The sequence below is a fragment of the Nyctereutes procyonoides genome, unplaced genomic scaffold, assembly GCF_905146905.1.
Source record: "Nyctereutes procyonoides isolate TBG_1078 unplaced genomic scaffold, NYPRO_anot_genome, whole genome shotgun sequence".
NCBI classification, from domain to species: domain Eukaryota; kingdom Metazoa; phylum Chordata; class Mammalia; order Carnivora; family Canidae; genus Nyctereutes; species Nyctereutes procyonoides.
In genome coordinates, this window is record NW_026575122.1 from 8,344,534 (window position 1) to 8,632,891 (window position 288,358).

At 38.8% G+C, this 288,358-nt stretch overlaps 4 protein-coding genes and 1 long non-coding RNA gene across 6 annotated transcripts; 3 read left to right on the top strand and 2 right to left on the bottom strand.

Annotated features, from left to right (window-relative positions):
* The first annotated feature begins 23,835 nt into the window (after positions 1 to 23,835).
* On the top strand, positions 23,836 to 38,153 carry PPID (peptidylprolyl isomerase D). Of its 2 annotated transcripts, none has more exons than XM_055336586.1 (10): positions 23,836 to 24,000; positions 25,458 to 25,598; positions 27,273 to 27,379; positions 29,242 to 29,430; positions 30,738 to 30,860; positions 31,007 to 31,113; positions 33,460 to 33,601; positions 36,569 to 36,655; positions 36,746 to 36,788; positions 38,022 to 38,153. In XM_055336586.1, exons 1-10 carry the CDS (start codon positions 23,916 to 23,918, stop codon positions 38,063 to 38,065), a joined length of 1,068 nt encoding a protein of 355 aa, XP_055192561.1. In that variant the 5' UTR covers positions 23,836 to 23,915; the 3' UTR covers positions 38,066 to 38,153. The 2 variants fall into 2 exon arrangements, with proteins under 2 accessions (XP_055192561.1, XP_055192560.1); XM_055336585.1 differs by lacking the exon at positions 38,022 to 38,153 and adding an exon at positions 37,579 to 37,951.
* Positions 36,820 to 67,881, bottom strand: ETFDH (electron transfer flavoprotein dehydrogenase). The gene is made up of 13 exons (XM_055336584.1): positions 67,688 to 67,881; positions 59,322 to 59,462; positions 58,679 to 58,908; positions 57,326 to 57,407; positions 56,780 to 56,898; positions 54,169 to 54,246; positions 48,108 to 48,254; positions 46,579 to 46,719; positions 45,201 to 45,344; positions 42,677 to 42,845; positions 40,332 to 40,514; positions 39,726 to 39,947; positions 36,820 to 38,729 (listed from the first exon to the last, which is right to left on the bottom strand). The coding sequence occupies exons 1-13, from the start codon at positions 67,719 to 67,721 to the stop codon at positions 38,566 to 38,568; spliced, it is 1,854 nt and encodes a 617-aa protein (XP_055192559.1). The 5' UTR covers positions 67,722 to 67,881; the 3' UTR covers positions 36,820 to 38,565.
* Positions 67,882 to 68,318: 437 nt separating this feature from the next.
* CUNH4orf46 (chromosome unknown C4orf46 homolog) lies at positions 68,319 to 73,309 on the top strand. The gene is given in 3 exon segments (XM_055336587.1): positions 68,319 to 68,519; positions 68,522 to 68,610; positions 71,151 to 73,309. Coding segments are annotated over 3 exon segments (339 nt in total). The 5' UTR covers positions 68,319 to 68,425; the 3' UTR covers positions 71,307 to 73,309.
* A 2,597-nt stretch (positions 73,310 to 75,906) lies between these two features.
* RXFP1 (relaxin family peptide receptor 1) lies at positions 75,907 to 168,341 on the bottom strand. The gene is made up of 18 exons (XM_055336524.1): positions 168,299 to 168,341; positions 134,557 to 134,694; positions 116,577 to 116,675; positions 112,690 to 112,795; positions 107,773 to 107,844; positions 104,290 to 104,361; positions 99,929 to 100,000; positions 99,771 to 99,842; positions 99,113 to 99,187; positions 91,821 to 91,892; positions 89,609 to 89,680; positions 88,321 to 88,392; positions 84,859 to 84,930; positions 83,940 to 84,011; positions 81,593 to 81,822; positions 79,268 to 79,678; positions 78,301 to 78,519; positions 75,907 to 76,443 (listed from the first exon to the last, which is right to left on the bottom strand). The coding sequence occupies exons 3-18, from the start codon at positions 116,617 to 116,619 to the stop codon at positions 76,142 to 76,144; spliced, it is 2,034 nt and encodes a 677-aa protein (XP_055192499.1). The 5' UTR covers positions 116,620 to 116,675; positions 134,557 to 134,694; positions 168,299 to 168,341; the 3' UTR covers positions 75,907 to 76,141.
* A 70,691-nt stretch (positions 168,342 to 239,032) lies between these two features.
* LOC129516856 (uncharacterized) lies at positions 239,033 to 241,116 on the top strand. Its single transcript, XR_008665882.1, has 3 exons — positions 239,033 to 239,091; positions 240,268 to 240,323; positions 241,047 to 241,116. It is a non-coding gene; the product is annotated as an uncharacterized LOC129516856 (long non-coding RNA).
* The last annotated feature ends 47,242 nt before the right edge of the window (positions 241,117 to 288,358 follow it).

A 288,358-nucleotide genomic window follows, 5' to 3' on the forward strand; every position in this document is an offset into this window, starting at 1 on the left:
CTTAAAACTAAATCTATGATGGTGTAAATTAAACCTTCAATAAAAACACTGGACAATTAAGTTGGGAAAGATGGAAAACAGAAGAGGAAAGGTGAGGACATTATCAAATCCATTCAGTGACTTACTAATATGAGTCTCAAAAGAGGGATCAAGAAAAAACAGGGGAACAAATCATCAGAGAAATAATACAAGAAAATTTCCCAGGTAGAGCTCATCCAGAATGAAAGAAGAAAATTTCCCAGACAGGACTTACCCAGAACAATATTAAAAAAAAAAAACAAAGCCACTTAGAGGTATATTATCATTACATTTCAGAACACCTTGAATAAGGAATAGAATTCTAAAATCCTTCAGACAAAAAAAGCTGATCACACACACACACACATAAAAGGAATGATTTAGAATAGCATTTGGAATTACTACTAACCACTCTTGATTATAGAAGACAATAAAGCACTACCTTAAAAATTCAGAGGAGGGGCACCTGAGTGGCTCAGTGGTTGAGCATCTGCCTTCAGCTCAGGGCGTGATCCTGGGGTCCTTGGATCGAGTTCTGCATCGGGCTCCCCACAAGGAGCCTTCTTCTCCCTCTGCCTGTGTCTCTGCCTCTCTCTCTGTGTGTCTCTCATGAATAAATAAATAAAATATTTTTAAAATTTCAGAGGAAAAACTATTTTTAGCTTAGGATCCTTTACAAAACTAAACTGTAACTCAAGTAACATAGAATACACCCAATTTTCCTATCTACAAGTCTCAAACTGTAGACCTCCACTCTTTCTTGGGAAGATGGAAAAATGTATTTTAGGAAAATAGGGGATTAAAATATGAAAATGGAAGATAAAGGAGAAGATCCTAGAAAGAAAAGCAGTAAGGAAATTTGTAAGGTGGCAGGAAGGAATGTCCCAGAACTTGTAGAAAACAGCCGGGCCCAAGAGGAAGAGGAGGGAAGAGGGCTCTCAGAGCAGCTCAGAAAAATGAAATAGAAATTTGTGAGTATGCAGAACATATAATTAACAAATATATGGCTGAGATGCCAGGACCCTGCGGGGGGGTGGTGGTGGTGTTAACAATAGATAGATGGAAAACCAAACAAATGATAAAATGAAGCAATTATTAACTTCAGAAATAAAGAAAGCTTATACCGGAAAAGAGGTGTGATTGCAATGCATTACTTGGCTCAGTGAACAATATTTATATAGTTTCAATGATGTAATGTTAACTGATTTAACAAAAAAAATTGTATATAATTATCTTGGGGGATAGAAGGAGAAAAATGGAGTCAGGAAGTAATATTCTAGTATTTATTCACAATGGCAGGAAGTCAACAGGCAAATCAAGACACAGTAATGGAAGTGAATATAAAGAGGAAAATTATCAGTGAAACTAGCTAGAAAATGTGAGGGTGTTAACCTGTAGTGCTGGAAGTGGGTGTGGGGAAGGGCGGGGTAGGAGACCGCAGGTTTTTATCATAAGCCTTACCGTACTATTTGACTTTTATTTATTTTTTTAAGATTTTATTTATTTATTCGTGAGAGACTCAGAGAAAGAGAGAAGCAGAGACACAGGCAGAGGGAGAAGCAGGCTCCATGCAGGGAGCCCAACATGGGACTCGATCCTGGGGCTCCAGTATCATGCCCTGGGCTGCAGGCAGGCCCCAAACCACTGAGCCACCCAGGGATCCTCATATTTGACTTTTAAAATGATACACAGGACTATGCATGTGTGCGCACATGGACACGCATGTGTCTTTTCCTTTGACAAAAAAATTGTTTATTTTGGGGGTGCCTGGCTGGCTTAGTTGTAGAGCATGTGACTCTTGATCTTGGGATTATGAGTTTGAGCCCCACATTAGGTATGATTACTTAAAAATAAAGTCTTTAAAAAAAATACCTCTGGATGGCACAGTTGGTTAAATGTCCAATTCCTGGTTTCAGCTCAGGTCATAATCTCAGGGTCTTGAGATCAAGCCCTGCATCAGGCTCTGAGCTCAGCAAAGGGTCTGCTAAAAATTTGTCTCTCCCTCTCCCTTTGCCCCTCCCCTCCCTCTCTCTATAAAGTAAATAAATCTTTTAAAAACAGTTTATTTTTAAATAGTGTCATCTGTGGACATTGTTAAAAGTCTTATTTCTGGGCTTGATCCTATGAGATTGCAATCCAGTGAGTCTGCAGTGGAACTCAGGAATCTGAACTTTTAACTAGAAATTTGGATGCAGATGGTTCACGGATGATAATTTAAGACATTTCACCCAGATTCCCTGAAATTACATACAAAGGTTCATAAAAGTGTGCAGATTTTTGGAAAGAGTCCATAATTTTTAGATTCTCTTTGATTCCTCAAATCCAAAAAAAGTTTAAAAATTGCCATTCTATGTCTGCCTTCTACTTTCCTTCCAAGAATAATTGAGATTCCAAATTATTTAAGGTTGAAGCATAACTAATTATTGTTATAGTGAATTAAACACTTCATAAAACTCATTATATAAGCACTGGCAAAATTCTTAAGTCAAGGGACACCTGGGTGGCTCAGCGGTTGAGAGTCAGCCTTGGGCTCAGGGTGTGATCCTGGGTCCTGGGATCGAGTCCCACATTGGGATTCCTGTGAGAAGCCTGTTTCTCCCTCTTCCTATGTCTCTGCCTCTCTCTGTGTCTCTCATGAATAAATAAATAAAATATTTAAAAAAAGTATTAAGTCAATTACTTAGTGTATTACCAAGGTAAATACCGGTGCATTACTACTGCAGTGTATTGAATATAAATCAGGTAGCTTGAAAAAGTTAATGCAAATCCATTGCTACCCACCAGTGGTGTTGACCAAATCTATAGTTAAATGTATCCAGCTGAATAAAAGTTCATTTATGGGCATTCAGTGTTGTCTTTAGTGCTATAATAGTATCATATAAATAGTGCCAGAGTCGCACTAGAAAATTTAATGCAGGTATTTTGATAATCTTGTATTTTTATTTAACAAATTTGGTAATTTGGGGGGCACCTGGATGGCTCGGTCAGTTAAGTATCTGTCTTCAGCTCAGGTCCTAGGATCTTGGGATCGAGTCCTACGTTGGATTTCTCCCTCTCCCTCTGCCTGCCACTCCCCCTACTTGTGCACGCTCTCTCTCTCTCTCTTACTCTCTCTGTCAAATAAATAAATACAATCTTTAAAAAGAAATTTAGGGGATCCCTGGGTGGCTCAGCGGTTTGATGCCTGCTTTTGGCCGGGGATGTGATCCTGGAGACTCGGGATCGAGTCCCACACCAGGCTGCCTGCATGGAGTCTGCTTCTCCCTCTGCCTGTGTCTCTGCCTCTCTCTCTCTCTCTCTCTCTCTCTCTCTCTCTCTGTCTCATGAATAAATAAATAAAATCTTTAAAATAAAAGAAATAAAAAGAAATTTAGTAATTTTATGGTAAAAGCCAGCTTTTCTAAAATGTAGGCTTTCAGCCTTTTAAAAACTGTTTTTTTCTCTATGAAACATTACAAGAATTCATGAGATGTGATTTGGATTAAACTAGACAGCGAAATGCGATTTCTGATTAATTGCTAGAAGGAATGAAATTTTATTTTATGTTTTTCTTTAAACTTTACACAATAAGTTAGACAAATGAATTTTTTAACTTTAGTGACTATAGAAGATATAAAATATTTTATTTTATTTTATTTTTGATATAGAATATTTAAAAAAAATAAATCACAAAAACTATCACAAACCTGTGGTAACAAGTTAATATTTGTTGTATGGACAATAACATACAGCATGGCCATTATTTAGTTATTTAAGCTGATTATGCACCTATTTGCCTATCAAAGGTCCCTGCTTCATATATTAAGTCATCTCTGTCTGCTATTCTTAGAAGTGGCACACCATTTCTTAAAAATAATAGCAAGGCCATCTATAGTATTTACTGTGTTCAGGACATAGTTGTAAGCATTTTCCTTATATTATCTCATTTAATTCTGGCAACAGCACTACGAGGGAAGTGTTGTTATTATCATTCCTATTTTGAGACAAGAAAATCGGTACACAAAGTGATAGAGCTGAACACAGTCAGTGAACAGCTGAGCTGTGATCTGAACGCATCAATCTGGCACTGGAATCTGTCCTCTTAACTACTATGCTTTACTCCCACAGCCATATTAATGTAGAACAATCACACAAAAAATCACATCAATATATATGGTAACTTCTCATAAATAGATTTTTAAAAGACGCATCTAAAAAAAATATTGAAAAACATTGTTTTACATCATTTTCACAGAACAACTAGCAACTGACATCTTGTGGAAACCTCATCTTTCAGGGAACACATTTTCTGAAACGGCAGCCTGAATAATGGCTTAAAATTTTCATTTCTGTCTTTCCTTTTTGGCTAGGTCCTTCTCTCAGCCCTTTCTGAATTTACTTGCCTCCCATGAGCTGCTACTTTTTCAAGACTCAGTAAGAAGACACCTTCATGCAACCCTCTGGCTGCTGAATACTTACCAAGCCTGCATTTCCTGTTCTTCCCATCCCCAATTAAATCCTTATTCTTTGAGCTACATTTCTCAATTATTTTCCAGTCAAGGTGTAAATGAGAGCCAAATATCACTACATTTTATTTTCGGGGAAAAAAAGTTAAACCATAATACATCAGTGTAAAAATATATATCATATGAAATCTAAGAATCCTAACAAAGTGGCACCTCTTCCTAATAACCAGAGATATTTACATCACTCTGATATCCTTAAACTAATATTTCTAATTTAATTCTCCCATAACATTTTTTTAAAGATTTATTTATTTATTTTGGAGACAGAGAGTGAGCCAGGGGAGGGACAAAGGGAGAAAGAGAATCTCAAGCAGACTCCCCATTGAGCTCGGAGCCCAATGTGGGACCCTGAGATCAGGAGCTAAGCCAAAACCAAGAGTCAGTGGCTCAGCTGACTGAGCCACCCAGTGCCCCATCCCATGTGATTTTATCTTAATGTAAAACAACTTTAATATATATATATTTTTTTTATTTATTTACTAGGGAGAGAGAGAGCATGAGTGGGGAGGGGAGCAGAGGGAGAGAGAGAAGCAGATTCCCCGCTGAGCAGGGAGCCTGATGCGAGGCTCAATCCCAGGACCCCGGGATTATGACACAAGCAAAAGACAGACGCTCAACCAATTGAACCACGCAGGCACCCCTGTATAACTTTTATACTTAAAAATCTTTGATTACTCACTTGTCATACTCAGTAAAAAAAAAAAATATATATATATATATATATATATATGTATATATATAATATCCTGGGTTAATTAATGTTCTAAATATGAAAATACTCTGTCAGTTTAATTATTAGTAGTATGAAATTTATCAATATAACAAATACATAATTCTTTTTTTTTAACATTTTATATATTTATTTATTTGAGAGAGACAGAGAGAGAGAGCACAAAAGGGGAGGCAGTGGGGGGGCAGAGGGAGAAGCAGACTCCCTGCCAAGCGCTGAGCCTGACTGGGGTCCTATCCCAGACCCTGAGACCATGACCTGAGCCAAAGTCAGATGCTCAACTGACTGAACCACCCAGGCACCCCAACAAATCTGTAATTCTTAAACAAAAAATTAAATTGTGTTGTAAATACATTTCTCAATGACAGATGGAGCTAGATTCAATTTTATTCACTCTTATGGATAAACATTACTCATTCTGAGAATGAGACAGGTTCAACATTAATTTATGCTTGTTTGTTTTATAGTTATAAATGCTGGGAAACCTTATTTACATAAATAAGGAGATGAGAATTCAAGGCGTTTTGTTACAGAATTATAATTTTTTCCATCCCAGTCTTATTTTAAAAATCAGTCTATTTTATCATCATAAATTAGACTGGTGTCCAGCATGTGGAAAACCCTCTATTGGAAGTTAGCATTATGTCTCAACTGTTTTTAATGAACTTTTTATTCTCTTCTAGTTGTTTTTTTCCTTTCCAGTTAATTATCATACTCTGTAATCATTACAGATTTACAGGATATTTTGATAACTCTCCAGGGCCATTCCCTCACTCTCAAAATTATTTTGGCTCATATTTACTGTTCCCAAAGACTTTTATGATCAACTTGTCTTAAAATTTGAGGTTTGTATACTTATCGAAGTGCACTGAATTTTAGATTAATCTGGGCATATTTGATATTGCTCCACTACAGAGTTTTCTCATCTAGGACCTCAACCAGTCTTTCCCTTTATACAAGTCTTGTTTCATGTCCCATAATAAGGTTTATAGTTTTCTTTTCATGGGTTTCACATATTTCTTTCCGAATTTAAGATAACACAAATACTTTGACCACTTTAAATGCATTCTTTCTTTCTTTGTCCTCTTTTACTTCTTTCATTCCTTGTTCTTTTTCTCTTGCTATTCTAAATAGCTTGGAAACTCTCACAAGATTGGGAATGGATTGCCCTTATAACCCCCTAAGTGGTTAAAGCTATGCTAAAATGGTTGCTAAGGAAAGAAATACTTGTTGAATAAATAAATGAATGAAAGGCTTGATTCATAAACTAGAAATGCAACAGGAAGAATCTGGGGGATATTCCAGGAAAGGCCTCAAAAGAATTATAATTCCTTAAAATGGATGACAAATTATGGCTTGGTTATACCATAGGACAGATTCGACAAGCTATTCGATAAATATGCATACATATATTTATATGCATACATATATATGCATAAATACATATATATTTTTTAAATTAAAGAGTCAAAATGACCTAGATATTAAATAAATTCTTCTGTGGATTCACTCAGAGGTCCAGAGGAAATAAATATATGCTTCTGATTTCCTCAGATTTTGAGAAAAATACTGAAGTTTTTCTACCTGGGAGGTTTTCTGAAACATTATTGAATAGCAAAGATATTTTCAACTTTTTTTTTTTTTAAGTGTGCCTAAATGTCCTAGACTTAATTGGTCTTTTAAATAAGGAGCACTTTATTTATTTATTTGACAGAGAGAAAGTGCCCGCACAAGCAGGGTGAGCAGCAGGCAGAGGGAGAGGGAGAAGCAGGCTCCCCGCTGGGCAGGGACCCCAGGATCATGACCTGAGGCTGAGGGCAGATGCTTGACCCATGGAGCCACCCAGGCGCCCCAGTAGGGAACATTTTAAACCGGAAGACTATGTAGTATTAGGGGTGAAGGGATTTCTGAGTGGAGCCTTTCTGTACATTTTGCCACCTCAACCACTCACAGTCTGTTGGGTGAAAGACTGGCATCACTGTGGGCTGCTCCCACCTTCCTTTGCCTACTACCTCCTACCTTGTAGACAGGCACATGGAGGTCGGTAGACCTTGCCTGGGGCTGGGAAAGGGCAAGGGGCTCTGGGCCTCTGCACTTGGGGTGGGGATGGGGGGTGTGGGACAGGGGAACAGGGGAAGCATATGGTTTTGAGGTCCCAGAGAGGTTGCACCAGCAGAGGAGAGACCCTGTCTGTTCTGGAGTTAGAAACTGAAAGTGGACGAAAACTTCTTAGGCAGCAGGAATTCATTCAGACAGGAAGTTCCCCTGACCGGAGACTCCTGCCCCAGCTTAAGGAACAGGGGCTGGGGCTGAGGGGTTGGGGGGCTGGGGAAAGAACTGATCTTGGTGCTGCTTCTCCTGCAGGCTTCCCTGTTGCGTTGTGGTCCCAGGGTGAGGCTGAGGAGCCACCAGAAGACATCAGAAGCTTTCATCCGGAAGCATGAGGAGAGCCTTGCCCTTCCTCAAGAGAGGGAAGTCCTTGAAAATGACAGCAGTTTTTCTTAGTCTTCGCAGGAATTCACCGCAGCTTCACGTGCAGTGGCACCACAGCAAAGAGGTGGTCTCAGAATTTCTAGAAAGATCTCCTCGGTCCTCCCTCCCCAGCAACAGGCACAGCCTTGCTGACATTATCTACCCTGAGACCATCAGGATTAATCACATTATCCCTTTATCCCTGTTTACATCATTACTGCAGGAAGCCAGTGGACTCCCAGGTCACCCTCCACCTCCTTTACTCCAATTCCCATCAGCTCTTAATCTCCTTCTCCTCCCTTCTCCCGCCCTCCCCTCCTCTCCCTGTCATGCGGTCTGTCAGCAGCAAAGTCTACAGGTTCTCACCCTGGCTGTGAAGGTGCCCTTTCACTGGCCTGCTCCAACTGAAATCGGAATCTCCCCGGGAGTTACCCCTTCCCTGGGAGCCCTTATCTCTGCTGTCTCTATTGCATTCTACCTGACCTTTGGTCTGGAGACAGACTGAGGTGGCTCCTTGCTCCTCCTGGCCATTTTCAAACTCCTCCTCCCTGCAGATCCTCGGCTTCGAATCTCCTGTCATCAGCGTACCACCTACTGTCCCTTATTGTCACTTGTCCTTACTTCTCCAAGAGTTTAGCCGCTGACTCATGGTCACTTTCTCCAAGAGTACTCCCAACATAATTCTCGGTAATTTCGATATCCATTGGGTCACCTTTCAAATATCCTGGCCTGAGTTCCTTGACCTCTTCTTCCTATAATTTTGCCTTTTACCCTTTATCAGTTACTCATTATGAAGTCATGCTGTAGACCTTGGCATTATCTGTCACAGTAACTCCTTCATGTTCTCAATGTCAGGCATCCCTCTAGTACCACCGGTGGGTGCTCCCTCCCGGGCCCTGACTCCAACAGCCCTCTCCTTCTGCCGAGATCTACAGTCCCTTGATCTACTACCTTTTGGTTATGGGTTATGCCTCATTCCCTTCAGATTCTCTTATGGCCTCTTAGTGTTAAATCCCTTGGTCAGTTATTAGAATCACTCCCTTGCCGAGAGTTCCAATTATTTGCTAAAATCTATTCTCCTTCCTTCCAAAACGAGAGTATTGTAGCTAAGCACAGAGCTGACCATACACATAACATTTCTCAGGCTTCCTAGCATTTAACTGTAGCCAGAGGACTAAAATTTTGCTAATGGAGTGCAAGCCTAAGTAATGTGTGGTGCCCGCAGGCCAGGCCCTTAAAAGAAGAGCAATGCTTGCTCCTTACACTCTTTCTCCCTCCTGAAAACTGGTAAAAAGGTGTGCCTGCTACCCCGTTTCTGCTTAAAATTGACATAAAACCTGCTTTAATTCATAGAATTAATGTTGGGTTGCTTTGTTACAACAACCTAGCTCTACTCTCAACAACACAACTCACCACTCCCTTGGTGATCTGTCATTTGAAAACTGGCAAAATCATTCATGGAAGCTGGCCAGAGAAAACCCTGCTGCTTAGTCTTAATTACATTCAATTTTTGGCCACTGAATTGCATTAGGCTTGAATGCTGTCTGGCTATCATATCATATCTTCTTGGTACATTCAGTCTCCCACTCTTCTAGACAAACCATTCTCCTTTCTCAGACCTCCAACACTCTCCCTCCATCCTCACTCTTACCTGATAACCCTGCATTCTATGTCACTGAGAGAATTGAAGGCTTCAGAAGAGAGTTTCAACAAGCTCCTATCTCTTCCTCCTATCCTCTCACACCTGTGCCCACCTCCTCTGTCCTGCTCTGCCCCCTGTTACTATGGGTCAACTGTCTGTACTCCTATTTAAGACCCACACGTCCATGTTTGCACCAGATCTCAACCCTCCTCCCTGTTCAAAGTATCTGCCCTGATGATTCCCCCTTCTCTCCTGCATCATTCAGTTTTCTCTCTCTGTTCCATCTTTCCCATGGCTTACAAATATACCTTTATTTCTTCCACCTTGGAATTAAAAAAAAAAAAACAAACTCTTTCACACTTCCTTCTCTCCTAGCTATCACTTCATCTCTCTGTTCCTGTTTAAAGCAAAAAAATCCCGAAAGAGATCTCTATATTTCTTGGATTTAACTTTCGTCTTATTTTCTTTTTTAGAAAAAATTATTTTGAAAAATTCAAGTAGAGAGACAGAATGACTTCTGTATATCATTACCCAATTCCAATAATTATAAACATTTTGTCCATTTTATTTCATCCATCCTCCTTCCCTAAATCTTCTGGATTGTTTTTGCTTCTTTTTTTTAATTTGAGTATGATTAACACATAATGTTACATTAGTTTCAGGTGTACAACGTAGCAATTCACCTTCTCTTCTAGACTATTTTATTTATTATTATTATTATTTTAGATTTTATTTATTTACTCATGAGAGACACAAGGAGAGAGAGAGAGAGAGAGAGGCACAGACACAAGCAGAGGGATAAGCAGGCCCCGTGCAGGGACCCCGATGTGGGACTCGATCCCGGGTCTCCAGGACCACACCCTGGGCTGAAGGCAGCGCTAAGCTGCTGAGCCACCCGGGCTGCCCTATTTTTATTATTTTTTAAAGATTTTATTTATTTATTCATGAGAGACACATGGAGAGGCAGAGACCGAGGCAGAGACCTAGGCAGAGGGAGAAGCAGGCTGCTTGCAGGGAGCCTGATGTAGGACTCGATCCCAGGCCCCCAGGATCATGACCTGAGTCAAAGGCAGACACTCAACCACTGAGCCACCCAGGTGCCCCTGGACTATTTTAAAGAAAGTTCCAGATATCATTTCACTTGTGAGCAATCCAGTATACATTTCTAACAAATAATGACTGGTAAAAAAGAAAAAAAATGACAGTCACACACCAACTTAATATCCAACAAATCTAAATACATGATCAGAGTTTAAATTTCTTATATTGCCTCAAAAACATCTCTTTATAATAGATTTGTTCAAATCAGGTTTGATTTGAGCAAATCATTGCATTTGGCTGCTATGTCTTTGGGTTTTTTTGTTTTTGTAGATTTTATTTATTTATTCATGAGAAACACAGAGAGAGAGAGGCAGAGATATAAGCAGAGGGAGCAGTAAGCTCCCTGTGGGGAGCTTGATGTGGTAATTGATCACACCCTGAGCTGGAGGCAGATGCTCAACCACTGGGCCACCCAGGTGTCCCGGCTGGTATAAAAAAATATATATATTAAACAAATAATATATATATTTAATATATAAATATATTTATATTTATTATATATTTAAATATATTATATATTTATATACTTTATATATTTTATTATATATTTAAATATACAATATATTTATTATACAAATAAATATATATGTTTAATTTTTAAGTCATCTCTCGTATATAAGTTTCCACATTCTGGAGTTGGCTGTTTGCATCCTCATGATGTCATCTCATCTACTGTGTTCCTTTCTCCTATACTTCCTGGAAACTTTAAACTAGTAATCATTATTTTGAGGCTTGATTCTCCACTTTCTTCAATCTATTCCAGTCACACATTCACCCTACTACTACTCTAAAACTGTGTGTGTGTTGTCAAGTTCACTGATGACCCATATCGCCAAATCTAATGGCCCATTCTCAACCTTCTTCTTCCTTGATGCCTAGGCAGTATCTGAAATGATCACTTCATCCTTCTTGGTGCATTGCCTTTATTTAACTTACAGGACACCACACTTTCATAATTTTACGTTGACTTACCTGTTGCTTCTTTTCAGTTTCTTTTGCTGGCCCCTGTTTACCATCGCTACCTCTAAATGTTGGAGTGCTATAGGATTAATATTTGGTTCTCTTCTCTAAGTCTATTGGTGATCTCATCCAGTTCTCAGATTTTAAGTATCATTTTTAAAAAATATTTTATTTATTTATTCATGAGAGACACAGAGAGAGAGGCAGAGACACAGGCAGAGGGAGAAGCAGGCTCCACGCAGGGAGCCTGACGTGGGACTCGATCCTGGGTCTCCAGGATCACACCCTGGGCTGAAGGCGGCGCTAAACCGCTGAAGCCCTAAGTACCATTTTATACATGCTAACTTTCTAACTTATAGCTTCAGCCTGGATCTCTTCCAAGAAATCCAAATTCACATTAGCTGCCTGTTTATTTGACAACCATTTGAGTGTCTACCAAGCACCTCAACTCAATCTTGTCCATAAGTTGACACCTTACCTCCTTCTAAATCTGCTCCTTAGACTTCTCCATCCTATTTGATAGCAACTCCATTTTTCCAGTTCAGGTCAAAAGTCTTAGAATCACTCTAAACACTTTCTCTTTACCCCAAATGGAATCTGTCAGCAGATCCCACAATCTGGTCATTTCTCACCACCTATACTGCTGTCATCTTGATTCAGTCCATTGTCCTCTCTTGCCTCTTATCATAGCCTCCCAACTGATTTCTGACCTACTCCTTCTTATCACGAAAGCTAGAATGATCTTTTTTAAAATGTAGGTCACATCAGGTCACTCCTCTACTCAAAATATCCCAATGATTTCCCTATTTCCTCACAGTAAACATGAAAGTCCTTAAAATGACCTATAAGGCCCTACATGTCTCGCTCTAATACTTCTCTGAAGTTTCTTCCAATATTCTACCCCCTTGCTTATTCTATTCAGGCCATGCTGGCCTTGCTGTTTCTATCACATACCTTCTCTCAACTCACCTTAACATTTGGTGTTTTACCCGCTATGTTCCTGCCACAAAATCAGCATGGCTCACTCCTTCAAAAGGTAAAAGGTTTTACCTTTCAGTGAGTCTTTTCCTAACCACCTTCTTTAAAATTGCATTTCTCCAGAAGTAAAATTGATGGATCATAGAGCACAAGCATTTGTGTTTTGATAAATATTAAAATATTACCAAATTACTTTCACCAATTACGTATGTGTATACAAGTTTTCCCCATAACCTGGCCAACTGAGGCTATTACCAACTCTGAATTTTTGACAATCACAGTCTAGTTTTAATTTTCACTTCTTCTTTATGAGGGTGTTTAAATATCAGTTTCAGAGCACTTTGTATTTCCATTTCTGAAAACTGGAAGTTCATATCCTTTGTCCATTTTTTTAAGGATGTTGGTCTTTCTCTTATTTATTTGTAGAAGCTCTTTGTACACTATGGAAATGAATACCTAGTCTGTCATATGAGTTAGAATAAAATCTTCCCAGTTTGTCATTTGTCTTTGACTTTATTTATAGTGGGTTCTTCTATGCAGAATTTTTAAAAATTGGAAGTCTGATTCTTTGATTTTTTTAATGGATTCTGAATATAATGTCATACCATAAAAGGCCATACCATATCTCCCACCTGAGATAATGTTTTATCATACTTTTTTTTTTAACATTTAAATCTTTTATCCATCTGGAATTCATTTTGGTACAGAATGTGAGATATACTTTCAATTTTATGGTTTTTCCAGATGGCCAACCATTTGTCCCAAAACCATTTATTGAATGCTCTGTTTTTTTCATTGACATGAAATGCCACTCAGGAGATTCTTAGGCAACCTTTAATGGCTGTGAGCTTAGGTTGATGTAACACTGTTTTCTCTTTGTGAAACCTCTGCTGGCAGGCAGAGACCTCAAACTTGCCACTGAGAGCTGCAAACAGGTCGAACCTGTAACATGCTGAAAGCCCACACCCAATAAATGCATATATAATGTCTTCAAATTGTAGCTTGAAATGTAGTGAGCACATGATTCTCATGTAGTTAGTTCCTCCACCCCACCCACATTCTTCCCAATAATGCCAAAAGGTGGCAGGAAATGGTCACATGGTTTTTGGTTGTTTGTTCAATATGTGAGGAAAACCAGAACCTAATATTTGCAAATCACTTTGAACTGTGGAGAAGAAAACTGCTATTGTAATCCTCGTGTTACCTTTTACACATCAAGTAGGTTGTATAAACATCAGCATTCTGGGCTTAGCGAAGTTTTATTATGATTAGTACAAATGCATCTCTCTTTATTCAAGTAGCTGTGAAACCAGATTACCAAGTATGGATTTGAGGGCCAAAATTTGGGAGGATGAAATGAAACTTTTCAGAATTAATGATGCCATATGGGTCCATTAAAGCCAGTTCACCTGGCATCTACCTATTAGGATGTTTTAAAAACTAGGACACATATTTATTGTTCACTGATCATTATTCTGATAATGCTGAGACTAAGATACTGCAAAAACTGCTATCATTTTTGGATTAAGGGCTGAATCATCAAAAATAATTACAAGTAATATAATTTAAGTTTCAAGGCATTTGGGTCTGTTCCTTAATGAAATACTATATGACATAATAGGAGTTTTGTTGAGGAGGTAGGCAGGGTGAGTTTAATCCTGATTCTTCCACCTTTTATCTAAGTAATTTAAGCAAGTAACCTAACTTCTGTAAGCTTCAATTTCTTCATATTTAAAATAATAATTGTAATACTACCTACTGCTTTAGGAATTAATAAGAAAATCCACCTAAACCATAGCAAGGCATTTCCTCCCTATCTGATTGGCAAAGATAAAAGAATGTCACGATATGTTGGGTGGTGAGAGTATGGCTTGAAGGAGTGTAAATTGGTACAACCACCATACCAATTTGGCAATATCTCTCAAAATCACAACTGTACATACCTACCTACCTGCCCGCAGACACTGAACTGAGTAAACTACCCAAGCTCTCATAAGCAGACGTACTCTTAAATGAACATATTGGGACACCTCGGTGGCTCAGTCAGTAAAGCGGCTGCCTTCAGCTCAGGTCATGATCTCAGAGTCCAGGGATAGAGCCCCCACATCGGTCTCCCTGCTCAGCACGGACCCTGCTTCTCCCTCTGTGCCCGCACCTTCCCTTGCTCGTGCTGTCTCTCTCAAATAAATAAAATCTTTAAAGAAAATTTTTTTAATTAAAAAAAATCAACATAAAGTATATAGAAAACTCATGACATATAGTAAGCATGCAATGCATGATAGCACTTACATAAAACTTCAACTTAATTATAATTATCTTGCACTAAAATGTGATATCCAGAAAATTTACAAAATCAGCTGCTTAAAAATCTAAATACTATGAGTTTTATAATATATAAGTAATTTTAAACAAGAAAATTGGTTTTACTATAAATTGTAAAGGCATTTCTCTTAGTCCATGAAGTCTTGCAGTCTGGGTCTATTATTACTTACATTTATTATAAAGGTATTAAAATATCTAGTAATTTAAAAAAACTACTGATGCAAAGAACATGATTAGAAGGAAAGGTTTTCTGTATACAAATGCAAATATCTCCTGTTAGTCATTGAGCAATTACAGTTTTGGTAGATAAGAGGTGTCATTTAAACTTCTCTCCAACATTACTGGATTTTGTTTTATTTTATTTTAATTAATTAATTTTTAAATATAAATTCGATTCATTAACATATAATGTATTATTGATTTCAGAGGTAGAAGTCAGTGATTCATCAGTCTTAAATAATACCCAGTGCTCATGTTCCCTCCTTAATATCCATCACCCAGTTACCCCACCCCCATTCCCTCATTACTGGATTTTGAAGAAGAAATGAAAATACTTAGAATTACTTATTTATTTACAGTTGAGTTTGCTTATAGTTCTGAGTTTTAAGCAAATTTGGATAAACTGAAAATAAATAGAAGATTCTTTTTCTATTTTACTTACATGTATTTAGACCGTCAGGCTGCCCTAGTTTCTTTTTCAATAAACTGTGCATCTAGGTTTGTCACACTTATCAGATATTTTACTATTAATATCTTATTCACCCCTATACTTTGGTAATAATATTTTCTCTGGTTTTTATTTCTTAGACATAGACAGTTTTTAGGCTATGCTATACATATAATATTAACATATGTCCTTCTATACTCTAATCTCCCAATCTGGTAAAGTATTTTACAGAGTAAGAAGACTTAGATCCCATGGAATCTCACCTATGAAACTGTTTAGAGATCTCCAAAGCTGGATCTCCCAATTTTTTCCCAGCGTCTTGAATCTACCTCTCTATATTATACTGCATATACGTATACGTAACAATGTCTCTTTTAGCAAACAGCACACTCCTTAAAAACATCAACTCTCTTTTTCATCCTTCTAACTATGTGCCAGGCCTGGCAAGTATTAGGTATTCAATAATGTCTGCTGAATAAGACCAGTTTTTTCCAGTAGATGTTACACTTCTAATGAAAGTACTTCAGCAAATGTTATTACTTTATTACATTTGAGTATTTCATTAAATATAAAAGTAAATCAAATAGAGTTTTTATCTAGCTTGTCTCAAAAATCTGAATGTAAAGGAATTGTTTTCCTCAGTAGAATTCCAATTTAATAGTGTAATAAATAATTGTGATCTAAATTCCCCATTTTAAGCTTAAAAGATTAATTATTATTATTATTGTTACTATTTTTAAATATATGTGCTGCTGGAGTCAGCATAATTTTTTTTTTTTTTTAATAACTGAGTGAACAGCCTCCTTTCAACAGCTTGGCTCAACGATCACTTTTAGGGAAATATTCAAGAAGCAACTGAATCTATCAGCTATTTTTTTTTCTCAAAAACCGCAAGTCACATCACTAATGATAAAAACAAAATTGTTATCATTGGCAGATATTCCCGAACAGAGAAATGCTTTTTCTGACCTAGGGTGTACTGAGATGTGGTCTGAGATGGAAGCAAGCAGGACTCTTGACAGTTTGGCCTGGAGGCACATTCACCAGCCTCAGCCAGTTTCTTCCTCTGTGAAATGAGATCCAAACACCAGCCTCGCGGGCTGTGTAGCCAAGGTTATCTGTTTTGGGCTGATGCTCTGTAGTACAGATTCTGGGGCTTCCAGAATCTAAATAGATCCACTGTTTCAAACCGAGAAAAGTCCTAACCCCTTTGTAAAGTTCCTCCTTAACAAGGTGAGCTATTCTTTCTGTGGGCGAAAATATAAACCCGTTTCTTTGCTGCCCACTGGTCTGGTATCCAGGGCACTTAAATTTTACTCTTCGGTCAACAGGACAGAAATCCTTCATTTCACATTGTCAGCAGTGATCTTAGTGATGTAGCTACAATGCAGACAGAGCCTGTTAAAACCTTAGGGGTCGCAAGTGAAAGTCAGCAGGAATTGCATAAGGAGCATAATAACCCTTCAGTCCTATGGCCTCACTAAATATATCCATCCTCCAAATTTGAATTCTAGAAATCTGTACACATAGACAGCACCGTGCTGGCCGCCTGTAAAAATGACTTCACAATATGTTCATTTGCACGTTTGTTTTGAGGGTCAATATAAGAAAAGACCTGGGGGAGTAGAACATTCTGTGCTGTCGGTATTCTCAGGAACACCATCCATCATGTTATTTAATGTTCCTCTTACAAATTAGGGGAGAACCTAGAGATGGCAGGCCCACTAATAACTATTTCACTTGAGACTGAAGGCTCCTGAACAGGAGGGAGGTACCTTTGAGAAACATCATTTGAAAGACAGGAGGGAGCATTGATAAATTGTGACAACGAACATTGCTGACTCCCCACTGTGTGCCAGGCACCTTAAATATTTCTCAGCTATGGTACCTTTAAAGATAGAGGAGAGCATGTAATTTGAGTGTTGGGATTTGTAGACAAGAGTTCAGGTTGGAACACAGCAACTTTGATGAGACAGGATATAGGAAAGAAGATTCAAAAACTTCTATTGCTCCAACTCATCTTTTTAAAGAACTTCAAGCTGTCACCACCAGTAATCAATATTTATCTAGAATGGTTGACATTCGCATTAGGATACAGAAGATAACTTATAAGATATGTAAAGGCATCTGGCATACAGTACATTTTTAGTAACGCTACTTTTACTTTTAATTCTCACGAATTGTTCTGCCAAAGGTACTGGATCTCACCATGGAAAAAAATTCTTTTTCCAAAGACATTGATATGTCTACAGGTATTCTATTGTACTTAGTATTTTCAATAAGTTTAAGGACATTAAAAATAATATTGATTATTGGGAATAATGTCGGTATTATGTATTTAAGATATTAATAAGCCCAAATTATTCCATTAGAGACATAACGACATTGATATTAATGTCTCAGCAATGCCACCAAAGACTTCCATGTCACTAAATTCAGTGGGTGCTTATCAGTCCTCTTTTTACTTCACATCCCAGGTTTACCTGTCAACCCATTTCTCACTCCATCCATTCTTCTATGTCATCTCATGTCCAATCTATTACTTGGAACTGTTGATTTTATATCCCTTCCCCATATGCTTTTCTCATCCATCAATTTTTATCCATCTTTACTATCATCACTTTAGTACCAGCTAGATTCACACCTCATCATTAGTAACTGGCTCACTGCCCTCCTTACATCTACCGTGGCTCCCTTTGATTTTCTTCTACATGCTAGAGCCAAAATAATCTTTTAAAAATGCAAATCTTTTAAAGTTAACCCTACTAAAATTTCTACATTGGCTTACTCAACAGGTCACAATAGTCTCTGTCAATAGGACCTTCGAGACCCTCTCTACGTAAACTCTTCTACTTAGTGTAACCCTTCCATCAGAGCCACTGGGATTTATATTCGCATATCTTCTATTAGCTTTTTTTGCCTTTAATCTCTGCCTCAAATTGGGGAAATTCACGGAGATGCCAGTAGGTTGGCACCAATTCTCTAACCTCCATGCAAAGTGATTAGGAGGAAATTTTTTGACTGCTTTCAGTTTCTGTGGAAAAATGTTTTTTCTCACTTCACATTCTGTAGCTATAGAATACCCTTATATTCCTCAGAAGCCTAATCTGTTTTAGGATGCCAGATCAAAGCCAAGTTATGTAAGGATAAAACAAATCTGATGTTAATGCCACGAGGAGCTCAAGATCCTTAATATATCATGATGTTTCTTATACAACGTCTAAACCTTATGTGTTTATTTTTTAATTTTTACTTTTTAAATGTTTATTATTTTGTGAGAGAGAGAAGGAGAGAAAGCATACATGGGGGGGGGATGGGAGAGAGGGGTAGAGGAAGAAGCAGACTCCGTGCTGAGCAGGGAGGCAGATATAGGGCTCCACCCCAGGACCCTGGGATCGTGACCTGAGCCAAAGGCAGACGATTGATTAACTGAGCCACCCGGGCGCCCTAAACCTTGTATGTTTAAAGATAGATTGTTAGGTTCCATCTTTCTAATACGTAGGGAAGTGGCTTTGGAGTCCTATCAAGCAACTTTCTTAACCTTTCCAGCCCTTATCTGTCTGATAAGTAAAATAGGATAATAAGATTACCTTTGACACGAAGTTATTTTGGAGGATTAACTAACAAAGTATGTAAAGCACTTAGCAGAAAGCCTAGCACGTATTAATGATCAATACGTTCTAGTTATTATTTTTGTTTGTGATAGTCACAAAATCCATTTTAAGGAAGTCCTTTTAGATTAATCTAATTTTTTTTCTTTGGAGGAATGGAATACTAAGGATTTGAACATTGGTTTTGTTGGTTGAAATCATCGTATCACTGATATTGTTCTATCAGATAAATGCACATTTCACAATGTGTGAACTGAAACAGTTAAGATTAATCTTATTATTACTCCTCAGGAAAGGAATACACACCAACCCTCTCTTACTTGGTGTCATTGTAAACTAATAATCAATATCCTTTTTTTGATTACATTACTTCCAGCTCCTAGAAGAAGATTCTTATCATTTTGGGACTTTTCAGGCAGAAAGTTCACTGCACTATTTTTTGTCTGTAGGATGATTTCTGCTGGTGGCAGAGACTCTACTGGCCCCTGGTGGCACCTTCATTGGTTCAAAGTTCTAGCTCAGAAATAATTACGATTATTCTTAGTCATAAATTTTGCAGGCAGGCAGAACTTGAGAGTTGCTTTTTCATTCTGATCTGTCAGAGTAGGGATTCTAAGTTGGGACTCTCTTCCACACACTAGTATCTCAACACCAATGCTTCCTCTAGGAGCAGAATCAAGCCCGGGTGGCTCAGCGGTTTAGCGCCACCTTTAGCCCAAGGCGTGATCCTGGAGACCTGGGGTCGACTCCCGCGTCAGGCTCCCTGCGTGGAGCCTGCTTCTCCTTCTGTCTGTCTCTGTCTCTCATGAATAAATAAGTGAAATCTTAAAAAAATAATAAAAAAAGAGTTATGCATTAACCTCTTGAGTTCCAATTTTGCTGTCAGAGTTTGACTCAACAGACAAGATCCTGAAAGTTTCTCCCCAAACTCTGGTGTCCTTTCTGACTTTTCTGGGTCCTAGTTAGGATCTCAGCGATCCCCAGTCTACGCCCCTGTATAAAGATATGAACTCAGATGTCTGAAACACAAGTTTTTTTTTTTTCTATTACTCCCCTTGAGTTCAGTTTTGAATTCCCTACTCCAAAGGGTTGATAAGGTCATAATATTTGCCAGTTTCTGGTATCTCACTTTTTTCCTCTTGGGATTGGATGTAAACTTGATAATGTCTAGTATGGTAATAAGTTTTGGGGTTGGGAGCCTCTGGGTCTCAAAGTCGTCTGTCTACATAGGCTTCTAATGAGACACTGGACATCCTACCTCGGTCATCAGTTGTCCAGGCCTCTGCAGAGTTCAGATTTCCCTTCTGCAAGGTCCTGAAGTGTGGAGGCCATCTTTCCTCTTCTGTGGCACACCTGGGAACACAGGGATATTGTTTTGCTCCCACTCCAAGTTAGGGCATAGGAAATCTTTGGGAGTCTGTCTAGTTCCCATCCATCTACTCACACCATTAATCCATACTCTCTCCGGGGCCTGCTGCCTTCTTGAGGCTACATTGGGGAATCTGGGTGCTCTGTTCCCGCTGCTCTCAGATCTCATAAACCTATCTACGGAGGTTTGCTGACTTCCTGGCGAACATGGTTCAGAGACTTCTCATCTCTGGGACAGTGGAAATCTGCCCTGACTTTGCTTCCCCTCCTACTCTCCTCTACCATTCACAACCCCCTCATTTTCCAGCATTGGAGATGTTTATTTGAGTTTTACTATTATTATTTTTTGCCAGTGGGAAGCCATGCTTTTAAAAAAGATGCTTTGTCCAAATCTCTCGCTATGCCAGTCGGCTTTTATGTTCCTGTAAAACCAGGCCTTTTGCAACTCCAAAGTCAGGAAAAGACTGTTTTCCCCCACTCTGTTTTCTTTGCTGTTACGCGTTTCTCCTTAAAGCAAGGAGCACAGGATACCTAGCTGCTTGTTTGGGTGGGGTCATGAGCAAAGATACTGAGAGAGAACATTGGGTGGGGGATGCAATCTGTTAATATTATCCTACCACACTTATGGGAAACAGAAATAACAATAATGGGGGATCCCTGGGTGGCTCAGGAGTTTAGGCCTGTCTTTGGCCCAGGGCGTGATCCTAGAGCCCCGGGATCGAGTCCCACATTGGGCTCCTGGCATGGAGCCTGTCTCTCCCTCTGCCTGTGTCTCTGCCTCTCTCTCTATCTATGTCTATCATAAATAAATAAAATATTAAAAAAAAGAAATAACAATAATGATAATAATAGAGCTCTTAGAGCAAATATTCATCCCTCTATCTAGATGAAATTGTGTCCTTAGCCCTAAGAAATAGTACATGCTCCTTACTCTTTCTTTCTACACTTAGACGAGAAGACTTCAGAATTCAGAAGCCCTGTTTTAAGCAAGCCGACTAACCATGGGACAGGTTGTCTTCTAGGAAGATTTCTCTTTCCACTAGAGATCGGTACTAGAGTGGCTTTGAAAGGTATGATTCTGTTATTCAAGTTTGCTCTAGGAATACGACAGTTTATATAAAGCTGTTACGTTACTGTGAAAAATCTAGGCACAGTGAGAGTAACATTTAGTCTTTTACACCCCGAAACCTGTGTAACAGAAGAATCACGTTATATTTTCTGAGAGTGCAGAGGTATCCTCACAGTACCTTTGCGGTTTTAACTTCCATTTTGGAATACGTTGATACTAGTAATCATTTTAGTAAAGTATCAGCTATTTGTGATTATTAACTGCTTATACTGGTTGAGTGCTTACTATGTTTCTGATACTAAAACATCCAAATCAGTCTTCACCTAATGCTGCCAGTGCAGCAGGTGACACTTGATCTGGGGGCCACGGGTTTAAGCCTCACAGTGAGCATGGAGCTTACTTAAAAAAAAAAAAATAAACAGACAAACTTAAGGGCTGCATATCATAATCCTAATTTACAGATGAGGAAACTGAGGCACAGAAAGGCTAAGCAACTTGTCCAAAGTCCCAAGTTAATACCTTTTAGCGATTGAATTTGAACCCCAGAAGTGTGATGGTGCAGAAGCCCTTAGCCATGTTCCCTAGTTAATCACAATGACGTTCCTAATGGTAATAATGCTTAGGAGGTTATGGCTAAAGGTGACAATTCCTGGACTGCTTAGCTAAAGGCTAATTTTAAGCTAGTAGACCAGAATAGGGCTTTTAATGTGAACTTATCATTTGGTATTTCTGAGACAAGGTGTAAATGACCAGTTTGCAGCCTGGAAATGACCCTACACGGGAGAACAATTTATTTTGACTCCTATTCATCAAAGGACACAGAGGTTCTGTGCTGGGCTGACCTGGATCCTCCGGGAACCACAACTAAAAAAACACCATGGAATTCAAGGGCATCAACTTATAAGGAATTAACATCTGACATTCATTTTAATGTGCTGGAATTTGAAAGGATCAGCATGAAGCGCTGATAATCTTCTCAAATTACGCATAAATATACATGGAAATGAAATCTCTTATTAACATTCTTACGGAAATCCTCAAGGCCATTGGCACTCTCTGGAACTCATTCGTTCATGCAAGAACAGGTCTTGAGCAGCTATGGGGCCCCCCGGGTGGGGGGCGGGTGCAGCTGGTTATGTTAGATCTCGGTTTCAAACATTCTTTTTTTTTTTTTTTAAGAGATTTTATTTATTTATTAATGAGAGACAGAGAGGCAGAGGCCCAGGCAGAGGGAGAAGCAGGCTCCAAGCAGGGAGCCCGACGCGGGGCTCGATCCGAGGTCTCCAGGGTCGCACCCTGGGCTGCAGGCGGCGCTAACCGCTGAGCCACCCGGGCCGCTCCAAGATCTCGGTTTTGACTCGAGTCATCATCCCAGGGTCCTGGGATCCGGCCCCTCGCCCACCTCTGAGCTCAGCCAGGGGTCTTCTGAAGACTCTGTCTCCCCCTAAAAAATCAATCAGAAAAACAACCACCCATCGAGCACCCACGCAACAGCAGTACTGTGAGGGTCGCAGGCAGCAAAACCGACTTCTCGTCCTCGTGGAGCTGGACTCTAAGGGCAGGGGATAGTGGAAGTCGGCAGAGTTTCATCAGGAAAGGAAACTGCGCTCTCCCCGGGACGCTGAGCTTCGGAGCCTTTTGCCTCCCCCTCTTGATCACTCGCCCTGTTAATGTATTTTTTAAAGATTTGATTTAATTAAGATTTTATTTATTCATGCATGAGAGACACAGAGAGAGAGGGAGAGAGGGAGACACAGGCGGAGGGAGAAGCGGCCCGATCCCGGGTCCCCGGGTCCCCGGGTCCCGCCCCGGGCTGCAGGCGGCTTCCGACGGCCGCCGCGGACCAGCCTCCCCCGGGTCGTGAGCGCGCCCGGAGCACTCCGCGTCTGTAAACGACGCTGCAAGGGGAGCACTTTTCTTTTCTTTTTTATTTTTTTTTAATTTTTATTTATTTATGATAGTCACACACACAGAGAGAGAGAGAGAGGCAGAGACACAGGCAGGGGAGAAGCAGGCTCCATGCACCGGGAGCCCGACGTGGGATTCGACCCCGGGTCTCCAGGATCGCGCCCTGGGCCAAGGGCAGGCGCCAAACCGCTGCGCCACCCAGGGATCCCGGGGAGCACTTTTTTTCCCAGTTTGCAGACGAGGCAGCCGAGCGCCGCACAGGCGGCCGCACCCCCGCGGGCGGCCTCCCCCGCCGTCCCGCCAGCACCGCTGCAGGAGCCGCCAAAGGCGCGCGGGCCGTGCACACGGGCCCCGGGCTGCAGCCGCCGCGCGAGCCGCGAGCCCGCCGAGCGCCTGGGGCGCGCGGGGACGCCGCCGCCGGAAGTCGGGGCGCGGCCGCCGGAAGTGGGGGCGCGGCTTCCGCACGTCCCGCCGGAAGAGGCTCGTCAGCGCCGCCGCCGGCTGGGGGCGGCCGTCCACGAGGTCCTCCTGGGAGTCGGGTCCCGAGCGCGTCCGCCGTTGGAAATGTCGCATCCGTCCCCGCGGAGGAAGCCCTCCGACCCCGGCAACCCCAGAGTCTTCTTCGACGTGGCCATCGCAGGGGAGCGAGGTGAGCGGAGGCCGCGAGGAAGCCGGGCTTCGCGGGGGTGCGGGCGACTCCGAGGGTGGCGAGCGGCCCGGGCCGCGGCTGACCCGCCGGGGCAGCGCCCTTGTGCCGGGGCCGTCGGCCGCGCGGAAGCTTCTGGAACTCTCTGGGTCGGGGACGGCGGCGGCCTTGACGCGGCCTCGCGCGGTTTGGGTCGGACCCCCCCGCCGCCCTGCATCGTCGGGCCGCGGCGAGAGGAGATCTCGGGCCCCAGCCGCGCCGCCTCTCACGCCACGCGAGACCCGCCCCAGGTCAGAGCGGCTTTTCGCTTGTGGCTTTTCTGCTCGCGACGGAGCTGCGGCCCGGAGGCCCCGCGGGGCCCGTGAAGGCGCGCCCGGCGTGGGCCCCGGTTGCCTAGGCTACGGCCCAGCGCCGCGGCCCCCGACGGTCGCGGAGGAGCGCGGGGCTCTGCAGCCGGCGTCCTCCGGGTCTAGAGCAGGGCAGGGCTGCAGGCGCGGCCGTGCGACCGCGCGGGGGGCTGGGCACCGCAGGGTTCGCGCACCCCGAGGCTCGCTGGGACACGCTCGTGTGTTTATACGCAGACGCAGTCTGTCCTGAAATTAGGGGCAGGTCTCTATTTCCCCCTCCTAGGAGTTGTCTAAAATGGGAACTTTCCCATCTTTGGCATCAGCGGGTGCGCTAAGGAGGTTTCATGCAGCACGAGGACTGCAGCTGCCCTCAAGACTCAGCCAGCCCCAGCCAGCCCCAGCCAGCCGCTCGAAGGATGTTTGATTTTCCCCTATTGGTTACTTGGGGGGGGGGGGGGTTGGAATTTCGGAGTACAAGTAGAAGAAATCACCCAGAATTTAAAACTGTTTACTTCGTGGTGTCTCCTAACCCGGGTGCTGATCTTCTGGCTACTGTATTTATGATCCTTTATTAAGATGTAGGAAAATAATGGTTTCCCATTCATCGAGATACAGGACGCTCAACATGAGGCTAAATTTGAGTATTAGAAAAATGACCAAAAAGGAGGACTTGATATCTTAGTCACTATGGTTCTACCCAGTGTCCTTTTTTTTTTTTTTTTTTTTAAAATATTTTTAGGGCAGCTTGGTGGCTCAGCGGTTTAGCGCTGCCTTCTGCTCAGGGCCTGATCCTGGGGACCCTGGATTTCTCCCTCTACCTGTGCCCCCCCTTTCATGACTAAATAAATCTATATGAAAGAAAAGGATTTTTATTTATTCATGAGAGACAGAGAGAGAGGCACAGAGACACAGGCAGATGGGGAAGCAGGCTCCATGCAGGGAGCCCGACCTGGGACTCAATCTTGGGACCCTGCGGTCACACCCTGGGCCAAAGGCCCAAAGGCCGGCGCTAAAACCGCTGAGCCACCCGGGCTGTCCCCCCAAGAGTCTTTTTCATTTGCTTATTTCGTTGCTTGTTTTGCATACTGACATGATTTCATTTTTTTCTTTTAGTTGGTCGAATTGTCTTAGAATTGTTTGCAGATATTGTACCCAAAACTGCAGAGAATTTTCGTGCATTGTGTACAGGAGAAAAAGGCATTGGACCCACCACTGGGAAACCTCTTCATTTCAAAGGATGCCCTTTCCATCGAAGTATGTGTAAACTTTTGAATCCGATTCTTCTAAGTCTGTATAGTAGGAATTAGAGAAGAAAATCCTAAGTGAAGAGTCAAAGTTAAAAATTACTGTTAGTCTCAGGAGGATGTTTGGACATTTGAGGCAGTAGCTCAGTTTCATAAAGCTTGGTCTGTGAACAGTGGAATTCTGAGAGGGTACTAGGGTTTGCTTAGAGAGAAGTGCACTACCCAGCTTCAGCAGTGCCCTAGCTCTTCAGTGGGATCAAATTGAGAAGAAAGGATGTGCCATGATAAAGAAGCAGACTTTGGATAGTTTGACGCCTGGGGGCAAAATTGGTGTAATATTTAATTAAAAAATGACATTTCACAATCCTCATCGCACTTTGTAATCATACCTTTGTTTAGTAATTATTTGATGCTTCCCCTAGTAGATTGTAGGTTCCGTGAATTCAGGAACTGTATCTTCTCATCATCTTGTCTTCAGCATGTAGTATATAGTTACTGAGTGGACACTCAATAAATATTTATTTAATGAATAAACAAAGTATAAGCATGAGTAGTTTTTTTTTAAAAGAAACATGGAAAAAAACGAATTGATTTTTAAATATTTGAACTGTTGATTTATGTTCATGTTTAGTAACATGCTGAAATATACCGTAGAGTGTAGTATTTAGAAAAGAGTTGACCTAGTGGGCCTGAGACTGCTTTCCTTGGAAAGGTTTGCTTGCAGCATGGCTATAAGCTGGAGTTTATGAACTTGGCACTGGGACCATTCCCTGAGTCATAAAGATGGTTTACTGTGCCTGGATTGTTTGTACCAACTCTTTGGTTTATGTGGAACACCTGCTTCCCTTTTTGGGAGTCTGGAATTTTGGTACATGCAAGGTAGGGAAAAACTGCATGATCAGCCCTGATAAAAACTTGGGTTCTGAGTCTCTAACAGGCTTTCCTGGGCAGCGACATTGTGCATCTGTTGCAGCATTTTCTTTGCTGGGAGAAGAATGTATTCTCTGACTTTTCATGGGAGGGAGAGACTGTAAGGAAGCACATGGATTTTTCCCAGGCTCTGTATCTTTTTCTTTTATCATCTAGCTGTGTATCCTTTATTGCTGTAATACGACCAAATGCTAAGTTCCATGAATCCTAGGAAATCTCTCAACATGAGAGTGGTCTTGGGAACCTTTGACACCAAGTGATAATACTTGCTGAAGTCCTTCCATTATGGTGTCACAAATCTACTGGGAATAATTGGTCTTATTTAGTAGACATTAATGAGTAACACGTGTCTAGCCATGTGCACAATGAAAAACAGTTGCTGTACTTATGGAATGGTTTTCTGGAAGAGCTAGATCATTACAGTATATGTTGTGATGTAGAGGTAGGGTCGACATGGTGTGTGAGAAGTTAGGAGATCCAACTTTGGGATCTCAGTGACAGTTATGTAGAGGGGGTGCCATCTGAACTGATTCTTGGATTATTAGTAAGTGATTGGGCCCTAAAAGTACTTTGGACTCAGGCTATGGAAAGCCTTTTAAGAGTTTGGAGTTGTGGGGATGGGTGGGGAAAGACAGGAGAGTGTTACAACTAGAGTCATGTTTTAGGAAGTTACCATCTTACTACGTGTTCATTAGTTAACATTGCTGGAGTAATCCATATTTAGTTCTTAATAGCTATTTTACTTTTTTTGTAGTTATCAAGAAATTTATGATTCAGGGTGGAGACTTCTCAAATCAAAATGGGACAGGTGGAGAAAGTATTTATGGTGAAAAATTTGAGGATGAAAATTTCTATTATAAGGTAAAGTAGACAAAAAGGAATGTTTATTGCTAATAAAGGTCGTTATATGTGTGGGATACTTGTTGGATTAAGACGCCAATAAATGTCTCAAGAGTGCTTAGATTTCTCCTTGTAAAAGGTATCATATTTGCAAATACGTTCTTTAATATAGAAAAATTGCATCTACCCATTTTATTTGGCAGAAATATGATGGTTATGTCAGTGTGATCCAGGTTTACACTCTTCACTAAAGCCAATGAGTTTTTAAGATTGGCCACCGTATGGCAAAATTATTTCCAGGAAATATGTTCTCATTATCAGAAGGATGGTAACTTGTGCATCTTTATGCTTGAATTTGAAGAGCAACAAAACCATCGCTAATATCCAGGATGTCAGGGGATTTGAAAAGTAGCGGATATGATTAATGTCCAAGCTCCTAAAAGACATTAGTGGTTCCTGTGCCTTCTTAATTCATTGTCCCAAGATGTAATCGGGGTTTATTGCATCATTCAAGTTGTAAGAATGGACATGTAAGTACAAAAGTATAGTAATATCTTTGGAAATGAGGAATATGAACAAGGTAATTAGGATAATTTGAAAAAAAATGTCATCGGTCTTTCAAGCAGTATTTATTGGCAGCATCTATATGTATTTAGTACTGGCACCAGGAGTTTATAAAAATGAACTGCCTTGTTGAAGACAATTTATGATTTTATGGGGAAGACAAGATTAAAACACATGGGACAAATGAAGAATAATATAATAATGTGCAAATAAATGCTAATTTGATTAAGACTTTCTGTATAATAGGAGTAAGGTGATTTATATATTGCAAATTACTAGGGGAAGACATTGAGGAGGAATGGGTATTTAAGCTGGGTCTTGCAGGTTGGCCAAGACTTGGTTAGACAGGAACTAAAACATAGATTCCAGTTTGAGGGAGGGATATTATTAAAAAGAGACAAAGGCAATAGGAGGCTGGGAAATAGTTAATCTATTCAGCATTGTGGAAAAGCACCAAACTTTGGAAAGGAAAAAGGAAAGCTACCTGAAGGACAAGAACAGATTATGTGATTGCTTTAAAAGAAAGGAGGTTCTATTGAAAGGACACACAGTTTTTGCCTTCTAGAAACTTGGTAGCCCTGAGAGCTAAAGTTTTTGAGTTGCAGGGGTAAAAGGCATTTTTGGTGGGAAGACTGACATGAAAGTACAACGCACATGGTTCAACAAAGAATAATTTAGAAAGCTTAAGGATAGAGTGGAAGGATGAAGAAACTCGGTTTCACAGGACCTTTGGACCGGTTGATGCCAAGTTGAAATTTGATTTCAAGATACTTGGGGCAGTTTCCTTAGGTCCTTCTTTGAAGATTCATGTGGGATGAAAGCCATAACCTTTGGATTCCTTCGAGATTAAGAAAGTACCTAACAAAATGTCCTGTCTAAATTGAATATCCCATCACTGTTCCCAGTTTATTGATGTGTAAAGGAAGAATCCTAGTGTAGGCCCATAAAAACGGAAAGACTGTTGAGTTCTCAGAAAAGAGAGCTTTCATTATAAAAAAGGGCAAAGTATAATCATTAGATTTCCTTAATGCAGTATCTTCATCTTGAAGTTGAGAACATAAGTATGTTCTCAAAATGGCTGCTCTAGAAATCTGCCCCCGCCTCGTTTCTGTTATTTCATTTGGTTTCATAAGTTTTTTTAAAGTCTAAATGATTAAGTACCCCATGTTTGTGAATTAAAGGTTGCAGTTTATACAGAATAACACTACATTGTTTGCTCTAAATATTACGGCCCACCCTAGTTTTATGTGAATGGCGAGTAAAAGAACAGTTCAGGACTTCTAACCTTGGTTTTCTTTTATTGACTTGTATTTCTACAGCATGATCAGGAGGGGTTATTGAGCATGGCAAATGCAGGCTGCAATACAAATGGTTCTCAGTTCTTTATCACAACAGTTCCGACTCCTCACTTGGATGGGAAACATGTGGTATTTGGCCAAGTAATTAAAGGAATGGGTGTGGCAAGGATATTGGAAAATGTAGAAGTGAAAGGTGAAAAACCTACCAAAGTAAGTAAAAAGTTACAGTGAAATACACTTGTTATCTTAATTACTGTCTTTTGTTTTTAAAGATTATTTATTTATTCATAGAGACAGAGAGAGAGAGAGAGAGAGAGAGAGAGAGAGAGGCAGAGACACAGGCAGAGGGAGAAGCAGGCTCCATGCAGGGAGCCTGATGTGGGACTCCATCCAGGGTCTCCAGGATCACACCCTGGGCTGCAGGCGGCGCTAAACCGCTGCACCCCTGGGGCTGCCCTTAATTACTGTCTTAAAGGAACATAAATAAAAGGATCAGATTATTAGCTGAGAAAATGTTAGGATGACTTTTGGCATAGAAGCTTGGATGGACCTGCCACTTTTTCTTGAAACTTTTTTACGGTGGGAAAGATAAGATTAGAGTAGTTTAAAAGGAGATTTTTATTATTTCAACTTCAATTTTGGTGATTTTTTTGTAAGTTTCTTAACTCTTCTATGCCTGCAAAACTTTAAATCATTATGTACACTAATACATAGTAGGAAGAGGACAGGAAACCAAGAATCCTGTCTAGACTCAGCCTTTTAACTGGTGGTTTGGGTTTGATCATGTTACTTAAGCTTTCTGGGCATGTTTCTTCATCCTATAATAAATTACTTAAAGGTTTAGACTAGATTATGTAATAACTTTATAAAGAGCCTTGTGTTATAAATGTCCATGAAATCACAATGACCACAATACTACTTAACCTAGTTGGCAGGGCTTTTGAGTGGGAATTGGAAACTGAAATATCTGCGGGAGATTAGCTGTCACTCACTGCATGAAAGAAACAGTAGTAAAATTGAAAGGACATGCCTCACTTAAAATTACGTACAGAATGATAACATTTTTTTAAAGATTATTTATTTATTCATGAGACACACAGAGAGAGGGAAGCAGAGACACAGGCAGAGGGAGAAGCAGGCTCCATGCAGGGAGTGCGATGTGGGACTCGATCCCAGGACCCCGGGATCACGCCCTGAGCCGAAGGCAGACGCTCAACCGCTGAGCCACCCAGATGTCCCGAGAATGATAACATTTTCAACTTATCCTTTGTATACTGAGCTGTTAAATAGCAGTAAAACACTTTTCTAAAATAGTGACGTCATATTACCTGGAATGTATATAAACCGCATTATTGTAATTAGAGCAGATAGATGGGACTCCGCCAGTCTGTCATTTGAGAAGTGACTTGGACAGCTTTGCACGTGACTTACAGCTGTTTAGCTTTTAAACCCAGACCTCTTGTTTTTAATCTCATTAATGCGATAGTACACTCTACAATTTAGGATTATTTTTACAGTTGTGCGTTATTGCAGAATGCGGAGAATTGAAGGAAGGGGATGATTGGGGCATATTCCCAAAAGATGGCTCTGGTGACAATCATCCAGATTTCCCTGAGGATGCAGATATAGATTTAAAAGATGTGAGTACCTTCAGATTAGTCAAATTAAATTATTAAAAATAGTGCTAAAATTTTGAATTTCTCATACTAATCTGTTTTAATGATAGAACTTGGCATTAAACCACATTAATTACTAAAATGCAACATACTTGTATTTTTTTATACAGGTAAATAAAATTTTACTAATAACAGAAGACTTAAAAAATATTGGAAATACTTTTTTCAAATCCCAGAACTGGGAGATGGCCATTAAAAAATACACAAAAGTTTTAAGGTAATACATTTATTTTTAATTTATTCTAAGAACTTGTAAATTGAATCATAAATTGAAATCCAGACTTGTTTATTATCTTTGGCAAAATTACTTGGCAGAATAATAACCAGGTGTGTTGAAATAGTTGCATTTCTTTTATTTTGTCTAGCTGCTGCCTTTGAAAAACTACAAAATATGGGAAAGTTGAAAGAAATAGTATACAAATACAACCACACCTTCACCTCTTTTCACTGATTTTTAACTTTTGCTGTATTTGTTTTTGTAGAATCATTTTGAAAGGAAGTTACAGATACCATGACGCTTTACCCCTAAATAGTTGGGATAACCTTGATACAATTGAAATACCCCCAAAATATCACCGATACAATAATATCTAATAAGTAATATTTACATTTCCCCAATTATTTGTTTCCTTTTTTTTTTTTTTTTAAATTTTTATTTATTTATTTATTTATGATAGTCACACACAGAGAGAGAGAGAGGCAGAGACACAGGCAGAGGGAGAAGCAGGCTCCATGCACCGGGAGTCCGACGTGGGATTCGATCCCGGGTCTCCAGGATCGCGCCCTGGGCCAAAGGCAGGCGCCAAACCGCTGCGCCACCCAGGGATCCCTTGTTTCCTTTCTTTAGTCCAGAGTCCGTTGCATCATTTGGTTTTATGTCTCTCATGTCCTCTAATCTTACAACTCTACCTTCGATTTCTTGAGTCATTTGTGTCTTGTGGAGTCTCTGGTTGGTTGTCTTATGAACGCCGCCTGTATTTGTTGGATTGCTTCCTCAAGATCAGTTTGAGGCTAAATATTTTGGCAAGAGGACTTAGATCACTGGTGGTGAATATTTCCTGTGATATCACATCCTGAAGGCACATGTCACTTTGACCTATTTTGAGTTTTGGCACTTGGTTAAAGGGGCATCAGCCAGATGCTTGTGTCCTAAGCTGCCTTTTTCCCTTTTGTAAATGTACTTTGTGAGGTTGTGTGAATATTTAGTTGCTAAGCTTTCTTTCATCCTTTGGATTTTAGCGTCATTGAAGATCCTTGCCTGAATCAGTTATTATAATGATTTTCTAATTTTATCACTTACTCTACAGTTATTATCTGGAATTTTAATGCTTGAAAGGGATTTCCTTCTCCCACCCCTTTTTAGTATCATTATATAGATCTGTATATATCTGAATTTTTTAAGGTCTATCTATTGTACTATCATTTTTTTTTTTTGATGTTCAAAGGATTCCAGATGTGTCCAGTGGAAGCCCCCTTTCCTGTATCCATTGGACGTGTCCTATTAGTCTGCGAGCACTTGTTTGCTTTCTGGCACAAGGTGTTTCAGGTTCATCTTTTACTTAACCTTGTTGCCAGATCCATTAATGGCAAGGAGCTCTGGTTCTTTTTATTAGGGGATAGACTTTAGAAACCAGATTCTGAGGGCCAGGTGTGCTCATTTCTGGGCCCTTTTCTGTGGGCAGAGCTAGGAATTGTATTAAAATACAGTTCAGAATCAACACTGAAGGGTTCTTCGCCTTGCCTCATTCCAGTTCCCTCTCCCACAGTGAGAATGTTGACCCAAACATAATTACACTGGAAAATACATAATAGAGACCAGAGTTTTAAAAATTGGGAAATGGTAGGGGCCCCTGGGTGGCTCAGTGGTTGAGCATCTGTCTTTGGCTTGGGTCGTGATCCTGGGGTCTTGGGATGTAGTCCTGCATTAGGCTCCCTGCAGGGAGCCTGCTTCTCCCTCTGCCTCTCTCTCTCTCTCTGTCTCACAAATAAATAAAGAGACACAGGCAGAGGGAGAAGCAGGCTCCCTGTGGGGAGCATGATGTGGGACTTGATCCTGGAACTCCAGGATCAAGCCCGGAGCCAAAGGGAGCTGCTCAACAGCTGAGCCCCGCAGCCGTCCTTGGTGAATGCTGTTAAATTGGTTTCTTTGAATGCTTTGGGGAAAAAGTTTGAACAAATGAAAATCAATCTTAAGGAAAATAATATGATCGTGATCATTAAGAATATTAACATCAGCTTTTTTCTTTTTTTTTTTTTTTTTAAGATTTTACTTATTTGGTAGAGATAGCGAGTGCACAAGCAGGGGGAGAGTGGCAGAGGGAGAGGAAACAGCAGGCTCTCTGCCGAGCAGGGAGTCCGACGTGGGGCTCTAGCCCGGGACCTCAGAGCATGACCTGAGCCAAAGGCAGACAGACATTCAACTGACTGAGCCACCCAGGCGCCCCTAATATTAGCATTTGATGAGCTTTTTAGATCAGAAATGACATAACACTTTGACGTAGTTGAAGGAGCAGGGTAAATTGTATGTGGCATTATATGTTCCCTTTATTCACGTATTTTCCAGATATGTGGAAAGTTCAAAGGCTGTTACTGAGCAAGCAGATAGACTGAAGCTGCAACCTATGGCTTTAAGCTGCGTGCTGAATATTGGTGCTTGTAAACTGAAGATGTCAAATTGGCAGGGAGCAGTTGACAGTTGTTTGGAGGTGAGTCTCTTTGACGTCAGTTTTTTTTTCTAAGATTTTAAAAAATTTATTCATGAGACACACACACACAGAGAGGCAGAGACAGAGGGAGAAGCAGGCTCACTGTGGGGGGCCGATGTGGGACTCGATCCCTGAACTGGGATCACGTCCTGAGCCAAAGACAGACGCTCAACTGCTGAGCCACCCAGGCGTCCCGACGTCAGATTTTTTGAAGGAGTTGGATTATTTATCAACTTGAACAAAAGCAACTTTATGTACATTAATATATTTTATTACAGAGGACTTGAGACTCTCTGAAACATAACTTAAAAGTCATTTTATCTCTAAATTTTTGGGCCTTCAATTCTTCCTGTTAATCCATTCATTTAATTGATAACATTATGTAACTTAATATCTCTGAAGATACTTTTCCTTTTTCCCTCGGAGCACATGAGTCAGCTCATTATTTACTCATTGAACATATTGAGCGCCTGTTATGTGCTGGGCACTGGAGGGCAAAGCCAGGAATGATTAAGAAAATGGGTTGTGGAACCAGTCAGCCCTGGTGTTTAAAAAAAAAAAAAAGACTTGGTGGTTTTTTTTTTTTTTTTGTTAGATTGCTGTCACTAACTTCATGATCTTGGTTAAGTCCTAATTTTAGAGGACTTTATATTTTATAAAGTCCTTTATATTAAATGAAAATAATACTTGCCTTACAGGATTGTTACCAAGATTATATAATATATATACCATTTAGCACAGTTGGGCACATGTTAAGCACCTAATAAAGAGTAGGTGTTTTAATTAAAAGACTCGTACTTTTTTTTTTTAAAGATTTATTTATCTATTTATTTTTTAAATTTTTATTTATTTATGATAGTCACAGAGAGAGAGAGAGAGAGAGAGAGGCGCAGAGACATAGGCAGAGGGAGAAGCAGGCTCCATGCACCGGGAGCCCGATGTGGGATTCGATCCCGGGTCTCCAGGATCGCGCCCTGGGCCAAAGGCAGGCACCAAACTGCTGCGCCACCCAGGGATCCCTTTTTTTAAAGATTTAGTTGACAGAACACAAGCAAGGGAACAGCAGGCAGAGGGAGGAGCAGGCTCCCCACGGAGCCGGGAGCCCGACCTGGACCTGGGTGGGGGCTGGATCCCAGGCCTCCGGGATCACGCCCTGAGCCGAAGGTGGACACTTAACCTCTGAGCCACCCAAGCACGCCAAGACTCCTGTCTTTTTTTTGTTTTTTTGTTTGTTTGTTTTTTCCAAGACTCCTGACTTAAGGAATCTTTCATTGGGCCGAGGAGGGAGGCTGCTTCAAGTTGGGGTCACCTGTCTCTGGGGACATCCAGGAAGACTAACTGATCAAACCAGATGGGTGGCAGCATTACCTCCTGAAATAGGGCAGTTATGACACGCTCCCTATTGTATAGTTGAAGAATTTTCCAAACTGAACTTTCAGTGTATTTAGAAAGACCACCCCCAGTGCTTTTTATGGATTTTGCACATGAAACTGTGTGCTTATTAAATCCCTGTGCCCAGAGCAAGTAGAAATCGTGAGATCTGTTGTGTCTGGCTGGCTCAGCTGGGAGAGCACAGACTCTCCATCTTGAGGTTGTAAGCTCCAGGCCCTTGTGAGAGGTTAGTATTAAAGAAGAAACCTGAGATCCCATTTGGTAGGATAGCTAGAATAAGGGAGAGGAATACACTTAGAAGGGAGCACGCAGCAGAGGAAGAAAACTAGCCCAAGGAAAAGGTGGGTCTTCACTCTGGATTTCTTTTCAAGTAGGCTCCACACCCAACGTGGGGCTGGAAGGGTCGCGTGGTCTACCGACTGAGCCCGCCACAGGTCTCACCTCGGGATTTCTTCTTGACTTTTGTGAGGCAGATAACATACCTTTTTCAGTAAAATCTTAGTATCGACTTTAGAAGATGTGACACATTCTAAAATGTTTATTTCACAGGAGAGACCTTTACAACTTCACTTACGCTCCTAAAAAAACCCCTGTGGGTTTCAAGTAAGAGTATTACTGGGCACCTGGGTGGCTCAGTGGGTTAAGCATCTGCCTTCAGCTTGGGTCATGATCCCAGGGCCCTGGGATGCAGCCCCACATCAGGCTCCATCCTCAGTGGGGAGCCTGCTTCCCCTTTCCACCTGTCCCCCTCCTTGTGTGCACTTGCACACATGCTCTTTCTCTAAGAAATGAAATCTTTCAGAAAAGTGTTAACAAATTTTGATTCGTAATAGTTTTATCATGTAGGGCCCAATCAGGAGACAGAAAGAAACTATACAGTAATTTGAAAAGAGAAAGTTTAATATAAAATAAGGGGATTGGAATAATGAGGGAATGGCTAGTAAAGAGAATTCTAAAGAATATGGGAAAGCAGATACACATAGAGCAGTCACACCCCTAGGCTAGGATGGAGGCCCCAAGGAAGAGGAACCTTTTTTATTTATGACACACACAGACACACAGGCAGAGACACAGGCAGAAGGAGAAGCGGGCTCCAGGTAGGGAGCCTGACGTGGGACTTGATCCGGGGTCTCCAGGATCAGGCCCTGGGCTGAAGGTGGTGCTAAACCGCTGAGCCACCCGGGCTGCCCCGGAAGAGGAACCTCTTGACAGCCCCTGGGCTGAGGTCCAGACCTCACTGGGGAGGGGATGGCTGTGACTTCCTAGGTGGCAGAGAGGTTCACGGGCCACCGTGCTTAGGGATCTCTGCTGCAGTGAGCTCTGCTGTGTGCTGTTGACCAAGCTCAGTGCAGGACTCAGAAGCACACTGGAACCTGGAGAGAAACAGCTTTTCTCGGCGAGGTCCTTCTAGCACCCTCTACTGACAAAATGCAACGTGCCAGCTGGCAGAAGAAATTTACAGGGTCCATCCAGCTCCTTTACCGTAGAGCAGTGAAGAGTCGATGTCCTGACAGGCAGTAAATTGAAATCTAGTACATATATTTAATATTTAGATAAAAATATAATTTTTTGTAGGCTCTTGAAATCGATCCATCCAATACCAAAGCATTGTACCGGAGAGCTCAAGGATGGCAAGGATTAAAAGAATACGATCAAGCATTGGTAAAATTTTGTTCTACACTTTAATTTCTTTACAGTCATCTTCCTAAATCATATATCTAATATTTCTTTAAACGTTTTTTTCAATTAAAGGCTGATCTTAAGAAAGCACAGGAGATAGCACCAGAAGATAAAGGTAAGTTGGCAGTTTTTATGGTAAAAATTCATTTTGTCTTGTAAGAATTTATTGTCATGAACCATTGTATCCTTTGCCACTTATTTGTTCAACAGATACCACAGAGTGCCACTTACTGGCACTGACCTTCCTGCAGCCAACAAGTCAGGGTCCCTGCCCTCAACGAGCTTACATTCTGGTTCCTTTTCACACGTTCAAATACTGTTTTTCTGTTGTATCATTTGAGATCTGATTCCTATTAACTAATTGTAGTTGAAAACACAGCACTAAAAGCTAACAGTATTTATGATACATTTAATGTCTGGGACCATTCCTTAAAGCAGAATGAGGCCGTAATACAAGTATTCTAGTTACTGGATGTATATTTTAGGAAAGCTTTGAAAAGTTAGGACAAAACTTAGTTTTTCAAATACGCCTGCTACAATAGTGATAAGAGATCTAGGTACTGAAATACGTCTTGGTCTCTCACTGCTAAAGTACAACAGGGGAGGCGCTCAATTGCCTTCTCTAATGGGGAGACAGAAGGCAAATCTACATATAATTCAGTTAGACTTTTCTCAGATTGAGAGAGTTCTAAAATTCTCAGTGTTCTAAAATTATGTGGTTTTTGTGTTTGTGTGATTACTTTGTCAGTGAAATGTGTTCTTAATTGAGCTCAGTTACAGAGAAGAGTTTTTATCAGCAGGGAGGAAGAAACTATCCTACTAAAACATCAGTTGTTGGGCATTCTAATTTTTTGGATGTTTTGAGAAATAACTCCTATTACATCTATTACATATTTATTTTACAGCTATCCAGGCAGAATTGCTGAAAGTCAAACAAAAGATAAAGGCACAGAAAGATAAAGAGAAGGCAGCATATGCAAAAATGTTTGCCTAAGAAGAAACTCGGTTTTACTTAAATTTAAATATGCATTGGTTGTGTATAAAGGCAATAAGAACATTTAAAGGCTTTGTCTGTTATGTATGATCCCTGATGTGTTTCCTTTGATACTTCAGTTTCCCATTGTTTACAGTTTAAGAATACTGAAAAGAATTCACTCTTAACAGTGTTACAGAAACAGTGGATTTTTTTTTTAAATGCCTATTTGCATTAATCACAAAGAATAATGGTATCCAATGTGTTCCAACACATTGTGTTGAATAAACAGGATTGTGACTTAAGTTTGTATTGTTTCCCTTAATTCTCTGATGTATTTCTCTTTGGTTGGTTTTTGCTGATGTTTTGTTACAGATATTCAGGGGTCGGCAAACTTTCTCCAAAGGGCCAGACAGTAAAATATTTTAGGCTTTGTGGACCATGATCATCTGTCACAACTACTCATTTCTGCAGTTGTAGCCACAGAGTCTGTAGGCCATTGGACGTCCTCGTGTCCCAGTAAAACTACCCATGAGAAAAGTGGTGGGCTGCCTGCTGACCTCTGGCCTAGAATATACATTTTTATACCTGAACTCTTGAATTTGACAAGTCAAATCTGCATTAAAGGCCAGCAGTGTATTTGCTACTGGTACTGAATCTTTGAAGAAACACAGAGGTAAGCAGATGTTACCTCATTTGTAAAGTTTTATGTAGGAGAAATACTCATAATTTTTTATAGGACAAATTTAGGTTATAGGTATAAAGTTTTTATTTATTTCCTTGATAATTTTATGAACATTCTGATGAGTAATACGCGGTAAACTATTTTGACACCTGTTGACTTCTAAATATGTAAAGTTACCTTGCCATACATTTTAAGGAAACGATCAAACGTGCCGCAAATGCAATCAGTTGCAGTTTACATTCCATTGTAAGCAGGTCCTCCACCACCTTCGGGTACCACCCAGTTAATATTCTGACTTGGATCTTTAATATCACATGTTTTACAGTGTACACAATTCTGAGCATTTATCTGTAACCGAAATCCATCACCTTGTTCCAAAGGTACAAATTCATAAACTCCTGTAAGGAAAAATAAGTAATATTGTGAAGTACCTATTTTAACTTTTAAAATTCATAAGTTAGAAATTGAAGCCCTGGAAACAGCTACAGAAACCATGAAGGTTTGTTTTCTGAATGTTTACTCGTGAAAATCACGAAGATCTTGGTGTGTGCTATTGCTATTAGTATAAATATCGAGAAAAGCAGAAGGTGCAGCAGTATTTGAGTTCCAATTTTACGTGTGTGAAACTGAAAAAAATTAGCTCCAGTCCTTATCCTTCAAAGAGTTTACACACCAGCGTAATGACAAATGATTTAAAAATAAAACAAATGATTTAAAAATAAAACAAAAATAAAACAAAAGCCCGGCAAGGTCCCTACCCTCAGGGAGCTTACATTCTACTCGTCCCTCCAGGACACGCTGGCCTTCAGACGTCTGCACGCCAGTCTACAGTATCATTGGAGAACCAGTTCCCATTATGGTTCTAGTTGAGATTCATGAAATGCTAAACTATTCATGATGAATTTAATGTCTGGGACCATTTTTTGAGCTGATGTGGCTGTGCCCTAGTATTTTAGTATATAATTTTGTGTGTGAGAGAGAGTGAGCAGTCATGACAACGGATTTAAGTCGTGAACATGGAAAGGTATTCAGTATTCCATGATCCATATCTTGGTCTGAGGGTGGACAGGAAAGCTTTTTTTTTTAACTTGACCTGGGATCAAGGGTTGGTTGCCTGATTGATGGAGCCACCCAGGCACCTCAGGAAAGGCTTTTGAGAAATGACAACGGAATCAGGCTTACCAAAAAAAAAAAAAAAAAAAAAAATCCCCATTGTCTTAGCGTTGCTAGAGTAAGAACCATAAAAATGAGTTTTCTAAAGGAAGCTAGATACGGGGGGTTGTTTACAATTTCCAAGCAATGGAAGGAGAAATTTCTTAAAATAAAGGAAGCCTATTTCCAATGTGGTTAAAACACACCTGTGTATGAGGGAGGGGGGAAAGCACAGGACTGACCTGCAGGGCAGAAGCGCTGCTCCGGTCCATCGTATACGGACAGATTTCTATTTACAGGGATACTGTCGTCCCTTAAGGTTAAGTGTGCTGGCTGGTCATGCTCGTGGTTAGTACCACTCAGCGCCACAGACGACAGAAGGTCAAAACTGATCTGTCCATCGGGTTTTGGATACTCAATAGGCGTGCAGTCCTTGGCTGGCTTGAGCTGATCAGAGTCAGAACCTTAGTTTTGAGGAAGATTTTGAACAAAAATGTAACACGAATGTAAAAGTATTTTCTCAGGCATTTTTATGAAAACTTGAGAATATTATACTTCAGTTCCCTTATAGCAAATGATAACACAATTATGGACACTGAATTTATTATTTCTCTAATAAAACAAGTCTGAAACATTGAAAAATTCGCTTTATTAATCGATCCCATCCATGAAATTAAAAAAATTATTATTTTTTTTAAAGTAAACTACCCCCAATGTAAGGCTAGAATTCAAGACCCCAAGATCAAGAGTTGCACACACTATTGAATGAGCCAGCCAGGCACCCCCATTCATGAGTAGTCGGGGTAGGTGAGGATTGTAACAGTCATACTCAGATATGTCAGAATTACCTTTGTGCTTTAGAGTCCATGGCTCCATTCCTCTAAATATCCAGTAAAAGATTCCAGTGTAAATCATCCCGCCATATACGCCCAGTATTCCATGGCAGGACGGCCTTATATTTCTAACAGTATATAGCTCTTTCCACACCCATGATTTCTTTAAATTGTCTTCATACTCAGTTACATGGAGTCCTTTTATTAAAAACACGAAATGTTTTGTGTCAAATTACCTTAAGTATAAAATATCAAGGTATTGTGCTACTGAAATATCTTTTTTTTTTTTTTGATGAATGAATCTTAAATTTAAATAGTAGTCCTGTAAGATCACATTTGAAGACTCTTTCATGTATAAATGTTGGCATTTTCCAAAAAGATAACCATTTGATACATGTTAACAGGTGGTAAGGCATTTGATTTCTTAGACTTAGTAATATGGAAAATTAAGTTTCAAAATTCAGTGAACCTGAAAAGGCTAAAGAGTTCATGCTAACTATAAAAGTGAAAAAATTTTTTGTAACTGATTAAATGAAACACTTCTACCTGTTACAGGTTGAATTTGTCCCCCCAAAACATCATTTTCAAGTCCTAACCCCCAGTATCTCAGGATGGGTCAGAACAGGGTCACTGCAGATGTAATTAGTTGAGGTCATATTGGAATAGAGTTGGTCCTTAATCCACTGACTGGCATCCTTATGAGATACAGAGAGGAGAGAGATGGAAGCAGAGGAATGTCAGACTGTCAGGAAGCTGGGAGGGAAGAGAAGACCGAAGACAGGAAAGAGTAAGGTCCTACCAATACCTTAATTTTGAACTGCTAGCCTAGAGACTCACAGTAAATTCTGTTGCTCCATGCTGTCCAGCTGGCGGGACTCTGTCGTGCCAGCCCTAGGAAATTTATAACAACACCAAAACTTGGTGCATGCGTTTAATATTTAATGGGACAAACTGGTTCTTAAGTCATTTTCAGAAACTCTGTAGGCTCTACACTTTCCAGCCACTGTTTCCTGTTCTGGCACCACTCCCTTTCCCTCAGGCTCTAACCCTCAATCTGGTCTTAGTGACCTTTGTGCTCCAGTACCAATGGATGTGCCGCCACTAGGAGTACATGGCGTGAAGTATGGCTTGTGTCCCAACAAGGAAAGAGACGTGGCAACAGAATTAGAAAAAAAGTTCCACCAAAAAATTATACTCCTGCCTTTTCTAAGCTCTATCTCCTTCCTCTCTCATACCTCAAATGGCCTCCATTTCCACAAAGATATTTGAAGGCATCATCAGGTTTCAGACTTTGACCTGGAGGAATATTTGTTATCTGGAATTCTAAGGAATAAAGTTTATCAAGTACCTACTGAGTTGCTACTGTGTGCCAGATATTTGGGATTCATAGTGAACAAAGTCCCTTGTTCTCTTAGTTTTCCATGAGGCAGGAGACAAAGCTGATAAATAAGTAAATTATGTGCCAAAAGGGGGTAAATATTACAGAATAAAAACCAGTGTGGGGAGGAAAGGGGTTGGGAGTGCTCTGTGTACGTTACAAATTCACTGGTTTGGTCCATGTAAGGACCATGAGATGCTCTTTACAGGAAAGAAGTCAGTGTGGTTGGGAGGGAGAGTAAAAAGAGATGGGATCAGAGGAGTGAGAAAACGTAGGCTTTTATTTTGAGAAAAACTGAGAATTACTAGAGGGTCGTCTTCACAGAGTAAGGGTTCACGGGGGCAGAAGCGTTGGCTCCTCTCCACCGCGGCAGAGGGCTCCTATCTAGGTCTGTGCTGGCAAAGCCGTAAAGGAAAAGGTGCTGCTGGATTCTGCAGTCTGCAAAGCTGTTGTTTTCAGACTGAAGATCCTTCGGGATTTGTGAGGTACCTAGTGCGTACACTACACATCTGAAACCCAACACAAATACTGTCAAATCTGAAATCAATTTTTTAAATTTTTCTAAAGATTTTTTTCAAGTTTATTTAAGCAATCTCTGTACCCACACTCATGACCCCGAGATCAAGAGCTGCACGCTCTACCGACTGAGCCGCTCAGGCGCACCAAACTTAGACTCATTTTTAAGTAGGTGGGACATCACTGGTACTACTCTACTTTTGATGTGAATAAAACAGAACACTGCCATAAAAATCTAACTACTGAGATTAGATCATACAGTTTTCTTTGCACAGCACATACCTGAATGCTTTGTGAAAAGGGAACGATAGATCTTTTAATGTCAACTGAAATATGCAAAAGGAGGCCTCAAGATTTTTAACTGTATTTATTTTCATCCTCTGCCTATATACTAAGGGTATGTTTAAATAGCTTCTTTTTAAATATCTCAATAAAGAACCTGACTTTTTAAATAAAAAGTTCTTACCAATTGTTTTTGATTGGAGATTTTCACTAGTTAGTTGCTTAAAAATAGATTCTGCTGCCAAAATTCCACTTTTCATTGCTGTGTGGGTACCTTTGATCTTGGGTACATTCATAAAACCAGGACTACAACCAATTAGTAAACCACCAGGAAAGGTGAGTTTTGGTATAGACTGAGGAAAGAAACATTCAAAGTACATTTTTAGTTCAAATTAAACAAGCAAAACAATACTACAAATTATAGTCTCTTAAAATCTTCTAAGGCTGTAGGGAAAAATGTGAAATGTGAAGGAAAACAATCAGAGCAAGGGCAGTTATTTGCCCCCTTTCCTAAGAATGAAGATTAGAACTAGTAGTATTTTTCTAAGACTTTTTCCTCTTCTTCCCCATGACTAACCTATGTGAGACAGGTTTAGGACCAGGGTGTTAACATATTTAAATAAAATGTTATTATTTTTACATATCCATGTCTAAAAATATTCCCTAAACAACTATTATCTAAATTGCAAGCTGCTTTCACATGCATTCTCAGTAACTCATGATTTACAAATCCTGTGTTTTTTTTTTTTTTTTCTTTTTTACTCTGATATCGAGGGGCGGAAACTTAAGTTCTCATCCTAGCATCATTACAATTAGCTACTACCTTAAAGAATATATTTTAATTAACTTAAGAATAAGCTGAATTTCCAAAAGGAATTTTAAGACCGTTGTTTGGGCCTCAGTATATAATTCTCATGAAAAACAATCTGATAAAAGGTGGTAGTATTTTTGGGGGTAGCCAGTAAAAGTTTATATCTACCCTACGAAGTAGTGGCTAAATTAGATTGTCTGCATGGGAAAATGTCATCTAATCTATAGTTTGAATAGGAAAGAGGAGGAAACCAATGCTGAGTGTTCTTTCTTCTTTCTGTATTTTTTCCTCTTTAAGGGCTTTCTGAAGCTGCAAGTCTTTGTTGAGAAAGTGGTGCGTGGTAGAGAATTTGGCTGATGGTGCTGACGGGCTCAGAGGGGAGGAGGTTAAACAGGGAAACCAGTGCTGTCAGTGGCATGAGCCACAGGGAGGGATCTGTGGCCACAGCTCCCTTCAATTACAGAATTCTAACTATGAGGGAGAGGTGGTGAGAAGCAAAGCTGGAGGGCAGAAGGAATGCTGGGAGAAGATGGATCAGGGGTCATGTCCTCTCATGGTACATGTGGGGAGTGAATTTATGATTATGGTTCTTGGACTGAATTCAATATTAAAACCACCTAGATAAAAGAGCATGAAATCATGATCACAGAGTAGATAAGAGCAAGGAAGGGCTTTCCAGAATGTCACTAGCTGGAAAGAGATAATTAGGAATTTGGATAATGACAACACGTTTCTTAAATAGGGCTGTGGCCTTGCTAACACTGTTTGATTAAAGTACCAGAAGACTGTGAATAAACTGTGAATAAAAAGGCCTGGACTGCTAGTGCAAATTCTTCCAAATTGGTGTGTAAGTCCTATGAATAAAATGTATTTTTAGATCCTGGGAGGATCCTATCCTGTATAGGCAGGTGGTATCTTGTTACAGAATTATGGACTGAAAAAAAGCTGCACTGAGAAATGTATTCTGGGACATTCATTAAACCACAAATAATTAGAAACCCTCCAGAAAAGGTTAAGTCTTGGTATAGACTGAAAAGAAAGAAAGAAAAAAAAAAAAAAGAAAAGAAAGAAAGAGTAAGTCATGTACACATCAACAGCCTCATTTATAAAGAGAACTGGCAGGTGCCAGAGCAGAGATGAGTGGGGGATGGCAAAATATGTAAAGTGGATTAAGAGGTATAAACCTTCAGTCATAAAACAAGTATGATTTTAAAAATTAAAAAAAGGAAAAAAGTCATGTCACAGTTGTTAGCTCAAAATAAACCAAATCAAAAGTTCCAGATTATTGTTTAAGGTTCTTCAAAAACTTACTAGAAATAAATTTCTATATCTTTGACTAATTAAATCAGAAAATTTTAGTTAAAAGTGAGTGTGTGGGATCCCTGGGTGGCGCAGCAGTTTGGCGCTTGCCTTTGGCCCAGGGCGCGATCCTGGAGACCCGGGATCAAATCCCACGTCGGGCTCCTGGTGAATGGAGCCTGCTCCTCCCTCTGCCTATGTCTCTGCCTCTCTCTCTCTCTGTGACTATCATAAAATAAATAAAAATTAAAAAAAAAATAAAAGTGTGTGTGGTCAACTCTTCCCACCAATCTAAAAAATCACCTGAGATGTTCAAACACACAAGGCAGATGTTTTTAAATACAAATCTGTATGTCCTACTGACTATACTGGAGTTTAACTTCCTGGTTAAAAACCAACCAACAAAAAGCCTATACATTTATCTCAAGAAATTAATATATTCTTAAAACTAAATTCATGGTGTAATTTTAACTATGGTGTGCTTAAAGTTTCTTTATATGAGATAATTTTCCATTCTTTATCTAAATTTATTCATTGTATTTTCAATGTTTACTTTATAATACAGGAATAAGAAATAATAAAAAGTTGGACGAGTTACCTGAAAGCCACCTTCATTCAGGGCTCTGGCTCCATATGCAATCCTTTTTCCACCTTCCAGTGTTGGCTGAATGCTAGGATGGTGTTTCCACCTCTGGAACTCTCTGAATGGACTCAAATATGGATTCTGGTAGTCTAGACCGACCTTAAAAATTTTTATATTTAAATCTGGTAAATTTATACAATTGGATATTCTTATTTCAAATTAAATCGAGCAAAAATGTGATCAATATTTATGAGAAAACATGTACATTAAATTTCTTGTATCCAAAGTACTTGGAGAAATATATGCAGTAATCCAAACTTTAATAAATAACTGAATAAATTCTGTTTGGAAAAAAAGGGTAAACAAAAGGATAGCATGTATTTATAACTGGACAACCTTTAAAAACTCAGAATATATTAATAAATCATTGTGCTCTGTAAATAAAAGCCCAAATTAGAAAAATATTTGTAGGTAAGGGTCTAAACATTATGTTTCTACAAAAGGAGTTGTAATTATTTTTCATTTATCAGTACCCGCTCTAGTAAAGAATAAGCATATGTGATACTACTGAGGCAAAAATGAAGAAAAAGAACGTAATCATACTTAGAAAAAAAGAGGACAAGAAATATTAGAAGTTACATTTTATAAGGCACTGTCAAAATGCTGAAATTAATAACCAAACCTTTTTTTATGCTTTGAAAAAATTAAGTCACTTGAGAAACGATAAAAGATGAGAAACTGAACACTTGGCTGGGTGTCAAAAAAATACCAATAATGCAAACATTTAATAATGTGTCATATACAGGTCTAATTATGACACTGAAATATAAAGCTGCCACCAAACTGCAAGGTGCAGAAACCCTTATTTTTCCATTGCTTGCAATGTTCAAAATGTAATTTACTGCAAAGATGTAAGTGGCCAAAAAGGGAAAAAATGTGTACATTCTGTAAAAGTTACAGATTCAAACTCAGTGCTGATTTCGTTTTTAGTGACAGCATGCCATAGTAGAAAATGGGCTTTGAAGTCACACAGACTCAGGTGTGAGTCCTGCCTCTCATTTAATGGGTATATTTGGGAAAGTTATATAACTTGTTTGGACTTCAGCGTCCTGTCAGTAAAATAATATACATACTTCATAGGATTTTTACAAAATTTAGAATTCTCCATGAAACATAGGGTATATAATGTCTGGCATTTAGGAGCTACCATCACTAAAGCTATGTGTGTTTGAAACTACAGACCAATGTCTGTAGTGGCCACAAGCACTTGACATACTGACAAAATCAGAAAGTAATCTTCAAATGAAAAGCATTTTACATGCTTCGGATTTTATAACACTGATGATCCAAGGACTCAAACAGTAGAGTTTTCCACAATGGCCATGTAACTTACCACAAAACCAAGGGCTACCAGGGGTTCGCCTTCATTTAAGTGGTAGAGGAAGGAGCCTCCATAAGTGTGTCTGTCCAAGGGCCAGCCAACAGTGTGATCCACTCTCCCTGGCTTCCACTTCTTTTCATCAATAATCCATAACTAAGAAAAAAAGGCCTACAGTATTATTTAAATTTTTTCTATCACCACAATATATCAAACTTGCCAGGTTTTATGTCTTAGTTATGAAAATGTCAAGGGAAAAACTGTAATAAGAGAAACACAAAAGTACTTCACATATCAAAGAAAATTGTATCAAACAGCAGCATGATGAATTGGACTAAAAACAGGTCAGAAAAGCTATGAATTCTTTCAGAAGTTGATTAGATTTTCAGATTGGTAAGACTTTCATACTATTATAGGGAACACTGCTGAAGAGAGGAGGAAAACTTCTGAGGTGCTGGTAATGTTCTAGATTTTTTTTTTTTTTTTTTTTTTTTTAGGATTTTATTTATTTCTTCATTGGAGACAGACACAGAGAGAGAAGCAGGCTCCATGCAGGGAGCCCGATGCCGGACTTGATCCTGGGATCACACCCTGAGTCAAAGGCAGACACTCAACCGCTGAGCCACCCAGGCGGGGTCCCTAATTTTCTAGATCTTGATCTAAGTGGTGATTCCATGGGTGTGTTCACCTTATAAAAGTTAATTGAGCTGTACACCTAAGATCTGCTGCTCTCCAGGATATGTGTTATTCTTCAATAAAATAGCTTTTGCTCTTCTCCACTCCCCCTTTCCCAACTGAAACAAATCGTTCATCTATTTTCAAAAGGGTAAGTTTTAAACAATTTCCATCTGAAATATTATCTAAAAATCACATAAGTGCGATGTGCAACCTATCAAAAACAGTTAAGGATTTACTCACAATCTAGCTATATACAGAATTGGAAATGTTCTGAGCCTTATCCTAAAAAAATTTAAACAAAAGGTAATGAATCTTTTACACTCTAGTAAGCCTAAGATTTGGGAAACAGAGACTGGATACACTGAGAAAATATACTTAACCTAATTAAATTTTAGATTTCAGATCAATAGGCTATGGATGAGTACATATTTCATAAACTGTTTTCACAGTGCAATTTTGAAGAAAGAATTCTTGTACGATTGGTCACCATACAACAGCATAGGGGTATCAGGTCAAATCTTATTAGGGCAGATGGTATTACAATGAAAAGAAATTCTTATTAATTAAAATATATAAATATAAAATATAAAATATTAAAAATAATTTCAATCTAGACTTTGATTTCAAGAAACATTTGATAAAACAATTATAACACGTAGAAACAACTTAGATAATAGAATTTGATTAGCAATATTTTCTAGCCCCGTATTTCTAGCCCCTTAAAAATATCCCATTTTCAATTATAACGAACGCTTCGATGAAAAATAGAATTATAAAATTATATCAATGTTACAAACTACACTATAATACAAATGAGTTTAAACTTCATAGTTTAAAATTAAAATTACAAAAACAAATCAGGATACCTCCTTCAGTCCAATTCCATAGGTTTGAGGATCACAATTGGCTCTCAAATCAAACTTCTTATATAGTTGTTTGGCTAGATGTCCATGGCAACCCTCTGCAAAAACTGTAACTTTTGCATGTAGTTCTAGTCCCCTCTCAAACGTTGTCTAAAAAATAAAAACATGTTAAATTGCAACATTTGACAATTAAAAAAAATACATCTAGTCACTTTTGAATTGAACTATGATTCAAGTACAGAAGAAACCGTACAAATACATAATACTAGAAATAAAACTATTGTTAAGTGGAATCTAAACTTTATAATATATCCTGTCTGTTGCATTTTTCTTTTTTAATTCCAAAGTATCTGAATGCTTAAGTGCATAAGAATTAAAAAAGCAAATAAAGCACACTCATGCTAAAAAAATGCTCTACAAATTAAAATAAAATCAAAAGTGAAAAACCATTTCCCCTCTGCTCCTGGTTTTCCAGTCCCATCATCTGAATCAAAAGGCACTATTAATAGCTTTCCTGTAGGGCAGCCCGGGTGGCTCAGCGGTTTGGTGCCGCCTTCTGCCCAGGGCGTGATCCTGGAGACCTGGGATTGAGTCCCACGTCGGGCTCCCTGCGTGGAGCCTGCTCCTCCTTCTGCCTGTGTCTCTGCCTCTCTCTCTCTCTCTCTCTGTCTCTCTCATGAATAAATAAATAAAATCTTAAAAAAAAAAAAAGCTTTCCCATGAATGTGAGAAAATTTCCATGAATAAAAAACTATATAGAGCCTATTTATATACTTCTAACACACGTAGAATCATACTAAATATACTCTTTGGTTATAATTTTACTTTTTCTCTATTACTGAATGCATATTCTAAAACTGAGTTTTGTTTCCAAATGGAAAAAAAAAAGCTACAATTGAAGTCTTTACTTCTCTTTTGCTCTATATGTTTTATACTTACACCTAGAGAAATACCAGAAAAGGTATATTTCATAAGAGACTATCCTGTCTATTCCGTATTCCTTTATTAATATTATTGAGGACCCTAGGATCACGCCCTGAGCCAAAAGCAGACGCTCGACCACTGAGCTACCCAGCGTGTCCCTCCCCTAATTTTTCAAACAATTCTCAGTAGTGGGACATTTTAGCTGTTCCACTGTGTTCTGCTATTAAAAAGCATTGCTTAGGGCAGCCCGGGTGGCTCAGCGGTTTAGCCCCGCCTTCAGCCCAGGGCTTGATCCTGGAAACCCGGGATAGAGTCCCACGTCAGGCTCCCTGCATGGAGCCTGCTTCTCCCTGGCCTGTGTCTCTGCCTCTCTCTGTGTCTCTCATGAATAAATAAATAAAATCTTAAAAAAAAAAAAGCACTGCTTAGATGAATATACTTGGTGCTAAATATTGTCATTCTGAATGATAGAATTATGTCATTATTAATGTATTAATTACTTTGATTACTACAAAGTCTGAACATCTTTCACACATTTATTGGTAACTACTTTTTTCTTGTGCAGTGCTTGTCATACATATGCATAGGTGTATATTACACTTGCATACACATCCTCTAATTTCACTCTTTTTTATTTTGTTCTTGTCTGCTCCCTCTTGTTACACTTCACTCATCCATAAAGCATGTTAACAATCTAGTATGTACACTTTTACCCCAAATATGTAAACACACATACAACTGAGATACATATATGCTTAAATTTTTTTGGTTCCTGATTTATTTTACAAAAAATAAGATTACAAAACACAATGCATCTGACTTTTCTCAATAATACTTCACGGAAATCTTTTCAAGTCACTGTAGAGTCAAATATTTCTCTCTTCAATGGCTGGATAGTAGTCCATGTGAAAATACCATAGCTTATTCACCAATTCTGCTAATGTTTAATAGCCATTCACTATTTCCATCCAGTTTGTGACCAAAAACAATGTTATAAAATATATACCCTGTGTGTGTGTGTGTGTGTGTGTATTTGTATTTATATATCCTTACATTACTGTGCTTTTATCCATGTAAGATAGATTCCCCGGAGTGGCACTGTTGGATCAAAGGGCACACCTAGGGATCCCTGGGTGGTGCAGCGGTCTAGCACCTGCCTTTGGCCCGGGGCGCGATCCTGGAGACCTGGGATCGAATCCCACGTCGGGCTCCCGGTGCATGGAGCCTGCTTCTCCCTCTGCCTGTGTCTCTGCCTCTCTCTCTCTCTCTCTCTCTGTGTGACTATCATAAATAAATAAAAAAAATTAAAAAAAATTAAAAAAACAAAAAAAAAAGGGCACACCTATTTTTATTTTCCTAGGTATTATCAGTTTGCTTTCCACCAGCAGTGTGTAAGAAAAGCCTTTTCCCTACAGTCCAGTTACTGAGAGATAGAACTGTTCATTTTACATTTTTGGTAAAAAAATGTTATTTTAATTTGCATTTTCCTGACTACTGTTTTAAGCACTTTTGTTTTTGAGTCAAGAAATATGAATGGTGTGCCAGGTTCTATGCTAGGCATTGGGAATACAGAGATGAATAAAAGCCACATCTCTTTCCTTCAGGCCAGTCATAGAGGTAGACATTAAAGAAATACGTGAGCATATAATTACAGATTATGATTAAGTGCTCTGAAAGAAAGCACAAGGTGTTGAGAGGGAATAACAGGAGGAAACTGTTATGGATTGGGTGAACTGAAAAGGCTTCTTTGAAGAAATGACATTTAAACTGTGGACTCTGAAGAAAAAGTACTTAAACATCTTTCCTTATAAGTAGTAGTCACCTGGATTTGTTCTGTAAATTGTCAATTTTTTAGGTTTTGCTCACTTTTCTAAAGCGTTGCCTTTTTGTTAATATATATGTGCTATTTGATATTACAGGTAGTCAAAAACTTTTTCCCCAATCTGCTGCTTATCTATAGACTTCATAGTATCTTTTGGTATACAGAAGTGTTTCTTTTTTAAAAAATATTTTATTTATTTATTCATGAGAGAGAAAGAGAGGGAGGCAGAGACACAGGCAGAGGGAGAAGCAGGCTCCATGCAGGAAGCCTGATGTGGGACTTGATCCTGGGACTCCAGGATCATGCCCTGGGCCGAAGGCAGGCATTAAACCACTGAGCCACCCAGGGATCCCCAACAGAAGTGTTTAATGTTTATATAGTTTTAAAAAAGGTCTCTTACAGGTTTGTAATTTCTTTTCTCTATAGGATGGCCTATCCTACCTTTAGATTGTAATTGTAATCTAGGTTTCCAATTTTTTTTATGGTTTTAAGAAATTCTCAGAATTAAAAAAAAAAATAAAGGCCCAACTCTATTTGTTTCCAAATGGACATGCAGTTAGCTTTTGAGCTAAACATTCCCCCCTACTCACGTCCACACAGACGGACCATGGAGTCACTCCTGGAATAATGGGCAGTGACCTTTACCTCATTGTTAATACTAAAGTCTCCACCCAAGAAGGAGCCTAAGCCTCATTTACATAACATAGAAGGTAAAATTAGGCATGTCTCCACATACACTGATGAGGCATCCCTATCTAAATATTCATTTTAACTCTAAAAAGGAGGTATCCATTCACCTTCTCTCAGGAGTAATGGCCTTGGATGCTATTCCCCATGATCTTATTTGGTGCAAATAAAGTTTACTTTGTATGAAAACTCCACCTGGTGTATCTGTGCTTCACCAAGCAGCAAACACACTGGTTCGGTGTAGAGAACAAAATGGAGTCTCGTGTCAAGCAGGAGCCTGTGTCAAGCAATGACACAAATAGTTAAGGTACTGCGTCGAGGAGCTATCACCAGGACCAGCATCAGCTGACATCCCAGAACTAAAAACAAGCAGGACCAGAGGAGGTCTGTGGGGAAACTCATCAAATCACTTCAAAAAGGGGAGGATTTTGGCAGCACACCATCCTACTCTTCCCATCTGACCCCCCTACGTCTGACCACTTAAAAAAGGCAACAGCCACCAAAAGGCTCCGCCCCACTGATCTCTGAACAGAACTGAGATCCTTTGTTGCTGGGACATAAGAAGCACTATGGGCCGAGAGGTGGCCCAGACCAGACCAAGGCCTTATCTCAACTGTGTGCCCACAAACTTTGTGTTTGGTTCCTTAAATTCCTATACCCTCTGTTATCTTGTCTGTTGTGTGATTTGTCATCTGTCCTGCTTTGTGTGCTGTGTAAGAAGCCATTTCACTTGGTGAAATGTTATTGAGTCTGGTATCCTGAACCTGCTTTACAATTGTGATTTAACTTTGCTTTATGATTGAATAAAGCTGACGCTGTGGAAAGACATTAACCTGTGTTTGTGCCTTCATAGTATGTTCATGACATTTGGTTACAAAGGTGGTGTGAGAAGCCAACACACTGACACAGTTGACTTCTCTCACCACCTTTGTAACCAATAGAGTAAACACAGTCCTTGGTTCTCCCCACTCCAAACCTGTGGTACTAAAACAGTTATTTTAAAAACTTAGATTCAGGTGCTCACAAAACTAAGACTCCATTTTATTCTTTTGTTTTTATATCTATATAAAAATATATTAAATAGATGTTCTTATAACTACAAAGCCCCAAACAGAAAAATTTACTTTTGAACAAATTTGAGAACACAAAAAAAATGAAATATCAGAATAGCAGAAATTGTGGCCTCAGTTCTGCTGTAACATTAAATATAAAACCTTAAAAGAATAAAATACGGTTTAAAATTAAATGATCACAATACAGGAAAGAATAACTACAATACAGGAAAGAATATAGGAAAACCAATATTCTTTTATCATGAATAGTAGTATGAAATAATAGTTGTTTGCAAACCTAGGTATGTATCAGAATTCTTTGGGGGCTTGTTAAAAAAATAGCTTCTTGCACCCTACTCTAGGACACACTGAGACCCAGACCTTACAGAATTCTGATGAAACCAGTCAAACCTTTAGAGGAACAATGTAGGTAAGACTCAAGAGCTTTGCCACTTATCTCTAAGCAGGAAGCAGTGAGAAGCAGGAAAATATGCTGGAGAAGACTCTACACTCAATTCCCCATTCTGTTCAGGAATGGCAGTGAGAAGGATAAATTCTAAGTTAACAAATATTTATTGAGGATCTGATATCACCTGGCACTATGGTGGGGACTTGAGTAACCCTGCATGATCTCTGCCCTCATGGAACTTAGGATCTATTTGAGAAATTAAGACAACAGCAAATAAATATCAGTTGACAAATTAATTTATTGAGATAATAACTTGTGTTTTGGTCTGTTATTATGGGAAAGAAAGGAGTTTTTTTTCCTTGTTCATTTCGAGGAATCTTGCACAGTGAGAGATCCATAGCCTGAGAGATTTTCTTTCGCAAATTCAAAAATAAAAGTTGTAAAAATGTGAAAACCATCCAGGATTATATCTGAATGAGAGGAAAGCAATCAGTTTTATATTTACCAAAAGATATCAAAGACTAGGGATCCCTGGGTGGCGCAGCGGTTTGGCGCCTGCCGTTGGCCCAGGGCGCAATCCTGGAGACCCGGGATTGAATCCCACGTCGGGCTCCCGGTGCATGGAGCTTGCTTCTCCCTCTGCCTATGTCTCTGCCTCTCTCTCTCTCTCTCTGTGACTATCATAAATAAATTTAAAAAAATTAAAAAAAAAGATATCAAAGACTATCAGTGTTACTGATAGTAATGCAAATGATTCTTGTCCACAGAAATGGAAATTATGGAAGTGGCAATGCAGTTGACTGATGACCTATATATATGTATGTGTTTTGAATTCTCCTCGAACTGGCTAGAACATCTTACTGATTCTGTCATTTATTAATGAGTGAAATAAAATCTTTGTCACATGTTTTTTTTTTTTTTTTTGTATTAGTCATGTTTTTATCTTTAAGAAAACTATTCTTAAACATATCACATCTATTTGTCTAAGTCCTTTTCAGTTCAAAGATGCCTCTATACTTTTTTTAACAGGAGAAAATTCCTACATTAATAGTTATATTCTAACATACATTTTATTAATCTGTAGTTTGTAGCTAAACTAAATTACTGCATTTAAGTTGATTCCTTCTTCTGTTGTCAGTTTGTTACACACATAACTGTTAAAATGTTTACCTTTGGTGCACCATCCTTTTGTATCCCTACATCATTAGTGGCAATTCCTTTTACACTACTATCTTCATGAAAAAGGACCTAAAATGAAAACATATTTTGTTATCACCTTAGGATTCATAACCACATTAAAAAGAAGCAATAAACAGCCTTAGATATTTAAGAAAGTGAACATGTTCTCTAGATTACATAACAAGCATCAAAATGTTTAGGCAAAAAAAGAAATGTTTTAAAGATACTCCCTTTTAGAGTATAAAAGAACACAGCTCAAACAGTTGGAAATGAAAGAAATGCCGCAACCTTAATGAAGAAGTAAAGGAGGAAGCTACTATAGAGGTCACTAAGGAAACTAGTAAGAATAACCTGAAGAAACTAGGCATCAAAACCAAGTATACAGACCCTGAAATCAGGGCCTCTAACAAATGAAGACCATCAACCAGTGTTGGGTGGGAAGACAACAGGGTCAGGGAAGCCTCTGTTCCAAATGAGCTAAGATCCCAAAAAACAAAAATCAAAGAAAACGAAACAACAAAACAAAACAGAAAGAGGTTCAAGACAGCCCAAAAGTGATTAAATTTACTTTTGGAGCAAGTAGGATTGAATTGTAATTGAGAATGAGAACCAGCAATATTCTACCTTTCTTACTTGGTTTCTGTTTTCTCTGTGATGGAAAATGCCCTTTAGATAGAAGTACAAAATATACACCAGAATCATGCAGACAGCACAGGAGTGGAAAGGTAAAGCAATGATTAGCAGCAATGGATATGAAAAGAAAAATAGAAACTTTTTATTTCATACCCTGAAAATGAATCAACAGCAGAATGTGGCTTTGAACTATAATTAAGTCTGGCTCAGAAAATTAAAAAACCTGACCAACGTATCATTAATCTATTGATGACGATCTTTAAGGGATTGAGAAAAAAAGAAGGATAAGAGATTGTGTGTGTATGGTACGTGTGCGTGTGTGTTTGTGTACACAAAGTGAAAATCAGAGATTCTACAAACCACCCTACTTGTGATTTTGATACTGATCCCAGTCACGAACCAGGAGAAACGCAAAACCCTACAGTTGTGTCCCAAAACCCAAATGCACATATATATGAGCTGGGAAAACAAAAATTAACATAGCAACAAGTATAATACAGTGACTTATGTGTTTTGACTTACATATTGTAAGGGTAAAAAACAAAACCGGTTTTTTGAATTTCCCCTGAGGCCAAAACAAACAAAAAAAAAAACCCCTTCTTGTCAATTTTTCCAATCATTTCCTTTAGAAGAGTTTATTGTAAATCTTTTCTCTGTCTCTCTGGGATATAGCAATGTTTTTAAAAGTCTTATTTAAGACTCCCACTAGATCTGCATCTCAGAAATGTGTTTCCCAGGGTGTCAGAGACATATTTGAAAAGTGAACACCAAAAAGACTGGTGTGCTGTTTCCCTGTCTCTAGGAGTCTGAACTAGATGCCTGGCTCTAAGTTGTAACTTCCTGCTTGTCAAGAAGATACAAGAAACTTTATTTTTCCCCTGGACAAAGACAATTATTTTTCCCCTGGACAAGACATGGATGTAATGGATTGTATATGTGTGGCTATGCAAGAGTGAGATTTCTTTCTGTCTTGGCAACCTCCCTAGCAGACTTCCTATCATATGCACTGCAGTCTTAGTTTGATGCTCATTAAATAACAAAACTTTTAAAAGTAATTTATAACGGTGACTTTTCTGGGTTGGCAGAACATATTATTTTTAATCATTTCCCCAATAATACTTGGTGAGAGTCAACAGTATGATACATTTGCCAAAAAAGTTATTTTTGAGAGAATTAATAGAAGAACAGTTTCTAGAATGAAGAAGGCAATAGCCCTGTTACACTAGGCTTGAAGTAGTTTTTTCTTTAAAGATTTTATTTATTTATTTATTTATTTATTTATTTGAGACACAGAGAGAGGCAGAGACATAGGCAGAGGGAGAAGCAGGCTCCGTGTGGGGAGCCGGATACAGAACTCAAACCCAGGACCTTGGGATCACAACCTGAGCCAAAGGCAGACACTCAACCACTGAGTCACCCAGATGCCCCTTGAAGTCATTTTTTTCATTTTGGGTGCCACTTTATAAAGAGGATAGAAAGGGAATGAATTCAGGTGACACTGAGAATACTAAAGGAACTCAAACTATATGTAACAACATGGTTAAAAGAATTGAGAATATTTAGCCTAGGAAAGAAAAAAACTGAAAGTGGGGATGGAGAGAGTAGGGCATAATTATAATGGAAAAACTGTCCTTGGAAGAGGGCATTGATTTGTTCTATGTAGTTTAAAACAGAAGATATATTTTTATTCAACACAAGACAGAGTATTATGTCAAATGTCAGATAGAGATTATTTCATCCCTGATGGTGTTCAGTTGTAAGTTAGACATCATATATGTAACAAGATAAAGAATTCAATTACTCTCTGGATTTGATCTTTCCAAGATTCCCCCCTAATCTTACAATTCTAAAATTCTATGGCTTTTCTAAAATACTTATTTATTTACCTCTGTACCATTAACTGTTTATATTCAAAAGAAAGAGAGAATACTTCCTACAAATATTAAAAACATAATAAAACTATACAAACCTCAGCAGCAGCATAACCAGGGTATATTTCAACACCAAGGGCTTCTGCTTGTTCTCCCATCCAGCTTACTAAATGTCCCAAGCGTACAATGTAATTGCCATGATTATTCATTGGAAGACCTATAAATACGCTTAATTTATCAATCTGAAGTTTACTGATAAACCATCTCAAAAACATACTTAATTTAAGAATTCTAATCATGTATAATCTCTGTGTAAACATATATCTTATCTTATGGTCATAATTTCATTTATTTTCTACAATTTTGGCATACAGTTCTAATCATTACATTTAAAAAACTATACAACACTAAATTAAAATTCCGGGTTGCCTTACAAGGTTATCTCAATTCTTCTAGACTGGAAGACAGAAGAACTAGGTGCTAGTCTTGTTATACTACAAGCTAGTTCTATAACTTTGGGTAAGTCCTTCAAATCTCTGGGTATCATGTTTCTCATCTATAAAAAGAAGGGATTTCACCAGGTGAAATTCCATTCCTTCCAGGCATGGAATTCTATGATTCTACAAATATTGATCACACCTTACCTGGGAGAATTGGCACAGGAATTCTATATTTCTCTGTTAAAATTCCAAATCTGTCTTCTGTTACTGGAGTATTCAGTGGAGCCTAAAAACAAAAGAAGGAAAGGAAAGTTTTAGTTTATATTTGTAATGGTAAATACAAATAATAAAAAAACTGGGTCAAAAGGGAAAGTGAACTACTCTCCTCACTTTTCTTTCATTTCCTTTAGAAAACTTGGAACTGTAAATCCTCTTTGTCTCTTTCAGACGTATGGGAATCTTTTTAGAACCTAAATAAGCCAGTTTTACATCCCAGAAATCTTTCTTGGGGGCTTGGAGACATCTTGGACATGGCTTCCTGTCTCCCTGTCTCTGTGCGAGTTTAGCCTAGGTGCTTGCTCCAAGTTGTAACTTCCTGCTTGATGAAAACATAAGAGAGGTTTTATTTTTCCTTGGATACAGACAGTTAACATATATGTCATGGATTGTATCTGCTCAGTTATATGGGGCTCTGAAAACCTTTTTCTATTACAACTGAAATTATGTCAATAATAATTCAATAATATATATTTTTGATATAATATTGAAAAAAGAAAGTTAATTAGGTATAACTAAAGTATTTCTAGTTTAAAGGAGCTTGGTATTTTAGAAAGAAGAGCACAGATGAAATTTTCGGAATTCAACTTACTCCATATAGAAATACAGCAATCATATGATTTTTGACCTTTACAAAGTATATTCACAGCAGCGAATATTCTAACCTTGGCAGGTATAACATAACCTATCTTACAGAAGAAAAGGCTAAGCTGAGATACAAAAACTGTAAGATTTTAACTAAGGCCATACAAATTATGAAAGCAGTAAAACTAACATTCAGTTCTTTGCATATCATACCAGTGCCTTTTCTCCTTAGGTTATGAGAGGCCATATTAATTTATTTCTTTAGAACATTTGATTAGATTACCTTCTTTGGCTTTAGATATTACAATGTTCCAGGAAATGTATATAGAACTTCATGAAGAACAATGATAGAAACACTTACGGATCGAGTTAGGAAATAATCCTCAAAATCAAAATGCTGTTATTTTATTTGGTACAAATATTCTAAAATCTTCTCCAGATAAGGCCTTCTCATAAATCCAGTAGATAAATACAACGTGTAGGAGGCATTATACAAATAAATGAGTTAATATCTTAAAATTATAAGTATAGTTGATATGATTCAATTTTTTGGCTCTTTTTAAGTTAAAAAAAACTTATCTATAACAATCCTCTAAGAAACAGAATTACATAAAAAGGGTTTTTTCCATATTCTAGTAGTTTGGAAATAGAGATACGATAAAGAGTACACTTTGTATAAAAACCAATTTTTCATACTCCCTTCTCCTTCCAGTCTGGGAATAATTCTTCAAAAGCACGTGGATCAAGGCAAGCCCCTGAGAGAGTATGAGCTCCTATTTGAGCAGCTTTCTCTACTAGACACACACGGATGTCCTTTTCATGTTTAGTAGCCAATTGCTTTAGACGAACAGCTGCAGAAAGTCCTGCAGGGCCTGCACCAACTATAACTACATCTGCTTCTTCTGCAAACCTCTCCATGTTCACTCCTGGGAGGAAAAATGTTTAAAAAAATACATGAAAATTCTGGGATGAGTATGATCTGATAAAAATCACAAACTGGCTTACAAATACTCACTATGCTTTAGAGCATTTATAGAGATTGTCCCTCCACTTTGCATGAGAATTACACTAAATATATTATTGTATTAATTGGATGTTCTCTTAGGTTTTGTTCCAGTGTAGATCTTAATTTTGCTTCCATAAACCCCCTTTTGGCTTTGAGATTTACTACTATAAACTTAGCAAATATTTGCTTATCTCATTATCAATGTGTAATAGATTTGGTAAAGCTATGAAATATTATTTGATGATTTTATACTATCATGAAAAATCTTTCTCTGCACAAAATGATACAAAGTATCTAGAAAAGCCTAACACATCTACAGAAATTATTACTTACCTTCCCATCGCTTGTCCGTATCCCGGGGATAAATAGTATAGTGGGTAGTAATTCGAGGTACAACAGAAGTTGAAGACCATCTTGCATGACACAGAGGTAGATAACTTTTCTTAATTTTTAAGGCATGAAAGCACTGATATGCTGTATAAAAATTATGAACATTATTATTATTTTTTCAATTAGTTTTCCTTAGGAGTAGGCTGAAAAAACATTTTTTAAAAGGAAAAAAATTCTAGGATTGGGAATCAGATCTGATTTCTTTTTAATTTTCTAATAATCAGCCCTAAGATCTTAAATCATTAATCTCTCTAGATTTCAGTATCATCATCCAAAAAAGGGTCACTAGATGATCTCGATAGTAATTTCTTGATCTAGAATTATATGATTCCATGTGATATCTTATACTTAAAAATTTGTGTTTATATTCCAACCTTATCAACATTGCAGACATTCAGTTAATTTAGATCTATGCTGTTGAGGCATTAGTTGTGATATGAACTGAAACAGACCGTATTATTTCCTAAATGAACTTAGCTTCTTCTCATAGAGCAATGTTTTCAAATTATATGTTAAAAGTTCCTAATAAACTAATATATCCCATTTAGCTCATATTAAGATTAACCTATAAATAGGATGACTATATAATTTACCAAACTGGGTACTTTTGAGAGTAGTAACAGGCAGTATTGATGATTATGCTGGGACAATGTGGGCAAACTAGGTTTTATGGTCAGCTCTTTAAAACACTGACTCTCCCATATGGCAACATCTGAGAGCCTTAAAAATGTACATATTCATTAAGTTAGCAAATAGAAATAAAGAGAAGCATGCAAAGATTTATCTGCAATAATGTTCATTAAACCCCTGCTTTCCTTAAACCTTCAATTCTATCTCCTCTCCTTCCCTTATCTGAAGCAGATACCCTAACACACCACCAAACATAACAGAAAAATAGAAGCAATTAGGTGAGAACTTTCCTATTTCCTTGGCAACAACCTCTAATGTCATCTGTATTTGTATCCACTCTTTGTTCATTCTCTCAGGTTATAACAGATGTCTTTTCTCTTCAATTACATTAATCCTTCCACCTGGGTGATGAGGCTTATTCCCTCACGTTTTCTTAGGGACATCCCTTCATCTGAAGCCTTCCCTTTCACCTGTATCTTTAATTTCTGTCTCCCTTCTCTGGTACTCTTCTTAATACTCTTTCCCATTACACACACAAACACACACACACACACACACACACACAAAAGACAATCCTCCCTTGGGAATAGCTCTAACATATAAAAACTTATATAGAGAGCTATAATAATTAGAAGTCTGTTATAGGAGAAGAGATGGAATAATCAAAAGAAAGGAAAGGAATAAAGAGTTCAGAAATAGAATACACATTAAGGATTTGGTGTATGATAAAGATGCCATTTCTAATCAGGGAGAGGAACTGGTTACTCATTAAATGGTCAAAGATAGGGAAAAAGTCATTTGGAAAAAAGTATACTTTTCTTTATCAAAATGAATTCCATTTGGTCTATGATTTTAGCAGAAAAAGTCAAAGCATAAAAGATGATGTTGATACTGCTACAGATTTGTTTCTACACTTTTTTGAGTGTGGACTGCAATTAATGACTAGCTTCTAATAAGTAGAGTATGAATAGGAAAAATATTAATTTTACAGTAGAGAAATATAGCAAACCCTTTAACCAAATGATCAAGTTTAACACTATTGGCAATAAGACATGTTGGTATCACACACTCCCTGAAATAAGAATTCTTTACCCTGTGGCATACTTCCCCAAAATCTATAACCTCAGTCTAAACATAAGAAATCATTAGAAAATTTAGATTGAGGGACATTCTACAAAATGACTGGCCAGTATATATTGAAAGTATCAAGATCATGAGAGACAAGAAAAGACAGAGGAACTGTCACATTGAAGTAGACTAACAAGATATGACAACTAAAAACAACGTGGTGTCCCAGATTAGATCCTGGACCAGAATAAGGAAATTCAAATAAAGTCAGTAGTTTAGTTAATAGTACTGCATCAATGTCAATTTCTTGGTTTTGATAATGGTACTATGGTTATGTAAGGAGTTAAGCTGAGCAAATGGTATATGGGAACTCTGTGTTATCTTTGCAACACACTTCTGTAAATATAAAGTGAAAAAATAAAGATTATAGTGATACAAAAGTTAACTCAAAAAGCTCCAAAGACCCAAATGTTAAGAGCAAATGGTATAATTTTTTAAAAAAACATTGGTATAAATCTTTGTGACCCTGGATTAAGCAATGGTTTCTTTGCTATGACACCAAAAAACGCAAGCCAACAAAAGAGAAAAGAAACTGCACTTGAACAAAACAAAAACCTTTTGTCTTCAAGGGATGCCATGAAGAAAGTGAAAAGATCACCTACTGAATGGGAGAAAATATTTGCAAATCCTCTACCTGATAAAGGACTTGCATCAAGTATATATAATATACTCATTTCTAATAATAAAAAGACAACCTGGTTAAAAAACAAAGAATTTGTATAGCCCTTTCCTTAATGGAGATATACAAGTGGCCAATAGGCACATAAAAAGATGCTCAACATCATTAACTGTCAGGGAAATACAAATCAAAAACCGCGATGAGATAATATTTTGTATCCCCTAGGATGATTATAAGCAGTAAGAGGGATAGTAACAAGTGTTGATGAGGATGTGGAAAAACTGGAACCCTCATACACAGCTGGTAGGAATGTAAAATGGTGCAGACACTTTGGAAAACAGTCTACCAATTCCTCAAAACATTTAAGTTTGGGGTTTCCACATAACTCTCTCCTAGGTATATACCTAAGATAAATGAAAAAACACAAAAACCTGCATGAATCTTCATAGACAGATTATTCATAACAGCCAAAGTATAGAAAAAATCCAAATGTCTGTGAATGGACAAAAAAGTGATATATTCATAAAATGGAATATTATTTAGCAACGAACATGTATCACTACTGAACTCCTTTTTGCTGCTGATAAACAACACTATGCTAAGTGAAAGAAGCTAGCTATGAAAGGACCACATATAATTCCATGTGTATAAACTATCCCAAACTGACCTATTTGCAGAGACAGAAAATAGATTAGTAGTTGCCCTAGGCCTGGAGAGGTTGAAGAGTGACTGCTAATGAGTGTAAAGTTTCTTTTTGGGGTGATGGAAATGTGTTCAAATAGACTGTGGTAATGGTTGCACAACTCAACTGTGTGCTTATACTAAAAACCATTGAGTTGTATATTTTAGATGATATGATTGTATAGTACGTGACAGATCTCAATAAAACTGTTATTGAAAAAAGAACATTTATAATCACACACAAAGAAGATTAGGAGAAAACAAGGATGTGGAGCAACAGCAACTCTCATTCATTGCTGGTGGTACTGCAAAATGGTAAGCCACTTTGGAAGATAGTTTGGCATTTCTCACAAAGCTAAATACACTCAACAAATGATCCAGCAGTTGTATCCCTTCACATTTAAAACCTGCAGTCAAGCAAGATGAATAAGCTCTAGAGATCTAATGTTCAACACTGTACGTATAGTTAACAATAATGTACTTAAAAATCTGTCAAGAGGGTTCATCTCATGTTAAGAGTTCTTATCCCAATAAAAGAAAGAAAATGCCCAGGTTAAAAAAAAAATCCCTTAACATGAATGTGTATAGCAGTTTTATTCATAATTGTCAAAACTTGGAAGATGTCCTTCAATAGATGAATGGATAAACAGATATGCTGGGGTGCAACCATACAGTGGAATATTACTTACTGCTAAAAAGAAATGAACTACTAGACATAAACATGTGAAAAAACACGGAGGGAACTTAAATGCATATTGAAAAAAGCCAATCTGAAAATGCCAATCTACATACTGCATGATTTCAACTGTATGACATTCTGGAAAAGGTAAAATTATAGGGACATTAAAAAGGTCAGTGGTTGGGGCATCTGGGTGGCTCAGCTAGTTAAGTGTCTGCCTTCAGCTCAGGTCATGATTCAGGAGTCCTGGGTTTGAGCCCCACTTGGGCTCCCTGCTCAGTGGGAAATCTCCTCCCTCTGCCCCTCCCCCTGCTCCTTCTCTCATGCTCTCTCTCTCAAATGAGTAACATCTTAAGAAGAAAAAAGGATAAGTGGTTGCCATGCGTTCAGGAAGAATGAAGAAGGGATGAATATGTGCAACACAGGGGGTTTGGGGAGCAAACTATTCTATGTGATAATGCAATTTATGAGGGATACATGTCATTACACATCTGTCAAATGCACATACAATGTACAATATAAAGAGTGAACTCTAATATAGACTAGGGATTTGAATAATGATGTATCAAAACTGGCTCACCAACTGCAACAAATGTACCACACTAATGCCAGATGTTAATAGGGAATGGGGGAAAGTCATATGGAAATTGTTTTCTGCTCAACTTTTCTTCAAACCTAAAACTGCCAAAAAATTAACTTTATTAACTAAAAACAAGGTAAATAAATAGAAAAAGGCAACATGGAAAAAGGCAGAGGTTAAGTGCATAGGTTTTGGAGTCTACCTTGTGTTTGAATTCATTAACTGCAATGAAACCTTCAGCAAGTATTTGAACTCTCATCCCACCAGTTCTAAAGTCTATGGTCAACTTTGTCCATATTTTGGTATAGGATCTAGTATGACTCTTACACAAATCAAGTGGCTAATACATATTTGATAACTATATAGAGATCTTCCTAGTTACAGTTATTTTTTTTTAATATTTTATTTATTTATTCATGAGAGACACAGAGAGAGAGGCAGAGACGCAGGCAGAGGGAGAAGCAGGCTCCACGCAGGGGGCCTGATGTGGAACTCAATCCCGGGGCTCTAGGATCACGCCCTGGGCCGAAGGCGGGCACTCAACCACTGAGCCCCCAGGTGTCCCCAAATGATTATTTAATAAATATTCCGTTGAATGAGGACAATGCTGTATTTGAACTCTAGAACTGAATTCTAGAATATCTTTATTTATGTATCCCATGTACATTTTTCAAGATTTAGGATATGTGAAAGGTTACCTAACAATTAAAATATTATTCCCAATACTATAACTTTTAGTATGCCTTTGCACATAGAGAAAATTAGTTTCCTTGCCGCTTTAAAATGATCAAAAATAGGGTTTTTTACTGCTTAAAAGTCTTTAGAGTTCACTCTCAATCTCTTTCTATATTCATCTTTAATTATTGATTTCTGATGCCAGTTTTTACTTTAAAAAAAGTATTTTATTGTAAAGAGTAAAACATAAAAATATGTTAATTCTGCAGTTGGGTACTAAAGAATAACTAGCCTATGCCAGGCTGTTACCTTTCCATTTAATCAGAAAAAAGAAAAAAAAAATCTTGTTTTCATCACAGCTTAGTTTTCATTATTTCACAGATCATTTCAAATTCAATAGTAGTCTCAAAGCTTGACTGATGTTGGAAGGATTGAGAAGTTGGGTGGTATTGTCTGAATTCCCAGTGTCTGCTGTAAATGGAGTTGTAGCTGCCCCACAATTCTCATAAGGACATGAAAGATAGGGAGTGATATTATAATTTTAAATTGTTAACTGTTCAGTATGGCCATTAAAATGTAAATTTTATTATATATTTCAAATACATGGGAAAGTCTTTGTTGATCTTTACTATTTGTTACAGTCCATGTTTAGGTATTTGTTTATTTGCAGATACATTGCAAATACATCATTCATTATAAGAGACATTATGAGTTAAAAACAAGGCCTCATTATTATTATTGCTGTATAACCCATGTCAGTTTTTTGAAATTACACTAGAGATTTGCAGGTCCTTTTTTTTTTTTTTTTTAAATTTATGATAGTCACACACACACACAGAGAGAGAGAGAGGCAGAGACACAGGCAGAGGGAGAAGCAGGCTCCATGCACCGGGAGCCCGACGTGGGATTCGATCCTGGGTCTCCAGGATCGCGCCCTGGGCCAAAGGCAGGCGCCAAACCGCTGCGCCACCCAGGGATCCCAGATTTGCAGGTTCTTAAATTACAGTGAAAACTGTAACTAGGGGGGGATCCCTAGCATTTGCCTTCGGCTCAGGGCGTGACCCTGGGGTCCCGGGATCGAGTCCCACATATTCCTCTGCCTCTCTCTCTCTCATGAATAAATAAATAAAATCTTAAAAGAAAATAATAATCATTTGTATTATTTATTATTAGAAGATATTAAAAATCTTTGTCTTATGATGAATCCTAGTTTAGTATATAGAAGTTACCACTTGCTGCTGAAAACTGATGATCTGATATCAGATAAAACTAATTCTATTGCTTATACAGCTACTTATTTTCTTGAGAATATCTGGACTTGGGCAGTTCAGATTTCGCCTAGGAGATAAAAATTAGAAATCTTGGTCACGGGGATCCCTGGGTGGCTCAGCGGTTTAGCACGTGCCTTTGGCCCAGGTCATGATCCTGGAGTCCTGGGATCCAGTCCCACGTTGGGCTCTCTGCGTGGAGCCTGCTTCTCCCTCTGCCTGTGTCTCTGCCTGTGTCTCTCATGAATGAATAAATAAAATCTTAAAAAAAAAATCTTGGTCACGACCTTTAGTTCCTTTCTGAAAACAAATCTGATATCCCACTTTAGACAGTTAAACAGTTAGGCACCTCGGCTGAGTTTGGGTAGAGAGCTAAGGTCAAAAAGTCCATTGAACTCAGAGCGTCATGGTATCAAAGTCACACTGCCAAAACATTTGTGTCCATCTCTTTGTTGCCAGTAGTGTTGACACAGAGCTATGAAAATGGCAAGGATTTAAGTATCCAAGGAGAATGGAAATGCTAATTTTGGTGGACTGTAGTTAACCCCCGGCCAAAGAATAATTTCAGCTGAATTAGGCAGTGGGCCAGATAGCAGCTCACTCCTTTGATATTTCACAAAAACATAAGGCAGATCTACACATTCGGTGTGGTAATTACACGAACGAGTATCAGGAACTTTAAACAAAATCCTAATTTAACATCTGGTGGCCAAATCTGACAACTACCACCTTCATGAAACGTACCTAATAAGAACAGCCTTGAATTTGCAGTTAATGTATATTTGTGTATATGACCAAAAATTAACTTCAAGAAACCAACGCTAAAAAACTAAGACAAATGTGACAAAATTCAAGACTCTCCCACCCACCGTAGTGAAATCTTTTTGAATGTTTAAGCTTTTTTTTTTGTTTGTTTGTTTTTAGGTACAACAAAACAAAGAGCATTCCAACTGCATCATAATTATTCTTTTTTACTCAGGAGAAAGGGAAGGTAACAGGGTGTTTTCACAAGTCACTGTGATGGTTCCAGGAGCAGCCATATAACATCCTCAGCCTCTAAAGTTAATTTTAGACACAACGGATTAAAAACTCTTGGCCCCAGATACACTCTGGAGACCTGGGCAGCGCATACTGTGTTAATCACGATGTGACAGGTCAGACTTAAGTTCTTCTTTCTTTCTTTCTTTCTTTCTTTCTTTCTTTCTTTCTTTCTTTCTTATTATTTTCAGACTTCAAGTTCTTAAGCATGGACTAGGAGGGAGGAGGGCCGCATGTCAGACTTCAAGTTCTTTTTTATTCTTTTTTCTTTCTTCTTATCTATCTATCTATCTATCTATCTATCTATCTATCTATCTATCTATCTATCTATCTTTTTCCAGACTCCAAGTTCTCAAGAATGGACTAGGAGGGAGGAGGGCTGCAGGTCAGACGTCAACATAGATAGATTTATTTATTTATTTATTATTTATTAAGTTTTTAAATTTATTTAGTTTTTATTTATCTATTTTAGTTTTTAATTATTTAGTTTTTATTTATTTAGTTTTTAGTTATTTATTTATTTAGTTCTATTTATTTATTTAGTTTTATTTTAGTTCTATTTATTTAGTTTCTACTTATTTATTTTAGTTTTATTTATTCATTTAGTCTTATTTTAGTTTTATTTATTTATTTAGTTTTATTTTAGTTCTATTTATTTATTTAGCTTTACTCATTTATTTATTTAGATTTATTTATTTATTTAGATCTATGTATCTATCTATCAGACTCCACGTTCTCAAGAATGGACTAGGAGGGAGGAGGGCCGCGAAGACCACAGGCGGGACAGGATCCGAGCTCCGGGTAAGGGTCCCTAGAGGGTCGGGAAGGTTCCCCCGCCGCGCGTGACCTCCGGCCCAGTCGTCGGGTCCTCCAAGCCCCTCCCTCCGAGCGGAGGGAGCGAGGCGCCCGCGAGGTGCCCGCGAGGTGCCCGCGAGGTGCCCGCCGCACGACCTCTGCCCTAGTTCAAGCTGGGGCGGCCCTGCCCGTCCCGCGCCCCGCGCCCCCTCTCACCCGCGCAGGGCAGCTTGGCCAGCCGCACCGACATCTTCACGGGTCCCGGGGCCGCCTGCGGCTCGCCGCGCGCCTCGACCTCTAGGCCGCGGGGGGCGCCATCACTCGCCGGGAAACGCCGACACCTCGGCGGCAGCCCACCTCCCCGCGCTGCCCGCGGCTTCGGCTTCCCCACGGCCCCGCCTCCTTGTCGCTGTGCGCCGGCGCCACACGTGACGCTCACGGGCGGCAGGGACTTCCGGGTCAGGTGCCGAGGCGGGCAAGGGAAAAGAACTCCAAGTCCCAGCAGGCCCCGGCGTCAGGCTGAGGATTGGTTCTCCGTTCGCGTCTCAGCAAGGCGTGGCGAGGCCGCGGGAGGGCGGGTGAGAGGGACTCACAGATCCCGCGGTTTATGGGTGCGCATCAAAAGTAGTGTTTGTGCGTGTGCGGGGGGAGGGGTGGCGGAGCGACGCCCACAGCATTCTGGGAGTTGTAGTCCTCTAACCCAGGCGCCTTCGCAGCCTCACTGGAGTTTGCGCAGGAGCGATGAACTGCCCCAAGGTGAACGAACTGACCTCTGATTGGGCGTCCGGAAAAAAATGACCGGCCTCCGCGGCCCTGGGCAGGGAGCCCCGCGGAGGCCGGGCGGGGCTTCGGGCGGGAGAGGCGGGGCTTCCGGGCGCTGGGCGCGAGCGGTTTGAACGGCGGAGGGTGTGGGTCGGGCTGCCGGGCTCCGACCCGCGGTCCCAGCCCCGCTCGATGGCGGCCCCCGAGGAGGCGCGGGTCTCTTCGCCGCCCCCGCCGCCCCCCTCCTCCCCCTTGTCTTCGGAGGCCTCGTCAGCCTCTTCCCCGGCGTTCCGGGGAGGTCGGGCTGGCCGGCTCCGAGCAGCGGCCGCGACCGGTCGGCGGACCCGCTGGAGGAGGTGGAGCTGCAGATCGGAGACGTGAGTGTGGGCGGCCGGTCCCGACGCTCGCGGCGGCCGCGGGAGGGGGGGAGGGAGGGGGGAGGGGGGGCTGGGGAGGGCCGCGAGCCGGCGGCGGGGAGGGGAGGAGAGGGAGGGGGCTGGGGAGGGGAGGGCCGCGAGCCGGCGGCCGGGGAGGGGAGGAGAGGGAGGGGGCTGGGGAGGGGAGGGCCGCGAGCCGGCGGCGGGGAGGGGAGGGGAGGGAGGGGGCTGGGGAGGGGAGGGCCGCGAGCCGGCGGCCGGGGAGGGGAGGAGAGGGAGGGGGCTGGGGAGGGGAGGGCCGCGAGCCGGCGGCGGGGAGGGGAGGGGAGGGAGGGGGCTGGGGAGGGGAGGAGAGGGAGGGGGCTGGGGAGGGGAGGGCCGCGAGCCGGCGGCGGGGAGGGGAGGGGAGGGAGGGGGCTGGGGAGGGGAGGGCCGCGAGCCGGCGGCCGCGGGAGGGGAGGAGAGGGAGGGGGCTGGGGAGGGGAGGGCCGCGAGCCGGCGGCGGGGAGGGGAGGGGAGGGAGGGGGCTGGGGAGGGGAGGGCCGCGAGCCGGCGGCCGCGGGAGGGGAGGAGAGGGAGGGGGCTGGGGAGGGGAGGGCCGCGAGCCGGCGGCGGGGAGGGGAGGGGAGGGAGGGGGCTGGGGAGGGGAGGGCCGCGAGCCGGCGGCCGGGGAGGGGAGGAGAGGGAGGGGGCTGGGGAGGGGAGGGCCGCGAGCCGGCGGCGGGGAGGGGAGGAGAGGGAGGGGGCTGGGGAGGGGAGGGCCGCGAGCCGGCGGCGGGGAGGGGAGGGGAGGGGAGGGAGGGGGCTGGGGAGGGGAGGGCCGCGAGCCGGCGGCCGCGGGAGGGGAGGAGAGGGAGGGGGCTGGGGAGGGGAGGGCCGCGAGCCGGCGGCGGGGAGGGGAGGGGAGGGAGGGGGCTGGGGAGGGGAGGGCCGCGAGCCGGCGGCCGGGGAGGGGAGGAGAGGGAGGGGGCTGGGGAGGGGAGGGCCGCGAGCCGGCGGCCGCGGGAGGGGAGGAGAGGGGGCTGGGGAGGGGAGGGCCGCGAGCCGGCGGCCGCGGGAGGGGAGGAGAGGGAGGGGGCTGGGGAGGGGAGGGCCGCGAGCCGGCGGCGGGGAGGGGAGGAGAGGGAGGGGGCTGGGGAGGGGAGGGCCGCGAGCCGGCGGCGGGGAGGGGAGGAGAGGGAGGGGGCTGGGGAGGGGAGGGCCGCGAGCCGGCGGCCGAGGGAGGGGAGGGCCGCCGGCTCGCGGGGGCTCGCCAGCCCCCCCCATCGCAAGACCCCGCGGCTCTGGGTGGCCGCCCGCCGGGTGCCCGGGCCGCGGGCCTCGGGCGTGCTGCACCCCGTTTTAGGGCTGGCTCCCTTAGGGCTCCTGTGGCCCAGATTGGTTTCCTTGACGGCTGGGCCCGAGCCCCACGGTGTCCGTTGCATCTCCTAATGCCGCGGGCACACCCCCTCGCACACCCACTCCGGGGGCGGGGAGGCAAGCGAATGAGGTCCGCGGGGTGCAGTCCTCCGCAGAACTGTGTGCTTGCAGGTTCGACCCCCTGGACCCCCGTGCAGGTGGAGCGTTGCTCCTCGCTCAGCAAGCGTGTGCATTTCCGTCTTGTTTTGTTTTCAAGATGATCAAAGTGCTGACACAGCTTCAGTTTTCGCTGAACGGGACTGGTTATCAGGAGAATATGTAGAGTGGACCGCTGATATGTTATCTAGGAGCAGTGTTATGTTAGATTAATAGGGAAGAAAAAACGTTTGAATAAGAAGTGAATTGCATCAAGAGTTGGATATTTTGTGTCTGCTGCTCTTGTTTGTTTTGGTTTTGTTGATGTTATTTGTCCGTTCCGAGTGTCTTTTTGTTCTTTGGTCTATGCATTTTCATGGTGTAAGCAGTGTTCACAGGTTAAATTAGTGGGACGCTACTCCTGTCACCTGCCAGGCAGTTGTTTATGATGAAGGAAGCCCTTCAGAGGCTTCTGGAGCTTAGTGTCTAGGGATCCAAGTCCTCTTTTTTTTTTTTTTTTATCTTAATGAGAGTCTGATGTATTTTCTTCCTTTTAAAGATTTTATTTATTTATTCATGAGAATACACAGAAAGGAGAGGGGGGGGGCAGAGACACAGGCAGAGGGAGAAGCAGGCCCCATGCAGGGAGCCCGACGTGGGACTCGATCCCGGGTCTCCAGGATCAGGCCCTGGACTGAAGGCGGGGCTAAACCCCGGGGGATCCGGGGATCCCTATTTTCTTTCTTTTAAAGACTTTTTTTTTTTTTAAATAATCTCTACACCCAATGTCGGGTTGAACTCACAACACTGAGATCAAGAGTCGTCGCTTGCTCTAGGACTGAGCCAACCTGGTGCCCTAGTGTATTTTCAATTTTAAAAAAAAGGTACTAACTTGTTATGTCTGGTACATAGTGGATGTCCTTCCAGCAGACATATTCCTCAAAACTTACGTCATATTAAAGAATTTCTTAGGTTTTTGGAAAGATCTGGTGTTTGATATTGACTCTATTTTTGTTTTGTTTTGTTTTGTTTTCATTAAATTTCAGGCAGCATTTTCATTAACCAAACTTCTTGAAGCCACATCTGCAGTATCAGCTCAAGTGGAAGAGCTTGCCTTCAAATGTACAGAAAATGCACGCTTCCTTAAAACCTGGCGGGACCTCTTGAAAGAAGGCTATGATTCTTTGAAGCCTGACAACTGATAATGTGATAATTTAGTGTGATAATTCATACTTGCTCATTTATGGTGTTTGCATGTGTACCATAAGTATAAGGTTGTCTCCAGCAGTCTGTGTATTCAGAATGCAGTTTTTTTTTTGTTTGTTTTCTTCACTTTTGTGAAAGCAGAATACCGATGCTATTTTTGATGCTGGCCAATATCTATCTTTAAATACTTTCTGTTCTCTAAACTTTCATAGAATCTTTTATGAAAGTTATTTCATCAGTAGATAAGGTTAATAATGCCACAGTGTTACCAGTAGAAAAAACAGGTAGAGCATTCTATTGATTTCCAAGAAGATGCTGAAAATGCCCGAGTTTGAAGTTGAGCTTCATTTTATGGACCAAAGGAAATAACTTTAAGGCTACTAGTGTTGGTCTAGCTCCACTAGGCCAAGTTCCCTGGAACTAATGATTGTGTCTGTCTTCTTTATCCCCAGCACCTAGAACAAGGGTAGTGTCACACAACAACCAGTAAATGTTTGATGAATAAAAGAGTTGACAGTACAATTAAAAGCTGTTTTTTTTTCTTCCTGTTTTTAGCGTGAAAATTGTAATTGTTTTTCAAAAAAATATTTGAATCAGAACCTCACTGACTTGAAGGAAATTTCTATTTTATTTATTTTTTTTACGGGGTTTGATATTTAACTGATGACAACTTTTAAAAATATATGGTAAATGTTTTTTATCCTTCATCCTTCATGATGCATTTTAAAAAAGTTTTTCAGAAAATGAAAGCTGTCTAGAAAGAATGTATATATATATATATTTTTCTCTGTTTCTCAGGTTACATGCTTTGTGATGTTGTATGTTCTTTTTAAAGTGCCTTATCAAAATTATGGCTCTGTACCCTTTTTGAATTTTGCACATAATTCTAAATATAATAATTCTAAAGATACTGTTTTAATGGATCAAATTTAAATGATGTGATTGGTTTCATATTATTTGACTTTAATGACAGTGTTCTACTTGTCCCATATCTAATGTTGTTCTATTTTTCTTTTTTGGTTTGTGTCATATGTGTCAGTGATTAAGCCAGCTAATTCTCCAGAACTTCTAGATATCTTTGATACGCATCGTAATTCTTTTGTAGATATGGAGATGTGTGCAGAACTGTATTCTAAGGCCCTAGAGTGGGGTTATGAAAAGGAACAAATAGATGCACAAAGAATGCTATTGTTTAGTATATTAGGTCATAGTACTTGATTAAATTTTTAAGTTAAAGATAACACATATGATGTGTTTATACCAAAGAGATACTTATTTTGATATTAGAAAAATATTTTTCTTCTGTGTCATCAAAACTGCAGTTTTTAAGATGTACAGAAATAAATGTGTTCAAAGCGAGTTTTATTTCCATTTCTTTGGTTCATTATTTTAAAACTTTTTATTGAAATGTTTCAAACACATGAGTAAAACATTAGAGGATCTATTCCCACCATGCAGATTTAATAAATGTTAGCATTTGGCTGTACTTTCTTCTGACCTACCTATGTTTGTAATGTTAGATACATTTGTAAATTTTTTTGTTACCTTTTTGTGTCAGTTGGTCCCATTCTCCCCCCTCCCCCCTGCTTTTCTCCCCAGAGGTAACCATGGTCCTAAAAGTGTATTTTATAGTTTGTGTTCTTTTATTTTTAATGCATATGTATGTTTTCAAAGTACTACAAAATATTGTTTTGTGTATGTGGTAGGTGGCCTCCAGATAGCCACAGTGGGCGGCCTCCTGGTATGCATGCCCTTGTGTCGTCTCACGTATTGGGTAGTGCTGACTTACATAACTAGTAGGAGCTTGAAGAATGTAGTGTGTGATTTCTGAGGCTATGCATACCTTTGTCCATTTTTCTATTATGTTTTGTCTTTTCCTTGTCAATTTGTAGGTATTATGTATTTTGAATACTAATGGTCTGTTAACTATGTTATCTATCTTTTGTAGTTATTTGTATTTGTGCAGTTTTCTTAAATAAAGGTTTTTAATTGAATGAAATCTTACCAATTTTTCATGATAGTGCTTTCTGGATCTTTCATAGGCGATGTCATAAAGGTACTCTACATCTTATCAGCGGTTAAAAAATTTTTGAATTTTTTTAAAACTTATTTGAAAGAGAGTGAACATGAGAGAGAGAGAGAGAGAGAGAGCGCGCGAGCATGAGCAGGGGAGTAGGGTGGAGGGAGAAGCAGATACCCTGCTGAGCAGGGAACCCAGTGTTGGACTCCATCCCAGGATCCTGGGATCATGACCTAAGCTGAGGGCAGATGGTTTGCCTGACCTTGTTTTTAATGTTTACATACTTAGCTTTCTATTATTCTCTGATTTCTGTTGAAAGCCTAACAATATTCCTCATGTAGAAAATTTATTGGTATTATTCCAAGTAAGAATGGAAAGGACTCAAAGTAATCCATATTTTTAATAGAATTAAAGTTCAGGCAATTTACTTTCAAAAGAAATCTATACAATTATATACTCAATAAATAATTTTTTGATTCCAGTATTTTCATATTTCAAACATTTTTGGTGTTTTAAAAGTAACAAAACATTTTATTCCTATTTGAAGATTTCAAATTATGAAAGCAAAAAATTCCAATAGCTCAGTTAAGAGCCTAGAAGAATATCTCATGAACTGGCCACCATGCAAAAGGAAGGTCAATCCGTCTCTTGATGACAACTACTTCCTCTTTGAAGTAAAACATCTACGTGCAGATCTTTCTTTCCTTCCTTCATGAATCAGTGCATTTTAGCTCTTCTTTATTTCCCTTTTTAATTGTTTTATCAAGATCGAATTCACACACCATAGAATTCACCCATCTAAAGCGTACTCTTCAACAGAGTTGTTTATCTATCACCACAGTCAATTTGAGAAGCTTTCTTTGCCCCAGAAGATACTCTGTACTTTTTAGGCAGTATCTTTTCAACCCAATTGCCCCCAATAAGTTCTAATTTGCTTTCTGTCTCTATGAATTCACTTCTAGATATTTCATGTAAGTAGAATCATATAGTATTTGTCCTTTTGTGTCTGGCTTATTTATACTCCTGTTGTAGCATGTGTCAGAACTTCATCCTTGTAAGTGGCTGAATAATATTTCATTGTATGTACCTACTACATTTTGTTTATCTGTTTATTAGTTGATGGGCATTTGTGTTGTTTCCGCTCTTTGGCACTGAGCATTTGCATACAAGTAGCTGTTTGAATCCTGTTTTCTATTCTTTTGGGTTTACCCAGAGTGAAATTGCTGGGTTGTATGGTAATTCTATGAAGCTTTTGAGGAACCACCAAACTGTTCTCTATAGCAGCTGCATCATTTTACATTCCAACCAGCAATGCAGAAGACTTTGAATCTCCATGTCCTTGTCAATACTTATTTTCTCTTTTTTTTCCTTTTGTTTTAATTATAGCCTTTCTATTAGGTATAAAGTGAAATCTATCTCATTGTGGTTTTCATTTTTCTAATGATTAGTGATGTTGAGCAACTTTTCAAGTGCTTATTGGCACTTATTGCCACTCAGGAGGCATCTCCTGCATTTGTATATCTTGTTTGTAGAAATGTCTTCTTAAATTCTTTGCCCACTTTTTAAATTGGGTGGTTTATCTTGTTGAGTTCTAATAGTTCTTTATATATTCTGGGTATTAAATCTTTCTCAGATATATGATTTGCAAATATTTCGTTCTGTAGTTGTCTTTTTGTTTTTTTAAAGATTTTATTTTTAAGTAATCTCTATACCCAAGGTGGGGCTTGGCTTTATAACCCCAAGATCAAGAGTCACATGCTCCACCAAATGATCCAGCCAGGTACCCTGTATTTTTACCTTTTTGATAACATTCTCTGGTTCACAAAAGTCTTTAATTTAGATGAAGTCTAATTTATTAATTTTTTCCTCTTTTGTTACTTATGCTTTTGTTGTCACATCTAAGGATCCATTGCTGAATCCAAGGTCTTGAAGATTTACCCCCATGTTTTCTTCTAAGAGTTTTATGTCTTATATTTAGGTTGATCACTAATTTGAAGTTGATTTTGTATATGCTAGAAGGTCAGGATCCAAATTCAATCTTTTGCAAGTGAAAATCCAGTTGTCCCAGCATCATTTGTTGAAAAGATAGTTCTTTCTTCATTTGATTGTCTTGGCATCTTTGTGGAAAATCAATTGACTATAAATATGAGGATGCACAGAGAAGTACTACTTTGAATTTATATCAGAACATCTTTTCTCAGAGTAATAAATATCTTGTATTACCTCCCAAGTGTATGGGGACTTCAAGAGAGGTAAGATGAATTCTTAAAACATCTAGTTCGTAAATAATCAGACATTTTCTCATTTTTCATTATACTGAATATTCCAAAGCCTTAAAACTTTATTTAGAACTGTCCATGACTATTATGTTTGCTGATGTGCATGACAAAGCTCTACCTTAAACTAAGAACTGCAGATAGTCTTTGTATATTTTGTTGTGGCTAAACATAATTTAACACTGCAAATTGAAAAGGTTCTATACTATGCACTTCCAAGAATTTACTGCAGTGCTGTGCGCAGAATGGGTACTCAATAAATGCATGGTAAAAGAATGAATGAATATTTCTGAAGTAGATTTCTCTTAATTTCCTATGCAAAGTACATACTAATATATACACATTATCAATATAATTTAGTTCCCTTTATATGAGCCTCAGTCACTCTGATTTTACCCGAATAACCTCATGTCCTTGTAATGGCTTTATCTTAGCCATCATAAATTTTTAATTTTGTGGCGTCCATTTCATACTAATAAATCCATCATGAAGCATCTCACAATATTCTCCGTGTAGAAATGAGTTTCAGAGTCCATTATGAATAGGAATTGAGTCTAGTTGATTGAGAAATTAGTGACAATTCACAGGGGTCTGTGAAAAGAGCTGGCTTTATTAACTCAGGTGGCATCTCCTGCAGTGGCCACATTTCTACCCAGATGAATGATGGAGCATATGTTTTCTGACTTCCTTTGCTGTCAATAGATCTTCTTTGTCTGTAGTTATACCAAAACTGATGGATCATTTCTTTGAATGGTCTTGTGGTCAGAGTATACAGAATTGGGTTCAAAGCACTGTTGATAGGCAGAATAAAAATCACTACCCAAGAGGTTATGGTACCTAAAAGAGAAAAATGCAATAGTTTTAGTGTTAATGGATGTTTACAAGATATAGAAATCCCTTTTCCTTGCTTCTCCCCCAGCCCCCTTTTGAGTCTTAATTTTTTCCCTTTGATGTCACATAATTATATACCAAGTCTAATGTGTTTCCAGGATGTCTTTCCAGGGTGCCAGTGTTTGAGGGGAGTGCTGGTGCTGCAAAAAAACAGGGTTCTTTGCTAAGTAGCTTTTCTTGAATGCATCAATATATAAGTATTCCATTAGGTAGAAGAAACATTTTCCACCAAGTGATTATATATTATTGTGATATGATTCCATTTTAGGAAAATATAGCTTAGCATTCAAATCATACCTTTTCCAATATTTTAATTGCTGGATAGAACATGTATTATTTTGTAGAATATATAGATGATTTCTGTTATTTATGTGGTTTTAAAAATAGATATGCATTTTTAGACTTTGGCTATTTTGATAAAAAAACATCTTTAGCTAAACTTATCTTAAAAATCACTGTAGTGATTTGTTATTATAATTTATCGGGTGCTATTTTCCCTCTCGTTGCTTATAAAAATGTAAAATACTATCATCACCAACCATAAGATAAAACAAAATTAAAATTTTTATGTTTGTAAATTTTTAAAATGTGAATATATACTGCTCTAATAACAGCATTTTGCACTTTTTTATTGTGGTAAAATACACATAGCATAAAATGTATCATTTTAATCATTTTTAAGTGTGCACTTCAGTGGCATTAAAGTATTTTCATATTGCTATGCAACCATCACCACCATCCGTCTCCAGAACTTTTTCACTTTCCCAAACTGAAACTACATATCTATTAAACAATAACTTCATCCCCTTTTCCTCCCAACTCCTGGCAACACATTCCCAAACTTTCTGTCTCTATGAATTCGACTACTCTAGCTACCTCATATAGTGGAATCATACAGTGTTTGTCCTTTTGTGACTGGCTTATTTCACTTAGCATGGTATCTTTGGGGTCTGTTCATGTTGTACCATGTTTCAGAATTTCCTCCTTTTATAAGACTGAGTAATAATCCATTGTGTGTGTATAACACACTTTGTTTATCCATGCATCCATTGACGGACACTTGGGTTATTTCCAGCTTTTGGCTGTCGTGAATAATGCTGCTATGAACACAGGTGTACCAATGTTTGCTTGAGTTCTTGCTTTTAATTCCTTTAATTCCCAGAATTGGAATTGCCGGGTCATATGGCATTTCTCTGTTTAATTTTTTGAGAAACTACCATGCTGTTTTCTATAGCAGCTGTGCTATTTTACATTCCTACCAGCAATGCACAAGAGTTCCAATTTCTCTAAATCCCCACCAATTTTTGTTATTTTCTGTGTTTTTGATAGTAACTATCCTAATGATTGTGGTGTACATTATTTTTAAATACTAAGAATGCATTCTTCAATCATCTCTCACACTCTAGAGTAATGTTCTTTAAATTGCTATGTATTCTGGGAAGAAAAATGTCTTATGTTCTCAAAAAAATGAAGTAAAAAAAAGACAAAAATGAAGTAAACATTTGATAATCAATTTTACCTGTTTGGTCATCTTAAGCATGGGATTCTCAGAATTACAAAACAGAGAGTGTTTTTTATTTGAGTTGTTACTTTGTTCCAGTGGTAATAGTGTTTTTAGGCATTTATGGAAATAACAACAGCTTCCTCCCAGTAAATATTTGATTGATGAACAGAACCTGAAGTATATATAATTCTGACTTACAATTCTTAAAATGAGTTGGTATGAAGGATCTTTATTTTCTTTCTTAGAGGTACACTGAGAAACAGACTTTATTTTTTTACAGAAGGAAAAAAAAATTGTACCTGGTATTTCTACCTGAAGCAATGAAAGAAATTTCAGTACAAAAATGGGTATCCAGCATAATGCATCAGTAAATACAATAAAGAAAAACCGTTTGGCAAGGATCATCTCTTTTTTAACTTGATTCCGTATTTCAGTTGCTGTTATGGCACTTTGATGAACACTATAAAACATGCTTCCATAGGAAAAAACTATGATGATAAATGCCGCCAAGTTAACACCTATTTAGGACACAAAGATTATTATTAATGTGTATGAGCATTCTTTCAAAACAAACACACATACCCTTAGCTGTTTGGACATGAACATTTTTGTTTTTCATAAGAATTACTAAGGTACACAAAAATAATGAATTTTTTGGAAATTTGAAGTATTGTTGAACTAATGAGGAATGAGGGAGTTTTAATTTAAAAATGGCACATTATGGGCCCCTGGGGGGCTCAGTGGTTGAACGTCTGCCTTTAGCTCAGGTCGTGATCCCCTGCCTTTTATCAGGTCCTGGGATCAAGTCTCCCATGGAGCTCCCCTCCTGCTTCTCTCTCTGCCTGTGTCTCTGCCTCTCTCTCTGTGTCTCTCATGAATAAATAAATAAAATCTTTAAAAAACATTGGCATATTAAAATGAGATTATAGTGATTCAGTGAATATCATGGGTCTTTTAAGTTAATCTTTGTAGTTTTTTTAAAAAATAATTCAATTAGTTTAAGTTATACTTTGAGAATATATATACACACATATATATGCCTTTTATTAAGGAGCATGTTGGAATTTATATGATAAAGTAATTTAGGGGGAAAAAATTCCTTTAGGGGGATTTTGACAGAATCCATCCTCAATGTCAATGAGAAAAACTGGTTAGAAGATCTGAAATAAAAGTTTATAAACTTTAGAAGAAATTATGATATTGAAATTATGACTTATATATTGGAATAAATAGTTGAGTGAAAGGGGTTATAATACAGTTTCTTACCAAGAAAAATTGCCACCGAATAAATCTGGGCTCCGGTACTTTCGATATCTTCTGAGTGAAGAGGGAAACACACTCCATTGGTGCCATAGAAGTTCTTGAAAAACTCCTTATTGGTCAATGGAATGAGAGCCACTATAAACCCAGTAGTCCAAATGAGAATCAGAACTGTAATTGTTCTGCACTTTCTGGGTCTTAAACACCTAAAAGGATAGACAATGCAGATATATTTTTCCAGTGTCAGAAATGTGAGAAGTAACACGGACACTTCAGTGGACAGAATGGCTAAAGATCCCACGAGCTGACAGTGAATACTGTCCATCCACAGCTGCGCATGCTTGTTGTATTCTCCACGAAACTTCAGGTCAAAGGCTCCGATCACAAACAGATATATTCCCATTAGGCAGTCAGCACCTATAGGATCAGTAAGTGTTGCAAGTTTAGAGAAATAAATAGGTATCATGGAATTAATGATAAGCGGTAATATTTTTAGCGTTAGCAAAAAATATCTAATTTACTTCTATCTTGGGAGGAGGTACTTTTTATCCTAATAGTTCATTTATGGGTAAGGACCTCTTCATCAACTCTCTTCGATAACCCCTCTTGGAGCACCCTCTACAGCTAATTATGTAGTCATTTCCTCTGTCTTTTTCTAACTGTCAAGTCTGTGTGAGCAGGGACTTTGTTTTCCTTTCTGGTTTCATCACCTAGAAGTGTTGAGTAAATGAATAAAATATAATTATGTTGAGAATTCGATTAGGGACCAATATAGGGATGTTATTATTTGCATCACTTCTGCTGAAATATGCTTCTAGTTTATTTATTTATTTATTTATTTATTTATTTATTTATTTATTTATTTATTTATTTATTTTTTATGCTCCTAGTTTAACATGCTGAAGCTATCATTCAAAATCCTAGAGAAAGTAATTCAGAAATTGCTGTGATAAACGAATGACTATGAATTTTGAGGTCTGTAACTTAGAAGATAAGAGTAATTAAGAAGTGCTCTGTAGGGGCTCTTGGGTGGCTCAGTCGGTTAAGCATCTGCCTTCAGTCCAGTTTCATGATCCCAGGGTTCTGGGATGGAACCCCAGGTGGGGCTCCATGCTTAGTGGGGAGTCTGCTTCTTACTCTCCCTCTGCTGCTCCCCCTGCTGTGCTCTTTTGCTCTCTCTCTCTCTCTCAAGTAAATAAATGAAATCTTAAAAAAAAGAAGTGTTTGGTAGTCAGTACAATTTTGAAGGGCCTAAGTTCTTTACTTAGCGCTGATCTAAGCAAACCTGTTCTCTTTGATTCTCTCTTAACCATTTTTACATCTTTCTCTGCCTCTTTTTAGGCTCTCTCATCCCCAAAATCAGTTGTCAATGTGATGAACTATTTGGTGATTTTGCTTAAAAAGCAAACATCTCATATCAGAGTGTAGGTGAGAATTTTGGACACACAGACATTCTACACAGTGTGTCTAAAATCACATCACTGTATAAATCATAAAGCTGGCTCTAATCCTTAAGCACTGAGGTTATATTCTAGCCTTCACCAAAGAAATTGAGCATACTTAAAATTTTATAACTAACAATATAAACAATTTCTGAGTTCTAGTTCTTAGGTAGCTTGCAATGAATAAAACAATCAGGCATTAGATGTTGAATGAGCCTGTAGGTAAGACATAGACAGCACAGGTAAAGCAGGTAATGTAGATTGATAATCCCTAGAGAAGGTATGGATACATTACAGGCCACTTGACCCATGCTATAAACAGCCTGACGACTGGCTTCTTGCTTATTTTTCTTTGTAATCCTCACTTAACATAGTACTTTGCAACACATTTCAAAAACTTAAAAAAAAAACCCTAATATTATTTAAAAACATTTTCTTACTTAGATATTTCAAATTATGAATGGAAAAGATTTTAGTAGCTCAGAGACCACAAAAACAGCTCAGTCAAGTCAGTATCTATGATCTGGACGTGCAAGCAAAAAGGTAAATACAACTTTAGGTGTAAAAATGTGACCATGAAAGGTTGCCATTTTATTCATAGTAAAATTATGAGTTTACAGGCTTTAACAGAACATGCCTTCCGGGAAGAAAACTAACGAGCGAGAGCTTCATTAATCTGTGTAAGGTAATTGAATTTTCTTGTTTTAAAAACTTATTTTCTTCTCACTCGAGTAATTTTATTTTCATTATAGTGAACGTGAAAACATATAACAAAAAAGGAGAAAAAATTAAAATCTTATAATTCTGCCACTTTGCTTACTTATTTTCTAATAGCAGTGCTTTTATATATTTCAAAACTGTAATTCCTCTTTAATCAGGAAATACTCACAGCAGAGGGAAATGATTGACATGGCATGCAGCTTGTTCTCAGACCTGATATGAGATCTCATACAAATGACAAAGATGTTTCCAAAGCATGTAACTGCAGATACAACCCAGACAAATACTCTCTGAATAATGTTTGCCAAGAGGTTTTCTAGAGAAGAGATTCCATCAGTGTTTGGTTTACAGCTGCGCACATGTGGTGCATACCCACAGTACTGGAATTTCTTAAAATATCTGATGCACAAAGAGAAAGTAAAATAAGATTTTAAATATAATCCAGTGTCGCTATACATTAAAATTTCTTTTCTACATTTTCTCAGTAGAAAGAAAATGTCTAAATATGAGACTCACAGGAATGTAAAACATTAAGGATACTAAAGATTTAAATTTTAATTCTTGTGAACTTGATTTCATTGTAAAAGAATATGTATGTGGGTCAGAGCAGCAAATAGGCATCATAAGCATACAAGTGTTAGACATATCTTGAAATATAAATAAACCGTTAGCATGGGATCAAGAGAATTAATGCATCTAAGGAAACTTTTATTGGATTTTTGGTGGTTATATAGCTCCTATTGTTGCTTCAGCTAATCTTGCTTTTCAGCCCTCAGGGGAAGACAGAGCCAAATGTTTCTCCTCTGTACTTCATGGCTTTTCTACTTTAGTAGTTATTGTGTGATCTGTAACTGCACGTTAGCATGCTTATCTCTCTACCAGATTTTGGTACTAATAAGGTGTTCGATAAATATTTGTTGAGTCAATTTTTTCACCAACAGACTTCTCTTGTTGATAAAGACACTACCCAGATAGTCAGTAGTTACTACTGTGTTATCAGCAACACCATTTATTGAGCATCTTCTAGGTATCAGGAATAAATTCTCAAGTCAACTCCATAAGATAGGTCAGGCCAGTGGTTATGCGCTTAGGTCACTGTAGCTCACAAAAACTCCACTACACCCTTGCCCTACTTCATCCCAACCTTCCCTGAGAAGGGAGGAGAGCGGGAATCCCACAGCACGTGCACCAGCACTGCATTAGTGAGCAACAGCTCCATCCTGTTGGGATGAAGGGCTTTCTTACTATCCTAGGAAGGTTTAAAGAGACTGCTCTCTAGGGGCCATGGATGTTCCCAGTGTGGTGGGACCCCCCCCTACTAGGGTCAGGACGTGGACAGTAACATCTGTCCAAGTGTTGACTGGAAAAATAAAGTGTTGTTTGGCTAGAAAAAAAAAATCCTATCACCATAGGAAGAGATGCATCTTCAGTGGAGTCAAGTTATTTGCCAGGAAATTTTCTAGTAAATGTAGAACTTGAAGTTCAAATTAGAGCTATCTACTTCTAAAGCTATGTACTCTGGCAAAAAATATGAATGATCTTTATAGTATAGAGAGCTGTAGTAATACAAGATAAAAGCTTGACAATTACAGCATTTTTTCCTGTTGTTTAACTCTTGCTGCCCAAATCCCTTAGATCTGATATGGTGTCTGCCCAATTCAAGTCTGTTCCTTGAGTTGTTTCTTAGGTTTTATGAGCTACATCATTTTCTCCTAATAAACTATGTTTGACTTACTTTAGTCCAAGTATTTTATGTTGTGTGCAATCAAATAAACTTTTATAAGCATCCTCTCTGAAGAGTTATGGAAAACAAAAGGAATGTCCCGTGTTGGACTTAAAATATAAGCAAAATTATAGAGTGGTGGTGGCTGACATGACACTTTCTAAATTGTTGAGACTTAATTAGCCTGGCATGAAGATCCTTCTAATATCTGCTGTAAGACTGCATTCAATCAAAGAAAAATGTTTCCAAAGCATGGAGTCAATGGTACCATAATACACACTGTTTTAATAAAAGATTTTTCAAAGTTTGCTATTTTATCCATATGCATTTGCACCAATCATGTCCTGATGTTGGCGGCAATTTTTACCGAGGAGAATTTCTCCATATTTTGCTCCATTTACAGTAATTATTTATTTATGATTATTTTGTATTGCTTATATAGATTCCTTTTTCTTCATCTGGTAGCACCTATACCATGTGTGCAAATTACTAGCTCATCAGGCAAACATCATTATGAATTAGTGGCATCAGTGCTAAGGAGAGCTTATTAGACTGGGTATATTCCCTCTGCACTTATGTTCTCTGACATTTAAAAAAATCACTTTCAATCCTACCAAACCATGGAACACTAAAAATCATCCCATTCAATAGCAACATTTTAAGAATAACATTGTTTAGGCATATTAGCAGAAAATTTGATAGATTGAATGCATTGGGTATGGATGTATTAGCACAGTGCACATGGAAATACAGATTAAAATCAAAGTGAAAAACAAGAAAAACATTTGCTTACATGTGAGAGAGATTCATTAGAGGTCTAAACATCCTTTGTTGGATATTTGAAATTTCAATTCCTTCTAGGCTGCTAAAAATATCAAATTAATTATCAAAATGACATATATTACAAGGGTGTAATAAAATGAGTTTTTGTGAAGGATAATTTAATAAAATGCTGTCAGTTAACATTGTGAACCAAACATTCATATTCAGCATGCCTATGCACTTACTTCCCCAACTCCTTCTTATTCTGGCATTTCTACACATATATCTCGTCTGTTTGAATTTTTTTGGTCCTTACAGAATATAACATGCTTTGCTCATAGTAACTACTCAGTAAGTATTTGTAGAATAAATGAATACACATCTTTCAAACAATATTACAATAGAGCAGTTTAGAAATTTTTCTAATAATTTTTAAATAATAAATTTTATCTATTAAGATGCCATTTTACTGAGGGAGCATTAAATTAAATGAACTGAAGCTTATCTTTTAAAGGCAATTCTTAGACTGTAACAGGTTTGTGTGTGTATGTGTGGTGCAAGTATTGATTTATATAATCTAGAAAATTGCATCTTTGGGATAATGATGGCTGAAATAAATGTTTAGATACCAGTGCTAATGGAGAAATGAATATGCAGAGTTGCCTTCAGATGATCAAAGCAAACAATCCAATATAAGCTCCTGGTGGTTACAGAAAAATATAAAATCATTACCTAATTTTTAGTTTGTAAATATGTAAGGTAAAACTAATAGCTATCTGTTTGTTTATAGTCTAGTGAGCACTCATATGGTTGTGTAGTGCTTAACCATATCCTGGTAATAAAGCTTCTGATTTGAAAGATTCTACAAATTTTATTTTTTAGAATTTATCAGCTACTAGTATATAAATAAAAATTTCATCGTAAAGCTATCCCCATTGGTATATACTTACAGAGACTTGAGTTTGACAAGATAATCAAATTGATCTGCTTGAATTTTCTGGATGGGATTATAGGAAAGATTCCTGTTTTTTTAAAAAAAGGCAGCAATAGGTCATTTCTAGAAACTGGTTAAGTAAAGAGAAAGTGCATCTGTTGACTGGAATACATTTAAACATTAACAAAAAAAGGTGTAGTAACAGCACTTGCCTTAAAGAGTTCACTAAATATTTCAATGAATTAATGGAGATAAAATATTTAAATGAATTGGAATAGCACCTGGCTGTTAATTAGCACTATGATTTTGTTAGTGATAGAGAGGGAGCTAAGACAACATAAGAATGAAAGTGGACTCATCAAGAAATGGCTCTCACCAGAGATGGTAGAGTGCTCTAAAAGAAACCACACATACCTCCCATTTTGCCTAGGACTCATTTAGTTAAATGGAAAACATCTCATTTTTCAAAATTTGAATTAATGGAATCACCCTAAATACTTTTAACAATAAATCTTATGCCAAAGAATGACATTTGTGCTAATGATTTGTGAGGCATGAAATGAAAAGTAAAGGGCTCTAGCTGGGAACAAAGAGATATAGACCAGAGTGACAGTGCAGCTCAATTTTAATCGAAAAAATTTCAGAATCTTTGTGAAAAAATACCTCAAGACAAGAATCATTGATTAAAGGGAGCTTCTCAGGGCAAATTCTCTTTGAAAAATTTATTCTGGGCTAGACTATTAGTTAAGTGGGGGAGCTTCTGGAGGGGTAGTGATTGTAGAAAGATGGGAAGATAGGAAGAATGACAATGGAAATTGAGTTGTATGAAGAAACAAAGTGAACTCAACAGTCTAGGAATAGAAGGAAACTATATGAACACACTACAGGCCATATATGGAAAGCCGAAGAGTTATAACATCATCCTCAATGGTGAAAGACAGAGGGTTTTCCTCCAAAATTAGCAACCAGACTGGGATGTTCACTTTTGCTTCTATTTAACATAATATTGGAAGTCCTAGCCAGAGTCACTAGGCAAGGAAAAAAAGGCATTCAAATTGGAAAGGGAGAAGTAAAATGATCTCTGTTCACGGATGACATCTCTGTTCTACTATGTGTAGAAAACCCTAAAAATTTCACACAGACACCCAACTGTTATAACAAAATTCAGCAGTTGCCAAATACAAAACCGCTACACAAAAACTGAATGCATTTCTATACACTAACAATGAACAATCCAGAAAGGAAATTCAAAAGTAGTATCAACAGAATTGAATACTTAGGAATAAACTTAACCAAGTAAGTAAAAGTCTTGTGCTTTGAAAATAAATGTTGCCAAAAGAAATTTAAAAAGACACCACTAAATGGAAAGACATTGTATGTTTATGGATTAGAAGACTTCATGTTGTCAAGATGTTAATACTCCCTGGGGGACCTGGGGGCCGCAGTCAGTTAAGCATCTGACTCTTGGTTTCCGTTCAGGTCATGATCTCAGGTTGTGATCTCAGGGTTGTGATCTTGGGCTTCTGGGATCAAGCATGGAGTCTGCTTAAGACTCTCTCTCTCAGGTGCCTGGGTGTCTCAATGGATTAAGTAGACACCGACCTTTGGCTCAGGTCATGATCCCAGGTCCTGGGATTGAGCCCCACATCAGGCTCCCTGCTTAGCAGGGACTCTCTCTCTCATTCTCTCTCCTCCTTTACCCCTCCCCCCTCCTCTCTCTCTAAAATAAATAAATAAATCTTAAAAAAGATGTCATTACTCCTCAAGTGAACCACAGATTCAGTGTAATTTCTATCAAAATCTTAATATTTCTTGGCGAAGAGAGAAAAATCCATTCTGAAGTTTACATGGAATCTCGAGGAAGCTTGAATAGCTAAAACAATTTTGAGAAAAACAAAGTTGGGGCCTTCACACTTCCTAATTTCAAAACTTATTATAAAGCTATAGTAATCATAACAGTGTGGTACTGTTAAAAAGACAAATATATAGACCAATGGAATAGGATAGAGAGCACAGGGATAAACCCCTACATATATGATTGAATGATTTACAACAAGAGTGCCAAGACCATTCAATGGGAAAAGGAGAGTCTTTTCAACAAACGGAGCTGGGAAAACTAGAAAACTATCCACATATAAAAGAATGAACTTAGAACTTTACCTTACGTCATTTGTAAAATGAACTCAAAATGGATCAAACATCTAAGTATAAAAGCTAGAACTATAAAACTCTTAGGAAAAAAACAAATGGGAAAAGTTTCAAGGCATTGGATGAAGCAATGATTTCTTGTATATAACAGCAAAAGCATAGGCAACAACAACAAAATAGAAAAATTGGACAGCATAATTAAAAACTTTTGTATGTCAAAGGAGACTATCAAACAGTGGAAAAGCAATTTACAGAACAGAAGAAAATATTTGCAAATCATATATCTGAAAAGGATTTAATATCTAAAATGTATAAAAATTCCTATAATTCAACAACAACAAAACAACTCAATTTAAAAAATGGGCAAAAGACTTGAGACATTTCTCCAAAGAGGATAGATATATGAGCAATAAGCCCATGAAAAATTGCTTAACATTATCAATCATTAGGGAAATGCAAATCAAACCCACAATGAGATACCATTTCACATCCATTAGGATGAATACTATTCAAAAAATAGAAAAGAACAAATGTTGTTGAAAATGTGGAGAAATTGGAACCTTTGTGCACTGCTAGTGGGAATGTAAAATGGTGTAACCATTTGGAAAATAGTGTGCTATTTCCTCAGAAAAATAAAGATGGAATTACCACATGACCAACAATCTTATTTCTTGGGTTAGATACCGAAAAGGCTTGAAAGAAAGGTCTCAGACAGATATTTGTACACCCATATTCATAGCAGCATTACTCACAATAGCTAACTAATAGGTGGAAGGAATCTAAATGACCATTAATGAATGAATGGATGAACACAATGCAGCATATATACATATAAAACTATAAGTAGTTTTATATATATATATATATATATATACAGTGAGTTATTATTTAGAATAATAATATTACTGATTAATGCTATTATTCAGAGTAATATCCAGAAATTCTGACTCATGTTACAAAAAGTATGAACCCTGAAGACACTGTGCTAAGTGAAATAAGCCAGTCACGAAAGGTCAACTATGGAATGATTCCGTCTATATGACTTACCTAGAGTAGAAATATTAATAAATACAGAACAGAGATACTGGTGAGGGGAGGTGATGGGGAGATATTGTTTAATAGGTATGGAGTTTCAGTTTGGGAGGACGTAAAAGTTCTGGAGATGGGTGCTGGTGATGGCTGTACAGCAACATGAATGTATTTAACGCCACTGAACTTCACACTTAAAAATGATTAAAATGCTAAATTTTATGTTATATATATTATTACAATTTAAAAATAAGAGAGATTGTTAAAAAAAATGAAGTGATAAAATTAGTATCAGTCTTACAATTGTGAGAGTTCCTTCAGATCCTTAAACATTTGCGGTGGAAGATTTTCAATCTTATTACTTCCTAAATCCCTAGGGAAATAATTGCAACCATGTCATATTATTTTCTTAAGACTTTATCCATGTTCTGTAATTTGTGAGGAAACCAATATACAACTTTTTAATGCTGTTAGTGAGTTATATTACTTACCAGAAGTCTAAACGGTTTTAAAAAGTGTAATGGGAAAATATAAAAGTAATTTATCTCATTTCATCACTTCTTCACAGACAAATGCTTGATGGTATTTGATCTTGTTCCAACAGATCCAATTTTCTAATTTAATTAATGTATGAGTTGTGCCTCTTTTTCTCTTCTCTTCGTTCCCTTCTTCCTTTTGCATTAGAGTACAAATATGACTTGGAACCTTAATTTTTGCACAGTTCAAACCCGTCATTCAAGGGTCAAGTGTAGTTGCTAGCCCACACTTTAGGAAAAACCCAACTGAGAAAATTAATACTAAAAAAAAAAAAATTGTCGGGACGCCTGGGTTGAGCGCCTGCCTTAGGCTCAGGGTGTGATCCCTGGGTCCTGAGATCGAGTTTCGCATCGGACTCCCTGCATGGAGCCTGCTTCTCCCTCTGCCTGTGTCTCTGCCTCTCTCTCTCTGTGTGTCTCTCAAGAAAAAATAAATAAAATCTTTTTTTTAAATAAATAAAATCTTAAAAAAAATTCTCTGAAGGACATAAATTTCATTGCTCAACATATTTAATTCTGACAATAGGCTACTATGTGCTTGGGCCACAAAGCTTTGGTTTACCAGAGAGTTGTCTTAATGCACTTTGGAATTGGGTCATTGATCTTAAAAAAGAGACAGTATAAAGAGTTGATTTATAGGTTGGGATGTTATCCAAGAATCTCCAATTTCTTTGTGGATCCAAGATTATCTTTTGTTTCCGGAATTAGCAAAGTATGTCTTTTTATCTTATGGTCTCTGAATCCTAACACTCTAGGAAACATAAAACAAATGTGCTGTTCCTTTCAGCAGTAGGACAGAGTGCTGTAGGATGTATTTTATGTATTAATTTTACCCTGACTTTATTATTTCATTGTAGCTATGTTTCCTTTATCTCACTTGCCTTAAATACTTCTAAAGTATATTTTTGTAAGCTATCTGAGTTCATCGGTGGCTCAAAGTGTATACAAATAATGCTAGGAAAAGAGATAAATATTTCTCATATGTATAAAAGCAAGTATGTGTAACAAGTAGCAACTAAAAGAGTAGAGAGAAAAAGGTCTTATCAAACTTACAATTCATCTAGCTTCTGAAGAGGTGCAAAAGTATTTTCATTTAGGTGATTAATTTTGTTTTTCCTCATTACCCTGAAAGTAAAAAGAAAAATATGTTGTGGCTCCTTGAGGTAAGTGATAAATGAGGTTTTGGAGAGATTAACAGCCTGAAAAAAAAAAAAAGAAAAGATAATTACATACAGTGCATTTTCACATCAAGTATTTTGTAGTATGGTAAACTACCCAGTCTGATTTTGGTCTTAAATTTCTCAAATCTTTTAGTGATGATAAAAATAAAATATTCAAATTTTTAAGTGAGGTAGAGAAGAATGCTGCAAGGGAAATTGTGGAAACGTGAACTCTTGAGAATACAGACTGAGTATCATGCAACTGAGAGCACAGGGAGCTTAGGGTCGCCTCTTCTTGAGGAGGCATAGAGTGTGTCTCTAACAGAATACTGCCCTTGCCCCCCCTCCACCCCCCCAATCGCACTCACACACCTTTGGTAGTTGATGGGACTTGGAGTAGAGTTGACTAGGGAAGTCTAATCTATGCTGGACCAATTCAGAACATCTCTAGTTTGGGATGTTGAATCCGGCTGTAGTAATTTTTGACCAGTTCATTTCTGCCCTGATCTCCTGTATTAAGAACCAGCATAAAGGACTAACTCACAGAAAAGTTTTAAAATGTTTCCAATTCTTTAAATGTTATGTGGCATGCCGGGAGGTTGGCCTTGTACCATCTTGAAGTATTTATTTCCTCCCAGCTCTCCAAACCATTATGAACTCCTGCCAGTATCCCTAGACCAGAAAACTACAAGCACCTGCCAAGAGGAAACTCACAAATGATTTCTTCACACAGAGGCTTCTTTAAAAGCAAACCAAAGTAGAATAGCAAAGAAGTTGTAAGTTTTGGTCTCTGTTGTTCAGGTACAATTTGGTTTCCTTCGAGCAGTTAGTAGGAACTGTTTTTGCATGATCATTACAAAGCATCCTGTACCTGAAGACGCCTGAGCTCACTGATTAAGAGTTCAAATATCTTAGTGGCTTGAACCCGCTGGAATGGAGGATGCATATTAGAGAAAAATTGTTGTATCAGTGACAGTTATTACATTGCCTGTACACAAGGGTCCTAGTATTATGGCTTCCAAGAATGGATTTCTAGGGATCCCTGGGTGGCGCAGCGGTTTGGCGCCTGCCTTTGGCCCAGGGCGCGATCCTGGAGACCCAGGATCGAATCCCACATCGGGCTCCCGGTGAATGGAGCCTGCTTCTCCCTCTGCCTATGTCTCTGCGCCTCTCTCTCTCTCTCTCTCTCTGTAACTATCATAAATAAAAATAAAAAATAAAAAAAAAAGAATGGATTTCTAGGTGGATTCTATATAGTGCTTTCTAGACTTTTCCCATGGTAACTACACTTAAAAACATGGGACGTAACATACACCCACACAACCCAAGATTCAAGAAATAGTACATTTGATTATCTGAATTACACTCTGATATTTTTATCCGATTCAATTCAACACTGTTTCATTAAAGAAGCTAGTCAGGAGATGCCATACTGCTTTCATCACCCACTTGTGAGCTTCAACCCACAGTCTGAAAAACACTGTTCTGAAAAAATGAGCTGTATATGAAGCAGTTGTGTTTTTATATCGTAAGAAGCTCCAGCATCCTTCACTTTCATGGAAAAAGCAGTGTGGGTTTAAAATAGGCCAGAAGGACATAAGGAGAAATTATACTCAATGACACTCTAAAGTTTATCCTGGTGTCCACAATCATATCTTCAGGGGTGTAGACATTCTACAGTATTTTTTATAATTTTGGTTATGATTAAATTTTTTCCCACAGTCTATACAGTAAAAATTTGCATAGGGCAAATATTCTTATAGATTAAGACCAACTTAGTGTTTTTCAAACTGAGATCCCAGGAGAGATTCTAGGTGGTCAATGAAAATTCTTTCCATTAAAATGGGTATTATTTAAGTTCTAGAAAAATAGGTCTCATATAATACAGTACTGTTGTGATGATCGATGCATGTTGTGAATCTTGGTTAAGTCTGGTGTGAACTTCAAAAATTTTGCCAATGTGCTTCGGTTTCAGAAAACTTCGTCATAAGTGAACATTTGCTATAATTACTGTGCATGTTTATGCTAACTTATGCTCACATATGTGATTAATTTTGTTTGTAAGGAGATACAGCATCACTTCAAAAGGATAAAACACTACTTACAAAACAGTTAAATTACCGCAGGAAATAAAAGTCAAATTTCTTAAATTATGGATATGGTTGCCTTCCAAGTCCCTGAAACATAAAAACAAAAATGATAAAGCTAAATTTTGATCATAGAAATAAATTGGTCAAGCACTATTTGTTATCTAATAAAATCTCTTTTTTTCACATACTATATATTTCATATAGATTCCCACAAGTAGCCACTTACATAAGAGCAGAAATAATAAATAAATGTAATGCTTCTTTTTCTGTGTTCATAGTAAAAATGTTTGAGTCACATACATATCATATGTTCACATGGGTATATATGTTATCCCGAGAAATGTGAAGACAATGAAGAGTCAAATTAAAAACTGTTATGATAAACAACCACTTTCTCACCAGATTTTAATAGTGGCATGTATTATATACATCTGTCTACACTGCTCCCTTGTGGTCAATTCAACAAACTCCTATCTCCTTAAAAAATGACAACAAAACATCTGTCTATAGTTACCAGTGCCATTTCTCTAAGTGGTATGACCCTATTTGCTACAGTCTGCAGAAGATTCTATTGTTGCTACAGAAGCTCCTGCTGCCAAAACAATATTTCACCTCTACCTCCCTTGCCTAAACACCTCCCAGGAAAAATTCTCAATGGCCTTTACTTCTGAGGACACCATCATTTGCTTTATTATACTGTCACACAGGCCAATGCCGTCCTTGGCTTTCCAACTTCCAATTTAGGAAGATGTGTATAGACCCTATCTGTACTCCCTTGCTGTGTGATGCTATGTCAGCATCAGGAGTCTGGTCTGAGCTGTAAAACTTGTCACAAAATGTATGTTTTAATGTCTATTCTTTATTCATGGTGATCATGAAGGCATTCTTTTATTGTCCCTCTTTTATTGTTAAGTTTATTTTGTAAGTTTGTAGAACAGAGAGTTAGCCGAGGCTAGGGATATGCTTTCAGGAGTAAATGATGGTCCTTAAATCTGCTCCGTCTCCCCCAACACTTAGTTTACTGGTCACCATATAATATATAGAGCTATTCAAGACCAATTGTGACTAAAGTATATGAACTGAAGTGTGACTCTGGAATTAAAATCTGCCAGGGAAACATGGGTAACATTAAAAGAAACACCTACATTCCACTGGCGAGGCTACATCTGGAATAGTTAGTTCTATTCTGGGCATTGCAATAAAAATAGACTTTGACAAATCAGCCTGTATCTGAACAATCTGGAAAATCAGGATGTACGGGGCCTAGAAATCAAGTCAATTGAGGAAAAGGGTGTATTTGTAATAGAAAAGAGCAAAATGAGAGAGCTATATTTGAAGTCAGGCTGTAGATGATATCATAGGGTTTTTCTATGTTGCATTCAGGTTGCAAAATTAGATTTACTGGTTGAAGGACAAAAAAGATTTCATATTTAAGTTCACCATCTATAGTACCTGGAGAATAAGCTTATTGTGGCTACAGGTCTTTAGCAGAGGCAATATACCATAACTCAAGAATTTTGTAGACAGGATTTCTTACTATACAGAATATTGTATTGTCTTAAATCTTGATTCTAGATCATTCTTCTAAAGAAAAAATTCTATTGTTCTCTTCAATTGGAAACTAAGTACTTATAGTACTACTTTTTTTGGTCATTAACTTCGGTCAAAGTTTCTGGTCTCTCGCAATATGCATTGTCAGTGACACTGTTTCTTTCCTCTTTTATTGCTGTTACCATGAATCTACCACCAGGTGGTGATGCTCTCTTAAGTCTCAGAAAATATCCTGTGATAGTCAGTTGATTTATTTTTCTTGTTAGCTACTACTGTAACATTTTTTTTCTATTAAGTTAACAAAAATATTTAAGTTAGTATTAATTTGCTAATTTGCAAAAATCAATAAGGGGTGTACATCAAGGCATAAACTAGGGACTTGATCAAATCATCAGTTTAGTTGGATTTTGAGTTTATTTTAAGCTTTATTTGGGAATTTGTTTTGGCTTTCTTCCTAAAATTAGACGCTTTAGTCCTTGATACACAGGGATCCGGTTGGAGGCATACAAATCTGCTTCTTGTCCCTAGCTCTAAGCCCTAAGTGAGCTGACAAGGGGTGTTTTTCATGCTTTTCTTGCTTCTAATGTCTAGACTACTTTTCCAACTTCCAATAAGTCTCTAAACGTAACCATTTATTTTTTCCCTTTATACATGGTCGTTAAGTTTGGCTAATTTGGTCATGAGGTTTCAGAATTGGCTAAAAGTGAAAATTTGATTCCATCTGAAGAACACACTAACACCACCAATAATCTTTCTTCTCAACTTCCTCTCTTATCAGCCTGCTGGCGTTTAAACATTCATATCTCCTTAACCTCTACTTCCTCCTCTTTGAAACATTTCTGGCTCCTATTTCACAGAGAGAATTGAAGTGATGAAGCAGGGAGGAGCCCCTGACTTTCTACTCAACATCTACAAACTTAACCTGTATATGCCCTTGGGTCTCCTAGTCTCAAGAGGAAGAGATGACCCTTCCGATCCCTCCATCTGTTTTCTCGAGTTTGGCTTATGTGTGTGTATGTCCTAAAATATATGGTCAATTTTGGCGAATGTTCTTTGGTTGTTGTTTGCTTTCAGGTTAATATCTATTAGAATTAGGTGCAGGTACGTATAACAGACACCCAACCATAACTGCATAAATACGCAACTACAGTTAGGTAGTCCAGGGCTAGTATGGTATTAACAAAGTTGTTAGGAACTTCTTTTCTTTTTTTCTTTTCTTTTCTTTTCTTTTCTTTTCTTTTCTTTTCTTTTCTTTTCTTTTCTTTTCTTTTCTTTCTTTTCTTTTCTTTTCTTTCTTTTCCTTCCTTCCTTCCTTCCTTCCTTCCTTCCTTCCTTCCTTCCTTCCTTCCTTCCTTCCTTCCTTCCTTCCTTCCTTCCTTTCTGGATTGTGTTTATTTATTTGAGAGAGAGAATGTGGGCGAGAGCAAGTGAGAGCACAAGAGGAGGGAGGGGCAGAGGGAGAAGAACTGGGAGCCTCTGCTGCCATGGGAGCCCCAAGCCAGGCTTGATCATGACCTGAGCCAAAGGCTGACGCCCAACCAACTGAACCACCCAGGCACCCTGAAACATCTTTCAAATTTACTGTTTATATGCCCTTGTCTTCATAGTCTAGGATGGTACTAAAGCTTGAGCCATCATATGCATGTTTTTGAATAAGGAGAGGAAGGGCTTGCCTTTTTCTCTTTAGGAAGACTTCCTTGAAGTTCCCCACTAAACTTCTTCCACCTTATTAATCAGAGCTTAGACATGTGGCCATATCAAGACGCAGGAAAATCTGGGAATGTATTTCAGCTGGGCACACTGCTGTCCCAAATGTATCAGTTCTGTTATTGAGAAGGGACATTGTCGTTTGATATACAAAAATTAGAGTTGGGTTATTAATTATGTTATTTAGTTCTTCGTATCCCTTTTGGTTTTACTTGATCTTTCATGGACTAATAGAGGTGGGTTATTTTCTGTTACTGCTCATGTATGCCTACTATTCCTTTTGGTTACTGTATGGATCTACTTGGTGCATATATACTTATCATGTAATATCTTTTGTTAGAAATTGCACACTATAGTATTTAAATGTCCTTCTTAGTGTTGTTTAATGCGAATTGGCCAGAATTTAACTACTTAGATAAAATATGATGCCTTCTTTTTTACTGGTTTGCATCTACATGGAATACTTTAGACCAGCCTTTTATTTTCGATCTTTCTTAATCACTCAATTATAGTTATTTTTTTTTGTAAATAGCACTGAATTATGTTTTGTTTTGTGAGCCAATTTGAAAAATCTCTTTTCTTTCTAATAAGTAAGTTAACAGTTAAACCCACTTGAGTGTACGGAGATGACTAATATATCTGACCTTAGTCTGTTATTTAAAAATATTACTTACTATAAGGTTTTTTATGTTAAAAAACTTTCAACAAATTAAAAAAAAACTTTATTTTTTAATTTTTTAAAAAGACTTTATCTATTTATTTATGAGAGACATGGAGAGAGAGAGAGAGGCAGAGACACAGGCAGAGGGAGAAGCAGGCTCCAAGCCCTATGTGGGAATTGATCCGGGGTCCCCAGGATCAGGTCCCGGGCTGAAGGCAGCGCCAAACCGCTGAGCCACCTGGGCTGCCCTAAAACCTTTATTTTAATATTTAGAAAGGTTTGTATAACTATTGGTTATCTTTATAACTTTACCCAATACACTGTATCTTCTCTTTCTAGAGAATAACAATACTTACTCATTTCCTATTATAACTTATAAGAACTGATAAAATGAGTATATATTGTCTTCCTTTCTGCTCCTCTGCTTTTCTCCCACCATATGATTTTGATAAGTTGTATGCTTTTTGTTAATATTCAGCTTAGGAATATCAAATATCCACATTTGGTGGATTTGTTGGTTTTAAGTGATATCTTTTGACTCTTAGTTATTTTTCTTTATGGTTCCATGGTTATCACTGTATTCATTTTGAAACTGTTTACTCATCTAAGATTATTAAGTCTTCTTGCTGAATTGACCCCTTTATCATTGTGCGATATCCCTCTTTATCCCTGGTTATAGGCTCTGTTCTAAACTCTATTTTTCCAATATTATTGTGTAGATGATAAAGTTCTTTCCTATCTGTAGGAAGGGAGCAGTGGTGTTTTGTGACTTTCTATATCCTAAGCATAATCTTGTTGGAATAGAATTGTAATACATTGTACTCTTTGGTGACATTTTCTTTGTAATTCATATTATGTTCTTGAAATTGAGCCAGGTTGACTGAAGTGGGGCTCAGTCATTGATTTTAAATGTTGTGTGTGTATCACAGTTTATTTTTGCATCTGGGTCCACATCTTCCAGCCCTTTGCTCTATAATATATCTTCACTGTTGTCTATAGTTTCAAATTCTTCATATTAGCTTCTCCTGCCTATAAATAAACTTGCTTCATCTCCTATCAAAATAAGTTTAATTTACTCTCTTGATCTTTAGTTCACCTTTCCCCCATCTGTTCTTGTGCTTATTTATTACTTATATCTCTAACTTTTTGAATTTCCCAACTTCTATTGTGGCGTTTATAGGTTTTTGTTTTTGTTTTTTGTTTTTGCTTTGAAAGAACTATAATAAAGATTTTAATCTGTTGTCTGTCTGAGCATATTATCCTGAGCTGTCATGTCTTTTATGTGTATTTTTCCACTAAGTCAGTTGAATAATTTTTTTTTAACTAACACATCTAACTGATTTTTCAGTTTATACTTTGCTACATAAAAGTTCATGTGTGAGGTAAAGATACAGTGATTAGTTTTAAAATAAATGAATATTTATGAAGCAAACATTATTGTTACTAGCATTAAAATTGGCATAATACTATCAGGAATGCATACAAAATGACTTTTTTGGATAGCTAAAATTTAAAGACAGTAACTTTAGTGATGAAATTATAAAAAGTCCATTTCTTTAGTAATGGATCTTAGTTTTTTTTAGATTTGCTTATTATTTTGTGAGAGAGAGATGGCAGGTGTGCCCGAGCAGGGGGAGGGAGAGAAAGAAGGTGAGAGAACCTCCAGTAGACCCCAGCTTGAGCATGGAGCCCAACCTGGAGCTCGATCTCAAGACCCTCAGATGATGACCTGAGCTGAAATCAAGAGTTGGACATTTGACCAGGGGTACCTGGGTGGCTCAGTTTGTTGAACCTTCGACTCTTGATTTTGGTTCAGGTGATGATCTCATGGTGGTGGGATGTCAGCCTCATATGGGGCTCCCAGTTCAGCATGGAATCTGCTTGGGATTCTCTCTCCCTCTCCCACGGCCCCTCCCGCTGCTTGCACACACGTGCTCTCTCTTTCTCTGAATACATAAATGTCAAAAAAAAAAAAGTTGGATGCTTAACCGACTGAGTTACCCAAGTGCCGCTTTAGTAATTAATCTTAATCATTTAAAGTTTTATCTGAGGTGTGCCTGAGTGGCTTAGTCAGTTGAGCATCTGCCTTCAGCTCAGATTATGATCCCAAGGTCCTGGTGATGGAGCCCCTTATGGGGCTCCTTGCTCAGGGGGGTGTCTGAGTCTCCCTCTGCCCCCCTCTCCTGCCCCACTGGCTCCTGCACTCTCTCACTCTCTCAAATAAATAAAATCTTAAAAAAATAAAGTTTTATCTGAGATGTATATTTGGCTGCCTTTTTAAAAGCAAAGGAAATGTTTATTAATGTATTGCATAATATCTCCTACATTTGCTTCTGGTCTCAGTGTATGAATTTTTAATTGCTAGTTTACTTATGTAAATATTAATCAGTTTTGCTTTATTACTAAGTTTGGATTACTGAGCATGTAATAACTGTTTAATGTGATCATTTGAAACAAAATTTAATTACAAGGGATATTGAACTTAATTTGCCCTTTTCTCAAATATGTCACGTTGTCAACAACGGGAGTTCTGTGCTGTCATACCAAGATGCCCTCTGGACTTAGTAATGATTTTGGGGATGTTTGTCTTCCTCTAAATGGTTCCAAACTAGTGTGCTTTGAATAATTATGTCTACTTTTTATAGCGTTTCCCACTCCTGCTTTGTTATCAGGTTGATAGTTCTCACTTCGCACTAATGTTTTGAACTTCATCTTTCCCCTCTACTTTTAATCTACTGTGAGCTTAGAAATCAAACAACAACACTTCTAGGAATTTCCTACAAAATGAGAGACAGAGGAAGTTTTCATATAAACTGTATATACAGATAATTGATTGAACTTTTAAATAGTTATTTTTGTGTTACTTATGTCTTCATTTTTACCTGCATTTTAAATAGGCAAATTTATTGGGTAATTAACCAGTGAATGGGTAGAATGATCCTTATTACCATAAGCAAAGTTACTGTGTAAACACGTCCATGAAACATATTCTATTGAGAGTAGACTTCAAAAATAAATTCTAAATATCATATTCTCATTATGCCAAATTTAGGAATGAGACTAAAGAGACTGTCTTTCTGTATCAAATTGATACTCGAAAATAGATCGACAGAGGGAAGAAAGAGATGTTCTATGGATACTGTGACATCTCTTCTTTCTTCTTCCTGCCTCCAAATTGTGTGTGTGTGTGTTGTTTTATCTTGGTGAGGGTCTAGAGGAGTTAGTTTAGACAATGGGGATGTTTAATAACAAAATCATGCTCAAGTAATTTGAGGAAATGTGATGCGACATTAACAACCTATCATTTTAAAAAACCCAATATCCAAAATGAACGAGGCAAAACCAGGAAAAATAGCTGACTTCTTTAAGAAAAGGTTCATCAACTTACAGCCAATGCAGTCTTGGCATGTACTGGCAAAGGGGTTTATCCGGCAAATGAGTGAGGACATTATTCATCAGTGCTCTGAAAAAGAAAAGAAAGAAAAGAAGTCACATTTTTCTGGTTCTTTTCTCATCTTAGGTCAAACATGGTATTGTCATTATTCTTTATGAAACCACAAAAATCTGTTAGTTTTCTTCTGTTTTTTTTTTTTCTGTAAGTCTTGTTATATTTAAGTGCTTGTTAGTAATAAAATTCGACAAATGATAGTTGTCAAATGGAGGAAGCAGCAATGTTAGTAACTGAAAAAAAGCCTGTGCCCTTCAAAAGTGGGTAGTGAGAAGGAGGTGACTTTAAAATGAATGTTATTTTTCTTTACCAAGATTAATACTGGGCAGTAATGGTGTGCTTGAAAATATTTCAATAAAACATGGTAGTGAGGCTGTATTCAGTTTTGATGGGCTGATGTCCTAGAAGACAGAAGATCTTATAAAATTGTTACGACTACAAAGTAGCCTCAGAATATAATTAAGAGATGGATTTTAGTTGGAAAGGCCTTTTTGGGGTTTTAACGATTCCATATTTAATGCTGTTAAACTTAAAGCAGTAATTTTTATTCATATCTTTTCCTTCAATTGAAATATTTGCTTTAATTTTTAGTACTTACAAGAGAATAAGAGAATTTAGTCCATAAAATGTTAGTGGGGAAATTCGACTGAGGTGATTATCTTCAATTATCCTGCCAGCCAGAAGAAAAAATTGATTCATTTATATATTTAGAATATAAAAACTAATACTATAAAATGCCACGTAAATTAAACATACAGCCATTCTAGTCTGTGGAGATCTTCAAAAACACCCGGCTTCAGGAAAGTTATTCTGTTATGACTGAGATACCTGAAAAAAAAAGAGAAATGACTACAATAAATGTGTTACCTTCTTTTTTTCCTTCTTCTTCTTCTTTTTAAAAATTTTATTTATTTATTCAGGAGAGACACAAAGAGAGGCAGAGGGAGAAGCAGGCTGCAGAGGGAACCTGATTCAGGACTCGATCCCAGGACTTCGGGATCATGACCCGAGCCAAAGGCAGACACCCAACCGATGAGCCATCCAGGTGCCCCTTTTTTTTTTCTTTTTAAAAGATTTTATTTTTAAGTAATCTCTACACCCAATGTGGGGCTTGAACTCCCAATCTGGAGATCAAGAGTCACATGCTCTACTGACTTAGCCAGACAGACGCCCCAAAAGTGTTACATTCTTGATATCCTACATTAAGGAAAGGAAAAACAATAATCATCGGTCTTAGATTTTCTTATATGTTATTCTCATCATACCTTTTCCCTTCTTTTGGGTCTCTAAAAGTTTTTTGTCACTTACCTTTTCATGTCTTGGCTTTAGTTCCCCTATAGTCAATCAATCAATCAATCAATCAATCAACCACTCTATTCATTCACCTATGCCTTTACTCATCAAATTGCTTTGGCTATCTACTCTGTGGCACTGTGCTAGGTTTATCATCCCTTTCTTTGAGGGGCTAGGAGTCTAGAGGGAAGACAGAAGATGAACAGGTTATTACAGCAATATGGGGAAAAGAGAGAAATGAACAAGGTATGCTCGCTTAGACATTGCAAAGGAGAAAGCACTTGGCTTTGTTGGGAGTGGGGACTGCAGGGTGTGGAAGAGCAAGGGGGCCCAATTAGATGGACAGAAATTTGGATGAAGATGTCATTCATAAAGCAAAGAATGGCTAGAGTTAATATGGGCAGAGGAGATTGCTTGTGCAAAGGCAAGAGGTATGAGAGAGAGCAACAAGTTAAGGGATCACCAGGTATTTCAGTGTGGTCTCACCACGAAGGGGCTGTGAAGAGAGACAGAGGATGAACCTGGGAGTCAGTTGGGGGCCTATCTGGAAAAAAAAAAGGCCATTCCATGCCTTACTGAAGAGTCTGACCTCACCTTACCTATCCAACTGTCCCTTTTACCTTTCTGCAGAGTGAACCAACTCTGTTCTGTTCTGTTGATCTTGTCCTCCTGCCACGTTTATTTCTACCTCAGTCTCTTTAGTAGAGCAGTGCGCTGCTCTGACTCTGCTGTCAGACAGTTTGAGTGCTAGTGTTGCTACTTATTAATAGCGTGACCGTAAGCAAGCAGTTAACTTCTGAAAGCCTCAGTTTACTCATCTCCAAAATGGAGGTAATATTAGTACCTGCTTTATTGGGTTGTAACATTTGAGGCAGTGCATGTCATAAGCACTCGGTACATATTATTTATTACAACAACACCTCTGTTCATGCCTCCCATTGTGGTTTCTTTCCTTTTCTTTTCCCCTTCTGCCTGTGAGTCACATGCAAGTTATAGTTCAAATTTCACTTCCACAAACACATGGACCACGTTGATTTCTCTCTTTTCTCTATTCCGACAGTTCTTAGTGTTGACATCTTATAAAATTTCTCCTGCCAGTCGTCTCCCCAGTCCCCACCAGGTTTGACATTTGCTTAGGGGTAGCAAGAGATGATGCTCATATTAGAGCCACTTCCTTCCTTCCCTTGTAAACCTGGAACCCCATTTGGGGACAGCAAGGGTAAAGAATAGTTATAACACTTTCCTGTGACCACCTCAGAAGTATCCTTTATGTTTTTATTTAATTTATTTATTTGTATTCCTTCATTATTCATTTATTTGTTCTTTCAAGATTCCATTTAAATTCAAGTTAGTTAACATGCAGTGTAGTATTAGTTTCAGGAGTAGAATTTAGTGATTCATCAGTTGCATATAATACTCAGTGCTCAGCATAGGAGGTGCCCTCCTTCATGCGCATCACCCAGTTACCCCATCTTCCCTTCCACCTCCCTTCCCTCAGCCCTCAGTTTGCTTGCTATAGTTACGAGCCTCTTATGGTTTGTCTCTCTCTCTGTTTTTTTCTTATTCTATTTTTCCTTCCCTTCCCCTATGTTTTTCTGTTTTGTTTCCTAAATTCCACATATGAGTGAAACCATATGAAAATTTTCTTTCTCTGATTGACTTATTTCACTCAGCATATAGCATAGCACCTTCCAGTTCCATCCACATCAACATAAGTATTCATCCCTCTGATGGCTAAGTAATATTCCATTGTGTATGTAGATACACCACATCTTCTTTATCCGTTCATCAGCCAATGGACATTTGGGCTCTTTCCAAATTTTGGCTATTTTAGTGCTGCTATAAACATGGGGGTGCATGTGCCTCACCGGTCTCTTTAAAAGCCAGTAGCAATCCCCTAGGTAAAAAGCATTTGATCCACTCCTGCTATACTCCTCTGTTTAGCCCAGTCTTGTATATTTTCCTGAGTCATCCTTCACCGCTCCAGATGCCAAATGGTCACTCATTTCAGTAAATCCTTTTTTTAAAGATTTATTTTATTTATTCAGTTTAGAGAGTACGCATGTGTTGCAAGAATGAGGGAGAGGGGCAGAGGGAGAGGATCTCAAGTAGAGTCTACACTGAGCACAGAACCAGACATGGGGTTCCATCTCACGACCCTGAGATCATGACTTGAGCCAAAAATCAAGAGTCGGAAGTGTAACCCACTGAGCCACCCAGGTGGCCCTTTCAGTGAATCTTAATACCAGTTTTGATCTGAACAACACAGGCTTAGGATTTAATTAAGTGACCTCTTTTATCATTCTCTAATTGTTGTGTATATGTTTGTACTGTTCCCCACCCTAGATCATAAGCTTCTGGAGAACAAGAGGCACACTTCTCCCCAGTGGTAGCATAGCTCTTTACTGAAACATTAAGGTGTAAGCTGTTAGAAGGCAGCCTCTGTGACTTATATTTCAGTGCCACCTCCCCATGATGTCTAGCTGAAATGTTTGCACACTATAAAGGCTAATGAATATTTATGGATGGATCAACAGCAAATCTAATTATCTATGATAACCTAGAAGTATGTGACATCTTAACATCTAAACAATATTCTGATGCTATGAATAACCATGGAAAAATACGGAGGATACTAGAATTTGTGGTACTATTTTTTATATTCATTGAACATGAAACCGTCTGGACTATGCTTCACATGCATTGAACGTTAAATCAAACAGATGATATTTAATAAATTTTGAACAGATTCATGGGGGTTAGAGAGAAAGATAGTCAGGAATCTGATGGGAAAGAATCCAGTATTGACTTTAGGTGATTTGTGAAGACACGGAAGAGGAGGGAGGGGATAGAAGGGAAGAGGACTTGGCAAAAGTGGTTACCATGTTTGTGTGTGTGTGTGTGTGTGTGTGTGTTTTAAGATTTTATTTATTTACTCATGAGAGACACACAGAGAGAGGCAGAGACATAGACAGAGGGAGAAGCAGGTTCCCCATGGGGGGCTGGATGTGGGACTCGATTCCAGGACCCTGGGATCATGACCTGAGTCGAGGGCAGATGCTCAACCACTGATCCACCCAAGTATCCCCAAAATGGCTACTACAGGAATTTGAGTCTCCAGGGCTCTTCTCCATTTTGCTAGGAAAATGATTAGACAGCCTTTTCTCAGTCTCAAACCTAATACCACAAACTAGGACTCTGACTGAAATGAATTTCTTGGATTAGGTTTTAAAGCAAGGGGGCTGAAAGGAATATAGGAACTTGTTGATCTATGTGATTTTTGGTTATATTTCCATGCGATTATTTCTTACAGGAGGTTCAGTTCAGCTGCTTGGTAAAACTCAGTGAAATGGAACTTAGAAAGGGGATCCCTGGGTGGCTGAGAGGTTTAGCGCCTGCCTTCGGCCTAGGGTGTGATCGTGGGGTCCTGGGATTGAGTCCCACATCGGGCTTCCTGAGTGGAGCTTGCTTCTCTCTCTCTCTCTCTCTTTTTCTCTGTGTCTCTCATGAATAAATAAATAAAATCTTAAAAAAAATGGAACTTTGAGAAAGCCTATTTTAAAAAGCTTTGCTTTAAACTACAATGAAATGCCACTTCATAGCCATTAGGATGGCTGTTTTTTTTTTTTTAAAGAACAAATCTCCAAACAACAAAACCCCAGTAAAAAAGAAGTATTGATGAGGATGTGAAGAACTAAGGACCCGCAGAGTTGGCATCCTTAGGCACCGTGCTGAGCTGACCTTTCCCGGGCTGCTGTGGAATGCAGCAGGGCAGGCGGGTGGACCACCGTGGAAGGGGCAAGCTAACTGGCATTGGTACTTACAGTTTAGTAAGACTATGGAGTCCTCTGAAAGCGTAGATGGGTATGGATCTGATCTTATTGTTTTGCAGGCACCTGTTAACACAATTGAAAAAAAAACCCATAATGAAACAGAGTTTCCATTTTGCAAGATGTGAAAAGCTCTTTGGGTGGGTGGCAGTGATGGTAGCACAGCAATATGAATACATTTAGTGGCTCTGAATGTATCTTATAATTGGTTAAGATGGTACATTTTTAAAAAAGATTTTATATATTTATTTGAGAGAGAGAGAGAGAGAGAGAGAGAGAGAGCACAAGCCAGAGGGAGAAGCAGACTCCCCGTGGAGCAGGGAGCCTGGTGCGGGGCTCCATCCCAGGACTCTGGAATCATGACCTGAGCTGAAGGCAGCCACTCAACCAACTGAGCCACCCAGGAGCCTCAAGATGGTACGTTTTACATCATAAATATTTTACCACAATTAACATTTGTTTCTATTTAAAAAGGTAAGCATAACAAAATAATTTAGTGAAACTAGGTATCATGTCTTGCTATTGAAGTCATGTATGATTAGGCAAGTTTGATTTAGAAATTCTGGTTATAAAGATGAACATGTAATAGTTAAAATTTATTTATTTTAGTTTTTATCAGAAGTGTAGGTTTATTTAATTAAAAAATAAAGCAAAAAGATTCATCTCCCAAAGAGAGTACCGTGTCCTTTAAAGCAGCAGCAGTCACAAGGCACATATGTATGAAATACCTCAAGCGAAATAGAAACTAAACATAAAAAAAATGTTACTTAAAAAGATGTTGAAGACCATTTTTTAATATGAACATAGACTATAAAAATGGCATTCTTTTACATTTAAAAATTATTTCTTTACCTTTACTAAGAGAATAAACAATGGTGTAATATTTTATAATAGTTAAAATTTAATATTTGAATTTCTGTAAGTAAAAGTTTAATGCACAGTAAGGCATTTAGTAATCAAACAGGCCCAGAAGTCGGACTTTTTAACATTTTCTGGTATCATAGAAGGATCAGTGTTTAACACAATGCTGGCAAAAGTACAAGTATGTGACATCTTTAGGCTCAAGATCAGATTCCATGTTAGCCACAAATCTGCCCAACAAGTCAGCTTTAATTTTATTAATTTGACACCCCAAGCCTTGCTCCAAAAAGTGTTTGAGGAAGCTTATAGGAAGTATTAATGGCAAAAGAAAAAAAAAAGGAGTAAAAAGAATCAGGATTAGAAGACTATAAATTAGAAGGGCATGTCAAGACAAGAATGCAGTCTTACGTAGTTAACGAGTCTTACAGGATGAACAGCCTTGGGTTAACTGGAGGTCAAAGGAAAAAGGTACCAGGGCACAAGCAATTGCATCAACTGCACCCTTGTAAAGCTTTGCACTTCTGCATGTACTGGCCCCAGGTTGTAGGGAATGGCAGTATAAGGACTTCGAGCCTGATTTCTTGTTCTGAGTGCAGGTCATAATTGTCCTTTGGGGTGTTCTGAAGTTTATATATATTTATATTTTATTTATAATAAATACTAGGAGCAATAAGGAAGAAACCAATATGAACACATTCTTTTTTAAAAGATTTATTTATTTATTAGAGACAGAGGGAGAGGGAGAGAGAATCTCCAGCGGACTCCCTGCTGAGTGAGGAGCACAACCCAAGTCTGGTCCATCTCATAACCCTGAGATTGTGACCTGGGCTGAAATAAACAATTGGACACTTAACCAACCGTGACATCCAGGTGCCCTCAAGTATAAGCAAATTCTTAGTTAATTAGAAATTTTGACTAAAAGATTTCCCATTTCCCCAACATGCAAGAAAATCTAACTTTGTAAAAGTGTTTTTATTAAATTTATTATGCATTTAACAATTTCACAGAACATGCTGTGGTTCTCATCACATAGTAGGGAATGCATCTGTCTCACAGTGAAGCTTTAGTATGTATTTACTTGTTTCTAACCGTTTTAATGATTAATGATTAATAGACTGTATTGCGTAGAGTTTGAGCAAAGCTGTATCTCTAATAACCAGGTAGAGTTTTTTTTTTTTTTTGTAATTAGGCTATTTTGATCTATTAGTTAAGACAAATTGGCTACTCAAGAAGTATTTTGTGGGGGACACCTGGGTGGCTCAGTCGGTTGAGAGACTGACACTTGATTTTAGTTCAGATCATGATCTGAGTGTTCTAGAATTGAGCCCCAGGATTGAGGATTCTCTCTATCTCTCTCTTTCTCTCTCTGCCCTTACCTCTGCATGTGCTTTCTCTCTCTCTAAAATCAATCAATCAATCAATCAATCAATCAATCAATCTATCTTAAAAAATAAAAGAAGAAATTTGGGGTGCCTGGCTGGCTTAGTCAGTAGAGCACTGAACCCTTGATCTTCTCGTTATGGGTACGAGCCCCACGTTAAGTGTAGAGGTTACTTAAGAATAAAATCTCCAAAAAATTAGTTCAATTTTTATTATGTAAAAATGCTCAACTACTGTGTTACATAAACCTGAATTTTGATTTTTGAAGTCCTAACTCCTTTTAAACATGTGGACATAAGGTGGTGCTACAGATCAGAAAAATTCTTCAGCCTCCAAAAATCAGAAAACAGAATAAGGAAGCATCCTCTTGAAGTTTTTACATAAGGCCTAATTTTGAAAAGCTCTTCCCTGCTGGTTGTTAAACATTCAGAATAAAGTTCTGAAATCATTTTAATTGAAAATTTTATTTTTGAGTATGAAACATACTTTCTTGCAGATTATCTGAGTTTTGAGTACATTTCATCAAATGAAGTAGGTTAATTTTTCTTCTGATTTTGCTCTCTGCTATTTTAAGAACAACGTATAGGTATATATCTATGTGCAAGATTTCCTCAGTGTAAAACCATTACTAAAACTGACATAGGTATGAAAATGAAACTAGGAATTCTGAGATAGCAAAATTCAAGCACAGGATATTTAAACCCAGCAGTTCAAGTATGATATGATTTAGTCACAGAGCTGGACTAAATAACAGGTGAACATAACCTGGGCCATGATGGATTTTTGGAGTATGCACAAAAATGCTGAACGAATGGGAATCTTGCATGTCAGATGCTATTTGAGGCCAAAATAAAACTTAACCTGCATGGCAGACATGTGAATGGAATTAAGTTTCCCAAACAACATGCTCTGGGGTTTCGAACCACCATGCCTTGCTCTTAGGTGGAGATTGAATTGGTAAACATATGGGGAAAATTTCTTCACAGTCTAGTGTGTGGCAGGAGAACTCATGCTCCAATTTCCTTGGGAATGAGTAACTGCAATTTCTCTAGAATGGCTTCTAGAAGTCCTCAAAACAAAGTTACCTGGCAGTCTCTAGCTAACAGCTAAGTAATTTCCCCGAGGCAGGGTTAGTGTTAAGCAGTGGTATAGTGCTGGTCTGAGCAGAAGTGGGAAGAGACAGGCCCAAACAATGTGAGTTAATTTTAATATTGGGAATTAGACTTTTTTTCTTACAGCTTCTGAAGATTATGGTACTTCCTGAAGCCATCAGGAGGAAGCTTTCTTATTAAATTCCACCGAAGCGACCTGAAATAAATGTAAATGGTGGTTCTTCAAGGGTTTTTTTCTTCACTTTTAAACTACAACAGTATAAATAGTCATAAGCTTTATTTACTTTAGCACCAGCTTTCAGGAAATGTTTTATTTCATAATGTTACTCTCATATCCATAGTACCATTTGAACTAGGTCTGTCAGTTTTGTATTATTAAAGAAATTTATCTTTTCTTAAATTTAGATTGCAACATTGTAATTCTGATGAAACACAAAAGTAATGAAACTGGGAAAATACTTGTCAGTTACATTTTCCTTTTCTCTTTTTATTTAACAGACACTAGAAAATATCTCAGTTTTGAAGTGACAATAAAAAGTGTTTTCTGTTTAAAGCACATTCAAGAACCTAAGTAATTTTATATTTTTCAGTATTTCATTGCTCACATCCCACTACCTTTACTTCCTCTTAAAATTAATTATGAAGGAAACTGTTAATTGGTAAGTACAATTGAACTGTCTTTATTCAATAAATGATTTCATTTCAATTTCTAGTAAATTGCATAGAAGGATTTTCCCTCGAGTCACAATTTGATACGCAGCTTGACACAAACCAGGTCCACATAATTGTGGTTATACTGGAAAGGATCTAAACATTTGATTTTTTTTTTTTTTGAAGAAAAGCAATGCAAGGTAATAGGAACAAAATTAAAGAACCAAAAACCAAACCAAACAGAACAACATCCAAACCATTGCAGCTGGAGTCCCTTGCACGAACCACATACATCATCTTTCTAATCTTTCCTTGTCAGTCTCTTTAACTGATGTGAAAGCATCGATTTGTACTAGATGACCTGTAATAATATGATGCACTTGGCACTATCTTTATATAATATGATGGAGAAGATGCTCCTTGTTAAGTAAGCAATAGACTACATTGTCTGGAGGTTGTCTGCTGTGGAATAAACACTTGGAAATACTTAATGGGCAAAGAGGACTCAGTTACCACAATGTCACATAGTTGACAGTGTCACACACAATCGACAGTGTCACACAGTAGGCACTACCGATCTTAGTTGTTATGTTGGTTTGGGACCATTGTTGCTTAAACCTGAGAATGAAAACTTCTTAGGGCAAAATGGTTTCTCAGACTCCTCAGGACACAGTTTTGGAATCTAATTTGAAAAATGCTGTTCTAGAGTCTGGGAGACCATGTATTCTCCATAGGGATGCTGTTCCTCCAAGGTGTGAAAACTGGTTCTCAAGGAGGGGAAAAAAATCTTACTTTTTTAAGTGGATGAAGAACAGGTATACATAAACAGATATACAGTATGTTTGTAATATTAAAATTTCACAGGAGGGGACAAATAGAAAAAAAGTCTAAAAGGGCTTGGGGGGGGTAATAATGAAAAGAAAAAAAGCTTAAGAAACACTGTCCTTAAACACTATACATAATAGTCACTTAGTGGTTTTTTTAATGAATGAATGCCAAAGGTTGATTAACTACTAACTCTCTCATGAAATTGTTCTAGGCTGCCAGTCTATCACTAAATGGGTCTTTCATTCCTTATGTTAGCTAATTGAGAATTCCTGCTTTCCTCGTTATTCTCACGTGGCTTGGCTCTTCAGTTTTGCTTTACATGTTGTTTACACGTTTGTGTTGTATAAAAATAAACTGTCGAATATTTGAATTTGACTTAAAAATTTGATGAAAGCTTAGTGTGTTTTTAAAAATGTGTTCATTCATGCATTCATTCATTTTCTCAACATATGTTGAATGTCTTCCATTTGCACTTTGTAAAAAAGGATAATATCATTGCTCTTAAGAAGCTTATACTCCATTTGGGTGACAAATAACATATTTTATCTATAAATAGAGAGTTTCCTTTGACGATAACTTCAGTTTTATAGCCCAGGGCTAAAAAGGCCATCATCTTGTTTTATTTTTATTTATTTTCTTGTAAATTCAATTCAAAGACAGTGTTTAGAGTTTACTATACTCTTATGGGAATTTTGGAGATTATATAGAAAAACCAAGTTTTAAGCCCCCGTTGAGCTTATGGCATTTCCCTTTTTCTGGTAGAGAAGATCAGGACCACAGTCACTATAGTAGAAGGAGAAATGTTTGATGTGCTTCAAAGAGACACAGGTGAGGATCTATGAGAGAATCCAAGAGCAAGAGGCTAATTGCACCGGAGTGGGAAGGTTACTCTGGAGGGAAGGAAAGCTTATTTAAGGACTCCTAAATAATGTTTCTTAGAAAGTTGTTTTTTTATTAATGGTGCCTAGGGTTTAAAGGCTACTTCTTTCTAAATGAAGTCAAATATTTTTACAAATCGCATTCTCAATATTTTTGTGATATCCTGTTGAAATAGAAAAAAGTAAGTGTTGTTATTCTCACTGAGTAGGACAAACCAAAAACCTTTTTACTATGATAAATTCTTGTGTTTTAAAATATAATATTCTGACTCTTTACAATGTGAAGTGTGTGTGAGAGAGAGAAACTATCTTAATTATTATTGTCAAAGCTAGCTGTAGTTTTGATAAAGAAAGTTCTGATAATTAGGTTATGTAGTTTAGCGATTAAGTTCTAGGATGTTATAGGCAGCCCTCACACAGTCAAAACTAATGTTTAGGAAGCCAGAACGATGCATAAATAATCATATTGTCTGTTTCTCTTGTTCAATTGCATTTATGAGAAATGTCTTAAAAATCCCAACTTCAATAAATATTACTTGGATTATTGGTTTCTTTGATACTTATATATGATCTATTCCATTTCCAGTATTTCTCTATGAGAGTTCCAATTCAAAATATGGCAGGAACTCAGTGATAAAAATTGATATTTACTCTTTTAATATATTTGCTGTTAAGCCTATGGTTCCTTTTTTCTATGGAATTGAATGAAGATAAGGGCAAGGTGTGTTGGTGAGTTGGAATTCTGCAGAGAAAAATAGAAATGGACAACTTGAATCAAGCTGCTCAACCCAAAGCACAAGAAGCTGCTATTTTTTAACAAAAAATAAGGTGTTATAAACATAAACTCCTGAGCTTCATTACTACGTCTTCAAATGCCTGTTGAGAATTTCTGTTGAGTGACCTGTTAATCTCAAATTGAAAAAGCCATCTAAAATTGCAGTCTTAATCTTACCCACTTACTGTCACCAAGTCTCCCCATTCTCCCATCACTGTATTACTCAGGATGGAAACCCTGAAGTCATCTTGGATCCTTCCTTCTCCTTGCTTTCCTGTAGCCTGTCTTCATGAGGAGCTGTCCCATCCCGTTTTTTCCTCTATACCGTGGGCTGAAAGTCGGTGGCCCAAAGGACTGTACACTGTATGGCTTTTGAGTGGCTGTATGAATGTATGTATAAATGTATTGAGCCAGAACAGTTTTTTATTTTAATCTGAATCAGAATGCTTTCAGGCATTCTTTAGGGGCATGTGCTCTTTGGTTAGTCATTGTCTATCTTCTTGCAAACTTCCAGTTCTCTCCCTCTCTTCCTTTCTTATGCAAAGGTTAGTTAGGTTGTGGGAGAATGGATTCAATTCTTACTTGTAAGAAAGTGAAAAATGAGACTGGCAGCATCAGGGTATTCTTTGATTTTCTGGTAATTTGATACAAGTGATGGGGGTGATAAATGTTTCTCTTTGAAAATAGAATGAAATCATTTCAATTTTTATACAGATCAGGTCCAGTCAGGATTTAAATCATGGAAACTCTCCACAGAATCTCAGATTATTATTTTATTCTAGTAAAATATTATTATTGTTTTCTGTTGACTAATTACTATGACAAAGAGCTACGGTGACCTGAGGATATGATAGAATGCTAGCCTTAGTTCAGGTGGGATTGTCATCTTCTTTGGAAAACAAGCCTTTGTGTGTGGTTTAACCTACCTGATGTTCTTAGCTCATTACCAATTTGGATAAACTCTTCAGGTCACCATCAATTGATTCTGTTAATTTAATGGTACCATCGTCTACAGGAACTCTGAGCTCTAGTCCTCTCCAACTCCTATTTCAAGGAATTGAGTTGCTGTGTTACGTGGTTTGGGTTGGCAAAAGCAGGACTTGCCCATATTTGTAAACTTAAGAATTACTCCTGTTTTGTCTTCATATACTCAAAAGTCAGCCATAAGGCACTTAAACATCTGGATGAAACAAAACACTCAGCAAAAACATTGGATTAAAGTATCTATCCTCCACTGATTTCTTTTGAAAAGTTTCAGCCATATGTGTGTGACTGTGTTGCTAAAGTTTGTTGAATTCAAATTAGTACTAGATCAACAAACCACTTACTATGAGGATAATTTTCTTTTATATATATAAGTTTGAGTTATTTGGGAAAAAATCAATATATCTGAGTCAATGTGATTCAGAAGAGTTAGATTTTAAATGTGAAGTTCTGGGAATATTTTACCAGTTTATTTCACTTGTTTTCTTTTTTTTTTTTTTTAATTTATAGATAAGAGTGTTTCCAACAAAGTCTAATAGAGCTCTTTCAATTCTTATACTAAGAAAACTCTATATAATAGTTTAACTGGCAGCCTTTTTCTTTAGCACATAAATGATGACATCTTTTGTTTAGATAAAATATGGCGATACTAAATACGTCATAGGATTATTATGAGGGTCTAAATATATTAATGTATCTAAATACTCCATAGGATTATTATCAGGGACTAAATAGATTAATATATTGAATAATTTAGAGTGGGGCCTAGCATTTAATAAATGTAGAATAAATAGCAGCAATCATAACTGACCGAGAACAATGACATCATCTTTGAATAAAAATGCATTAATAATGACAAGGCCTTAATTATAATTTTACAGGCGCTATTCTGGCCGTCAGGATGAAGCCATTCTTTTCTACTTACATTAGAGTCACATTTGAAGAAACTGATGGAACAGCTCGTAAATTGGTCTCATCACAGTCAACCTCTAAACCTCGGCAAAGACATTGCATGGGCACAGAACCGACCACTGAATAAGGAGAAGTCGTAAGGAATGGGGATAGTGAAGGACCAGGAAGAGGAGGGTAATGAAAAGAAAGAAATGAAAAGCTATGAGAAAATTATTTAGTACAAAAGTATGTTGTACCTAATCAATATGGACAATGCTTAAGTTCACAAAGTTTGCTTTTAATGTTAATGATGCTACAACATTAAGAACACACACACATTTACCAGCCCATGCATTTTTGTAAATAGCAGACTGTTCTCCATTTGTTGCAAAATCAATGTAGTCATCTGCTTTTACTCACTCGAGGAGAGTGGTTATGTCCAGGGGTGACATGATAGTGTGTGATGGGCTTTAATGTCCATATTAAAGCTGCTATTTAACAATAAAGTATTTATTAATGGCATAGTCAAACCCTTAATGAGAGGCTAAGTCATTTTTAACTAGGGAGAAAGAACTAAGTGTGGGCTATAGTGTTGGTAGAATTTTTTTTTTTTCTGGAAAATTCAGGAGTTTGTTAAAGGATTTCTTTTAAAATGATCTTTTGCTTATGTAGGGATGTAAGGATGCCTAAAATGTCATTTACGGGACTGAACTTTTTTTATGCATAGCCAGCCATTCTATTCTCACTGCTAGTTTTGGAAAGAGGGAGAATTGGATGTGTGCCTTTGGCCATCTTGTGGGGCTGTAGTGATAGTCTTACAGATGTGATCCCATTGTTCTAAGGTCTCTTAGAGATTGGTAATGATGTGTTCCTATATAGCTCAGTAATAGAATAGGATTGTTATTCAGGGTAATATAGTCTGATTCCTGGCTTCCTGGGAAATGGTTGATTCACGAGAACCATGAGGAGTGCTTCCCATCTACATTTATTTTGAAACTCTAACCTGTATAGCTGAGGTTACAGACTCATATGTCTATGGAGGACTGACACAAAATAGGTGTAGGCCTTGTCCCTATGTCCCAGTGGAAGAGCTTCTCCTAACTGTTGCCACATTAGGATAGGAACATGTGTAACCAAGTCAACCAACTTTCTCAAAGAAGCCAGAAATACAATGTTGTATATATACTCATCTATTAAAAATGATAATAGAGAACTCAAAATATTTTAAAATATCACAGAACAAACAAAACTTTCTATGAGAATTTTTTGTTTGTAGGTTTCTAGTTTTTGATCTTTACAGTAAAGCTTTCAGAGAGCAGAAAATTCTCTTAACGGCAAAGTAGAGATTTCTATGACAAAGCTGGTGGATGACTACTAACCAGCACGATTGGCTACAGACTTTGACCTAGTAAATATCCTTTTGCTCAGCTATGAGGGGACAGGTGTTCCTCCTCTCCTCTCAAATAACTCTACAGACTATTTTACAGGGTTACAAGAGATCAAAATCATAACTTAGTTTTGTGTTTTTAGTAAACAGAGCCTCCGCCAAGAACTTTTAAACAGTTTTATGGTTGTAAGTAACCATTTTGGCTATGGCTCTCTGAAAACTGATTCTGTCTCCAAGTTAAAGCCACGTCTAACATGAGTGTTGTGGGGAAGGAAGGGTGTGGGTTGGGAGAGAGGATGAAGGTTTTGAGTGTGAGACTAGGAGGGGTAAAAATGGAGGGAGTGAAATTAGCATTACTTCCAGCATCTTTTTTCTTTTTATATTGATGGAGCTAGGATAATTCATATATGTTTATTACAGGGTCACCTGTCATGGGGAAAAATGAAAAAATAACACCTAAATATCCAACATCAGAAGAATGATTAAGCAAATTATGACACTTAAACATATATAGTATATTCAAAGAGCTTTTAACGGCATGGATACCTGATTATGCTAAAATGCTAAGTGAAAACATGATAAAAATGGTGTGTACAGGAAATTTTAAAAATGTTAAAAAAGACAAAGAAACGTACCAGCAAGTTAATGCTGGTAGCCTCTGAATGGTGAAATTATGGTTGAGTAAACAATTCTTTCTAAATTTCTATACTTTCCATATCCCTCAAATTTAAACTTTAAAAATATATTGGTTAATGATTTATTTTCCATGATATTGTTCTTGAGAGGTGACTTTATAAATGTGAATTTCTCACATTCTTTCACCCAACCAAGAATTATTATACACCATTCTCGGTTTAATTTCCAATAAATTCTTATACTAATTTGATTTCAATAAAGTGGTACAATAGGAACTTTAAGTTTCACCCCCAAGTTTTACACTATATTTTCCATTTTGTTTTATACTGCTTTTATGCCTGAAAAAGACAAATAATTATTGATCACCACTACTTCCTGCACTCTTTAAAGAACTCTAATTTAAAATTATATATTTGTTCTTTAATAAAAACCGTTAATCTTTTTTTGATATATCATTTACTGTATAAATGATATAGAAGTTAGCCATGTAAACTTCCTATGAAGTTATACTTAGGACACATTTCTCCCAAAGTTCAGGATTAGGCAAAAAGTTATTTCTTTTACTGACTTGATCTGTCCCCCCCCCATTTGTTTGTTTTTGCTCTACAAGCCAGGCTATAAAAGTTTTGCTACTCATTATTTTCCTTCTTTAGCCTGATTACTACAAAATTCAGAACTAAGCTTTGGACAGTTATTGAACTTCTCAGTGAGGATTTCCTTATATAAATTTTCTTCCCATTCTCTTTCCCATTCACTGTTGAATTTTTGTCTTATATATTCTATTAATGACTTAAATCTGTTGGTAGTCATATTTCTATTATAAACTGCTGAAAATCCACTTGGGAATAAAGAGATATAAAAATATTCAATTAAAATTTAAGACATGAAAAGACTAATCAAACAACAACAAAAATCTATGTTTTGCAGTAACATGACATAATCCATTAATTTCTTTGTATGATATTAGCAGTTGAATTATGTCTGTTACCTTTTTGCTTTCCCAAAAGGTTTCAGCCTTTCAATGCTCAGGTAATTTGGTCTCTGTGAGAAAATGCGAGGCTGAGACAGTGCTGAGTAGCTTGTCGGTTTACAGAATGGATGCATGCTTCCTTAAATTGGGGCCTGTTAGTATTTTTTTTTATTAATCGCATTTGAATACTGAAGATAAAAAATTAAACATTTTTTAAAAAAAGCTATACTTTACTATTTGTGATAGAACATAAAGGAAAAATGATAGTAAAGGATTCCCCCCCACACACACACTCGCCCACTATTTAACCAAGGTTTTGTAAAGCTAGGATCAAAATGATAACTCTAAAGCACAAATTTACACTTGCATAATTTATTACAATAAACAAAATTTATTTAAAAGGAGCTATTTACAAGATCTTCCTGTTCTAAAATATCACAGCCTGTCCTGAGGTTATACCCTCCCACAGCCCCTTCAGTGTTTTTAGAAGTTCTCAGTATGTGACTAAGCATAGCAGGTTATAATTAATGAGGCTTTTTTGTAGTTCTAAAGTAGTTTAGACCTCAGAAGATTTTTCACTTGCAAACACTGAAATGCAAACAGCTTCTCTGCTCTTCTGTTTCTACAGTTTCCTTGGTATCAGAGGCTATAATGACTGTGAAAAAAAAAAACACCATAAAATAGCAACCCTGAGGGACATTAATTCTGTTCACAACAATACCTGGCATGATATATATTGCTCTCAAACTTAAGATCTCTGAGTCACTTTTAAATAAAATTCTCAAATTAAGGCTGCATGTCTAATAGAGTTTGTTTTAGAAAACTATAATTGACCTTTTTAATAAAAATATGTTGGATGTAACTTTTAAAAACATGATATTTTCTTTGAACTCATGGGAAAGGAGACTCAGTGCCACTGATTACTTACAGCATTCAGATGTTTGTGCCTTAAAGGGATATGAGGAAGTCATTCTGTAGTAATTGGCAAAATACTTGTCAAATTGCAAAGGCCATCCGTTGTTGTCTCCTAAAATAAAAGTCAGAGAGCAGAAAAGTTCAAGAAAACTGAAAGATTCTGGTGTGTTGGGAAAAATAACTCTTTTCTTTAAAGTGAATAAGACAGTCTCAATCTTAGTGAGATAAAAATCATCTGGGAGTTTGTTGACAAATGTGAATTTCTGGGTCCCCCCCACCCCACCTAGAGGCCCTGATTACATAGGTCTGAGATGGGTCTCCAAGTCTCCACTGTGGGCACTATAGGTGATTCTTCAGCAAGTAGTGTTTGTTTGTTTGTTTATTCATGAAAGACACACAGAAAGAGGCAGAGACACATTCCCCACAGGGAGCCCGATGAGGGACTCCATCCGGGACCCCGGGATCATGACTTGAGCCAAAGGCAGAGGCTCAACCACTGAGCCACCCACAGGTCCCAGCAAGTAGAGTTTGAATCACATTTTAAAAGACAGTACTTTCTTAAGTATTGGAATATAGCACGCTGTTCATAGTATATTAATTATATTATGGTTAATCTTCTATCATTTAAACTGATGTTGGAGGTGTGTTAACATGGATAGACAGTCATGATTGTTAAAGAAAAGAAGAAAAAAAATAACATGACCAGCATGATTGCATTCCATTTTTTTTAAGGGCATCATGGTGTCATGGATGGTTTTAAGGGGAATTATCTTCTGATCGCTTACATATTTTCTCATCTATATTTCCTGATTTTGATATTAAAAGCCTGTATCATTGAAAAAAAACCCACAATAGCAAAAGTCTTTCGTTAGGGAGAAAAAATGAAAATAAGTCTTCTTCACAAAATTCCTTATGACCTTTTAGTTATTTTTAAACATAAGAGACAATGAAGCCAATCAGGTGATAGAATGGACAATGAATGGGAATGTAGGCACAACTTCTTTGGAGATCTTTGCAGATGGTACAAACTTTCATCCTACTGGAAAGTATGGATGTGATCCTTTCCAGAGGTTCTAAAATTTTTTCAGAATGTTGTCAGGATTCTTTAAGGATGCATAAACATATGAGCGGATGATAAAAACTATAAAGTTTATCCTGATTTTAAAAACTTGTATTAAATCTAGCACTGATTTTTTTAAAAAAAGATTTTATTTATTTATTTGAAAGAGAGAAACAGAGATAGTGACAGAGCTAGCGCGAGAGAGAGCAGGAGCAGGGAGGAGAGGGAGGGAGGACGAGGCTCCCCGCTGAGCAGGAAGCCCCAAACAGGGCTCCATCCCAGGACCCTGGATCATACATAGCCCACCAAACCAAAGGCAGGCGCTTAACCTACTGAGCCACTCAGGGGCCCCAAATCTGGCATGAATTTTATAAATGATTTCTGCCATGGATGTATAATTCAAATCTGAGACTTAAATCCAGACATTACAACTTTGTTCAGTGGCATGGATTTGGTGGCATGGTCTTTATCATAACCATGGTTCCAACTCTTATCAGAGGACTTCCAAATTATATCTTCAACCTGCACTTTTTCTACTGTAATACTATGTGATCAGTTTACTATAGGCATCTCAAATTCAATATTTTTAATATGCAACTCATTATATTTTTCCATATAATCTTTGTTACTCCTAAATTCTCTGGATTGGTGAATGGTCCCCATAATGTATCAAGTTGCCCAAAACTGAAAAGTAAGTTTCTGGGAATATGCTCATATCTGATGCAATATGATTTGTAATAATTCCCCCCTTCTCGAAAGGAGAAAAAAATGAGTGGGAAATATCAGGGAGGGAGACAGAACATGAGAGACTCCTAACTCTGGGAAACGAACTAGGGGTGGTGGAAGGGGAGGTGGGTGGGGGGTGGGGGTGACTGGGTGACAAGCACTGAGGGGGGCACTTGATGGGATGAACACTGGGTGTTATTCTACATGTTGGCAAATTGAACACCGATAAAAAATAAATTTATAAAAAAAATTCCCCCCTTCTCCAGGTTATTTTTTTATTTTTCCATGCTCATTAACTCCTCCATGAAGATCATCTTTGGAAAAGGAAAGGTATACTAACACAAATGCTATATATAACTTGTAAAATTAGACGTCCTTTTATAAAGAAATCCCACCAAATGCAAAAAATTGGAAAGAAGATTGTTTAAACATTGTGTTTAAAATATTCTCCTTCTGAACCTTGATGCCCTTAGACAGATGCGTGGATAAAGAAGATGTGGTCTATATATACAATGGAATATCACTCAGCCATCAGAAGAGATGAATACCCACCATTCGCTTTGACGTGGATGGAACTAGAGGGTATCATGCTGAATGAAGTAAGTCAATCGGAGGAGGACAATCATCACATGGTTTCACTCAATATAAAAAATTGTGAAAGGAATTATAAGGGAAAGGAGGGAAAATGAGTGGGAAAAATTAGAGAGGGTGACAAAACATGAGAGACTCCTAACTCTCGGAAAGGAACAAAGGGTAGTGGAAGGGGAGGCGGGTGGGGGGATGGGGTAACTGGGTGACGGGCACCGAGGGGGGCACTTGATGGGATGAGCACTGGGTGTTACACTATATGTTGGCAAATCGAACTTCAGTAAAAAAAATCTTAAAATAAATATTCTCTTTCCTTTAGCATGCTTCATTAGTTTTAAAACTCATCTATTACAGAAGACTTCAAAATAAAAGTAGCAAAGTAATATAATGAGATCTCAGTTCAGAGAGAGAGGAGTGATGGCCCTCCAGCTTACGAACTGCACACTTTGGCACGAGACCTCAGCTGGGCACCAGTAACTAGGTGGCCAGTAACAATATCCTAGAAATGGCAAAACCCAGCCATCCCCAGCCTTTGACATCATGAGGATGACATCTCAGGCAGAGAAACAGGAAGAAGGGGGGGAATTGGAAAGACTGAGCTTGTACAGCTAAATAGAGACTACAAGCTCTTGAGACCCAGGCAGATTTTGTGAAGTTGACTCCTCCCCTTTCTCTACTGGGTTTATTTATTTATTTATTTATTTTTATTTTTTATTTTTTTATTTATTTACGATAGTCACAGAATGACAGAGAGAGAGGCAGAGACACAGGCAGATGGAGAAGCAGGCTCCATGCACCGGGAGCCCGACGTGGGATTCGATCCCGGGTCTCCAGGATCGCACCCTGGGCCAAAGGCAGGCGCTAAACCGCTGCGCCACCCAGGGATCCCTCTACTGGGTTTAGAATGGTTTTGTTGTTCTTTAGAAGTTGGTAACTCAAATCTCTGTTTTCCAGACCTCGGGCAGCTAGGGTTCTTGTGATAGATAAGTTTCTACCATTTGGATGCATGCAAGTGAGACTGGAAGTTTGCGGATACCCGTCTTGGGGGTATCTAGTGCAAGTTGGGGCAGTTAGTGCAGTCAGCCTCAGCGTTCAGTTTCACAGGTAAGGAGAGGATTGGTTGCACTAGTGACAGACCAGTGACTAGTGGCAACAGCAACAGATGCTTCTTGATCTTGAGCTTGCAATTATGGTGGTTTGTTTTCCCGCTCCTGACTCCTCTTTCTATAGCCTTTACAACAGCTTCTTCCCTGTATGAAATCTCTTTTTTTTCTTAAGAGCTCCTCCCCACCCCCAATCTAGAGTGGTTTGTTTCCTCCTGCCAGAGGGGATTGAAGATAACAGACTCTCAAGGATGGAAACATTGGATTGATGATCTGACCTGGTCCGTTTTGAAGATAATGGCAATACTGTTACTATCCGAAAATAGGACTCTCAAAGTTTATGGTACACTGATGTCTTAAGGCTTCCTTACAACATGCCTCTTAGAAGGCTACATACAGTCTGGCAAAGTGGTTGTTACGATAAATCATTAGAATGAAAATGAGGAATTTCAAGGGTTGTGGATTAAGATAGCTATGGAGATGTCCTGGAGAGATTAAAGCAAGGAAATGGGATAGGCCCAGGGTTTAACATTATCAGTTCGAGAAAGTTCAGAGAACCAGAGAGCTTCCACGACTACTCTAAGGTAATTTTTTTAAATCTCTGTGATCTCAGGGTTGATGTTACCTCAAATCAGAATCTGATCTAATGGGTTACCAAGGTGACAGTGTAAGCCTAATTCATGTTTTGTTATCTCTTTTAAGTGAACTTTAGGACACTGATTTGGAAGGGAGGAGACCTCCTGAACTGTAATAGGACATTTGAATGTGTTGAGTTGAGTTTGAATACTCCAAATCCTTATCCTATGCAACCGCTCCTGTCAGCAGAAGCAGCTCCCTTCCCTTGTCCCATGAGATTGGCTGTGGTTTGTTGGAGACATGCTGGCTACTTTACTTGAGGTAAATAACTTGTGAGGTCTCTCCAGGCCCCACGCGTTGGTCCTTCTTCCTCATCTCCCAGCCTATCATAATCAGAGTCAGATCCCAGCACACCCTAGAAGCCAAACGTTTAGGAAATAAAGATCGGCACCATAAGAATTTGCTATTTCATATAAGCAGAAACCCAAGGAAATTGTGTGGGAACATCTTCTGACTGTACTAGGCCAGGAGGAGGGACTGTAATTTTTTGATTGGGCAAAGCTCTTTAATATGGGTTTCTGGATTCAGCGCACTAGCTCAAGCAGTAGTTTGCCAGATTGTTGACCAGAATCCAGATTCAGTGTCGCCTTGGGCTAAATAAAGTTGAGAGGGAAATGCTTATGGGTACCTATTGAGTCACCAAAGGGGTAGATTACGAGGGATATGGCCATGTATTGCAGAGCTGCATTGGATACCGTAGATTGGCTTGTCCAACCTCCGTTCAATTCCCCCTCCTTCGGTGTTCCTGGAAAGCAGAGACTGAAAAGCTTGCGACACCACCTCACATCTCCTATACAGCCAGGATTGGGTGTACTCACACATGTTTTGGTTGGTAGAAGAGAGGTAGAGATCACTTTCCTATTGGTGTATCTAAAACAGAGACGTTGTGTTAAGAGGCAATTGAAGCAGCGGTAGGGCTATAGGCTATTTGCGTATCACCAACTTTGCGGGTGCAAAGAGGTGGTTCTGTTAGCGGCAGGGGCAGCAGAATCAACAGTGGTGGTGTAGCCACTCAGTCTCTGGATTATGGCTTTGTTGGGGTGCTGTTGATTCAATGGCGTCAATGGGAGCCTTGCTGTCATCATCCACTCTTCCAGCTTTACTGGGAATTTTGTGAGTATCTAATTTCTGTTCAACAGATCTAGAATGGGTTCTGTTTCATGCATTAAGCCCTGATAGATACAGAGACTATTTGAATTATTGGACTAAAATATGGTTTAAATGTGATTGGACATCTACAGCATTTGGGGAGCTCAAGTATAATCTTGTGAGTGAGAACTAAACACTGCATTTTTTCCCCGAAACTCTGAGCTTTCATGTAGTTTAGTTCTGTGGCCTCACTACAGAAATGATGACACTTTTCAACATTTCTCTGCATCTATTTGTTTCCTTGGCTGTCAGGTTTTGGTTTCTGGCTTTGGCTTGTCCCCCATTCCTGGCTTGGCTGTGTTTGTTGGCTTTTGGGCAAGTTTTTACTTTTAAAAACTTGGCTCATATCATTAGATATAAGAAAGGAGACTTCCGTGAGAGGGTTTGATTCCTCCATTTTAACAGAGAAGTTGGATGTTAGCACTTAGCACTAAGAGAACTTGTATTTAGCAACTACCTACTAAACTGTAGTAGGTACTTTATTTTGTCTGCATGGCTCTATTCGATCATTATTGTCATTTCCACGTACAGATGGAAAAACTGCTTCTAAGAAGTTTAAGTGAAACATTATTAGAAATTACAAGAGTTAAAATAATAAAATTATTTTCATATTCTCTTTTCTAGACCAAATACATGATTTATCAGTTTGATAGTCTACCAACAGAATTCCAACTTCTGTGTGATATTGGCTTTAAATACCCAGCTATTAAAAACTAAAACTAACTAAATAAAAGGTTTTATTTATACCAGCTATTATCTATTTTTCTGTCATCTATTTCGTTTCCATATTGAGGCTCTTACATCAGATTTGCATGAATTATACAAAAACTCATTTGAATAAAAATCAGAAGTAGATATTAACTGGAATTTATGTTCACCACTATTGTAACTTGTGGAATCAGTGAAAGCATTGGAAATCATCAAAATATTACTAAAAAATTAATTTAATAAAATAAAGTTTTATATTTATGTTATGATTTTTAACACATTTATAAATGTTATAAATAAAACATGTAAGATAAGTCATTTGTGCCTGGATATGTTGAGGTATTGATTATTTTTATAAGCAAGTTTATTGTGTATCTATGGAGCAAGGGTGGCATTGGTGTGCAAAAGTCTGAAGAATTCCTCCTTGCAGGCTGCCAGTGCCTTGTTGGCTTTGCAGGAGGAGGAGGAGGTACACACTCCACTTTCATGTTCCTGTCCCTGACACATTCACCCAGACCTCAGAAAACAGCAATGGATATTGGGTGAAATGACAGCGTTCCAGAATACAGGGTGTTTCTGTGGTTAGTGTTTCACTGCCACGAGGGAATTTATGAGATCAGGGGGTTGGGTGAGTGCCCGCAGATGTTGATTGTCTTTCACTCTGGTTCTTAGCAGGCCCTATATTGAACTGAACTCGTACAAATGAACTATTTCAATTTGCGACACTTTTTACCATTAACGGAGAGTGTAGTGCTTAAAATCACAGGCTTGGGGCCCTGCACTAATCCTTTGCCCCTTACCATTGCTGGCTATTTTAAGGGGTTCTCTATATATGGCCTTGGTTGCAACATTTTGGTCCAACAAATCCACACAGTGTAGCTATTTATGCTGCTTCTCTTTTCCTTTTAAAAAAATACTTATTTACTTATTTTAGAGAGAGAAGAGACAGAGAGTGGGGGTGCAGGGAGAGGGTGAGAAAGAATCTCAAGCAGATTGCTGCTGAGCGTGGAAGCCCATGTGGGACTTGATCCCTGATCCTGAGATCATGACCTGAGCTAAAACCAAGAGTTGGACATTTAACTGACTGAGCCATCCAGGAGCCTTTTCTTTTTCTTAATCCTCCTCCTTTTCTCTCTCTCTCTACCTCATTGTACCTAAACACAACACAGACAAACACACACACACACAGAGTGGAAAAAAAAAGAGAAAAAAAAGAGGAGAAAAAAAGGTGATATCAGGATAGATGAGGGGGATTTTAGAATTCAGAAAGAAACAGGACAAACCTGCTTATACTTTCCCAAAATAGAATATATCTTTTCCGGGGGATCTCTTTTTAAACAGCAACATTTTCAAACACACAAGCTTTTTAGTAATTAGCCTTCACCTTCCTTTCTGCCTTCCCAAAGCATTTACTTCTTCCCACCCATAACTTCCTCCCACCAGAAGGCAGGAATATAGAACATAGGAATTGTAGCCAAAATGGGAAAGTTAGCATTTTTAAGAAAACAGCTTAGTAGTTGTGTTTCTATATTTTAAATCTTTCATTTTTAAGGACGTCTGGGGGCAGCGAGCAGAATGGTTTTTCATGCTTGAGTAATGATCCCACTGAAGTTTGATTCTCTGATTTCTCTTGAGGCATCACAGGGTAGTGTAACAAGCACTGTCCTAAAAGAACATTGTGGTAGGGGTTATGGGTTCCTATGTATTGGTACTACTGCATGAATAGCATTGATGACATATATGCTTACTAAAAAAGAGATTTTTCTAGCTAAAATATGATGTAATGATGCTACTGTTAAAAAGGAGACAGTAGGCCCCAGGTGGTGTCACTGGTGCTAATCCCCATGTTGGCAAACCAAGCCTTAATACCTAACCTAACTAGTCTTAACTGCCCAGGAATGTGATCTTTAACCAGCCAACCTGAAATTTCCGGGTCAGGACTAGGAGGTAATCTGCTGATAAATCTCTTCTATTTCTCTTAGGAGGGCAACATTGCTTAAAACAATGCATTCTTTGTTAATAATTTCCTTTCCTTTTTTTTTTTTTTTTGGCTCCCTCTCTGGCTTTAGAAACCCTTCCTTTCTTTTGCTTAACAGAGTTTCTTTCTACCTGCTAGCTTGCATGCAGCTTACTTCATGAATAGTTAAATAAAGCCAATTTGACCAATTTATTTTGTTGAATACTTGTTATTTAACACAGTGTGGATACAAATTAATGACATAGACCGAGAAGAGGCTGATGGTGCATGCTGCATGAGCTCAGTAGATACTCGCTGAGTGAATGAAAGAATGAATGAATGAGGCTTTATCCTCAAACACACTTCAGAGAAAACCCAGTCTCTTATTCTACAATAAAATTTGGGAACTGAAGCAGTTATCAAAAACACAGTTTTCCAGGCTCTTCTACTGGACATTCTGATTTATGTCAGTATGGGGTCTAGGGATCTATATTTTCTACCTGCTGTCCCAGGTGAGTCTTAGAACATGTTTTGGGAGAACTGCACTATGAAATTCACCCCAGCCAGCTGGAGCCCTTGCCACATGCAGTGGAGCACTGCTAGATTTAGTAACAGAAAAATCTTGACAATCAGAAGGAGCATGCTTCTTCTCTTTTAGCAAAGTTGCTGTTAATAATGAGTTAAGAGCTCAAATAAGATTAATGCAAGTGATCCTTCATTTAAGGGCATTTTGCTTATATCTTTCTTATTATGCTTACTATAGTCTGCTTCATCCTATGCTTATCTACATATGCATTTTATCTCCTTATGAGAGTATAGTGGGAAATAATCTTATAAAGTGATGCATTTTTAATATACTTCAGTGACCACAAAGGTACTTTTAGCATATGTAAAATATGGTATAGGAAATATTAAAATATTATTTCACTTGCACCAAGTATTTGTTATAATTTAGTTATGTAAAAGTGGATTACACATCCATCAGAATTTTGGACAAGGCACCCCCCCCCTCCATGCTCTCAGATTCTCCTGGCACAGGTGTGGGGTGAGGGGAAGCAGTGGAGGTTCAAGGAATGAGGTCTGGATGCAAATGGGAAAGGTCCAGGTTTCCTGAATGCACTAATTTGTTATGGTGCTATATTAGGCTTTCCTAAAATAGTTTCCTGGGATTCTCCATGAGAAGAGAGCTCCATGGTGAAATATGTTTGGAAATGCTGCATCTTATATTTCCACTTAGGATTGACAATGCATGCTAGTAGGATGAAAGGAGAAGGCAAGCCTTAAAGAAATATCCTGACTTTTGTTAAATTCTTGTTATAAGATGCCATACATTTTGTAAAGTGTTTGCTTTTGCATTTGCACAAGAAAGAGTATGCCTAGATCACTGGTTTTCAAAATGTAGATGCAGGACCAGCAGCATCAGCATCACTTGGGGACTTTGAAGAAGAGCAAATTCTTGAGCATCATTCTAGAGGCAATGAATCAGAAATTGGTGTTGGGGCTGAGCCATCTAGGTTTTAAGAAGCCTACTGAAGTTTGAAAACCACTGCTCTGCACTCACTAATCACTTTTTAGGTATTCTAAATATGGTAATAAAATTGTGCATAGTGAAGTGAATCATTTCAAAACATTAACAAGTATGATATTCATCTGCTGTGCTTGTGAAAATGCAGATTTCTGGGCTCCCATACTGCCTCCAAGATGAGCATTTCTAGGGTAGAGTTCAGAACTCTAGCACCTCTCACTAGCCCCCAGGAGACATTGCTGCTGCTGGTTCTCAGAGCTGGCTTCCCAAGAGTTCCCATAAATTTGCAGGAGCCACTTCTGGGTACCTTGGATATTTGGATTTTGAACCAAAAGTTAAGGGACTTGAGTCTGTCTGAGAGGAAGCCAGAACAAGGGAGGATATAAGAATGCTGTGTTTAAATGGTCTCCTTTTTAATTTTTTAAAATTTTATTTATTTATTTATAAAGATTGTATTTATCCTTTTGACACAGAGAAAGAGCACATGCAGAAGGAGCAACAGGGAGAGGGAGAAGAAGAAGCAGACTCCATCCTGGGCTCCATCCCAGGACCCTGGGAATCAGGACTTGAGCTGAACGCAGCTGCTAAACCTACTGAGCCACCAGGTGTCTCGGTCTCCTTTTTTATTAAAATTAAAGTATAAGTCCTATGGGTTATAGTGTACCTGCTTATTGACTAATGAATGAATAATTTATAAAGTTTGGATTTATGTAAAGTGGAGCATTCCTGATTCTCGGACATTTACTCAATTCTCAGCACCCATTCTTGGAACATACGGAGAATCTTTGTCTCAGAAAGTAATGATCCCCAAAGTAAAGGTGCCCCAGGTCATTAGAATAAGCCTTTGGATGCTGGCTGGCCATGCAGAATGATTCTCCCAACTAACTATGTGGGATCTCCTTGCATTGGAAATGACAAGAGTAATTTGATTAGCCTCTTTGTAGGCTCTTAAAATCTTTGGAGGCAACTCTGAAGAAATTAAGGGGGGGGGAGTTGACATCCTGGGCTTATTGTAGAGGAAATTAAGGCCACTAAAGAAACTGTCCATTATAGGAAGAGTTCTTAGATGGAAATTTTTGTGAAGTTAACCCAAACATTGTTAAGCGTGGTTGGATAAACAAACTTGAGGTTAAATTGAGGTTTGTTGAGAAAAGGGGAAAAAAAAAGAGAAGCAAAGCAAGAGTCTCTTGATTATAGAGAACAAACTGATGGCTACCAGAGAGGAGGTGGGTGGATGGATGAAACAGGTGATGGGATTAAGGTGTGCACTTGCTGTGAAGAGGACCAGGTGTTGTGAGGAAGTGTAGATTCACAGGTGGTATATGCCTGAAACTAATATTATACTCTATGGTAATTAACTGGAATTTAAATAAAAACTTAAAAAAATAAACTGAGGTTTGTGTGTACAGAGAAGTCAAGGGTTCAGTTACTTCGGTATTTCCAATGCTATTTTGAGAATAAGAAATAGAAAACCAGGTATTTTTGAACACACAATGTATGGTTTTGTATCAATGCATATTCATGACCCATATCACCTTTCCTCTTGCATTACCTTAAAAAAGGTAAGCCACCAACTCTAAATGGAATATTCTAAAATGAGAAAAGCTAAGTTCTACATCAAACTGCCTGGTGTTGCTGTCATTCAGACAGCTGTATAAAAAGCTGTATTTAGGAAATGAAGGAATATTTGGTTTCTGGAATTTTCAATTCAGGCCCAACGAAAAATTAAAGGAGTCCTTGAATACACTTTAAACATTCTTAAAATCCTTCTACAATTTAAAAATATATATCACCACCATCACACTCATAAATAAATACTGTTTATCTAATTCTCATAGATTAGTAAGTGCCAAGCCAGTGACAGGAACATATTTTGGGGTATTAACAAAGTTTTTCTTCCCTTGAATTTTTTGCATTCTCTGTTCTTTTTCCTACAGCAAGCAGCTAAAATTTTCCACTTTCCTTGCCTGGGGAAAGGACCACGCAGAAGCTTGTAGATAACAGAAGGAGTCAGATTCTTGGCATTTGATCTTCAAAGGCCTATACATGAGCACTGATTCTGAAAAACAAAAAAGGGTGGGCTTTGCCATTCCTAGTCTGCACCAGATACCTGGACCAGAGAGAGAGAGAGTAGGAGGGTCCTCTTATCCTCTCTTTTCCTTTGGCAGCAGATTCTGGGGAAACCAGAACCTCTTTACCTTCATTACATCTGCAAAGATGTTATTTCCAAGTAAGATCACATTCTGAGGTTCTAGTGTACAAAATTTGTAGCAGGTACTAACCTACTACACCATTCAAAATGTATTAGAAGAGATTTCTATTTCCCCTGTGGATTATAGAAATACCAACATGGAAAAAGAAGAACAAATGTCTTCATCTTTTTTCCTGTAGACATCCTTTTCCTCTGCTAAAGTGAGGAATGTTCAAGGAAAGAGTCTACAGGAGGGCAGCATCAGAACTCGGGTCTTCATAATAGAGTAATTCAACTTGGCTCCAACAGGGGGATGAGGTTGGGTTGGTGTAACTTCCATGGCGGGCCCTTTTTGTACAACCATCTGTCTAAAATACAAAAGAAGGAATGCTAGCAAATCTGTAATCTGGAAATGCAGAATTCTTTTTAAATAAGCACCTAGAGGTAGTGAATAAATGCCATAGTATCTGACAATTTGATTCTACTTTAATATTTCATTTCTACTACTGAGTAAGCGCACAGTTTAAAATGGACATAAGTGATTTCTCCATGAGGGTCCTCACCTTTTTTATAATCCAGTTCCCTTGTTATTTACCCAGATGGATTCTCCCAAGTATCTGAGCATTTTACCTGAAAAAGTAGAAGGACCCTCTTTTTTTCCTGGTTTGTCATTGTTGCAACAAATACTGCTCTGATGATTCCTAAAGACATTTTTTTGGTCTCTAGCCTGTTTGTATCTGTGATAGTTTAAAATAGGGATGAAAAACGGGTTAGTGTGATACCTAGCAAAAACATGGAAATTGTATGAGAATTATATCAAATGGTGTAACTCGGGGAAAAACTGTACATTTTCATACTGAAGTTTATCAGTAAGGATCAAAGTTATAGAAATGGTGCAATTGATTTTGACACATGTATGTCTACATGTGTCTATAAATTCTGTATTGCCCAAATGTTGTAGGGAGAAAGGGATTCTTGTGAATGCAATGGAAAACTTTAAATCATTGCTTTTGTTTGCATTGTGTCCATGAAAAATGTTCAGTGAGTAGATGTGTTATACTTTTTATTCTGATGTATTTTATTTTATTTTTGTATTCAGTACACTATTCCGTTATTGAGAAATTATTTTTTTTAAAGAAAATTGGGAATTCAATAGCTAAATAAGAGTGCTTGTTTCAAAAGCCTGTGATAATACAAAAGTTGTATTTTTTTCCTAAATATATTTAGTTCACATTCCAGTGCAATACATGGGGAATCAGTTTAATTTATTGAATGGTGTTTCATTTTTTTTGATGACTCTGCTAAATTTTATTACTACTATTTTGATTTGACTTACTTTTCCACTTTAGTAATTATTATCGGTGTCAATGCTACATAGCTTGGAAATATTTTTTAGGATGTATTTTAAAAGTTCTAATTAAGGAAAAGTCCGCCCCTCCCATTACAAAAAAGATTTTTTTTATCTGGCAATATACTGTTAAGTCCTAAATGATCCCTCTAAAAGTGATTTTTGGCTGTGGGTTTTTCTTTTATTTATATGTTAGGATACTATGTTTTATGTGATTGTAAATATATTTAATGCCGTTTATTCAAATATGCATGAGGTTTACATGTTGTGAAAGGAACCAACTTTCTGACTTAATTTAATTAGCAGTAAACAGAATATAAACATGAATATCTTAAAAACGAACAGACGGGGAAACACAAATTATCTGGATACTGTAAAAAGAAAAGAGAAAAAAACCTACGGCTGGTGAAGGGAATTCAGTAATAAGATGCAAGAGAAATAACTGCATTTCATCATTTTTATCAGCTGGGCCCTAAAGCTGGTGGTAAAATTCTGTTATCTTTCCAGATGTTCCAGTCTACTCATGCATGTCAACGGACCACTGTTGAGGTTTTGGCCAGAGTTCTGTGTGTGTGTGTGTGTGTGTGTGTGTGTGTGTATTTCTAGAGGACTGTAACCAATACAGCATCAGTATTTCTTATGGAAACTAACACATTTGATAACAGTGATAATGGAGTTTGTTAGCGAGTTAGCGTGTTTGCATACCAGGTCGCGAACACTTGTTTCTAGTTCATTTCTACTGTTGCTACTATTTCACAGGCATTCTTCACTTTCTACTCGGTTGGGTGTAGGCCAGTGGTTCTCAAAATGCAGTGTGCATTTTATAGTTTCCAGGGGATTCACAGAACTCCCTGAAGATTTTTTTTGAACCTCAGGGTCTATCTGAGCATAAAATACAAGCCACTATTCTGGGATACACAGCCCAAGAGTAGAGAGGAGTGGCAGGTATCTCCTGAGTGCTACATAGAAATTAAAAGCAATTGCTTGTCTTTTTTTTTCTTTTCCTTCGGAGGTAAAGATATTAAAATCTGTTTAACAACCAGTTCATAGGGGATCCCTGGATGGCTCAGAGGTTTAGTGCCGACTTCCTCCAGGGCGTGATCCTGGAGACCCAAGATCAAGTCCCACATCAGGCTTCCTGCATGGAGCCTGCTTCTCCCTCTGCCTGTGTCTCTTGCTCTTTCTCTGTGTCTCTCATGAATCAATAAATAAAATCTTAAAAAAACCCCAAGAACAACCAGTTTATAAACCTAATGGGGTGAGCTAAATAATAATCAAAATCTAATTTATGAATATTGTGATGGACTTGGTTTGAAAGAGAAAAGAATAGAGGAAAAGACAAGCATGAAATAGAAAGGGAAGTTGGGAGAGAGTGAAAAAAGAGATGGTGACAGTTAGGGGGGCAGAATGGAAGTGAGGAGACCCATGGAAATGATGAGATGAAAGAGAGAGAATGGGCCTCAGATCCACAGTGGAAAAAACACTGGGAGGGAGAAAAAAGTCAAAGAGGTGGAAAAAAGAAGAAATCATGATGGATGGATCCATCTCTAAACCGATTTTTGTTCCAATTGGTATTGTTTCACAAGAGTTAAGCCCATGCTTGCCATCAGAATTCAAATTCTAAGTGTAAAGAAATACACCTTAGTATTTTCCCTGTTATATTCTCTCTATTAAAATTCACCAGGATAATTAACCAGAATAACTAACACAGTTAAGTTCCAAATATACAAATCTACACAGTTTATTTTTTCCCCTCTCCTCAAATAAACTATAATTACATTTTCGGGAGATGTGGGAAAGCTTACCCACCTCCGGACTATCGCATAATCAATAGGATACACGTGCATACACACCCATGCACACACATATCTGATTATATAAATATATAACTACAAGAGTATGGAAAAATGTCATTTCTTCAAATATGAGCTCCCATTTCAGTAAATAGACAAACCATGGTTGTTCCTAGAAATTTTAAAATTATTTATCAGACAGGACTTTCTAAAGTCACCAGGTGGGGACTCTGAGTCACTGAGAGTTAAGATGTACCTCTGTGGGAAGAGCAATGATAATACCAACGGGGGTAGACTTTGCAGAAGTGGCTGCAGTTGCTGGCTTCCCTCTGCCCGGGCCCCTCGCAGTGTGACTTTGCGGTCCCTCTCAGCGGGAGGGAGGGGCCACTTCACCTCTGGAAACAGGGCTGGCCTTGCGACTGGCTTGCGTAGGGACATGGGGCGAGTGTGCCATTTTTGAGTTTAGGCTTCAAGAGGCCTTGTACGCTTCCAGGTCACTCCTGGGTGCCGTGTCCCTACCATGAGAACCAGCTTGGCTTAGGCCGCTGAGGACCAGAGCTGAGTCACCCTGATTATCTCAGCCGGGCCCCCAGGCCTGACGACAAAGCTGATCCACAGGTAACCGCAGGTGCATGGGAAGGTCCAACTGAGCTGAGAGCTGCCGGGGTGTGCCCAGCCCGGGTTGTTGACCCACAGAATTGTGAGCCACATAAATGATTGCTTCTTATGTCACTAAGTTTGAGATCATAACAGTCCGCTGACACCCCTTACCGCATGCTAAGTATGTGTCAACTACTGGGCTAAGCGCCTTAGATACAGTATCGCAGTGAATCTTTTTAAGACCACGTGGCCACAGATACTTTTATTATTCTCATTTCGCAGAGAAGAAGACAAGACATTTTTACCCTCTTCATGGCCAGAATTGAGGTCCCCATCTCCCCAGCCTGACCTCTGCGCTCCAATGCCACAGTGCCTCCCTCCGAATTTGCTGGTTGGCCAATCTGAGAAACTTGAGTAACTAAGGATTATCACTTATCACTTTGAGGATTGTTACCTTTGTTACTTGAATTCTTTGAATTTAGCACTAGAGCAAGAGCTCCCCAGCTTTTTTTTTTTTTTTTCACCGAGTAACTACTTTTGGTGGCGAATTTCCTTTGCCACCGAGTTTTTTCCTGCTTCCTGTCAACATTTCAGTTGGTGGGAAGCTCTCAAGCCGCTCCATCTGAACTACTCCAAGCTGGAGGGGGAAGTGGCTGGCAGTGGGCCGAACACTTGATTCTTTGTGTGTGTGTGTGTTTAAATTTGTGCAGTATTCAAGTATTTTATACATACATAAAAAAGGAGGGATCCCTGGGTGGCGCAGCGGTTTAGCGCCTGCCTTTGGCCCAGGGTGCGATCCTGGAGACCCTGGATCGAATCCCACGTCGGGCTCCGGTGCATGGAGCCTGCTTCTCCCTCTGCCTGTGTCTCTGCCTCTCTCTCTCTCTCTCTCTCTGTGACTATCATAAATAAATAATTTTTTTTTTTAAAAAGAAGAAAACATATATGAGTAGTCATCCAAATCAAAGGTGATGGCAGCTTAAGCTCACCAGTTTAGGTGTGTACTGTTGAGTTCACCACCACCACCTAGAGACAAGGTTCTGAACGAAGAAGCGTTAATTCCTTCCAAGGGGTGCCTTAAAATGTCTCTAATACTTGAGGGAGGGAAAACGGGCAAGTCCTGTTCAGCATATTATTTAAGCAGCACTTTAGATGGTTATGCATGTTTTTGTCGTCCCCAAAATAGTACCTTCTTTCCCCATGGGTGAGAAATCTCATTAGTTCTTACATTATTAACCAAAGCTCATTTTCCTAGCAAGTCAAAGCCAGCCAGCGGAAGTTCTTTTACAAATTTGTGTGTTCGAGGCTTCAGAAATTCGAACAAAATTCTCACTGAAACCGAGTTTTCCAGATGTTCCGGTGGGCTGGAAGCCCCACGTGGCTTCCTGGGATTCTAAGTGGGATTGTTGGTTAAGTAATAGGCAAGCTGGACTTACTGCCTGTTCTCTTCTAGGGCGTCTCATCTGCCCTCAGAACAGGAGCAAGCAAAGGACGAGAAAGGGCAATAGCTGTTAACACTTAGGTAGTACCTGCTGTCTGCCTCCCTCTCCTAATCCCTTACATTAATGTTCCCAGATTCTCTTGCTGTGGGGACAACTTCCAAACCCCTTTCTAACATGAGGAAACCGAGGCAGAGAGCGGCTCAGGCGCATCCTCCAGACCACAGCCGTGGTTCGGGGGGTGCCGGGTCCGAGCCCCGCAGGCAGGCTCCAGGCCGCGGGTCTGTCTGCGCCGCGCGTTCCACCTGGAGCAGCCGACGGGAGGCCCGCGGGCGGGTCACGCGGTGTCACGGGCCCCACCGTCCTGCGACCCCGGCTGCGCCAACACGCGGCCAGAACCGGCAGCTGGGGCTCAGGAAGGGGATGCGGGTCCCTGGGCCCGGGGGTTCCCGTCTCCATTCCCGGCCTCTGCAGCCTCACCTGCCCTGGTCCCCGGAGGCCCCCCCCCCCACGGCCTCCGCAGCCTCACTTGTCCTGGTCCCCGGAGGCCTCCCCGCCGTGGCCTCCGCAGCCTCACCTGCCCTGGTCCCCGGAGGCCTAACCCCCCCCCCCCGCCCGCGGCCTTCGCAGCCTCACCTGTCCTGGTCCCCGGAGGCCTCCCCCCCCCCACGGCCTCTGCAGCCTCACCTGCCCTGGTCCCCGGAGGCCTCCCCCACCCCCCCGCAGCCTCCGCAGCCTCACCTGCCCTGGTACCCGGAGGCCTCCCCCGCCCACGGCCTCAGCAGCCTCACCTGCCCTGGTCCCCGGAGGCCTCCCCCCCCCCCCCACGGCCTCCGCAGCCTCACCTGTCCTGGTCCCAGGAGGCCTCCCCTGCCCACGGCCTCTGCAGCCTCACCTGTCCTGGTCCCTGGAGGCCTCCCCCCCCCCACAGCCTCCGCAGCCTCACCTGTCCTGGTCCCAGGAGGCCTCCCCCGCCCACGGCCTCTGCAGCCTCACCTGTCCTGGTCCCCGGAGGCCTCCCCGCCGTGGCCTCTGCAGCCTCACCTGTCCTGGTCCCAGGAGGCCTCCCCCCCCACGGCCTCCGCAGCCTCACCTGCCCTGGTCCCCGCGGCCTCCCCCTCCACCCCCCCGCAGACTCCCCCTCCCCCCCCCCCCCGCGGCCCCACTCACCGCAGTTGTCCTCGTCCGCCTGGTTGCCGCAGTCGTCCACGCCGTTGCAGTGCAGCAGCTGCGGCAGGCACCGGGTGGTGTTCCCGCAGGGGAAGAAGCCCAGGGAGCACCGGGCATGCTGGCCGCCCCCGGGAGCCCCTGGCGAGGAACCGGGAGGGCAGGTGAAGGCGCGGCCGTGCCCCCGCCCCTCCCCGGCGGCCCCCTTGCCTCCTGGCGGGACACCGGCGCCTTCCCAGGCCTCGTGCGCGTGGAGAGTGGGGAGGCCTTTCCCGCGCCCGAAGACGCCAGGGCGCCCCTGCCTGGGTGCTGGCGGGGCAGGCGCCCCCCGTGCCCCAACCAGCCCCCCGTGCTTGAGCGAGGCTGGGCTGCCCCCGCGCAGGAGGCCCGGGGGTGTGGGGGTGTGGGGTGGGAGGGGTGTGGGTGTGGGGGTGTGGGGGGTGTGGGGGTGGGAGGGTATGGGAGGGGTGGGGGTGTGGGGGTGTGGGGGTGTGGGGGTGGGAGGGTATGGGAGGGGTGGGGGTGTGGGGGTGTGGGACGGGTGGGGGTGGGGGGCGCAGGCCTGGGCCCCGAGCCCGCAGCTCCCGGCCTTGCAGTGGCCTCTCCGCCCAGTGACGGGCACGTTAAGGGCCCTCGGGGCCTTCTCTGGCTTAATAACTGACTTTTTAGGGCCGAGTCGAGGCCCTTTGCCTGAATGTGGCCGCCGAAGGGCATCTTGGTTGCTCCCAACTGGGCAGCGACGACCACAGGTGCCGCAGACATCCGCGGGCAGGCTTTTGCGTGGGTATAAGGGAACTGTGCCACTTTGAAACCTCAGATTTATATGGACTTTAAAGATTATTGGAGACTCCAAATGTGATTCCGTTGTGTATTATCCTTATCAAGTTTGCACACGCTTGGAACTTTCTAGAATATTGTCGATTATGAGAAATAAGAACAGAGCACTTTGAACTGTCAATAGCATTTGTTATATAAAAATGTATTTGTGATCTGTCGTCAAGACATGAAAAGAATAAAAGTGATTATTTGCTCTGTAAGATGTAGCAGGACATTTTTATAACAGGGCAAGTGACATTTTATAGAGAAAAAATCTAACTATGTTAGGTTTTGACGGTACTTGGCTGTTTCAGAACACATTATTTGATGAAGGAAATAGTCAAATCTACATAATAATGAGCTATGTTATCAGTGTTCTCACTTGTGAAATTATTTTAAAATGATCCATATTTTTTTCAATAAATTGGAATGAAGTCAGAGGAATTGTATACTTTTGTGTACAGGATGCCACTGTTAGAATATCACACATTTCAGAGACCTCAGGTGTATATAAAATAATAAATAAAATAAAATAAAATAAAATAAATAAAATAAAATAAAATAAAGTTAATCTGTGTTGATACTGACTTTTGATACCTTTATTAACTTTTTAAGAACAAAATTTAAAAATCAAGGGACCCTGTCTGCCTCAGTCGGTAGAGCATGACACTCTTGATCAGGGGGTTTTTTCAGTTCTGGCCCCTCATTGGATAGATAGCTTACTCAAAAAAAATAAAAATGGAGGGTTTCAGAAAAATTCTTTGATGAATTGTCAGCCTTCAGCCACAGTTACTGTTTGAAGATGTTTTAACTAGACGCACCTGCCTGTGTTTTCATGCTGCTGGTTTGAAAATTCTTCTCGAGTAACTTATTTTTATGGACATTATGCTTTCATGTTGTATCTTTTAAGTTTATATATAGAAGCAGCTACAGCTCTTCAATGATTATGTCATGAAATTAGTCCTACATTTTCATAATGGTATGATTCAAAGATATATTAAAGTCTTAAATAGTGATACTTAAAAAATAGCTTTATTTTGAGATGATCTCAAAGTTGCAAATATAGTATAAAGGATGATTATTTCCCCCCCTGAATCGTTTGAGAGTAAGTTCCTGACCAGATGCTCCATCACCCCTAAAAACTTTGGTTGTGTTTTTTTCTATAAACAAGGACATTCTCCTACATAACCCCACTTAGAACCATCAAAATCAGGAAATTAACATCAATGCTTTACTACTATTTCAACCTCAGAATCCATTCACATTTCGTGTTGCTCAAGAGTCCTTCATAGTAAAAGGATCTACTTCATAATTTTTGTGTTCAGTTGTCACATTTCTTTAGTTTCTTTTGATCTGGAATAGTTTCTTAGATGATAGAGTTAAGGGGCCAGTAAGTGATGATTATAGGAAAATTTTGTGGAGGTTGATATTATGCCACCCCAAAATATGCCACTTTGGCATAAGTATTATTTTAAACTAAAGACGGTTAAAAAAAATAAAAGCAAACATAGGAAGAGCTCTCCACCCTCCCCCATCCGCCTAAAAGCAGGGCATCAGTTTCCCTTTGTGAAGGTGTCTTCCTCTTCCCTCCATATGAGGGAGATGTCACTGGAGATGGAAAGTTGGCACCAAGGTGAGTCTGCACAAACAAACCTTACTAAAATAACCCCTTTCTTCCCTCTCAGGATTAAAATCTTAGGGGTTTCAATAAAACATTTTTTGCAGGCTAAGTTCCTAGTGGTTTATCATGAAAGGAATAAAATTTAGCTTTTACTTTTTGACAGACCTTGACCGAAATGCACAAGCACTTAGAATTTGGTCAAGGGAACTCATGAAAACGCCAACTCAGTGAAATTATAACCCTCCTTCTGGAAGAATCTGAAAGGTTAATATGGAAAATTTTAATGTGGTTGCTCTGAAGTTAATGCCTTAAGGGCATCTCTGGTCAGTTAAATTTAAAATAAAGTAGGAGAGTCTAATTGGTACATTTCATGAAAATGTTTATTGTGTTTCTGTACAGCTATGACTTGCGTAAGCATTAAGGGAAGTTTCATCAGATTCTATAGCTTATTTCCAGTATTTGAAATCCTTTTTACAATCTATGGAAGATATGCAGTATTCTATTTTCTCAGATAATTACAGCATCAAAAGTATAGGGAGTTTACTAAATACCTTTTTAGGAAGTAAAATAAACACACATGCGCAAACACATGCACACAAGCCAGACCCAAACACACAAACTTTCTCTACACTCAGTCCATTTACCTTATTTTATTATCTTTTAAAAAATGATTTATTTATTTATTTGAGAGAGAGATAGCAGGAGCACAGGGGGAGAAGCAGACTGCTTGTTGAGCAGAGAGCCTGGCTCGGCCTTGATCCCAGGACACTGAGATTGTGACTTGAGCCGAAGGCAGGTGCTTAACCCACTGAGCGACCCAGGTGCCCAGCGTCCATTTATTTTAAAAGATAGATAATTTCTATCTTAAGTGATGACCTCCAATAACTATTTAAGGTTCTTTAAAAACAAAACAAAAATACCAGTCATAGCAGAGGACTGTTAAATACGTGGGGCAATTTCAGAACTATATTCACATATATATGTTGAACAATAGCCAGTATAATTTGATCTCATTTACACAAAATAAGGGCTGTATAATACTTGTGTTTATAAAATACTGATGTGGTCACAACAAACTGTCAACAGTGTTCATCTTTGGGAAAGGGGACCAATAATTGCAGGACAAAGGGGAAATTTTACTCTGCAAATTATATCTTTAAGAGAATCTGGACTTGTTTTTTAAAAGCGAGTATTCCTTTAATAATAAGAAAATAATCTGAAGTTATTTACAAGAATTCAAATGTGTGGAAACTTGGTTTCTCAGCTTCAGATTAAACATCTCATTTGTAATAGTAGTTAGCCCTTTATAGACCTTTTGAGACAAGGCAGTATAAGGTCAGTGGTTCTCAGTCATGGATGATTTGTTTCCTCCACTTTGGGGAACAAGTGGCAAAGTCTGCAGACATTTTTTTCATTGTCACGACTTGGCAGGGTGGGGGGGGGCCGGAAGGGGGTGCCATTGGCATCTAATAGGTAGAGTCCAGAGATGCTGCTAATCATCTCGCGAAGCGCAGGAACGCTCCCTCAAACAAATATTTATCTGCCCTAATGTCAGTAGTGCCCAGGGTGAGAAGCCCAGGGCTCGGCATTGTTGAAGAATCAATGGGAAAGCACTCCATGCCAGCAGACTAACACAGGAGTTCACTTGCAGGACAGGCAATCAATTAATTAATACTCAGTGGCCGTTTATCTTCTAGTGGAGACTCTCCATTGGATTTTAAGAGATTTTAGAAGTGGATGGACATTACCAAATGGAGGGACTAGTGCAGCTGCTGTGTCTCTGGAAAGGTTGTGATTGCTGTTGTTTTGACAGTTGGGAGAGAGGCCATACCTTGTTATGTCCACCAATGCCAGGGCAGTTAGAAGGAATAAATTCTTGACTACAAGGATTATTAAACAATGGACTGGGTTACTAAGACAATCTCTGGAGGTTTTGAAAAATTGGATAGATAATTTAAGTATATTCTGCCAAAAGTAAAAGAATCAGCCACAAAATATTTTCGGGCTTCTTGAACTAGTTCCATGAATCTATGAATAACAAAACAGATGTTTAGAAGGAGGTATTATTCAAAAGAACATTTTAGACTTTAAATTTGAGATGTGTGCACTCTGTATACATTAAAAAATCTTGAAAAAAATTACATCATCTATACAGTAGACAAAATAAATTCATTTGTCCTGACAAAATCCAGGTACTCAACAGCTCTTAATGATATTGCCTCAACCCAGGTTCCCATTTTAAATATTTTATTATGATCTTTCTCAAAACTTACACTACTCCAGATAAATTAAACTTAGTTTCCCAAGAATTATGCCTTTCTCTAGGTGAATGGGATTCAGAACACACTTACTGTGGGGTGCCTGGGTGGCTCAGTCAGTTAAGCGTCTGGCTCTTGATTTTTGCTCAGGTCATGATCTCAGGGTTGTGAGATTGAGTCCTGCCAAGGCTCTGTGCTGGGTGTGGAGGCTGCTTGGGATTCTCTCTCTCCTCCTCCCTCTGCCCCTTCTCCCCACCACTCCCCACCCTTGCTTATCCACATGTGCATGCTCTCTCTTAAAAAAAAAAAAGATTACTTGTTGTGATGAGCACTGAGTGATGTAAAGGATTGTTGAATCATTATATTGTACACCTGACAGTAATATAACACTATATGTTAATTATACTTGAATAAAAAATATATATACTTGAATAAAAAAATACAACACCCTTCTCCCAATAAAAACAAACCATCCTTCCAACAACAACAATAAAGAACTATGGCTTTATTGCTGCCTGTCTTGATTCCAGTCTGACTTAAGGCCTCACACAGAACTGACCCAGGGACAGACTATTTGCAGTCCCCAAATGTGTCATGCACATTGCTGTTTCCTACCAACAAAATGGCAGTAAATAGGCAGTGAGTTTTCCTTATTTACCTGCCAATATTCCATACTTTCTTTAGGATTCGTGTATCACCTTCCTCTGAAAGCTTCTATTTCTTCTTTAGGCTGGATGGTGTACCTCTTCTCTGTTTTCTTAGCATCCTGTAGCTATCTCATTTCAACAGCCCCCTGTTGCACTATATTGTGGTTCTTGTCCACCTATGTCCCTTCTGTCAGCATTCTGGAGGCAGAGAGACTGTGTCTCAAATCACAGTCATATTCCCTGTGCTTAGCATGAGGGTATAAGATGGCAATAAATACTTAGGAATGAAGGAATAAGTGAATGAATGAGAATGAAAGATATGTGGTGAATTGAATCAACTGGCGATGGACCGAATTTTCATTAGCATTATCTACTCATTCTCACCAGCTTAATAGTTCATGCCCTATTTCACTCATACCCTCCCTCTGTATCATTAGCCGCAGAGAACATAAGAACATGCCATTAAAAATAACTTTCCATAAAGACCAAGATAAAAGTACCTAGAAAAACTAGGCAAAATATGTTATGTTTTATTAAGCTCATGTTTTTCATTAAATTTGATCTGATATCTGAAAATATTGACTTACATGGCAACTTATTAGATATATCTCCCGAGGCCAGAGAAACAAAAGCAAAAATGAACTATTGGGACTTCATCAAGATAAAAACTTCTGCACAACAAAGGAAAAAATCAACAAAACTAAAAGGCAACCTATGGAATGGGAGAAGATATTTGCAAATGACATATCTGATAAAGGGCTTGTATCCAAAATATATAGAGAACTTATCAAACTGAACACAAAACAAATAAGCCAGTTAAAAGGTGGGCAGAAGACATGAATGGACATTCTTCCAAAGAGAACATTCAGATAGCCAACAGACACATGGAAAGACGCTGAACATCACTCATCATCAGGAAATACAACTCAAAATTACAATGAAATATCACCTCACACCCGTCAGAAGAGCTAAACTTAAGAACACAGAAAATAATGGGGTGTTGGTGAGAATGGAGAAAAAGAGGAGCCCTCTTGCGCTGCTCATGGGAATGCAAACTGGTGCATGCATTCTGGAAAACAATATAGAGTTCCCTCAAAAAGTTAAAAATAGGACTAACTCATGATCCAGCAATCATACCACTAGATATTTACCCAAAGAAGACAGAAATACTGATTTGACGAAATATATGCACCCCGATGTTTATAGCAGCATTATTAACAATAACCAAATTATGGAAAGAGCCCAAATGTCCACCAACTGAAGGAATGGATAAAGAAGATGTGGTATATATAAAACATGGAATATTGCTCAGCCATCAAAAATAATGAAATTTTGCCATTTGCAACAACGTGGATGGAGCTAGAGAGTATTATTATGCTAAGCAAAATAAGTCAGAGAAAGACAAATTCCATATGATTTCACTCATGTAGAATTTAAGAAACAGAACAAATGAACATGGGGGAGAAAAGAAGAGGCAAAACAAGAAACAGATTTAACTATAGAGAACAAATTGATGGTTACCAAGGGGAGGTGGGAGGCGCTTAGAAGGGGATGGGTTAAACAGGTGATGGGGACGAAGGGGGGCTTGTTGTGATGAGCACTGGTGTGTATGTAAGTGATAAGTTGCTAAATTCTATACTTGAAACTAATATTACACTATGTTAACGAACTGGAATTTAAATAAAAACTTGGAGAAAGAAAAAAAATCTTGGCTTATTTGTGGGGTCTTAGAACTTGGTGGGATAAAGTTTGAAAATAGGGGCTGAAGTTTTTCTTTCCTGAAATTTTTTTGTTGCGTGCGCTCTTCACTTATCTCAGTGATATTCATTGTTTCATGAGGTGGGAAAGTACAGCTGAAAACCAAGAAATACAACACTACGGAATTAACTTATAAACTTTTAGATGAAGCATTATTATTGAAAGCCTGGATTTCCATTGCAAGGACCAGACATTTTTTTTTAAAGATTTGTTTAAGAGAGAGAGAGAGAGAGAGAGAGAGAGCATATGGTGGGAGGGGCAGAGGAAGAGGGATAGAAAGAATCTCCAGCAGACTCAGTGCTGAGTGCGGAGTTGGTGGTGGGGCTTGATCCTACAACACTGAGATCACGACCTGAGCCAAAACCAACAGTGGGATGTTCAACTGACTGAGCCACCCGGTGCCCCTGTAAGAGCCAAAATTTTGAGGAGAGAATGTTTCTTTTCCTTTCAGCTCCAAAGTCTGATTTGTGTGGAACTTAGAACATAGAGTTTATAATAAACCACGGAGTGAGAGAGGCTATGTGATGGTTAGTTTTATGTGTTTACTTGGCTAGGCTCTGGTACCCAGTTTTTCATTCCAATACTAACCTGGGCATTACTGTGAAGGCATTTTGCAAATGTGATTAACATCCACAATCACTTTAAGTAAAGAAGATTACACTTGATAACGTGGGTGGGCCTCATCCAATCAGTTGAAGACTTTAAGAGCTGAAATTGAGGTTTCTCTGAGGAAGAAATTCTGTGGCCCACAGCATCAGCTCCTTCCCTAGAGTTTCTAGCCCTATAGATTTCAGACTTGCCTAGACATACCCCACAACTGAGTAAGCCACCTTACTGAGATAAATCACTATATTTATCTATCTATACATGTATATGCATACACACATACATATATGAGCATATATGCAAATAATATAAATATAAACAATCATATGTATGTATGCCTGTGTGTGTGTGTGTGTATATATATATATATATATATATATATATATAGAGAGAGAGAGAGAGAGAGAGAGAGATATTTAAAAAAGTGCACGTATCCTATTGCTTCTTTTTCTCTGGTAGAACCTTGACTGATTTAGCATATGATAAGGCAATTTTCCTGTCTCCCAAAGGTAAAGAATTCATCAGGAGGCAGAAGAAAAGGTATTGGAGGAATGCCTCCCATTCCCCTGGACTGGGACCAAACAATCTGGAGGGAAGAGCAAAAAGTAGTAGGAAATTGTGCCCTGGATGAGTAAAGAGAGCACAAGCTTCAATGACCTTCTTCACCCTTCACCACATGGTTCAGCCATAGTAGAATAAAAAAGAGATGTGGCGTATGTAAGGACAGAGACCCGAGGGCTCCTTTTTTACACTCTCTTATTTTATGAAACCCAGGACTGGAATGGAAGTGTGTCTGGAACTTTACAGCCCTCCCCAGGGAGGACAGAAGTAGCCAGGAGTGAGCTAGACGAATGGGAGAGGTCTCACGAGGGGGAGGAGGAAGATATGGACGGACCTGGGGGAAGCAGCCTTCAGGACAGTGTCAGGGAGCAGATGTCTCCACAGCAGATATGACAGGGACAGAGAAACAGGAACTAAGCCTGCGTGGTGCGGGTTCCTGTGTGAATGATCCAGCAGTGGCCATAAGGACCGAGAGCAGATGCCCCTCCCACCAGAGTCTAGATGACACCAAAAGCATGGCCCACTTTAGAGCACGTCTGGAGAGGAGACATAGGAGGTGGCGAGCTTGAAATTGGCAAGATATTAACCCAAAGGATATTGAAGGGGAAGAGGTAGGAAGAAAACAGAAGTGATTGGATTACCTGGAGGCACACTGAGTTTTCTGCTATATGCAGGAGTGGGCATTGGGTTAATTTCATTTATTGAGAAATGAAGTTCCATGATTCTGCCCCTAAGTTCCTAAAAAGAGTTTTACTATCTGTATTACGTGTGTCTAAATTGTAGAGTTAGAGCCACATTTAAAAAAGTGGCATAGACTATTGTGTGTGTGTGTGTGTGTGTGTGTGTGTATTTTTAAAAACAGATTGTAATCAAGCACCGTGGAGTTCAAAATATATTTTAAATGGGTTCTTTCCAGAATTACAGAATCACTGGGATGAATTCTGACCTTAATCTACTCAAAGACTACCAAGCTGCTACTACGCAAATCCTTTCTGGAAGAAGGTAACTCCCTAGGCAAGCGTGTAGGATTAGCTCGTCTGGCCCCTGCTGGGAAAGAGCTGCTTGGTTTGTTGTGCATGCTCAGCGACGGCTATTCCTGGGAAGCATCTGGAAAACCTTCATTGAAGGAATAAGTAGTAGCTCTAGAAATAGAGGAGTTGAGATTCGCGAATCTGGCTATTGTTGAATTGCGACATGTAAGATGTGTTGCTTCCACGTTTACTTTTATGGGGAAGCTGTAGCTTCAGTTCTGTCCAGTTCTGTTTCTCTCGGACCTGGGGCTAAATTGGGCAGGAAAAAGCACATGATCCATTTCATAATAGGACGTGAACATTGGGGGGCTGTTAATGCTGCTCAAAGGAGCCCCACTGTTCCCCACTGCCTCTCCCCACAGACCACCCTCTCGGGCTCTGCTCCTCTGCTCTTGTTTAGGAAAAGCCTCTGCTTTTGCCTCAAGTCGACCCTCCCTCTTGAGCTGCAGGTACCACGTCCTTTCCCCTACTCAGGACACATTCCAGTGCTTCCTCCTTCTCCCCAAGCGTCGACTTTTTACCTCTTTCCTGGCTTATTCTCAACAGTCTGAAAATGTGCTGTTATGTCTCCCTTCTTAAAAACAAAACAAGAGAAAAAAATTTTCATGATCCCATTTCCCATGCCAGTGCCATTCTCATTTTTTGTCTTCCCCTTTTAGCAAAACTTGTCAAAAATGTTCTATACTGGTGTCTGTGATATAATTTTTTTCTGAAACCTCTAAAGTTTCGGAAAGCTATTGAATATGATCTTAATCTCCCTCTGTGAATCTGGGTTATCATGTTGAACAGCCCAATGATATCTTTAGGGTCTTTCGAGGGGATTTGTGTCCTATAAATTTGACCACAGACTCCTGTACTTTGTACAGTTTTTCTCCACAAATCTTCATCAGCTGCCACTTCACCCACCATTAATTTGTTTTCCTCTCTAGGCTTAGTCCTCTAATTACCATTTCTAACTTTTTTTACTTGAACCGACTGTAGCTACAAATGAAGATGCTCAGACACAGTAAACTTGTGTGTAAAGAATGAGCAAATGTGCTGTGAACAGGGCTTGAAAGGAACAAAATTTCTTTCCTCTTCTTCTTTTGTTCTTCAATGGCTTTTAAGGGTCAAAATTTCTGGGGTTCTAGAGTAAGTGATCGTCAGTTGGGTGAGATGTTATTACAAACAATTCTTAGGGCTTAGCATTCTGGCTTAATAAGCATTCAGTAAGAATTTATTGAATGGATGCACCTATTTCCCAACACATAAAGTAGCCAAGGTTTTTGAATTCTCTATTTGTTCATTTCTAGCATATTTCTCAAATCATGACAAAACTGTTTTCTCGACTTTCCAACCGTCACATTTTATTCCTACTCCCTGGTACGGCAGCCGTCAGTTTTATTGATCACTCTAGTAGCGCAGCCAAGAAATAGAGATCCTAAATCAAGGGCAGTTTGTATTTCTTAATAGTTCTTCCATTCAGCACCTTATTTCCATTCCTACTATCTCAACTGATTCCAGTTCATATCATATCATGTCCAGGTAGTAAATTTTTAGTGATTTCCTTTTGGTTACACCTTTAGCCTTACAGTCAAAGAGGTCCCAACTCGCCATAACCTACCTAAGAATCCATTGCTTGAAACTTTTGCTGATTGGCTGTTCTTTCTTTCGTGTTTCTCAGCACTTACACTATGTGAGGCCTAGGCTAAGCGCTTCACATGCCTTGCTTCATTTTATCCTCATAACAATCCTGTGAAATAATTATTAACAGCATCATGACTTTACAGTTTAGAAGGTAAGGCGTAGAGGAGTTCGTTGAGTGGGGTCGCAGAACTGGTAAGTGATGGAACTGATTCAGACTCAGGTCCGATCCGCTTCAGAGCATGTGTTCTTAACACGGTGCCTCAACTCACTTCCCCATATTGACCTGCTGGTGAGCCCCTGAAAAATCATTCATATTTCAGCCTTCATTTTTCGGCTTATGACCCTTCATGACCAACATCAGTTATACCTTCTGACCGACTTCCTCTTTGACTTCTATTCTGGGTGATCTGTCTCTCTTTTGGGATCTTTCCAGTGCAAGGATGAAATACTGCTTCGACAGGGTATCTTATGTTTGTCACCCTGGAGGTTCTAAGATATTTCCTCACAAGGTCAAAGACAAACGTAATGCATCTAAGTAGACAATTTCCTGTTGTCTCTTGGCAAATGTATTAGAAACGGCAGCTTTATAAATTCAGACTCATGGTTCATACGGAGTTAGGATTCCCAGTGAAGACAATGACTTCTTCTAAATATGAAGGAAGGTTTCTCCTTCCTTCATATTTAGAGAATAAATAAGGAATTTAAAAAGGTGAAAATACAATTCTCATGATAGTTCCTCTCAGAGAAGTTTCCAGAAATAAACAATTGAATTGATGAATCCTCGTGGAGAACTTTCTATTTAAATGGCCAAGGTATGGGCAAGAGGAACCCAATAGAACAAAGTGGATAAATATGCACCATTTATTCTGATATTTAGTATCAATACTGATGTTCAGCAGAGTTATGTTTTATTCTTGGGTATGCCTCTAAATTGATGGGCAGGGCAGCCCGGGTGGCTCAGCGGTTTAGTGCTGCCTTTAGCCCAGGGCCAGATCCTGGAGACCCGGGATCAAGTCCCACATCCGGCTCCCTGCATGGAGCCTGCTTCTCCCTCTGCCTGTGTCTCTGCCTCTCTGTCTCTCACGAATAAATAAAAAAATAAAAATAAATAAATTGATGGGCAAATTTGGGTAAGTCATTTCATCTTGCTGGATTTCAGTTTTCCTCACATGTCAAGAGAGGAGACAGTATAAGTGTGGGGTAATACTATTTGATTCTGGGTGGAAGATAAAATGTCGACAAAAAATGTTTGAAAGTTCATTTTTCAAGGGAAAGTACTAGGAAGAGAAGATAAATGAGGAAAAATTGGGAAGAAACATAGAATGAAGCTGAGAAATAGAGAATGGATACATTTAAATAGTGATTGGGAGGAGATAGAGGAATTTCTAGTTGCCTGCTCATTATCTCCTTCCCCCTTTCATAATGGAATCCTTTTTTTTTTCTTTCTGGTGACAATGTGTTCTGTATTGGAAAATGAGACCAGCCTCTACAATAATGATACTCCTATTCCCCGTGTGCCCTGCTGCCTGGGCTGTTAGGCAGCCTATGTGACCAAATTCCTGCCAGTGATATCTAAGAAGTAGAAGTCTTCTTGGGGAGTTTCTGGAAGAGCTATTGCTTTCCTGATTAAAGGGGAAAGATGGAGTTTTGTGTCAGTCTTTCCTTTCTTCCTGCTTTGAACGTGGACTTAGTTCTGGTGCTACAGTAGCCGTCCTGGCATACATTAGGAGATCAGTGTTTAACACAATAACAAATGCACAAAAGATGGTGGAGTGAAAGAAAGAGCTTAGGATCCTAAAGGTATGGCTGGACAAGGTGATCCAGTGCCAGCAAGCACTTACTTCTGGGTGGTGTTCATGTGAGAAGAATAAAGACTTACTTGTTTAAGCCACTGTTGCTTGGTCTTTTTCTTTGCAGCACTTAGAATGCATTTCTGAGACAGAGGGGATTGATGAAAACACTGATACGGACTGCCTACCCCAGAGGGGGGTACAACCGTGAATGTGTATAGGTAAGGGAACCTAGGAAAATGAAAATCATTGCCGACAGGCGAAGGCCAAGTGTGGGTTTTGGTTAATGCCTCAGAACTGACTTTGAAGGGCGCCTGGGTGGCCCAGTGGGTTAAGCATCTGCCTTGGGCTCAGGTCGTGATCCCAGGATCCTGGGATGGAGCCCTGCCTCTGGCTTTCTGCTCAGTGGAGAGCCTGCTTCTCTCTCTACCCCTCCTTCCTGCTCATGCTCTCTCTCTCTCAAATAAATAAATACAATCTTAAAAAAAGGGAGAGAGAGAGAGAGAGAGAGAGAGAGAGAGAAATGACTTTGAAAGTTAATCAGGATAGATAAGTATGATGTTTTTGTTTGAAAATTGGTGGAAAACCATGAAAAGAACAAGTGAGATATGGGAGTTCTGTAAGCCCTATTTTAAAGGTAAAATGATGTAATATGAGGAGACACTTTAACAGCGATGAGCCCATGGCAGGTAGCTTTCCTCTGGTATATTCTATGGTAACTTTTGTAACAGTCTTGTGTTTGCAAAAGGTATTATTTTAGGTATATATAAAAGCGTACCCTTGAATCAGACAAACCCCAACTGAGGAATGTTCTACAGAGCAACATTCTTCAAAACTCACGTCATTGTCTTCAGATTAAAGGAGACTACAGAGCTGTGGCTGCTGAATGCAAGGTGTGATCCTGGATTGGAAAAAAAAATAATTTTTCTTTCTATAAAGGTCACAGTTAGGATAATTGATGAAATATGAATATGGACTTTGTGTTATATAGTCTGATTTTATCAATGTTAGATTTTTCTGAATTTAATCGTTGTATGAGGCTAAGGTAACGTAATTCTTAGAAGATACAGCCTGAAGTATTTGGTAGGAGTGAAGGCATCATGATGTCTGCAACTTACTCCTCAATCATTCAGCAGGAAAAACCTGCCTGTGTGTTTGATGAGAGATAGAAAGCAAGTGTGGGAAGATGTTAACAATGAGTGAATCCAGGCTAAAGGTATGGGGTGTTGGTTCACTACTTTTGTCATCTTTCTGTAGGTTTAAAATTCTTCGAAATGAAAATTTAAAAAGCTTCGTAAATATCTTAATCTTTTAAACTTCCTGTGGCTGAAAAGCTTCTTTGAGTTCCCAGGTTTAAATTTTTTTTATTATTTGAAGACTCTTTAACCTGCCCTCTGCCTATTTGGGTACGTACCCACATCATTTTTGAATAAATGTGAAATCACCTCGACACCATGTATCTGTGTGTCTGGGTGTGTGGGTGTGTGCCATGGATATAAGCTTTAAGCTTTCTGAGTATTATGGGTGTGAGACACAAAACTTTGAAAGCCAGACATAGGATTTATGAGGTGTGTCATTCCATATCACCAGTGTTTGTGCCTTGGAGTCTGTGGTTTTTCCCCTCATCTTTAACCCAAAGGACAATTTCGAAGGCCTATTTATAGACTGAGAGTTGGACAAGGTTTAATGGGATGCGACATAGATGTCTCAAGGTACGCTCTGGGGATATTACCTCTGAGGGAGAAATACAATAAGCAGGACTCTGAATATCATTACAGGGCTCTTCCCGGCACCACTCACTGCTGACTGACTGCATGTCTGCAGGCTACGGGTTAAGTGACCACTGCTTCCTTTTCAGGATCCCCATGGTGGCTACTATTTGGTTAATAACATTTGTCATGGCCTTAATTTTAATGCTTTTCCATATAACCACTTACTATGCAGGAAAATCAAGGAGGCTTATTCAAATCTGAATACTGTATTTTCCCCCTTGTGCCTTCTCTCAGGCTTACCACAACCTCAGCCAACGGCAGTCCTCAAGACCTGCCCCCCTCGGGGGTACTGGGGTACTGCGTGTTCACGGCCTAGGCTAAGTGTGGTTGCGGCCGGGCGGGGAGAGTTCTTCTTGGAAGCTCCCAGTTGTGCCATTGTGGACTTTGTGCAGGTTTCATAACTTCTCAGTTTCCTCTTCTAGAACACGGGGATTAGTAAATCCCCCTTCCAGGCTTTTTGGTATGATTAGATGAAGCTAATGGATATGAAGGCATCCCTCACTGCCTTTCACAGAAGTCACGTGAACTATGTGTGGATTTCCCGTCTTCCTGAATCCATTGTTTTTAATTTCCAGATTATTCCTATTGTAACTAACAACTTGGCTGAGAATATATTTAATAGGGTCCATCCCATCCATTCAATCATCGATCCATGAAATTGTGAGCATCATGGGCTGAATGTTGGCTGAGATGCTAAGAGTCACAGGCAGCCCACTTTGAGGCTAAGACCCTCTGTGATACCAAGTAGATATCGCTTATCCCTTTCTATTCTTCTTGATGTCTATCAAGAATTTGTTAAAACTCTCCTTAGTCTTTTGTAGGGCACCCCCATCCTCAAACCTTTCATGATTGATTTCTAATGAACACAGCTCTCGAGGGGTGCTTTTTTGTGTTGCTGACTGCCCGACTGCCGATTTCTGTCCATGTTGCCATCTCATCTCAAATTAAGCTGAAGCCTGTACTGGGAGATGGTTACTAATTCAGGTCGCCAGGTTAAGCAGTGAGGAAGGATTCGTCTTCTCTTCTTTGGTCCTACTCTAGTAGGACTGCTGCCAGCTGGGCTCCGTCTCAGTGGCTGCCTGCTGACCTGCCCACCTGTACCCGGCTCATTGGACCAATAAGTGGGTTGGACACTCATCTGGGCAGGTGAGGGAAAGCGTCATTCCTCCAGAACTGAATTATTAAGTAGAGGATCTGTGCTTTACATGGAAATTTTCCTATGTGTTCTTCTCTCTTTTTAAAGAAAATTCCATTTGCTTCTCTTGGACCCTTACAATTCCTTTTGCCTTCTCTCACCTTTTAGGATTCTCTTTCTCAGGTCACCTGGGTGACTCAGTTGGTTAAGCATCTGCCTTTGGCTCAGGTCATGATGCCAGGACCCTGGGGTCAAGCCTGCATTAGGCTCCCTGCTTGGTGGGGAGTCTGCTCCTCCCTCTCCCTCTCCCTCTGTCTGCTGCTCCCCCTGCTTGTGCACGCTGTGTGTCAAATAAATAAATAAAATCTTAAAAAAAAAAAAAAGGATTCTCTTTCTCTTTTCCCCTCACCTCTCACCTGTGATCCTTTAGCAAGGGCTGGTGACTTTCTCTTCACAGCTACCCTGAATGTGCCAATGTCTCCTCATCTCAGTTTCTTTCTTTCCTCATAGGGTCCGCCACTGTCTTTTCTTTGCTACAGTTATTTCTCACTTGGATTTCCTGCTTCTCTTTTAACCTGTTCTGCATACAGCAGCCAGAGGGGTCTTTCAAAAATAAATCACATCACAAAAATATCCTCTTTCAAAATTTGTAATGTCATCCCATTGTTCTTAGGATAAAAATCCAAACTCTCTACCCTCCCCTTTGACCTTACATGAGTGAGCCATCTCTATTGGTTTCTTTCCAATAGAGAAAATTTCAGGCATTTTGACTGTCCTCTGGAAGGGTTGTTTGTTCCTACTTTGGAGTCTTTGAATTAGCTCTTCTATCAACCCAGAAGCCTAGATTGTTCTTCCTCTGGCTCATGGCTGACTATTGCTCATTATTCAGGTTTCAGCATAAATATCCCTGCCCTACTAAACTGGGATCACTCTGTCTTAAGTCCACATTCCTTGCTAGTTTCTATCCTATTACATTGTTGTTTGGTTTTGTTTTCCCTCCTTCTTCTTCACAACACTTATTACTATCAGAAACATTTATTAGTTTATCTTTTTGTTTTTGAATATCGCCCCCAGAATGCAAATTCCCGTAGGTAGGGTATCCTTCTTGTTTTGTCCACCATGGATTTCTGATGCCTGTACTGATGCTAGGCATATTGTATGAACTCAAAAAATTATTAGTCAGGGGCTCCTGGGTGGCTCAGTTAGTTAAGCATCTTCCTTTGGCTCAGGTCATGATTCTGGGGTCCTGGGAGCCCTGCATCCTGCTCCCTGCTCACGGGGAGCCTGCTTCTCCTTTTCCTGCTCCCTGTGTTTATGCTGTCAAATAAATGAATAAAATCTTTAAAAAATACATATTAGCCAAAACAAAGGGAGAATGAATAATTATCTATGTATATGGAACATTTGGAATAGTATTTTAAAATTGTGGTGCTGTGAGGATCTCTGTGGCCTTTCTTTCAGACTCTGGCTTCAGCTGGTTAGGACTCAATTTCTATTAATATCCCCCCAAACATATCCTGGGCCTGATTCTAGTGTAGCCACCAAATCTTTGTTTCCTCAAAGGACATTAGCCCTTTTACCAGACTCACAGCAATTCTAGGGATCATAGTTTTTGTTTATGAAACACCAGACAAATGAAACTTAGTTGGTTTGCATTGTTGTTGTTTTTGGCAAAGGGAGGAAAGGATGGAAGGAATAGAAAATTAAGGGAAGAAAGAGATGCAAAGAGAAATATTTGGAATTAGGACTAGCTCTTCAGTAACGCTAGTGGTGTATTTACCACAGCTATAGTCTGTCATCAAATGATAGTAAAAATCCAAAAGACAGGTTGAGATTGGATTTTAGATTTAGAATCTAGAATACACATCTGCGTTAATCAAGTGAACAAAAATCCAAATCATAAATTGACAAATTGGCATGGAATTTATGTTTTCTAGGAAAACAATAAACAAAACTTTGTGCATTCTCTATGTGTGGCCTCCTTCCAGCTCACCACCGTAAACCCTTTGTAGTACACTGATAGTCTAACTCCAGAATGTATGTGGTTTTCTGACTGCGTTATTTTTAAGAGTTAATATAGCTTCCAAATATGCATTTAGTTTATACCAGAAAGTAATTTATCCAATGAAAGGATTTGTCCAGCTGAAAGCCAATCTCTTGTATTCTCATAAATGTATTGAAACTTTTTTTAGTTTTCTGTGACTAGTGGTTATAACATTTCTAGTCACAGCAGCTGTTAGTAATGGTTTTTACATAATGTTTACAGTATTTGCAAAAGGAGCCCATTTTTAGTTACGTGTCCCTCTTAGCACCATGATCTAACTAGTTGAGCTAACTGGCCAACTCACTCACGTATCTCCTTTGTTCGGTGCTTGTAGAAATAATACTTGCAGAAATAATATAATATACTCTTATTTTGAAGATGTTCTGGGCAAGCTACTTTTGTAAATAGCATGGATCTGCTATTTTTAGGGAGACTAGAAATGTGCTGAGGGTTGAGGCCATCTCTGATGCATGATTAGTAATGTGCCCTAAACTTTCAGCACCATTTCATCCCATTCTTACTGTGACCTTCATCAAGGAAACTCCAAGAAATTAAGTAATGTCTATACACTTGTGCTTAAAGCTTACCATGAGTAGTACTATTTTTTTTAGAGATTTTATGTATTTATTCATGAGAGACATAGAAAGAGGGAGAGACATAGGCAGAGGGAGAAGCAGGCTCCCAGTGAGGCACCTGATGTGGGACTCGATCCCAGGACCCCGGGATCACACCCGGAGCCGAAGGCTGACACCCAACCACTGAGCCACCCAGGTGCCCCTCAAGTGGTACTATTGATTAAAACACGAACATATTAAAACAAAGAATAAAATTTTATCTTATAGATATTATGCCTTTGCCCTATGAACACAGTTTTTTACATTATTCACATCTATACTGTTTTTCCACTATTGTGAGGTTACTAAGTATTGTGAGTTGCTGAGTAAAAACCCTTAAGTTTGTTTACTGACACTTTCTCAGTAACAGCTTTGTGTTGCAAAGTTACTTATTGATTAAGGAGCAGAGATTGTACTTCTAGATAGTACCTTCCATTTGATTCAAATAAACAGGTTGTCCACCTATTGTCTATTATTGTATGCACATTTGTTAACAACGTTTCCTATTATGTTTTATCTTTTGCCTTATTCTCAAATTGGATCCAAAAGCATCATGCAATTAAAGAAAACAGAAAATAACACAAGAAAAATAGGAAACATGTAAATTCAGGCATAGAGTAGATCAAAAGACTCTTCTGGAAATTAGAAGTAGGGAGAATTGCTGGATGTTTGTGGAGTGCAGTGTCAAAAAAAGCCAGTCATATTGCATTCCGGATAGTAGACTAAAACTCTGTCTTGTATTCAACACATATTTTGTGTATTTTATAGGTCCTAGCCAGGGAGAAAATATGTTAAAAATGTATTAAGGTCCTATGAAAACTGTAAAAACCAGCATAGCCTCTACTTCTTCTTGTTCATAGCCTCTACTTCTCTAGTGACTTGAGTTCAGCGGATACTTCCTTTAGGAATTGTTTTCAGTGTCTCACATTCTAGACTGTTTTTGGTAAGTTGTCAGAGTAATTTCTTGAACAAGAAATCTCTATATTATTCTGTGCAGAACTTCTACTGCAGTCAGTTAGGTACTATAGCCCAAAGTCCATTCTTGAGTGTGGCTTACAAAGACTTCATAATCTGGTTCTAATCATCCTTTCTAACTTTATCTCCAAGATTTTGCTTCAGCCTTATCCTTAAACCACCCCAACTTCTCATCATTTCCTAATCCTTCCATGCCCTTTCCTGTCTCTGTGGCCTTGCCCACTCTCTAGAAGTGCCTTCTTTTTCCCCTAGGAAACAGTAAGTGGCAAATCTGAATTGAGTTCAACTTGATTGATGAGTTTGCTCATCTGTAATTGGGAGTAAGAATATTTGTTCTATAAAAAATGAGAGATAATATCCAGTAATTATGTATCATGAATTTGATGTTTGTATGAGTGGAAAGAACTCAGACTTGGGTATCAGATAAACTTGAGTTCAAATTCTAAATCAAGCACTTAAGACCAGTGATCTTAGCAAATTCCTAAATCTGAGACAGTCCCTCATGTGGAGAGGTGAGAACACATCTCCCCTCCAGGTTTCATGTGAGTATTTAATTAGACAATACCTTTGAGTGTTTATCTTCAGCCCGACCTTCAATAATGTAACTGACTCTAATACAACTTCAGCAAGATAAATAATTCCTGTCAACGATCAGAATATGGTAACTTTGGTCTAGCACATTTTGTGAATCTAACTACATAGAATATAGCACATTGTAATATATATTAAACATTTGCAGCAGTTTGCCCAGAATAAGTTTAAAAGTAGTGTATGTTCCTGGGAACTGACTGGAGAAGAGCATTTGTGATAGCACAGCTTCTGGTAGATGAGCGCATAATGTCAGACTACCCTTTGTTCCTACCTAATGTTGATCACAAACTCTATTGCTTCACATATTCTGTTTGAAAAAATTTGTGGAAGAAAGTTAATAGGTAAACACAATGATTTGGGATTTTGCACAATTCATATAACGCTTTTATATTATGGTGTTTTCATCTGTAATACTGTGATTGGTGTCGTTTAGAACAGGAAAAGAAAGCATGTAGTAGAATGTAGGGAAAAGAGATTAAAAATAAAAATTATGCAAAGCATAGGTGTAAGTGGAATAAGAGGAACCAATTTGGGCAACAGACTGAAAGAATAGGAGGAAATCATACTATAGGACTATGGACTATAGGATTATAGTCGTGATATTTGGGTTAGGATCCAGGTAGAATGGGTAAATTTTCATGTAACTTAAAAAACAAACAAATAACCAAATGAACATATTCCTTTGATAAAGTGAATAACTCTATCCACCATTATTTAAGTGGTAAATATTATGATTTTCCTTTAGAATTTTCTCAAAAGTGAGAATAGACATGTATATTCACTTGTATCCATTTATTATTATTGGGAAATCCAGGTAAATATTTGATATTAAATATTTTGCCAATTCTCAAAAGTTCCCATTTTACCAAAATATGGCTTATAATTAGTTTTCAAATTACTATGGCTTTGTGTATATAATTCCTGCTTACTGAATGCTTCATGCTTTGATTGCATATCCAAATATTCCTCTTTCTTAGTTATTCATTTTTTACCCTTCTGCCACTAATATAGGATGTTGGGTTGTACTTTATTGCTCAAGGAAGGTAGAGCGCAGAAGGGCTTTTCTGGAATAGTCAAATTCTTGCCTGAGTTTCAAAGCTTAGCAGTCATGGCTTTCAACTGCAAAAACCAGATACTTGAGGCAGCATATTTTTTCTTTTTATTTATTTTTTGTCTATCATCTTGGTTTTGACTATCAAGATCAAATATTGAAGGGCTCAGAGCACTGAGTGTTTCCCCAACCTACAGTGGTGGGTAAGCATGGGTGATACCCTCAAAGCAATTTTCTTGAACTCAGTGGGAACAAAATGGGTGGTTGAAGCACCCTGTCAACTTGGAATCTAAAACTCCTTTAGGGAAGAGGGGAGGTGGAAATCACCGAGAGAGCCTGGGGGATTGACCAAACAGGTGATTCTTGCCCCAAATCCTAATGCACAGCTCAAGGGAAGGGCAAGTCTCTCGCAGAAGCCATATGCCCTGTATGATGCGAGGGGTCTGGGGACCTGTGGCAGAGAGGTTAGCTAGAGCAGAAGCTGAGTCAGCCTGAAATCTCCCTGGGCTCCTGACAGGTGAAGGACATTTGAGACTTTCCTCTTCTCTCCTGAGAAGGCTGGCTATGAGCAGATGGTCAATGCAGAGAGGCGTTGTTGCCAGGTGAGAAGCATGTGGATTATCTGGCCCTGGTAGCTGGAGAACATGGAAGTGTTTGAATGCTTGGTGATGCTGATGCCAACATCTGACAGAGGAGCTGAACCTCACATGGAGCTGGTAGTTACTGTAGATGTACATCTCTCCACCTGCCCACCACTTCCATGTCTCAGAAGCTGTCTCTGAACCTACATGCTACTGGGCAGAAGGGGTAAATGGGTGGGCGGAATGGGTAAGCATTCTTAAGGGATTCAGACTGTATTTTGAGGGGATCCCTGGGTGGCTCAGCGGTTTAACACCTGCCTTTGGCCCAGGGCGTGATCCTAGGGTTCTGGGATCGAGTCCCACGTCAGGCTTCCCGTATGGAGCCTGCTTCTCCCTCTGCTTGTGTCTTTGCCTCTTTCTCCATGTCTCTCATAAATAAATAAAATCTTTTTTAAAAAAAGATTGTATTTTATTTTTTTTAAAGACTGATTTATTTATTCATGAGAGACGTGGAGAGAGGCAAAGGCACAGGCAGAGGGAGAAGCAGGCTCCCCATAGGGAGCCCAATGTGGGACTCAATCCTGGATCCTGGGATCACGCCCTGAGCTGAAGGCAGATGCTCAACTGCTGAGCCACCCGGACATCCCAAGATTGTATTTTAAAGATAAATTTGCCGATTTTTAAACAAAGCTACTTTGAATTAGCAAATTTAAACATCTGTCATTTTTTTGTAGGAGTCATAAACTCTGAGTTTAGTCACAGAAATAAAATTTCACCTTTGCACATCTGAGATCAGTGGCCTAAAAATGAAAATTTGTATATTATATCCTATATCTGGTTTTGATACACTTAATATTAATGATGGTATGAAACTATTACTCTGTGTGTATTTGTGTGTGTGTGTGTGTGTAAAGTTTACACCTTTCCCTGCATGCACCCTTACATTTCATGACCAATAATGTTGGCATTGCCTTTTAACCTCCTTCTTTGAGTCCCTCCCCTCCCCTCTACTTCCTCAGAGGGAAAAAAGCCCATCAGAAACTGAGAGATGAATCTTCCTGAAAAAAGTCGTCAGAATAGAAAACAAATTTTGTACCCAAGGAGACGGTGTGGCAGAGGAGCGTGTTGTATCAGGAGTGCATGAGGAGTGAGGGCGGAGTGGTGGGGGGAAGGAGGCAGGAGGGAGTCCATGTGGTCCTGCATCAAAGAGAGAAATCTGGGGAAGAGAGTCAAAAGTTCTTGGAGATTGAGGAGAGATAGAGAAGAGAGTGCAAGGCACTCCAAGGAGACTCATGTAGATCATGTACAACGGATGATTCTTTAAAGCTTTTCAGAGGCAAGAATGAAGGTGAATGCCCTTGTTCTACATGAGTTTCATTAAGTGTGAACCCATTCTGAGACTGGATCACATATAATAGCTTTATAAAGGTTACACTAACACCATCACCAACACATACATGTCTCAGCTTGTTCCTTATCCGGCCTCCTCATCACAGACTGCCGGGAGATTTCACTGAATTCCTTAATCTCTTAGAGCTTACCCTCCGTCTGCAAACACTATTTATTTTTATTGCAGATGATGTTGCATCATTCTTCCTCTGATTCCTCCATAACACACTGCCTCGTTGACTTTCGTGCTTCTTGATCAGTACCGCATTCACCCCTTAGTTACCTATTCAGGTATTCATTAGCTGCACCACAGGCAAAATGTCAAGGGGATTTAATCATGACAAAATGTTTGGCCTTGACCGATCTGTTTGCATCTTAAGTTAATAATTCTAGCCTGTGTCTGTTAGAATCTACCTTATAAGACCGACATCAAACTGTCATAGATTGTGAACTCCTAAAGGGAAGGGAATAAGTCTATTTAATTTCTTTGTGCAGCTCCTCCTAAGTAATGACTGTAATGGACCATGAGAATAATATTGAACCCACTATATATTACCAGTGTAGAAACTTTGAAAGAGATGCCTGAGAGCCAGCAGCGCTGCAAAAAGATTTGTATAGATTTTTTCCCATTAAAATGGATTTGATGGACAAATGATTTGCTACATTATTTCAGGTCAACATGGGGGATGAAGGCTCAGTTGCCAAAAGTTATTGAATTTCAACAAACAAAAACAATCTCTCTTTCCAGGGAGCATAAACTGTTGGGCAGTGAGCTCTCGAGATCAGGGGTGAGGGCTGCAGGCAGAAGGGGAGAAACACAAATCTAAATCTAACTTAGCTCAACTAGCCACCTCTCTTGATTTTAACACAAAGAGGGAGGTTAAGTGGAGGTTAAGAGAATCTAACAGAAAGCCTGACTGATGACGTCTTCTTGTCTAAGTTGGAAATGCGTGAGAAAGTAGAAACATTTATAAACCATGGCGCAGTTTTGCAGTTTCCAACAGATCAGCCACAACTAGGAAAGTAAAAATGGCATATTTTTTGGGCCATTGAAACATTTCTAGCCTGCTCTGGGAAAAGCCTATTAAAATACCAAAAGGCTGAGGGCAAGCAGGGTGAGGAGAGAAGAGGCTGAAAAGGGAAGACAAGGATCAGAGGTTTTGGGGGTGAATGTGATGGCAGCGCCAGTTGTGTTCTGTCTCAGAAGCTGGTGGCTGATGCACCTGGAGAATTTACTTATTTTCACTAACTTATACCTGCGCCAAGGAACCTGGGTAGCAGCTTTCAAAACAGCTTTATGTGGGAGCTTATATGATGCTCTTGGTAGATCCAGGCACGTACATTGATGAATTCTGTTCAAAATTTGTCAGTTCATGTCCATCAGCATGTTGCATTCGCTAACATTTCAATTTCAAATCTATAAAGTAAGATTTATTTGTTTAAATGGCTCCACCTACAGGAACCTTCAGGGTGATGATTCCCTTACACTGTGAGGATCAGATGTTGGAATCATCTTACTGAATGTTGCAAAAATTAGCCAAAATGTCCATGAATGCAGGTAGCTATAAAACGGGTGCATATATAATGTGTAAAAAGTGTGTTTAGTAGGGAACCATCCTCTATGAACATGCTAACTCATGAGGAGGGGATCTTAAGGATAAGAGGTGAGTAGAAATAAGAATTCTGGTTGCAAGATTGGGGGCCGAGAGGCGAGAGTGTCTCTTGGTGTGTTATTTGTCAAGAGGTATGGTGAGGCTGAGGAATAGAGGCGATGGATAGGGTGAAAAGGGAAGAAATCGGGTGGCGGTGAGGGGGAGGAGGAATTGGTTGATTAGAATTGGAAATCAAATATCTGGACTTCTTGGAGGCCAGGTAAGGAAACGCCAGGTAAGGAAATGATTCCTCTTGGCACTGAGCAGACTGTGGGTAGGAGAGATGAAAAGGAGGAGGAACTGAGCACTGAGCAGGATCAAAGCCTGAAGGAGGTGGGAAGGTGGCCAGGGAGATGTGTTCAATCTTCCCATGCCCGCTTCATCTCAATGCAAAGACTATCTCAACCAACAGGATAAAGAGGAAATCAGAGTGGCATGTGGCAGATAGCTTACTACCAGTATGGGATTGATTTGCTACCAAATCACGAGTTGTTAATGCCTTTGGGTAGCTTCGCGCAACAGTGAAGATGCATTGCATTGCTTCTCTAAGTGTCCCTTCAATCTCCGTGAAGTCGGAAAACATGTTGCTCCATCTCAGGAAATTGTGTGTTCTGAGGTGGGATGTGGAGATAAAGAGCAAGCCAGGGTGACGTATTCAACAAGAACATGGTCTCGACTGTATCTCCTCTCTATGACACCAGCCTCAGCACAAGCAGAAAGACAAGGCACGGTATTCTTTTTTGGGGGGAGAGGTGATGGGAGAGGTTAAGCATATAGGTATTTGGTGCCCAAGCTATTTGGGCGTACCTAGTGAAAAGAAGGGATCTTTCTGGAAACTAGAAGTTTCAGGAAGATTCTGATAGTCTGCAAATGACTCCTGAGATGTTGACAAAGCTTCTTCCGCTGTAGCTTCACTGGACACCAGTATAGCAATACTCAGCCTCCTGTTTCCTATGGCACATAAAGGCTCTCTCCCATCGAAGAGGGATGGCCCCAAGGGCCAGATTCAGTGTCTGCAGGGCATGTGATGGAAAGGGCTGTATCTTTAAAGACAGTTTAGTTGTGGGGGGCCTGGGTGGTTGAGTTAGTTAAGCGTCTGACTCTTGGTTTCAGTTCAGATTATGATCTCAGGTTCAAGATCCAGCCCTGTGTTGGGCTCTGCTCTCAACAGGGAGTCTGCTTCTCTTCCTTTCCCTATGCCCTTCTCCCCACTTGTGTGCTGTCTCTCTCTCTTTCTTTCTCTAAAATCAATAAATAAATCTTTAAAGACAATTTAGATGTCTGAGGAATAGCACAGGAGCGTAGACTGGAGAGGGAATACAGATACTGAAGACGTCCACTGGATCTTAATCTACTCTGAGATTTATGAAAGCCCCTTTCATTAACGTTCCTCTGGGCCTGACGCAAGCATGGACTTGGAGAGGCATGATCAGACCCTACTCTCCCTGCCCATTGTCTACCTGGTTGTGAGAATGATTTAAAATGTTTATCTACGAGGCAGGTGTGTGAATAATGATTATGCTAAGCTTAATGTATTGGCAAAGTCTTAATCTTTGAGGCGAGGATTTGGGTGGATAATGCATTTATTTTAATAACCTCAAGGTAGGTTCTATTTTAAGATGATGTTTAACCCTTCTGATGTTTCCTGCCCTTCTTGCTTTACATATGAAAGTTGGAGGCCCATCTTTAAGAGCGAGTGAAGAATAATACAACAGACAACAAAAGGGAACACAGCTCTATGACCTCAGTTGCTTCCTAGGTAAAAGATGAGGGTGTTGTACTCCATAAGCTTTGATTATCCCTTGAACTCAAGAGCCTAATTTTATGAAACTTAAATAAAAAAAGTGTCTGAGAGACGTAAGACGAAACCACCTAACTAGGTAGCAAAACACTGGAGACTCAGATGCTGGAAAAAAGAAAAAAAAAACATTACTTTTCTTTAAGTGTATAGTTAAGAGTTCAGAAAAATGATGATCAGGCGACAGTGGCATAATTAGATGTTTTAATCAATGAATTAGAGCATGTCACTGTTTAAGTGCATATTCAATCCTCTAACAAAAACAAAACAAAAATATTTTAACTCTTAGCTGCCTTTTAAGAAGGGTGAATCTTACCGTTAAAGAGTATTATCAGATTATCTGCTGTCCCTTTTTGTAGCTAATCATATGCGTGATGTTTGGTTCAACTGAGCACCTTGACTAAAAGGTGGACCTGGAGTTGAGTTTGGAGAGAGGGACTCAGGCCGGAGAACTGTGTAGTTCTTCACTATGGAATGAGAACTTGAGTGCCAAGGCTAATACGGGCGGAGGGGTCGGCGAAGACGTTGAGGAGTAATGGTGGAGAGAGAGCATGCAGAGAGGAGCTGGTATAGCTGCCAGAAGCAAGGGCTCCACATGGTCTAGAGCAGCAAGTGCAAAAGCCCCAAGAGTCCTCCTCACGAAGGATAATTCTCAGAGGTTTTTTTGTGAGTACTGATTATTTAAAAAAAGATATATTTGTTATTATGGAAGATTTAAGAAATAAAGTGACCCCACTTAATTCAGGTAATATTGAAATAATTATGAAATGAATCAATTTGGCAAAAAAAAATCGAATGGCCAAATTATGATAAAATACAACTGTTTGACAGGAAAATGTCAATTTCTTTCTTATTTTAAAAGATTTTATTTATGTATTTAAGAGAGAGAGAGCAGAGCAAAAGAGAGAAAGAGAGCACAAGCAGGGGGAGCAGCAGAGGTAGAGGGAGAAGCAGGCTCCCCCCTGAGCAGGGAGCCCAATGGAGGGCTTGATCCTAGGAGTCTAGGATCATAAACTGAGCCCAACCCGATGCTTAACTGAGTGAGCCACTCAGGCACCCCTCTTTCTTTTTTTAGAGAGAAAGATAATGTGTACATGGGAGGAGGGAGGTAGTGAGTGGGTAGGGAAGAGGGAAGGAGAGAGAATCTTAAGCAGGCTCCATGGCCAGCATGGAGCCCAACATGGGGCTTGATCTCACAATCCTGAGATCATGACTTGAGCTGAAATCAAGAGTCAGCTGCTTCACTAACTGAGCCACCCAGGTATCCCAGGAAAATCTCAATTTCTAACAAGTAACAGAAGAACTCACTTTATATTATCCCTTTTTTTCCCCTTAGCTTGAGTTTTAGCATCGTTGTGATAGACAATAAAACCTCAATTTGAAATATTCATGACTTGCTGGCCCCTGTTTATCTCCAAAGAAGGATAAAACTTTTGGTTGTTCTGATCAGGGTGATGAGTGAAAGTGCAAAATTGAAGAGGATGGGAGAGTATCAGATCCCTCTGTACAAGACAAGACCCAGAGCAACTGGGATTGTGGGGATAACGGGGGGAGAACATACCCAGGAGGAGGGAGAGGTAGGCTACCATAGGAATCGGGCAAGTATTTATTGGTACTTTCTATGTGTATAGTTCTGGGTCAAGTGCTGAGAACAAAAGAGCTTTCTAAGCAAAATCCTCAGGTCAATACAGGTTGAGTTTAATATTCTATACCTTCAAATTATTTACATGTGAATCCTAATTCTTCAGTTGGTGCACACTGAAAGATGTACCTGAGCAGATGGCACCAGCTCATAGGAGGTGATCCATAAATACTAGACATGAATTTCTTGAACTTCCCTGGGATGGGGAGGGCCTTACCCCAAGTTGTACACGCTTTGTTTTTATTTGGATTTACCGGTTCGTGACCTTGGGCCAGTCAATAGTTCTTTATTGCTTGATCTCTACAATGGAGAAATGTCTACCTTGCCTCAAGGCCAGTGGCTAGATCAGAGGATCTGTTAAGGACCCTTTTAATTCTAAGATTTTATACTTAGAGAAAATATTAGAACTGACTCATGTTTTACTAACATAGGCTTTTCAAGGAGATTGGCTTGGAATGAAATCTCTTTTGCCACAATTACTAGGGAATGATGCCAGGCATGCTACTTAATATTTCTCATTTTCTGTTTCCTCTTTTGCAAAATGAGAATCTCTTGTAGGGTTTTTATAGGGATAAAATCAGATAATGTTTATAAAGCACTTAGTACATAATTCGTGGTCCGTGGAAAGCTTTCAATAAATGGTAAATATAACGACTACAACTATAACCACAATCCTAGTGCTTGAAATCAAAATGGTATAAATGCTTATAGTTTTCCAGGCAAAACAAAACAAAAAACTGAACCTAAATAGAACACCCAGTTCCAAGCACATTTCAGTTTAACAAGTTTGCCTAATGTGTGAAATTATGTTTGCAAAACTATTTAGTTCACAAATGTAGTGCTTTGTTTCCCTTTATACAGATGATGATGATATATTCGCACAGACTTGTTAATTTTCTTTCTATTTGAAACTTAAAAATATGATTCCAAATTCAAAGAAAGAACAATTCAAAATTATTAGTAACCTTCAAAAATATAGGGTGCAATAATGGATGCGTCTGTAGTCTGTGTATTGGAAAGTTTATTCTCTCTTCTTTTGGAGGTGGGTAAATAGATCAGCATTCTTTTTTTCATATAGTAATTGTCTGTTCTGGGAAAATCTCTTGCTTTCTCCTTCTTAATGGTCAGAGAAAAATTATTAGAAGATCTGCCTGTTGTAAGACCTAAGGCAAACCTCAGATGGTCTTCTAAGGAGTATCTATTTGGAATCTAAAAGTAAGGACTTTCCCAGCTGGATCAGTTCTTGGCAAAATACTGAAGTGGATCAAGTTTATGTTTGAGCCTCTTCTGTTTCCTATTTCCTCACTTGTTCCCTGTCTATCCAAAGTGTAAAATAAAAAGATTGTTTTTGTTTAATGATTCTGTTTAAGTAATGAGTAAAGCATTTACTGATAAGGACTTAAGATACAATTCTTCTTGGGGATTGTTCTTTAACTTTTAATTTTGAAATATTATAGACTCACAAGAAGTTGTAAAAACAATACAGAGAGTCCTCTATACACTTTACCAAGCTTCCCTTAACAGTAAACTCTTACATAACCATGGTACATTATCGAAACTAATAAATCAACAGTGGCACAATATAGCTCTCTAGACTATAGACAGAGGAATTTTTAAGGAATTAGAAATTCTCAAAAGTGAAAGAAAACCTTTTCCAAATCTTCATGTTGCCTCTGTCTGTGTGCATCTAGATTTTTGCCCTTGTCTCACTGTTTGGTAATCCTAGGTTAACTTTGTCTTCTCCACTCTACCCCTCAGAGCTGGGATTATGCTGAAGTCACCCCTTAGTCTAATGCTTATTAAGGTAACTGGCATTCGATAAGTATTTTTGGTTAAAAAGGTAACTAATAATTGCTTAAGTCTTTATACACATTATCTCTCAGAATGTTCATGGTCTAGGGGAAAGAGTATAGACTTTAAAAGCATTCAAATCTTGAGCCTTATTATTATTTATTAGCTTGAGTCTTGTGACAAAGTACTGAATGTCCTTGGGTCTTGCCTTCCTCATGTGCTTCATTTTATCTACATAATAGAGTTGTTGTAAAGATCCAAGGAGGTAATTTAATGTAATAAAGAAGCAAACATAAGGGCTTTGGGATGTGACTATGGTAAAAATTTTTATTGCCATTTTGCAAACTAAGGGTGAATGATTTTATTGTCATTTTACAAGCTCAAGAGGGTAAGTCCTACAACCAGTACATGGTGGTACTGAGAAGCACCTTAGGCCAGAAGTCTTCTAGGAGATCCCATTGCCTTTCCAAGGCATCAGGAGAGTGGATTACAAAATAAACAAACACCCTAACCACCATAGATAGTTATAAAGATTTAAGATTTTGTCCTTATATGGTTGTTGACTTCTTTTGATCTGTGCATAGGAAACCCTCTCTTGGTAAAGCTGGATGATGAGATGAAGTAAGAGGTGAATTATGGGTGTGGGTTGCTATTTTGGAGGTTCCTGCCAAATGCCCTTTCCCCTCAACCTCCACTCAGTTGACACCCTGTAGCCAGGAATCCTGCCTCGGACTAATTAGCTGCAGAAGTGGGGGGGATGCCGAAGTGGCAGTTGGTAGGGATGGTGAGGACCTGGGTCCGGGTGGTTGTATAGTATGGGGCTTTTTTTTTTTTGTGGGGGGTGTTTTGCTTTGTGTTGGTTTGGTTTTTTTATTTGGGGGTGGAGGAGGGGGGGGTATGGGGGAGGGGGGGGTGATTGAAATCGATGATGAGGAGTGGGGGGGAGGAGGAGGGGGGGGGGGTTTTGGGGGGGGGGGGGGGTATTTGGGGTGAGGGGGGGGGGTGGGGGGGGGGGGGGGGGGGGAGGGGGGGGGGGGGGGGGGGGCGGGGGGGGGAGGGGGGGGGGGAGGGGGGGAGGGTGGGGGGGGGGGAGGGAGGAGGGGGCGGAGGAGGGGGGGCGGAGGAGGGAGGGGTGGAGGCGGGCAGTCGGGGGTGACTCTTTAATCGAATTGGTGGACTATTCTCTGTTGCAGAGACGGTCTTGGATTCAGGTCCGGAAGCATGTCCCCGTGCTGTATGTGAACGGGTTGGCAGCAGTGGGAGTTGGGCTCTGAGGAGGTGTATGACGTTGAGTGTTTGAGTTCTACGCGGGGCGGAGTGTTGGTTGGATGGGGTGGGTTAGGTTGTTTGGAGATGGGGATTTAGGTTTGGGTGGTTGCGTTGGTTTGGGAGATCATGGGGGTAATACGGGGTTAGACGTGAATAATGCTTGGATTATAATGAGAAACATTCCATTTTTAGTGGTGGTTTGCAATTTGGCTTTTGGACCTCTAGTTAAGAAAATGGGTAATGGGACTTAAATGTAAGAATTGAAACCATGAAACTTCTAAGAGAAAACATAGGAACAAAGCTCTTTGGTATGGATTTTGGTAATGATTTTTTGGATATGGTACCTGAGGCAAAGCAACACACTAAAAAATAAACAAGTAGTAGGACTATACCGAACTAACAAGCTACTGCACAGCAAAGAAAACCATCAGCAAAATTAAAAGAAAATATACAGAATGGGAAAAAGATTTGCAAATCATATATCTGATAAGGGGTTAATATCTAAAACATAACAAGAACTCATACAGCTTAATAGCAAGAAACCAAATAACCCAATCAAAAAATGGGCAAAGGACCTGCAGAGATATTTCTCCAAAAAAGATATAAGCAGGGCCAATAGGTACATGAAAAAATGCTCAACATCACTAGTCATACACTAGGAAAATGTGAATCAAAACCACAATGAGATACCAACTCATACCTTGTAGAATGGATATTGTTAAAAGAGCAAGAGAAAAGAAAACTGGCATGGATGTGGAGCAAAGGGAATCCTTGCATGCTGTTGGTGGAATTGCAAATTGACATAGCCACTATGGAAGGATCCTCAAAAAATTAAAAATAGCACTACCATATGATCCAGCAACTGCACTCCTGTGAATATATCCAAAGATAATGAAAAACCCTAACTCATTAAGATATGCACCCCAGTATTCATAGCAGCATTATATACAACAGCCAAGGCATGTAAACAAGCTACATGTCCATCAGTGGATGAGGGAATAAAGAAGTAGTGGCACACACACACACACACACACACACGGGAATATTATTTAGTGATAAAAAACGAGAAAATTCTACCATTTGTGACACATGGAAGGACCTTGAAGGCTTTACACTAAGTGAAATAACTCAGAGAAAGACAAATATTGCATGATCTCACTGATATGTGGAATCTTCAAAAAAAAAAAAGAAAATTCTCAAAATAAACTCGTGGAGAAAGAGATAAAACTTGTGGTTACTGGAAATAATGGGAGGTGGAGGGTGGGGGAAGCGAAGGAAGGTGGTCCAAAGGTACAACCTTCCAGTTATAAGAGAAATAAGTGCTAGGGATGTCATATCCAACATGATGATGGCAGCCCCCACTGCTGTGTGATGTATAGGACAGTTGTTAAGAGAGTAAATTCTACGAGTTCTCATCACAAGGAAACAATTTTCCCCCCTTTATTCTTTTCTCTTTTCTATTGTATCTATATAAGAAGATGGATGTTTAACTGAGCCTATTGTGTAATCATTTCACAATATGTGTATATCAAACCATCATTCTGTTTGACTTCAATTTCTACAGTGATGTATGTCAATTAATTCTCAGTGAAACTAGAATGAAAAATGGAATATCAGTTATCAAGATTAGAGACAGAGAAAGCTAGGAGCTAGAGTGTTTCTCCAGGATTCTGAATTGTTTCCTCGGTTTTGATGCTGTCTCTCCCATTTGACCATTAAAGCAAAGCATATTGGAGGTCAAGAGAGGAAAGGAAAAAAAAAATCACTTTCATGCAGGACATGACATCAGAACTGGGAGAGTTAGGATCAAAATTTACTTGGAGACATTCTCAATAGAATATCTTCGTGAAAACCGACTTCTGCAAACTTTTAAGAGATGGAGGAATGTAAACATGCATGTGAATTCTAAATTTGTTAAAGCTTATTCATTTCCAGCATCCTAAGGTATTAAAGATACTCAGAAAGTTTTCTTTCTTGATTTGCTATGACTTTCTCATCATTTATTACCTAGGAAATGCAAACATTTTATTTCTATTTACATACTATAATTTAAATAGGGTTTAATGCAGAATGACTCTCCCTTGATTAATTTTTTTCTCAAAAATATAGCACAGAGAGAGAAAGTAAAAATAGTCATTATTATAACATAAGTAAAAATGCCCATTTGGGCTCCTGGTTTATGCTTTTCATTGCTTTGTGCTTTTCCTTGTTTTTCTTTCAGAAAACAGAGAGAGATCTTATTAAATAAAAAAGGAGTTTTATGAATGCATGTCTCAGTGAGAAGGCACACCTATGATATCAAATCACAAAGACTGCGACCACGAAGCATTGAAATTACACATAAACTGGAATAAATGTAAAGACTTTCCCAGAATATTTCAATGGGCATGTAACTTGAACACGATCTCTTTTAAAGACTGCTTCTCTTGAAATATTATCAACCTATTTATAAAATAACTGTTGCTTAAACAAATTGGTTGTTCTGAAGCATAGGTTTGTATGTCATGCTAATCTTGTTTAACTACTGACTCTGCCCATATATTCCGGTTTCTAATATAAATACCAGAAATGACTTAAGAATAAATGTGAAGTGAGATTACAGTTCTATCAGAAAAAAAACCACATTTTTATATTAAAAGCATAAATGTAAGTAATAAACATTTGTAATTGTGGTTAGCTCATACAACATTATTAAGGTATATAAAATTAAATGCTGAGCATACTTACAATATTTACCCAAAATTAAGATGTAGAAGAAGACAGGACCAGATGTCATCTCCTTCTTTCTGAGCAACTGATTAATAAAAGTGAGTACAATTTGGTCTCGGTTTCTGAGTCGCACACAGCTCACGGTGGTTGTGTGCTATTTCTGTCTGCAGTCTTAGCAGCTACAAAGCAGTCCTCCCTCCTTCCTCTCTCATTTCCTCTCCCTCTCTTTCCATTCCCTTTTCTTTCCTTTCTTCCTTTCTGTTTCTCAGAATCTCTCCTCCCACCCTCCTCCTTGAAGTCTGAATATCCTTCTTTACACCCCCCTCTACATCCCCCCTCCAACAGCAAACACACCCCCCCCCAGCGCGAACACAGACAAAGCTAAGCAGTGAGCAAAAGTTTCAGACAGAGAACATACAAGCGCTTCTTGTTGACTCTAAACATCTTTTTCCTATGTCCTGCAACAGCCTACAAAGGAGGGTGTGTGTGAACTGACAAACGTCTGAGCTGATCAAAGTCACATTACTAGAAAGAAACTGAGCTAGAAATATATTACAGACGAAAGGTATTTTTTTTCCCCTCAATGACTTGGGACTAGAAAAAGAAAGAGAACTGCACAGGGCAAAATGCCTTTGTGGAATGAACTCTAAGGCAGGAATTAAAATGTAACTATAGCAATCTATTGTGATCTGAGTCCAGGCATTTGAATGGTAGGATATTGTGTAAAGAAAAATAACAAAGGAATAAGAAAATCTTAAATTTTCTTGAGCTCGTGAGTTTTACTCCAGTGGAGACCACGATAGGTCACTGGTTGTGGAGTAAAGCCTTCCTGGGTTTGAATTATAGTCTGATTCAAACGGTAGTTGTACAGGTGCTTGCTCTTGGCCGAGCTTTGGTTTTCTAGGGGAAAATACTTGTCCAGCAGGGTGGCTGCGATGATCAGCCCAGGGCATACTGAATGTCTGGCATAGGTGCTAGTGCGTAAAGGGTGGTTACCAAAAGGCAGCCATTCATGTGATGAGGACTTTTATCAGTGGGGAAAAAAAACCCATGGAAATGTAAAGAACATGCCCATGCAAAGCTTTTTCTTTTAACTAGGCTATATCATTCTTATTTTGCAGCTTGATTATTTATTGCTAAAACAAGTGGGTAGCACCTCGCCAGGAGAAATTGGCTTGTGAGGTTAATGCCTCCTAACCACTCGACATGGAGAACCTATTGAAATTACACATCTCTGTATCATCAACTTCAACATAAGAAGCCTGTTTCTAAATTGTGGCTGAAAGGGTATGTTAATACTACTTTTCTTTTTTCCTGTAGAGGTAATTAATACCATGAAAGGAGAAATGAGGTATGGGAATCTATAAAAGTCCTTTATTTGTCAGTAGAGTTATTTAATGAAGATATTGTTATTTTAGTAGAAATGTTTATGGTTAACTGAATTTGAACACTCACATAATGCTCATTAAGTGTTCTTTAAGTGTTTATTCTTTATAGTAATACTTGAAATGTTTTATTTATTTTAGAAATAGTGTTTCCTAGAAGGATGCTGAGGGACATATCAAGGGCAATATCTGAAGGGGAACCCATGGGAATCTTCTCAACAGTTCAAGCCAAGGAACTTGCTTTGAAAATTGTCCAGCGTAAAGTAAGCTCCTGACATTGAGTTTTCAAAGTAATCCTGTTGTTATTTTGTTAGCTTTGAGCATGTTGCCTGAGCTGATTATTGCAGATGTATACAATTAATGGGTTAATAGCCAGGAAGTACTCTTTAACAATATCTACATGCATTGTATTTTTAATCTCAAATTATCCATGCCAAACTTCAAAATAATTTCTCATTGCACTGAGACTATGTTAGATTTGCTAAAATAAATATTTCTCTGAAGGATCAATTTTAGACTTCTTCTTCTTTTTTTAAAGAATATCACTTTTTTCTCATTTTAAGCCAAGACAGTGAATCCAGACTATTAGTCTCATATAGATATATTGATGGAAAAAACCCAGGAGTGAACATAGTGTACCTCGGCCATACATTGAAACAGGCAGTATTGGTATTTTGGGCCAGAAAATTCTTTGTTGAGAGGTGCTGTCCTTTGCATTGTAGAATATTTAGCAGCATCCCTGGCCTCTACCCACTAGATGTCAATAGCACTCCCTAGTTGAGACAATTAAAAAAGTCTCTAGACTGAAGCAAATGTCCCCTGGGGGGCAAACTTGCTCCTGGTGGAGCAACTGCATTGTAGCAAAAGTCTTGCCTGAACGATGTTTAAGTATTGATTTTTACTAAATAATTGAAAGAGAATTCTTCTCACTTAAAATTTTAATTAAAATATGTTTCCTCATTTTGTTGTTTTGCAAGTTGAAGACATATATTAAAGAGTTTTAAAAAGAAACAGATGGTGTGTGTTCCTGGCCTTCTCTTCCTGCTCATACTGTTCAATTATATACTTACGGTGTGGGCCTGCGAGAATCTGTGATGTCATTGCCTCTGTTTGGCTGAGCACTTCATGGTTTTCTACATTAGATTTGGTGCTGACTCAGGCTAATAGTTAACACCCTTTCTTACCTTGGAACCACTCTTAAAATCTTATTCAGGCTCTCTGCATAATAACAAACTTTCTTTTTTATTTTTTATAAGATTTTATTTATTTATTCATGAGAGAGACACACACACACGCACACAGAGGCACAGACACAAGCAGAGGGAGAAGCAGGCCCCATGTAGGGAGCCTGATGTGGGACTCGATCCCCGGGACTCCAGGATCATGCCCTGGGCCAAAGGCAGGTGCTAAACCACTGAGCCACCCAGGGATCCCCAATAACAAACTTTCTATTTGAAAATTACTTCTCAGAACAACCTCGTGAGTCAAGCCAGACAAGCATTATCAACTGTGTGCACTAAATAGATTCAAGTTTCTAACCTGTGCTTTTTCCACCTACTGAAATACACTAGTATGTTCTTCAGCATCATATTTTAAAATTAGATGGTGACACTTAAGGGCTTTTTGTCTGTGTGTCTCAACCTATTTGCCACCATCATTTCCAGTACTGGAAACAGCCATTTTATTAAGTGTTTGAAGTCTCAATGAAAGAGGTTGGTAAAATCTCAGTCAGAGCCTCATGATGTAGAGATGTTCAGGCAATAGTAAACCAAGTCATGAATTAAGAGTAAGTGCAATCCCAGAGCTAAAATGCATGCTGTCAAAAAATAAAATAAAATAAAATAAAATAAAAATAAAATAAAATAAAATGCTGTTTAATTGTTCATCCTATGGATCCATTCCTAATTGACAGCAGTCAGTCAGGCAACACTCTTGAGATACTCATCATCTCTAAGTCACATCAAGACAATTTTAGCATTAATTGCACAATTTTGAAATGAAATGACTTCTGGAGAGAGATCTCAACCAAAATGTGCAGTGGGACAGAGCAACGAATAGGTACAGGTATTTCAAAAGATATTTTATACAGAATCTAAACTATTTCACCCTCGATGGAAGTGATCAGAAGCTATTATGTCAGCTAGCAGAGAATCAACCCTTAAATGGCAAACCAAACCCCAATGGGTTCCTGTGGTGCCCCTGAGGGATATAATGGGGATGTAAGAGAATCGAGCAATCCTCTGCGAAGTTGATGGTGTGAAGAAGGGCAGGACAGGGTTAACGAGCTTAACATTCTCCATCGATGCATGAATCTACCTGTTTATCAATCGTGCTCTTATGCAGTAAATATCAGTTACTGAAAACTCTGCACAGAACTTAAATATTATGAACCTTGCCTTGCTTAGTTCCCTGAAACTACTGTACTTGACATTCACGTTTGAGGCTCATTCTATCTGGGTTGGCCTCCCTGGTTCAAGAGCAACGGTATAGAAGGACAGATATCGTCTGTTGATTGAGCCAGTGGATGGGTCTGGGAACCAACGCTGCTGTTCTGTAACTAGGAGCCTGTCTGCTGTCTGTGCTGGCATCATCCTGCCTTCTTCCCCATGTGCCATTGTGTCTGCTCAGCCACCAAGGGCTTCAGCAGTTTTAGACTCCTAGCTTGAGCTTCAGCTCCCCTGCTGCCAGAGAAACCTTGCCTTCAACCCGAGCTCATTTGCCTGCTATGATTTAGCTTGTTCTGCACCCCAAGGGGTCGACCCTACAGGAGATTTAGTGCCTCGAGCCCTAGCTTCCTAATCCCAGGGTTCTCACTAGTATATCAGCCTGCCGCTGGTGCCTCTGTGTGCCTCCTCTGGGACAACCTGATTTATGCGAGGGGCATCTCCTACGTGCTGGAAGGAGAAAGAGATTAGAAAAGCAAAGGAGGCTTGTCCCAGTAGTACCAGTAGAGGATGGGGAGTTCCAGTCCCAGTTTTGCCACTGATTAGACATGCAGCCTCTGAGAAGTCATTTAAATCCTCTGGTCCCCAGTTGTCTCACTTGTGAAATAATTGATCTTTTATCTATTTATTTTTAAACATTTATTTTTTATTTTTTATTTTTAAGGACTCTCTACACCCAAAGTGAGGCTTGAACTCAACAACGCCAAGATCTACATGCTCTACCGTCTGAGCCAGCCGGGGGCCCCAGTAGTAGTTGATTTTTTAGACGAATTATAGCTCTGTCATTGATGAGACGTAATACTCTGCTTCAGAAAAAGTTGTAATTTTGTATATATATATGGAATACATATATATAAATTACCTAAAATATATTTTTACCAACTTTCTCAATGAATGTAAATTGGTGCCTTTGAACATAAGGTAGTAAAGAAGGTATGAGAGGGCATCCAGGAAGCTGGCACAGAGGACGAAGCGGAATCAACCGTGGACGGTGCTTTAGGGAAGATTTGGGTGGTGAGTGTAGAAGGCACAGCAGGTCACAGGCTGATAGGGAATAATAGAAACAACATCTCACTTCAAAGACGAGTGCGTGCAAACATGCAAACAGAGGTTCTGGAAGGGTCTAGGCCAAAATATAACAAGAAATGGTATTATAAATTTATGGGGAAATCAACTGAGAGTATCAGACATGAGGTTGACTAGATAACAGAAAGTCAGATATAAAAGTTCGTATCAATTTCTGAGCAATACATTGATACAATCAAGAGAAGTCTAATAAAGAAGACTCGTCTCATGACCATATGATGCAAAAGATGAGAAAGAACAGACTTTAGCCAGGGAGATGAGGCTATCATGTAACAGATTAAGTCAGCTCTTAGGGCTTGGTGTGACTGCAAGGGCTGCTAACACCAGCCACTGCCTGAAAGAAAACAGTTTTAATCAGGGTTGATTCTGAACAGACCTTTGACTTTAAAACAGGGATGTCTAATAGAGGTACAAAATGAGCCACATGTGCAATTGAAAATATTCTAGTAGCCCCATTAAAAGAAATAAAAAGAAACAGGTAAAATTGACCTTAATAATACATTTTATTTAACCATTTCAGCATGTAATCAGTCCGAAAATTACTAATCAGTATTTTATTCCTTTGTTTTTACTGCCTTTGAAGTCTGGTATATACATCTTGCACATGCGGCACATCTTGATTTGGACTAGACACTTTCAAGGGCTCACAGGTGGCCAGTGACTACCACACTGGACAGTGGAGCTCTAGAGAATGGTGCTGGAGGTTTCCCTAAGATTCTATCAGAAGTTTTTAGCTAAGAAGGTCAAATAAAAATAATCGTTTTATAATTAAGTCTAATTTTAGTAACATCAATGGGAACAACATAAGGCCACCAGTTTTGTCAAGTACAAAAATTAACAAACAGTAGCAAAAGCCTTAGTTATCACTTTTTTGCCATCATTTCATAAATGGGAGGACATTTCAATACCACAAAATTAGGGAAGATGCAATCAATGTTTAAACATAAAACTATCCCTTAAACTAAATATATTTAGTTTCATAAAAAATGATGACATTGTCTTTATTTTTCTCATTTCAGTGCAAATCCGTAGACACTGCTCCAAGACCCTATATGTGGACTATAATTTAGGAACTGTTGATTTGGTCTAGGCTCAGAGTGTCTCTGGCAGCTTACATCCTTTAAAATCCTGGTGGACTGCTAGTGCCTTTGACTTTGAGGCCCTAAATGTTGGTTAACCAAACACTTTAGAGTCTTGGTCAATGCATCTAGGGACTGCCTTTGAGGGTCTCCCTTTTAGCATGTGCTGGAGTCCCCAACCCTATTTTAAAGGCTGCTACCTTGCCTTCTGCTTCAAGGAAAGGGGAGTAATTCGTGGCTTCATGTGGCAAAGCTAATCTGCCATTTAAAGCCAGGATGCATTCCAGAGATTGGCATTTGATGAAGGGGGGCATTGTTACCTCTGTAACTCAGACGTTGTCCTGTGGGGTATCTTGGAGAAAAGTTGGGATGTCAGCGTTCCCTTGTTTCTTTAGCTCTTTCTAGGTATTCCTGTTCCTAGTCAGGGTCCTAACTTTTGGGTTGACTATGTAATTGGATTTTTGCAATGCGGTAAGAAAAAAAAAATCATCATCTGACCGATAGAGATCTTTGTAGAAAAGGCCTTTCTTAGCACAGGCTTCTTTTTCTTTTAGGAAGTCCCTCAGTCAGTATATACTAGATTATGCTGTGATAAAATGTAACCACAAAAATCTCAGTTGCTCAAATCAATGGAGATTGGTTTCTCACTCTACACAACCCCCATGCGTCACTAAGGGGCTCTAATGACTACAGTCTCTCGGGTATCGGGCTGACAGAGGTTCCATATGGACACCTGCAGCCTTGATCATCAGGGCAGGAAAGAGGCAACGTGGTAAATGGTGCACTGGCTTTTGAAGATTTGACCTGAAAGTGATACACATCCTATCTGCTCACATTTGGCCTAATTTCAAAATGGTATGGGAAGGACGATTTAACAATGTGCCTGGAAGGAGGAGAGCAGAAATATTTTGATGAACAGCACTAATGACAACTTCATTCCACCTCTCTGGTTACCTATAAGCATAAGCCACGTATCTGTTTTCTAAGGGAGATAGTCTGGCAGGTGAATCCAATCTCAGTATCAAGCCCACACGTCAGGGTCTCTGAGTGATGTATGGTGGGTACTTCTGACATGATGTTTAGCGGCTTCTCTTGACTAAACATCTATGAACTAAAAAGATGTGCTGTTTTCCATTATGTGACGGTGGAACCAGGACAAGACAATTGCAATAAAGATTCTTACTGGAAAGCAGAAGGTGAAGATCGTTGTGTGTAGCAAGTGAGATGGGGCTCCTTACCCTGAGGATGAGGAATGTTCCTTAACCAGCCTGATTCCCTGGGAGGGGTCCCCTGTCCATTTTTCATTGTGGCCCTTGGTCTGCACTCTGGAGGGTCCTTCCTTTGTATTGTCTGATTTTCCACATCTACATTGGACGTTGAAGAATATGCCCTTCAATGTCCAGAGTTGGGGACTGAGCAGAGTTCACAGCTTCCTTTTTGCTGTCAGCTGGTTGGGTACCACCCTCTTTCTAAGCTCAGGTTGATAGTCCTGGTAGCAGTACATCTCTCTCAAGGACTTCGCTGTGTTCTTATTTATTTGATTCCAATTAATTTCACGTGTTGATGGCCACTTCTATAGTTCTTTTCTCAGAAAAATTTTGTGGACAAAATTCCCAGATTTACCATGCTACTTTTTTTTGCCCCCATGCCTCTGTATCTCTCTGTATTGAATGACTTAATTGCAACCAACCCAAGTCTATTAAATTCTGTTGGGGCAGCCACTTTCTGTCTTCTCCCTGAGCCATTTGGCCCAATTGAAAGGATTTGCAGAATCACAATGTCAGTTGGGTCCTTACTCTTAGAAATTTCAGTGCCCTCAAGGGCACCTGGGTGGCTTAGTCAGTTAAGCATTTGACTTCAGTTCAGATCATGATCTTGGGGTCCTGGTGTCGAACCCTATACCATGTCCCTGTGGAGCAGGGAGTCTGCTTCTCCCTCTTCCCTCTGCCCCTCCTTCTCCTCCTCCATCTGCCTCCCCCTCCCCTAGCTGGTGCTCCCTCTCTCTCAAATAAATGAGTAAAATCCTTAAAAAAAAAAAGAAATTTCCTTGCAGAGATGTTAACAATGGATATAATGGACATAACTTTATAATTTGATCCTTACTACAAGACTGATTTTGGTTGACCTTTTTGCTAAGAGAATTTTTCAGTTTATTTTTTACTGGTTGTGGTTGAGAAGCACACAGTTCTTTCAATCCTTCATGTACTGAATTTCTGGATTTCTATTTCAGTTCTTCTTTTTTCTTTCTTTCTTTTTTCTCAAACTGGCCAATTCTTTGCTAAGCTCACTTGCTTTCTGTAAAATCTTGTGAGACATGGACAACGGCAACCAGCAACAGCAACAACAACTACTAAATTGCTATGATCTCTTGTCCTAAGATTACAAATTCATGAGATGTACTGTCTGCTGCCAGGTTATCACTGGTGACAACATTACCAAATCTTGTTGCTACGTAACATGAATCGCAATCCTTACAGCTTTGACAACAGTTTCTTTCCTTTAAGCCAATGCCACATATCCTCTTTTTGTTGTTATGACAGCACACCATGTCTAGTTACCAATTTCTGAATCAGCCAGTATGCGCTAGGTTGGGCTGCAGTGAAAAACAGCCCCTGTGCAAGTTTATTTCTCACACTGTGATCACCCAGGGACCCAGACTGACAATAGTCTCTCTTGATGCACATATTCACAATTCTTGTAGGATAAAGGGAAGGTGATGTGCCACGAGCTGCTCCTAAGGCATGACAGGTGGTAGCTTAATCAGATGACTTTTTATTGAATAACTAAGCTGCCAATTTCCCAGTCTGGGATGGAGGATGGAGGAATCTTTATTGCTTTCCACTCCTTATCAACTCAGCTGTGCCCACATTCTAATTTCTCTTCTTTTTGAAAATCCACTTCCCATTTTTGTATTAGTCGGGACTCCTTGGAGTGCAGGTGACAGAAATCCAATTCAGCCAAGCTCATCAAGTCTCTTTGCCTATTTCTATAGGTCTCTTCCTCCTTCCTCTCTCTCTTTCTCTCTCTCTTTTGCCTCTGCTTCTCTCTGCTTATTGCTTTAGATTTTTCTCTATGTGGCTGACATAGAGAGTTAACCTTTGGTTCTTATCTTTTCAGGTCCATGAATTAAGTATTGTGTCTAGGGAAACAGGGCCTTATAATGATCTGAGACTAGATTATGCATTTATCTCCATGATTACAAGGTAGTATAGAACACATTGTCAGAAGATGGAGGAAGGGTAGGATTGGTGGGCATCCTCCAATCCTCCAATCTGAGGATTGGATTTCTGTCACCTGCACTCCAAGGAGTCCCGACTAATACAAAAATGGGAAGTGGATTTTCAAAAAGAAGAGAAATTAGAATGTGGGCACAGCTGAGTTGATAAGGAGTGGAAAGCAATAAAGATTCCTCCATCCTCCATCCCAGACTGGGAAATTGGCAGCTTAGTTATTCAATAACTAAGTCCGCCACAATCCAGAACTTTCCTCTGACATTAAGTATAGAAGGAAATTGCACCACGGCTGAAAATGTTTAGGAGATATTCAGAATTAGTGAGTATAAGTAATAAGAGAAAGGGACAGGGGTTGGGAGTGAGGACTGAGGAAAAGAAAGAATGACAAAGGTAAAGACAGATGGCAAATAAATGGGTCAGTAAGTAATGCACATTGAATGAGAATATTGGCAGATTTTATTGAGTTGGTGCATACGAATTTATGAAGACCATGAAAAGTGACTGCTGTTATCACAATAGTCATAAATGCAAATATTAAAAAAGCAGTATATTATCATGCAATTATGTTTATGATTTTGCTATGTGAAGAGAGATCAGTTTTGTCATATTACTCTCCTCCTGGTGAGATAACACTCTTCAGGCTGTGTGACTGAAATAAGAAGGTGTTGGAATGAGAAATCCTAGTTGTGAAAACAAAAATGTGTCTCCTAGTTCTTATTTAATCTTCTTTTAGGATTCCTTGAGGTCAAATCTGAGTTCCTGGGACTTCTAATTAATGTGCCAGGTAACTGTCTGTTGCCCAGGTTAGCTCCTCCTGAAATAGCCATAAGGAATTTCTTAGCTATTACATCTTCCAGAAACTAATCAAACTTGGGTCTGGGGAAAAAATCTTAATGAAGACATTTTTTTGGCAGCTCCTAATTCCTATCCTGTTTATAGGTTGCTATTTACCTTTTGAAACGTGAAGTTGGGTTTTCTCCACAACTTGTCAATCTGTAAACGTATCAAATAGTCATACGTGGATAAGGGTCAAATAGCTTACCAGCTTTGCTATAGGGAAATAAGAGATTTTCTGGGTGGAATATTGTGTGACCTGAGTATGTGTTGGAACCAAGGGAGAGGTGGAGAGGATGTACTAGGGAAACAGCAGCTTCCATCACAGCACAAAGCGACAAATTATGGACTGGAGCTAAGTGGAATCATGAAAATTCAAAATGGAAACACCAAGAATCAAACAGGCACTGAACAAAAGTTAAAGCACTAACAGTTATTGGGAACTAACAATGAATAAAGAGGATACAGGGGCACCTGGGTGGTTCAGTGGTTGTCTGTCTTTGGTTCAGGGCATGATCCCAGGGTCCTGGGATCGAGTCCCACATCAGGTTCCCCACAGGGAGCCTGCTCCTCCCTCTGCCTGTGTCTCTGCCTCTCTGTCTCTCATGAATAATAACATCTTAAAAAAAAAAGAATACAAAGGCAGGTGGGAGGAGAATGGGGCTCTGAGTGTGTATGCTAAATGAGCCAATGCTGTGAGCTGGACCTCTTGCCTGTAAGATTATTATTACCCAGCAGATGGGACACCTTAGTTTTTGTTCCTGGTACCAATGTGTCTGGTATCCGATCCCTGGTGATTTCTTGGAGGAGAGAAACTTGGGAGAATAGTGATGCATTAAAGGATTAGGAAGAGTAGGGTTGGGGAGAGGATGAATCCAGGTGTATTTTGTCAAATTAATCAATTGAGGGGGATCCCTGGGTGGCTCAGTGGTTTAGCGCCTGCCTTCGGCCCAGGGTGGGATCCTGGAGTCCCGGGATCGAGTCCCACGTTGGGCTCCCTGCAAGGAGCCTGCTTCTCCCTCTGTCTGGGTCTCTGCCTCTCTCTCTGGGTCTCGCATGAATATATAAATAAAATCTTAAAAAAAAATTAGTCAATTGATGCCAGACTTTATGTACTTGAATATCTTTGATGATTTTTGAATTTATCTTTTTCTTCCTTTCTCTAGGATAAGTACTATCCATTCTTTATTTCAGCAATTTATTCATCTTTGTTAATTTTGCCCAAATAAACTTTGTAAGTTAATCAGAATTTAGACCTTATAAGTCTCCATGGCATAGTTGTAATTTATATCCTTTTGAAAGGCTGGAAGAATTGATGTTCTTTTTTTTTTTAAGATTTTATTTATTTATTGATGAAAGATACAGAGAGAGGGAGAGGCAGAGACACAGGCAGAGGGAGAAGCAGGCTCCTTGCGGGGAGCCCCATGCAGGATTTGATCCCAGGACCCCGGGATCATGCCCTGAGCCCAAGGCAGATGCTCAACCACTGAGCCACCCAGGTGCCCTGAGAATTGGTGTTCTTAGCATGGTTAAAATGAGTTGTTGAGTAGGGTTGTTATTAAGACCATGCTTGATTATTAAACGACACAATAAGAAAAACAATCCAAAGTTCTGAGAAGTAAACTTGTCACCTTGAAGTTAGCCTTGTCACCACAAAATTCTCTTTTTCTGTACTAGTCAGTGAGCAGCAGAAGAGGTAGTTTTCCGAGGGCTGAACAGTGAGAGGCAGTCAACAATTGAAGCACTTTTTCTAATTTTAAAAAGTGCTTCAATTACCATAAAAAATATACAGAGTCTAAAGTCAATTAAAATTAAATTCTCAGGTAAACATAATAATAATTTGAAGTTTCAAATCCTTGACGAATGAAAAATATTTCCTCTGGACATTAATTTATAAGATTTAGGAAACTGATGTGGGGTGCTAGTTTATTTCAAGGGCTACTCTTATTTATTCTCTAACACATTATATGCATTTAGGATTTAGGATTTAAGGTAAGTTGTTTTTTTGATTAAATGGCATTTCATACAGTATCACATAAATGTGATATAATTATATGTTATACAAATTGGAAATGAAAAAAGATGGCTTTGTTTTAAATAAAGGTAAAAGTAATTGATAGCAAACCACACCCATATAATCACGTGTGATTTTAGAAAAATTTTACTTTATATGTCATCAGTTTGCTTTGTAGCTTTTGGGAAATCGATAAGCATGTGAAGCCAATTTTAAGTTAGTTAATTAAGTTTTTTTTTAAGGGTTGTACAGTGTTTTTAACTGAATTACTCTGAAATGAAAGATACACATGTTCTTTGGAAAACTGTCTAAAAACTAAAATAAATAGCTGTGCTTAAGCTTAAAAATAGATACAGTATAATAATGTTAGACATGTTTTTTATTTGAAAGAATATTTATAATATTATTTCTTACTAAAATTCTTTTAAGAAATATCATGAGATTGGGATGCCTGGGTGCCTCCATCAGTTAAGGCTCTGACTCTTGATTTTGGCTCATGTCATGATTTCAGGGTTGTGAGATCCAGCCTTGGGTTGGGCTCTCCCCTGCACGTGGAGCCTGCATAAGTCTCTCTCATCGTCTCCCTCCGCCTCTCCCAACCTGCTCACATGCACATACTCTTTAAGAAAAAATACTTACATAAATAAAATTAAAAAAAATTTTAAAGAAATGATGTGAGGTCTTGACAAATTTTAGGTCACAAGTATGACTGTTTTTATTTTCTTTAGTAGTATTTTAAAGTTATTTTTTGTGACACTTTTTATTTCTTATAGGACCTCTAGGACAGTCTCCTAATAGTGGTTGTTATAGGGTGGGCCTGGGAACTGGTTAGAAACACAAACTGCTTAGCCCCATCTACTGAATTAGAAATTTAAGGGCGGAGTCCACTAATCCATGGTTTAAAAAGCCATCCAGGTGGTTGTGATACATACTCAGGTTTGAGAACCACTGGTCTAGAAGGAGTGAGATCTTTCTTGTCTCAAGACATGAAAAAATGGTGAAAAATTTTTCTCCTCAGGAATAGGTCCTGCTCCTTCTTCGCATGGGTAAGCCCACATTACTAAAGAACGCCCATCAGCACAGTTCATTAGACAAAAACAATAAGAGTTCCTTGAACAGTGGCTTTTCAAGTTGGCAATTCAGAAAACAAACCACAGTAACAATGCAGGGGGACTGCATGGCGGGGGCGGGGAGGTGGGGGGTAGGGGGTGAGGAGGAGGAGTTTATTTAATTTCCAGAAAAACACGTTTTGAAAGTCATAAAAAACTTGTCACTGGGTTTTAGGCCAGGTACTAAAAAGAAATCAAGGTAGTCTAGAAGACCAATCAGTGACTTAAAAACTATTTTATCTTTTTAATTGTTTATTTGTCAGAAATCCCTTGAGGAATTTTAAGAATGTTAAATGTTCTCTTAAATCAGTAATGTAGGGAGCAATGGGGTATATATATATATATATATATATATATATATATATATATATAAGCACTTGGTTTTACATTACTTGCTTTTGATGGGAATAGGAAAGTCTTGTATTTTAAATACCACAGTTGCGGCCCAGTGATTTTAGAAGGTTCTGTTATGAAGACCTAAAGCCAAGCTCTATTGTGGGAACCAAAGCCAGGCCTGCTATATCTTTAATTCCAAGTGAAACACCTGTTCATAGACCACATTGCCATTTAAAGTGCAGTGAAGCAAATGTAATTGTGAAGCTCTCTTGCAGGAGGACTTTGATAGTTACAGGAGTAAGGAAGATTGCCAAATGCCACATTACATCCTGATGAAATATTTACTGAATTAATTTACATGAACTGATTTACTTTGTTGAGAGAATATACACAGTTCTTAAAGAATCTCCGAATTAACGTATGGTTTCTCCCACTGAACTAAAAGTGATTTCAGTTGCATAAGTAGGCTGTGGTTACCAGCTGAACAGATTTTCTTTCTTTAGAAGCAAATGATGTAAGTTCTGAAAGTCTAGTGTAGAAGGAGGTTTGTTTTTGTTGAGTTCCGAATTTTAATCCAAATACCTATGTTGTTTAAAAGGGCTTTCAGAATTTTGCAGTTCTAAGAAATTGTGTGGCTGGGATTTACGTCGAAATTATCTAATGTGAAAAGGTAAAAAATAAAGACAAATATTGTTATGATACCTATATGTGGAACCTTGAAATGCCAAGTTTGTAGAACCAGAGCGTAGAATGGTGGTTACCAGGGGCTGGGGATGGAGGTATCGGAGAGATGTTGTTTAAGGGCATAAACGTGAAACCAGAAGATGAAGAGATCTGGAGATCAGATGTGCAGATGGTTATTATGGTCAACAACACTGTATTATGTACTTCAGAATTTCTAAGAGACTAGATCTTGTATGTCCTCACCGCAGAAAAGAAAGGATAATTATGTGACACTGAAGTGCTAGCTAAAGTTACAGTGGTGATCGTACTGCAATATGCAATGAATCAACACGTTGTACACTTTAAACTATAAAGATGTGTGACAATGTTATATGTAAATCACGTCTCTATCAAAAAAAAAAAAAAAAAAAGAAAAGAAAAAAAAAAAGAACAGAACAGACCCAGGTACATTTTTTCTTGAGCTCAAGTAAGAAGTGGTTAAGACACCAATGCAGGAAATGTTGCTTTCCTTTATTTTTCTAAATAACTTTGGTTCTACATCCACACTCGTCTTGCTTCATTCTTCTCTTCCTTGGATGACAGGGAAGTCCTATTCTGGATGTCCAGGGTGGTTGTCATAGTTACCATTGCTTTTTTTGATACGTGATTGCAGATGTCAACAGCTTTGCAGCCCGTTTGCTTGAGCCAGTGACGCTGTTTTCAGAGTCTGTCTATAGGGTCAAACACGGTGGACATTTACCCTTACTTTCCAAGCCAGGTTTGTAAGGCTCAGAGCCCAGGAAGCTCTCTACTTTCTGCTTAAGAACTTTTCTTCCCCTTTGAGTTGTTGCTTATGAGCTGCGCACAGGTCCCAACACAGACAGAGCCTGGAATCCCGTGGGCTTCCCAGTCTCGCAGAAGCCAAACTCCTCACTTGAAACTTAAGCTGAGACCCTCTTTTGGCCTAGGGTAACTGGTTTCCTCTTATTTCCCTCAGGAACCGTGGAACTCCAGTATTCCCTGGATTGGCACAGGAATAATTTTTATTTTTAAGGTGAAGTTTCTAAAATCTAATCTCTAAACTCTCCCTCCTCCAGCCAAGTCAAGGCTGGAGACAGAAAGTTGGTTATTGTTTAGGAAAAGGAGATTGATTGAGAATCAAGGGAGTACAGAGTAAGCAGGCCACATCTGTGACTGAGGAGGGGCTCTGCTGAAAGCCCGAGGGGCTCACTTTCCTTTCCAACCAGACTTGCTCCAAGAGTGGGCAATGGCTGGGGTGCCTGGGTGGCTCAGTCGGTTGACCCTCCTACTCTTGATTTTGGCTCAGGTCACTTCTCAGGGTCCTGGGATTGAGCCCTGCATCAGGCTCTGTGCTTAGCTCAGAGTCTACTTGTCTCTCTCCCTCTGTTCCTTCTCCCTCTCTCTCTCTCTCAAATAAATGCATAAATGGATAAATAAATGCATAAATAAATTAAAAAAAATCTTCAAAAGTGGGCAATGGCTTCGGAGAAACACCAACACACCAGGGGCCCTAGCAGCATATCCTTGTTTACTCCTGTTAGTTCCATATTAGAATCACTCACCAAGAAAACCATGACATAGAAGGAGAGTGAAAAATAGAGCGACTTGTAGGTCTTTTTCTTTTCAGCCCATCTTGATTTTTCAGTAAACCAAAGGCACAGTATTGTGGAAGTGCCATCTCAAGAGGTGCCGTGAAAACAGTTAAATTAGTTCTGTGCAGTGTTTCCACTGTCTCACTATTAATGTACAAGCTACAAAATACAAACCCTGTAAGTTTGGTGATCTTGCATACAAGTTACATGTTCTTAATGTTGCACTTAAAACCAGTACTATATGATGTGAAGGTGGATGACAAAATTCATGCTAATAATTTAAAAATTTAATTTCTCTTTACTTAGAACAATATTAAATGGGAAACAAAAAACTCTGTGACCGGTCGAGAGAGAGAGAAATAGGGGGAGAGAGAGAAGCCATGGGAAAAAAGAAAAGGTTTTATATTTTCATACTTTTAATGGCAGTTTTCTCGGCTTTTTACAAAAGCAGAGTCCCACATTTTCTTTTTGCCTTGCACCTTGCACATCATATAGCTGGCCTTGTGCCTGTACCAGCATAAACGATGTACACATGTCCCCTTGCCTTTTTTCCTTTCTTGGTACCTTGGAGTCTGTGTACCACTGAGGACATGCCAGCCTCTTTGAAAACACTGCTGCCCCACACAGTATTCATTTAAGGCAAATCTTTAAAAAAATGTGTTGATTTATAAGCTCTTTGATTGCAGAGACCATCTCCTACCTGTGCTATTTATTATATGAAATCCTTAGTGTCAGATAGATGTCTTTATTACACCTGCATGTCAGAAGTTGAATTTAATATTTTAAAATCTACCTCAACTGTTGTTCGGAGCATCTAAGATGGAAGTATGGAGTACGTTGCCTAAAGTGGCATTTCTTCTTGCCTTGCTAAGTTTATTTAGCAAGTGGTAAGCATGGCTTAAATGTTAAAACTAAGGAAAAATGTCTACATTCAATAAGATCATTTTCTACAATTCTGAGAAATAATATAGTTTTTTTGGAAATGAGTGTGTAGCATCATGTTAAAACTGTTGAAATGCCTTTTAATGTTGTTTAATGACTTCAATGTTCTTGTAATTCAAATTGCCTTAATAAAGCAGCACTCATTTTTTCTCAGTGAACATTTATGGCCCAAGTGCCTTAGGACATTATATTTCACAGCATTTAGCTTATAATAAAAGCCTTTTGAATTGTCTAGTCTGGTCGGCCTTTAGCAAATTTTCACGATTGCCCTGTCAGTTTCTATTTAGCGTTATGGATTATAGAATAAAATAGAAGAAAGGTGTGGTAGATCACATAAAAAATAACTTATATTGATGGAAAAGAAAACTGACAAATGAGTATAAATTTCAGCGATGACTCTTTTTCATCTTTGCCGTTTAGTTACCTGTTTTATTTTTTCCTGTTTTCCCTGTAATCCATGATGGCACTCAGCCTGAATTGTTATTTGTAGCGTTAGGAAATAAATGGGAAGATATAGGTTCACTTGTTCACTTAGTCCATCAAAAAATATATAGGAACCACCTGAATCGAATCCATTTTTGGAACAAGAAAAGGCAAAACTCGAATGGAAAATATGGCAGATTGTCTCCGATGGCAGTCAACCAAACAACCACTCAACAATTCCATTCCTTGCGTTCCAGGCCCAGGGGACTCAGGCTTCCTGCCCACAGGAACCTTTCCTGGTAGAGGTGGAGATGTACAATAAATATGTATGTGTGCTCGAGCGATGTGGTCAGATTGTTGCTGAGAGTTGGCATTCGAGCTGCACCTTGAATGATGGGCTGGGGCATTCTCACACTTGACACTCTTCCTTCTCTTGGACTCAGGCCCGAATCTTTCTGCTTCTCAGACTCTCTTGCCAACAGCAACTTTTCAAAGTCTGTCTTGGTCATAATTCCTTTTATGTGTTTGAACATCATGTTCTTCAGAGTGTGCTTCCTAGATATCTTCATTTCGGAATCTAGACCTCTGATTCAAAACCTTTCGGGGTAATGTGTTTGGAGAATTTGAAGAAAGATATTGGCCTTATTCCCATGTGAAATGAACATGTCCACAAAATCGTACATAATTTTTAGGGGATTAAAAGAACCTGCTGAAGATTACTCATAGAAACAATAGGGGTGCGTGACCCCCTAGTTGAGGACCTTCCCTTTACCTGCTTTTCCTGGTTAATTTCAACCACACTGATGGCTTTAGACACAAAGGGCTCTGAAATCTGCGTCCTCAGCCCGGCTTCAGCTTTGGATATCTGACTGCCTTCCAGACATTTCCACCGCATGTCCCTAAGTCACCTCGATTCAGTCTGTTCAACAGATAACACACTTACCCTCCACCCCGAATTATCACCATTTTGTAGCAGGGAGAAACTTAGCATGTCTGATTCCATATTGTTTCTGTTTCCCTTGCTGCTGTGGCCTGTAGCTTAGAAATTTCTGCCTAGCCCTGGACATGTTACAGCTAAGACCTGTCAAAACTGCTTTTTACAGGAAATCTACCTCACCTGAGGATATAAGGAAGTATGTACAGAAATGACTGTGCTGGGTTTAAGATTTGCAGGAGCCACACGGCCACATTCCTGTACACAAAGATAACTGACCAAGGACCAAGAGGTTACAGACCTTCCTCAGATCTCTATAGAGGCCAGTTGACTCCCACCCCTTTGGTTTCCCCTTTTTGTTCACATAAAAGAAGCTCAAATGTCATGCCAAGGAGAGATGGTTCTTTGGGACAATAGTCTGCTGTCTTCCTGGTTTGCTTGCCTTCTGAATAAAGTCACTTTCCCAGTCCCAACATTTTGCCTCTCGACTTAATCGGCCTGTTGCGCAGCAAGCAGGACGAGTGTAGACTCAGTTACAATTTCTTCCTTCCTCTTTCACCCTCAGCTTCCTCCTACGTGTTCTGTGTTGGTGAACAGCGGCACCCTTCCCTGAGCTATGAATCAACTATCCTTTTTTGTTCTTTCCCTCATTCCCAAAGCCACATCTGCTCTGTCATTCCACCCTCATTGCCTTTATTTATGCCTTTTAATCTTTCTTGGATGTTACTGGAAATTGGGAGTACCATAGAAATCTTGAAGAGAAAAAGAAAAGGAAAAAGACATATTGAAGAGTGTGGCAAATGTTTGCAAAAGCTGTTCAGAAGAATGGGTGAGTTTGCAGTCTTGGGATGGCTGAGTAGCCCTGGAGGTCCAGTCAGTTCTCATTAAGAAAGAATGCTCCTCTGTCCTGACTAAAATTCCTCATGAAATAGCAAGGGATGAAAAAATATTAATACATTATCTCCCCTCTAACCTGAAGACAGGTATTGAGTTTCTCATTGCATAGTCATTGACCAGTTAACAGGTTCGCTTTTTTAATTTCCATATATTTTCATCTGTATTTCTTCCTTTTCAATGCTTTCAATAGTTTCTTTATATATATACATATTATTTATATATAAATGTTTAATTCAGAACTGGGTGTTTGGTCCTAGTAATTTAGCCGATTCACTAATTGTATATATCTTTTGTCCTCGAAAAATTGGAATTCTCGTGGTAGATGGGAGTTAAGGAATGTTGATTAGATTTTTACATGATGCTATTAGGCAAAGCAATTTAAAGCAATAGAATACAAAAAGTAAAAATGCTGGGAAAATATATATGATATGGTTAAGGATCAACATCTCTGGCACTGAGGTGGGTAGAAAAAAAGGGAGACCAACATAAACTTAGTCAATCGTGCTATTGACAAAGCACTGACTATACGCGTATCAGTGACTTGGCTGTGGGCAAATCTTAAGGGAAAACTATAAGGCGGTTCAAAGAATGCGGCCTGAGATTTCTCTCCTGTGTTTCTTTTTGTTTTTTTTCTCCTGTGTTTCTTCCACCTGTGTTTTCATCCTCATCTGTGCTCCAAGAAGCCCACTTAAGGAAGGAGCTATGCTCTGTTTTTTTTTCCCAAGTGGAATGACCTCTCACTCCTACAGAAACAGTTTTTATTTCATTTGTTTTACATATTTGACTTCTCTGGAAGATTATATTTAAATGCAGAGTTCCAGGAAAGAAAAAGAAGGAAAAACACTGTTATGGTTGATGAATTAAGTTACTCTCTACGCAAAATATTTCTTTTCATTGTGTGGATTGTTCTATCAAAAGTCAGAATGTTAAAATGTTCTTTTAGACAGCATTATTTATGTTTGCTATATGATTGTATGATGTATCTGATTCAAGAGTTCTAAGATTTACAAGATTGTCTAGGTTTTTAGTGAAAAATTACTTTCCTTTTTCCTAGCTGTAATTTTATAGAATCGTAGGTTTGAGTAGCAAAATAAAACCCAAGGCAATGTAGGGTGGAGGGGTCACCCTTCTGCCACTGATGAGTTAGTTATAATTATTTACATCTTACAGATGTGATATCTGAGGCTTAAAAAAACGTGACTTTGGCCAAGATGTATTATGACAATGAGTGCCAATGAAAATTAGATCTTTCATGTAAATGTGTTAAATGTGTATAGATTTTGCATTAAATATGTTTGCATATTCACATCTTGAATACTTTGCTAATTAATACCAAACAAAATCTGAATACGTCAGTGGATCAAGTTTTCACAATTTCAACATGGGGTAATATGTTACTTAATTGCTAGATGTCTTCAGTTTTTTTCTTTCTTTAATAAATATTTTTCCCCTCTTTTTTTTTTTCTTTAATAGAAACTGGTTCTCATTTTGTGGTTACTGCTCCCTTGCAGCCACCGAAAAGTCTATATATTTTCTCACTTTAGGGAGACATTAGAAGCCCATCCTGCATTTTCCTTTATTCTAGTAGCACTTGCTGATTATAATACCCCCTGAGTAGATCTTATTTCTGCCCTTCTGAGATTTACCCTTTCAGCTACCCCTCTTTCTTCCCCTCTATGTTGCTGTCATTTTCTTCCCTCTCAGTTACTTCCTTTCATTCAGTGAAGACAAACCAACTAGCTAATACTCTACCCTGTCTTGCCATTATCTTGAGTGACTTCCAGGTCCCCAAGAACAACCCATACCATTTTCTAGAAGTTTCTTGACTTCTTCACCTTCATTGACCCTCCTTTCCACTTCATTTTTGTCAGACTTCTGTGGATATATCTGGGACATCACCAAGGATTGAATTCCACCTCTCACTTTGGACCAATACCTTATGGTTATGGTCCCAGTCTAGACCCTTCAATCTCAAAGGGAATTTGTGGCTGAGACAGCTAGCTATGTACCAAAAATTCATGTCTCCCTTCCTTAATGCAGATTTTTTTTTGTTGTTGAAAAGTTATATAACTAAGTTATTATATTTCTTAGCAACTCTTGCATTTAGGTGGGGGCAGGAATTCTTGCCGAGGACCCTGAGTGTAAATGATATGTGATAATTCCAAGTCCAGGTGAGTAAGAAGCAAATGTGCTTTCTTCAGTCTGCTGGATGAATTACATGTCCAGAGGTGACCTTGGAAAGCGATGTTGAAAATATTAGGTCATCTGTTAGCCTACATCCCTGAATGACTGTCAGAGTAGAAGCCTTCATCTATCCTAATCATCAACACTCAAGTGAGTGAATTATTGTATTAAGCTATTGGAATACTGGTGTTTGTTATAGCAGCCAATAATGCTCCAATTATTATTATTATTTTTTTTTAAATTTTTTATTTATTTATGATAGTCACATAGAATGAGAGAGAGAGAGGCAGAGACACAGGCAGAAGGAGAAGCAGGCTCCATGCACCGGGAGCCCGATGTGGGATTCGATCCCGGGTCTCCAGGATCGCGCCCTGAGCCAAAGGCAGGCGCCAAACCGCTGCGCCACCCAGGGATCCCAATGCTCCAATTATTATTAATAGTGAAATACTTATTTTCTTGATCTTCCCCTGTCTGCATTTTTCACTTTTTTCTATAATTCATTTAGATTACTTGACAAACACTGTCTTGTTAACCTTTTTTTTCCCCCTTGTAATCTTTAGCCAGGCAAACCCTTGACATTATCTCCTTCCTGCTGGGAAAAACCCACAAACTTGGACCTAATTATATACTATTTAGCTTACGTCTCTGATATTCTGTGGTGCGGGAGGATATCGCATAACTATGTAGATTTGCACCACTACAAATTTGTGGTCTCCATTCTCTACTCCATTTTCTGAGTGGTTGTTTTTAAATGCTAATTTTTTTCGTATTAATCTCTTGCTTAAAAGTCCTTGTCAAAGCAAGCTGAAAAAAGAAGAACAAAGCTGGAGGCATCATGCTGATTCCAAATTATGTTACAAAGCTATGGTAATCAGAACAGTATTGTATTAGACGAACATAAAAAACGTAGATCAGTAGAAAAGAATGGAGGATCAAAAAATAAATCCATGCATATACAGTCAATTAATTTATAACAAAGGAACCAAGGATGTACAATGGGAAAAGGAAAGTCTCTTCAATAAATGGTACTGAGAAAACTGGAAAGCCACATGCAAAAGAATAAAACTCGACCACTATCTCACACCATACACAAAAATTAACTCAAAATAGATCAAAGACTTGAAACTAGGACACAAAATCATAAAAAGTCCCAGGATAAAACCTAAGTGAGGTAAGCTCCTTGACATCAGTCTTGGCAATGAGTTTTTGGATTTGCCACCAAAAGCAAAGGCAACAAAAGCAAAAATAAATAACGGGGATTAAAGTAAACTAAAAACTTCTGCACAGCAAAGAAAACTAACAACAAAATGAAAGGCAACCTACCAAATGCAGAAAATACTTGTAAATCATACATCTGATAAGGAATTAAAGATATATGTACCTCCATGTTCATTGCAACATATCCAAGATATGGGAGCAATGTAAGTGTCCATCATGGATGAATGGATAAAGAAATTATAATGTGTATATATAATACATTATAATATATATTACATGTAATAAGTATATATATATACCTGGAATATTATTCATAAAATATATGTATTTGTATTTGGAATATTATTCATAAAAAAGAAAGAAATTTTGCCATTTGTAACAACATGGATGGATCTTGAGGACATTATACTACGTGAAAGAAATCGGAGAAAGGTAAATACTGTATGATCTCACTTAACGTGTACAATTTAAACACACAGTTAGACAGACGTACCAAATGAGCTCATAGATACAGAGAACAGATTGATGGTGCCAGAGATAGGAGTTGGGGGGGGGAGAGGTAAAATAGGTGGTACAACTTCCAGTTGTGAGATAAATGAGTCATGGGAATGTAATGTACAGCATAGTGACTATAGATAATAATCCTGTATTGCATATTTGAAAGTTGCTAAGAATAAATCTTAAAAGTTCTCAAGAAAAAAAATTTGTAAGTGTGCATGGTGATGGATATTAACTAGACTTTTTGTGATGATCACTTCACAATATAACAATTTATGTAATTTGTACAAATAACAATTATGTTGTACACTTAATACAGGTTATATGTCAGTTATATTTCAATAAAAATATTTAATGGTTCTTCACTGCTTTAAGAATAAAACAATAATAGACATCAATACACTGATATCATAAGGGTAAACAAGTCCAATTATGCATATTTGTTGATCACTGGTAAACATTGTTCCCTAGATTAATAGTAGCAACATCATTAGTCTAACATTTTTAAAAAGTTTGTATGTATGTATGTATTTATTTATGTATGAGACAGAACATGTGCATGCAAGTGGGGAAGGGGCAGAGGGAGAAGGAGAAGCAGAGAAACTCAATCAGACTTTGTGCTGAGCACACAGCCAGAGGTGGGGCTCAACTTCAGCACCCTGAGATCATGACCTGAGCGGGAACAAAGAATCACATGATTAACTGGGCCACCCAGGCACTCCGTCATTAGTCTAGCTTATTATTGTTTTATTCAGATTTGGCTCTTTTTCAGAAATCATTATGTTTTTTTTAAATCATTATGTTTTAATAAAATTTTTGGGTCATTCTTCTCTCTGTTACTGAGAGTAGTGTTGGAGTTAAATCTCCAACTATGATTCTGGTATTTCCCATTGCCCCGTTAATGCTATTTTTTTTAAAGATTTTTAAAATTTATTTATTCATGAGAGACGCACACACACAGAAAGAGAAAGGCAGAGACACAGGCAGAGGGAGAAGCAGGCTCCATGCAGGGAGCCTGAGTGTATTTTTTCATATATTCTAATACTCTGTTATTAGATTCATGTGCATTTATAATTGTTATATCTTTCTGATAATTTGGTCTTTTTATCATAATAAAATGTCTTGCATTATCTCTGATAATACTGTTTGTCTGAAAGTCTAATTTATCTAATATTAATATAAACACTCTAATCTTTCTCTTGCTTATAGTTTGCATGGGGGTATTTTCCCCAACTGTTTTGTTTCTATTAATTTCCACCTATTTGTAGAAGTATATGTAAAGTATATCTTTTTAAAATGGCATATACTTAGGCCTTTAAAAATTTTGTTCTGATAATCTCTGTTTTATAATGGGGGTGTTTAGTCTGATAACATTAAAAAATATTCTATTTGAGAGAGCACGAGCAGGGTGAGGGGTGGAAGGAGAGGGAGAAGGAGATTCCTTTTGAGCAGGGAGCCAGATGTGGGGCTCAGTCCCAGAACCTGAGATCATGACCTGAGCTGAAGGCAGACGCTTAACCTACTGAGCCATCCAGGCACCCCTCTGATAATATTTGAGACAATTTTTGGTATACTTACATTTAGGTCTATCATTTGATTATTTGTTTTCTGCTTGTTCCTTTTTGTTATTGTTGTTCTTCTGTTCCTCCTTTCTGCCTTTCTTTTAGATTAATTGGGTATATTTTTTGGAATTCTAGTTTACATGTTGGGTTTTTTGTTAATACTTTTTTTTTTTTGAGAGAGAGTGAGATAGAAAGTGTGTGTGAGCAGGTAGGTGGGAGGGGGAGAAGGAGAGAGACTGTTAAGCAGACTCCATGCTCAGCACAGAGCCTGATGTGGGGCTCGATCTCATGGTCCTGATATGACCTGAGCCAAAATCCAGAGTCAGATGCTCAGCCAACTGAGCCACCCAGGCACCCCTCGTTATACTTTTTTACATTAGTTTCAGTGGTTGCTCTTGGGATTACAATATGCATCCTTAACTTTCACATTCTACTTAGAGTTAATATTGTATGACTTCATGTAAAATGGAGGCATTTGTAACTTGATTAAATCCAAGCTGAACACCAGGAGCAGTCTCACAGTTAGCTGAGAATTCACATAGAGTTTAAAAGCTATGAATATAAGCTAAGCCAAAGACCAAACGGCACCAGCTCTTCCAAATGTGTTGTTATAGTTGGTGGTGGGTTGGTGGTGCTGGTGGTGGTGGTGTGTGTGTATTTGTAGTTACAAGCAAGAAGAACAGACAAAATCTGTTGGCAACAAAAGTAGTATTTCAGCTGGATTTAATTGTCTCTAACACCATGTAGTGTTCTTTACTTGCACAAGATGATGAGATGTAAATTCTACTTAATAATCATAATTTATTCTTCCAGGTTTTATTACATAATTGATTCTGACATTTAAAAATCAGCAAATACCATTTACTTTGTTCTAGCTATGCAACTGCTACTGCTCTGGCTCTCAGTTTGCTATGATTATATTTTCTTTCTTAGGCATCTTTTTGGTTTTCTTTTCTGAAGATTTTACTTATGCTTCTCATTTGTTGCATTGATTGTCTTTATTACATTCTGAAATTCTTAGTAACTTCTCAAAAATAATATTAAGTCTACAAATATTTTTCTCAGACAGCTTCTTCCTGGAACCCTGTATCTTCCTGCTACAAGGTTTTTAGTGACTTTATATTTATTTTATTCCTTTATAATAATTTTAAGGAGTCTTATTAAAAAGCAAAGATAAATACTTGTAGTTACTCTTCCATTTTAACCTTTGTTACTCCTTGACATTTTCTGTAGCTGAAAGATGCTTGCTTGAACTCAATTCTAGTGTGGCTTCTTTTTGGATTTTTTTTAGTCTCCTTAAACTTTGGATGTATGAAATGGAGCTCATTTTCTACCCATATTCTCATTTTGTAAGCAATATTTCAATTTTGAACTTCTTTAAAAATGCAAACGTTTGAAATCATGATAATTGCCTTTCTCTGATTGACTTATTTCACTTAGCATAATACCCTGGAGTTCCATCTACATCATTGCAAATGGCAAGATTTCATTTTTTTGATGGCTGAGTAATATTCCATTATATGTATACCACATCTTCTTTATCCATTCATCTGTTGATGGGCATCTGGGCTCTTTCCATAGTTGGGCTATTGTGGACATTTGCAACAATGTAGATAGAATTAGAGGGTATTATGCTAAGTGAAATAAGTTAATCAGAGAAAGGTAATTGTCATATGATTTCACTCATATACGGAATTTAAGAAACAAAACAGAGAAGTATAGGGGAAGGGAGGGAAAAAAGATGAAATCAGAGAGAAAAACCATAAGAGACTCTTTTTTTAAAAAGATTTTATTTATTTATTCATGAGAGACACAGAGAGAGGCAGAGACACAGGCAGAGGGAGAAGCAGGCTCCATGCAGGGAGCCCGATGTGGGACTCGATCCCAAGACTCCAGGATCATGCCCTGGGCCGAAGGCAGGCGCTAAACCGCTGAGCCACCCAGGGATCCCCAAGAGACTCTTAATCAAAGGAAACAAGCTGAGGATTGCTGGAGGGGAGAGGGATGGGGGGATGGGGATTAAGGAGGGCACAAGATATAAAGAGCACTGGGTTTTATATATATGAATCACTGAATTCTACCTCTGAAGCTAATAATACACTATATATTAATGAATTGAATTTAAATAAAAACAAAGAAAAAACCAACCCCCCCCCCGACATTAAAGTGATTTGCAATAAAAAAATGCAAATATTTCTGAATGGATTAAATCTCCCTCTTTCTTAAGGTGTTCTCTTAGGCCTTATTCATGTCTTATTTTTTAGTCTTAGGGAAATTTTGTCATATCTTACTTTCAGGTGCCATCCATTTGCCAATAAGTCCTCAATCAGTATCTTCAGCTAATAGCTCCCTTTAAGCTCTTTTTTTTTTTTTTTTTTTTTTTTTTTTGCCTAGTGATAGTCTCAAGACATCCCAGCGTGAGCATATACACAGCCACATCACCATCTTCCCTCCTGGATCTCTTTCTCTTCCTGTGGTCCCAGCCTCATCAATTAGACCCATCATTTATTTGCTCAAGCCAGATATCTGGGAGTCACTATTGATTCCCTTTGCTTCTTTACACCCCTGGATCTCACCAATCATTAATTGTTGTCAAATCTATCCTCTACATTTTTCTCAAATTTATTCCATTTCTTAATCTCCACTGCCACCACTCTAGCTGATATCAGCATCTGAATGACATCAATAGTTTCCCAACTAGTTTCTTTGGTTCTCTTTACCTTGGGCATATTTCCCTCTCTTTTTGCTCTGACTAAACCTCTATTCATCTCTTTTGAGTAGTTACTCTTTAGGAAGATGAGAATAAAACCCATATATGAGGCTAGATGTTTTTGCTAAGTATTTGCACATCACATCAAACTTTTCCTATCTGTAATAGTATCTCATTTTGTGTATAATTTTCCTCTTTATCCTCTTCTGTTGATAATGAAAATTGTACCTATCTTACTCAATATTGTGTCTCCGGTGCCTAACATAACATCTGGAATATAGCAGAGGCTAAATAAATACCTTGAGTGTTGAATAAATGCATGAATGTTGTGTTTGGTATTCATTTGGAAGCTCTTTTCCCATTGTAATCTTTTTAGTGCTGGAATATCAAATTAGATTGATCGTGTATCAAGAGACAGTTCTTGACTAATGTCTCACTTGGTTATTGAATACCCATTATCTTTAGGAATGTGACAGGGATGTCCACTATCACCACTGTTATTCACCATGGTACCAGAAGGCCTAGCCTCAGCAATCAGACAATAAAAAGAAATAAAAGGCATCTGAATTGTTAAATAAGGAGCTAAACTCTCATTCTTCATAGATGACATGATACTCTACATGGAAAACCCAAAAGACTTCACCTCAAAATTGCTAGAACTCATATGGGAATTCAGCAATGTGGCAAGGTGTAAAATCAATGCACAAAAATCAGTTGTATTGCTATATATTAACAATGAGACAGAAGAAAGAGAAATTAAGGAGTCGATCCTATTTACAACTGGACCAAAACCCATTAGCTACCTAGGAATAAAACTAACCAAAGAGGTAAAGGATCTGTACTCAGAAAACCATAGAACACTCATGAAAAAAATTGAGGAAGACACAAAGAAATGGAAAAATGTTCCATGCTCATGGACTAGAAGAACACATATTGTTGAAATGTCTATGCTACTTCAAGCTATCTATACATTCAGTGCAATCCCTATGAAAATACCATCAAATTTTTTTTCACAGAGCTGGAACAAATGATCCTAAAATTTGTATGGAACCAGAAAAGACCCTGAATAGTTAAAAGAATATTGAAAAAGAAAACCAAAGCTGGAGGCATCACAATTCCAGACTTCAAGCTCTATTACAAAGCTGTAATCATCAAGACAGGATGGTACTGGCACAAAAATAAACACATTGATGAAGGGAACAAAATAACCCAGAAATGGACTCTCAACTGGTCAACTAATCTTCGATGAAGCAAGAAAGAGTATCCAGTGGAAAAAAGCTTCTTCAACAAATGCTGTTGGGAAAATTGGACAGCCAAATGCAGAAGAAAGAAACTGGACCATTTCCTTACATGATACACAAAAATAGACTCAAAATGGATGAAAGACCTAAATGTGAAATAGGAATTCATTAAAATCCTAGAGAAGAACACAAGCAACAACCTCTGTGACCTTGGCTGCAGCGACTTCTTGCTAGACATGTCTCCAAAGACAAGGGAAACAAAGGCAAAAAAGAACTACTGGGACTTCACCAAGATAAAAAGCTTTTGCACAGCAAAGAAAACGGTCGACAGAACCAAAAGAAACCAACAGAATAGGAGAATGTATTTTCAAATGTCTTATCAGATTAAGGGCTAGTGTCCAAAATCTATAAAGAACTTCTCAATCTCAATACCCAAAGTACAAATAATCAAGAAATGGGCAGAAGACATGAATAGACATTTCTCCAAAGAAGACATACAAATGGCCAACAGATACATGGAAAAATGCTCAACATCACTCAGCATCAGGGAAATACAAATTAAAACCACAATGAGATATCACATTACACCAGTCAGAATGGCTAAAATTAACAAGTCAGGAAATGATATGTGTTGGTGAAGATGTGGTGAAAGGGAAACCCTCTCAGACTGTTGGTGGAAATGCAAGCTGGTACAGCCATTCTGACTACAGTATGGAGTTTCCTCAAAAAGTTAAAAATAGAGCTACCCTATGACCAGCATTTGCACTACTAGGGATTTACTCCAAAGATACAAATATTGTGATCTGAAGGGGCACCTGCACACTAATGTATATTATAGCAGCAATGTCCACAAGAGCCAAACTATGGAAAGAGCCCAGATGTCCATCAGATGAATGGACAAAGATGTGGTACACACACACACACACACACACACACACACACACACACTGGAATACTACTAAGCCATCAAAAAATGAAATCTTGCCATTTTCAAAGAGATAAAACTAGAGGATATTATGCTAAGTGAAATAAGCTAATCAGCACTCATATGGGGAACTTAAGAAACAAAACAGAGGAGCATTGGGGAAGGGAGGGAAAACTAAAACAAGAGGAAATCAGAGAGGGAGATAAACCATAAGAGACTCTTAACTATAGTATAGGAAACAAACTGAGGGTTGCTGAAGGGGATGGGGTAACTAGATAAGAGGCATTAAGGAGGGCACGTGATGTGATGAGCACTGGGTGTTCATATATGCTACTGATGAATCACTAAATTCTACCCCTAAAATTATATAATACACTATATGTTAATTAATAGAATTTAAATAAAAAATACCCATTATCTTGAATTTCATTCATAAATGGAAGGCTTTTTTCATTGCCTACAAAAACCATCTCTCACTTTTAAATTTACCTCACTTTCTATTTATCAGGGCCATGACTGTGTTTTTGTTGTTCTCAGGGCCCTCTGACTTCTCTTGTAATAAAGTCATTTAAAGAAATTTATGAAGATAAATTTTCAATTAGAAGTTTAGCAAAGGGTTTTATCTACAATGGCAAAATATAATTGAAAAGAGAAACCACAGAAATATATTTGACAAATTAGGATATATATTTTAGTAAACCTTTAAACCTTTGAATAATTAACTTAAAAATTTTAAATTAGAAACTGCCTCAGCTATGAATTTATTTATTATTATTATTATTTTTTAGCTATGAGTTTAATACACAATATAACAAATATGTGACAGCATAGTGGCCACATCATTTAATGACACTTTCTGTAGGTTACAAAAGTTATATCCTGATGTATGCTGAAAACTATTTCATTCAGAGTGGAAAAATTGGGCAACCTACACAGTACATAAAGTTATTTTCTTTTTTTTCAAATCAAATGTGTGGAAGCTGAAGGGGATGAGGAGGACATGCCACCCCCAAGTATGCTACTTTGGTGTAAGGTTTATTTTGAGCTAAAGGCAATTGAGAATCAGCAGATGCAGGAGGAGCTCTCTTCCATCCCCATTTCCTCCCTCAAAGCAAAGCAGAAATATTCCTTTGTGAAGGTGCCCCCTTCTCCTGTTACAGGAAGAGGGGAGCAGCTCTTATCACCAGAGATGCAGAGATGACAATGAGATGAGTCTGCATAAACAAACCTGACTAAAAGAACCCTTATCTCCCATTAGTTCCCCCATATATTTCCTTGTCACTCAGCCACAATTTATTGTACCTCAAAGTTCAAACCCCTTTTCCTTGGTTAAAATGATATAGAAAACTCTGAGTCTAAATGCTACTTTGAATTTTACTTATTTTCTGTGAACTCCTATGAATGTAAAATATTAATAAAATTGGTGTTTTCTCCTGTTACTTTGTCTTTTGTCAGTTAAATTTGCAATCTGCTAATTCGCAAGCTAAGAGAGAAGAGGTCAAAACAAAATAATTTTACCACTCTCTGAGAAAGAAAATTAGGGGATCACTATCAAAACTGTTTAGAAGCCTCTGCTTACTGAGGTTTGTTTCTGGTTAGTTTCTGGTGCAGCCAGAGGGCCCCCAAAATGGATTTTTCAAGATGGAAAAATCTTTGCTTCTTTACAAGCACGGGGAAATGAGTCAATGGGAAGTTACAATGTTAGAGAGGGGAAGATGCAAGTGAGCCTTCAGGTCCCATAGTAGTTGTGGAAGTTTGGAATCGAGGACATGGGAGGAATTCACTTTAGAGAAGAGTGAACAAAATATATGTGAGAAATTATATATAATAATTATATATAATAGAGAGCTGAAGAAGATGGCAGTTAATGGAAATTTCATGGCATGAATGTTGTTTTCACAACAAAGTAGGCCAAGGTCTCTGGTTAGAATGGGAGAAGGGAGGTGCTACCTGGGGAATTTTATCCTCTATCTCTAACACTGCATCTGGTTATTAGGAGTTAAATTGGGGATACCTGGGGGCTCAGTTGGTTAAGCATCTGACTCAGGTTGTTATCACAGGGTCCTGGGATTGAACACCGCATCCAGCTGCTTACTCGGGGGGAATCTATTTGTCCCTCTTCCTCTGCCCGTCCCCACTGCTTGTGCTGTCTCTCTCTCAGATAAATAAATAAAATATATTTTTTTTAAAAAAGGAGTTAAATTGTCCCCTTCTTCCACTATGCAAATTCATATGTTGAATTCCTAATCCCTGGTTCCTCAGAATGTGATTTTATTTGGAAATAGGATCTTTGTAGTTGTAATTAGTCAAGATGAGGTCATACTGGAATAGGATAGGCCCTTAATCCAATATAACTGGTGTTTTTATAAAAAGGGGGAAATTTGTACAAAGACACACAGAGAAGGAAGATGATGAAAGAAGCATAGGGAAAAGATGATAATCTATAAACCAAGGAGCGATGCTTAGAACAGATCCTTCCTTCATAACCCTCAGAAGGAATCAGCTCTACTGACACCTAGATATTGGACTTCTAGCCTTCAGAACTATGAGACCATAAATTTGGGTTGCTTAAATCGTTCAGTCTATGTTACTTTGTCATGGTAACCCAAACAAAGGAATATACTGGCCATAGTAGTAGGAATCAATACTTGGTGAATTGAATGAATGAATGAATAAATAACTGCATGGACAAGTATGAAAATGACCCTTAGCATTGAGGACAACAAGAGAAATTTTAATCAGTTGTTAAGTTATCCCAGAGGGTTGGAATAGTTCTCAGAGTTTAGTCGATGACCTGGAGAAAATGGTGAATTTGAAATTCAAATAAAGATAACTGGAAGCAAAGTGATAAATTAATTGTTTGGAAGTAACGAGATGGAGTAAGGCAAGGATAAACCCTTATCCTGTCCCACTGAATTAAGGAGAAATTGAAAAAAAGTGAATGTTAACCAACTGAGCAGCTGGGGATGTGGTTTAAAAAGTACTCATCTTCACTGTACTTGATCTCATGTTCATTGATTCATCATTGAAGTACTCCAGAAAGTTCTCTTTTAAGCTATCAGCATCCACAAAGCAGTTGAGTGTTAAGCCAGGAGTCCAAAGATGTCTGTATATACTGTTTTCTACTTTGATAATTTTGGTATTCTTTTTGAATAGGTCCTTTGGATAGTTTCTTCTTGTCTACCTTGATAAAATCATGGATGTTTTCAAATATTCCTCACATCTCCTTAGGTGCTTTGAACACACAGTGATATGCTATAGAAGCCAAAGGGGGAAATAAAAATGCTTTCTAGGTAATAAATATCAGGTGTTAGTCATTACCTTTCAAAGATGTGTTTTATAGGCAATATCTATAAAAGTGAATAACTGCCTTGCCATTGAAAATGACAAAATATTAAGAAATGAGACACTAGATTATAAATGTGTTTTATGTTATATTTGCATTTTGGTCCCATAGGAAAATATTTACAGAATGATGCTGGATTCACAGAAGAGTGGGTTCCATAGTTGTAATGCTGTTGAAAGGATCTTTTGTGCATTGTTACAGTCTCAGGGAGGTCAGTGGACCTGTAGCATGATGCTTGTTGAGCTTTGGAGGGTCCCAAGGCTAGGCTGCCAATGACCTAAAAGTGTTGTCTTTTATTTGGCCTTGGCTCTTCCTGTTGGAAAAGGCTTCCTATTTCTCATTTCTATTCTTCCTCTGCAGTTGTGCTTCTAGTGATTATGGGGGCTGACAAGTCCTTTGGTCTTCCTGGACTCTGCAAGCTGGAGACCCTGGAAAGCTGGTGGTATAATTCGAAGTCCTAAGAAGTGGAAGATTGATGGTACAGATTCTGGGTTAAAAGGTCTGAGAACCAGGTGTGCATAAGGCTAAAAAAAGATCAATGTCCCAACTCAACTAGTAAGGCAGTAAATGACTTTAAGCTTCCTTTACCTTTTTGTTTTAGGCCTTCAGGGGACTGAATGATATCTGGCCACATTGGGGAGGGCCATCTGTTTTACTCAGTCCACCAATTCAAATGCTAATCTCTTCTGGAAACACCCCCACAGACACACCCAAAAATAACTTTTACTTAGTTATCTAGGCACCTCTTGGCCCTGTCAAGTTGACACACAAAATTAACCATCACAACTACCCAATCCAGGAAGCTATCTTCACTCTAGAACTTGATCTCAGTTTCATATTGCTATTCAGCCAATCACTGAGTCATGCTATATAGTTAAATTTATATAGCCTTCCTAAGTGAACTGTAACCTTTTGGTATGTAGCCTCTTGTCCTGGAACAGAATTATGTCTACTTTTCTCCATTATCTCCTTCTCTAATCTGGATAATGCCACTTGCCTTAGCCTATTCCATAAGTTCAGCCTACAGTCTCTTAGGCAAGTATCCTTTTGTCACTTCCGAAAGACCTAGCAAATTGTGAGACGCACAGCAGATGTTGCCGACATTGCAGAAATATACAGATTGATGTGTGCATAATTAATTGTCTGGACTGAGGTTGCACTTAAACAGTTAAGAGTTTGACAACCAGACTGAGTTTATCTGGGGAGCTCATAGTTCAATGGGCCCTTTTCAGCCAATTCAAGAATGTCTGGACTAGCAGGTTATTTGAGAACCAAAGGAAACTTGGTAAGAAACAAATGGAATGCTTCTAAATATCAAGTTATTAATGTTATCAATGTTTATTTTTTTAGCTAAAATTTTTGAGCACTTACTCTGTGCCAAACACCAGAGTGAAGGGTTTTACATTTAACAGTAATTATGGGGAAGTATTCAGATGGAGAAATTAAGGTTTAAAGAATTAAGCAACTTGTTCAGAGTCAAGGAGCTTAACTGGCATTTAAGTGGGTGGGATTTGAACCCAAATCTGTCTCAATTTCAGGGCATGCTCTTGACAAGGGAGATACTCTTTGTTGTTAAGTTATATTTGAGGTAGGGATTCAACTGCTGTCAGAGAGCAAATATCTCAGCTAAACTGCTCAGAAGGTTTGTCAGTAGCTGCCTCTAATAATTGTCTCCTTACCCAGCTTGCTCTTAGGCATTTAGTAAACTCGACCTCACATTTTTGAGCATATTTCCTATTAATATTTCCAGTTTTAGGTTAATTGCCCTTGTTCTATGTTCCATTTAAAGGTTATAACACCAGTTTGATCTGAGGGAGTGATTTTTCCTTAACACCCTGGCTACAAAAGATTAAAGAGGTACCTGAGGTTTTCTTACAAAATTACTGCATAACCTGCCCTGGCCCCTGCCCCTATAAAGGATAGAAGCTTATACAACCCTGGTTGTTATTCCTAGGGTGATTTTAGGGTTTATGTGTGCGTATGTTTGTGTGTGCATACATTAGCAAAGCAAAGATAAAACATGATAAATTGATGTTAACCTTAAGATCTCTTTATTTTCTTCAGTGATTGCACAAGTCACATGTGAAACTAATTATGAAGATCCCACTGAGTGATATACTATTTAAAATGTTTTGGGTTTACATTATTCATGAAAAGATGAAGCATGGGAAAAATCCGGTTCTTGTAAAAATTATTTCCATAAAGAATCAAATAACTTTAAAATCACTACAGACTGGGTGTCCTATTTCAACGAAATGGTTCTCTGAAAAATACACATTTTGTTTTGTTTACAAACATATCTAGTATATTATGTTTGGCATTTTCAGCCCAGGTCATTCAGAGATCTAGCTTTTTTTACTCAACCATTATATACATGCTATATTATTTGACCATCTGTTGTCTTTGACATACTGTTTTTCTCTCTAGGTTTTATTTATTTATCACTGTTAAAGTCACCTTTCAGTGAGTTGCCCATTTAATTACTTATATTTACATGCCTGCATGTGAAGTAAAGACCATTGATTGTCTTTTAAAGGGTCCTACTTGATAAATGCACACAATGCCCAGTTTGTATATAATATACATTTTCTTTTTTTATATATATAATATACATTTTCATGAATAGCTGTCAGCCCTGGGTGGTGGATTGCAGTGAAGATTGGTCAGAACAAAATGGCACAAATATCCAAAGACCTTGGTGGATGAGGGACAGAAAGGGAAGCATGATATAAAGCTGGAGAAAGCAAAGTGAGTTGACACCGAATCTGAAAAAAAGCAAGTACCATAAATTCAGAGGATGAAACTGACATCAGAGTTAAGGGATGGTGATACCAGAGTCAAAGGTGTCATGAGAAGTCTACTGAAGAATTGGAGCAGAGATCTGTAGGAGGGGGTGCAATTCAGACAAGAGAGAGGGGATAGGATTTAACAGAATAAGAATATAGTGTCCAGGAAGAGTCTCAGAGTCTGATAACTATTGGTGGGTCTATAATAAATATAATTCTTCATCCCTGGAATAGAGAAGAATAAAATCTGGAAGCTGGGTAGCACTTCTCAGCCTAGAGAAAGACATGGGACTGAAGATTTATTTATTTTGCTAAATCATTTCAATAAGGGGAAGGCTAAATCCTCCCAAGATATTGACTTCTTGACTGTCATATTCCAAGGAATAATGATACAATATTTGTAATTGGTAAGGGTCAGTTGGGAATTATTCCATAAAAAAAATAATCAGGTGCCTGTTTTTTTTTTTTTTTTTTTTTTTTGGTGCCACATATCAGCTACATATCTATGATCAGGAGTTTCAACAATAAATATTTGCCCATCTTTTAAATGGTAATTTTTTTTTGATTTTCAATAATCTTAACATGTATCTCTGTAGTGAATAAAGAGGAAACCATGAGATTTGTCGGTTTGAGGCTAGTATTCTCATGAAGTTAAGCAGTCCATCTTCCCTATATAACCATTCCTAATTAGTACTCATCACTTGCTGTGTCAGAAAACTCCAATTTTGATGGTGAGATTAGAGTTTCCAACCAGTTGATAAGGTCAGAAAAATGATTCATGGGTGTACAACAGGCAATTTTTGGAAAGGCTAGGTGCTGGTTTATGCAACTGGTCTGATGACAGACATAGCTGATGGCTCAGAAAGGGAGAATTTGGAACACTACATGTGGACCTTTTCATAAACATGAATTGTTCTTGAAAAATTTGTTGGGTTTATTGGACGTGGTAGTCTTCTTCTCCATGAGAAACGAATGTTTCCATTCACCAAAATGATTTCATCAAAAGACTAAATCCCATCATTCGTTTTGAAAATCTCAGAGCAAAGCTTTTAAAAGGTGTAAGTTTTATTTTTTAAAAAGAGATATTTGAAACTCTGGTAAGCATCTTGCACTATAATTTGTATAAAGTGGGATGCATTCATGGAAAAGAGGTTATTGTGCAAACTACTGGGATTCTGGGAAAATAAGATAACATCAGTATCATAATACTAATTTAGTAAACTTACACTTTATTTCTCCCTCTCCCACTGACTGAACTTACTGGATGAACTTAATGAGTCATTTAATGTCTTTGTACCACAATTTTTCTCTAGAAAATTTAAATTAAGTTGACAAACAGTACAAATAAAAGCTTATTCTTAATTTTTGGATCTTCAGGTATTTTGTATATACTTATATCAACATTGTCCATCTTCCAAATGAACTCATAAATCAATCAGATTTCAGAAGAATCAGACATGGAAATAGCAAACTTGTTTACTTCTTGTTTGAAATTTAGCCACAACAGATAAATGAAGTTTTATATCCATTGCCTTTTCCCCCTGTAAAATGCCAGTTTTCTTGAGTAAAACAAAATCATTGCTTCTTCCTTCAAGTTATTTTTCAAGAGTCATTAGAATTTGCTTATTGTTTTTTTTTCTGAATAATCATGTGTTTTAAAATATGTCCTCCCTAAATATTTTACAAGCCATTTTGTTTGTTTGTTTGTGTGTTTGAGTCAGAGCTCCTGTCTTTATTTTAGAGCAATGATCTGGTCCTGAGATCCCTCTCTGAAATTTAAACCAAGAGTATAATATTTCTCAAAAATTCTCCTGAACAAAATTAATAATAAAAGATTTTATAAAGTTGGACTCTTTTTTACCATTGAAACACAAATTCAAGTTCTTGTGTTAATTCCAGGAAAAAGAACTTGAAAAAGGAAACTTATTCCTAAGAGTGATCTCTAAATGAAATCAATAGATTGAGTTATTTTATCCATTTTGTAATAAGGTTCTTGATTCTGATTACATATGACTTAAAATAATGTAATTAATTGGTTTTATGTGAAGCTGAACGTCAAATTTGGCAGCTTAATGGTATTTTAATGGCTTCCTCCAGGTATTCTGACCCAATTGCTATGGATTTGGCTTTGGTTTTAGGAGTTTTAAGAGCTCACCAGTTGATTCTCATGTGTAGCCGCTGATCTAGAGACAGGATGTGATTGGAAACCAAGAGACAACAGCTCCTGACAGCATAGCCTACAAGTTTCAGAACCAGATAAAAGCAACTTAACTCTGATGGTGATCGAGAGTGGTACTAATACCAAAGATTTGGCCAATCTTTCATATATGAGAGGATGACCCGAAGTGGGGAATCATTAATTAAACAAGGAGGCCAGTAGACTGCCAATGCTGTAGCAGCTTGCATAAACAAACCAAAATCTAAGCCTCCTGGTTACAAAGTTGAAACATAAGGCAACAAAGAGCCACCTAGGCCTTCAGCTACAGCCAATCAATGATTCTTTTCTCTGTTTTCACCTTTTCTCTATAAAAGTCCTTCCCCTGGTTTCTGTTGGTGGAGTGCTCCCAATCACTTGCAGATTGGCACTGTTGGATTAGAATTGGTTTTTGCTCAAACAAACTCTTAAAATTAAAAAAAGATATCAGCCCCAACAATAACCTTTATCAAATAGAATGAGGTACAAATGAGAGGATAAACATTACATTTAGCACACTGCATCTAGCTAAGATGAAGTTTCAAGATGGCAGATTATGTGTTATTCTTCTCATCCAGAAGGATTGACCTTGTAAAATATAGCCTTGGATTGGCAGTGATGAGAGCATCCCAGGTTTCTGGAGGGTTTATCTGACTAATCCCTACCCTGTACATTTCTGTGCTATTGTAATAATGGGTAGGAATAAACCTTTGGCCTCTTCTAATCTCAGTTTTCTGGTAAGAGTGTCATAATATAAAAGAAGAATAAAAGTATTTTCTGACTCCAGAGTGATTTCTCTTTAGAAATCTTTGAGAACAATTTTTATTTTAAGTATTAAAAAACCTTTACTTTCTTTGTCATAAAGACTGCATATTTACAAGGATTGGAGAGACCTTTGTTCTGGACAGATTTTGAAAAATCTCTGAAGGGAAGGCTAGATTGGCTTTCATAAAGCATAATTATTCAGAAATATATACCGGATTCCTTCTGAGCTGAAATAGTGCATCCTTTAATAAAAATAAGAGCTGCTATTCTAGGAAATGAAAATAGGAAAGGTGGCATAAATCAGTGTTTCTACAATTACAAATGTCACATAGGTGCTTTGTCTTGTGTACACTTAACTTAGGTGACTCACTGTTGTCTCATCTCCCTGCTTCCTTTGTGTAACAAAGCAAGATGATCACTACTGGTTCCCAGTTTGTTGAAAATTTGGGTTTAGAGTGAATTGCAACTAAGATTAATTTTGGAGGGGATACTGACATTGTCTGGTTGCAGAATTTACCTCTGAATTGTTTTAGTTTTGAAGATGCTCCTGAAAGGTTCATCGTGATAACTTTTCAGTGTTTCTTTGGCTAGTAATTAAAATATTTTGTTCATTACATAACAATAATTAGGATTGACTCTAATATCATCAAATACCTTCCATATTGAGCCGAGTCAATGGAAAATTAATTCATGTCATAAGATGGAAAATCTTTAAAGTCCGATTGAGGAAAAACATGATTGTGCAAGACAGGGAAGAAGGAGAGTAAACTTGCAGGACATATTGTTTTACACACAATTACTCAAGTTGAGTAGGAAATTGGTTCTAGGCTTCCTGGTTTTTAAAGATAATGAGGAATGAGAAAAGATTATATATGTCATTTATAAAGAGAAAATACACTGTTCTTAGGGAAATAATCATATATTTCTAGAAAAGAGAGACAAATAAAATCTCCAAAAATCATTGTCTGAGGGAGGAGAGGTGTACTCTCGGTGTCCCCCTTGGACAGTGAATTTCTTAAATCATTAGAGGATGCCACGTTTGTCAAGAACACTGAGAAAGTGTGGTGTCAGTCTCCACTGACTCAGTGGATGCAAAGTATGCTATCAAGTCTTTTCAGGAGACCTCATCAACCATCAGGTCTGAGGATTTGTAAGGAGTTGTAGTTGTATTTATGTTAATCCACCGATTCTCAAATAATGTCACTACTACCGTTGTATACCTCTTCGTTGGAGTCATTCCTGGAACTCAAATGATATTCACATAAGAGCATTTGGATCCCTGTTGCTTTTAATTAATCTGTATAATATCTATAGATTGTTCAGGGTGAAAATTAAGACAAGCATTTTGATCTTTGGCAGTGCCTCAGAATCTTTCACAGAAAAATGTGTGAATAGTCCCAGGCCCCACAAGAGTTCCACAAAATCAAAATATCTTGGGGCAGAAGACCAGCATCAGTATTTTAAAAAAGTTTTGGAGGTAATTTTGATGTAGAGGCAGGGTTGAAAATCTCTGCCCTAGTAGTTGCCTCTGTTTGCAAAAAAAAAAAAAAAAACCCAGATACGCTTAAAAATGAGAAGGAGGAGGATTACGTACTGACAACTACCTTTAAAAATCAGTTGGCACCAGCCTGCCTGACTGGCTCAGTCAGTAGAGTATTTGACTCTTGATCTCAGGGTTTTATTTTATTTTATTTTTTATTTTATTTATTTATTTATTTATTTATTTATTTATTTATTTATTTATTTATTTTTTGATCTCAGGGTTTTAAATTCAAGTCTCACTTTGGGTATACAGATCACTTGAAAGTAAAATCTTAAAAAAAATTGACTGGTACTGCTTCCTATATTTTAGAATTGCTTCAGAATATAGCCCGTTCTCTATAATAATTTAGTTATGTGCTATTTATAAAAGCATGGCACTTAAGGACTCTAATAGCATTGCCATTAATTATTCTGTTAGACTTTAATAAAAAATCACTTTCTAATATATCAAAGCTTCTGTAATAATTACTTGATCCAAAATAGAGGTAATCTCTGGCTACCTCTGTTCCATGTGCTGATCTCATATATCTTCATTTTCTACCTTCCACTTATATTAAGATAGTTTGCTTAAGAGATGCTGAGCAATGTGGAATAGAGATTGTGCAGAGCCGAGTGAAGTCAAAATGATTTTCAGGAGTTTCCTATCCATTAGGTCTTATTTCTGTAGTTACTATGGCCAAGGACAGATGGTCTGTGAAACACAAAGGCTGAACATAATGTTATCTCAAACAAATACCTCTGATGGCTCAGTGGTACAGATAAGCTATTAATACAGAAATACCCTTTTTGGAATTTGAAGTCTAACTTATCTCTGAGGGTAAATGCATGCCTGCCACAAATTTTATTAGTGCTTCTTTTGTATCCAAACCTCGCACCATATGTCAGTGTGATTCATCTCAGATTGGAGTGTGTTTTACATAAGAAAAATTCATTGTGCAATTTAACTTCGAAGGATAGGACAGAAAGCGTATTGTTGTTTTGTGCTATGAATTTGACACTCTACCATTTATTTGGGTGGTTTGGGTTTTGGTTATGTGGCTCTCATGGTCAGAACCCACCTCAACATCCCCAATTCCCAGGGTCTAAAATCCATCCTATTTATCTTAAAGCTCACTCTCTTTGTCTGGAGACAGTGTTACAGTAAGTAGGTATGGAGATGCTTTCTACTTCCCATTTCTTTCCTTGATGTACTTAAACACTCTTCCTTGCTTCTTTCTATTGAGTTTCTTTTGGTCAGTCTCTGGGTCTTTCCATCCACTTGGGTCTTTTACTTTCTCCATTTTGTGATAGGCTGTAGGAATTAGTATCTCTCCTGTACCTGCTACATATTTCCATTGGCATATTTAATAGGAAAATTGCTATTATATAGTTGGGATGAGTTTATTTTTATTTTTTTATTTTTATTTTTTAGTTGGAATGAGTTTAGAGAGTAGTTTTTGACTCATTTTATGCCTAAGGTTTTTACATTATGTGAATTTTATTTTGTTTGGGGTTGAAAACTACAATGTATGCAAATGAGTTAGGAAAGATTTCTCAGTTCATATGATAGGAATGAACAAATGAACTTCTTGTGACATTAGACATTTCCAGCAATATTGTAGTCTTCACTTAAATAAGATACAAATGTCAATCTGGTACCTATTAATATTTACATATTAAGCATTACACATCGTGTAACATAGGTTCCTACTCTCAAAGAACTTACAGTCTGGTTAGTTAGAAAAGACAAAAACTTTTATTTTTATTTTACTTTTTTTTTAAGAAAAAACTTTTAACTAACTTCAAATTCTTATGAAGTTAAAGAATTTAATGCATTTTAACTTGAAGCTTACTTTTCCAGTTTCTTCACGGTTACTCCTGATAGTGTGAATATTGTAGAGAATATTGAAAAATCATGATTGACCCCATCACACATCTATGAATTCCTACTTTATCCAAGTCTTTAACAGCACTTTGACTTAATTCTAATGAATTCCTTTTCCTATTTTTTATGCCAACTACCTCACAGCCCCTCCACCCCTGCATTGGTTCTTTTTTTAAAAACCACTTTGTCCTTGCCAATAACTGCAAGTTCTTGTGTTGTTGATTTTAGCCATTCTGACAGGTGTGAGGTGATATCTCATTGTAGTTCTGATTTGTATTTCCCTGATGATGAGTGATGTTGAGCATCTTTTCATGTGTCTGTTAGCCATCTGCATGTCTTCTTTGGAAAAATATCTATTCATGTTCTCTGTCAATTTTTTAGTTTGATTATTAGCTTTTGGATGTTGAGTTTTAGAAGTTCTTTATATATTTTCAATACTAATCCTTTGTCAGATACATCATTCACAAATATATTCTCCCATTCTGTAGGTTGCCTTTTAATTTTGTTGATTGTTTCCTTTGCTGTGCAGAAAATTTTTATTTTGATTAAGTCTCATAGTTTATTTTTGCTTTTGTTTCTCTTGTCTCAGGGGACATATCTAGAAAGAGGTTTCTATAGCTGGTATCAAAGAAGTTACTGCCTGTGTTCTCCTCTAGGATTTTAGTGGTGAGGATGTGGGGAAAGGGGAATCCCACTATGCTAGTGGTGGGAGTGTAGACTGGCATAACCACTCTGGAAAATATTATGGAGGTTTCTCAAAAAGTTAAAAAAAATTGCACTAGTAGGTTTTTACCCAAAGAATACAAAAATGCTGATTCAAAGGGATATATGCACCCCAATGTTTATAGAATCATTATCAACAATAGCCAAACTATGGAAAGAGCCCAAGTGTCCATCAATAGGTGAATGGATAAAGCAGATGTGGTATATATACAATGGAATATTAGTCATCAAAAAGAAAGAAATCTTGCCATCTGCAATGACATGGATGGAGTTAGAAAGCATTATGCTAAGAGAAGTTCTTCAGAGAAAGAAAAAACTCATGATTTCACTCATGTGGAATTTAAGAAACAAAACGAATGAGTATGGGGAAACCAAGAGAGGTAAACCAAGAAACAGATTCTTAACTATATGGAACGAACTGATGGTTACTGGAGGGGAGGTGGGTAGGGGGATGGGTGAAATATGTCATGGGGATTAAGGAGGGCACTTGCGATGAGCCCCTGGTGTTCTACGGAAGTGTTGAATCACTGAATGGTATACTTGAAACTGATATTCACTATATGTTAGCTAACTAGAATTTAAATAAAAACTTAAAAAATAAAAAGAAATACCACTTTATTAAGTTACAATTGACATAAAAAGCTGTACATATCTAATATATACAACTTAATGAGTTTGGAGATAGGTATATGTCTGTGTAACCATCACCACAATTTATGCCATAATCATATTCATTACCTCCAAACGTTTCCTCCTGTTCCATTAATTAATTAATTATTATTTTTGTGCATTATTCTTAGGTGCATGTTTCTTGTTACAGTCATTTCCTGAGGTTAGATTAGTCCATTTCTATCCCAATGACCTGGGATCTGCTCTACATCTGAATTTGGTCATAATTAGCTTGATTCACTTGGGTTATCCTAAATCCTTTTATTGGCCTCCATGCCTCTCTGCTCCTTCATTCTGATGTACACCACCTTTGTTGGTCTTTCCCAGCATCTGTATGCCACTCATAGTTTTGTTTGTATTCCTGTGATTTTGTTTTTTGTGTGATATGATTTTTTATTTTGTGCTTGGATATACTTCCCTTGAAAGTCTCAGTGTCTTAATATTGTAATAAGTGCCCAGGAGCTTGTCTTATTGACTCCAGTCGTGACTCTCCCTTCAGGTTTCACATCAGTACTCTCCACATGCAATTTCCTGTCAAGTAATATATGATATTTCATGTATTGATTTCTACCTGCATCTCCATATGCTCTACAAATGCACAAATTTGTCATATTGTCTTATTCACTGTAACCCCAGCAAGTTTGAATTCTGAGACCAGTTGAGAGTGCTCTGGGCATTCCTCAATTTGAGGTAAAAAGAAAAGCAATACAAGGGCACAATAAAATAATAAGCAAAAAACATTAAAATAATTTTGCAATAAAGAAGTATGATAGACCAAAAATATAGTGGGAACTATCAAATGCCTAGGTAATTAAGTAATGTTAGTTATAATAAGTAAATTTCAGCTATCAAATTGATATAAAATTTAAAAATAATGAATCATAGTGTTAGTTATGTGTGAATTTTTATTTTTTTATTTTTTTATTTTTTATTTTTTTAATAAATTAATTTTTATTGGTGTTCGATTTACCAACATACAGAATAACACCCAGTGCTCATCCCGTCAAGTGTCCCCCTCAGTGCCCGTCACCCATTCACCCCCACCCCCTGCCCTCCTCCCCTTCCACCACCCCTAGTTCATTTCCCAGAGTTAGGAGTCTTTATGTTCTGTCTCCCTTTCTGATATTTCCTACCCATTTCTTCTCCCTTCCCTTATATTCCCTTTCACTATTATTCATATTCCCCAAATGAATGAGAACATACACTGTTTGTCCTTCTCCGATTGACTTACTTCACTCAGCATAATACCCTCCAGTTCCATCCACGTTGAAGCAAATGGTGGGTATTTGTCGTTTCTAATGGCTGAGGAATATCCCATTGTATACATAAACCACATCTTCTTTATCCATTCATCTTTCGATGGACACCGAGGCTCCTTCCACAGTTTGGCTATTGTGGACATGGCTGCTAGAAACATCGGGGTGCAGGTGTCCCAGCGTTTCATTGCATCTGAATCTTTGGGGTAAATCCCTAACAGTGCAATTGCTGGGTCGTAGGGCAGGTCTATTTTTAACTCTTTGAGGAACCTCCACACAGTTTTCCAGAGTGGCTGCACCAGTTCACATTCCCACCAACAGTGTAAGAGGGTTCCCTTTTCTCCGCATCCTCTCCATCATTTGTGGTTTCCTGCCTTGTTAATTTTCCCCATTCTCACTGGTGTGAGGTGGTATCTCATTGTGGTTTTGATTTGTATTTCCCTGATGGCAAGTGATGCAGAGCATTTTCTCATGTGCATGTTGGCCATGTCTATGTCTTCCTCTGTGAGATTTCTCTTCATGTCTTTTGCCCATTTCATGATTGGATTGTTTGTTTCTTGGGTGTTGAGTTTAATAAGTTCTTTATAGATCTTGGAAACTAGCCCTTTATCTGATACGTCATTTGCAAATATCTTCTCCCATTCTGTAGGTTGTCTTTGAGTTTTGTGGACTGTATCCTTTGCTGTGCAAAAGCTTCTTATCTTGATGAAGTCCCAATAGTTCATTTTTGCTTTTGTTTCTTTTGCTTTCGTGGATGTATCTTGCAAGAAGTTACTGTGGCCAAGTTCAAAAAGGGTGTTGCCTGTGTTCTCCTCTAGGATTTTGATGGAATCTTGTCTCACATTTAGATCTTTCATCCATTTTGAGTTTATCTTTGTGTATGGTGCAAGAGAGAGGTCTAGTTTCATTCTTCTGCATGTGGATGTCCAATGTTCCCAGCACCATTTATTGAAGAGACTGTCTTTCTTCCAGTGGATCGTCTTTCCTCCTTTATCGAATATTAGTTGACCATAAAGTTCAGGGTCCACTTCTGGGTTCTCTATTCTGTTCCATTGATCTATGTGTCTGTTTTTGTGCCAGTACCACACTGCCTTGATGACCACAGCTTTGTAGTACAACCTGAAATCTGGCATTGTGATGCCCCCGGATATGGTTTTCTTTTTTAAAATTCCCCTGGCTATTCGGGGTCTTTTCTGATTCCACACAAATCTTAAAATAATTTGTTCTAAGTCTCTGAAGAAAGTCCATGGTATTTTGATAGGGATTGCATTGAACGTGTAAATTGCCCTGGGTAACATTGACATTTTCACAATATTAATTCTGCCAATCCATGAGCATGGAATATTTTTCCATCTCTTTGTGTCTTCCTCAATTTCTTTCAGAAGTGTTCTATAGTTTTTAGGGTATAGATCCTTTACCTCTTTGGTTAGGTTTATTCCAGGTATCTTATGCTTTTGGGTGCAATTGTAAATGGGATTGACTCCTTAATTTCTCTTTCTTCAGTCTCATCGTTAGTGTATAGGACTGTCATTGATTTCTGGGCATTGATTTTGTATCCTGCCACGCTACCAAATTGCTGTATGAGTTCTAGCAATCTTGGGGTGGAGGCTTTTGGGTTTTCTATGTAGAGTATCATGTCATTGGCGAAGAGGGAGAGTTTGACTTCTTCTTTGCCAATCTGAATGCCTTTAATGTCTTTTTGTTGTCTGATTGCTGAGGCTAGGACTTCCAGTACTATGTTGAATAGCAGTGGTGAGAGTGGACATCCCTGTCTTGTTCCTGATCTTAGGGGAAAGGCTCCCAGTGCTTCCCGATTGAGAATGATATTTGCTGTGGGCTTTTCGTAGATGGCTTTTAAGATGTCGAGGAAAGTTCCCTCTATCCCTACACTCTGAAGAGTTTTGATCAGGAATGATGCTGTATTTTGTCAAATGCTTTCTCTGCATCTAATGAGAGGATCATATGGTTCTTGGTTTTTCTCTTGCTGATATGATGGATCACATTGATTGTTTTACGAGTGTTGAACCAGCCTTGTGTCCCGGGGATAAATCCTACTTGGTCATGGTGAATAATTTTCTTAATGTGTTGTTGGATCCTATTGGCTAGTATCTTGTTGAGAATTTTTGCATCCATGTTCATTAGGGATATTGGTCTGTAATTCTCCTTTTTGGTGGGGTCTTTGTCTGGTTTTGGAATTAAGGTGATGCTGGCCTCATAGAATGAGTTTGGAAGTACTCCATCTCTTTCTATCTTTCCAAACAGCTTTAGTAGAATAGGTATGATTTCTTCTTTAAACGTTTGATAGAATTCCCCTGGGAAGCCATCTGGCCCTGGACTCTTGTGTCTTGGGAGGTTTTTGATGACTTCTTCAATTTCCTCCCTGGTTATTGGCCTGTTCAGGTTTTCTATTTCTTCCAGTTCCAGTTTTGGTAGTTTGTGGCTTTCCAGGAATGCGTCCATTTCTTCTAGATTGCCTTATTGGCGTAGAGCTGTTCATAATAAGTTTTTAAAATCGTTTGTATTTCCTTGGTGTTGGTAGTGATCTCTCCTTTCTCATTCATGATTTTATTAATTTGAGTCTTCTCTCTCTTCTTTTTAATAAGGTTGGCTAATGGTTTATCTATCTTATTAATTCTTTCAAAGAACCAACTCCTGGTTCTATTGATCTGTTCCACAGTTCTTCTGGTCTCAATTTCGTTGAGTTCTGCTCGAATTTTAATTAACTCTCTTCTTCTGCTGGGCGTCGGGTCGATTTGCTGCTTCTTCTCTAGCTCCTTTATGTGTAAGGTTAGCTTTTGTATTTGAGTTCTTTCCAGTTTTTGAATGGATGCTTGCATTGCGATGTATTTCCCCCTCAGGACTGCTTTTGCTGCATCCCAAAGATTTTGAACAGTTGTATCTTCATTCTCAATAGTTTCCATGAATCTTTTTAATTCTTCCTTAATTTCCTGGTTGACCCTTTTATCTTTTAGCAGGATGGTCCTTAACCTCCATGGGTTTGAGGTCCTTCCAAAGTTCTTCTTGTGATTAAGTTCTAATTTCAAGGCGTTATGGTCTGAGAATATGCAGGGGATGATCCCAATCTTTTGGTATCGGTTCAGACCCGATTTGTGACCCAGTATGTGGTCTATTCTGGAGAACGTTCCATGTGCACTTGAGAAGAATGTGTATTCAGTTGAGTTTGGATGTAAAGTTCTGTAGATATCTGTGAAATCTATCTGGTCCAGTGTATCATTTAAAGCTCTCGTTTCTTTGGAGATGTTGTGCTTAGAAGACCTATCGAGGGTAGAAAGAGCTAGATTGAAGTCACCAAGTATAAGTGTATTATTATCTAAGTATTTCTTCACTTTGGTTAATAATTCGTTTAAGTATTTGGCAGCTCCCACATTCGGGGCATATATATTGAGGATTGTTAAGTCCTCTTGTTGGATAGATCCTTTAAGTATGATATAGTGTCCCTCTTCGTCCCTCACTACTGTCTTCGGGGTAAATTTTAGTTTATCTGATATAAGGATGGCTACCCCTGCTTTCTTTTGAGAACCATTTGAATGGTAAATGGTTCTCCAACCTTTTATTTTCAGGTTGTAGGTGTCCTTCTGTCTAAAATGAGTCTCTTGTAGACAGCAAATAGATGGGTCCTGCTTTTTTATCCAGTCTGAAACCCTGCGCCTTTTGATGGGGTCATTAAGCCCATTCACGTTCAGAGTTACTATTGACAGATATGAGTTTAGTGTCATCATGATATCTATTTAGTCCTTGTTTTTGTGGATTGTTCCACTGAACTTCTTCTTAAAGGGGAATTTTAAGAGTCCCCCTTTAAAATTTCTTGCAGAGCTGGTTGGTCACAACCAGTCAGTTCCTGCCTGTCTTGGAAGCTCTTTATCTCTCCTTCCATTTTGAATGAGAGCCTTGCTGGATAAAGTATTCTTGGTTGCATGTTCTTCTCATTTAGGACCCTGAATACATCCTGCCAGCCCTTTCTGGCCTGCCACGTCTCTGTGGAGAGGTCTGCTGTTACCCTAATATTCCTCCCCATGAAAGTCAGGGACTTCTTTTCTCTTGCTGCTTTAAGGATCTTCTCTTTATCTTTGGAATTTGCAAGCTTCACTATTAAATGTCGAGGTGTTGAACGGTTTTTATTGATTTTAGGGGGGATCTCTCTATTTCCTGGATCTGAATGCCTGTTTCCCTTCCCAGATTGGGAAAGTTTTCAGCTAGGATTTGTTCAAATACCTATTCTGGCCCTCTGGCCCTTTCGGCGCCCTCGGGAACCCCAATTAAAGGTAGGTTTTTCTTCCTTAGGCTGTCATTTATTACCCTTAATCTGTCTTCATGGTCCCTTAATTGTCTGTCTCTTTTTTCCTCAGTTTCCCTCTTTGCCATTAACTTGTCTTCTATGTCACTCACTCGTTCTTCCACCTCGTCAACCCTCGTCGTTGGGACTTCTAGTTTGGATTGCATCTCATTCAATTGATTTTTAATTTCTGCCTGATTGGATCTAAATTCTGCAGTCATGAAGTCTTGTGAGTCCTTAATGCTTTTTTCTAGAGCCACCAGTAGCTGTAGAATAGTGCTTCTGAATTGGCTTTCTGACATTGAAGTGTAATCCAGATTTTGTAACTCTGTGGGAGAGGGGGCTGTTTCTGATTCTTTCTTTTGAGGTGAGGTTTTCCTTCTAGTCATTTTGGTCAGTGCAGAGTGGCCAAAAACAAGTTGCATTGGGAAAAGGAGAGAAAGAGAGAGAAGGAAAGAAAAGAGAAAGAGAAAAAAGAAAAAGAAAAAAAAAGGGAAAAAAGAAGAAAAAGAGAAGGAAAAAGAAAGAAAGGTAAAAAAAAGGGGGGGTGGGGGAAGCAATCAGAAATCAAAAAGAAAAGAAAAAAGAAAAAAAAACAAAAACAAAAAACACGGGGGAGTATCTTCTGAATCTGTAGACTTTAAGTCCCTTGACTTCCCCTGGAACTGGTCCGTCCAGCTGGTCTTCTGGGGGAGGGGCCTGCTGCGCTGATTCTCAGGTGTTAGCACTTGGGGGAGCTGCTCTGCCCCTGCCTGCTGCAGGGCTCAGCGGGGGTTGTTTACCCCGTGGGGCCCCAGGAGGAACAGCCGCAGTTGCTATGGCAACTCTGGAAGCCTGGATTCAGCCTCCGCAGGAACTACGGGGCTCGGGGCTCTCGGTTCTCCGTCCGCAGGGCCTGGAGGCTCCGGGGCGGGGCCGCTGATGTGCTCAGCTCGGGGCAGGAGCGTCCTCGCTGTCCTGGGCCCTCCCGGCCTCTGCCTGTCCCGGGGGAGGCCGGATCCTGGGCTGTGTCCCGGCGCCCTGTGCTCCGGGGCCTGCGCTGGTGGATTCGCGCTCCCGCCCCGCAGCCCCCTCCGCGGAGCCGCCGCCCGAGCCCCTCCGAGCTGCTCCGGTCGGTCCCGCCGTGCGCGCTGCAGCCCTTAGGGAGCTCGGGGCACTCTCCCGGGGCGCAGGTGCCTGTTAGTGTCCCCGGGAGCCCGAGGGCATCCCCGCCCTCCTGGGTCCTGCTCCACCTCCCTGCGAGCCCCTTTCCGCCCGCCCGGGAAGGTTGGTGCAGCTCCTGCTCCTCCGGGACGGGGCTCTCCTGTCCTGGGGACACTCGCCCCGGCCTCAGCCCGGCTCCTTGCGGGCCCCTCCCCCTCGGAGGCCTTTTGTTCCTTTATTTCTTTTTCTCCGTCTTCCTACCTTGATAGAAGCGCGAACTCCTCTCACTGTAGCGTTCCAGCTGGTCTCTCTTTAAATCTCAGGCCGAATTCGTAGATTTTCAGGATGGTTTGAAGGTGATCTAGGTAATTTGTTGGGGACAGGTGACTTGGGGACCCTACTCTTCCACCATCTTGCCCCTCCTCCCTGTGTGAGTTTTTATTAGACTCACAATCACCTAAAAACAGGAGGCACGTCATGCCTGCAGGACCACACAGGAAAACACAGGGAAGATGAGCAGGCTCAGAGAGAGAGAGAGAGAGAGAGAGAGAGAGAGAGAGAGAGAGAGAGATTAGTAGACGGAGAGAGAAGCTGGTGGGTAGGACCCTTTATTGTGACTTCTCTGGGTGGGACTGGATGAGACAAGGTAAGCAAGCTAAGCAAGTCGAAATAATTTGGGTGGGCTCTGAGCTGTTAGGGTGATTCTTAGTTGTTCAGTAATTGGCCCTGCAGTGATTAGGGTGGGGATAGTGGCACGAGCCTGATAAAATGAGGCAGATGGGGTATGGACTAAGATTGGTTGGTTTGCAAATCAAAGACATGCTCCCAGGCAAGTCATTTACTATCTGGAGGGAATTAGCTACCCATAGGAGGGACAATTCCTCCCCAGTTAGCAAGGCTCTAGATACCAGAGCATAAAGAAAACACAAAATAAAAAAAATGTAGTCAACACAACGATTGTGAGTAATCTCATTTACATGTCATAACAATTGTTTCCCTCTTTAAATTGCCAATTTTCTCCAAGAGTCTTGCAAGAGAAGAACAAAGTTAGAGAACTTTTACCCTCTGACTTCAAGGATAACTGTAAAGCTACAGTAATCAAGACAGAGTGGCATTGACATAGGATAGATAAAGAGATCAATGGAGCAGAATTAGAAGGTCCTTGCCAACAGATATTTGAAAAGGTTAGCAGTTCAATTCAATGGGTAAAAACTATCATTTTAACAAATAGGGCTGGAATAACTTATGAACATATGGAGGAAAAGTGGACCTTGACATTCATCTGATACTGCCCTCAAAATTAATTAAAGCATGGACCTAACGTAAGAACTAAAATCGTTAGGTTTCTAGAGGAAAAGTTTCTTCCATAAGAACAAAACGTTCTACATGATCTTTATGATCTTGGAGTAGGCAAAGATCCTCTTAGGACGATAAATTCATTCACTGCAGTAGAAAGAAAATTAAGAAATCTATCTCACTGAAATTAATATATATAAAAAAAGCCCAATAATAAAAAAAAATAGCCCAACGACAATGAGCAAAACTCTTGAACACACATCTCACTGAAGAGGCTCAAATGGATAATAATCAAAAGAAGAGGGGCTCAACATCATTAGTTATGAGGGAAATGTAAATTAAGTACACAGTGAATTGCTACTCTCTACTCCCATTGGAATAGCTACAGTTAAAAGGACTAATAATGCTAAATGTTAGTGATGAGGAGGTACAACAGGGGTTCTCATTTTGGAAATCTGTTAGTGCTGGTTTGTAGCCCCCGCGGAGTTCCCCAGGTGACATCTGAAACTGGCTCTTGTACATGGGGGACAGGGGCAATGGCAATGGGAGACCCCTCCAAGTTGGTATGTGGCAGGTTTCACAAACAAGGGCAGGGGTAGTCTTGGGTGGTTGCAAGATGAGCAGGTCCTACACCGTCCCATCAGAATTTTAAAAGTTTACATAAAGGTCTTAACAGGGATCAGTCCAGACCATCTCAACAACACATGGCCCTCTCAAAAGGCTGCAGCCTTGCCATGGTACCCAGTGCGGGTCTGATGGGCAGGCCACATCTTCCAGGGACAGGGGAAGGGATAAGAGGCTCCCATTGCCTGGGTCCAGCTCGCAGACCAACCAGAGGTCCCGTCCTCTCAAGGACCTCCTCCAGCAGATAGTTCCTGATCAAATTAACCATAAATTTATCTCCTGAGGTGCAAATCCTACTCCTACGTATTTTTCCAAAAGAACTAACATTTTCCTCTAGATTTTCATTTACCTTCTGACTAGGTTTTAGTAACGTAGACTAAATATGTTTGCTTTTTGCTCTTGTTCCCATAATTAGGTGGAATCAATACTCAACGCCAATGAGTGTTTTCTCTAGAGAAATACGTTAGAATTTTTTGCTGCAGAGGCTACCTGACCATTTTCTCTATTTCTTTACAATTGTAATGCAGATAATAATAGTGTCTATAATACAACCTGCTTATCTGTTGGTGGTGAGGATTAAATGAGGTACAACATGTAAGACACAAATATGGATGATGATGATGATGATGATCATAATTTGTTAATCTAAAGAAATAATTTATTAGTCTGGCTCCACTTTCTTGTGGGAATTTTCTTTTCAGTCTGTGACTTAATTTTTCCATTTCTGGGACATTTCCTTAACATACCTTTTTTTTTTCTTTCCTAGTCCTTTGATTTTGTTCTTTGGTAACACTATGTATGCAATTGTTGGATCTCCTTTACCTATTTTCCTTTAAAAAAAGATTTTATTTTATTTTTTTTAAAAGATTTTATTTATTTATTTGACAGAGACAGAGCAAGAAAACACAAGCAGGGGGAGTAGGAGAGGGAGAGGCAGGCTCCTGCTGAGCAGGGAGCCCAATGTGGGGCTCAGTCCCAGGACCCTGAGATCATGACCTGAGCCAAAGGAAGACGCTTAACTGACTGAGCCACCCAGGCATCCCTAAAGATTTTATTTTTAAGTAATCTCTACACCTAATGTGGGGCTTGAACTTACAACCCTGAGACCAAGAGTTTCATGCTCTAGCGACTGAGCCAGCCAGGCACCCCTCCTTTACTTATATCTTCCTAAAGAAATATTCCCTTTCTAATGTTTTAAAATCCTTTTTCATTTTATTACTCATCTTTATGTAACTGTGCTGTATGTTTCTAATTGTGTTTTCAGTTTATATTTTTGTTTATTTTTCTTTATGCTGCTTCCAATGTAATTGTTATTTTTGTGATGAATCTTTTCTCCCCCTTCCATTTCTTTCTTGAGCTGAATTAGCTTATTTTCCACCTTCTATTGCTATTTTTCTATGACTTCTCTGAATTCTAGTATCTCTGATTTGTGTTTTCGTTTAAGAGGTGCTTGCTTCGTTATGCTCTTCATATTTAGTAAACTGTATTTGGCTACAACTTTATTTATTTATTCTCCATGTCATTATTCTTGGAGTAACTATACTACACCTTTTATTTATTTTCTTCCCTTTTTAAAAAATAGATCTTATTGTTTTTTTTAAAATTATTTCTTCATTTTTTTGAATAAGGTGAATTATTCTTGGATAATCTATTTGCAGGAGAGTTTGATAAAGAGAGAGTAGTGTTATGATCCAGACTCATAGGAATTCTACTTATGACATGGGCTGTCTAAATTCTTGTAGCTTTTATTCCTGTCTAGTCAACTAAAAATGGTACTTTAGGCTGTTTTTAATCTTTATCCTTGTCTCCTGCTCAGTTGCCAAAATATAGCTTATCTATGTGTTTCCTAAATTAGCTCCACTCTCCCAGATATTTTAGACTTGATGCCAAATAGAATCCATTGGTTCACAACCTCTGGAGCTTTGCTGGGTGAAATCTGAAACTGGCCTCTGTACAGGGAGGACAAGGAGAGACTGAAGAGGCCAACTAATCCGGATTGGTAGGTGGCAAGTTAATAAACAAGGGAACTTACTTCCAAGGCTTGTCTCGGGCAGCTGCAAGACCAGTCGATCTCTGTACCCACTCAGCAAAATTACAAGTTTGTATAGAGCTCTTAACTAGGGTCAGTTACCATAGAGAATCTCAACTGCACATTGCTCTTTCTGGGCTGTGTCCTTGAAAATGCTTCCCACTGTGGGAGAATGTACACTCCAAGGACAGGGAAAGGGGTGAGGGCACATCCCTCCCTGGGCACATCCTCTTGATTATCTCCTCTAACAGGACCCAAGGGGGCTTCCTTATTAATCTACACAGCTCATTTATCCTGTTGTAAGTATGAAATAATTAAAAGAATATCTTACAGTATGCCACTTACTTTGGCATTTTTTACCTCTGATGGTACTTCATATCTTGCTGTATTTTTTTTTAAGATTTTATTTATTTATTTGAGAGAGAGAGAGAGAGAGTGAATGAGAGGGAGGGAGAGAGAGAATCTGAAGCAGACTCTGCACTGACCACAAAGCCTGACATGGGGCTTAACCCCCCCCCCCCAACTGTGAGCTCATGACCTGGGCTGAAACCAAGAGTGGGACGCTCAACTGACTGAGCCATCATGGCACCCCCCTTGCTGTACTATCTGACTTTCACAACTCTTTGTAACCCTTCTATTGTTTTACGATCTGGAGGTTCAGATTTCTCTAGTTTAATCAAGACTAGATTTATATTTTCTTTTTCATATTACTAATAGAGGAGGCAATGTTCAATTTATTTTATTACAATTAAATCAGAAGTTCCACCAGACTCATATATATCCCAGTCTATTAAAGTGCTTAATGGAAAGAGTCTTCATTTTGCCATAGTCTGCTAAGGTTGGACAGTGTGTGTTTTTCAATAGCAAATTTCTTTCCTCATCTTTATATAGGTCTGCATATATTGAAATCAATGTTTATGTGTGACCTTTATTTAAAAAATAAACTTGAAGGGAAAATTCTAAAATATTGATTATGAGTATGCATGAAAGAAACCACTGAAGCCCCAAATTTTGTAGATATACCAGATTCTAGGAAAATACTAGCCATCTAGCAGTTCACAAATACCAAATGGGAAAAGATGTAGAAATAAAAATCAAGGTATAGAATAGAAGTCCAGGGATAAGCCAGTCAGGGATGAATTAGAGATTGGTGTGGGAGGAGAGATGAGGTCTGGAAAGCTCTGCATTTATGAGCCATGTGGGAAAATGGTGTGGGGGTGTTTTGGTCTGGGTTAAAGGATGGTGTGTCAGCAGGAAACAAGCAAGCTAGGTATAGTCACTCCTCTATGCTTGACCCTGCCAGCTGGAAAATACAGCTTAGAAAATTTTTACTCATTCTTTTAGTGACAGTTCAAAGATCATCAGTTCTCTCTGGCTTTCTGGGTTCCTACTATCTCCGATTCCATTTTGATTTCCTCGTTTCCCCTGGCTGTTTGGGTATTATCTCTGCTACAGCACTTAAAAAGGGCATTTAGATTATTTGTCTGTTTGCTTATTTAGATTATGAATTTTTAGATTATAGATTCTTTGAAGACTAGGATTTAATCACATGATTTCTAGTTCCTAGCACATAATTTGGGATATATTGAATTCTTAATAAAGGTCACACATTTTATTGAATCATGGTGTTTTTATATAGCATTAAATGTCCTAGCGTGATGGATGCCTTAAAAGTTTGATTACATTTAGCTTAAAAGTCTTCAGTGCCTCAGTTTTAATTTTTGTAGTGATATTTGAAATATCTGCGTGCTGTTATAGTTTCTGTAATTTAAATACCTAGAAATCTTTAATATAATTGCAAATATTTTATAGAAACATGTTTCATTCATTTCAAGCCTTTTTGATCATTCTGTGGAAAATTCTAATTTTAAGGAAAGTTGTAGGTCGTAGAATCACAGTGTGTAAAATTTTCATTGCTTGCCCTTTGTGAGTTTTTCAATTAATCTGAGGAATTTTAGTTCTAACTAACCTGGACTAAAATACGTTTCCTTAGACTGTATTTAACTCATGGCAACAGGCCAGTTGCAGAATGATTCTCAGAGTTACTTTCCAATGTTTTGATGATCTGTGATCTGAACATATTGTGTATACTAGCAAAGACTGCAAGTCTGTTATTTTCATAAATAAAATTTGTTGAATCTTTACTAATTCCAGGCACTGTGCTAAATACTTTACCCAAACTGTTGACTTTGATTCCTCATTTTATTGATAAGAAAACTAAATTTTGGTTAGATTAAGTAACATGACTTAACCTCATTCAACTGGAAGTGATTGAACAGTGTAACCCCAAAGCCCATATTCTTTGCCACTATGCTATTTTACTTCCATAAAGGATGAATGAAAAATAGCTACTGAATTTGACTCATTTTGATAAAACATTGCTCAGTAACACTTCTGGTTCTGCTTCCGCAGACTCAAAGTCAGGTCTAGAGAGGCTCAGAGGTTTCTTGGCACATGATACAACTTAACAGAATTTTTCAATTACTATGCAGAACATCATGGAGCCAGTCTCAAACTCATCTGATTTGTGTGCTTGAAATTCCAATCCCTTGTGAAATGGCTGAGGATGTTTAAAATTGGAAGAAGCTTCAGTAGGCTGTCCTTCTGTGACCTCTTTTTCTGCCTCAATCACAAAGCATATGTGAGTCTGGGGAGAGCAAGATAGAGACTGTTTCACAAGCAACAAGGTTATGTTACTGGGCATTGTGTGTGTGTGTGTGTGTGTGTGTGTGTGTATCAGCTAAAGTCCCTAATTTTAATTAAAAAACACTCAGAAATGTTTAGTTCAAAACTGAAAATCAAGGCATGGATTTAATGGGAAAATTTCTATCTATTTTATTTTGTAAATGCCAATAAATACAAAGTTTCAGAGTTATAAATGGGCTCAGGTGCTCGTGGTAGGGAAGATACTGGTTTGTATATACATATATATAAAAAAAATAGTTTTGATCCCTGGAGTGTTTTTTTTTTTTTAAATTGAAACAAATTCTCCTAGGACACTTAAATTCTAAGTAGGTGATTTGAACATATGTATATGGCTTTTTGGATTTTAGTCATTCAATCTGAAATGTATTTTTTTATATATATAAGGACAATCTAAGCAACTAATCAGGCGAGTAAATGTATAAACAATTTGAAAAATATGGAACTATTTTCTTAAAAACAAAATAAACCAACACAAGGGCTAGAATAAATGACCAAATACACTGCCTTTCTTTTTTTTTCTTCTTTCTTTCTCTCTCTCTCTCTCTCTCTTTCTCTTTCTTTCTTTCTTTCTTTCTTTCTTTCTTTCTTTCTTTCTTTCTTTTCTTTCTTCTTTCTTCTCTCTCTCTCTCTCTTTCTTCTTTCTCCATAAATTGATGCTATGCCTAAACAGAAGAAAGGGAAAAATTGAAAGAGGCAAGAGGCAGGACATGGGCTATTGTAGCATATCTTGTGTTCAGATCAACATAATACCTGGGGTGTGTGGTAAGCAGCTGTGAGAAGGATAGGTGATTTCCCACCTCCCAGGAGTTAGTTCTTTGGGATAGAGAATGAATAGCAATTCCTGCTGCTGGCAGTGAAGTGGGCATTTAATTTCAGAGAATCTGAAGGCAATGAATAAGTAGTATAAAACCTACTAAAGTTATACCAGAATATATTTCTACATTTAAGTATGTGGCATAAATTAGAGTATCAATTTATAGGGGAATTATTCAGCTCCATATCAGATCAGCTGTAATAATTGAATTTTGCTCTTGGATCTGCTATCATAATAATTACCAGATTAGTTTTCCAAGCCAGATACAACAATTGCCTGTAACGAATGCTCCCTCGGCACTCAGAATGTACAGAGGTGATGCAGGCAGGGTCTCAGTATCCTAACCAACTGTTATAAACAAGGCCTTTAGGGGCCTGAATAGATATTTTTCCACAGAAGATGTACAAATGACCAACAGATACATAAAAAGGTGCTCAGCATCAAGGATCATCAGGGAAATGCAAATCAAAACCACAGTGAGATATCATCTCCTACCTTTAGGGTAGTTATTATCAAACAGACAGGAGGTAAATGCTGGTGTGGATGTGGAAAAAAGGGAAAGTTGTGCACTGTTGTTGGGAATGGAGACTGGTGCAGCCACTCTGGAGAACAGTATGGAGGTTCCTCAAGAAATTCCACTTCTGGTTCTATATCCAAGGAAGTGGAATCATTGTTTCAAAGAGATATCTGTATTCCCACAACAGCCAAGGTATGGGAACAGATGAAGTGTCTATCAATGGACACTTAAGAATTTTTTTCCTTTATCCACTTTTTTTTAATTGCTAAAACATATATAAAATAAAATTTACCATCTTAGCCATTTGCAAGCCTACGCTTCAGTGGTATTAAATACATTCACTTTTTATGTAGCCATCACCACCATCCATCCTCATAATACATTTCATTTTGTAATACTCAAAGTCTATACCTATTAGACAATAACTCCTCATTCTCCCCTCCTCCCAGCTCCTGGTGAACACTGTGATGCTATTTGTCTTTATGATTTTGACTACTCTAAGTACCTCGAACAGGTGGAATGACACAGTATGTGGCTTTTTCACTTAGCACAATGTCCTCAAGGTTCATGTTGTACCATTCGCAGGATTTCCTTCCTTTTTTAAGGTGGAATGATATTTCATTGAATGTATATACCACATTTTGCTTATCCACTCTTTGGTTGATGGACACCTGTATGCTCCATGTTTTAGCTATTGTGAATAATGCTGCTATAATGTGGAGTACGAATAACTTTTTGAGATCCTGCTTTTAATTCTTTTTGGGTATATACCCAGGGAAATTGCTAAATCATATTATATTTCTATTGTTAATATGTTGAGGAAGCTCCATACTGTTTTTTTCCAGTGGCTTAACCATTTTACCTTCCTACCTAACATTTGTTGCTGACACTTGTTTTTTTGAAACTAGCCATCCTAATGGGTGTGTGGCGATATTGCAGTTTTGATTTGCACTTCCCTTATGTACAGTATCTTTTCATGAGCTTACTGGTTATTCATATGTCTTCTTTGGAGAAATGTCTATTTGAAATCTTTGTCCATTTTTGAATCAATATGTTTGTTTGTTGAGTTTTAGGAATTCTCTATATATTCTGGGCATTAATCTCTTTTCAGATATATGACTTGAAAATATTTTCTTCCATTTGTGGGTTGCCTTTTCACTCTGTGAATAGTGACTATTGATGGATAAAGAAGATATGATATAAATATACACTGGTATTGTATTCAGCCTTAAGAAAGAAAGGAATCCTATCATTTGTGACAACATGAATGAATCTGGAGGTCATTAAGTTAAGTGAAATAAGCCAGATGGAGAAAGATGAATACTGCACGATATCACTCATATGTGGAATCTAAAAAACAAAAAGTTGAACTTGTAGAAAGACCAGAAGAGTCATTGCCAGGGGCTGGGGACTGAGGGGCAAGGAAAATACAGAGAGGTTGGTAAAGGGCACAGACTTCAGGGAGGTCTGAGTATCTAATGTGTAACACGGTGACTATGTTGACAGCACTGAATTGTATAATTGAAATTTGCTAAGAGAGTAAAACTTAAATGTTTTCATCAAAAAAAAAGAAAAAAGAAAAAAGAGAAATATATGAGGTGATGGATGTGAATGTATTAAGTAGCTCCATGTGTTAGTTCTTTCTCAATGTACACATACATCAAATCATCAGTGTACACTTTAAATATCATACACTTGTGGTATGTCAGTTATACCTCAGTAAAGATGAGAAAAACGAGTAGCCTCTTGGAATATTTATAAAAAATATAAAAAAAAAACCAAAAAAAAAAAAAACAAGCCCTGTGTCGGGGTTACTATAGTACGTTATTGTAGCGCTGGATATGGAGGTAGAATGGACAATTTTGTATATCCCTTCACTATAAAAAAACGCTGAATCATTCAATCGGCCACTTACTATTTACTGAGCACCTGTTATGTGTGTTTTGATACAATGGAAGCAACTCAAGGCCATGCTATCTGATCACAGAACACAGCAAGAAAAGGAAAGGAAGAAAAAGGGATCAAAGATAAACTTTACCAAACTGACCCTTCCTTAGGGAGAAATCATGTATGCAAACTAAAAGTCGCTGGGGCCTCCTTTGCCCTCATGTCCTAACTTGTCTCCACCTAAAATGCCATGATGGTGTGAGAAATAAGTCATTAATAACAGTTTTAAAATACATGTAGATTAATATGCTACTCCTATAATTTGAGATCTGACTAAATGGAAGCTTATATGAGCTAAAAAGACTATTAACGACAGGTCCTTTGCTGGCCCTAATAACCTCTCTCTACTACTTAGAAAGGGCTCCTCTTCTTCAACACAGGTTACTACCATCTTATGATTTTTTAAAAATCAGACACCATACTGCCATCCAGCAGGAAATCATCATAACACGTATACAAATATGCACCTTCTTTGGTGTGCATCCCCCCTGTCCCCTGAGTTATGCAATGACCTAACCTATCACTTTGATTCAGGACACCATGAGCATGTGTATTAGTAAAATGTTTCCTCTGATAAAAGTGAACATTTACCGAGTACCAGCTTCAGCTGACATTTACATGAAAAGGGCTCAGAACAGTACCTAGGACACGTGGTGATATCAGCTTTTTATGCTATTAACCCACTTGAGCCACAAAAAAAAATTCTACAAGATGGCTACTCTTCAGTTTTTTCACTAAAATGCAGTGCACATGTTCCTAAAAAAATCAGATTTTGCAAAAGTTTTCAATAAACCAGCAGAATTCATACTGAGTATTGGGTTAAAAGGAGACCATTCAAAACACAATGAAACTTTCTAAGCACAGTGTCAATAGATTAATTAAAATGGCACATTTAAAAAACATGATAAATGCCTGATAAGTAAAATGGGAATTTATGTGTTTTTTCTTTCTCAATAATATAGAAAAAATGCTATAGAAAATGAGGATTTTAACTTTCTGAAAATGTGGAGTTGCTGGACTGATGGCAGTGTAAGAAAGAATAGACACTCTTTTAGATTTTATTTATTTATTCATGAGAGATACACAGAGAGAGGCAGAGACCTAGGAAGAGGGAGAAGCAGGTTCCCTGTGGGGAGCCTGATGTGGGACTCGATCCCAGGACCCAGGGATCACGACCTGAGCTGAAGGCAGACGCTCAACCGCCAAGCCACCCAGGTGTCCCAGAACAGACACTCGACACAGAGATGACATGCACCAGTCAGGAAACCATGCAGATGATCATGGCAAGCCAGGTTATGTGCCAAATCAAGTCCAACTTACCCAACAGTCAGAGGGAGATAATTTTGCATCATGCACAGCCCTGCATTCCCCCCCAGCTCACTGCACAGGGTCTTCATATACTTTGCATTCAGCTGCTGATACTCAGTGGTGCAAAACACAAACAGGTAGAGAAAAATCTCACGGGAACCGGCACATATGCGTTGTATTGCTGACATTCTCTCATTTACCAATCATGAGCGAGTCAATTCACATTACACAGACACATGTTGTAGGAGAACAAAGGTATCATCTTCATGTCACAAATGAGAAAACTGAGGTACCAGAGAGGTGGTGGGTGGGCAGAGGGGTGAAATGGGTGATGGGGATTCAGGAGTGTTGTGATGAGTACCAGGTGTTGTATGGAAGTGTTGAATCACTATATTGTACCCCTGAACCTCATATCACACTGTATGTCAACTAACTGGAATTTTAAAACTTAAAAAAATAAAGAGTATTTAGTATTTAGAGGCCCCTCGCCCCCCAAAAGAATTTGCTTCAGAAAAAAACCATTAGTGAGCTATACAGAACTTGCTGATTATTTCCCAGGTGACTTGGAGGCGAGAAGTAATACTACATATGTCTATAAGCAAAAAACCTGGGATATCCTTAAATATTTCTCTCTAAAGACCTTTTCTTTGCCACAAGCCCATCTAGTGTCACTTTGCTCACTTCTCTGATTTATTGCCTAAACTTATAACTTTATTCTCCTTCCTTCCAGATTTTTCCTGGACTTTCAAATGTGATTTTATTAAGGAAGAAATCTATCTTCTTCAGTCTCTACCTGTTTGTTCACTTGCCTACTAACTAATATGGGAGCCCAGCAAAATAGAATCATCTAACTACCAAGATGTAAACTCTCTGACACTTGGTGTTATGGTAGCTGAGATTTTATTTTATTTTATTTTATTATTTTATTTTATTTTATTTATTTATTTATTTATTTATTTATTTATTTATTTATTTATTTTGTAACTGAGATTTTAAAAAATTACATACTTATTTGTCATATGTAATTCACAACGTGGGGCAAGATACCAATAGATTCAACTATCTCCCCAAATATTTACCTTTAAACAAATTCATCACCAACAAAGCCTACTAATGAAATGATGTTCACTTGCTGTAGGGCAGGTTGTGTGTGTGTGTTTGTGTGTGTTAGGTCCTTTATTCTTTCTTGGTCTCTTTTCTTAGTCAACCACTCTACTTTTTTTTCTCTTTTCCAATTTTTAAGTTTATTTATTTATTTTTAAAAATTTTATTTAAAGTCAATTAATTAATATACAACATATTATTGGTTCCAGAGGTAGAGATCAGGGATTAGATAAGACTGATAAAGCTATCTGTTGTGATCAGGGCCACATGACTGGTTTTTGGGCTAAATCTGTAAAGAAAAATGCTAATTCTGGCATAGGCTCTGGATAAGAAAAAGGATTCAAGGTTGGCTCCAGTGACTCTTGTACCCTTTATTATCATTTCCGGCCTGAGGTTTTCTCTCCCTATCACAGCAGGGATTCTCCAAGATGTTTCAGTTCACAGCTACCCGCAGACAATCACACATCTTCATGTTCTCTCTCTCGGTGTAGCATTTCAGTCTTAGAGTGATTTTAGGAATGCGTTCCTAGATAACTTGGCACACAGCTGCACCGGCTGATTAGCTGCAGAACGTTCCATCTAGTGTCTCTCGGGCAGATTTCACAATTTGCCTTGTGGGTGACTGAATCATGCACATAAGGATCATGATGACTGTCTTGGCCATTGCATGTCAGAGCCTTTTCAGTCATCTGAACTTGTATTTTAAGAAAGAGGAAACTTAAAATTTTAGCTCTTATTTGGTGATGTTTTGAAGGAAAGCTAAGGATTGCTACGGCTGAGGTCAAAGAGGTCGCTGGCTGCGTTCTACTCCAGAATTTTAACGGTTTCCAATCTCACATGTAGGTCTTTCATGTATTTTGAATTTATTTTTGTGTAAGGTGTAAGAAAGCGGTTCAGTTTCATTCTGATACTTGCGGCAGTTCAGTTTTCACAAAACCATTTGTTGAAGAGACTCTTTTTTTCCATTGGATATTCTTTCCTGCTTTGCAAAGACTAATCAATCATATGGTTGTGGGAACCCATTTCTGCGTTCTATATTCTGCTCCATTGATCTATGTGTCTGTTTTTGTGCCAGCCCTATACTGTTTTGATCACCACAGCTTTGTAATGTAATTTAAAGTCCGGAATTGTGGTGTTTCCAGCTTTGCTTTGCTTTTTCAAGATTGCTTTGGCTATTTGAGGTCTTTTGTGGTTCCATACAAATTTTAATATTGTTTGTTCTAGCTCTGTGAAAAATGCTGTTGATATTTTGATGGGGATTGCATTAAATATGTAGATTGCTTTAAGTACTTAGATTGTCTATTCTTCTTGTGTGAGTTTTGGCATATTTTATCTTTTAAGGAATTGCTCCATTTCATGTAGGTTATCAAATTTATGTGCATAGAGTTGTTCATAGTATTCCTTTATTATCCATTTAGTAAAGGATAATTATCCATTTATCATCCATTTTTATAGAGGAATTTGTAGTGATGTCCTCTCATTTCTGACATTAGTAATTTGAATCTGTTTTTTTTTTTTTTTTTAGTTAGCCTGGCTAGAGCCTCTTAATTTTATTGATCTTTTCAACCAGCATTTGATTTTGTTTTTTTCCTTATTGATTTTCTATTTTCGATTTCATTGATTTCTGCTCTAATTTTTATTATTTCATTTAGTTACTTTGGATCTAATTTGCTCATTTTTTCTGGTTTCCTCAGGTAGGAGCTTAGATGATTGATTTAAAAACTTTCTTCTTTGCTCATATATACACTTAATCCTATAAATTTCCTTCTACTTTAACTGCATCTCACAAATTTTGATTAGTTGTGTTTTCATTTTCACTTAGTTTAAAATATTTCAAAATCATCCTGGAGATTTCTTCTTTGACACATGTGTTATATGGAAGTGTGTTGCTTAATGTCCACATATTTGGGGGTTTTCCAGCTAACTGTTTGTTATTGATTTCTAGGTTAGTTCCATTGTGGGCTGAGAGTAGACGTTGTATGCTTTTCAGTTTTGGAAGTTTGAGCAGAGATATCCTCAAGTGCGGAGATTGTCTCCTCCATCACGTATAACCTACTTATCAACCCAATCAAAGGCATTCTTCATTTCTGTTACAGTGTTTTTGATTTCTAGCTTTCCTTTATGGTTCTTCCTTAGAATTCTGATGCCTCTGCTTACATTGCCCATCTCTCCTTGCATACTATCTACTTTTTTCATTAGAGCCCTTAGTAGGTCAATCACAGTTGTTTTAAATTCCTGGTCTGATCATTCCAACATCTCTGTCATATCTGAGTCTGGTTCTGATGCTTGCTCTGTCTCTTCAAACTTTTTTTCTCCCTTTTTGTGTGTCTTGTAATTTTTTCTTGATACCTAAACATGGTTTGCTGGGTAAAAGGAACTGCAATAAATAACCTTTTGGTGATATAGCGATCAATTCTAAGGTAAGGGAAGTGTTCAATAGTCCTATGACTAAGTTTTAGGCTTTTACTGAGATGTCTGAATATTAGCTAAATTTAAAAACTAGTATTGTTTTCTACTCTAATAATAAACTTCAGTGAAGTTAATGAAAAAAATTGTAATAGTAACAAAACTATGAAATAGTTAAGAATAAATTTAGTGAATGACCAAGCTCATGTTTTAATTATTTAATAAATGGTGTTGACACAATAGAGGTCTATCATATGTTACAAATTGAGTGTAAGAAATAAGGTGGTAAAACTCCTACAATAAAATCTAGGCTACATGCATAACCTATAATTTTTTGAAAGACTAAAAAAAAATTATTTATTTATTTGAGAGATAGTGGGAAGAGGGGTGGGGTTAGGGAGAGAGAGGGAATGAGTCTCCAGCAGGCTCCCACTGAGCGTGAAGCCCAATGTGGGGCTCGATCCCATGACTGCAAGATCATGACCTAAGCTGAAATCCAGAGTTGGTCCCTTACCAACTGAACCATCCAGGTGCCCCTTTGGAAGATCTTCTTAAATAAGCCTAGAAACTTAGATAGGCATATTTGATTTAAAAACATTTAAAATATATGGTAAAAATTCAATTAAAACAAATGCATATGTAATATCTATAAATATATGACATATAATATTTGTTATATTAACAGATGAATAGACAAACAACATGACAAACTTGACTAGGCAATGCATTAAAGAGCAAATCCAAATGACCAACAAACCTGAAAGGATTGTCAAACTCACAATCAGGAAAAGGCAAATTTAAGGTAATACCCAGATACCACTTCACATCAGATTGGCTAAAACTGAAAAGATTGCTAACACCAGTTGCTGCTGGGATGTAGGAAACAGGAGCTCTCAAATGTGCTTGTGAAAATATTAATTTAATCACTTTTTGGGAAAGCAACTAGGGAATATCAAAGTTTTAGAAATACACATGCCTTTTAACTCAACAGCTAATATTTTCTCAAATAACACAAAATAGTTCATAGGATCTTAAAATCCAAGAATCTGAGAGTTTCCTTCTATCGTTACCCCCAAATTAAACATTAATCATGAAGGATTATCCTCCATCTATGGAATTCTCAGTGAACTGAGAATTAAAATAGATATAGTACCATAAAAATGATCTAGCTATTGCTCCTCTACTGGATAAATTAAGGAAATACATTTGGATGCAGCAACTGCTTCAGAATGTCATTCCCACAAATAAAATGTAATGCCAAAACAAAGCAAGGGCAATGCATTGAAAAAATATTTTGTGTAAGTGCTGCTTCTTTTGTAAACCTTCCTTTACGATTATTTTCATTTTAAAATATACAGCAAATACTTAAAATAACAGATATTTACAGGGACCAGATAGAGAACACATGTGTAAACATTTGCCCTAATGCTTAAATCCTTAATTGAAGGAACTGAGTGAGTGTGTGCGGAGGAGGGAATGTTTGCTTGTGCTTACCACGTGCCCAGCATTGGGCCTGCAGTTTTGGGTTATTTACACTGTTGTGAGTGTTCTCCACTTGTACCTGTGAGACAAGGTGGCCTGGGGTCCTAGGGTCCACCATCTTCCATGGAAGAGCTGGGCCTGCAGCTTTGTAAGCAAGTAAACATCATACCACCTTTGAACACTAGGTATTGTCTCCATTTCGCAGATGAGGGAACTGAAGCATAGGGACGTTAGGTCATTGGCATAGGTCACATATCTGATAAGTGACAAGACAAAGCTTTTCACTATAGCACAGTTGTATATTCCAGTGATGAACAGTTGAGGGCCATTTTCATTTTATAATTCCATGTTTTTTTAATATATAAGAAAGACTACGAAAATCATGTCTAGCTTATAATGTCACATATATTATTGCCAAGTTTTAAAATGAATTGATTTTAAAGATAAATATTACACAACTAATAGTACGAATGGCATGTGGACATGACAACATATCAGGACTAAGTTTGTTTGAACTTTTTGCTCTTTCTTCTTTTTTCTACCAATAACTTTATATGTCACACAGTTACCTTACAGGATAAAATCACCGTTTGACATTTTACTATACAGTCTGGCTCTAGCCAGCTGACCTCTAAATCTCTCTTCCTGAGGACTGCGCACTGGAGCCCAGGAAGTTGATTTGCTGTACTTGAAGGACACATGGGCAAAGTCAGCTAGATGCCCACCACACTCTTTCTCTTTTTCCATTTCAAGATCTCCATTGTATCACTTCCACTAAGATGTCAAATAACACAGACTCAGAATGCTCTAATATCTCTTTTTAAAATAAAGCTGTTTATAAAAATCAATGGCTTATAAGGTATGTCTCTATATTCTGTGTAGTTAACCAATGAATGTTTATTATGCCCTTTTTGTATGTAAGGCACTATATTAACTTCTTTGAGCACTGTCTTCTTGGCTTCATAATCTTATAATTGAAGAGCATGAGATGTATATGTGAAAAGTGAACTTATAAAATAAAAAAAGTGGTGGTAGACTCCAGGATGTTCATTTTAAAAGGACAGTAGGATGCAATGGAAATGTCATAATTCAGAGTTAGATACCTGGGTCTGCTGCTCATTAATGGCATATTTGTGTGACCTTGGACAATTAACCTAAGTGTTCTGAAGATTTCTCACTGTAAAATGGGGAAAAATCTATTTTGCAGACCTGATTGGAAATCATGAGATAATGTTTTGCAAAATATTTCATAAACTTCATAGTGACCTGCAAGTATGTGTATCTATCTCTGTCTCTATCTCTATCATCTCTATCTCTATATAGTTTTTATTTATTTAAGTAAGCTCTATCTCCAGTGTAGGGTTTGAACTCATGACCCCAAGATCAAGAGTCAGTTGCTCTTCTGACTGACCTGGCCAGGCACTCCATGAGTATATTTCTATTTGTCACAAGGTTTTCTATGACAGAAGCATGTATTACTAATAGGAGTTTTAAGACTGAGTTACAAAATAACTGGTTTCATGTTTAGCCCTAGAAAAACAGTCGACTTATTTTTATTTATTTTTTATTAAGTTTTTAATTTTAGTTCCAGTATAGTTAGTTGGTATATAGTGTTATATTAATGTCAAGTGTACAATATAGTAATTCAAAATTTCTTTTTGTTTTTTAAAAAGATTTATTTATTCATGAGAGACACAGAGAGAAAGAGAGAAAGAGAGAGAGACAGAGACACAGGCAGAGGGAGAAGCAGGCTCTTCGCAGGGAGCCTGATGTGGGACTTGATCCTAGATCCTGGGATCATGCCCTGAGCTGAAGGCAGACACTCAACCACTGAGCCACCCAGGCAACCCATTTTTTTTTAAGATTTTATTTATTTATTCATCACACACACACACACACACACACAGACATAGGCAGAGGGAGAGAGAAGAAGGCTTCCCGCAGGAAGCCAGATATGGGACTCGATCCCAGGACCCTGGGATTACAACCTGAGCTGAAGGCAGATGCACAACCACTGAGCCATCCAGGTGCCCCAGTAATTCAACATTTCTCTACATTACTCAGTGCTCATCATAAGTGAACTCTTTAGTCCCCATCATCTATTTCACCTGTCCCCACCTCTCCTCTGGTGACGATCAGTTTTTCTCTGTAGTTAAGAGTCTGTTACTTTTATGATTTTCAATAAAGTCAGAGTGCACATACCCTGCAAATCAGCAATACACATCTACATATTAATTCTCATACATGGGCAAAGTGACAAGGGCAAGGGTGTTTATTTCAATGTTGCTGGTAATAGTCTCTCTCTATTTTTTACCTTTGTTCATTCATTTTGTTTCTTAAATTCCACACATGAGTGAAATCATATGGCATTTGTCTTTCTCTGACTTATTGCATAATATACTCTAGCTCCATCCATATCATTGCAAATGGCAAGATTTCATTCTTCTTATGGCTGAATAGTATTTTATTGTATATATAGACCACATCATCTTTATTCACTCATCAAAAGAGTAAATTTAATATAGTCAAAAGAAAGTATTGTATAATTACAAAATTCCCCCCTTGGAATGATTAAATAAGAAACTATTCTAAATGTGAAAGAACTTATTAGAAAAGACTCATTTGTCCTACCAGATTCCAAGACTTTTTATAAAATAATGGTGATTAAATCAACATGGTGTTGATATTGGGAGATGCAAATAGACTCCATACATGCATGTATGTACACACACATCCACATACCTACATACACCCTTTCACATACACATGCACAAAAACTTGGAATATAACAGAGGTGGCATTGTAGACTGTTGGTGGAAAAAGACTATTAAATGGAGTGGACAATTGTTAACCAGATGGGAAAAAATAGGATAAGATACCAACCTCACACTCTCCATAAAATAAATTAATAATGTTCTGGTAGATTATAGATCTAGCTTGTAAAAATCTAAATCTTAAAACTTTTGAAAGGAAATACAGAAGAGTATATGACATTAGGATAGGAAAAGGTTTCTTAAGGCAAATTAAGGACAAATCATCAAGAAAGTTGGAAATTTTTGACTATAGTAAAATTAAAAATTTCTGTATGACTCAACAACAGACCATAAACAAAATTAAGAACCTTTACTGGAAGATTAAATTATCATCCATAGCTAACAGAAGCTTTTGAGTGTAGAATAGAAAAACAGATACAAGCAAATTGGAAAAACACTAAAAATAAAAACAAAATAGGTCTAAAATATGAATAGATAATTCACAAGAGGAAACATGTGGTCCATAGCCATATATAAAGATAGTCAAACTCTCAGTAATTTGAGGAATGCACCCATAATCAGCAAAAATTTAAAGTCCAATTATATCACCTGTTGGTGAGAATATGAGGTGAGTGAGAACTCTTGCTTGTGGAAATAATGTAAATTAGCACAATTCTGGAGGATACTTTTACGATTTTCAATAAAGTCAGTGCACATACCCTGCAAATCAGCAATACACATCTACATATAATTCTCATACATGGGCAAGGTGACAAGGGCAAGGGTGTTTATTTCAATGTTGCTGGTAATAGTAAAAATGGTAAGTGTGGGATCAGTCAAATTGCCTGTCGGTAGAGACATGAACAAGCAAGCTCTGGTTTAGTCTTACCATGGAGGGTTTAGCTGAAGGAAAAGATGAAATAAAGAAGTAAAAGAAAATTATCAAAACGGCTAAATCTCATTAATATCTGAAACAAAGCAAACTGCAGAATGATACAGTAAATGTGATATAATTTCTGTGTAAATCCTATAGCATTTAAAAATTTACACATAGGGATCCCTGGGTGGCGCAGCGGTTTAGCGCCTGCCTTTGGCCCAGGGCGCGATCCTGGAGACCTGGGATCGAATCCCACGTCGGGCTCCCCGTGCATGGAGCCTGCTTCTCCCTCTGCCTATGTCTCTGCCTCTCTCTCTCTCTCTGTGTGTGTGACTATCATAAATAAAATTAAAAAAAAAACCTTTAAAAAAATAAAAAATAAAAATTTACACATAGTTTATGGATATACACTTGCATAAAATGTGCTTGGAATGATATAATCGAACTTCAGTTTCCTGTTACATCTGGTGATGTTGGGCAATTCCCTGGGGTGGAATCTTAGTTGTTTCAAATATTTTATTCCTTAACAGAGGGATCTGAAGCAAATAAGGAAAGATGCTAATGTTTTAAAAATCAGAATGATAGGAAGGAGTATAAACCATCATTTTTACTATTTTATCAAATGCTTTTCTTCTGTATCTGTCACAATTTTTTTTATGATCCAGGAACTTTACTCCCCATTATTACCTAGGAGAAATTAAACATATATTCACAAAAGACCTATACAAGCATGTTCATGGCACCTTTATTCTTAACAGCTCTACGCTTGACATAATACAAACGTCCGTCAACAGAGGAATGGTAGTCACACAGTGAAATGCTGCTCAACCATAGGAAGAAATGAGCTGCTGCCAGACATAACAACGTGGATGAATCTCATAAAAGCTTATGTTGAGCTAAAAAGAAAAAGACACAAGGAAGCCACATTGTAAGATTCCATTTATATACAGCAGGGTTGGCCACATTAGTTGAATAGCCCAGCACAAAGTGAAAATGGGGGCCCATTGTTCATGAAGCCGGAAAACAGTATCTAAAGGTACTAAGATCTAAAGCTTTTTCTTCTTCCAAAGTCTTTTGAATTTTCATGGCACTTTTAATTTGTTATTCCATGGGGTTCTCAACAAAGAAAAATTAAAACTTAAAATTGTTATATTTAAATTTAATATTAAATATTACAATTCATTGTTCATCCTTATAATGTGCCATGCTAGTTTTAAATGCAAATGTAAGAACATTCATCTCGTATGAGGAATAACTGAAATTACACAACTGGTGCTTTGTGGCTCATGCATACACATGTATTTCGTTCTTATCCAAACAATGAAAGTGCTGCACAAAACTCATAGAACTGTTACTATTTCACAGCCTTCTATGTGAGCATTGTACCAATGCTCTGCTCCTTCTGTTTAACGATGAGTAGGGTCTGAAGGGTAAAGGGACTATGGGTCACACTCTGGCCTATCCTTCCTTTCCTTTTATAGCACCGTTTACAGGATCAGTGATCGACCAATCAGGGAAGTAACACAACTAGCAAAGGACATGATAGGGCTCCTTGGTCATTAGTGTCTCCTAGAACCCCGTTGCTTTCCTTCTGTGTTTGAAGCAAGTTCTGATTGGAATGGAAAGTGTGACTTCTGAGGCTCGTGGTGCCCATGCTTACTCATTCCTAGAGGTAACCTGCTTACCTCACGCTGAGTCTCACTGAAGCCTCCCTCATCATTTGTCCTCTGGAATTGTGTCCTCCTGGGGCATGTAGAGCCCACGTGTGAATGGGGCAACAAGGAACAGCAGATGCACACCATTGGTCCTTTGTCCAATCAGACGCCTCTTACGAAACACAAGTTCAAAGATAAAGTTATTGAGAATTTCAAAAAAATAATAGTATCAGAGCACTGAACTAAATGTGAAGCCCCTTTGAGCATAGTTCTATCTGTATACATTTCAGTTAATGCGTGGATATATTTCTCACAATTCAGCAAACTTAAAATCTGTGCAACTTGTTATATGTAAGTTGTAAGTAAATAAAAAATAAAATGACAAAAAAAATGACATCCCCCTCCCAGTTTTCTCCTAAGTGTAAAACTACAGAATTTTATATTTTGATTTAATTTTTCTGGTGACCAATCATGTACTGAACAAAATCAAATTGATTAAATAATCAATAGATTACTAAATTGATCAGTTACCAGCTTCCTCTTCCATTTCCCTCCAGCTCTGTGACCTACTTCAATAGTTGAAAATAGCAAAACTATTACGCAGTAACAGAAGGTAATTTATTTTGTCTTGTTCCATATTTTTTTTTTACAAAGAAAGTGTAATTATCCGTTTGAATAGCATAATACATGAAAAAGAAGGTTGTAATGATCAGGCTACAATTTCAACAAAAAAGGTATTTCTTCTTTTATGCTTCATGAAACATGTAATGTGTCTGCAATTTATGAGGAATTTACATTCATTTTTCTCAGTGACAGTATAAGCCCCTAGAGAGAAAAGGCTTTGATAGGGATCATGATATTTTGCCTCAATGTACTCATTTATCCTGGTCAAGGATGCAAATTGGAGGACGTTTCCCTCAGTGCCATGATAATCACACATTGAGAAGGAAGAGAGTTCAGTATTGCTGGACTTTTGTTCACACTTAGTTATCACATTTGCAATGCGATCAAGAGCTTTAACATACTGTCCTAAGATTTTATTTTACCATTTTTCCCAATGACTAACGTCCAGCAGGATAGTGAATTATTTTTACATTTGTCTGTAATACAAAAGCTAACATACCATTTAATTCTTAGTTCGTGGAGGCAATGTTTGACAGAAGTACTTTGTAAAGAGATTTAGGAATACGTCTTTTTTAAGTTCTATGTTATTTGTTCAGAGCTAATTTATTACCTTGAATATTTGCTATCTTTAAAGGGAAAAATCATTTTAAGAGAGTACAACAAATGGAAAAAATTTCAGGCATGAAAAGTTTCTTATTTTTTTATCTTGCAGTCCAACAAATTGCTCAGTGCTTCTACATGTTGTCTATGGGAGGTGATCCTGAGGGGAGGTGTACGGTGAGCGGAGTCAACAGCATTACAAGCTTGTCCAAAGGAAGACAACAAAACAAGGGCAACACTTTCCGAATCTCAAAAACCATTACCAGCATTATTCTTGTCTGAATTACTATTACTATTACTATTACTAACGATTCAATTCGCTCTTTTTTTTTCAGTTTGAAAGTGATAGTGTATAGCTGAAGATGTTTCTCCTCTTGTTCTGAATCATTATTTTGATCTTTCACTGAATGGTTCATACCGTGGGCCCTCTGGGACTTAATTCAACAAGTCCGAATCCGAAAACATCATTCTCCTCCTTAAACCAGCTCTTCCTTTTCTCTTAATTCAATTTTATCATCCTTTCAACCACCAAGAGATTTTGTCCACCAAGGGCCTCAAGAATCCACTAGTCTCTTCTCCAGCATCCTCTACCCTCCTCTCCTAGGCCCTCCTTTCCCTCTGACCTGCAATAGCACACTACTTCTCTTCCCTGCCTTAATTTCTGCCCTTTTTACTGCATCGTGTGGAGTCCCCCAGCCAAATGCATCTCCATAAGATGCCGTTTTGAATCTATAATTTTTAAAAAAGATTTATTTATTTATTCATGAGAGACACAGTGAGAGTGAGAAGCAGGTTCCCTGTGGGGATCGCCATGTGGGACTCGATCTCAGGATCCCAGGATCATGACCTGGACCGAAGGCAGATGCTCAACCACTGAGCCACCAGATGTTCCTCGAATCTATAACTTTTAAAGAACTCAGCTAAGATAATTAATCTTTCAGAGGAAGACTGATCACGTGAAGGAACAAGCAGTCCCTGGTGCTCACTCTCAGTTGCCTCAGATGAATTTATCACAGAGGTGGAGTTGGAGAATCATCGTCACCTAGGGCTGTCAGCGTCAACATTCTTCATGATATTGTCAGCCCATTTTGATACAGGGAATTAGAGCTGCAAGATCCTTTTGTGTCTTTCTGACCCCAAAGAAATGTGCATTCCTAACCTTTACTCCAAAAATAGTCTTTTATAGCCATTTTATTTTTTAACATTACGGACTGCATAAAAAATCATGAAATTATAATGTGTAATACACCAGAGGGGATCTGGAGACAATTTGTATCATGTTCAGTGAAAAGATCCATTACATTTACTTTATATAATTGTATACTTTGTAAATATTAGATATTGAGTATGCTTAAAATGTTCAAATAAAATCCTTCAGTTTTTATTTTGAGATTTTATTTATTTATTCATGAGAGGCACAGAGACACAGGCAGAGGGAGAAGCAGGCTCCACACAGGGAGCCCAATGTGGGACTCGACCCCAGGACTCCAGGATCACACCCTGGGCTGAAGGCAGGTGCTAAACCGCTGAGCCACCCAGGGATCCCCAACTTTAATATTAAGTTTTATGCTTTTAATGGTTGTACTTAATTTCTGGTTAATACTTTTGGATAACAATCTCTTCATTTTTCTTGATAGTCCCCATCAAAGAGAAATCTTGTTCACCTAGGTATGTGATTCTAAAAATTAGAGCCATTTGGAAACCATTCAAGTGAAGCATTTATAACAGTTGACACTGTACCTAAGGCAGCTCTTTTTTTTCCCTTCAGAGATGTAACATTAAAATTATTTTTAATGTGAATAGATCTTAAATCTACTTCAATTGTTCCAGCTCAGAATTTCAAAATAATGATGAAGCTCTAATTTGCAGAATGTGGCTGCATTTTAAAGCCATCACCTGAAACTAGTTTGAATCAGAAAGGGGGGGCCAATGAAGCCACAGAGCCACAGAAGTAGAATCATAGATATGATTTGGTGGTGCCTGCCAAGAATTTTGCCTGAGTCTGCTCCCATTCCCACCTCCCGCTGGTTAGTGTACTAGGGCTGCCTGCTGGCCTCCTGTGGTCCTAGGGCCGGGAGCTTGGGCACTTCTGCAGGCCCGCTGTCCCTGATGGGCGGCAGCGCATGGGGCAGCAGGCTGCCGAAGGTCATGCCCCGGGCCGGCCGCTGCGCACCTGCTCATCTACAGTGGTGGGGACTAACACCTGCTCATGTAGCTCGGTGGGGACTAGCAGCCTGCTCATCTAGCTTGGTGGGGACTAGCGTCCGCTCATCTGGCCGGGTGGGGACTAGTGGCTGCTCATCTGGCCCGGTGGGGACTAGTGCCCACTCATCTGGCTTGGTGGGGACTAGCACCCGCTCATCTGGCCCGGTGGGGACTAGCGCCCACTCATCTGGCCTGGTGGGGTCTAGCGCCCACTCATCTGGCCCGGTGGGGCAGCGCTCATTGGCCGTGGGGACTAGCGCCCACTCATCTGGCTTGGTGGGGACTAGCACCCGCTCATCTGGCCCGGTGGGGACTAGCGCCCGCTCATCTGGCCCGGTGGGGACTAGCAGCTGCTCATCTGGCTTGGTGGGGACTAGCGCCTGCTCCTGTGGGGGGGAGGGCGACTAGCGCCTGCTCATCTAGCACAGGGGCAACTGGTCAGCTGGGCAACTGGTCAGCTGGGAGCACCTGGTCATCCCAAAGAGAGACAACTTCTCTCTTGAACTCCTGAACAGTTGTACTTTTTATGGTTTTCTTATCACTCTCGTGTTTTTCAGTGAATCATTTTATTGTTCCAAACAGAAAGCAGATCTCTTAGAAGACTGAAGCTGTGACTTCATCCTTTGTACCCGAGGACGTGCACCTGGAACATCCTCCATGAATGTCTGTTGGATTGCACTGAATATAGAGAATTTTTTTAAGCTTTTATTTATTTATGATAGTCACACAGGTAGAGAGAGAGAGACAGAGACATAGGCAGAGAGGGAGAAGCAGGCTCCATGCACCGGGAGCCCGATGTGGGATTCGATCCCGGGTCTCCAGGATCGTGCCCTGGACCAAAGGCAGGCGCCAAACCGCTGCGCCACCCAGGGATCCCGGATTGCACTGAATATAGATACAGAAATAAAGTCCTTAAGAACTTCAGTGGTCAGCTCAAGGTTATGATGGGAAGTCGGTCAATCTATTGTTAATCCAGCAGTTAAACATACTGAGGAAAATTCGGTTTTTATAATTTGTTTTATAATGTAGTGCAGATCAGCCGAATGGAGTATTCATTTTTTTTTTTCTGCAAAAACAATGCCGAGGTAGTTTTGCAACAAGCTTTAGGATCCTTCAAATTCAATGATTTTTAGGTTTTGTTGTTTTTAAACCAGGGAAATTGGGGCACCTGGGTGGCTTGGTTGGTCAAGCAACTGCCTTTGGCTCAGGTCATGATCCTGGGGTCCTGGGATCCAGCCCCACTTTGGGCTCCCTGCTCAGCCGGGAACCTGCTTCTCCCCCAGCACCCCTCCTGCACATACTTAGGCTCTCTGTCTCTCTGAAATAAATAAAAAATAAAAGCTTAAAAAAAATAAACCAGGGAAATCATGTATATTTTTCTGCAAATGAGTTCCAGTATATAAAACAGATAAAAGTGGAGCAGCCTAAAACGATGCATAGGCCAAACGTGACCTTCCCCCACCACCCTGTGGGCTGTCAGGCACCTCTGCGGAAGGTGGGGCTCCAGGGCACACAATGTAAACACGGCCGCCCCGCCCCGCCCCGGCATTTTCACTTGTGAGGGTTCAATCCCATTGTGTAAAGACAGGGCTTGCCAGGCAAGGAGACCCTGGGGCCCATCCTGGGCCTTCTGCATTGGAATGCAAATTCCAGGGGATTCTTACCTGTCCTAATGTTTAGAAGCATTAATTTGGAGGATTTGGGGGATATTAGGATAGGAAAGAGAGTTATTAAATAAGAATTTATGTATAATAAATTATGTATAATAATTCTTATGTATAATAGACTCGGGAAATAAAATCGAATGCGTTATATACATGAGGGGACGCTGGCCTGGCATCGCCTTTCCGGTTTCCCGCATCCGTTTCCCTGGGCGCAGGAGAAAGGGGTGCTAGGTTTGGAAGGTAGAGGAAGCCGTGAGGTGACCCCGGAGGTTTAGTGCCAGGTTCCAGGTGCCACTGCTACTCGTGCCTGTGGCCGCCAGTCCGCGCAGTTTGCCTTCTCTCCAGGCGCAGGTGTCCCACACCTGGCAGCCTCGGCTCCTTAGGCCCTGCGGGCCCGGCCCTGTTGCACCTGCAGCCGCGCCCCCGGCGGCCTCGGCTCCTGCGGCTCCCGCGTGCCCGGACCTGTAGCACCTGCAGCCGCGCACCTGGCGGCGCGGGGACGTCTGCGGGTGTGCGGAGACCGCGGGGCCAGCGGCATCCTCGGGCGCGTCCGCGGGGCTTGCCGCCTGCCTTGCTGAGCGCCGGCTGGTCCGCGTGGCTGTTAGCTCTGCAGTGACAGTTCCCCGCCCTCCCGCTCGGACCCAGCCCACCTGGCACAACCTGGGCCGGCGGGCAGGTGCGGAGCCCGCGGCCCGGCAACGACCTGGCCTTCCTGCTCAGGGATGCTTCTCTGATTCTCCCGCTACCCCCACCCCCTCCGGAGTTTTCTTTCCCCGGCTTCTCCCACAGTGTTCAATCCCTAAAACGAACCTCTCATTCCATATTACTCATTATGGTCTTTCCTGATTCCCCGATTAAGCCCTGATACCTGTTGAGTCCACCAGTGACCGCTGACAGGCCGCCTTCAGGTGTGGCCCATTCCAGGTGTTCTGTATACGTCCTATCCGAAGGTTTTCTTGAGGCCTTGAAAGGGGAATTACTTTTTCTAGAACTTTTACAGTTTGATATGCTTTGAACAGTCATTCTTTTTTGGTTTCTTGATGAAGCACAGAAGACAGCTAAGATACTACTTAATGACTCTCTATATAATTTCATAAAGATAAATAAAAAAAAACAAAACAAAAACAAAACCCAAAAAAACCCACAACCATAATCAAGGAGCACTAAATCAGAGGAGAAAGCTCGAGAGAGATAGGCTATTAAGAGAAAGAGGACAAGGGTTATTGGAAAATATAAAAGGATAATAATAAACTAAGTTGTTTTGTACCAAGAAGCTAATCCTGCGGTTGAGTCAGCCTCTCATCTTTTTCCCTTAGCTGCCTTTTTTCAGTTAACCATTTCACATCAGCCAAGTATGAATTTCAAGTAACATAGGATTCTCTGTTTTTCCTGTTTAAATTAATGTAAAATTTGGTGGGAAAATGGGGCCATTTTTACTCCATCACATGAAACGCTCTGTTTTAGATCTTAGGAGGCTTCTTGTACTTTAAACTGAGTCATAAAATGGAAACAAAAGGCGCTAATAGTTTCTCTTCCTCATAGTGAGGTCTGTTTCATCTGCAGCCAACTACTAATTGCTTCTGGAATCCATTCAAATTTCCAAATGTTCTCTTCCACCCTTTCGGGAGGATTCAACAACTCTCCTCTTCAGATGTAAGGTTATTTTATTTTTTACAGTAAGTCCTAATATTTTTGAGCTAGTTCTTGTCTATTTCAGGTGGTTACCTTGGAAGTCATAAATTTAATATTTTCCAGATTTTTAAAAAAAGATTTTATTTATTTATTCATGAGAGACACACAGAGAGACAGAGACATAGGCAGAGGGAGACTTTCCAGATCTTGATAGTAGAGTAATATAGAATGTGTGAACCTCACTACTTTTCAACCAAAAGATACTTTGCTGGTGATCCTAAAAGAGTTCCTGGACCAATCTTCTCCCTCTGCCAGAATGAAAGCTCCATCAAGGCCAAGATTTTGGTTTGTTCACTGTTGAACATCCCTCCAAGGGAGGCCGGTTTGGCCAACACCTTGATTTTAACATTCTGTATTTTTTTTTTTTTTTTTCAGATTGCTAAGCTCCAGAACTATCAGAGAATAAATTTGTGTTCCTTGAAGCCACTAAATTCCTGGTAATTTGTTACAGCAGGGGCAGGAACACTACCACACTGACAGTGTTTTTTCTCTTTGTGTCAAATGGTTTAAATTTTTTTTTTTAATTTTGGGAGTGATCTTTATAACTTTTCATAACTTTGTAATTTGGTTCGTTGTCCTTAAGTTTGTAAGGGAAATAAGATGTTATAAAGCCAACAATTTATTGCTGATTTTCCTGCCAGCACCTTTGTTCTTTATTCTGGAATTCTTCAAAGTTTAATGAAGGCAATTTCAGTATAAATTGATTATAGTTTATTTTTTAAAGTTAGAACACACTGGGTGATCTCTTAATTTAGGAACACATAACTTTACTAATTGCTTCCATAATGACTTTCCCTTTATTATCTCCCTTATGCATCACAGAAAAACCCCTTTAACCTTTTCATTCTTCAGATGAGGAAACAAATTAAGGAAAATTAACTTATCTTGCTTAGGGTGAAACTGATTGAAATTAGTAGGTAACTTATAAGAAGACATTTGAATTCAAATCCCTCTGAAGGATGTATTCTTATAAGTTATTTTATTTTCTGAAGGATGCATTCTTATGTATTATTTTATTCTGAACCCACCAGTAACTCATAGCTTCATTCCAGTTAAGGTGAACTTTTAATATTCAGTTGAACCTTGAACACCATGGGGATTAGTGATACCAACTCCCACGTGGTTGAAAATCCATGTATAACTTTTGACTACCCCAAAACTTTACTTATAGCCTACTCTTGACAGGAAGTCTAACCGATGGCATGAACAGTTGATCAACATTGATGATTAATGCATATTTTGTATGTTTTATACACTGTATTCATATAATAAATAAGTTAGAGGAAAAAAACTCATAAGGAAGGGAAAATACATTTATAGCATTGTATTGTATTTATCTAAAAAAATCCACAGAGGGAAGCCTGGGTGGCTCAAACAGTTGAGCATCTGCCTTCAGCCCAGGGCATGATCCTGGAATCATGGGATCGAGTCCCACACTGGGCTCCCTGCATGGAGCCTGCTTCTCCTTCTGCTTGTGTCTCTGCCTCTCTCTCTGCATCTCTCATGAATAAATAAAAGTTTTTTTTAAAAAAACCCAAAAAACAAAAAAAAAATCCACTGATAAGTGGATCTGGGCAGTTCAAACCTGTGTTGTTCAAGGGTCAACTGGATTGTCTTTTGTTTGAGATATAGAAGAAAATGTTAGTAATTGGAATCTGAATTCTCTTTCACTGGAGAGGGTAGGGGTCCTACAGACAGGCCCCTGATGCATATGTGTGTTGGCATGAGGTTTAGATCATATCGACCAGACTGAGCTAGGTTGAGGGCTGTCAGTAGAGTGTAGTAAGAACCAGTAATTCATGGGGGTAGTCATGTCAGGTTAAAGATTTGATAAAGAAGAAGGGAGTTAAGCTATGAAGATGAATATTTTCACTCATCAGATTGACAAATAAATAAATCCATACTTTGATCCATACTTTGATAAATAAATGCATACCTTGATCTAACACTTTTTACTGCCTGGATTTGGGTTCTTTTGGGTCTTGTAGGATCAAAGGAGCATATAGTCTAAGGTACTTCTTTCCCTCAACTGAGGCAAATCCCCTCTGATGCCCCATGAATTAGGAAGTGTTGTACTCTGGGTGGTGGGAGCAGACACTATTCCAGGTCCTGTGAATGCAGGGCGTGCTGTTCCCTGTAACTCTTCCAGGTGGTTCTTTCCCGGGCCTTAGAGTGTTTCCTTACATGCAGGTGCTGGCCAGCACTTGGCTGAGTACTTACAAGGACCATATGTGCAAATTTCTCCCTTCAGGCAGCTTCTTTAACTCTCTGTGTTGCCAGTTCTAGCCTCTGTCATCTTCCCAGAGTCTCGCTTGCATCTCTCCAACTCAGGGAGACGTTGCCCTTAGGTTGGGCCTTCCTGCATCAGGGTCTGGAAACTCTTAAAGCAGTAACCTGCGACAATCCCAGGGTCATTTATTACCTCTTAGTAATACCTCACTGTCCTTCACTGTCTGATGGTCATTGTCTTAAAACCATTGTTCCAAATATTTCATTTGGTATTCTCGGTTGCTCTAGGCAGGAGGATAAATCTGATCTGTTCTTCCATTTTGGCCAGAAGCAGAAGACTATTGCATTCATTCATTCATTCATTCATTCATTTATATCTACATGTCTATTTTGTTTCTGTTAGGAACATATTATCTATTGAAATTTTGGTCCAGTCTCTTCTCCTTTACCTCTACTAATCAAACTTCAATACTTAAATTTTATTCAAGCGAAAAGAGAATTATATGTCTGATGTGAGAACTAAATATTTCACTTCATTAAATTAATAGGTTTTAATTGAATTAGGGGTGCTCTTTATTATTTATCAGGAACAGGAACTCATCTCTTCTGCATGTTATTTGTCTTTGCTTTTATTTACTTAAGTATATAATGAGTGTCCCTTTTCCTGCATCCAGTAACATGAATGTGCATGAAAGTGATTTATAATACCAGTACCTGGACTCGTCATCTGATCTTCAGTTCATGCTCAATTCCCGATTATATGGTATTTCCATAATAACTTCCAATGTACTAGTGAGTTGTACACTTTCCAACATCAACTGTAAAAATTAAGTTGCTAACCTAAAAACATTATTTTAATTCCAGCTAAATAATGCTGAGCCCACTTATAGCGATGCTGTTGTGAGAGATCCTTGGACAGCCCCTGCGTGGGTCTCCACATGGCCTCCTTTGGGCAAAGCAACAACCTGGTGAGCAGCTGTCGTAGGAAAACTACTCTTGAAAAGCTGTTTGTAGATTTTGACAGCACTGAAGTCATTCATGGCAGCCAGCAAAACGGTTGTTTTTACCACATTAGTGAAGTCACAGCCTGCAGCTTTCAGAATTTCATCTGTGTTTATAAGAGCTTGTTTGGCTTCTTCTGCGGGCCCTCCTGTCCCCGGGAAGGGTCCCTGCCTCGCTGTGCTGAAATGCAAGTGGTCCTGTCAACTCACACAGCTTGACTGTAGGAACCAGTGGTCCCCAGGGCTTGCACAGTGGGGTCACCTTTCTGATGGAAGATGTCATGGCTAACCCTGCTGTCTGCCGCTCCAGGAGAACAATCCCCATACGCTGCCTCTACTAGCATCTCACTGGGCTAACTGGAGAGGCTACTGCTTTTATTTTATTTTATTTTTATTTTTATTTTTATTTTTGAGGCTACTGCTTTTAAAAGAAGGACAAATCTACAGAGGATAATTACTAACCAGACTTTATTGGAAATAACTAGTAATTTGCAAGAACTCTTTGCAGCCATTTACTCTTTCAAGTTTTCCTGAGTAGCTTTTTGCAGCCATTTACTCTTTCAAGTTTTCCTGAGTAGCTTTTTCCTGGGGCAGAAGGTTCTTCTATCTGCGAAAGGGATATGTTTTGGGGTGTCAGGATATAGGTGGGGGTGATATTTGCAGTTGAGGTTCCTCCTTGGTGTGCTTTACCTTCCAAAAGAGCAGTTCTGGGTACGAGTCAAGGTGCTGACAGAGTGGGGAGGGCACTGATGAGTTTGGTTCTAGAATTTTCAGCGGGTTGTGCATTTTGTCTCATTTCAGCATAGCAACTGCTACCTTAGACCCTTAAACAAATCCTAATTCCTTCAAGCACCTGATTCTTTTCCTAAGCAGTTTGACATAATCACTTCCCTTCAGGATTAACTGCTTCACGTAGTCTTTTCTCTGTACAGAGAGGCCTGCTCACTAATTGTTAGTACTTTTTAAAAGTTGCGTATCTTTTCCAATCTCAGGACAAGTCCAAATTCATGCACAAATCAAATGCATAATATTTTATACTACATTCTAATGTCTCCACGTCACCAATTTTCTGGTAAGATCCATTTAAACTTCAGCTGGAATTAATGTCAGACACAAGCAATATGTATGTCCAGCTGGAGTTTAAAGATAATTTCTGATCATCTTTCTCTTTGAAAATTCCTGCCTTCTCTCTATTTCTCCCTGGGAAGGTAGGAAGTGAGTTTCCCATGTGAAATACCAGTTTGTGTTCTGTGGTGGCTTTAAATCAAACCCAGTTTTCGTCTTTTACTGTCACTGTAATACGTTGCAAAATTATATTGCATTTTGGAAGTTTTCCAAGTTTGCTTCAGATATGACCCTTTTCCCTTTGTCACAGGTTAATGAAGCTAAGCTTCCTGTTTGGTTTGAGAATTTTATTAAGAATGTAGTAAGAGAAACTTATAAACAAACCTCTCAAGTCTGTTGCTGACCCAAGGCAATAAAAAGATCTTGTTAATTTATAAAAACCATTTTCAGATTGTTTTTCCAAAAGAAGCCCTGCTCACCGAAAGAAATAATAAACTGCCTTTTAGTCAGCTGCAAATGCATATAAACAAATCTAGTGAGGAATTATCTTGGCAGGATATGGTCAGATTTGTCTCTGGAAGAGTTCCTTTTATTTCCACATGACAGATTCACATGCTGGTGAAGTTTGAGCAAATGTTTGCGGTGAAATGAATTGAAGGAACCCCTTGGCAGACAGCATTGCTTTACCTTCCTGTGACACCTGCAGTTGCATAAAGTCTCCCTTTGGGGCTCACTTCTCTGTGAGGACATCCCCTGGATGTCTGAGTCCAATCACTGGACTCGAACTTGGGAACCAGTTCATTGCAGACAGACATCACTGTATCTCTTATAAACAAATCCTGGTTGGAATGGATTTCCAATACTTTGTTTTTCAAGACACACATTTTATTTCATTTGTGTCTTTGTAATCTATTCCCCAGACACGTCTTCTTTATTTTAGTCACTGTCTGCCAGAAACCCACTTGACCGGTGCGGAGGAAATTTTTCTGCTGAAGTCTCGGGGTTATTTTTATTTTTATTTATTTTTATTTTTTAAAGATTTTATTTATTTATTCATGAGAGACACAGAGAGAGGCAGAGACCCAGGCAGAGGGAGAAGCAGGCTCCCTCTGAGGAGCCCGACAGGGGACGCGATCCCAGGACCCCAGGATCACGCTCTGAGCCAAAGGCAGAGGCTCAACCACTGAGCCACCCAGGTGTCCCTCCAAGTAATTTATATTGAATACAGAGGGCACCCGTTTCTTACTAGGAGTAGTTGAACAGTTGAATACATTTTGATCTGTTTCCTTAGGCAGAATTTCAAAATGGGACGCCACCCCCCTTAGAGCTGGGTGACTGGAGCCCCTGCGCTGGGTGCCCTGCCCCCCAGCCACCACCGCCTCACTGGGCCAGAACATCTGCAAGCCAGGAGCTTCCTTTCTCCTGCCTCCCCCACTCCTACACCCACGCCAGGCTCTCTGGGACCACAGGTGTCCCTGTGCAAATACACGGGCTTGCTTGCACACCCTAAACTTGCTTTTAATGACGGCTCAGGCATCTTCCCCACATAGCTCACCCGAACTCCAGCTGTCCACCCCTGCGGCTGCAGGCCACGGGGCACACAGGAGGGGGAGGTGATCAGAGCACGGGAACGTGGACTGGCTTCTTCTCTGATATGCACAGAGGCCCCTTATGATACCAAGTGGATCTGGGTGGTGGTGGCTTGGAATTGTGAGGGTATAGGAACCTTAGTTTGTGTTATTCCCGGGCTGTAAAGGATAGAGAAGAGCCTTGGACAGGGAAAGAAGTCATAAAAAACTGAAAATCATGTGTTTTTTTTTTTCTCAAAGAAAGTTTTTTTTTTTTTTTTAATTTTTATTTATTTATGATAGTCACACACACAGAGGAGAGAGAGAGAGAGAGAGAGAGAGAGAGAGAGAGAGAGGCAGAGACACAGGCAGAGGGAGAAGCAGGCTCCATGCACCAGGAGCCTGATGTGGGATTCGATCCCGGGTCTCCAGGATCAGGCCCTGGGCCAAAGGCAGGCGCCAAACCACTGCGCCACCCAGGGATCCCCTCAAAGAAAGTTTATATACATGCATGTATGTAAGTAAGTAAGGGATACGTGCAATGGGAAGATGACAAATCAATTACCAAGGGCAAGAGATCTTTAAATTATATGGACTGACTTTATCCTTTCACCTGTGCACCTTTCTCCGAGTCTTGGAGCCCCTACCCAGGGAGCGTTTCTCGTCAAGGTGAGGAAGAGCGGGAGATAGGCTGAATGACCATTGCTGGGTCATGATGTGAGAGAGGTATTAGCTAACGCCACGGTGGTAAATCATACTGCAGTTAGGTAAATGCATTAAACCTGACATGTTGTATATTTTAACTCACACAATGTTATCTGACAGCTGTATCTAAGTGAAAAGAAAGAAAAGAAAAGAAAAAAGAAAAGAAAAAAGAAGAAAAGAAAAAGAAAAGAAAAGAAAAATTTATAGGGCAGAGTACCTGAAAAGAGGGAGCTTCAGAGAATTTGAGAGATCTGCAGAGGATCCCCCAGAGTCTTCACCTGAGTATGGGACCACCCTTGTGTCAGGAAATTACCTGAAGTCAAGAAGAAAAAGAACACTCAAAAGGTTCCGAAGGAATAATTCCCAAATAATCTAAATACTCATTTAAAAGGCAGAAATTCTTGAAAGTGAGGTGGTTAGACTGTAAAATGGTACGTTGACAGAACAATTAAAACTTAAAAAAGAAGAAAAGAAAAAAGAAAAACTTTTAATAGTAAATCAAATCTTATTTGTCTGAATTAAAAATCAAACAAATGTTCAGTCTGTAATGAAAACAGATGTATGACCCCTGGGAAGAAGATTTATATAATTTTATAAAACTTGTATAAAAATTGTGTTTCAATTATTTCTGTAGTCTGACAAAACTAATTACATATGAACATTAAACATTGTTTTCCTCTCAATTTTTTCCAGTCTCATCCAAAACTGTGTATGAATAAATGTGTGTTATAAAAAATTCTCATAAGATGCCATGGAACTTACTGCTTTCACGGAGTAGAGGTGATTTTTTTCTTGTAAAAGGCACATCAAATAATCAGTAGGGTCGGAATAAAAAAAAAAAAGATTTGTTAATTTTGGGGGGAGTCTTTTTGGAGTCTATGTTCAGTCCTTTGGACCAACATTATTTATGAACTGAATTCAATATTCCGAGGCCATTAAACATTAGTTGAGAGTTTGCCGGAGGCCAGGCACTTTTCTAAAATCCACACTACAATTCAGTGATGCAGGTACTATTACTGTCATTCCCGTTCCTATGGATGAGGACACTGGAATCCAGAAAGTTAAGGAATCAATCCAAGCTGCTCTCAGTAAGTGGCTCAGCACGGATCTCATGCATTCTGATTAAAGGGGAATTATCCTGATTGTTCAGTTTTATCCTGTTGGTATTTTGATTTCAAATGTTCATAGTAATGAAAAAACGATAAACTTCTTATATGTAAATTGAAATTATTTGTCAATTATTTGTCAGCACAGCAAGTGAATTTTGAATTAATCTCCTTAGATTGGGATTCCTCTTCCCCCTCAACAGTATGCTCAGTTTGAGGAGGTTTTGCACAACTCATATGGGCCTCAGCAAGGGAGCCAGCAGTACGTGATTATTTCTTTTTTATCCAGATCTACATAAATAATTCCAGAATTTTTTTTTTAAATCTTATGACCTCTTTTAAAACATCCATGGATTCCATTCAAAGTAATAGCTTTATTTCTGTAACAATGCACACATTTATTTCAACATACTCAAAAACTTTGGGTGATAATAAAAATATGTGGAATGCTGCTTAGTCAGCTTGGACTGCCGTAACAAAATACCATACGCTGGGTGGCTTAAACAACAGGAACTTATTTCTCACATTTCCGGAGGCTAGAAGGTCAAGACCAAGTTGCCAGCATGGTCAGTTTCTGGTTGAGGACTCTCTTGGCTTGTAGATCGGCTGCCTTCTTTCTGTGTCCTCACATGGTTGGGGGGAGAGGAGAGAGCAAACTCCCTCATGTCTCTTCTTATAAGGGCGCTAATCCCATCATTGAGGGCCCAGTTTTCATGACCTCATTTAACTCTAATTATGTCCCACAGGTACCAGCTCTAAATAGCATGGCAATGGGGATTAAGGCTTCGACCTCAGTCCATACTGCAGGCCTTCATTACTTTCTCAGAGTTGCCTTATCATATAAAATGACCTGAATTCAAAGACTTTTGCCACTTTAACAAGCATTTGAAAATGAAACCAATTCCCTTTTCTTACATTTTTCAAAATGTGAATTTGCTTTCCAGTATTTATTTCAGTGAAAAGATTTCCCTTTATTCTGCTGCTGTTATAGATAGTGAGGTGGAAGTAAAAGCACTTCGGTAGAGGAGGCCTTTTCTTGTATTGTTTTTATGTAGAATTTTGTGATCTGAATCTTTGTGACTTTCTCATTTGCAGCACATCACAAAAAGCAAATGCATTTCAAAAAACTATTAGTCTCAGTGGTTGCTATGAACAAAACAATCTGGATAAATGTCACATGGTAATATAACTTTAAAAAAAGCAGTATCAAAAAAAAAAAAAGCAGTATCATACCGAAAATGATATGGTGTCTTAAAAAAAAAACCAAAAAAAACCCACATTGGGAAGCACAGTCTAGCAGTAGAGAGTAGTCACCAGGAAGATGGGCAGTATGTGCAGTAAATGGTAAAATTACTGATTACATGTTATTCTGACAAATATTTCCTTAAAAGTCTTCTCTCTCACTCTACCCCTCTCACACCTCCTCTTCCTTCTAAAGCCTTTCAAATAATCCATTCTAATTCTGTTATAATGTAATGTGAAGTTTAATAGTAACAGCTGTTTAAGTAAAATGCAAGCCTTGAATTTGCAGGACCATGTACTGGCTTCGCAGCTACCATGAGACACTATTTGAGGGATGACGGTGCAGAGGCTCAGAAAGTTCTGCAACTCTCTCCGGTTCACAGAGTTAACATGGGCTTGAGATGGACCAACACCTCAGGCAACTGACTCTGAAGCCCAAGCTTTTAACCGCTATATTTGAATTGATTCATTCTGATACACATACTTATTTGGGGACAGTGCTCAGATACTCAGGTGGAACTTGACCTGCACTGTACGCTCCTCTCACATGAATGGACTATCCTCATTCTTAGCCATTGGCTGGCTCCATCTCCATCATCCTGGTCAGAGAAGCCCATACTATAGCTCACTATGAGAAACCAGTTCATTATGCTGTTTCTCTATCCAGATGAATTAGAGTTTTTCACCCCTAGGGTTGGCTGAAAAGAGCAAATTTCAAGCTATAAAATATCAAGTATCCAAAGGCAAATGGTTTTACTTATTCTGACTTGGAAACTGTTCTGGAACATGTCTCCAAATGACGAGAAATCTTTTCTACTATGGTAGGATGGAAAATTTAAGGCATAAATTTCAGGCTGGTTTTAATGTCTATTGCATATGGAAGAGAGTGTGGAATCTACTTTTCCTGTTGTCTCAGAACTGTGGCTGAAACTCACAGCTGAAGACGCAACAAGACACTAAATATTCCTAAGTCATAAATGGCTGCTAGGGCTCACTAAGTGGCATTTGTCCCTACCATCACCATTAGTGACCAACTCTCTTCCACTCCCCCATCCCATTTCCTCCTGCTGTCCCAGAATTTGAGGGAGGGAGAACATTCACAATTTATGGCTGGAAGTTCCTCCCTCTCTGCCCTTGGAGGAAGAGACAGTGGTGCTTTTCCATCCATGAAGCCAAGTGAGTCAGCTTCAATAAAATTGGGGTAGAGGCAAAGGTAAAGATAAGGAAAGTTCTATGTTAATAGGTGTTTTTCTTTTCCTGTGAGTTTATTTGTTTATTCTTTTTCAAAAAGGTAGTAGAAAAGCCTCAGTGTGTACTAACTTGGGTAGGACTTATTTTAATCCAGTTTAAAGAAAATCTTAACAATTAAAAAAATAAGTCACATGTTTAATGACTCATTTGCTAACTTGAGTTTTGAAAGAATGGAATGGAATGCTTGGACTCAGCTGCAAAAGACTAAGCCATTTTTATTCAAAGATTATTTCCCCATGGGTCATTTTCCAGAGATCTTTGCTTTGACCTTAAAGTCAGAAGTCAAAATTTCTTCCTTGAATTTATTGTTTGTCCATATTGCTGTCTTTCAGTGTAACTGAAAGAATGGCTAAATTAAGGAGTTGAGAAAGCCACAATGGGGCAGGGAAATTAAAAAAAAATATTTTTAAGTAATCTCTACATTCAACATGGGGCTAGAACTCAGGACCCTGTGATAAAGAGTCACATGCTCTACTGTTTGAGCCAGCCAGCCAACCTAGGGTGGGGACCTTTCTAGTGCATAGGAATTCTTCATAATACTCCTGTCAGAATCAAGATGGATAAGATGGTGTTCTGCTCCATTTCAGATGGAGATACATGAGAGCTATGTTTTACTCTCTTTTCTTATCAGTATAAACCAACAATCTTGTTATTGTTATTTAGATTAATTGGATTCACATCCTCTTATTATAGCAAATAGAAAAACAAACAGGTTCTCTATACTGATGAGGTGGTGGTACTATCATGGATTAGGATAAGCCCTGTCATCCTGACTGCCTACTACTGTTAAGAGAACTAAAATAAGTTTTCTTGGCCAATGAAGGCCAACCTTCAAATGATGAATATTTTAAATATTTTTATCCAGTAACTTGGCTGAACATTTTACAGTGAACTCATTCTGGTCGGCTTAATAGGAAGCATTGCTTCTCCAAATCAGTTACTGTCAGTGAGGGTCCCAACTGGCTGCCTGCAGGCCAGATTCTGCTGGAAGACTGGCTGCCACACTGTTTTTGTGTTTTGTATGTGAATGTGTTTAAGTGGGCATCTCCAATTTGCCACTGTTCATACAGGGCCCCGTCGCATACTTAGTGACAGCTAGGGCCTTTGAGTTGGCAACCTTCGTGCTACTCAAACTATCCCAAGAGTCCTCTATGGTTAAAGCAGCTCACTGACAAAATGGCTGCTCTGAAAGATTTCCAGGCCCAATCACCTACATTTTGCTCTGTGGGGCTCAACTTAGTGGTTATGTAGGCTTTTTAACAAATTGAAAGAGTTAAGGTAAAAGTGGCCCCTGCTCTCAGGCATTTCTGGAGTCCCTAACTATTGAAGTCCTGCTAATTTGTGATCAAAGGGAGAGATGTTGGAAATAAGCCATTTTGGGGACCATCATGATGAGGTCCTCTAGGTTCAGTCCTTGCAGCAACTTAAACCAAAGACATTGACTTAGGCTCTGTTAGTTTTCCTATAAAAACGTTTCTCCTGGGGTACTGGGTGGCTCAGTTGGTGCCTTCTGCTCAGGTTAAAATCCCAGGGTGCTGGGATCAAGTCCCACATCACGTTTCCTCCTCAGCAGGGAGCCTGCTTCTCCCTCTGCCCTACTCATGCACTCTCTTTCTCACTCTTGCTCTCTCTTAAATAAATACATAAAATCTTAAAAATAAAATGGTTTCTCCTGAAATGAAATGTAATATTTTGCCCTTAGATTTATAAAGAAGAAATGTTGAATAAATTTTTTTTTAAATTTTTATTTATTTATGATAGTCACACACACACAGAGAGAGAGAGAGAGGCAGAGACACAGGCAGAGGGAGAAGCAGGCTCCATGCACCGGGAGCCCGACGTGGGATTCGATCCCAGGTCTCCAGGATTGCGCCCTGGGCCAAAGGCAGGCGCTAAACCGCTGCACCACCCAGGGATCCCTTGAATAAAAAATTTTATTGACCATTGTCTTTATATAAAAACACATGGGATACATTTCTTTGTCCTGAGCGCCAGAGAAAAAGTTTGAATTGGTGTGCTTCTTTTTTATCACACAGTGAGAATTTCCTCACCTACAATGTTTATTTTTTTACCTTGGTTGTCAGAATATTAAAATTAACTGAAAATTAACCCATGGTTTCTTCCTTACACAGTTACTCTCTTCTTTCTGTTTCTTTCTCATTTCTGTCTCTCTTTCTTTTTTCTTTTTTTTTTAAGATTTTATTTGACAGAGGAAGAGAGTACAATTAAGGGGAGTAGCAGGCAGAGGGAGAGGGAAAAGCAGGCTCCTTGCTGAGCAGGGTCCTGATGCAGGGCATGCAGGGCTCGACGTGGGGCTCAGTCCCGGGACCCTTAGGATCATGATCTGAGCTGAAGGCAGATGCTTAACCAACTGAACCATCCAGGTCCCCCATCTTTCTCACCTCTCTTTCACCTGTGCTGCTTTTCTATGTGAATGTATATGTGCTTACTGGTAACCAATTTCAATGAACTTTTGAAAATATATGCCTCAAAAAGTGCAAATAAATCATTAATTATAAAACATAGCCATATTCAAATATGCCAAATAATTAAAAAAAAAGATTTTATTTATTTGAGGGAGAGAGGGCAAGAACATCAGTAGAGGGAGGTGCAGAGAAGGAGGGAAAGAAAGAATCCCAAGCAGATTTTGTGCTGAGTACAGAGCCCCATGTGGGTCTCACGACCTGAGCTGAAATCAAAGAGTCTGCTGCTTAACCAACTGAGCCACCCAGACATCCCATAATATCCCAAATAACTTTTAAAGATTCTATGATTCTTTGTCTTACTCTTTCTCACTTTTTATTTATTTTATTAAGATTATTTATTTATTTATACATGAGAGACATAGAGAGAGGGGCAGAGATGCAGGCAGAGGGAGAAGCAGGCCCCATGCAGGGAGCCGACGCAGACATGATCCGGTCTCTAGGATCACGCCCTGGGCCCAAGGCGGTGCTAAACCACTGAGCCACCAGGGCTGCCCTCTTGCTCACTTTTTAAACAAATAGGAAAAGGTATAGAAAAATCTAGTCTTTTAAAATTAGATTTTCTTGGGCACCTGGGTGGTTAAGGGTCTGCTTTTGGCTCAGGTCATGATCCCGGGGTCCTGGGATTGAGTCCTGCATCCAGCTCCCTGCTCAGCGGGGAGGCTGCTTCTTCCTCTACCCCCTCCATCCCTGTTCCTCCACTCATGCTTTCTCTCTCTCTCTCTCTCTCTTTCTCTCTCTCTCTGGCAAGAATAAATAAATCTTAAAAATATTTAAAATTTAGATTTTCTTAAGGAAATAAAGAGATGTGCAAATACCACCAGATATATTCTTTAACTGCTATTTGTAATAAGAGAACAAGGAGATACCTATCTGAATAAAACCAGTGGCAATTTGTTAAGTAAATTAATGTGTATCTGTGCAGCAGGATAGTAAGCAGCCATTTGAAGACTGTACAAGTATATTTGTTAGATGAAAATTGTTAGAATATTGTGATTCAAACCAATATAGCATTAGGTTTGTGTGTGTGTGTGTGTGTGTTTATATTTACTTATTTATTGCACAAAAAAGTCTGGAACTATATATGCCAAAGAGTTGACAATAATCACCTCTGGGCAGTTGGAATTACGTTTAACATGTATTTTATTTTTGCCTATTTGTATTTTTTTTCTTTACTCTTTCTAAAATAAATACGCATCACTTTACAGCAAAAGTTTGCAGATTTCAAATTAAAAGGAACTAGGCAGTGGTTTTGGTTTTTCTTTTCTTTTTTTTTTTTTTTTTTGTCATGAGTGTCTGAAATGGAGAAGGAACATGAGCTGTGGAGCCAGTGTGTCAGGAAGATGGGGCCCAGAGAGGAACTTCAAAGGGTGGCTTTGGGGTGAGCCCGGTGCTTTGATCTTCGGTTAGCGCTCGTTCCTCTGAGCACCACTTGACTCCTTTTTGTGAGTGTCTGCTGATAAGAGGACAGGACCAGAGATTCACCTGTGCAGTAGAGTAGCTTTGATTTAGCAGAGGTGGAAATCAAGGGCTTTTTATTGATTTGACCCATGAAATCTTATTATCAATGTTTATTGTCATTGATGAGAGATTTTCAGAGAGGGGCCAAAAAATAATTCAATTAATGTCTGTAAGATAACCTGTTTTTAAGGTAGAGGCATTTGCAGATTTAGAATAAATGGATTTAGAATTTTATAATATCTGAAAAAAAAAAACCCAAACCCCAACCCAGAGCATGAACCTTGATGCCTCGCAGCATCGCAAGAGGAGCCAGTGTCGTCCGATTATGAGCCAGTCCTGTTATAAGCTGGTTCATTTATAAGTTAGTTCTCCAAAGCTGTCCGGTGAAGTCTTTGTTTTTTTTGTTTTTTGTTTTTTTAAAATTGTCTTCCGATTCTTTTAAAGCATGGAGATTTTATAAATTCCCTGCTTCTACTTCTCCATATGACAATTGGTATTGAAACCTGAGGTTTCCATTTCCAGAGCTAGAGTCACTTTTAAGAAGCAGGTCTCTTGACATTTTCCAGAAATGGCAGCTAATCCTGACTCAATCTTTGGGAACACTTAGAGGGGATGGTTTGCCCCACACTATGCTGGAAAATAAAACATTGGGCTCGTGGATGGCGTCTGACGGATGGGTAGAGTGTGAAAAGGAACGCAGCCATTTGGAGAACTGTGCTGTTCCTGTGAAGATTGAGAGAAATGTGCTCTTCCAACCTGTGAGGTACCATCTGTCTAAGGCTTTATGTGGTCGTAAATCAGAGACTTAGATGTAATGGTCTCTGCAGCAAAAGCCTCACTTAGAATGAACCTCTCACTATCTGTTCCCAATATGACCATTAAAGTCTACCTTCTAGGACTGTTTATATTCTTATGCCTGATTCTCTGCTAGTCAGAGGCCTGAAGAGACTGTCCTAGATTTTATTCCTCACAGTGCCTCGGGTAATGCTTTTCGCCCTGTTCACGTGCAATGCAGGTTTATTAAAATGTCTCTATTAATATTTTCTTCTCTTTAAGCTAGTGAATAAAAACTGTCAGCTAAAAAAATTATTGGTTCAAAATCTTTTTTTTTACATAGATTTTATTTATTTGAGAGATAGAGGGAGAGAGGATGGGTGGGGTGGGGGGGCAGTGGGAGAGGGAGAAGCAGACTCCCCACCCTGCAGGAAGCCGACTTGGGGCTCAATCTCAGGACCCTGAGATCGTGACCCGAGCTTGAAGGCAGATGCTTAACCGGCTGAGCCACCCAGGTGTCCCTACTGATTCAAAATCTTAAGCAAAAAGAAAGTCTATATAAACTTGATCAAATGCCACTTCTTTGAGATAGCTCTGTACTATCTATGCTGTAATCTGTGGTAGGAGCCTCCAAATAAGAAGTCCAGACTGAGTTTGGAAATCCCCTGTTAGTGACTGGTTTGGGGAAAGGCATATGATCCCATTCCTCTCAATGGAACATAAGGAAAAGTCAGTAAGTGGTTTTTGAAGGAGGAAAGTATTTTACATTTTAAAGAAGGAGGTTGTTAAAGATGGTTCATTTCATTCTCTGGACATCATATCTAGATGTGATATTTGGTATTCTTGCAGTTAGCTTGGGGACATGTGGAGCCAACCACAGTGAAGACACAGTGAAGACACAGTGAAGATACTTGGGGGCACTGGGGTGGCATAGTTGGTTAAGTGTCTGACTCTTGATTTTGGCTGTGGTCATGATCTCAGGATTGTGAGAACAAGTCCTGTTGTCGGGCTCCATGCTGAGTGTGGAGCCTGCTTAAGATTCTCTCTCTCCCTCCCTCTGCACCTCCCCCCTACTCCTGTTCTCTGTCTCCCTCTCTCAAAAAAAAAAAAAGAGATAGTTTATTAAAGAGGCCCACATGTTGCTGCAAACCATCCGTTTGTTATTCTTTTTAAAAATCAACTTGTTATTTCAACCCAGATGTTTATATTTGCCTCTCCACCTGGACGCTGGAGTGTGGGGGAAAGAAAGATTTGAAAGATTGAAACCGGAGTTAGAGTTTGATAAGGTAAATGAAATGGAGGGAAAGTGGATCAAGAACTGACCATACTGGTTGTTGAAAACAACAGCTGAGATAATTTATCATGCTGTCCATGCTGGAGAAAGAAAGTAAGTGAATCTCGATGGGCTGAAGAACTGGAAGAGGCTCAGCACCAGTGGATTTGGATGATGATGATGAGTAGTAATAGTGGTAAAGAAGTTCCAGTGGATAGAAGCAGAGCAAGTTATCATCATTCTTGAAAAAGCTCAAAAATATGGCTAACACGTATTTATTGACTTATTCTTTTATTCATCCAACAACTATTTCTAGGGGCTTACCATAGAGCTTATAGAATCCATTAACATATGTTTAATAGTTAAGTCAGAGACCATTGGTGGACAAAATATTAGAAAATTTTGTTTGTACATCACGATTGTGATTCTAAAAGAGAAATTTTTGAAGAGATATTCCAAGCCAAATTTTCCTTAGTTCCTCATGATAGCCACCCCATTCTTAAAGGAAATGTCTCATGTGATCTTGCTGAAGGATTTTATCTGAATTTTTAATGTAGTAGAGTCATCAGTGCCTCATGCCAAATATTAAAATCCTAATGGTTTGATTTTTACACCAGATCCAAGAAACAGATATTCATATTTTTCCTTTTAAAACACCCATATCTAAGGCAAACTAACCTTATGTTTGAGGACATGTTACTGGAACAGAGACTTGATCCTTGATCTAACCACCCGGCAATGAAAACCAAGGGCTGAGTATTCATACATATTTGACCTTAAGACATTTCCAGCTAATATTGCAGGAGGTAAATTAAATTTTTTTTCTCTTCTGTGAGTTTATTCTGGTCTCCATTTTAATATTAGATCTTCTTAATATTTACTTTGGTCACAAGACTGCTGTCAAGTTGGTGTGAAGATACAAACTATGAATCAGGACTAATTCTTATACCCCAGGACTTATCCAATGCATGTGTTGATTATAAAGTAGCTACATCTTTTATGTAGAGTATTTAAAAAAAACCTGCATGTTCAAATATATGATGGCAATGGTGAAGCACGTGTGTTTGAGGTGTTGGTTGGAAAGGAAAGAATTTTTAAAAATGTGCAAGTATAGGAAGTTTTCGTTAGAATTATGTTGTTGATGCTGTTAATTAAACACATAATACCTAATTTTTGAGTAGGTAGTTTTCTTACAGGAAATGGTATTTTTATTTTTACCAACTTTATTCTTGCAAACTTCTGACAATGTGTATATGAGCAGTGGATTTTCAAATTCCACAGGAATTTAGAAATATTCCAAATTACCGATGATAAGAAACGTATCAAAAGCAAAAATATTTTTAAAGAAAAATAATTTCAATCTCACACATTTTACATTTTCAGTTTGTAACTGTCTATTCCAGGTATCTCCAGAGTATTCTTTGATCTTTTCCTTTGATAGACTTTTCAAGTCAACTGTTACAGCAGCAGCAGTAAGGAGATGCTGTGATTTCAAAGAGATTGGCAAACCTTTTAGCTTAGGCAGGGTTTTTCTCTCCTGGAACTGTGATGCCAGAAATGTCCTTCACTGCACCTCTCTTACCTCTTTCTCTGCTTGAGCAAACCATACCCATGTTTCAGACCCAGTTTAAATGTTCCTTTCTTACAGAAATTCTTAATCCTTTCTACTGAAAGTAAGATGTAGAGAGTCTGTATCTGCATTCTCAACGATACTGCCCCCACAAGGGCTCTTGGGTAGGTGAGGGTGAAAAAATCTTGGATATTACAAAAGCTTGTGACCCTCCAAAGCCAACAAAATTTTATTATTAAGTATTTATTTTCATGGGAGAGAAGGGGATTGGGAATTAGGAATTAGGAAAAGAGATATCTAAAAGGGCTTCTGAGGGATGATGATGAACAAAGGCTGAGAAGGATTGCTCTACATTAAAAAGTATGTAACACATACTCTGTGCTGCTTTTTTTTTTATGATTATCACTACAACCTATAGATCTCCACAGGGTTGAACTGTTTGTGTGTGTGTAACACTGTCCTGTGTTTATTGTTTACGATAAAGTCTACAAGCTCTTTCAAGGCAGGGTCCACGGTTTATTCATGGTTGTATTTCCTATATGTGGCATATTTTCTGTATGGTCTCAAAATTTTTTGACCTTGATTTTAACTCAAACTTTGTATCTTACAATCCTTAATGTCTGGCTGTTCCCCTTTCCCCAGGGTAGTTACCAGAATAAATGGTCATAGGTTAAGAAAGGATTAGAGGAATCATTACTATATATCTTTGCTATGGTGTTGGAGAGTCCTTGCTCATGGGGATTTAGCCTCAGTCAGTGAGTTCCCAATATGATAATTGGCTCAAGTTCAGAAACTGGGCAATGGATCCCGACTTTTAATTGGGTCAGCTGCCCTCAGCTTTCTAATCATCCATCCTGGGTTGATTTTATAAATCTGTGAGGTTCAACATGGTAGCCACATATGGCTTTTACATTTTAAATGAATTCAAATTAAATAAACAGTTACATTCCCCCGCTGCACTTGCTACATTCCCAAGATTGCCCATTTCTAGCATCTCTTGTTTTGAGAACCTTTCCATTAAATTGCTGGCAAAATGTGAAAACTTGAGCTTAAAAACTGTGAGATTTAAAAAACGAACAAAACAACCAACCAAACAAAAAAACTGTGAGATTTCCCTGTTCATTTCCAACTAAATTCATAACTTTCAGATGACAAAGAAAAAATGTGTACCCTCTGCCCCAAGTGAAGTCTTCTCTCTGGCAGCAAAGGTGCTGGTTTTTAATCACTGAGCTTGGGGAAGGTAAGGAGCTGTTCTAGTCAAGGGTTTCCTGCCACAGACTCCTACCATCATAGCAATTTGTCAAATGTAAATGCTTTTCAATTTTTTGTCTGCCAGAGAAAAATCATTGACCTCTTGATGATTTCCAAATCAGAAGTCTCTCCGATGATATGGTTTTAGTTGGTACAGCCATTAGCATGTAGTTAATTCTCAATAAACATGAGCTAAAAATGCCATTCATACAAATGTCTATTAGATATATAAAATGAATCATATTACTTTTCTGGCAAAAACTTTTAAAACTTACCTACTTCCTTTTCTCAGAGTAGAGTGCCACACTCTTTGAATGGTCTAACAGGCTGCACAAGATCTGCTCTCCTCCTCACCTCCATTTTGCTCCAACCATATTATCTATGAATATGTTTATTGCTCCCTCTACTCCAACCACAGTAGCTTCCTTGCTCTTTCTCCAAATGCCAAACACAAATACCCTCAGGGTTTTTTTTTCCACTTATTGCTCTTTTGTCTAGAATATTCTTCCCTGAGACATCTCTATGGCTCAGTCTCTTACTTCTCATCAGTGAGTCTTTTCCTGACCACATAATATAAAAGATCAATCATCCTCTTACCCAGGACTCCCTAGCTTTGTTTCTTTATAGCACTTAATACATCTGGCAAAAATAGATATTCTTGGATTGTCTATGCTAATCTAATGTCAGCTTCTTCCTTTTTTGGGGGGGATTCTTAAAGACAGCTTTATTGAGGTATAACTGACATATAATAAACTGTACATTTTAAGGCATACATATAAATTGAGATATAGATATATAGATATATCAGGAAACTTTCACCAGTATCCAAATAATAAACATATCCTTCAGCCCTAAAATTATCTACATACCATTGTAATTCTTCCTTCAACTGGACCCCTTCTCTAGACAACCACTGACCTATTTTCTAATGATCTGTTGGCATTTTCCGAAATTTAAAAAAAAATGGAATCACACAATATCTATTCTGTTTTGACCTAACTTCCTTCACTCCATATAAATACTTTGTGATTTACTTTTGTTATGTATACTAATAGTTCATTCTTTTTTGGTCCTAGTTCAGGCTGATATAACAAAATACTCCAGACCAGTAGGTTATAAACAATAGAAATTTACTTCTCACAGTTCTGGAGGCTGTACTTCAGAGATCAGGGTACCAGCATGGTTGGGTTCTGGTGAGAGTCATCTTCCAGATTGGACTGTAAGCTTCGTGCTGTGTCCCCATTGGTGGAAGGGTTTGGGCCCCACCTCCTAATACTATCACATTATACATGAGGATTTTAACACAGGGATGGTGGGGACTGGGGGGTGGGGGGGAACAAACAAACTCGGGCCATGGAACTTTTTACTGATGCCTGGTATTCCATTGTACAGATCAGGACTGGCTTTTGCACCTTCACATAAAATTTATAATCGACTTGTCAATTTCTACCCAAAAAAGTCTACTAGGATTTTGATAAGGACCATGTTTATTCTATAGATCAATTTGGGGAGAAATGCCATCTTGACAATATTAAGACTTCTAATCCATGAGCATCAAGTGTCTCTTCATTTATTTAGCTCTTTAATTTTTTTTAAAGATCTTATTTATTTATTCACAAGAGACACATAGAGAGAGGCAGAGACACAGGCAGAGGGAGAAGCAGGCTCCCTGTGGGGAGCCTGATGCGAGACTTGATCTCAGGACACCAGGATCCTGACCTGAGCCAAAGACAGATGCTCAACCACTGAGCCACCCAGCTGCCCCATAATGTCAGCTTATTGAGGGAACTCCCACTCCTGACACCTAAAACCATACCTGGCATATGCTAGATTTTCAATATATATTTATTGCATTAAGTAAATGAATGAATGTACATTGTTTATAGCAAGGTGAAGAGAAATATAACAGAATTGAAAGAGCCATAAAGAAGATAAGACTGAACCTTTACTTTTCTCCCCCATAACTCCTCCCCAGGTAAAAACACTTACACTGGGGATACTGGTTATACTGGTAGGATTTCCCCCCTCATCTCTAATGATCCCTGCAAATATGGATTGTCACATAATGAAATAAGGGAGACGTGAACTTGGACAGAATGGTTGAAGATGTCATCATGAGAAGAGTCGTTTTGCCTGTGCAAACCTCAGGAAAGTCTTATGCACGTATCTTGAACTTGAGACATCCTTATTGCTTATTGTCACTTGCTATGAAGTCCATAAATACTCCCAAGTTTCTGCAATCCATAGTAGCCTCTGCCTAACTACCTGGAGGTCCCACAGAGGCCATGGTTCCTGAGGGAAAGGTCTGATGATAACAACGTCAATGATTACAGCTAACATATATGTGGAATTACTATGTGCCAGGCACTGTGAGAAGCATTTTTAAACGCATTCTTTTATTTGATCCTTCTAACAACTCTATGATGCAGGTGCTATTGTTATGCCCATTTTCTTTATGAACTAGCACAGCAAAGTTATTTATTTAGTATTAAATCCTGCAAGTGAAAATTCAAAATGAGTGGCACAAAAATTTAGTGCTACTACACATAGAGGAGATTGCCATTATTTTCTCTGTCCCGGTCCAAGAGAACTCACAAATTACTACACTAAATTCAGGCAGCTATGGCCCAGAGCCTCAGAGAATCCCTCTAGACCCATGGTTTTACAGGGGCTATTTTGCAATCCAAGGAATGTTGGACAACGTCTGAAGATATTTTTGATTGTCACACTGGGTGGAAGGTTTACTAGCACCTAGTGGGTAGAGGCTAGAGATGCTGCTAAACCTCCTACAGTGCACAGGACAGACTCTCCTCTCCATGGCACCAACAAAGAATTATCTGGCCCCAAATGTCCATAGGTTGAGAAATGCTGCTCTAGATTCTCTCTTGCTCTCCATTCTGAATCTACTTTCTCTGTCTTGACAACTCTGGCTTCTGTCCCATCACTTTCTCTAGTTTTTTTTTCTTTCTATGTATATCTTTCAGATTGCTACTCCTGTTGGACTGTCTACTTCAGCTTTATTATGGCTTCATAAAGCTTAGTGCTTCTGGCACCCCAGCACTGCTATCCCATATTATTTTCTAACAAACTCAGAAGAAATTGCTGGGGTGAAATTGCTAATGAAACTCTCAAAGGATGTGGGACTTGAATGTGTCACATTTTAGATGGGCAGCTTTTGTTTCCAATGTGACAGATTCTAACACATAATATGATTAGAAAGAAGAGAACAGAGATCTCTAAGAATCCTGGCATACTGCATAAAACCTTAACAGGAATTTTTTTTCTCTTTTAGACCAAAGAAACAGATTTATCATAGAAATGACTTGATATTGAAAAAATTGTATCAAATTCAGTCAATTTTGTGAATGACATTTTAGGGCGCTGTATCTGGTTGTTACAATAAATCATGGTGACCCAAATAATTGTGATGAGCCTGTGTTCTTAAAGAGAACTTGTACTTTTAGGTCAGAATGGAAGCCTGATGATGTGTGTAGAAAATAGAAAAAAGAACAATATTAAACCAAGGCAGTATTTTCTTCAGTTACTGATGTTTAATATTGCTAGTGTAATTAAGCTCATTTCCAATTGGGTTTTTTCTTCTAGATGCTAAATTAATCTTAGAAATATACCAGTGTGCATATTTTCAAGCGTTATGATAAATACACAAAGATCGTTATTATCTACTTGGAAATTTTGAAAGGTGATAGACAAACTGTCCCCTAGGTAAAGTCTTTATTTCTGTCACCTTCTTTGGAATAAAAAAAAACACAGTTAAGTAAATTCCTGAGTATAGATAATGAATGAATCTCACTCCCAGAAGTACCTATTCTGCAAAGAAGAATGTTCTTAATCGTTATAGTGGTCATAACTTTGGGCTTTCATGTGTTGATGATGCATTTTTTTTATATTACATGAACTAGAAACTCACAACAAGACAAAAAGGAACAGAGAATATCAATTGCTTTTGTCTTTTTGCTTTTTCATGCATTATTATTCTTCACTTTATGTTACCCTTTATTATAACCTATACCAGAAAGTGGGCAAAGACAATGGGCTAAATGAAAATGAATCTATTTTGACTCTTTCTTGTAGTTCTGCTAAATTATAATTTTTTTCTGAGATGAGATAAATTATTTGTGAAAAATGAAATGGGTCTTACTTTAGATTAGATCTTATTTTTTTTTTCATTGCACTAAATGAGTTTTCAGAATTGGAAACTTCTATAACTACATAGCTGTCGCTTTATGGTTACGTTCACATAATTATTTCAAGAAAATTTTCATAAGAAAGGCAAAATGTAAACATCTACCTTAGTTTTTATCTTTGTAAAAATAGTCAAATGATTATAGGGAAAGAGGATTTCTTTTTCTATAGTTCTTAATAAACACCAGGTAGGACATGATATATTTTACACACACACACAAACATACACACATGGGCACACACATGCATACACACACAACTTGGTTTTCAGAAAAGCAAGAGTTATGTATTGTGCTTTTTCTTAAAATACAACAAAATTTCACTATAAAAGGAATATTTCCTGAATAATCTAGAAGTCATTGTATCTTTAGAATGAGAGTTCCTGTTTCTAAGAAGACAAGATCAGAAGACCTTCTTAAAAAGAATCTCACGTAGCTTCCTGGCTACTAGTTAAAACAAAGCCATATGTTATGGATAAAGTCAGGTCACCTCTTCTGTGACCAAACTAAATTACACTGAAACACTTACTACCAGTTTCAATGAGGGAGACTTCCTGTTACCTGCATAAATCAGGTGTACATTTTATCATCTTCAGTAAGATAGGTGTTTCTCTCCATTCTATTTTACTGGGGTCAGCCAAAAATATTGGATATTCTGAAAACACAAGCAAACAAGTATCGACAAAAGCCATTGTAATGAAAGAAGTATATAGATTTCATTATTGGAGTAGGTATTGTCTTTGTTTGAACTGCTGTAATAAAATACCATACACAAGGTGACTTAAATGACAAATACTTATTTCTCACAGTTCTGGAGACCGGGAAGTCCAAGATCATGTCCAAACTTGATGTCTAGAGAGAGCTCACTTCCTGATTCATAGATGACCATCTTCTCACTGTGTCCTCACATAATAGAAGAATCAAGGGAGTTGTTTTGGGTCTTTTTTTTTCTTTTTTTTTATGAGGGGCTAATCCTACTCAAGAGGGTTCCATCCCCATGACCTAATCACTTCCCAAATGCTCCACATCCCAATACCATCAATTGGGTTTCAACATAAGAATTTTGAAGAGACACAAACATTCAGTCTATATAGAAGCATGTTTCGAGAACACAAAAGGGCAACACAAATGAAATATTCTTCCCAGATCTCTGCCTTTGTATTATGGTATAATCACCAAACCGCATTCCAGATAATAGAGCCACAGCAGAAATAAATGCCAGTAGCACTGGTTAGTAAATCCGATAGCCCACTAGAATTTTTGGGAACCTTTAAAAGACACCAATCCCTGGACCCTGAGTTATTTGAATTTAACTTATCTGTGTTAGGGTCTGGGTATCCACATTTTAATGAAGCCCTCTATAAGAGCTAATGTTCAGTCATGTCAGAGACCCGTTGGCCTATAGCTATGGAGCTAATGAGATGGAATCCAAGCCAGCAATGACAGCTGCATACCAGAGAAATAGGCAGGAGAAAACATGGATTGAAAACCAGGCAGATGTCCTCAGAGGCATAGACACTTAATCAACCTGACCAGTGCCCCTTAGCAGCTAGCCTCCTGTGCTTGATTATGTGTCTGACTCATGAAGGTCTGTGGATTTCTTTCCACTTAGGGAGGGGCTATAAAATTTCTTTTGTAGATTTTTTTTTCAAGGAATGAAAGCACTTTGACTTATTTAAAATGTACCTCATTATCATTAGTTACATGAAATTTCAGTTCTGGATTTTTTTTAAAGATAATACAGCATTTTTTTCCTTTGGGTTCCTTAAATTTAAACATGTTAAAAAAGGAATGCATGCTCATTATTTATAATAAAGATTTATATTTAAAAAAATGATGGCCCTTGACCTAACACTCTCTATCTTCAGTCCTGGGCTCCCAAGGCAATCATTGTTAACTCTTCTAGCTGTTTCTTCTGGTGTTTATTTTCGTATTTCTCAACGATATGTTCCTGCCTTTTTTTTTTTTTTAATTGATCAACATTAGATCTTCTCTTCAACTTCCTGCTTTGGTATATGACGATTCAGCCTGGTGAGTGCACTCTCCCTTCCCTTCCCATGTAGTTCTATCAACACATCTTTGGTTCCATTTCCAGGAACTCAGCTCTTTAACTGCTGTTGTCTTAGGGTCCCAGGTGTGCTGGGCACTGGTCAGGGTTAATTTAAGCATCTGCCTCTCAGGAATCCAGCAACAAACCTCCTTTTTCAAACCCACAGGGATTGTTAGAAACAAGCAGCTTTTTCTCATTAACACTTTTAAGAAAGTTTGAATAAGCCCCTTTTACTGCATAATGGAACTATCAAACACTTTCCTAAAAGATTCTCTCCTCAACCTTTCTTTTGGATACACTCCCTATTCCGAAGGCAGTTACCTTCTGTGCCTCAAAAGATACTTTTGCTTTTGGCATCAGCCTCCAATCACTCCAAGATGCCCACTACCCTTTGGGTTGGGGGCCACCTTCAGTGATTCCCAGGAGAATAGGTGACACATTTCTAGCCTGGGAAGAGAAAACGACAAAAATAGAACCCTGAATTCCATTTTTAGCAAGGAATCTCATCTCAATGGTAAATAATTTTCCTGGGTTATTATTAAAAGAGAATTCTTCATTACAGCTGCAGGTTCAGACCGGGTTGTCTAAAAGCTAGTTTCATTGCTGTTTTATAGAAATGCCTCTAGACACACTCCACCCAGGCACATGGAAGTGCAGAGCTGAGCAATAGTTAATGACGGTGATCAAACAAGAAAAGACTCAGCATTAAGAAATGTGAACGTCTTGGGGGTGCCTGAGTGACTCAGTTGGTTAAGCCCCCAACTCTTAATTTCAGCTCAGGTCGTGATTTCAGGGTCCTGAGATTGAGCCTCCCAGCAGGCCTCCCTCTCAGTGTGGAGTCTGCTTCTCTCTCTTTCTCCTCCCCCCCCCTCCCCACCACCAGCCCCCCACTCATTCCCTCTCTCTTTAGTGATAAACTTGATTTTTTTCTCTGTTTGGACCACAGTTGCCTCCTCTCCTCTTCCAGAACATTTTCTTCTTCAATAATATAAAACTATGTGTCATATTCTGGGTATGTGACCCCTGACTTTCCTTAGAAGTCTAGCCAACAGCACTCAGGGACTCTATAGGGCAGCCTAGACCAGCAGGAAGACCCATGGCTTCTCTGACATGGCTGTTTCTGGCTGGTATTACTCCCTCTTAGTATTGCCAATTTAAATTTCAATAGTTTACTTAATCTTGACCAAGACAAGTATGTGAGTTGGGATTAATTTGAATAAAGCTAATTCTCCCTTCTATGCCAGAGAACACACACCTCCCCTTTTGCAAGGTGTGTGAAAATCCGGGCTAATCTCACACCCCCTGGCCTTTGTCCTTAATTCCCCTCTGCCTTCATCGTCCATATGGCAACAGTCTTCTCCGTGGAGCCCTCCTGGAGGCCTGGTATGGGTGTCTTTCAAAGTCCTTCCAGGCAGACTTAATTATTCCATTCTTTTTTGTTTTCATAACATTTTGTCCATATCTCTGTAAGAGTTCTTTTAATTCCACTCTGTAATTCACTTCCTTATTCTCCAATTCTTCTAGCCTCCATTTCTTACATGAGTTAGTGTTCACTGTACCTAACTCAGTGACTGAGTCAGAACAGAGGCTAAATAAATGTTTATTGAACAACTTAATGAAAGAATTCTAACATGGAGGTATCAGGAATATTCTATGATTCATGCTTTTTCTTCATAGGAATATACCGCCCGGTTTATATTATACTTCAGGAGAAAGTAACCCCTGTGACCAAAAGTAGCCATAGACTCTCAGAGAACTCAGCCAAAGTTGTTCTGGTGTATCTTTGAGGGTTATTGTTCTTCCAAGGACCCAAAATCTTTCTTCTGCACTTCAGAGACTGGGAGGACAGAGCAACTGTCTAGGTATCTGCTCCTCTTCCACACTGGGTGACATAAGAAACATCCTTTTCTTTCAATTGCCAATGACATTCATCAGAGATCTGTGGGAAATATCTTTTCCAAATTTTCCCTTGGCAATTGAGTGAATTTTTTTTTTCAGAGACAGAGCAAAAGGGAACAGTCTGATAGATAAAGCATCTTATAATAAGATAAGAGGATATTTTCCAAAGAACCTCTAAAATCTGGCAGATCATGCCAGGCATCCAGCCTGAAAACTGAAAACCAAAGTATTTTTTAATTAAAAAAAAAAGATTTTACTCATTCATTCATTCATTCATTTAGAGAGATAGAGCTTGAGCAGGGGGGGAGGGTTTGGGAGGAGGGAGAGAGAATCTCAAGCAGACTCCATGCTGAATGGGGAGCCACATGTGGGGCTCGATCTCACGACCCTGAGATCGTGACCCCAGTGGAAATCAAGAGTCAGATGCTCAACTGATTGAGCCACCAAGACAGCCATTGAAAATATTAATTTACAAGTTCATATAAACAAAACTCAGGTAGAAGATGGGGTACCTTATACACACTGTGCATGTGAATAGTTTTCAGATTCTTTGCAACCAATATTTGTCATATTGTTTAACTATTTGACTTAGTTCCTAGGGCTACTCTAACAATCTACCACAAATGTAGTGGCTTAAAAAAACAAAAAATTATTCTCTCATAGTTCTAGAGGTCAGAACTCCAAAATTAAGGTATTGGCAGGACTTCTGTCTTCTGGAGGCTCTGAGGTAGAATCTGTTCTCTGCCTCTCTGTCAGCTTCTGGTGGCTGCTGGCAACACTTGCTATCTCGGTGTGTAGACTCATCAAAGCCATTTCTGTTCCATCCTCACACCAGCTTCCCCTTGTGTCAGTGTCTCAAATCTCACTCCCTTTTTTTAGATAAGGAACCAGTCATTGAATTTAGAGCCCACTTTTAATCCAGAATGATCTCCTCAAAATCCTTAATGTCACTGAATCTGTAGACATTATTTTCAAATAAGGTCACATTCACAAGTCTTGTGACTTGTGAAAATGACTTGCAACACTGCAAAATTACTTGACCATGGGTGTGTGGTGTGTGTGCATTTTTTTTAAGTTTCTTACAGTCTAGAATTTGTGCTTTGATCTGTCATTCTGTAATTTAAGAAATTAATTGGAGTCAGTTGGTTAACGTCTGTTGAACTCTAGATGTTCAGTGATGAGAGAATCAATAGATATATTTAGCTGTTCTTTACTAGCTTACATTGGTCATTGATGTTTACATGATTGAATAAGGTTTTGATTGCTTTACTCTTGATTCCTTTTAACAATTTCTTTGGCCTGTAATGGATCAGTGGATCTGTTTCATAAATTTCAATAGCAGTGGAGAATTGTATTTACATTTTCGTAAACATAGCACTCTAACTTACAAAACTTCTTCAATACAGTAAATGATTTGATGAATTCCTCTAAAACACACTGTGCTTGGTTATGGAATAAATAAGACTTGTTAACCAAACACGTGGTTGAGTTCTTATGATTAAAACAGGAATAAATTATCACTGTTAGTTAAGGAAATTGTACAACGATGAGTCATTGTTTGAATAACTTGTTTTTATGAAAGTGGTGAATAAGAAACCTTTTAAAATATGAAAGATCAAGGCAGTAAAAAAAGCCATGTTAACCAGTTTTGGCCCTTTTTCATTAACCAAAACAAACAGAATATTTACTGCATTGTAAAGAAATTGTTGGTGCATTTCAAATGGTGGGTTTCTTAATCTATCTGTTTAATTTTGAATCAGAAAAAAATAAGAAAGAGTGAAGTCAGGGAAAGTGGAGTCAGAACAAATGTGCTAGAAAAAGAAAATAGAATCATTAGGGTGAGTGTAAACAGTCATCAGAAAGATGTTGTCTGTGCAGGAAATGGATCATTGGATTGACTGTTGGCTAGAGAGAAAAGTATAAACATCCTACCTTCTTACCGGCTCATTTTTCTCCTTGCCAGCTTTTAACACATTCTAAAAAGTGTTCATATTCATCATTGAAAGTAATATGTATGTGATTGGGCTGAATTAAAAGAGTAATATGGTCAAACAGTATAGTACGCTTCAACTTTACTAGAAGGAAAGAAACCTCTCTCATTACTTTTAAATATGTAGCTTGGAGAGGGAGACGCTGCGGGAAGACACAGTCTACCCTACCAGGAAAGGCTAGGGTAAGGAAAGTGGAAAATGTTATCAGCCCAGTAGTTCTTTACTGAGTGCAGGCAAGAGATGTGTAATGAAGGCAATGGACATGTCGTATTTGTGTTCTTACCTGTGGTTTTTCTCCAGTAAGCGAGAAAAAGTCCAAATAACTCCCAGTTAGGTTTCCAAAGAAGAGGTAAGATATAAAAAGAAAGGTTTGTTAAGAAATAAAACATAACCTTTATCATGAGCATGGTGATTTATGAATATAGAAACCAATGAGCCCTACGTTTAACCAGTGAGAAAGTGGAAAGAATTAAGAGCTTGGGCTCCAATGCAAGAACACTTCCCCTCAAGTGGCTAAATGGGTGGCTGCTGGTAAACCAGCACAATTTTCTGAGCCTCAGTTACATCCTCAATAAAATGAGGGGTATGGCCCGATGAGAATATCATAATGTGTGGCTGAACAAAAAGCACTAATGAGTCAAAGCTGCACACTTAATTTGATCTTTGGGTAGAACAGTGATATCACTATGGTCACATACTGTTCTTACATGGCATTTAGCTTTCTGGGAGATATTATTCATTATTTATAATGGTGCCTGGGTAAGAGATGATGAATTATCCAAAATTTATCACCATTGTTAGGAAAACTGCTAAAACTTCATGGCTCTCTCATTTGGGGAAGGATTGATATATTTGACTATTTAAAGACAGTTGCATAGCAAATCACCATAAACAAAGCAAAAGAAAAATCGCACACTGTGATGAAACTATTTGCATCTTACATATCTAAGAAGTAAAGAAGGTACTAAAAATAGGAAAGGGAAAAACTAATAATGATAGAAAAATGGGCAAAAGACATGGCACACAGTTCATAAGAAGTGAAAACTGAGTTTCTGATCTTTAAAGATATTCAAACTCACTTATAATAGAAGAAATGCAAATTAAAACTATATTGAGATACTATTTCTCACCTATCAGATTGGCAATAATTCATGTTTGGCAGCATATTCTGTTGGCAAGATTGTTATAAAACAGGCATTCTCGTATAGTACTGGTGGGAATGCAAAATTGTTATGTCCCTATGAAAAGGAATTTGGCAACATTTTTTTCCAAAGTACATGTTCATTTACTCTCTGCCCCAGCATTTCAACTTCTAGGAATATAATCCAAGAACACACTAGTATAAATGGAAATGACATCTGGAAAAGATTATTCATTGCGTTGTGTATATAATAGATGTTATGTATATATAATAAAGAATTACATATACAGGTATACACAAATTCATGTATATGTAATAATAGTATAGAAAAAACAAAACAAAAAAAACAAAACAAAAAAAGAAAAAAACTACTCACATGTATGGTACATCTCATATTTTTAATATATATACACATATACATAAATACTATTATATTATATGCTGTATTATAATATACATTAGCATAGAGAATAGTATCATATAGTTTCATTGCTTTAATAATCCTCTGTGCTCCACCTATTTATCCTTCTCTCCCATCTAAGCCCTGACAACTAACAATCTTTTTACTATCTTCAGAGTTTTGTCTTTTCCAGAATATCATATAGTTGGAATTATACAGTATGGGTTTGTGTGTTTCAACCCTTGTGTCTAGATTGAACATAATAGGTTGTATGTAACAGGTGAACAGAAAATAAATAAGTGGAGAACTATGATATTTATAAGAAGAAAGGACTGTTGTGAATTTTTGGAACGACTGTTACAAATAAAAAGCAGAGAGCTGTATGCAATGTCAGAGATCTAGCATGTGAGGCAGAGGAAGACATTCTCAAGAGCCCCTTCATTAAATGATATGAGAGATGGTAAGAAATACCATATTCCTTAAAAAGCACTAAAATTCCTACATCTAAAATGCATCTTACTGGATTATTCTTCAAAGAAGCTCTTTAAAAGCTCCCCACACAGGGCACCTGGGTGGCTCAGTAGGTTAAGCGCCTGCCTTCGGATCAGGTCATGATCCAAGGGTCCTGGAGTCAAGCCATCAGGAGCGCTGGGCTCCCTGCTCAGCAGAGGGTCTGCTTCTCCCCGCCCCTGCTCTCCAAAGGCACCCCCCCCACCACCCCTGTGTGCTCTCTCACTCTGCTCTCTTTCAAATAAATAAATAAATAAATAAATAAATAAATAAATAAAAATCTTAAAAATAAATAAATAAAAGTTCCCCAAATGGTAATAATCTGGCTGCATTTGCACCTATATCTACCAGATTATTTGTTGACCACTCTCTGAGAGTATCTGCGCTTACTGAATCTTTGGAGATTAAACTCATACTGCTGGGCCATTTTAACGATTTCAACTTGAAATTTGGAAAGAAAGATCAAAACCTTTAGATAGTCCAGTATCAGAGCCTCACTGTATTTTAAGATATGAAATCAAGAGAAGGCCCTGAAAACAAATAAGGAAAGGTCACATGCTTTCCTTCTCACATAAAACAGCAAGTAATTCAACCAAAAATCAGTATTGAATATGATTCTATAGTTAGCTTGCTTCCAGTCTGCTCATCAGAATTATCTACAATTGAACCTTCTTCTTTCATTCATATAGCTATATGGGCTTTTCTTCCAGATGATACCAGTGAAATAAAGTACACGGAGTCACTGTTTTTTTTTGTGTTTTCAAGAGAAAAGCAATATCTAAACTCCTGGTGGGACGCCTGGGTGGCTCAGTGGTTGAGCGTCTGCCTTCGGCTCAGGGTGTGATCCCGGGGTCCTGGAATTAAAGTCCCACATCAGGCTCCCTGCAGGAAGCCTGCTTCTCCCTCTGCCTGGGTCTCTGCCTCTCTCTTGTCTCTCTGAATAAATGAATAAAATCTTAAAAAACAAAACAAAAAACCCTCCTGGTCTTCAGTGCCCTTCATTACCTGTCCCTTCCCTATTTCTTGAGCCTCATTCCCTTTCAATTCTTCAAATACATAAAAATCCCTTCTGCCAGAAGTCCTTTGGGTGTTCGCGTTCGCGTTGGGAGCCCCCCCCCCACCTCTTCTACCTACTCTCTGGGTCCCTGCTCAATCAATTGCCAACTTACTCAGAAAAGTATCCTTTGTCCCTTTAGACTAAATCATAGCTCCTAGTTACATGGTCTCAAAAATTTCTATTAATCGTTCTTTCAAAACACTCACCACAGTTTTTAATTACATATTTTATGATGTTTTGTTTTCCTGTCCCCTCTTTTAAGTTGTATGGTCCATGGAGGCAGGACCTTGATATTCTCAGCACTTAATATCATGCCTTGGACATGTCAATGTAGTGATATCTTTGGTTTCACTTACCTTTCTCTCTTGATTCTGTATCCCTTGCTGCTTTGAACATCCACAAATTTTAAAAGGTAGGTCTCAAGTCTGGCATCTCATTAGAATCATCTGAGCGGATTTTATAAATGTGTCTCACCATGGATCAATCAAATCAGAATCTCTAGGGCAGTGATTCTCAAAGTGTGACATGCTATTGATTAGCACATCAGCATCACCTGGGAACTTACTAAAAATGCCGGCTTGTGCCCGCACCTTGCTGAATCAGAGGTGTGGGGAGACACCAGAAATCTGTGTTTAACAAGCACTCTGCTGATTCTGGTACATGTTAAAGTTTGAGAACAAAGCCACTGTTCTAGCAAACATCAGAGTCAACTAGAGAGCTAATTAAAATACAGATTGCTGGGCCCTGCCTCCAGAGCTTCTGAGTCAGTAGGTCTGGGCTGGGCCTAAAAATTTACATATCAAACAAGTGCCCAGGTAATACTGATGCTACTGGACAAATTTTGAGAACCACTGGTCTAGGGCTGGAGTCAACAAACTTTTTCTGTCATGGCAAGATGGCAAATATTTTAGGCTTTGTGTGTCACGTGCTTTCATGACAACTCCTCAACTCCATCACTGTAGTGGGGAAAGCAGCCACACACATATAAACAAATGCGTTTTCGGGCACTGTGCTGGATTTGGCTCAATGGGTTATGGTGTGTCAGTTCTAGAGCCTGGGACCCAGGTATTTTCTTAGATGGTAGTTCTGGACCTTGTATGTACTATATTAAAATCAACGAATGAGGGCAGCCCGGGTGGCTCAGCGGTTTAGAGCCACCTTCAGCCCAGGGCCTGATCCTGGAGACCTAGGATGGAGACCCTATGGACCTAGGGAATATTAACCAACTATAAACCATGTTAGGCAGGCAGATTGTAAAAAGACCTAGAAACAACCTGAAGCATGTAACCTTGAACCTTTAAAATGAGCATAATTGGCGAATAATATGTAGTTCATCAACAAAGAAGTAAATCAGGCAACAGTGAGTTTCAGTGGGTTGGAGAGCACCCAGAGGATCCCTGTTATCTCAGGATAGAATTACTGTAGGTCAGTTCTCCAAAGGCTCATCTCACTTCTTAAAGTATATCGAAATCGAATAGTTTGGAACCAATGGAAACTAAAGTAGTTTTTGGAGAGTCAAAAATGATTGCAACAATGAAGACACAGGAGGAGGTGGTATAGTTCTACTCATCATGATTCCTTTGGTAAATCTATCTTCTATTTGGAGAACAGGATAGTATGTTCAAGAGCACCTGTGTGTCCTTGTGGTTCATGAATGTTTTTTTGAAGGCAAGGATATCTGGAAACACCGCTGGCGGACATTTGCTTTTACCTGCCTGCTTGGCGCCAGCACTCAATTAACAGGCCAGTTAGAGGTGTGGATACTGCAAAGGTGTGGATTTCCTCGTGAGATTTTGCAGGCTCCTGGGATTTAGTGAGCTTCCTCCAAAAGGAAGGTGTCTATCTGTGTCTGTGTGTGCAGGTGGTGTAACACTGGTCCAGCGCTGTTCAACAGAACTTTCTATGCTGATGGAAACTTGCTATCTATGTACCATCTGGTGCAGTAGCTACTGGCCGCCTGTGGCTTGTGAACACTTGAAATGTGGCTGGTGTGAGTAAAGAATTAAATTTTAAATTAAATTTGATTTTTTATAACTAAATATAAGAAGTGCTACTGTATTGGATACTGTGGCTTTCGTCAATTAGAGCACAAGTCTTGGCATATGGCCTTCATGTTACTCCTACTTAAGAAATAGCCCCTCAGGCTGAACGTCAGTAGAGATGGGCATGGAATACAGTGCATGTATGCCTGGGAGGGGGAGAGCACGGCCCCTTGGCGGGGTTATGCCTATCTCACTTTAGGGCCAATCATGAAAAATGCAGGAATAACTATGATGCCCCCCCCACCCCAGGTCACATGACTAGTAGGAAAGAGGTAACAAATACCATTCTAGGATGTCCTAGTTTCTTTTTTTGAGGATAACTAGTGACATGATTTGACAGATTGGAGATCTCAGAGGTGAGAAAAAACTGTGTGTGCAGATGCAAGGACCCCCAAATAAGCTTCAGTTTGTTAAACTCAGAGTGTCTCAAACTGACGCCAGAACTCCTCTCTGCATATGCATGTGTACTATCTACTAGCAACCGCAGGGCTGAGGCTTGGTGCAGCACACTTTAGGAAAGAATGTTCTATAAAATGGTTGCTTCTTGTGTTATAAATCATATTTCCAATCATTCCATTCATGGATTTTTTTCTGCTCCTTTCTTTTATGCCTTCTGCCTTTTTTTATTTTCTTAAAAGATTTTATTTATTTATTCATGAGAGACACACAGACATAGGCAGAGGGAGAAGCAGGCTCCTTGTGGGGAGCCCGATGCAGGACTCAATCCTGGGACCCCAGGACCACGACCTGAGCCAAAGGCAGATGCTCAAATACTGAGCCCCCCAGGTGCTCCTGCCTTCTGCTTCTCATGTAGCTGGGTCTACGCCAAGAGCATCATCCTAGGGCCTTGGCGAGGCAGATTGCATCATAGGAATTAGAGCCATGGCTCATGCCACTGACATGTGTTTTCAGTAGCATTTTGAGCCCCATGTGATGTATGCAATCTCTAGTTGGTGATGGTCAGCCGCTGGGCACACCCAGTTACATGGCTCAGTGGGTCTTATAGCACTTGGTCCATGATTGGCATCTCAGGTAACGTGATGTCATGATAGAGATTGGCTTTTGAAGTTCGAGGATTTCTAATGATAATTCATGTCACTTAAGAAACTAAATAGAAAAAGAGCAAGTGATGCTTTTGGACTGTACAACCGCCAAAGATGCCTATGAAGTTAGTTTCTCTAGTTTGTAATCATTTTATTATTTTACAGCATATTGAACTAAGTGGAGAATGATGTCTCATATCTAGCTTTTCTATTAATATTTGCCATGCCTTCCTTTTAGTCTATGCACTTAGTGTATCTTCGTACATGCGGAGTGGTTTCTTTTTCACAGTTGCTCAGCCAAGCAAGATAGGGGACAATAATTATAGAGAAATGTAACCTTTTTAGAGTCAAAACATTCCCTGCATGATTTTTTTGTTATTGTTCGGAAAATAGATAACAACTGCAAAGTAAGCCGTGTTTACTTTCACCTTTGCTAAATTATTTATCAAATTTCAAAGGCCATGCTGGCCTAAAGAAATGTGAAAATGAACTTCTGGTTAAAATACTTTGGCTTATGGCTAAAATAAACATATACAACTTATTGAATTGGATAAGATATTAACACAAGTAACATATGTTTCTTTAAAGCTAATATTATAGCTGAATACTCACATATTTTTATATCTCATCATTCTTATTGCCAGGACTCCCAGAACAGATTGGACAATTGTTTTTGTTTATTTATTACTTTTTTACTGAGCACCAGTATCTGAAACAAAAAGACTTCCTTGGCAGAGCCAGCAGTAACAGAGTTCCAACTATACCTATGTGCAGGTTATCCACTTGTCTTTATTCTTCCAACTTTGTTTCTTACATGTTAAGATGTTAATATAACGGTTCAGATTTCATGCTTACTTGTCAGAAGAATCATAAAAGATTTTGGATCACCTTATTATTAGAGAGATTGGTTTTTGTTTACCACTAATGTTGAATCTGGACATATCGTGTGATTTAGAATATTTCTGAAAAGTTGATCTAAATATACCATGTGTGTTGTATTTTATGGGCATTTGAATCACGTAAATTAACAACCAAACAGCATAAAATATTAATGAAATATTATTTAAAATGTGAAATAATGCATATTATCTATAGCATACAGACAAAACAGATAATTCCAAAGTTGGTCTGGCAAACGATGAGACTCAGTGTAGAAAACCCAAAAGATTCCACCAAAAAATCGCTAGAACTGATAAATGAATTCAGCAAAGTCATGAGATATAAAATCAAGGTACAGAAATCAGTTGCATTTCTATACACCAATAATGAAGCAGCAGAAAGAGAAATCAAGGAATCGATCCCATTTGTAATTGCACAAAAAACCATGATACCTAGGAATAAACCTAACCAAAGGGGTAAAAGAGCTGTATGCTGAAAACTATAGAATACTTATGAAAGAAATAAGACAAAAAAAAAAAAAGAAAAAACATTCCATGCTTATAGGTAGGAAGAATATATATTGTTAAAATGTTTATACTACCCAAAGCCATCTACACTTTCAGTGTAATCCCAAGGATGGTGCAGCAAACTGTGCTTACACTACGGCACATGGTGGCACCACTTCAGCTGATTGAAATGTCCATCATTCCTGCAGCATCCTGAGAACCCAGCTATTGCTTATGGGAATTGGGAATTTTTCTGGAGGAATGTGCTGACCACTACACTGATATTTTATCATACTATTATTAGGACTTAAAATATTTTTAGATCATGTAAAAAGGCATCTGAGTATTATTTAAGTGATGGTACATGTTTTAGTGCTGGAAAACAAGCTTTAAAATCAGTAATTTTGGAATGGAAGTTAGAGGTGATGAAATGTGATGAAGAATTTCTCATAATTGTCATTGTAGGTTATACATATTTTTGAAGAACTCTGCAAAGCCTCAGAGATAATGTTGTAAAAATTAAAATGAGACATTATAGCAAGATAAGCACATTTTTTTGGGTAAATCATTCATTCTAGGCAGGAACTTCTCATCATATACTCAACTTGGGAAAATGAGGCTTGAATTGTCAAGGTTTTGAAATATGCTGTGTTCAGCAACTCAGTGCTTGTGCAAAATGCTACTTCTCCAATACCAGAAGAGCGTCTTATCTTATTTAAGAGTAAGGAAGTTGCCTTAAAAGTGGAAATTGAAGAAGGTGAAGAGGGGGAAATACAATGGTTTGGGCAAACCTGTTCTAATATCCTCCTGCCTTCACAACTATCCTGTTTATTTTTCCATTTCTAATATTTGCTCTGATTTAAAAAAAAAAAGACTCAGGGAATAGGTCCATGGACAAGAAGAGGAGAGAGCAACTGAAGATAGCAAATAAGAAATCTACCAAATAGATTGCAAATTGCAATCTATTGTTGCAATAGAGAGATAAATATAGAACTGTAAAGAAACTAATATGTTAGATTTCTCTAAATTCTTTGTCATCTTTTTGACTTTCATTCTAAGCCCTATCTGTTCAACTAGCATACCACTTCTCCCAGCTGGATCCCCACATAGCTGGGTCCCTATATAGCAAGATTTTAAACATCAAGTCCTCTAAATATGTTGTTATTGCCATATTTCTTCATGGATATTTTAGCTATCAAAGATGGTAAGGATTTTCTCCCCACAATTTCTTCTAGATCATATTCATTAGGGACTGACACCCATTCCTATCTGACTACTATAGCACTTACAAAATATATATGCATAAGGGCCATTCATAAATTCCTGGAGATGAGTAATAAGCATGACAATTTTTATTTCCTGGATTAATCATATGCCCCACGAATAATAAAGAATTATTGAAAAACATTGTGGCTTATATGTTGGATACTCTTGGAGAGCTGATTTAATTCAGTTGTGTGTAGCACCAGGGATTCTTGGAAACATTTTCTATATACATCTCTCAATATATATTAGCATACTGCTTAGTTTGGATTTCCCCCAAGAGACAAACCTTTGGAAGAAACCAAACTAATGAAATGGGTAAGAGGAAATGGGAAGGAAAAGCCAGAAAGGAAGCATATATTAATGAGCAGGGCATATATTAATAAGTGGGGGGCCCTTTGAGAAACTAGATGGAACCCTCCTGTGCCTCCGGAGGGCAGGAAAGTTGGGGCATTTATCCATCAGCTCTCATTCTCTATTGTTTCAAGATGGCCCTGTTGTCTTACTTCTTCAGCCCTCCAGTACCTCCTGGGCCTATAGGGTTGAAAACATTCTCAAACATAGAAGCGAAACAGGCCCTTAATGTGGGAAGTTAGCTTGCCTCAGTTTCAGGGCACTTAGGTGCAGATGGAAAGGGGAAAAGCATCAACATCACCTGCTACAACCACAGTGCCAATATTGAGCGAATACAAAATATTGAAACCTTGATCAGTGGAGTTTGTTCACATATACACTACTAGGAGTAGTCTCATCCATTTTTCTTGCATCGATTTTCTCTTCGACTTGTTTGTGCCCCTGCCCACTTTGCCTCAAGTGCATATAATGATTTCCCAAGGCATTTCTCAATATTTTTAGTGTGTTAGACTTAGAATCTCTAGATAGGGAGTTTTCAAAATATATGTAGAATCAGGTCCTAAAAATAAACCAGAAAGAGTTATTACTACAATGAAAATAGAGTGAATTTGTAAAGAATCATTAAACGAAAAAGTAGACAACAAAGTCAATTTTATGAAGCCAACAACTCCTTTAGACATGCATGTAATACACAAAATGAAATCTTGTAGGATGTATTTATTTTTACCATTTGGATTACTAAAGTGTGACTTAATCTATTTAATGTGTTATGTGTCAATTTGATGAAACAATGTGCATTGTTAAGGACAGAGAAGACTATGGAAGTGAATGGAAAATTGATATCTTTAGTATCTTAATACAGTACCATCTTTATACCTTCTGGTATAAAGACCTTCTGGTATCTCATTCGTTTACTAGAAAGGTAACCTTTGTGAAATGGCTTGGCTACTTAGTATTTGGAATTATTATGGATGATGCAAATTAACCTTTTACATTTTTTTGTTTGTTTTTATGTTTCTCTCCACTGAAATGGAAAAAAAAAGTGCACTCTTGATTATCTTCTCTGGTGTAAGGAATAACTAGTGGAGATAATAAAAAGATTTCCTTTCACATTTTTTACATCTCTAAAGTAGGAAGCTAAAAGTACTTATAACACACAGAGCCTAGATCTCTCTCCTCCCACAATGCACTATTGCTGAAGCTTTTATTTGGCTGAACTGTTTTTTCCACTAGTAATATATGATATATATAATTAATTATCCATCAATTGCCAGATTAAATTCCTTAAATTGGTTTATATCATGTTATCACCAAATTTAAGAAGATGAATAATACATCAAGACTAAACTCCTTCACCAAGCTCTTGCATGATCTGTATGATTTTATCTTGCCCATCCAGTATTAATCACCACTATTACCGAATCTATGTCCTGTATAAAATTCTGGCCTGGGATCCCTGGGTGGCGCAGCGGTTTGGCGCCTGCCTTTGGCCCAGGGCGCGATCCTGGAGACCCGGAATCGAATCCCACGTCGGGCTCCCGGTGCATGGAGCCTGCTTCTCCCTCTGCCTGTGTATCTGCCCCTCTCTTTCTCTGTGACTATCATAAATAAATTAAAAAAAATTTAAAATTCTGGCCATTGTCGTTTCAGACTTTTCACATGAAGGGCATGCCTTCTTTTTGCTATCTTTGTGCTTCTAAAATCTAAAGGGAAAATTTCCTTCTTTTCCCTTAAATGTCAACTTTTCATTGACAACTTCTGATGCAAGCCATGCAAGTTTTTCCTCCTTCATCTCCCTTCTTTTTTTTTTTTTTAAGATTTTATTTATTTATTCCTGATAGACACAGAGAGGCAGAGGCATAGGCAGAGGGAGAAGCAGGCTCATCGCATGGAGCCCAATGTGGGACTCGATCCTCGGACCAGGATCATGCCCTGAGCTGAAGGCCGATGCTTAACCGCTGAGCCACCCAGGCATCTCTATCTCCCTTCTTGTTTATTGTCAACTGTGTATATACTATAAGAAGTATCTTGTACTTTTCCTGTTTGCTAATAGTTCAAATAGAAAATTTGCTAATAGTTCAAATAGAAAACATCAGAAAATTATCTCAAATTATAATGCACATAACAGTTACTTATGAAACTTGTTGAAAATGCGAATTCAAGAGTCCCTTTCAAGAATTCTGATGAAGGCAGTCATGGACCATTCCCTGAGAAAAATTGTTTTGGTTTCTTCTACATGTAAAACTATAATTTACTCATTCTTTACAAGTTACATAAAATATTCCATTATCTTCCTATTCTTCTTGAGTTGATTAGTTGATAAAGTCCTATCTTGACCACTGCTGGGGCAATAGTTAAGCCTTGACACTGAAGTGGTTTTAGAAGGTCATAGACGTTGATATGGAGTGAAAACTGCTAGTTGCCAGATAAATTAGATGTCACTTTGGATTATAGACAATGATGTCATTTAGAGTTAACTATATCCATTGCCAAATAGCTTTCAACAGATGCGTTGAAATGTTTCATATTTTCCTGTAATATGTTATCATCATCTCTAGATGACAGTAAAGCTTTCCAGTCTGAGATGGGAGTAAATGCTTTTGAGGCAAGATGGTGTCCATCTTGTTGGGCCGTGATTCCATTTCATAAAAATAGCTCTCCAGTGATATAGCCATAAGTAGTTTTGAAAGAAAACAATAAAATTTAAGAGTGAATCCTTAAAACTCAAAAAGCAGAAAGATAGAACAAAACCTTCTATAAAATTAGGCTTATTTTCCACTTTATAGAGTCCAAATAAGCCTTCAATAGACACGTAAACTTACCGGCTTCTTCTTGTGTATTTGTTTCTCATTTCTATTATGAAAACTTGGTTAAAATATAATATAGTATATTTCTCTAAAACAGATATTTCTGATGACCGTTCTTCAGGTTTATCTATACACTTCATGTCAGCAAGTGATGAGAGGCATACAACCATCCTATACAGAGTCTTTTTTTTTTCAATCTGATTTTCAACTCAGAATTCATAGCTTAAGGTTTTGATGCTGAAACTTAAAAATTTGACATAAAATTTTGTTATTTGCTAGTAAAGAGTAGTCTCATTGCTTAATGACTTCTTTCCATTTATTTTCTAATGTTATGTGTACTACGGATTACATTATTATCCCTAACTAAGACATTTAAAATTTAACTTCTAAAGATGTATCATTGGTATCCAAATAAGAGAAAGGAATCAATGATCCATTTCAAGATGGAATTTAAGGAAAATAAAACATTGTGGTGGAATCACTTAAAATATGAGTAAATCTGCTACATGAACAATTTTGGAGTGAGAAAAGAGAACAAATATTTATGACGTTTCTTTTAGGTATTGAATGCATATATGGGAGAAATAGGTTTGATTCTAAGCTTCATGAATATTGGGGTATGCTAAATAGGATGGTCTGATAATAAACAGTAATCCAGCCATTTATTCATGATATGGGATCTATGTGGGGATAGAAGAAAAAGAATGGGTGAGAACGTAATTCTTAGTGTCAGAATACAC

Coding starts and splice junctions, on each gene's coding strand:
- PPID (XM_055336585.1), top strand. CDS start 23,916: ATGTCGCATCCGTCCCCGCGGAGGAAGCCCTCCGACCCCGGCAACCCC. Junction 24,001..25,457: donor GGCCATCGCAGGGGAGCGAG/GTGAGCGGAGGC, acceptor TTTTTCTTTTAG/TTGGTCGAATTGTCTTAGAA. Junction 36,656..36,745: donor AAGAATACGATCAAGCATTG/GTAAAATTTTGT, acceptor TTTCAATTAAAG/GCTGATCTTAAGAAAGCACA.
- ETFDH (XM_055336584.1), bottom strand. CDS start 67,721: ATGTCGGTGCGGCTGGCCAAGCTGCCCTGCGCGG. Junction 45,345..46,578: donor TGGTAGCCCTTGGTTTTGTG/GTAAGTTACATG, acceptor AAAATTTTTAAG/GTCGGTCTAGACTACCAGAA. Junction 42,846..45,200: donor TGAATGAAGGTGGCTTTCAG/GTAACTCGTCCA, acceptor TTCTTTCCTCAG/TCTATACCAAAACTCACCTT.
- RXFP1 (XM_055336524.1), bottom strand. CDS start 116,619: ATGACTTCCTCATATCCCTTTAAGGCACAAACATCTGAATGCT. Junction 84,931..88,320: donor CTGAAGGAACTCTCACAATT/GTAAGACTGATA, acceptor TTAAAAAAACAG/GAATCTTTCCTATAATCCCA. Junction 78,520..79,267: donor TTCGGTGGCAATTTTTCTTG/GTAAGAAACTGT, acceptor TGTCCTAAATAG/GTGTTAACTTGGCGGCATTT.